The 288358-nt window shown below is 43.9% G+C and overlaps 2 protein-coding genes across 11 annotated transcripts in view; one reads left to right on the forward strand and one right to left on the reverse strand.

Moving 5' to 3' along the window:
- The first annotated feature begins 6747 nt into the window (after window positions 1-6747).
- On the forward strand, window positions 6748-160569 carry SLIT1 (slit guidance ligand 1). Of its 2 annotated transcripts, none has more exons than XR_013995035.1 (37): window positions 6748-7315; window positions 25504-25575; window positions 27770-27841; window positions 32533-32604; window positions 106449-106520; window positions 107595-107666; window positions 108307-108378; window positions 108928-109091; window positions 112553-112700; window positions 113175-113246; window positions 113815-113886; window positions 116173-116244; window positions 116968-117111; window positions 123509-123672; window positions 124382-124405; window positions 124568-124712; window positions 125325-125399; window positions 125570-125713; window positions 128290-128433; window positions 128755-128921; window positions 129846-129978; window positions 132133-132201; window positions 133371-133442; window positions 134998-135069; window positions 135897-135968; window positions 144356-144519; window positions 146380-146504; window positions 146806-146903; window positions 150388-150527; window positions 150711-150804; window positions 153242-153379; window positions 154710-154947; window positions 156542-156672; window positions 157120-157274; window positions 158387-158675; window positions 159021-159591; window positions 160070-160569. XR_013995035.1 is itself a non-coding variant. In XM_081075161.1 (37 exons), the coding sequence occupies exons 1-37, from the start codon at window positions 7119-7121 to the stop codon at window positions 160306-160308; spliced, it is 4605 nt and encodes a 1534-aa protein (XP_080931287.1). In that variant the 5' UTR covers window positions 6989-7118; the 3' UTR covers window positions 160309-160569. The 2 variants fall into 2 exon arrangements, 1 of the variants encoding a protein (XP_080931287.1); XM_081075161.1 differs by having other exon boundaries at window positions 6989-7315; window positions 159021-159232.
- A 12298-nt stretch (window positions 160570-172867) lies between these two features.
- LCOR (ligand dependent nuclear receptor corepressor) overlaps window positions 172868-288358 on the reverse strand; it is a 118987-nt gene continuing 3496 nt past the window's right edge. For 4 of the 9 annotated variants that reach the window (XM_081074276.1, XM_081074275.1, XM_081074279.1 and 1 more), the window contains 6 exons: window positions 238278-238343; window positions 237859-237938; window positions 212523-212655; window positions 208123-208410; window positions 204899-204992; window positions 198329-202374 (listed from right to left, as the gene is read on the reverse strand). In XM_081074276.1, coding sequence (XP_080930402.1) covers window positions 201405-202374; window positions 204899-204992; window positions 208123-208360 — 1302 coding nt within the window. In that variant the 5' untranslated portion in view covers window positions 208361-208410; window positions 212523-212655; window positions 237859-237938; window positions 238278-238343 and the 3' untranslated portion in view covers window positions 198329-201404. Of the gene's footprint in view, window positions 179782-198328; window positions 202375-204898; window positions 204993-208122; window positions 208411-212522; window positions 212656-237858; window positions 237939-238277; window positions 238344-288358 lie in introns of those variants that run through there. The other 5 variants (XM_081074272.1, XM_081074273.1, XM_081074274.1 and 2 more) reach the window with 2 other exon arrangements.

The following is a 288358-nucleotide window of genomic DNA, read 5'->3' on the forward strand; positions in this document are numbered from 1 at the left end:
TTTGAGATTAGAAGACCCCACCTAAGTCTAATGAAAGCAAAACAAGGTCTAAGAATGTCTGGACTTTGTCTTGGTTACATTGCCAAGTAGACCCAGAAAGCATTCATTTGCAGGAAAGCTAAGGAAAAAGGAGAGGGAGGAATCCTCCAAAATGAATCATGTTTGTCAAAAGGAATTTTTCTAGACAGACCTTTTCGCTAACCTAAAACGCTTACCAGTTTGGGCTTTTTTTGGAAATGAATACACTTACCACGTGCCAATATAGCATAAGGCACTTTCAAATGTAGTACTATTCATTCAATCCCACACCCTCCCCAAGGAGGTATGTCTTATCCTCATTTTACATCCTGGCTTTATCACCCATGCACTGTGTGGTCTTGGGTAGGTTACTAAACCTCTCTGAGCTTTCAGCTCCTTATTTGTAGAAATAGTACATTCCTCATAAGTTTGTTGGGAGGATTAAATGATTGAGTATGTAAAGCCCTTGGAATACAATAACCCTTAGAATTTGTAGGCCAATGAAAGTGTTTGTTAGCTGTTAGGATTATTCTTTATAGATGAGGGTCCTGAGACTGGGAGGAACAAATGAGCCCCCTGATGCCAGTTTTTGTCATCTTGGATTCAGAAGGACAGCTGGCTAGCTCCGATGGAGAAGGCTGCTCTTCTTCACATGTGGGTTTTGGGTATATGATATATTTCCACACAGGGCCCTCTCTTTCCCACATGCCACAGGAAGCAGAAGGGGCTGAATCAGAGGACAAGTAGAAGAGAGAAAATTGAATTGATCACATCTCACTCTTCAGCTTAAGCCCCCCAGAGGTTTCCCATTCCCCCCAGGATTCAGCCCAACTCTGTAACAGATGCACTCAGCCCTTCAGGATCTGCCCTCCCTTACCGGTACCCCAGTCTCATCTCCTGCCTGAAAATCTACTCCCAGTCATGCCAAAAGGCCCTGTGCTTCTTTTTGCCTCTGGGCCTTCTCCTACTCTGTTCCCTCTGTCTGGAACACTCTTCTCTCACTCCTGCTTCACTGGCTAATTCCTCATCATCCTTCAGGTCTTAAACTTATACCCCTACTGGAAGCCTTCCCTGGTTTCTTGGGTGAGCTACCCGTTCTGTGGACTCCCCCTTCCCTATACTGCCTGTAAATGCTATTTATACATGTGTGTGGTGGATACTGTGATGCAGTGTCTGGATCTGCCTTCAGGAATGAAGAAATTGTACCCCAGCTGCTAGAAGAGCTGCCCTCAACTGTCAGCCCTCATTGGGGGCAGCCCTTATCTGAAGAAAACAGCCTCACTCGAGGTTATAGCTCCTTCCAGGGGCAGCCCTCGCCATGGGACAAAGGCCCAGCACTCTTGCCACACTTGAGACAGCTCCCAAGGGTCATCTTGTCTTCAGAACTTCTTGTAGAGCTGATGGAGTCTGCCACTGAAACAGCGTAACGGGTTAGTGTTGCCCTCTGCCCAAATCCCGTCCTTTCCATCCTCCCAAGACGGTGATCCTGAGTGCATTTCCTAATACATGCTCTGTAAGCTCTTCTCCATCCTAGAGATTCTTCTCAGGGACCCAACCTGTGCCATGTGCTGACTGTGGCTCATTAAGGCCCCCAGTGTAATATCCAAGGCTCTCAACTGACCTCTACGTCCCTCGGCATGTGACTACCTCCCTTCTCCCCACCCATCTCACTGTTCCCTGGGGAATTCTCTCTCTAGCCAAATGTGACTCTTCATGGCTCAGACTTTCACAGGAAGCCTGCGTCTTCTGCACCTTTATTCTCACGATCCCCCCTCCCCTGAATAACCTCCCTAGGCTTCAGTAGAAAAAATATTTATTCAGCATTTTTGATGGGCCAGGCCCTGAACTCGGCATTAGGGAACAAGATTGTTGCAAACCTGTCCATAGGGTGCGTTAGCCTAGGAGGGAGGAGACTCGTTAGCTAAACGAGTAATTCCGTGACAGTGTCAATGCTCTGCGGGAAAGCAGACAGGGAACTATGAGATCATGTGACAGGGGAGGCAGCTGACCCAACCCCGGGACAGGGAAGGCTTCCCTGAGGAGGACTAGGCCAGGCTGACGATGGCGGAAAGAGCCTGCCAGCACAGAGACTGTCATACGCAAACCGCGTGAGGTGCTTTGTAAACTGAGAGACGAACCCCAAGCGAAAATCTCTAATATTCCCAATGCTTGGCTCACAGTTGGCATGCCATTAATGTCTGATACATGAGGGAGCAAACTGCTACCTGCACAGACGCTGTCACCCTGCTCTCTCCCTTTTAGCTCCTCTTCTCTCTTCCTCTTGCTCTTTGAGTCTCTGTTGCTCCCAGAGCTTCTCAACTGCCAGAGTTGTCCTGGTTGCACATGGTGGCCTCTATAAAAGTCACTTGATTTTAAGTCGAGGAGCTTGTCCCTGCTTCAGGCTTTCTTATTGAGGGCCTCAAGGGGTCTAGCCTTCAAATTTGAGGACATCAAGGGGTTTAGAGATGAAAGCTAAAGTGTCCTAAGTCTTGCTGGCATGACCTCCGAGGGACACCTGGTTTCTCAGTCCCTATGGAGGTGGGAGGTCCATGGTGCATTGAATGCTGTCCTACCTGGGTGTGTGGCCTAGTGGAGCAAGATCCAGACTCATTCATGGCTCATCTCTGTAACGCCTCTGTCATGTGTAGGTGGGCTGGTTGCTTCACTTCTGTGGGCCACCAACTGTACAGATGTATTTGGATTCAGTCAGTTAATCCCTATCCTCCTCTGACATTTTAAGATTGAAACTACTGTACACCAGTGTCACATGGCTCTGTCCCCTCCCCTCCCACACCCCCCCTGTGGTTATCTTTCTCTTTGATGTGTCTCATCCTTGCTCACAGTATGTGGAAACTGAAGAGGAGTGAGGCAGGCAGGCTGCAGACCCTTTGTCCCTGCCAGGCTGCTTCCTTCAATGGCTCCCCAGAGTTTTCAGGTCCAAGTTCAAACTCATTAACTCAGCACACCAGGTCTTGATTCTTAGAGCGTGGTCTCTGGAACCACTGGCATCAGAGTCACACTGCCTCACCAATTCCCTCCCCACAACTTTCTAACAGTGACAATTCTGATTAAGAAGGTTTTGAGTAGGTCTTAGGAATTGACATTTATAATAAGCACCCCAGGGGATCAAAAAAATGTATTATTGGTGATGGGGGGTTAGATCAGACTACACAGGTAAAGAAATCCAAACAGTAGGAAAAAAAAAGCATATGCTGAAACTGTCCCCTTGCTACCACCTGGTCCCTTCCCTGGAAACCACCACTATCATTGGTTCTGGGGACAGTGCCTGAGCACAGGCACAAGCCAGGGGATCCACAAACTCCATAAAGTCAGAGAACAGCTGCAGCAGGGCCTCTGGGAGGCGCCCCCATCTCCCACCTGCGCCTGCACTGCCCACCTGAACCCCTGCCACACCCCAGCCTTGCTGAACTTGCCGAAGCTCAGCCACTGAGGACCGCTGCGGTCTGTGTGCCTTACCTCACGCAGGTCTCTGCTCAGAAAACCTTTCTTCCTGCTTTGCTACCCAGTCAGTGCCTATTTGTCCTTCAAGGCTCAGCTTAGGTGCTTCCTCTTCCAGGGAGCCTTCCAGCCCTACGCTGAGCCCCACTCTCTGGATTCTCTACAATTCCACACTCCCTGTTAACAAACTAATGGTGTTGAATGGGCTCTCCTTTTTCAGTTCCCCCGCTGGACTGTGAGCTCACCGTGGGCCAGGTCCATTTTTATTCCCTGTTGAGTTGCTGAGTCCTAGTACAGAGTACATAGTCCGTGAATACTCAACAAATGGTGTTTAACAAATGCTAAGATAGCAGGCATTTTGTCTCATTCTTGCATTTTGCAGTTTGGAAATCTAAACTACAGTGCTCTGCAGCCTCTCGCAGGCTCTCTACCTTCTGGGTGCTTCAGAAGGGGCGGTGGAGGAGAAGGAAAGGACCCTGAGCAGAGACCTGGAAGGAGGGCGCTGTTTCTTCAAGTCACAACAGGAAATGGTCCTCAGCTCCAGAGTATGGGAGGCTGAGGGGCCTCCGAGGAGGCTCATACCAACGAATGGGGAGACCCAGCCCTGAGTTTCCCTTGAGGGGGGGTTGTCTGCTGGTGGCCAGTGGGCAGAGTGGGGCTTGGCGGAGCTTTCCTGGCAGAAGCAGTGTGACAGGCCTGCCTCCTCCCCATCCGCACAGAGGGAGCAGGTGGCCCAACTATAGGGAGGGAGTAGGGAGACCCAACAGAGGGAGGGGCCTGGGAGAGGAAATTGAACAAGCAAAGGGGGGTTGGGGTGTGGGGCTGGCCAGGCGGCTGTTTAACGAGTAAATGTGCTGGGAACGCTAATGAGCTGCGTTCATTCATGGCGAGCTGCCTCCCGAACTGGGGAGCTGGCCAGGTTCTGGGGTGGAGGAACTGGGGATGGGAGCCAAGTTGGGGAGCTGCCTGGCTGCTGGGGCAGGGCCTCCTGTGATGGGTTGGCGTGGGGGGGGTCTTTGTCCTGGGTCTCAGGGGACCCTCCTTCCTTCCCCACTTTAAAGGCCATGCCTTGCCAGGTGGTAACAACTTGACTCAAGTCCTGCTTGGGATTCACTATCCAGGCTAGTCTGGAAGCTTCTAAGGTAGTGAGCGGCTGGCTCTCAGGAGCCACAGGCAGGGCTGATCACGCAGCCCCCTGCTCATTCCCACCCCTCCTCCCATCCCTTCACCCTGCCTCTCTGAAGCCCCAGGGCATGATGCCTGGCTAATCAACACTCTCCCTCTTCCCCACATGGGTCCTGGCTTTGAGGAAACCTGTGAGGTCAGGGGGCCAGGAGGCACCACAGGAGCGGAAGGTTGGAGACCAGACATCATCAACAGTCTGAGTGCCCTTCTGTGACAGGCCTACTAAGTGCCAGATGCTGGGTTAAGTGCCAAAGTGAGAAAGTGAGAAAGCCATGGGGTGGGGACAGGCTCTGGCCCAGGAGGGGTGTCAGGGAAGGAGCCACAAATGTAAACAGAGCCCCAGCTAAGAGGGGATAAACAAAACAGCAGGCTCAAAGGAATGAAGATTTAACTCGCCTGAGGCAGCTGGGGAGGGTCTGGAAGGGGAGGGGGGCTGAGTGCCCTGAGTAGGAATTTGTGAGGGATAGGGGAGAACAGGCCCTCACAGACCTGATTTGTGGGAAGGTTCTCTAAGATCATACCTCACTGGGGCCCTTGAGAAAGTCCCTTTTCCCCGGTTGTCACTGGATTGATGGCCCTGGATGGAGGTCATGGACAGGAGTGTGTGAAAACTTTTAAAAGAACTGTCAAAAGCCCATAAAATCAGCCTCCTTAGTTGCAACATACTGGCCACAGTTCTATCTGTGCTGTGACAGTTGAGGCACTGCAAAATTTTCATTAAGATGGAAAAGAAAAACTAAGAAATGCCCTGAGCCTGTACTTGGTGGATGATAAGGCTTTAATCTTGTGGAGCCCATCAGTAGCATACCACCCACCTCCGACAAGCTGTGCTTAGCCCTGGCACCTCTTGGACCAACCACCTTTCTTTCTCGTTTCTCCCAAGGGGAAACCCAGGGAAGCCGACTCCTGTGATGGGAGGTTCTTCTTGAGCTGCTCAACTGTTCCTTCTTGCTCGGCTGTAGGCAGCCCGGAATCAGGGGCCCTGACTGATGGAGGAAAGATGCCTGGCTCCTATGGAGCACCAGCAAACCACAGCTGTCCTCGATACTGTGGAGGTCCTTATCTTTCTGGCTTGAGGCTAATTCTCTCTTTACCTGGATTTCCTGTTCACACCCATGTCTACACCTGCCTTAGAGTGAGAAAAGTCCCCTAAAGTCTAGGGTCTGACATGGGTGACCCATGGTCCTTCTCTCCCCAAGCAGGCTGCCCAGCTTTTTCCCAGCGCTGTCTGCTGTCCTTTGAAGACAGGACTGAATATTAGTTTTCATCTGTCAGAAATGGAGGAATGCTGGAGTGAGCAGAGGAAGATACATGCTGGATTTCCAAGCCCCATTGATACCCTGCTCTCTAACTCCTGGAGAGCCAGCATCGCCACGTGGGCAGAAATAACATCTCTGGGCTGTGCAATGTCCAAATCAAGGCCATTCTCATTCTAGGTGCAGCGAGCTTCGCGTTCCCCTTGGAGAAGTGGGGTTGCTGCAATCTTGGAGGAGAATGTGTTGAGGGAGGGGAGGAGACTGTACTTGGCCTAGGACATTTGTCCGTGCCCCACCCCCGGCCCTTAAGGTCTCCTGCTAAGTAAGATAGATGGCTAGGAGGTGGCCACCTGAGGCGCGGGGCTTCCTTTCACCACAAAGTGACACAGCAAGTCCGATGGGGCCTGAGAGCAGTTCTGCCGTCGGGGGAAGCATGTCTGAAGCCCAGGGGAAGGGGTCTAGGCGGCAAAATAAGATCCCCTCCCCCCCTTGGACCGGCAGCTGGGGCTGCGGGTGCCGGGTGCGCGCATCTAAGTGAGCTCATCCTCGGGGTGTGTGTGTGTGTGTGTGTGTGTGTGTGTGTGCGCGCGCGCGCAGCCGGCGAACGTCGGGACCGGCAGGTGGAACCTTGGGCTGCCGCCCCCCCACCGCAGCCCCCTGCCCGCTGCCGGCGCCTTGTAGGTTCCACCTTTGAAACTGTACGCTGCTGCCAGCAGCCGCCAAGTGGTCGCCTGGAGGCGGGGGCCGGGAGGGGGTGTGTGGGGGAGGGCGGGGAGGAGTCTGGCCCTGGATGTGTGCTTTTCGGTTGATGGATGACTGCCGGGTGGGAGCGAGTGTGCGGGTGTGAGTGAGTGTGTGTGTGTGTGTGTGTGTGTGCGCGCGAGGTGCGTGCGCGCACGGGGCCTGCCCATTTTCCTCGCAGCAGTCAGTTGGGAGCTGGAGGGAGGGAGGGAGAGGCAGCTAGCGAGAAACCGGAGAGCAGAGGAGCGCCCTCCTCCGCCCAAGGCGTCCTCCCGCGGTCCGCGCACAGGCGCTGTCGCTTGGGGCAGCAAGGTGCCTCCCAGCCCGCCAGGGCGCAGCGCACCAGCCTGCAGTCTCTTCGGTGGTTCTGCCCCGGGACTGCACCTGGAGGCCGCCCCGGACGGGGATGGTAAGCGGCTGCCGCCGTCAGGCACGCCAGAGGGACGCGGTGAGGGCACCATGGCGCTGACGCCCCGGAGGGGGTCCTCCGCGGGGCTGCTTCGGCCCGAGCTCTGGCTGCTGCTTTGGGTCGCTGCGTGGCGCCTGGGTGCCACGGCGTGCCCCGCCCTCTGCACCTGCACCGGCACCACGGTGGATTGTCACGGCACGGGGCTGCAGGCCATACCCAAGAACATCCCACGGAACACCGAGCGCCTGTGAGTATGGCCCTCATCTGTAGCCGAAAGGGACCGAAGGTTGCCCTCCCACCCAGATGCAATTCGGGGCTGTGGGTGGGGGCTCGACCGTTGTACCGGGCTCCGCAGCCAGTAGACGAGTCACTGCCTGCCAGGGTCCTCCTGGAGCCAGGAGCCAGGAGCGCCACTGTTTTCCTTTCCAGGGATTCAAAGGGCCCTCGGTGGGGCTGTCAGCTCCCATCCTCACACCTGCACCCTGCGCTCAGCACTGGCAGGCCCTCCCCACTGCGCCAGCACTTTATTCCTCCAGGGTGCCTGTGAATTGGTGCCAGAAAGCCTTCCTGGCACCCAGGAGGGAAGCTCCTCACGCTTGCCAGGAACCACCTCTCCTTTTGGACACATGGGGCTTGGGCTGTGTTCTGAACAGGATTTGTGGATGTGGGCTCTGAGGGCTTGCAGACTGTGATGGGTGGCAAGATGGGATGGAGCTGAAGTTTCCTGTCTGCCCCTTCCCCCATTGTTTGCCCCAGAGCTTTAAGAATTCCCTTTCAGGTGTCAGGCATTGGTTCCCCGCCTCACTTCCAGCTATACCCAACCCCAACAGACAATGGGCTGTGGGGGATTTGGGTTTGGGCCCTGGCTTATGTTCCATTCAGCTCCCAGTGAGAGACCCGTGAATAATGCTGAGAGGTCAGGAGCTTGGAGTGGGAGACGTGAAATTAAAGACATTGACCGTGACAAGTCATAAAAACACCATTTCTCCTACCCTTTCTCTCACTTCTAAATTCTTGGGGGAAACTCAGCCCTTTCTAGACCCGCTGAGCTTTGTAGGATGTGTGTGTGTGTGTGTGTGTGTGTGTGTGTGTGTGTGTATGGTTAGCATGTGTGTGTGTTTACAGACCTCTATAATTTGTTTTCCCAGATTCCCTGCAGAATATGTGTCTGTGTGAATTCCTAGGGTAGTGGTGTCACTTCAGTGTGAGACTGTGAGAGTCCCACCCAGTACGTGGGCTGTGTGTGTGTGTGTGCGTGTGTGCAGATTTGGGTCACGTGCAGGGTCTTTGTGCTGCTTGCAGAGGTGACAGCCTCTGGAGACTTTTGAACTGGACTTTGGAGAAGGCTGTTGCCTCCTTTGAAACCTGCTGACTCCTTCTTCTCATACTCCTGGGCAATTGCAGTGGCTCTCAGGAAAGGCGTACACATTTCGGTAACTTTTGAGCACATTTTCATGGCTCCCTGCTGGTCAGAGGCAGAAACCAGGCCCTGGGGAGAGCTGTCTCCTGAATCAAAGTCCACACCACGGTCAGCAATTAGTGAGCGCAGTTTGCTCCAGACTCTTCTTGGCTGAGTATGAAAAATTCCTGTGGAGGTTTCAGAGAATTTGCAATCTAGATACAATCTAGATGGGAATCATTGTGTGTGCGAGGGCATGTGTGGGGCTGGGGAAAGATGCTGGCATGGGCAGAGGTTGGATCAAACCGAGTTTGCTTGGGGCGCCCATGCATTATCTGGTGTGGCCTGGAGAAGGACTGAGGGTCAGAAATCTGTCCAAGGTTGCAGGGCTACCCTCAACACCTATTTCCTCTGGACCTACTCTCTGTTCCTGGGCCGTGTGCACAGGGCATTTCTCTTGCAGCTGTTACCCTGGCAGCCGCCTTGTCTGAGACACATTAGCCCCTCTCCTTTGCTTTTGGATTTGAATCATGAAGTTATTTCATTCCTTGCTTTCTCTGTATCATCAGTATTGAGGAAAGTATTTATCTTTAGTATTTAGTTTTGACTTTCATGAAGTCATGAGCGCTTTTGTGATTCAAAGAGATATGTGTTAAATTTCCTAGTGCAGAGGAAAAAGTTGACACTCCAATTGCCTAGGTTGAAGCCCCCAGCTCTGTCAGTTATTTGCTGTGTGACCTTTGGCAAGTTATTTAACATCTCTGAGGTGTAGTTGCTTTCTCAGGAAAATGGGACTGCTAAATACATAAGGTCTCTGGTTCTGGTGAGCACTGAAGATAAAGTGTGGCAATTGCCTGGTATATTAAGATACTCGCTAAGTGAGAACCATTATTATGATAGGATCAGGAGAAGACTCTCGTAATTTAATTCAGCAGATGTTTACAGAGCCAGGAACTGCCCTCGGTGCTGAAGCTCCAGTCGGGAGTGAGCAAGTCCCTGCCCTCAAGAGATGTATAGTCAAACAGACGCGGCAGTGGACACCTAACTGTAAGCTCCTGGGAGGGGGCCTGGCCAGCAGCGCGATGAGGCTGTCAGGGGGAACACTGGGGTGAGGAGCCCTTTTCTGTGGTGAAAGGGCTTCTCAGATGGAGCATAGGGTACTTCGGGACCCAATATTGGTTGGGTTGGATTTTACCAAGCAGAGAGGGCAGGCAGCCAGACAGAGGGAGCACATGAGCAAAAGACTGATTGGTGAATGGACCAGCTTTGCCCTGGAACTGGAACATTCTGTGTCCAGCGGGATGTGATGGGACTTGAAGCTGAAAGGTTGGGAAGGGTCAGGTAGGCCTTTCTCTATCTAGATTTTTCCTTTGGGGACTTCAGGGTTGGAATCTAGGGGTGAGTTATGGTGAGAGAGTGGGATGAGGTCTGATCTTTGCTATATGCGAAACTACTCGGATGGGAAAGCAGAGGGAGCCTGCCTTTTCAACAGGCAGGCCACGAAAGAGCCATTTGAGAAGGAAAAGTACACCCCGAGAAGAGGCCTTGGGGAGAGCCTGGGTGGACTCAAAATCACCGTGGCAAATGCTCTCTCTCGCTAATCAGTGTGAGCATCGTGCTATATCAGAGCCTCAAACGGCATCTTCTTCTGAAACTGTGAAATTTTTATAGACTGCAGATGTGCACTTGCCTTTTGTCCCCCCATGTGGTTTCTAGAGCTGCCTGCAAGGCCTGGCAACTTTAGGATCATGTAGTCTATAACCCTGGGTCCAGGTCTGTCCCCTTAAGTGGGAAGAAATTGTCATTGGTTTGCTGCGGGGACTTCTGGGAAGAGGCTGTGCAGGTCCCAGAGCTGTAGGTTCAGCCAGAGGGGCTGTGGGGCTGGTGGGTAGTGAAGGGGTGCTGAATAATTCACTGCAATGGAACTATTAGCATACTGCGTGAGGGTTGGGGGTGTGCTGGAGGAGGCCTGGAACCTTCCTCTTTGCAGAGTGTAGGCTCAGAGGGACCCAGCCATGGCCACTGTTAATTGCCTTTTCTTCTCAGTACCTTGACTTCCAGTTAGTTTTTTTTTCTTTAATTAAACAAGTCTTTTGGGCTAGAGTATTCAGGATAGTGTGATAAGAGAGTAAGTGTGCCACAGATTCCCTTGTGGGTGCAGGGTGCAGAGAGGGAAGAGGCCTGAGGATGGAGAGGCAGGGAAGGGCCCTGGGAAGGCCTGTGGCTTCTGTTTTGCCTCAGGCACAGCACATTCTGCTGCTCTTCGGGCCATGGGGACCTCCTTCCTGCCTTCCTTGCTATGTCCCTTTGCTTTCTGGCCAGTTTGTCCGCTGCCCTAGCTCCCTGACTGCTGTAGAGAACTGGAGGGCCCATGCTTTCTCCTGGCTCGGCCCCCTGAGTCTGGAGGCCCCATTCAATGGGGCTGAGTGGTCATGCCTAAGGAAGACTGCCCAGGGCACCCCCAGGCTGATTGTCTGGGATCCTGTTTGGAATTCCAAATAATGATTGGATGGTGGCCATGGTGAGAGGAATCAGCGGTCCACATTGAAGCCATGTCTACCGCTGGGGCCTGGGCTCTCTGAGCGAGGTTCTGTAGTTTCCTGCAGAGTTTACCCACACTGTGTAGAGGGCCTTGCCTTCTGGTAGGACTCTAGTGTCCAGCAGCAGATGCTCAGGGCTTATTGCTAGGCTCCCAATGACTGGTGGTGGGGCCCCAATGCTGTCATTCCATCTCCTCTGAGACCTAGTTTCCCCATCTGAAGAGGGGATGATGACAGCTTTGTGGATTGATGGTAAAGATTAAGTGACCGAATGCATGGAGGTGGCATGCTTGGCACATGGCTGGTGTTCTACCATCCCTCAGCCTCTGGGAAGAGTGACACCTGTGACCTCATGAGACTTCGCCAGGATTCACTCATGCTATGTGGGTGAAAATACTTTGTGATTCAATTAGGTGATATTATTAGTTGAGAAGCTCAAGCCAAAGGTTTGAGGGTTCAGCTGGGGCAGGAGAGAGCTCGGGAGGTAAGCATTTGTGTGTCTGCCACGCGTCAGGCTGATCTCCTGGAGTCTGGCTGCTGAGAGTACTCCGTCCCTGTACTGGGGCACCTCTGCTCCCATCTCCTGGGACAGGGAGCAGGGCAGTGCCATGCAGGGGCTCTCTGCAGGGTGGACAGCGTGATGGTGTGGCTCTGGAGCCAGCTGGCCTGGGATTTTAGCCTCTCTGCCACTCAACAGCTGAGGGAGCTTGAGCAAGTTATAGGGTTTAATTAATTCATTCAACTGATAGCAATCTAGTGAATGTCTGCTTTGTGCGAGTGAATAGTGCCGGACAGAAACCCAAACCTCTCCTCTCTCCGAGGTTCAGACCAGCAGGCAAGATAGAGATGAATGACATAATATGAGAATAAACACGTAATTGCAAACTGCGATAAGTGCTCTGGAGAAACGTGACTTCTCAGACCCCCCCATTTCCTTGCCCACAAGGTGGGGATGATGATAGGACCTGCTTCAAGGGTGGTCATGAGCATTAACGGGGGTAGTACTGGGAGAAGCACTTTGCACTGGGCCTGGCACACAGCAAGTGCCCAATAAGTGGTATTATTGCTGTTATTAAGGTGACAGGGAATTGCAGGGGTGTGAAAGGAGCTGGATCCCAGCATGGCCCTGCTCTCTTGTCCCTCACCAGCCCCACTCCCACGCCGCCCCCCCCCCCAGAACCCTGGAATACATGGAGTCAGGGCTGCCCCTTCCTCGGTGTCCCCTCTCCGAGTCAGGAGGCTGGCTGGGGTGGCCCAGGCTGCCCGAGGCTGCCAGCAGGGGTGGCAGTACTCTTTTGGGGCCAGGCGAGAGGGGCGTTGGACAGGCGGCTCCTGCATTATTGGGAGCAGACGGGAGCTTGGCGGAGTTGCCGCCTCCAGTTCTGTACCGGCATTAGCAGCTCGGCAGGGCTCTTGCTTAATGGGATTTTCTTCCCAAATGCTGTAATTATCGCCATACAAATACTTATTACCCAGAGCAGATGACGGCCGGGCCTTGGGCTGTAGCCAGAGAGCTGGGCTGTGCTCAAGGGTGGAGAATTGGCTCTTCTTTTTTATGGAACTCTCGACCCCCTCCTCTTCTTTCTGGAACCCAGCCTGTGGCACACAAACAGCTGTTGGGCACCTGCCGTGTGCAAAGTGTCTGGAGATGTCCAGGGTGTGGACCTGCTCCTCTGGGAGCTTGCGGTGTGGTAGGGAAAAAGGTCTGTCTGGGAAAGAACAAACGTGTAAGGATTTCCATAGGGACAGAGCACAGTGGCTACCAGCACAGGCTTTGGTGTGAGAATGGTGTAGTTTGAATCCTGCCTCCATCAGCTGCCACCTAAGAGATCTTGGGCAGCTCACTAGTGACTTGATTTTCTCATCTGTAAAATGGGGCAACCATTGCATCTCGTAGAGCTGTGAGTTCAAATGATACATTCCATGTAAAGTGGTTGGAATAACGCTGGCATGTAGAAAAGACTGTCATTGTTAGAAATGAGATAGGAGTGAGAGATCAGAAGGAGGACTTGAATCCCTGCAGTGATGGGGGCCTTGGGATTTCACCAGGGTCTCGAAGGTTGGGCAGGACTTAGTAGAGAAGTAGAGAGGTTAAGCGAGGGCAAGGGATTCTAGGGGCACTCAGAAGGTGTGTCCCATATGTTTGGGAAGGAGAATAAGGACCTGACTCAGCTCATGCGGTGAACATTTGTGTTGGTGAGTTCTGAGGGAGGAGAGTAAAGTAATGGGGGGCCACCAGGCTATGGGGCTGGGAAATGGGGAGCCATCAAAGGGATGTGTGTAAAACTTTATTAAAACTTTCTCTTTTTTTGGACTATTCGATGATTTTTATTTAATCTACAGAATTGTGCAAATATCACCAGAATCCAATTTCAGAATATTTTCATTACCCAAAAAGACCCCTTGTTCTCATTGTAACTTTTTGTTTTGTTATAATTTCAAAATTGCAGAAAAGTTGAAACAAAAGTGTAAGGAACTCCTGTATATCTGTTATCTAGATTCAGTTGTTTATATTTTGCTCCATTTGCTTTATTATATATTACACACACACACATACACACACACACACGTTTTTTCTGAACCATTTCAGAATAGGTTGGAGACATTGTCCCCTTTTCCCTCTAAATACTTCTGCATGTATTTTATAAAAACAATAAGGCTATCCAAATCAGAAAATTTAACATTGATACAATACTGTTATCTACTCATGTATACTCGTGAGCTAATAATACACATGAATTCATGTATGAATTTCATCAGTTGTCCCAATAATGTATTTTATGGCCATTTTTTTTTTTTTTTTTGCCAGGCCCAGAATTCTGTTCATGATCAAACATGACGTTTACTTGTCATGGCTCTTTCGTCTTTTTAAATTTGGACTAGCTTCTCAGCCTTTTTTTGTTTTTCTTGACCTTGACCTTTTTGCAGAATATAGGCCAGTTATTTTGTAGACTGTCCCGCAATTTGATTTCATCTGCTCTTTCCTCATGATCACATTCAGGTCATGCATTTTTGGCAGAAATGCTAAATAAGTGATGTTGTGCTCTTCTCAGTGAGTCATGTCAGAGGACACATGATGTCAATTTGTCCCAATATTGATGATTTTAGTTTTAATCACTTGATGAATTGGTGTCTGCCAGGCTTTTCTACTGAAAAGTTATTATTTCCCCTTCGTTATTAAGAAGTAATTTGTGGGGAGATACTTCGAGGCTGTGTAAATATCCTTTTTCTCGTCAAACTCTCATTCACTAGTTTTAACACTCATCAATGAGAAATTTTTTTTTCTATGAGACGGTAACCATTTTTTTTTCTTCTTTTTTTTTTTATTAAATTTATTGGGGTGACAATTGTTAGTAAATTTACATAGATTTCAGGTGTACAATTCTGCATTACATCGTCTATAAATCCCATTGTGTGTTCACCACCCAGAGTCAGCTCTCCTTCCATCACCATATATTTGATCCCCTTTACCCTCATCACCCACCCCCCACCCCCTTACCCTTTGGTAACCACTAAATTATTGTCTGTGTCTATGAGTTTTTCTTTCTCATTTGTTTGTCTTGTTCTTTTTGGTTTATATACCACATATCAGTGAAATCATAGGGTTCTCTGCTTTATCTGTCTGACTTATTTCACTTAGCATTATACTCTCAAGATCCATCCATGTTGTCACAAATGCTCCTATATCATCTTTCCTTAACGCGGAATAGTATTCCATTGTGTATATATACCACAACTTCTTTATCCATCAATGAGAAATTTTTAACGCTACCATTTCTTCTCTTTTAGTTGGCATTCTACCTTGAGAAAGAACTTTTCCTTCTCCTCCATCTGTTTGCCTGTCTGTTTATAAGTGTGGATTTGTGCATCATTATTTTATTCTTTGGGTTATAATATGTTATGATCATTATTTATTTCGATGTTCAGAGTGTCCTGTATTTGGCCAGTAGGAGCCCCTTCAAGCTGCTCCTGTGTCCTTTGTACAAGACCCTCTGAGACTTGCCCCCAAGGGTTTCGAGTGGAGAGTGACAAGTGCAAAATGGGGTTTTAAGACATTCTGTTGCCTGACTTTGGAGTGGAGAATAAACGGAGGAGAGACCAACTGACAGTGGGGAGAGAAGTTGGTTATGATGACTGGTTTCTTGCTTTTCTATGTCAGTGGTTTTGCTGTCATTGCTGTATTTTATTCCTTTTTAAAAAATTAAAACACTTTTGTTTTGAAATAATTTTTGACTTACAGAAAAGTTGCAAAAATATACAGAGTTCCACATACCCACCACCCAGCTTCCCCTAATAATCCACATCTTTCTTAACCATAGTATGATTATCAAAACTAAGAAATTAACATTGGCACAGTATTAAACTAAGCTATAGACTTCATTTGAATTTCACCAGTTTTTCCACTAATGTCCTTTTTCCATTGCAGGATCCATTCCAGGAATGCACAATGCATTTAATTGTCATTTCTTCTTACTCTCCTTCAATTTGTGACAGTTCCTTCTTTTTTTCTTGTTTTTCATGACCTTGGTGCTTTTGAGAAGTACCGGTCCGTTGTTTTGTTCAATGTTCCTGAGTTTGGGTTTGTCTGGTGTTTTTTCATGATTGGACTGACATTATGCATTTTGGGCAAGAATGCCACAGAGGTGATGTACCCTTCTCAGAGCATCCTGTCAGGATGTAGATGACACCGATCTGTCTCATTGTTGTTATATTAACCTGATTTCTTGGTTAAGATGGTGTTTGCCAGTTTTCTCCACTGTAATGTTACTATCTTTCTACTTGTAATTAATATTTGGGGGGAGATAGTTTGAGACTATGTAAGATTCTTTTTGACCTCAAATTCTTACCTCCTAATTTTAATATACATTAATGGTTGCTTGCAACCATCATTATCCAATTTTGATTTTCTATTTCCCTCATTCCTTCTACATTCATTAACTGGAAATCTTCTGTAGGGAAGAGAATTTTATTCCATTTTAAGACGGTGGATTGTTTGTTGGGAACCTCGGGTTTTGAGTTTCCTAAGGGCAGGGACTGTGTCTCGTGTATCTTTGTATCCCCTCACCTGGTGCATAGCAGGTGCTCAAAAAAGTGTGTTGGATGAGTTTTTGTTTTTTCTATAAATGTTTTGTAAGACATTTCATGGTTTTGATCTTTGCTTTTGAAAATATGGTCCTTGTGGTGGACTGAATAATGGCCCTCAAAGATGTCCATGTCCTAATCCCTGGAACCTGTGAATATGTGACCCTACAGAGTAAAAGGGACATTGCAGAAGTGATGGGTTTAAGGGTCTTGGGATGGAAGATGATGCTGGATTATGTGGGTGGGCCCAACATAATTACAAGGATCCCGTAAGAGGGAGGCAGGCGGGTCGGAATCAGTGGTAGGAGATGTGACGATGGAAGCAGGAGGTTGGAGTGAAGCGAGGAAGGGGCCACAAGCCAGAGAGACGTGTTGCAGGCAACCTCTAGAAGCTGAAAAAGCAAGGACATGGATTCTCTCCTCTAGCCTCCAGAAAGGAAGGCAGTCCTGCTGCCACCTGGACTTTCGTCCAGTGAGACTGATTTGGGACCTCTGATCGCCAGAACTGTAAGATAGTAAATCTGTGTTGTTTTAAGCCCCATGTACATGTTTTGTTGTTGTTGTAGCAGCCGTAGGAACCTATTGCAGTCTCATCGAATTCGGAGGCTACTGCCGAGGCCGAGGCACCAGAGGAAGCATGTCATGACCGAAGCAGAGGGAGCCAATGGGAAAGTCATGGGGGACCCTGAGGCTCAAGACAAAGTTGGGAAAGGCAGCTGGTCCTGGAGAAGCCATGCAATTGGCTTCTGCCTTATTTGCTTGAATTGCCAATAAACAGCTACATGAAAAAGATGACCCTAGAGGTGGAAATAGGGGCTAGTTACTCTGTAGGGTGTTCAGGCTGAAGGGACAGTTGGGAGGGCCTCCTGGGGAAGCGGTGGAGCCCACGAGGAAGAGCAACTGCAACGGGAATAAGAACCTCCTGGGAAGCTGGTATAAAATGCAGACTCCCAGGCCCATCCCAGAGATGCTGATTCAGAAGGTCATTGGCAATTACTTTTCAGGTAATTTAGATGTGGGAGTTGCCCAGATCATGATTTGAGAAACACTGCTTGGTGCTGGCGTTTCCTGATGAGGAAGGTCTGTCCTTCAAAGACTTATGAGGCCTGCCTTTGGCTTCTGCCCACTTGAAGAGGGCAGGAGGAAAGGGAGGCAACCAGGGAGGAGTCGTGAGGAGGCAGGAGACGCCTCTGGCCTGTGTTTCACATAGGGAGTGCTGATTTGAACCTAGATAACGAGTAGTTATTGCCAAACCAAGAAGGCATTTGGAGATGGGAAGAGGGCTGACTGTATGGAGAGCAGCCAGTTTGCCTGAGGATGAGGGCCAAAGAAAGCTGCTGGAACTGTGATGGGGTCACTGCAAAGCCAGGCAGAATGGTTTCCTGGGAGAAGTGGAAGGCGGGAGGCAGATGGTCAGGGAGTGAGTAGGTGGGGAGAAAGTTTGCTGGAGGAGAGAACAAAGGAGCTCCAAGGGGTGTGGTTTGCAGCATAGGGGTAGGTGGACTGGAGTCTGCTGGAGGCAGAGGGCAGGAGTGTGTGTGTGTGTGTGTGTGTGTGTGTGTGTGTGTGGTGATTGTGGAAAGGAGGAGCCAGAGCCCTTGGAGAGGTGGATGGAGAGGCAACCTGTGACAGGTCAGGGAAGAATTGTGTGGAGAGACATGAAGAAGGAGTGGTGATGGTGTCACCATTTAGAGCCCCTACCTTGTGCCAGGCTTCAGTGAGATGCATTATCCAAGTCCACCCTGTTATTCCTCATAACTGGCCTGTGAGAAAGATATTACTTACCACTGCTTTGCAGATGAGAAAAAAGTTCAAAGAGGTGGCACCATCTGCCCAGAGTCACAGATGGCTGGAAAGTGGGGCGCCCAGGGCCCCTGAATCTTGAGGCTCCAAAAGGTGTTTGTGTTTTGTTTTTCTAATTTGACTACTGCTCCATGCATCTTAATAATGCCTGGATTAATTAATTAATTCATTCATTCATCGGACATTCATTCCTCTCGTACAAAAACCCCTGTCAGGGCTTAGCACTGGGGCTTAAAGGCAAATTGGTCACAATTGATACCTGCCTGTGCATGTTTAATGGACTGGACCCAAGTTTCAGGTTCATATGGGGATGGAGTGTCCAGCTTGCAGGTATTGGGTGCGCAGAGTTGGGGGACACAGGGAGGTGGAGTTGCAGCCAGAGGTCCGTGTCAGGGAATTAGTTGGTGGGCAGCCTCTCGGAGGCCCGGGGTGGACAGTGAGTGGAAAGCAGCTAGCAGGCATATACATGGAGGCCTGGTGGCTGGCAGTGGGGCTGTGACTGCAGGGCTGTGGTTTGGGGGGTGCTCAGACCTGGAAAAGGGCTTGGCAAGAGAAAGGCTGGGGCTCAGTAGTGAAGGGACTGGGGTGCAGGTTGAGCCTCAGAACAGAATACTCCATGGAGTTGGGGTTAGGAGCGGGGTCTGACCACCTTACACTCGTTAGGAGGGCTCCAATCAAAAAAATCAGAAATAACAAGTGGTGGTGAGGATGTGGATAAATTTGAACCATTGTGCACTAGTGGTGGGAATATAAAGCGGTGCAGCTACTATGGAAAACAGTATGATTCCTCAAGAATTAAACAATTACCATATGATACAGCAAGTCCACTTCTGGGTCGACTTACCCAAAAGAATTGAAAGCAATGTCTTAGAGATATTTGTACCCCTATGTTCATAGCAGCATTCTTCACAATGGCTACAGGGTGGAGGCAACCCAAGTGTCCATTGATGGATGAGTGGATAAACAAAGTGCGGTGTAACATACAATGGAATATCATTCAGCCTTAAAAAAGAAGGAAATTCTGACATATGCTGCAACACGGATGAGCCCTGGGAACATTATGCTGAGTGAAATAAGCCAGTCACAAAACGATTAACACTGTATGATTCCATTTATATGAGGTATCTAGAGTACTCAAATTCATAGACACATAGTAGAATGGTGGTTGCCAGGGGCTGGCTGGGGTAGGGAGGAATGAGGAGTTAGTGTTTAATTGCTACAGTTTCGGATTTTTCAAGTTCTGGAGATTTGTTGTACAACAATGTGAATATACTTAACACTACTTAACTGTGCACTTAAAAAATGGTAAAGTTTGTTATGTATATTTTACCACATTTAAATAGTAGAGAGAAGAGAGAGAAACAGGGAGAGAGAGAAAGAGAGAGAGCGAGAGAGCGGAGCTGGGCCCTGAAGTCAGACCTGCTGGTGTTCAAGCCTTGTCTCCTTAACTTGCTTCTATTCTGAGGCTTCAATGAGCTGGCTTGTTGTGATAGGGTAGATGTTGCTAGTATTCAAGCCACGGAAACAAGATGGTCCCTAGGAGCTGAGGCAGAGCGGGATAGGTAGGAAGTCTGCCCTGGCGTGGGCCCCTCATTACCCAGTCCTGGGGCCTCTGGAGGGTCACAGGGTTGAGCGCTGTCCTATCGCTGGGGTTGGTGCCGGGCCTGTGGGCTCCCCTGGGGGGTTGGAGGAGCCTCTGCTTGATGACTTGCTGAGGCCTGAGGCTCAGCCAGCTGATTGGAGCACTGTTAGGCCTCAGCCACCATAGGCCGGAAGGAGCCTGGAATACAATAAGGAGGAAAAAACCGACACGCTGTCTTCCAGGAGCTTATAATCTTATTCAGGGGCTGAGACATCAGTCAAGGACGCCCCCAAATCCATATAAAATTGCCCCTGACTTGCGTTGCCGAGGAGAGGGTTGGGGTGCTCTGTGGGCCTGTGCCAGGGAGGTCTGACCAACTGGAAGGAAAAGTTGCAGTGAGTCAGGCAAAGAGGAAGGAAGGGGTATTCCAGGCAGAGGGAATGGTGAGTTCAAAGGCTCTGCTCCAGGAGGGAGCGAATCAGAACGGGGTGTGGGGCAGGCCATGCAGCCTTATCTTCTTGTTCACGGTAAGATTTTTGTCTTGATTCCAAGAGCGGTGGGGATTCATTGAAAGGCTTAAGTGGGGAGTGACATGATCACATTTGTGTCTTGGAAAGATCACTCTGGCTGTGGCTCGGAGAACAGATTGGAGGGGAGCCAGAGGGAATGTGGGGAGCCTGGGTAAGGTCTCTGAGCGGCTCCAGGAACAATGACAGAGGTGTGGGTGCACAGCAGCCTGCCTGCAGGTTAGAGTGTTTGGCCTCTCTGTGGGCCTGGCTGTTTAGGGAAATTCTTCCTCCCCTCAGTTTTCTGGTCTGACTCTGTAGACAGCAGTGTGGATTTGGCCGGGCTAAGATTTTAAAGAACAGAGCCAAGGTGTGCAGTCCCCCAGCCCAGAGGCCTGGCTCAGTCACAGGCAGAGTGTGCGTGTTTACTTTTTGGAGACTCAGCAGGAAGGGATTGGGAGGGCAGTCCAGGCTTCCCCATCACCATTGCAGTCCTGGGCCTCCGTGGGAATGTTCTGGTTCCTCAGGGGGCCAGCAGCAGTACTGGCTGGAGCTCCAGGGCAAGAAATGCTTGTGAGTTGTGTGGGGCCCCCAGAACACCCTGCGAGGGTCCCAGGGTGTTTATTCCTGCAGCTCTAGGAAATCCGAGGGTTTCTTTTGGTTTATCACAAACACCCAAAAGCTGGGGCTCAGATTCTTATTTCCTGAGAGGATTCAAGAAATCCTGTGTGTTGTTGTTTTGTCCTCAGTAACTTTGCTTCAGAGGATTTTCTCCCAAATCTTTTACCACCGAGGTTTTCCTTTCAGGTTAGGACCACACAGGAAGTGATGGAAATCAGGGCCATTTGCCACCCGAGTGTATTTCCTCCTGGGGGACAAGGATGGGTGCAGACCCATCACTTTTGGAAGAGAGAGAACCATCTTAGGGGGTCTTCCCTGGGCCTTGGCGTCCCGGGCCCTGCTGGCTCCTTCCTCTCAGCATGGCCCTGCCAGTCTAGCACCACCCTGAGCTGAGCCTGTGGCACCACCCTCCTGGTGCAGCCACGGTCCTTGAGGAAAACAACATCAATAATGGTACTCGTAGCTAACATAATCACAGCAAGTAATACTGATACAGAGTACTGCTGTTGGTGCTTTAAAATATTAAGTCATTTAAACCTCATCACATCTCTAAGAGGTAAGTACACTCATCCTCATTTTATAATTAGGGAAACTGAGGTACGGAGAAGTTAAGCTATGTGCCTAATGCCACACAGCTAGTAATGGTGGAGCAGGAATTTGAATCTGGACAGTTTGGTTCCAAAGTCCAAGCTCTTAGCCCCTAAGAATCCCCTTAGCTCAGGCACATGGGGAGCTCCCCTGATTTTGCTGCTTAGGAAGAACACGTGGTCTTATTACAGGGACTCAGAGTTTCCTATCCTACTAAGCATGCAACTTGTTTCTCAGCTCATGTCCATCAACACGAGGGATCCTGAGGTAGGGGAAAGAACACGGAATCACACCGGCCGGGGTTTGTGCTTATTAGCTGTGTGGCGTTGGACAAATAGACTCACCAATCTGTGCCTTAGTTTACTCATCAGCAAGATGGAGAGAACATGACTCACCTCATAGGTTACTGAGAGGGTGAAATGAGGTGCAGCATGCTTGGTGTTAGTTAGGCTCAGAGCCTACACACGGTAGGTGTCAACCAGAAGTGGTGGATGTGAGTGAGCTCTGGCGGCAAGAGCCCAGGGTGGCTCTGTACCTGGGCTTTTTCCTGAGAAAGAACTGCCCCAGAGGGCCCACCCCACCTGGCTGCTCTGGCTGCAAAGGTCTTAAGGTTGCAGCAGCTTCTTCCATTTTTCCCAGGCGGCTTCCTGGGGAGCCATGGCAACACTCAAGGACCACCTGTTGGAGGAATCAGCCACTGGAGGAAAATGACCTCCTTGCCTCATTCCTCCTTGCCTCTGCTGAGGGTTCCAGGGGAAGTGGCTGGGGGACTTGGGCTTCCATGGACATTCTTGCCCGGAAGCCACCAGCAGGGCATCCTGAGAAAGGCTGTATTTGCTCTGCTATCTGCCCATTGTCCTCCTCTGCCTGCCTGTCCCATATCTTTTCTCAAGTCGGGTGGAGTGGGGTGCAGGAAGTGAGGAGGAAGGGTTGGAATCAATTGCTGGTGGGCGAAGGAATGCATCCTGGGGTCTGCACAGTGGAGCCTGGTGCAAAAGGATAAGAAGAGAGGCATGTAAATGTGAAATGTCGTCAGAAGTCCCTGGGAGCTTTCGCCCCTGCAAACCCATCCTCAGGGGTTCCTGAGCTCCATGTTGGGCTGTGCCTTGTTCAGAGAAGTCCTTGTGCTTGTCTTTGCCTCGGTTTTACCATCTGTGAAATGACTAATTATTGGAGTCAAGTGCCTTATAAAATATGGTTGCCATGAGAAGGAATGAGCCAATGATTGTAAAATTCATCAGCTTTTTCGTAACTTCTTTTTTTTTTTTTTTTAAGGAGGGCACAGCTCATAGTGGCCCATGTGGGAATTGAACTGGCAACCTTGGTGTTACTAGCACCACGCTCAAACCTACTGAACAAACCAACCATCCCTTTTTCATGTCTTTTGACTGAGTAATTCTATGTCTAGGAATGTATTTCTCCCAGGTGCCCCCCCAAGCTTTATGCAGTATTGTTTATAGTTCAGCAATATCAAAACAGCCCAGATGTTCCAGTAACAGGGGACCTGGGAACACCTGAGGAACTTGCTCTATCCAGATGAAGGGACACTTCATGGCCAGTCAACACCATCAGTGGGGGAAAAATACGTAGTAGGAGTGCACACCATCTAGGTCTAATGCATCCCTGTATCTTCAGAACCTTGCAGAATGCTTTGCAAATAGTAATTCTTCAATACATATTTTTTGAATTATCTAGAGGAAGCAGGCATGGGAGAAAATATTCCAGAATGTTAATGCGGGTCCCTCCTGGGTCAGGAGTTTATGTGTGATTTTAATTTTTACTTTGAGTCTTCAGGAAATGGACAAAATTCAATAATGTGCACATATTACTCTTATTTTTAAATGCAATAACTTGAATATTAACGTCGATTTATACAAATATAGAAAGGAGATGCGGAACAGGGAATGAGTTTTGAAGTCCTTTAAAAAACTTCAAACAATGAGGGCAAGTTTGAAAAAGAAACTGAAGGCAGCTCATGTCCCACCATACGACAGCTACAGGCATTATTCTGGCAAACCGCCTCCAGCAGCTCATTCTGCACATACACCTGTGTCACTGTGCCTGTGAGTTTGTACGTAAGAGGGCTCATAGAACACAGGCGTCTTGGAATCCTTTTCCCACATGCTATATCACAGGTGGCTTTCCTTGTCGATAGAAACTGACCTGTACCATTTAAAATGGCTGCCTAGTATTCGGTTTCACGAATGTGCTGAAAGTCAACTAAGCATTGCTCTGTTGATGCCCATTTAAGTTGAACATTTTGCTCTTAGAATCAATGCAGACATATGTTTGTAATCAAAAAATTAAAACAACCAAAAATTCCTATGGTTTTGGGGATGGAAGTTTCAGTAAGATGGCCCCCGTTACGTTGTGGAAGGAGCAACCTGGGGAGCAGCACAAGTGAGGTTCAGAGGTGGCTGTTTCAGGGAAGAATATTTGGTTCCATGAAACAAAGACCTTTACATTGGAAAGAGCCCGTCTCGCAGGGAGAAGCTGTCCTCTCAGCATTTGGGGTGGAAAGTGGCTCAGTCTGGAGCTCTCACCAATGGCCTTGTTACCTTGGAGAGGCCTCAAGCCTCTTCAGAGATCCTGTTAGACAGGAGATGCGGAACAGGGAATGAGTTTTTCCAGCTGCTCCTAAGGATCAGAAGCCAGGGGCAGGAGAAGGGCAGAGAGAGTGATGAGTTGAATGAATTATTGGCTTGTCAACTTGGGGAGGCAGCGTGGCCTGATGGAAGAAGCCCGGGCCGTGGGATGAGACGGCCGCAGTCCAGATCCCTGCTTGGTCACGCACCAGCTGGTGACCTCAGGAGGGCACCTAACTTCTTGGAGCTACTCTGCCCTCATCTGTAAGATGGGCCCAGTAACTGCTTTCCAGCCTGGTGTGAAGATGTGTACAAAGCCCAGTTTCCAGAGTGTGTGCAAACTAACATGTTAGTGCATACAATTTTAGAACATCCAGGCCAAACACAGTTCATAAACACTTTTAGGAAAGAGAACTTGCTGTTTTTCAAAGTAGCTTGGATTTGGTAAGTGAGGAGACTGGGTTGCAGGTGAACGTGGTGTGTGTGTGTGTGTGTGTGTGTGTGTGTGTGTGTGTGTATGAGAGACAGAGAGAGACAGAGAGAGAGAAAGAGAGAGAGAGAGAGAGAGAGAGAGAGAGAGAGAGAGAGAGAGAGAGAGAGAGAGAGTGTTAGGGGTTGTTGCCAAGCATGTGGGTGACTGACGATGGAGAGAAAGAGGAGGAATCATAGTGGCTGTGCTGCCACAGGGAGACAGGTTAGAGGCGGAGTTAACAGTGGGGTTTGGAGCCAGGCCCGAGTGAGATTCTGCTGTGTATGATTCAGTGCAAGAACTTTCTGGGGAGTGGAGTGTCTGCCTCCTGGAGGGGCCTGCCTTTCTGAGGCTCTGCTGGCTCCCTGTGAAGGGGAGTGGCCTCACAAAGCCTAGTGAGCTTCCCTGGGAGGCTAGGTGGGAGGTGGAGCCAGAGAGCTTATAAAGTGGGGCGAGGTCTGGAGGCCTCACTGGCTTCCTGTCTGTCCTCTGCTTGCTGTCGCAGGCCTTCTGTGATTGGACCCACCAACCCTGCTTCCCCCAGCTCACCCCTACTCTCACCTGTGTCCTCCCCCATCCCCCAGATACTCTGGTGTGCTCCTTCCCTGGAATGTCTGTCTGCTCTGTACTTCTTACTGAGCAGATCTGCCTTGTCCTTTAGGCCTCAGCTTGAGCCCCACTTCCTGAGTCCTCATAAATGGCATGGCCCACCCTGCTCTCTCCTGTTCAGAATATGGACAGCTTGTAGGACCAGTACCACCAGACAATAGCATTGGTGTCCCCAAAGGGGCCCTTTCCAACCGCAGGCCATGCTTTTTACTTGTTTATGCCTCATTTGAATCCTATGAGGTACACACAGTTATTATCCCCATTTTGTAGATGAGGAAACTGAGGCTCAGCAAGGATTCCACCCGAATAGCCTCTTATTGGCTTGTTTCTAAAGTTTTTCCCCTGTGACTGTCTCCTCTCCAATGAGACTGAGCTCATTCAGGGCCAAAACCACATGTTGGGTTTTGCAGCACTTGTGGCAGTGAGCCATGCCTTGTGCATTCCTGCTGCTTGGACATCTGCTGCAAAGAGGCCGCAGCTTGTTGGGCCTCCACGCAGGTTTGGGGGACCTAGGGCTTGGCTGGGAAGCACCCAGACCTGTCGGTCAGATGACAGGTTTGAGCCAGGTGGAGACGGAGCCTGGAGCTGAGTCCCTGGCCTGGAGGCCCAGCCTGCACATCTCACCATTTCCTCTCTCCTTTTCTCCACCAGGGAACTTAATGGCAACAACATCACCCGGATTCATAAGAACGACTTTGCAGGGCTCAAGCAGCTGCGGGTGCTGTGAGTATGGGGTGCTGCCCCCGCCCAGCTCATAGCCTTCCTCCCGCCCCCATTCTCAGCAATGGCCTTGTGGGTCCCAGACAGGGCTCTGGCTGTGGGTTGTAGGGTTGTAGGCCTGTATGCCTGTAGGCCACTGGGCCTCTCCCTGTGGAGTCAGTCTTAGGACACCCTGAGGTGCGTGAGGAGGAAGTGATGGTGAGTCCCAACCTAGAGCAATGACTTTCAGCATGGCTGAAAAATTGGGCAAGGCATAGTTACCAGTGTTCGCTGCCTGGCAGGACTGTGCTGGGCAGATGGGACTATTTTGTCTACCGGTTGTCTCCTGGGCTGAGGGAAGACCTAGTGACCCTGAAGAATCTTTAGGTCTCTGTCTTAGTGTGCTTAGGCAGCTGTAACAAAATAACAGACTGGGTGGCTTAAACAACAGAAATTTATTTTCTCACAGTTCTGGAGGCTAAAAGTCTAAGATCCAGGTGCCATCGGGGTTGGTTTGTAGTGAGGCAACCCTTCCTGGCCACCTTCTTGCTGTGTCCTTATGTGGCCTTTCCTCTGTGTGGCCTCAGAAAGAGATCGCTAGTATCTCTTCTTATCAAGACAGCAGTCCTATCAGATTAGGGTGCCACCCTTATGACCTCATTTAAACTTAATTGCCCCCCTCAAGGCCCTATCTCCAAATATAGTCACATTGGGGTTTAGGTTTTCAACATGAATTTTGAGGGGTACACGATTCAGTCTGTAACAGTCTCCATAGTTTTTTTGAACCTGCGCCCCAGAAGACTCCCCAGCAAGGGGTTATCCCTGATTGTAGAGAGCAGGAGAGTGGGAGCAGTTGAGGACAGAGGTGGCTTCCCTCTTGGGTGCCTGACACTGGCAGATATTTAAGGTGGTGGGCATGGCTCTATTGGGCTTGGCCACTAGCCAGCAAAGAAGCCACTTGCGGCACCTCCTTTTGTCAGGCTGGGCAGGGGTGAGGAGTGGAGGGAGGGTGTTCATCCCTTTATCTCCTCTGCTGATGTCGGGATGCAGAGGGCAGTCTGACATGCATATATTTTAATGCATTCAACATCAGACAATCATAGGGTCCCTCAACCCCCACTCCTGGGTAGTGCAAGGGTCCTGGGGCCTCAGTTCTTTCAGAACTACTGGCTTTGCAGCTTTGGAGGAATTGGGGACCTTGTGGCTGATCCTTTCTAGGGTCAGAGCTGTGAATGGCTGGGAAGGGGTCTCTGCTGCTCTAGAACCCACTGACCTCTGACCCTGTCCCAGGCTCCAAGAATCTCTTCTGAGCCTAAGAAAGCCCTCTCTCCCTCTTGGTATGTCCCTTCTTCCCCTCCCAGGTCTCCAGTGGGAGCTCCTCAATAGCGTAGGCTTTTGGAAACAAAGTGAAGGAAAAGGAATGTGTGGTGACAGCTTCTGCCCCCTGCCCTGTCCCAAACCTCCTCTGAGGTTCATGTGGGAGCACATATGCCACCTGCTTGAGAGTGGAGTGGGGAAAATGCAGGGAGAAAAACATGCTTGACAATTTCAAAAATGACCATGCAATAGGTGATCTGTTGGTGAAAACTGCTGCCCAGCAGCTGGACACTCAGGGTTTCACTGCATGTGGGCAGTGAGGAGGTGCAGAGTCCCATGGAGCCAGGTGGTTCAGCTAGCAACAGATCGGGCCAGGTGGAGTGAAGAGCAGGTGGAGGGGGTGTCGTCTGCCAACTGCAGAATATGTTTGTTGCATGTGTGGGCTTTGTCCAGTTGGCACAGGCTGCCCTTCCCCGCCACCCGCCGCCACTAGCCCATCTTCCTTGCTCTGCCCCTTGGAAACACGCCCTCTGGGCCAAAGGAGGGCACGTGCGCCAGCAGCCCAGAGCCAGCCCCTGCTGCCTGCTGTCTGGGTCTGGGTTTCCCCGAGCATGCCTTTGGAGCGATAACCTGGTGCTCTGATGCCCTGTGGCCTTCTGCCATGCAGGTGGCTTCAGAGGAATGAGCACGGGGCTGGAAGAGAATCTTGCTGTTAGGGCTGGACCTGCTGAGGAGCCCCTGTTGAGAATTTGCGAGGTTGTGAATGAATTTGTTGACTCAGGCCAGGACTCGAGTCTGCATGCATGTCGGGCACTGCTCCTATTTCACTCTCCTGTGCCAGCTGTTTCTAGGGGTCCTTGCCCAATATCCTGTAGCTGTCCTTGTGTCTTTGCTTCCCCAGGCAGCTGATGGAGAACCAGATTGGAGTGGTGGAACGAGGGGCTTTTGATGACATGAAGGAGCTGGAGCGGCTGTAAGTATCGATGGATGGGGTCTCAGGAAGGCAGAGAGGGCTGGCCTGCGGGACACATGCAGGCCGGGACAGGGCTGCACGTCCACAGGGGCTGCTGCAGAAGCAGCATCATGAGATCATGGCATAGGGAAAGCTGGAGCGTGTCCTCACCCACATTTCTAAATGCAGCTGTCTTTGTGGTTTTTCCCTGAAAATATATTATGGCATAAAATCCACACAGTACAGAGGAAGTGAGATTTCTTCCTATAATCTCATACCCCAGGCATAACCACCGTTCATTGATTTGTGGGGCCTTAAGGAAGCATTGGTTGCCCAGGGGACCGTCAGGGAAGCCCCAGGGGCCCTCTAAGGGGCCATGTCTTGGGTGCTCAGGGCCACAGCACAGAAACCAGAAGGTGGGGATGTCTCTGATTTGCATGGTTTGTTCCTTACAGGGCTTTTGTGATTGAAAATGGGTCTTCGTCAATTTTTGCATCTCAGATTGGCAATAATGAGAAAAAAAAAGGGCACATGGTATCGGTGAGATGGGGAATGGGCTCTCACATTCAGGGTGGTCACCAATCTCATTTTTCCGCCAAGTGGTTTGGCTGTAGGTGTCAAGAATCCTGAGGTTCTTGTCCTATGAACCAGAAATAATTGGAGACATGGCTGAAAATTTATATATCAGGATACTCATTACACATAAAAAATATAATAAAATACAATAAAAAGTTAGGAACGAGCCATTCTGGTGGAGACATAAGATACAAAAATCACACTTTGGAAGAATAATTAAGGCCATGGAAATGGACTCACAACATAATGTTAAGTGGAAAAGGCAGGAAGTGACATTTATGTAAATAAAATCAACTTATATGTGTACAGAATAGAGGAGGAAGAAAATAATTGAGAATATTAGCTCTCATTGCATTGAGTGTTGGGATAACAGGTAACTTTAATTTTATTCTTTGTGCTTTTATTTTTTTTTTAATGGATTTTCTTACAATGAGTTTATAATTCTAATTATAGCCACTACTGATTGCTTCACTCTATACCAGGCACCAAGATAAGCTCTCCCTTCCCCCCACCCCAATATCTCATTTAATCCTTGAAACACCACTAGGTCAGTGGTACTTTACAGGTGAGAAACAAAGGTACACAGAAGTTAAGGCACTTGCCTTATTAAGTGATTATTAAGTGATTACATGCAGGAGAGGGGATTAGAACCTGGACCATTTTGCCTCCAAAGCCTGAGCTCTTAATAACTATGTCCTAACACCTCAGTTTTCTCTTTTATATCAAAGAAAATAAGGTATTAAATAAAAGGGAAAGGATATGGTTGCCTTCCCGCAGCCTGGAGGAAAGCGAAGGCGATCTTTCTTTGGCCTTCCTCAGCCAGGCCTAAAACAGAGCAATAAGGAGTACAGAGCTAAACAGATGTTTAGGCCTGTGTTTGTTTTCTTTAAAAGGTCAGAACAAAACACACACTCATGACCTGGTTATGATTTGGACCTAACTCATTCTGGCTTTAACTCCGGTGCTGCCATGCCCTCAAGGAGGAGAAACGGTGGGCAGGGGTCCAGACATGACTCGGTGGCCCTCATCACACCTGCTGCTGCCACCCAAGGCTAGGCAGGGCTCCCCTTTGTGAGGCATGACTTATCACCACAGAACTTGTCTCTTCTGCCCCTTTCTAGTTCCTTCCTTTGTGACTGCTCTGTCCCTGGGGGCTTTCAGTGCTTGCTAAGGATGGCCAGCACCCTCTCCTTTAACTTGTTGGAGCCATGTGGATCTGTTCATCATAAAAGTTGGATAATGTGGGGAGTCATAAACACCACACATACTCTAAACATTTCATTTTAAATTAAAACATATAAATGTGCATGTATCGACCCTTTCCCTCCTTCCCTACTTTTTTTTTTTTTTTTGCCGAGGCCTTTCTTTTTATTATGAGATGCTAATTGGAGTTCTGTATTGTTTTCTTGCCTAAACCACACACGTATCTTTTGCTTATGATTTTTGGTTTTGGTTTCTTTACAGTGGAGTGAGATTTTTTAAAGGCCCTTGGAAGCAATCTGGGTGGAGAATTCTGAATTTCTTTTATGACCCTCCTGCCCCCCACTCTTTACGTAATCCAACAGCCCTTTAATTAGCAGCTTTCCTTTTATTGACTCTTTCTAAAGCATTCAGCTCGTTTTCATAGAGACGACTCTTTTCACACTGGTATTTTGTTCATTTATGTAACAGTTAATTAAATCCTATCATTATAATTATAAGTACCTCCGGCTAAACAGGTTTGGCAACAGACATAACTGGTTCTTGTAAGCAGTTAGAAACTTGAGTGCAGACGCAAGAGCTTGCGGTGCCATGGGCGTCAGTGGGTCTGATGTTGGGAGGGGGTGGAGTGCTCAGTCATCCTCAGCTGGTTGAGTGGGGGTCAGTGTGTAACGTGGAGGCAGTCAGGATGGGGAGCAGGGGAAAGGCAGGCTCTACCCCTCAGAAGTGACTTGGGTGAATCAGTCCCCTCTGGACATCCTAGTCCCCCAGCTATCAAATAGACAACTCAACAGAGTCAGCAAATATATCCTGAGCGCCTACTAAGAGCCAAGCTATGTGGTGAGATGGTTGGTGGTGTCGAAACCTTCCCCAAGGGGTTGTTACAAGAAAGAGATGCGGGGGTATGTGCATGAGTATAAGGCCTTGTCTTACTCAAGAGAAAGAAACCCACCTTCTTTTTGTGCGTTCCCTCCGATGGTGAGGTAATGCCTATAAACACTTGTCTCAGTGCCCGGCACATAGTGAGGGCTACTAAGGACTGGTAACCACTGCTATTGTTATTCTTAGCTGCTTATATACAGGCCCCTCACCAGGCTGAGTCCCCCCTTTGATTTTTCTACTTTAAACTAGTTATTGACTCCCTTGTCTTCTTAAGTGCTTTTCGGAAATTGAAGCTGGACAAATGAGAAAGTCTTGGGGGAAACAAAACAAAAACCAATGATTACCAGGCAGTGTAAATACAGTATTAATTTATTGTATGAGGTTAAGGAACTTGGAGCCATTTGATATCTACTCCTGTTGCTTTAAGGATTCTGCTGCTGGTCCCTTTTTTCCACGGCAGTGATGTGTTTCCCTAGGGGTTGGCCCCCATAGAGTACACGTCTTCCGGCTGGTCTAAAGTTTCAGTTCTAATTGTCTGTACGTTGCTGGGAAATGGTACCTTTCTCACATAGCAGATGAAGGGTGACCTCGTACGAGGTAACCACAGACAGTGACTGCTGGTTACATGGAATTACGTTTTTTCCTCCCTCCCAGCAAAAGAAAGCTTTTGCGAACTTGGTTTATCGTTGTTTAGAACTGTTACGGGAGATGGTTGTGTGAAACTCAAACTGCCATGTAGACCAGAGAGCAGGGGCTGCATTTTACAGCAGGGCTACTCCAACCTTGATGAACACACAGATCTCTTGGGGATCTTGGTGAAATGTAGATTCTGATTCAACAGGTCTGGGGGAGAGCCTGAGATGTTGCAGCTCTTACCAATTCGCAGTTGATGCCCCTGCAGGTGGTCCAATGGACCACAGTGTGAGTACCAAGTTCCGTAGTCTATAGGTGTCACACACTCTGATGGGCTGGAGTCCTACACTCCAGTGTCAGAAGATTAGTTGCCTAATAGTCCCGGCAATGTAAAGTACAGCATAGGGAATATAGTCGATAATATTGTAAAAACTACGTACAGTGTTAGGTGGGTACTAAACTTATCGGGACGATCACTTGGTAAGTTATATAAATGTCTAGTTACTATGCTGTACACCTGCAACTAACATAATATTGAATGTCAACTGTAATTGAAAAAAAATTAGTTACCTAAAGTGGCAAGGTGAGTCTGGTTAAATTTCTTAGGACAAGTTCTGGTTCTTTCTGCACTATGTCTTCTCATCAGGCCACATTCCAGAACCAGAATTCCCACTCCTGCCTGTATTTATAATACTGAAAAGTTGTCTGTTCACCAAGAGAGGAATTAAAAATGATGAACGTACTATTCAGTCCCTAAAAACAAAGGAGTCGTTCTTTATTGTTTGGCATGGAAAGAAATCCACAAATTGAGTCAGAAAAATGCAGGTGGCCAAATACTTTTTCTTCTATTATGTGAGGCTTAAAAAAAATTAGGCACGCATTTTCATAAATAATGAAAAAATCGATAAAGCTATTTTCATTTTGAAAAAAGACCTAAAGCAAGCAATAAGAGATAAGTTGCCACTGAGCCAAACGTGGATAAAAGTAATAAAGAATCAGAACCAGTGGCTAGTTCAATCCCATTAGGATATAGCTCACATTACAAATGTAGTCAGATGTCCAACTCACAATCTTAGGTATTATTTGAATCAGTGTCTTATCAATTAGAAAGAGTCTTGCAAATGTAGAGCGATGATGAGTATGGGAGGAAATAAGGGAGGAAAGATCTGTTTAGTGACTGCCCCACGACATGTCAGATCCTTGCTGAAGGGCTCTCACAGATATTCTGCCCAGGTGTTGGATGGTAGAATTCCCACTTTATAAATGAAGAAACTGAGGCCCAGAGAAGGTGCTTTCCCTGGGGTGACTCAGTGACCCTGTGAGGATTTGAACCCTGGGCCCTATGACTGAATCCAGTGCTTTCTGAAAAGTCCTTTGGATTTCCTGGCAATGTCCAACCCTTCCTCTCTTCTCTCTTGTAGACGACTGAACCGGAACCAGCTGCACATGTTACCAGAACTGCTGTTCCAGAATAACCAGGCTCTCTCGAGGCTGTGAGTGATACTCTGTGGCCAGAAAGTGCTCTTGTTCCTCACCCTGTGGGAGGCGTGGTGTTTGGTCAGTGGGGTCTGGCCTTTCCTGTGACCATGACCCCCATGCTCCTCACCTGGCAGGCATTGCTCAGGGTCGCAAAGGCCAGGCCCTTCCTGTAGGAAGATGCCGTGTGGGAGTATTTCTCCATGGCAAGCATTTGACGGAATCCACAGTGCATCCAGTTCCATGTGCTGTCTGACAGTGTGGGCGCAAGGATATTCTGGGGGTGGGTACGCTGATCCACCATGAGGCACAACTTTACAGGGAGGAACAGTCATATACATCTCTCCCTGCCTTCTGCTTTGGGTAACCTGCCTCGGGTCGAAGTTTCATTCATTCAATCAAGCCCTTCTTGGACCTATTTCTATTTTCAGCTTGGGGTAACGAGGTCTGTAAGCTTCTTAACTGCAGTGTAGTGTCATATTTTTAGTTGCTGTAAATATACTTCTTTCAAGTTTTAAGGGTAGTGGCTAATTCTGCTGCTCCATGATTTCCCAAATGTGCCTGTAACTGTTCTACTGCATAATTCATTCTGTGAGATCTTGGGTTGGACAAGACCTTAGAGATTATCTACGAATTCTCTTCTGCAGCTCCTTAGCAAATGGTCCTGCAGTGTTTTTTTTTTTTTTTTTTTTTTGCTGTGTTTGTTTTGCTACCTCTAGTGACGAGGAGCTTACCACCTCCCTGGCAAGCAATTCCATTATTGGACAGATCTGCATGTTAGAAACATTTTCTTAATTTTGAGCACTGAATGCTTTCTAATAATTATGTTTTTCCTAGCTTTGCTTTCTGTAAGTAGCTAAAACAATCATATACTCTTGTTAGAGTTTCGGAGGGTCATCAGGTTTTTGAATTTTGTGTTGGGAGGTTTTTAAGCCTTCTTAGTTGTTGTTATTAACAACCTGAAGAACCACTGTGTGTCTAGCAAAGTACTGTGTGAGACGCTGGGGCTGCCAGTTCTTCCCTGAAGAAGCTTATAGGACAGTACCTTGATGGGGGAAGAAGCAGGAAGTGATGCAGGTAAGCCTGAGGGCTAGGGGCTGAGTGAGAGATGGCACCCTGGGGATACCTGAGTGCTGAGGGGTCAGTTCTTTCCACCTTTGTCATGATTCCAGACCTCTTCATAAACCCAATAATCTCCAGGCAGCTACAGAATTTGTGACTGATCCTGCCTTCCAGTTGTCTTTAAGATGGAACTCTCATTTTTAGTGTGTTCAAAGGTCTCTCTGGTCACTTCCTGTTTCTTCCTCCTCCTGGCCTGGAGTCCTCTCCATAGTGCCCCTTCTGCTGGTCTTTGCTACCCTTGGGCTGGAGCTGCGTCTTTTCCTTCGGTCCACCTGTAACCTAGAGCCAGGTGCACACAGTGGGTGCTTTTCTTTACTTGCCTGCTGAAGGCACAAGTCCCTTCCCAGCAGATTTGTCCACTCTGGCATCTCTTGCATCTGTGGTCCACACGCTGGCCCCAGAGGTCCATGCGGCCACCCGTCACATGCAGGCAGCTGGCCTTCCCTGACTCCTCCCCAGCAGCTCCTGTGTTCTCCCTCATCCTTCTCTCAGCTGGCTCTTGCAGTGGTTATCACAGCTCTGCTTCTCTGCACATATCCATCGCAAACGTCACTTCCCTTGGTCTCCTTCTGTACTTTCCTTTTTCCTTCTCCTCAGCCCTCTTAGCCTTTAAAGCTGTGGCCCTCACTCTCCCGGTGTTATCTGTCTGCGCGGGTTCCCTTTCCCTCAGCCATACCGATCCACTGCCTTCCATCACCCAGCGTTCAGAGCATGTGCGTAGTGACAGTTGCCAAACTCTGGCCATCTGCTTTGACCTTCCTCATTTATTTCATTTTATTTATTTAAAATGTTAGCTTTGTTAAGGTATAATTGATAGATAAAATTGTATGCTATTTAAAATGTACTTTGTCGTGATTTGATGTATGTATACTTTGTGAAGGAGTCCCCCATCTGGTTAATGAACACATCCATCACTTCACGTTTCTCTCTCTTTTTTTTTCCCCGAGACCATTTAAATTTTACTGTCTTAGCAAACTTTAATTCTACAATAGTGTTATCAACCATCATGTTATGCATTAGATCCTCAGACCTTATTCATCTTATAGCTGAAAGTTTGTTCCCTTTTACCAACCTCTCTGTTTTTCCGAGCTCCTAACCCTTAAGATTCCACATATAAGTGATACCCTGCAGTATTTGTCTTTCTCTGTTTGGCTTATTTCCCTTACAATGCCCTCAATGTCCATCCATGTCGTCACAAATGGCAGGCTTTCCTTCTTTCTCATGAGTAATATTCCATTGTATGGTATATGTATTCCTTAGCTTCCTTAGCTTTTCATCTTTGCCCCACGTCTGCCCCCATTCTACGGACCTGGCAGATGGCATTCTAAAACATCTCTGTTAACTCTCCCAGTTGGTCTGGCAGCGGAGCACTCGGGTGCTCTTGGTTCCAGAAACAGAACCCCTTGAAGGCTGGTGATGGTAAGGGTGGGGTGGGGTGGACGTGAAGGCACATCCAGCAGACTCACGGGCTCCCCAGGACAGGAAGAGAGGTATAGCTGGGGCAGGGAGTAAGTTTGAGAGATGTTCCTAGCTCTTTCTGAATATCTACCTTATTGCTCCACTCTTCGCCGCAAACCAGTGTCCTGGGCTTATGGGCAACATCTCAGTTTGACCATGACTTTGGTTGGCCACAGTGCTGACTCCCTTCCTACTTCCTGTGACCTCGTTGCTCAGAACACCACAATGTCTCGAGTTCAACTCCAAATTTCTGGGGAAAGCATCTGCCTGGCCATCTTAGGTTAGGAGATGACCCTGGGGCCTCTGAGCTCTGTTAGAGGTTTGTGGGATCACCTGCTCGCAGTCAGAATATGGACAGCCTACCCCTTCTCCAGGAGCTTGAGGTTCCTAAGGGAGCCCACATTTCCTTAGGAGGTGGGGTAAGAGGGAAGACAGTGCCTGGCCTTTTTGGTCTGTCACCTGTTGACCTTCCCTCCGCTTTGAGGGTTCTATTACTAATCCTTTCCATCTGGAGCAAATCATGGGCTTTTCTGCAGAGGCTGGTTATGCTAACTCAGCGTGAAAATGAGTTTGCGAGAGATGTATAGGGTAAGGTGTGGTCACAAAATATGTCAGGTGGGCTGGTCCACATTTTAGTTGCTTTTGTCTGTGTAGCTTCCGGTAAAGTCTTGTAACTGGATATTCTTTACTAATATTTCCCCTGGTGTTGGGTTAGTCTGTCCATTTCTTTCCTTATGTGGGACCGGTGGCTCAGAGAGATGATTTGCCTTAGACCACAGAGGAGTTTAGTCATACGGTTGGAGTAAGACCCCAGGCCTTCAAAGGTCCATAAAGAACCTGAAAATGGGTTTAAACCTTGACCTAGAAATCTCATGTTTGGGATCTATCCTGGGAAATATGAAACATGAGCACAAACATGTTCCTTGCAGCATTATTTAGAATATTGAAATATATATTTCTGTATTGAAATATCGAATAGTGAAAAGAATATAGACACAATCCATGTGTCTAACCTTGGGAGAACAGTTAAGTAAATTATGGTATATTCACTTGATGGAATATTTATAGGATCATCAAAAGTGGCTTTTATGAAAGACAAATTAATGCAGACCAATGTTTGTGATATCAATAGCCTGGACGCAAAACTGTAATGACAATATGATCACCAAAGAAATCACTCTAAATAATGCACAGAAAATAACTGCAAAACGCCAATAAGGGTTGTCTCTGGGCGACTTTTTCTTTTCTATTTTTCCAGCTATTCTAGAAGAAGCATGTATTATTTTTTATGGTAGGAGACCTCCCAGTTTTTACAAGTCATGGAAAGTGTCTGTAGTCTGAGGTAAACTGAATGCTAGATGCGTGATATTGGAGTTCTTCCTTTAACCCCTTCAAGCCCCGTTCACTCTTCTATCGGATAAAGATAATGTCTGTCTCACAGGCTGTTGTGGGGGTTATGTGTCCTGCTCTCACGTCAGGTGTAAACTTCGTGACATGTGGCAGGTGCTCCCAGGAAATGTCAGGTGAATCCGTGTGGGAATTGCTTCAGAGGGCAGCAGACCTGACTTGAAGAGGTGGTGCCACCGCCCCAAGTTGACCCCACACTCCTGCTCTGAGCATTTGTCCACTGGCAGTGTTGGTACCTCTACCCCTGTGGTGATTCAGCCTCACCTCTCTTAACTCGGAACCATCCCCTCACTTTGCAGGGACCTCCGCCAATAGGTTGTTTTTTTCCCATGAGAGTGTTAGGTGTACCTGTGGAAGCACCTGACGAGCGTGGAGGGAGGCTGGCTGGCACACAGGCAGCAGCTGAAGTGTGGCTTGGGACAACCATTGCACCGGTTTAGGAAGTTGACAAAAAGTCTGCCAAGCTCAGATGGTTTGACATACCCAAGGGGCTGAGCCAAATTTGAATCCTGGTCTGTCTGCAGCTAAAGCTCATCTTTTCAAAGCATTCATCCACCTCCTACTTACCATCCATCCACCTTCTGCACCCTCTACCACTCATCTACCCATCTATCTACTTCCTCATCCCCCTCGCCTTACCTACCATCTACCCACCATCCATCCAGCCTCCCCCTCCTCTGTGCTCCCATGTACCCATCTACCAACCCACCAATCAATCCACCTATCCCTCCATCCTCCATCTCCCCCCCACATCCTCCCATCCCCTACCTGTCCATCAGCCTGCCCATTCACTCTTCCACTCATTTACCCACCAACCCCTCACTCATCCATCTCCCCACCCATTCACCCTGCCCTTGCCCATCTACCAACCCACCCATATACCTACTGGTACACCCAACTCTCCCCCCACCCCACACCCATCTTCCCACCTCCATTCCTCTCCCCACATCCAACCCTGCCTCACCTTCTGTCTGCCTACCACCCACCCATTCATCCAGCAGTTACTGTGAGCCTCCTATGGGCCAGGCACTGTTCTAGGTGCTGAGAACACTTGGGGTGATGGCTGTGTGAGAGAGACTGGTGGGGCAGTGTGTCTCTAGGAGGTGGGCTACAGTTTGAGAGAGCTTTGAGGAGTGCTCTTTGAGAGCTGTTTGCCACCCACTGACCTACCAGCTGGCTGGAGTGGGAGGAGGGGGCAGAGGCTTGACTGGCTGGCCCCGGGTCCCCTACGGGGCAGTGGTTACACCCTGGTGGTAGGTTATCGGGATTTGAGGTTCGCCTTCCCAGCTGAGGATGTGAAGCTGTTGTTTCGTGGATACCCACAGGGTTCGGACGTGACTGAACCTGGTTGCTTGTCTTACGGTAGCAAAACCCCGTCTTTGCCCTGTTCAGGTGTGGGGCACAGTGAGTGTCAGCCTGCACGCCTCTGTCCTCCCAGGTCGGATCCCTCTTCCTGCTGACTGCCTTCCTTCCCTCACCCAGAGCCGCGTCTGGAAACCCAGTTTCTCTGGGCTTCTCTTTAGTCTTGAAACCAATATGTGTCCTGACAAGATGAAGCTTTTGTGTCTGTGCTGAGCCTAAGAGGGGTGGGGGTGGGTGATTAAGGGCAGCCCAGGGCATTTATTTCCCCTTATTTATATCCCTGCTGGAAGGACCAGGATAACTCATTAACAGGGCCCGGGTGGCTGGAGAGGCGAGGATGTGATATGCTGCAGGAGCCCTGTTGAAGAATGCCTGACCCTGCCGACCCTGTTTCGAGCTGGGTTTAATTAAACTGTCAGCACTGGTCAGAAGAACAAAGCCTCCCTTCCCATCTTGGTCCCCAGCCCCCATTAGAGGCAGAGGGCATTCTCTGCTGAAATGAAGAGCTGTTAAAAAATAGATGTCTTGCCTCCAAGGGAAATTACCCGAAGCAGGAAGGTGACCTCCCTATTGTGACACGTCCACTCCAGGCAGCAGATCTGCGGCACTGAGCCAGCCGAGGACCCCGACCATGAGGAATGGGGTGCCTGTGACCACCCTTCTCTCCACCAGGGCCTTCTTACTGCCAGAATTGCTGCCTCAAGATGCTGTCCCTTATCCTTTAGACTTGTCTCTTCCCAGAAAGGAATTTCATGAGCCTTGTCTCGTGAGATATTAAATCTTTGAGATGTTTCTGGCATTAATGATAGAAAGAAGCTTCCTTGGTTAGCAGGTTTGGGGAAGTGCTGCCAAAGGTTTGGGGAAGAGCTGTCTTGGTTCTTTGTAGGAGGACTTTGCAACCCCTTTAATCTTCTCATGTACGTTATAAAGCCCTCAGGGGACATGTAGGGTGTTGTATCACCCAAACTGATTTGACCTGAAATTGTTGAAAACTTTTTTTAGGAATACCTAGATCTTATGGGTCTAGAGTCAGGTATCTTTCTGAGGTCTCAGTCAATAGGATCAGAGCTGCGACTTGAACCCAAGTCCCTGACACCAGACCCATGCACCCACCTCTAAACCATCTGTACTCAGACTAGTGTGCCAGAGTCAGCTGGAGAGTTTATTAAAATGTGAGTTCCATTCCACTATCCTCTAAGCACCTGAGTGAGTAGGTGTAAAGGGCCCAAGAATCTGCATTATTACCAAGCCCCTCTTTATCTGGTTCATACTTTGAGAATCTGTGTTCCCCGGCATGCTTGATGAGTCTTGGGTGGGGACCCCTGTTCTGGCAGCACCCCGTTTGCCTCTGCCCACCCTGGTTCTGGTGCTGCATTAAACAAAGACCTTCCTTCCTGAGGGCAGAGGCTTCCCCTCCCGCAGCGGCACAGAGAACAATTTGGGGATTATGAGTTGGCAATTATGGAGCACTCTGGATTCTCAAAGTGATTTCCAATCATTAAATCTGTGCCTGCTGTCAAGGCTTGAGTGAAAAAGTCAAGTGTCCCACTGGGCTGGCCTGGGAGACTCTGCAGAAGAGGAAAGCCAGCCTGAGATTGACATCCCTTGTGCCACAGCGGGCTGACACGCCCAGCATGGATTAATGTCCTAACTGCCGTCCCTGCCTGTCCTTGTCTCGGCCCCCAGCTGCCTCAGGACCACAGAGGACAGCCGAGGGAACCCAGGGCTTAGGGGACCCTGGAGGGAAGAGCAATCGATGGGTCACCCCCAGAGAATGTGCCCTGTTGGGGACCTTTCATAGGGGCTCAAAGGAATGAAAAGGGGCCAGTCCTCTCCTAAGGCATTGCAAAAACCAACACGGAACAAACTGACTTTGTAAGCATGGAGAAGATTCTGAATAAAGAGGAGAGCGTGCGGGAGGGAGCGCTTGTGAATGGCTTGACGGGCAGTGAGGATTTCTTGCAAACCATTTCAAAAATTACATAAGTAATTTTGCTATGATATTGAACATTTGGAAAATAGAAACAAGCAAAGAAAGATAAGGCTATTGGTAGGACCTAACACAGACCCTCAAAACTCCGAGCCCAGCCATCAGAGAAGGAAGGGAGGAAGTGGTGAGCCGCACACAAAACACACGCACTGTTTACTGTCCTCTCACCGTCTTTGAGACAATGTCTGCTACCAGGAAGACATGCTCGCTGGCCCTGGGGAAACAAGGACAGGTAGGCCTGGGTCCCTACCCAGTCTGGTAGGGGAACAGGGAAAAGGGTTATGAGGAACATTGTGGGGGCTCCCCATCTCAAGATTCTTTAGGTCATCACATCTATAAAGCCCCTTTTGCCATGTAAGGTAATGTTCACAGGTTCCAGAGGTTAGGGCGTGGACATCTGTGGGGCATTCTTCTGTCTACCACATTGTGTCTTCCCTTTGGCAGATAATAACCCTCAGTGACCAGAAGCCTGGCCTGGCCGCTCCCTGCCTGGGTTATGGAGTTATGCACACGCACCATCCCAGCTCCAGAAGCCCGCCAAAGAAGAACGGCCCTGGGCAGCTCTCCCATCTCTTCCAGATTGTAGTTAGGCTCCTTGGCATTGACCCCTCTGTTTTTTGCCTATGATCATGGGTACTAATTAGCTGTCAGACTCTGGGCAAGTTGCTTAACTTCTCTGCCTCTATTTCTTCATCTGCAAAATGGGGAGGAGTCTGTTGTTAGGATTAGGGGTGATTTGTATGGTGCACCCAGTACAGGTGCTATGAATACCATTGTCATCCAAAGCATCCTCCTGGAAGTGATGGAGGGGGTGGGTGGGCATGCCCCATCCAGCTGCATTACTGGGACATAGAGGACAATCTGCTTTTCTAGAAGTGATCATGGGTGGCCCCAGGCTGGTGGGCTTCTCTCGCTCCCCTTTCCTCACCACCTCAGCAGAATGTTCCAGGCTAGGAGGGCAGAGGCTCCTGACTGCCTCCTTGTCTCCTTATCTCAGAGGAGGGCCTGTCTTCAGTCTTCTCTGTGGGAGACACAGTTTCTTATCTCCTTTTGCATTTGCGTCAGCCCACTCTGGAGAGGCAGGCAGCTTAGGTTGTTGTCTGAGAGTTTTGCTCACGCAGTCTCTTCTTTCTTTGGTTTTATAGATGGAAAATGAGATAGTGATGTCATATCAGTGGAAGAAGAATTTTTACATCCTGTTTCTCTGAATGCATTCCTCAGGAGTTGATTATAATGTAGAGCTCTTTAGTAGATTAACTTGGCATGAATATTAACATGAATTATAACTCATTACTTTTAAATTCATGATCTTTAAGTGCAAGATTTAAAGAAATAAACACTTGGATACGGTGCATTACCGTCTTCATTAATTCTTGGCTGGCATCCATCTCTGCTTAATGTAATATTAACTTCAATGTGGAGCCTCTTAGCATCAAAAGTCCTTCTTAGAACATACACAAGGTATTATAAGTTCGGGTCTTCCAGTTATCTTGGCATCAGAAGTCCATAGAGGCAGCGGAGGTTGTCCCATGTAATCAAAAGGTTAGTATTGATATTCTAGAAGATTCCTCAGCTTTCGCTGATGTACCGGTATCTGGGTTCTGCTTCTTTGAAACCCAAGTTCCCATTGGTCCTTCCCAGTTTTAGGCTGTCCTGACTTTTGTCAGTAATGGCTTTTTTAAAAATTGTGATTAAAAACATAACATAAAATTTACCATCTTAACCCTTTTTAAGTGTACAGTTCAGTAGTGTTTTGTGAAACATCTTCAGACTGTTTTCATTATGCAGATCTGAAACTCTGTACATGTCAAATAACTTTCCATTCTTCCCTCCCACTGGCAACCATCATTCTACTTTGTTTTTATGAATCAGACTATTTTAGGTACCTCATATCGGTGGAATCATACATTATTTGTCTTTTTGTGACTGGCTTATGCCTTTTAGTATACTGTTTTCAAGGTTCATTCATGTTTTAGCATGTGTCAGGCTTTCCTTTCTTTGTAAGGTTGAATAATATTCTATTGTATATGTTTACCACATTTTGTTTACCTATTCATCCATTAATGGACACTTGGGTTGCTTCCATCTCTTGACTATTTTGTATAATGCTGCTGTGAACATGAATATACAAATATCTCTTTTAGAACTTGCTTTCAATTTTTTTGGGTATACCCCCAGAAGTGGAATTATTAGATCATGTTTTAGTTCTACTTTTAATTTTTTAGTTTTTTGAGGAATCATCATAGTTTTCCATAGTGGTTGCACCATTTTACCAACACTTGTTATTTTCTTTTTTCCTTGTTTTTTATTTTTTTTATTTTTATAGTATCCATCCTAATGGGTGTGAGGTGACTTGTCACTGTGGTTTTAATTTGCATTTCTCTAATGATTAGTGATATTGAGCATCTTTTCATATACTTGTTTGCCTTTTGTATAACATTTTTGGAGAAATGCCCATTCAAGTCCCTTGTCAATTTTTTAAATCAGGTAATTTGATTTTTTTTGTTGAGTTGTAGGAGTTCTTTACATATTCTAGGTATTAACCCTTTATCAGATATATGATTTACAAATATTTTCTCCCATTCCACAGGTTGACTTTTCATTCTGTTGATTGTATCCTTTGATGTTCAGAGGTTTTTAAGCTTGATGTAGTCCCATTTGTCTGCTTTTGCTTCTGTTACCTGTATCATATCTAAGAAATCATTGCCACGTCCAGTCTCATGAAGATTTTCCCTGGTTTTCTTCTAGGAGTTTTATAGGTTTGGGTCTTACGTTTAGATCTTTGATCTGAGTTCATTTTGTTCTGATTACTATATCTTTATAATAGGTTTTAGAATCAGGAAGTGTGAGTTCTCTAATTTTGTTTGTCTTTTTCAAAATTGTTTTGGCTATTTGAGGTCCAGTGATAGTTTTTTACTTGGAAGCACAAGGGACCTGTCACAATAGAAAAAAGGCACTTAAACATCTTTGGATTCAAATGGGACAAAAGTCATCTCCAGCTTCCGCTTAAACACATTGGTGATGGAGAGTTCACTACTTCACAAGATAGCTGGTGTTATCTGAGATCACTCAGATTATTAGAAATCTTCATACTAACCTTGACCTGTTTTCCTGGCATGTTCTCACAGTGATCTTGGTGTTATCTCTGGAGTTATGCTCAGCGCAAGGATGTGCGCTAAGGTCAGCCCTTTAACTGGCCATTATCTTTGGCAGATTCTTGAAAGGACCATGCATCTTTCTAGGAGAGATCTGCGAGATTTGTTTGTAAGAAGCTATAGGGGTGAAGCTATCTTTAAGTGACTGTATAGATTCTTTCTAAGGTTCAGAGCTATCCCCAGAATCTCTGTAGGCCCCCTTGTTCTATTCCATGTATCCCAGGCAGCTTGATGAAGGAGTACCCAGGACCTCCTCACCCTCCCAGCCCTGTTTGGCCTGGTCTGCTGGGTGAGCTACTCCAGAGGCTCCCTTGAGAAGCATAGAGCTGTAGCTGCAAAAAGCTGCTATGATTGAACAAACTGGGATCTTCATCCAGGGGTCAGTTTTCCTATCTTCCCTCCAGGAAGCTATCCGTTATTAGACTTCCCTGTCTATAATGAGGGCCTCTCGGATGGACCAGTAAGGTGGTAGGGTGATAGAGGGCTGGGGAAAGAGCAGTCTGAGCAGTCCTGGGGGCTTTTGGCCAAGTGTGATGGAAACGAGCACTGAGAGCCAGGAAACTTGTGTTCTAGATTCGGCTCTGTCTCCATCTTGACACCCTGGACAAGTCATTAGTACCTGTGGACCCAGTTCTATCCTTTTTATTAATAAAGTGGATGAACATACAGAAGGGATGCTTGGCAGATTTGCAGGTGGCACAAAACTGCAAAGGGATGGCCATTATACTGAAGATGACGGAAGTAAGAGAGAAAAAGAGCTTTATGAACTGGGCTGGAATCAATGAGATGCAATTAAATAGAGATAAATATGAAGATGACTTTGAAAGTGCTGAGCGGGGGGAGACGTGGTTTGGCAGCACTTGTTATGAAAAGTTCTTGTGACTTCAAGCTGAGGATGAGCTGAGTGCAGTAAGGTGGCTGAAAGAGTGAAGGCAGCCTTAGGCTGAATTCACAGAAACAACGTGTCCTCTCCAGGGGAGGGGACTGGCCTGTTCTAGTCTGTGCTGATTTGAGCACATCCAGAGAACAGGGTTCAGTACCAGGATCTGTGTTTTTATTGTGGGTGGCTGTGGGAGAACGCTAAGCATGCTCTGGAGCAGGCAGCTAACATCAGCACGCCATTTCATATGAGATTTAGTCAAGGGGCCTGGGGCTGTTTGGTGTGATGAAAACAAATGTAGAGGAACTCTGAGAGCAATTTTCAAATATATGTGAAGGGCTATCAAGAGGACAAGAGAGCCGGTTTGTTCCAAAAGCAGAAGTGGGTACAGTGGGTGGAAGGTATGAGGAAGTAGATTTTGTTCTGTACCAGGCAGCCTTCTTTAAGAGCTAGCTGCCGAGCGATGGGCTGGCTGCTTGTCATATCATCGCTGGAAGAATTCAAGAAGGGGCTGAATCTGAATCTGCCAGGACTGTGTGCCCGAGATGCTTGGGGTTTGATGGCCTTGGGTGCTTTCAAATGCATAGCTGTCTAACCAGGGACACTCGGAGGACTTGTAAGCAGGGGAGAGGTCTGGTCCAAATCGTATTTGGGATGGGTAATCTGCTTGCAGACACGTGACACTGGCAGACAGATGGCGGGAGCCTGGAAGGCCCCAAGCCTGAGCCCTATTGTTGGAAGCCATCCTTTACAGCAAAGTGCTTCCAGCAAACTGTAGCAAAATATTTACCAGACCCCGGATTCTGGCCACATTTTGGAGTCAAATTTGGAACAATAAAAATCAACGCATAGCTTTGGAAATAGTATCTGATCTGTAAAAGAAACACGTGAGGTTTGTCCCCAGGAAGAGTCTGGTCCTAGAGGTGCTCAGAGGAGCAGCTTTCCCTGGGCCCCCCACCCCATTGATGAGCAATGACTCATTTCTCCTTTGAAGTCAAGGCGTTGTCTTCAGACCCCCGGTGTTTGCACCCTCTGCTGCTTCAACAAAGGCCCTTCTGTCGGTAGATCTAGGAGGCCAAGCAGGGACGGGTCAGAAAAGGAAAGTATTGACTGAATACCAATAAGAAGGGGAAGTGTGTTCACGGATGATGAGGGGTGCCAGGCAACTGGGGGCCCACTCGTGCTGTGCAAATAGAGTGGAGAATGCCCTTTGGCGGGTGTGTTTTATTAAAGGCCCTGGGGCCCTGGAGGAGGCAGGAGGGGGGTCAGGAGGAAGGGAGGAAATATTTTACAATGCAGAGCTTAAGCTCAGCCCCTTGCTGGGGAGGGGCTGGCCAGAGAGCTGTCGGGTAACAAAGAGGCAGTGTGGGCTGGTGACAGTTAGGGGAAAACACATGGCAACTAATGGGACAGTAATGGGTGGGGAGGAAACCTGGGAAAAGCTGGTACAAGAAAGCTGGTACATAAATTCTGGTGGCGTGACATCCCACTTGGCAGGGGGACAGGGGCCACTCTTTCACTCTCCCCAAAGCCAACACCAGAGATGTTCCCGCTCCCAGGGCTGAAACCAGGGTGAAGGATGGCTGGAAAGAGGAAAACCCCGCAGGGCTCAGGAGAGGACAGAAAGGAAAAGGAGGAGACTGTTCTCTGTGGAAGTCAGAGCTGGAGTGTGAGTGCCCGAAACAAGCAGAGGTTTCCATCACGCATGCGCTTGGGACCCTGTTGTTGATTCCACCCCAGGGCACTCACCTGTGAGAGGCTTTGCACACAGGCCAACTTGTGGGAGTCCCCAGCCAACCATTAGAGGGGGCCCTGATGAACAGTGTGCATACACCCTCCAAGACCCCAGGGTTTCCTGTTCACCAGCTTGGGAACTCTGCCCACCACTTCTTGAAGAGTCCAAAAGGACATGTCAGCTCTCTAAGGGGACAGTTTTACTACCTGGAGGCTTTTGGAGGAAGCCATCTAACAGTTTGTATTTGGACTTTTATGGCTTCCATGCAGTTCCTACACAGCCAAGGGCACGCCAGATCTCAGAATGGTGGCTTATAGGTGGAGGTTTTAATTTTCTGTCAGAGACTGACCATTTTTGATCAAGTCAATACTCTTTTCTTAGAAAACAAACCAAAACAGCACAATGGCTTTTTATATATTTACTTGTATATGTGTGTGTGCGTGTGTGTCCAGCTCTCCTCTTCATATCCTTTAGGAAACATTTGTGAAAGAAGAGAAAGAGGGCATATCCACCCCCAGGTATGGGTCTAAAGCATTATTAAAGGGTTGCCACATCTGATGGGGACACATTGGGAGCCTTTCCTCTTAGGCTTCCACTGTTGGCAGAATTCTTAATCCAATTCCTGAGTGATGTTTGTAAACCAGCAGCTGGTCTTAGGCCCCTGAGTACTTGCAGTTTCCCGTGGTGAATATCCCTCTTGAAGGAGATGGGAATTCTGGAGGTGGCCCTCTTTCTGAGTGTGACTTTCCCCAGCTTAGTGGTGGGGACCCAGGGCCTGGCTCCCCCCTACCCCGCACCCAACCCCTGGATAGATGGATGGATTCATTCACCCAACCAGCTTGTTATAAGCCTGCCACGTGCAGTGATTTGTTGGGTGCTGGGAATATCAGGATGAATTCGATATGGTCTAAGGCTTGGCTGGCGCGTTGACTGGTAGTTCTGTGGTTGGTGATTTCTCAAGTGACGGGCGTAAGCTGTGAGAATTTGATGACTTTTCCCTCCCAGTGCCCGTGAAATGAAAAAAAGAAGGAATGTGAAAGAAAATGAATAGAAGTGAAAAATCACATTTCACAGGAACAAATACACATATATCAATTACACAGCTGTTCAAACATAAACTTTCCCATGTTATTCATCTTCTGTCTCAGGTATATTGAAATGGGGTCACTACACCTGGGCATCTGAATGCCTTATTCCTCTAAAGGCAACTGGGAAAAACAAGCCAGTTTTCTACAAGTCATTAACTCCATTGATGGGAAACAAAGGACAAGAAATCATTTTCGCCAGGTCCTTACAGTACACTGTGTGAGCAAAGGCCAGAACTCATTTATTGATGATTTTTAATAGCATTTTTCACAGCCAGCTGGACATGGCACGAGGCCTCAGTTGTCCCTCTGGGAAGGCTGTGGACAACTGGTCCCTTGAACATTGACCCCACATTGCAAATGGGTCTGTCCCTTTAGCTCCCTGCTGGAGTGTGTCCCTTGCTGAGAAGCGCCATCTGTTGATGGTGGAGGTGCATGCAGGTGTCAGTTGTGGGTTTCTGAAGGTGCAGGTGACCTGGAGGCCTGTCGTGGGGTGGGAGCCGGGGAGCCATTGTACAGTATCCATTTAGACTTTCTGTGGAACCTCTGGTGCTGCTGAAATAACCAGAGTTGGGGATCAGGCATAATATGGAAGTTAAGAATTTGGACTCTAGAATCCAACAGCTCAGCTACTTACTACCTACCGATAGTTCTGGGCAAGTTGCTTAGTCTTTCTTAGGCTCAGTTTTCTTATCTGGAAAAAGGGTACAATAAGGAGCTATCTTAAATTGTTGAGCAGGGAATAAATAAGAATTCTAGCCTATATTTTGTGGGGGGTAAACCATCAAGAGATGTTAAGCTTATATTTTTCTTGATATTAAGTCCTAGTCTCTCTAATAGTAGATTGTGCAGGGAATGGAAGAAAACAGTTGCATTTCCATTACCCAATATCCAGCATCTTATCTTCGTTCTATATTTAAATTATGTCAGAACAAACATTTCCAAAGGTGTGTTTTTGGAGATTTGTAGTTTGATTTTTGTTGTTTTTGTTTCAAGCAAAGACTATGGCTGAGATTCTGGAAATTTGGTCTGGATAGCAAATATGTTCTTTCCAGCAACAGAATTGAGCCATGAAGAGACAGTGCTTCAGTTAATACCTATTGTTTCCTGACTGAGAGGTTCTGTAAAAAAATTCCCCTTATTATTTAGGGAGAGGAAAACATTATTTCTAAAGAAATAAAATAAAAAGTGTGTTTGTTTTTAAGGCTGACCAAGAGGACTAGAGTTTAGTCACCAAAAGTTTCCTTTTTCTCTTATTTGACTTTGCCAGGCATCCACTTGGTACAGGTTAGGAGGATACTGGTCTTTACAGCTCATTTAACTTGGAGAACATCAGGCTTTGTTGAGGCTTTGACAGTTATCCATTCTGACTCTAACAGGGAGGACTTGGCCCTGTTCAATCTGTTCCAGTCCCCGACCCCATTGTGAATATCAGCTCGCATAGATGTGAGACACCTCCCTCGGCCTCTGCCCCCAGGCAAGTCACGTCATGCCCTGAGGATGTAGTGTTGCCTTTTATATACCAAGAATGTGCCTCCAAATCTCGCAAGCTTCTGAAATTAGGGGCTTTCTTAACACGGGAGCCTCACTCCTTTCTGCTCATTTTGCAGCTCTAGCAGCCCTTCAGGGGAAGCAAATCATGCCTGCCAGCATTCTGCAAAAAGTCCAGCAGAGATGGTTCATTTTCCATTTTTATTTAAGGATGTGGGTTGTTTTTTTTTAGGCTGTGGTTTTATTAGTGTATCCCCATTCTTTATCACCAATGCCAAATGCAGATGCTAGCCAGCCCTAGAGTCCTATCCAACATTAAATTCCATCATCACCCCAAGGGCCCCAGAAATTCAGAAGCCCACCCAGGGGTCTGGGGTGCCTCGCCAGCCAACACCCCTTCTTTACTCCTCTCCAGGGCATGGTGTGTCAGTTTAAGTGGGGTAGTAGTGTGGTGGTTGGTGTTTCTTAAGGGCAGGTAAAATACGATTATGTCTTAAGATGCCTAAGGGAAGCATGTTTAGCTGAAGGCCCAGCCTAGCCTGATATCGTCATTGCTCTTTTCAGAACCAGGAGGCAGGACACATCAGTGGTGCTGAAATGTGCTTCTGCACCCTTCCCTCCACTTAGATGAGCAGCCCCTCTGGGGAGAAAGCCCATCAGTGTGAGGCCAGAGCACAGTGTCCAGTGAGCTGCTGAGAGGTGGAAGGTGCTCCTGAGTTAAGGTACTGACCACATCCTGCCTGAATGCACCTCTGCTCAGGTTTCAGGTTTGAGGCCTTTTGCTTCCCAAGGCCTCCCTGCTGCCTAGCAAGAAACTGCTGTCCCCTTGGCAACCTCCCTGCTGCTCCAGTTTTTGTGGTATCAAACTCGCCCCGCCCTTTGCTGATTCCCGTTTGTCATGGGCTTTCTGCTTCTCACTCTCTACCTCCTAAGGGAATCCTACATATAAGCCCAGTACATTGGGATTGTGAAAGAAGGCTTGGGGTTTAAGTTCCACTACCTCTATTTCTAGCCACGTGACTGTGAACCAGCATTGTAACCCCCTAAACCTATTCCCTCATTTGTAAATTGGGGATAACAACAGACCTTTATTCTGGAGTGGAAGTGACGATTAGGGGAGCAGTGGTGTCCCCTAGGAGTCTCTGTCAATGTCAGCACTATTATGAGCAGTGCCTGTACTGTTGCCCGGGCCTGTCAGGTCCACTGTTCTCTTTTAGGGGCTTCCCTTCCTGGAAGGAGGATCTTGTGATTCCTTCCTGGGATCTTGTGGTCTCTTCCATACTCTCCAGGGGAGAAGCTCGTGGGGTCATAGAGTGCATGCACACTGGGCCTCAGTATTTGGGAGCCACATGTTAACTGGCTGACTTGTTATTATCAGATGAAGACATAGGCATGCACTCAAGGGATGGGGAAGGGAACAAAATATTGAGCAAGTTATTTAGACGACGTGCTCCCCTGGATGCCTTGCTGTCTGGTGCCGTTCAAGTTCATGCCTGTGAGTCTGTAGACACAGGTACTGCCTCAGGCCGGCTTTTGGCCTCTGCCCTTTTGGGTCCGATCTTTAATCTTTCCTTGGTAACACACTCAACAAATATTTCTGTGCTCGCTTCATTCCAGTCTCTGGAGGTACAGTGGTGAGAAAAAAAGGACATGGTCTCTGCTTTCCAGAGCTGGTAGGTCCTCTTGGGAATGGGAGTCGATATGAGCTAGAGAAAAAGAGTTTTATTCCAAACTTCAGATGGCCGATGGTGTAGGACTTAACTGCGTCACGAAGGGCAGAGACAGCAAGCAATCTGTGCAGCCCTTTAATCAATAACGAAGCAGCGATGAGTGCTCTGACGGAAAGCGCTGCGGGTCTCTGGCATCTGGATCAGAGGCACTGGAACAGGGGCAGGGCTGGGCAGAGGTGCCAGGAGGACTTCCGGGGCGTGGAGGTTTGAGTCCAGCCCTCTACCCTCCTGTTCACTGGAGCTGGTCTGTCTCCGTGCCTGCCCATCCATCATTGGAAGGTGAGATCTGCGACACGTGAGGTCTTGTCCCAGCTTCACCAGCACCTCAGGGAGCCCGCAGCCCTTCTGCTTCACTGTATCCTGGCCTTGGTGTCTTCTGACTGTAGCACTTTTGCAGCCCATGTTTTCCCTTCTCTGTGATTTGGAAGTAGGCTTGCATCTCTGGACCAGGTGCCCGCTCTCCCCCTAACCTGTACTCTGAGCTCCTGTTTCTGGTCCTGGGACCCTCTGCCAAAAGGATGGCTGAGCTGTGTGTGCACAGCTGCCGCCTGGTCCCAGCTGTGACATTACCCCTCTGTGATGCTGCTGGCCTTGAGTCTCTTGTACTCCAATATGCCATCTGTAAAATAGCTCACAGCCCTTCCTCCCTTCTGGTTCTCTTGGGGATGGAAGGCAATATGGAGTCCCAAGGAGCTAAAACAAAAATGAGAAAAAGAACATTACTCAAAATTCAGTTAGTTGATGTTGCCGAAGTTACCTTGTGGGTTTCACTCAGAAGGAATTTTTCAGATGAGCAAGACTTGAGTGGATTAAAACACAGTGTGATCCCCTTTTCCTAGCATGTAAGCAAGAGTTATTTCACAAATAGCAACCTCTATGACACACTAGTATTCACTAGACTGTTCCTGGTTCTGAGAGGAGGTTTCTGAGATCCTCCTGGGGTGCCTTGTGTCTGTGGGGACCCAGGAGCTGTGAGTCCTCCGAGAAGTCTGCAGTTTGAGGGGCATATGGTGAAGGGCCCAGGGGAGCCCGGGGACCTCCTCAGTCTTTTTCAGGTCACTGTGGTTTTTCATTGGGAAAGAGGTGACACTTTAGAACCCGAAAAGCGGTTTTATAACAGCTACTGTGTATCGAGCACTTGCTGTGCACATGCTTACTCCTTAATCCTGCCAACACCCTGTGAGGGTGGTCAAAGGGGAAAGAGATGTCACATCTGCAGGCAAAAGGTGACACTGGGGGTCACCAGAACAGAAGTCTGAATGTCTGAGTCAGCTCTGGAACGAAGGACAACTTAGGTTTGGTGTGGAGGGAAATGAGGGTCAGTGAGTCTGCTCAAAGGGGCTTTTGTCCCATGAAGAGGCAGTTAATAAAGCCCCAGGTGGGTGAGCTCCAGCTTGCCTGGGAGACTTCCTGCAGCTCAGGGTTAGGGTAGGGAAGTGGGCACAGGAGGCCTGCAGCAGTGGAGAGTTCCCCATCCTACCCAGGGGCGCAGAGAAAAAAGGCTGCCCTTTCCCAAACTGTGTGTGCTTTTCCCAGGGGCCATTGTTCCCTGTTGCCAGGAAACTGGGGCCTTCAGGTGTCACCCGGGAGACTGGGGCCTGGGTATTCGGGTTTAGGTCAGGCACAATGACGCCTGCAGAATGAAATGGCATCCCCAGGACCTCCTCAGTCATTTGTCACGCAACTGTGGTTCCCAACGAGAGTGGAGACACACGGGGACTTGGGGGAGGAGATGGGAGGAGGCAAGATGGGGCGAGAGGCTTGAGATGGGGCAGGCTAATGATCCCCCCTACCAGAGCAGAGCAAACACACCCCTTTGGGGAGAGGAAATGAGGCTGCCCTAGCCTCTCAGGGCCTTCAGAAGGCTTGTGAGGGGTTTGACCAAGGTTCAGGACCACCTGCTGGGAGCTGGGGGCCTGCCAGGCCTCAGGCCTGATAATGCTCCAGGAAATGCTCCGCAACTTAATGGGACGGTGCTCCCAGACCAGATAGCCCAAGGGCACAGTTCGAGCAAAGAGACTGTCCAAATTTACTATAGCAAGGACACTAGGCTGTCCCAAAATGATGGCAAATCAGAGTGACCCAGGGTACCCAGCAGCAAGCAGGGGGCAGGAAATCTGGGGGCAGAGTGGAGGTGTCACTTTATGGTCCGTGACATATCCAGATCCTTCCCTCCCGAAAGCCTTAAGCACAACTTCTCATCAATGTGAGTCAGAGAGAACAGAGAGAAGATAGATTATGTGTAATCTACTTGCAAAACAGTCCTCCTCCACCTTTATTCTGTTTTAGATTTTTAATTGTGGTAAAATACACACAACAAAAGTTATCATCCTAATCATTCTTATGCATACATTCTTTTCTTTTTTTAAGGAGGGCGCAGCTCACAGTGGCCCATGTGGGGATCAAAGCGACAAACTTGGTGTTATTAGCACCGCGCTCTAACCAACTGAGCTAACCGGCCACCCCCACACATAACATTCTTAAGTGTATAGTTAGTAATACTGTTAAGTATATCACTATTTTGCAATCCATCTCCAGAACTTTTTCATCTTGTAAAACTTAAACTCTATCGCCATTAAACACCTCTCCATTTCCCCTCCCCACAGCCCCTGGCAATCATCATTCTATGTTCTGTCTCTATAAATTTGACTGCTCTAGGTACCTCATATGAATGGAATCATACAGCATTTGTCCTTTGGTGACTGACAAATTGATTGTAATAATGCTATGAACATACCTCTCCCCACTTTTGAGGCTCACTCTGATTTCCTTTATGACTTGGAGACATGAACTGGTCACTGTTTTCCTTGCTCCTTATCCAAGCACTCAAGGCCTTCTGGAAGTGGAACTGCCAGTGATTCTTTTCACGCTCAGCAAAGATGCTCATCGTTGGCTGTTTCCTTCTGTCTGACAATGTGGCCATTCTGTCTTGTGAAGAAGGTCTTAATTCAGGCAAGGAAGGGAGTGGGCTGGGAGCCAGAAGCGCTGGCCCAGCTGACGCTGGGGACGTAGGCAGGCTGACAAGATGCAGCCTCTCAGAGGCACAAGACTGCCTAGCACGATCTGGCAGGTCTCGGAAGCCCAGTGGTAACTGGACTCCCATTAGGTAGCGGAGTGCACACTGAAAAAGTAGGGTGTGTGACCTTTGGGAATACAATGAAGGGGCATTTGGCATTTTAGGTTCTGTCCAATCATAGCTTGGAGTTTAAGGATATGTACCCAGGACCTAGAACGGGGAGAGGGGAATGGCCTGGTTACTAGATTGGTGGCCTGTGGTGGGAGCCAAAGTGGAGCTTTGGACAATTCACGTACAAGGTCTTGGCTGTGGGACTGTGGCATAAGCACCTGTTGTTACGAGTATATGGGGACAGCTCTGGAGATGGCCTGAGGCTCAGGGAACCAAGGGGATTTTCAGAGGTCTGGGCTAGGAGGGCATCCTGGGGAAACTTAGGGGTCGGCTTTGGGACCCCTTAGAGGGCAGCCACACGAGGTATGTCTCAATTTTAAATTCTTTCACCATGGAGGGAAGGGAAGGACTGAGATTGCAGGGGTACCTCAAGTCAGCTTTGTCTGGGAACTGGGGTTACCTGAGTCTGCAGAGGAGCCAAACTGGAGCCTGCAGAGAGCAGGGTCTGGGAAGCCAGAGGCCAGGGATGTGGTTGGCAGAGGGAGACCTTAGGTCACAGGATCTAGAACCCGAACTTTGAAGAGTTTGGATGCCCTGGGGGCCATGACAGTGAGCCAGTCTGGGCATGTAACCACAGGGCTAAACAGAGCGATCATCTTGGCATTTTAAGTTTTGCTTAACAATTTTTTGGGTGGGCGGATGGGCGGTTAAGTGATTAAAACAGTTTTGCCTGCTGCATTGATATAGCAGTTAATGGAGTACATTTGGGGACCAGGTTGGGTTCCGGATCCCAACTCTGTCATTTGCAAGATATGTAATCTTGGGCTGTTGCTTAACCTTTCTGTCTTAGTTTCTTTATCTAACATGAAGGTACTAATAAGACTGATCCTATGGTCTTGTTATAATAAATGAATATATGTAAATATATTCATATATGTTGATATATGTAAATAAATATAAATATAAACATATATACATATATGTTTATATATGTGTATATGTGTCTGTGTGTGTATATATATATATATATATATATATATATATAGAGAGAGAGAGAGAGAGAGAGAGAGAGAGAGCGCTTAGAACAGCACCTGAAACAAGGCAAGTTCTCAATATATATTAGTTGCCGTTATTATCATGGCTGTTGGTAAAACTGAAAATGGGACACTAAGGAAGAAGCAAAATGGACTAGAATGTTTAAGATAAGAGACTGCTAAGAAGTTCTGTGCTTGGGGTGGCTGTCCTCTGCCTTTAGGGTGCTTTGGTGGAGCTGTTGTGGAAATGGCACGGGCTCCAGAGGGCAGAACTGGCACCTGTTGTTTGTAGGGGGTCTCCAGTGCCTGGCTCATAGTCGGGTCGCCATAAATGCTTGTTCCATGTGGTGAATTCATGGTTGGCCTGTGCCCAGCACGACTGGCAGAGGCATGGCCTGCGTGCCCAGAATGCTGCCTCTCACCCCTCCTGCCCTGTGCAGGGCTGGGTGGGCATGGCCTGAAGAGAGGCCTGGTTTGCGTTTTCCTGTCCACCAGAGGCAGGCAGCGTCCAGGCGGAATTTGTTTGAATTAGCTGCTTGAATGGGCCTGTTTGTGACGAGAGTGTGTGTGTGGGGAGAGATGTTGGCAGAGTTTGAAAAGGGTATTAGGAGGCGCCTCCTGGGCCCTGGATGGACAGCTGCACAGAAAGGGAAAGGCTGTTTCTGGCTGAGCGGCCCTTTGGGGCAGGAGGAAGTGGCTTGCTTTGGTGCTGACCAATGGGGAAGGTCACAGTTATCAAGGAAGCCCTCCCTCAGGCTGTTTAATGCTGCAGTCCTCACCTGTCAGAATCTGTCCCCATCACGGTCTGCTTGGGCTCTACAGACTTATCAACATCCCGCTACCCACAATTTGATGACCAAGACTGAGTTTGTCCATGACACTGAGGTCCCATCTACTCAGGGAACTTGGGCTCCTTGGAGGCTCCAGACCACAGGGCATGCTCCCTGAGCAAATCTAGGTAAGAAGGCAGGAAGAATGTCCTTAGACATCTAGACTCTGACAAAATGGCCACAACACCACCATCACCACCAATTATAACAGCAGGTGCCGATGTGGTGTTTCCATCAGCCCCACGTTGTCCTAACGCTTGCCATATATGAACTTAATTTTCCCCATCACTTTCCTAAGTAAGTGCAGTTATTCTTATTTTACAGGTAGGGAAACTGAGGCACAGAGAGGCGAAGTAACTTGCCCAAGGTCATGCAATTAAAAAGTGGATTTGAACCCAGACAACCTGGCTCCATAGTTTGCACTCTTTACTGCTACATTATGCTTTCTCTCCTGATTTCTTTAATCTTCTTAATACTTTTGCAGAGCTGAATACTTTTGTAGATCATTATTCCCAGTTTTTCTAATGAGAACGTGCAGCCCACAGAGTAACTGATTGGTGAGGTCACCCCACATGGGCTCTTTTCGCAGGACATTTTGAACCGTCTTTGCATCAGACCTCCTGGTGGCACCCATGCCCCAGCACCCACACCACCTGCTCGGTGAATGATCTGCGGTCTCCCCTTGTTTTCTTGTCTCACCCATCAGCGGCCAGAGACACAGGTTTCTTGGCTACAGCCACTCAAGGGGATGTGGGACTTGGGGATGTAGGACTCTGTGAGCTTTATTCAAAGGATGTTTCCTGGAAGTTTCCATTTCACCGGTGACAACTCATCTTCTCAAGTTTTCTGTGCTGCTCCAACATTCTGTTATTTTCGTCTTTTCAAGGAGGGTACTAAGCATGCAGCTAAATGTGGTTTTGTTGGAAATCTTTGTCAGGTTTGTGTGTGTGTGTGAGATAAAAAAATATATATCATAAAATTTACCATTTTAACCATTTTAAGTGTACAGTTCGGTGGCATTAAGTACACTCACATTATTGTGAAACCATCGCCACCATCCATCTCTAGAACTTTTTCATCTTTCCAAGTAGAAGCTCTGTATCCATTAAATAACAGCTCCCCCTGCCCCCTATTTCCCTAGCTCCTGCCAACCATTCCCGCTTCTGTCCCCACGAATTTGACTTCCTCGTATACGCGGAATGCAACAATATTTGTCTTTCATGTCTGGCTTGTTTCACTCAGCATGATGTCCTCAAGGTTCATCAGAGTTGCAGAATGTGACAAGATTTCCTTCCTTTTTAAAGCTGAATAATAGTCCTTTGTATGTGTAAACCACATTTTGTTTATCGCTTTCCGTCGTTGGACACTTGGGTTGTTTCCACCTCTGGGCTATTGTGAATCATACAGCTATGAACATGGGTGGACAAGTATCTGTTTGAGTCCCTGCTTTCAGTTCTTTTGTATATACACCCCAAAAGTGGAATCGCTGGATCATATGGTAATTCTGTTTAATATTTTGAGGAACCACCATACTGCACCTGACTTTTTACATAATAAATCCACGCCTCGGAGCACATGCCTGATCCAGGATTTAGAAGCTTTGCTCATCTGCCCGCTTAGGGTGCTGTCCAAAACCTTTCCCTTTTCCCCATGTCCTCTTCCCCAGGCCTGCCTCCTGCCTTACTGGGAGAGTTTCTTTTCCCTCTTTTTATTATCTTCACCAGGCCAGGGCCAGGCAAGATGTGTGGATTGGCCACAGGGCCTGGGTGAGAAGAAGAGATTCTGGGGTTTTGAGGAGAGAGGTGGCCTTCGTTCTGGCCCAGGATCTAGCTGGGGGGTTGGGGGGCTGAGTCAGCCTCTGGCTGTGGAGGGACGTGTATGGGCTTCATCAGTAGTCAGCTCGGGGGTGGGGAGCAGGGAGCGGGGCTGTGTCCTGTTATTCTTGCACCATGCCCCAGGGCCTGATGCGGTGCCAGCCTGTCAGGACCTGTGTGCTGGATGAGGGAATGAAGAGAGCAGAGCGCCTGAGGTGACGGTGGCTCAGGGTTACCTTCTTGGCAGGCTGGAGACATGGGCTGCTGGGAGGGGAGAGAAAGAATGGTAGAGTGGCATGGAAATGGCCCTCTCTTCCCTCTCCTAATTTGAGTCAACTATAGGACTCCTGGTTTTGACAATTCTGCAGCTTAGATTCCTCATCTTAGAATAAGGAGCCCTGGGAAATGTAGCTCTGACAACACAAGTTTAGTAAAAGTGATCATTTGGGCGTTCTAAATGAGAACCAGGCACTGTGCTAAGTACTTTATATGGGTTACTGGACTGAATCCTCATAACACCCTGTGAGGAACTTATATGGGCTCCATTTTACTTAAGTGAAAACTGAGGCACAGATGGGTTAAGTGATTTGCCTGAAGACACACAGCAGTTAGCAGAGAAGCTAGGATTGAATGGAGACTGTCTGGGCCCATAGGTTGGACTTAAAGTGCTCCTCTACAACACTCACCTTACAAAATAGAATGGCTAACTTTTGTTCTCTCTGAGGATTTTTTTTTTTGCTTAGTTTCTCAGGATATATAGATATTTAAGGAATAGGGAAAAACTGGGGCTTATAGCATTTTCTGCTGCCAGAAGGCTGGAACGACCGATCATCATTGGATACAATCCTAAGTGAGATGTTCCTCTGTCCTGCAGGATCTGGTGGAGGCTGAAATTCATCACAGCAAATTCGTCCTCTCCTTCCCTCTTCATCTTGCTCTTGCACAAACAAGAAACCTCAGTCACGATTCCAGCTGGGCATCTTCTGTTTCTTAGCAACCACCATCAGTCCTGGGCGTTGGGCTTTGGGCTCCAGGCGTGCCTTTCTTTGCTGCAATACTTTCTGTGGATCTTACACACACACAATGCAGGTTGCAGGCATCGGGAGGAGGGGACGTGCTAACCTCGAGCTCCCTGAGTCAGAGGAAAGAGGAGAGGGCCCATTCTAGGAAGTTAGGAGGAAGAGCTTTAGGTGAGGTGAGCTGGTGGATGCACTCTCTTTGCCGAAGGGGAGCAGGATTTGGGGAGGGCGCGCGCGTGCGTGCGCGCGTGTGTGCGCGCGTGTGTGTAGCCATAGTGGGCCTGAGCTGCCTGTGGCAGGCATTCTGCCAGGTGAGAGATGAATACTCCAGGTTATCCTGCTGGGCCCATCTTTACAATTACACGTTTGTTCAAAAGGCTTGTTTCTCAAATGCAATGAAGAGCCCCCTGGGACTTTGGCTCAGGCTTTGCATGAAAGGGGAAAGGCGGGCCCTGAGACTGTAGAGATCTACTGAGAGAGGGCAACGTTGATTGAGCACTGAAAGATGGGACAGGGCTGAGGCGGGCTTTCCTGATGGGAGGTGGTGGGGCAGAGGGCCTGACCTCACGCAGGGCGGGAAGAAGGTGTCAGCGGGGAGCTGGGTGGTCCAGGGCACACTGCTCTCCCTGGCACTGCCTGGTGGGTTTCCAGGGGCTCCTTTGTTTCTCCTTTGAGGCCCCTGTTAGAGCTGGTCTGTCTAGGGCTTTTGCTTGTCAGTTCATTGAAAACCCTTGCCTTTGGGGTCCACCTCTAATCCTTGAGGAATCATTGCTTTTGTCTTATGAGCTAGAAAGAATCTGAGAGAGGTTCTAAGACACATTCTGACTTTATAGACCAGGAAACTGGGGCCCAGAGAGGTGGCAGGACATACCTGGCATCTTCCAGCTGTGTGGCAGCAAAGTGGGGGGAGCCACACCCTGGACCCCTGATTTCTACTGCAAGGCATGGTTGTTTGTAAAATGGAACTTTCATACATAGAAGTAAGCCGAAAGAGCCTGCTGGGCTCATCTTTGTCCCCAGAGGACACGGTTTCGGAGGAGGCCCTTGCAGGGCTGTTTCTGCACATCTGGAGTGATCTGACCTCATTGGGGAGTCCATTTCCCCAGCACACAGTGAACTGTACCCTCCTGGCATCTGGTCGGGACTGGACAGACATCACCTAAAACATGTACAGCATGTGGCAGCAACAAGCATTTACTTTCATGTCCTTTTTTAAATTACAAGGCTGGGTTGAAGGCTCTGGTGGGTCTGGATGCTTTACAAAAGTGTCAGATTGTAGAACAACTTAAGAAACCTTTAAAGCCTGAGAATGGTGGTGATGGAAGGAGTGTTTGACAGTGTGCTGGATCGGGAACAACGTGTCTTCTGTGTATACTCAGGGAGTCAGCAGGGTAGGAAGCATGAAGCGAGGTCACAGGCCTTGGGTTGGAGTCTTGCCGCTGTTCGTTCTTGCTGTGGGCCATGAGAAAGTCACATCTGTATATAGGGCTCAGGGGCTTCCAGAAAGTCCTTCCAGATCTGTGAGCTCCTAGGCAGGTTGCCCATTCACAGCCAGTCATTCATCCGTTCCACAGATGTTGGCTGAATGGGTCCTGAGTGGGGTATTAGGGAGACTGGGAACAGTGCCCACTTTAGCTGTAAGCTGGTGCTCATAGACAGCCTGGTGTGGGCATCTGTCAGTCGGCAAGACAAAACCCTGAGGCATCCCTCAGCCCTGCTCTGTGAGAGCCAGCCTCTGGCCTTGAAGTGGGCTCATGAGATGAAATATCCACACAGAGGTGCTGGTTCCTCACCCTCCTACCCTGGACCTCTTAGGAAAAGGCCAATTTGGACCCTGCCACTGTCAATGGCTCCCGAAACACCTAAGGATGAATGTGATATGAACGCCAGGAAGCTGGGAATTCTCCAGCCCAATTCATTGTTTGCTCAGACCGTCGAGTGGTTTTCTTCTTCTCTGAGAAACACCCACATTGCAGGTGGGAATTTGTACATGTGTGCAAACTAATAGCAGTTTGCATGTGCGTGATCCTTTACAGTTTACAAAACGCTCTCACATCGACTGCATTTCATTTTCACATAGGCAGGATGTTCCCCATCCAAGCAAAAGAAAATCCTAGTGTCTTAAAGTTATTGAAATTTTCATACCTGGTTTCAAAAATTAATTAGGACAAAAGCATATAAAATGAAATGAAATCTCTGTCCCACTCCAGACCTCCTGGTCCCCTTTCCAGGTGCAACTTCTAAAACAGCTTCATGTGGAGACTTCCAGAAATATTCTCTGCATACAAAAACATAGATATACTCCTCTCCACTTTTCTCACCTGCAGAATGGGCTCCTGTCCTGATCTTTCCACTCCATTTCAGCACATTTAGAGTAGTTTTGTAGCACCTTAGGGTTTCATTGTATGTGTTATTGGGACGGTCATTAAATTGTTTTCAGTCATTTTGCTTTTGAAAACATTGCTACAAAAAAAATCCCTGTACATCTCACTCTTACATGTATATTGATAAATCTATGACAAACTCCTAGAAGTGGAAGTGCTAAGTCAAATGCATTTTATTTTATGATGGCTGTTGCCAAATTGCTATCCAGAAAGGCTGGACCATCTTCACAATATATGAAAATTTCTGGTTTTCTACATATTTTTCAGTATTGGGCATTATTAACATGTTTCATTTTTGCCAATTTGATGGACTAAAAAAACCCATCTTGTTTTAATTTGTATTTTTTTTTAATTATGAGTGTGGTTGAGGATCCCTCTTTAAAGTGTGTGTGTTTTTTATTTTTTAGGAGAGTCAGCTTTATTACGCCGGCGGGCTCAGCGGGATCATTCCCAAAGACTGAGCCCCTCTTTAATGTTTTTAAGGCTGTTTGTGTTCCTTTTTTGTTAACGTGCCTATTTGAGTCTTTTGCCCATTTTTCTATTCCATTTCCATTTTATATAGGAGTATGCTAAAGCTCAGAGAGGTTAAACCACCTATCTTAGGTCACACAGCGGGCACATGATCGAGCTGAGACTAGAACCCACTCTTCTGATTTCTGGTCTAGTGGTCCTTTTAGTGCCTATGCTGCCTCCCTGTGCAGGGCTGGACTGGCCATACCTAGTGCTCCTGGGTGGGTAAATGGACCTCATATTGGATATTCCTGGGAGTCCCCTTGGCCCTGAGAGGAAGGTAGGGGCCTTTGAGAATGTTTCCAAAGCTGAGCCCTCTCAGGCCGGACTTTGATTCTTAAAGTGCTTTGAGGTCTTGTCTTTCCCTGGTAGGCTGGGTAGGCACATGGGTGGACATCTTGCTTCTAGGTGATTAGACGTTTATGCCGCCAGCCTTCTCAGAGGCCCTTCCCCCACCCACAGAGGACATCCAGCTGGCATTATTGTTTGTACCCGTGAATTATTGATAAGGCATGAAATGGCCTCAGCCTTGGAATAGCAGGCCTGTAGGGAGGGGAGCGCCATGCTGAAGGGGGAGCACGGGGCTGAAAGACCCTCGCCTTCCCAAGGCCAGGGGTCCCTTTCAAATGTCAGAAGACTTTATCGATCTCTCCTCCACTGTGCTGCCAGGTCATGATCGGACTTTTGAGCATGTATCATTTCAGAAAACATGCAGGGACAAAGCTACCATGAATTTAATACCATTTTATTTAGATTATTAAAAAATTTATGAAGGTTATACATATTCATCATTAAAATTCAAAGTTCCCAGAACTGTAGTATGTAGAAAGTGAAAGCCTGTGTGGTCTCACCCGGAGGCTTCCATTTCATGCTTTTAAGTGAGTTTGTTTTTTACTCATTCCCCCAGAGTCTGTATACACGTGAGACGCATTGTTTATTCAGGCGACAATGTTTGACGGAAGGATTCTGAGGACTCCTTGGAAGACATCCTACACTGCCTGAGGGCTGTTGAACCTCTGGTTGAGAACCAAGGCTGTAGGGCTTTGTTTGGCATTTAAGTATTTCTTGTGTTTCTGTTGCTAGCTGTTAACTCCTGGTGAACAGGGACCCTGCACTAAGTTTCTTCGCTGTCTCCACACGGGCCTGGAACTGGGCTTGGCACAGAACTTGTGCCTTTTCTGGATTGTCTGGGGATAGTTCAGACATTCTGGAGAAATCTAATTGTCCAGTCTCCCTACTTGTTACATTTTTTGACAAAAAGGACGGTCACTTCACTTTCCCTCTGCTGGGTGGCTCATATGTTTACTTTCCGCTGAACTTTTGAAGGAGTCTCTTTGTTTTGCTGAAATGTGGCATGCTGATAAAAGATGTCAGGTTTTTAGAGAGAAGTGGCTCCATGTTGGTGACTTCCGGCTCCCTTCAGAGAAGACAGGAGTTGACTTCTGAAGCTCATTTCTTTAGGAAAGAGGGAGCAGGGAATGCTAGGAAGAGCATGACCATCTCTGTGATGTGGGACAATGTTACGCAGTTCCCTGAGCCTCAGTTTTTTCATCTGTAAAATTGTGGATAGTAACAGAACTTACAGGGATGTTTTTTGTGTTCATTGAAGGTGTTTGAAGGCCCCTGGTGCAGGGTTGGCTTCACAAACATTAGCTCCATTCTGTTCTTGGAGTCAATGGCTATTGCATCTGTCCACAAAGACCAGAGCTGAAGTGCTAGGAGGTGCTGGACAGGGTGACCCTCCAGATCGAGACAGATGAAGTAGACTTCAGGGAGAGCTGGTGTACGTGAGGCACAGACTCGAAGATTGTCCAAGGAACCCAGACGATGAGGCAGTTCCAGGGCTGACTTCCAAAGCCCGACCAAATTTGCTGTCCTAGCAAAGAAATCCCAGGGAGCCTCCTTGGCACTTGGCAAACATTTGTTGAATGAAAGAATGGGCTCCCCTGCTGCTTTCCAGGTGGTACCGTTCTCTCTGAGTTCCGCAGATGTGCCATCCTCATGCTCAGCTCTAGGCTTGCACTCGCTGTTCTCTCAGCCTGGAACAGACAGCCTGGAATACGGCACATGAGTGTGCCTGTGTTTGCACTTACACACATACACGTCAGCAGGACAATTTCTGTCATCCTCTGGGTCTCAGCCGAGAAGTTGCTTCCTCAGCGAAGTTGTCTCTCATCACCTCACGGGCTGGATGGGGCTCCTCTCCTACTGTGTTTCCCCGAAAATAAGACCTAGCCGGACCATCAGCTCTAATGCGTCTTTTGGAGCAAAAATTAATATAAGACCTGGTATTATATTATATTATTATATTATATTATAATATTATATTATATTATTATATTATATTACGTTATATTATATTATACTGGGTCTTATATTATAGTAAAATAAGACCAGGTCTTATTTTTTGCTCCAAAAGACACATTAGAGCTGACGGTCCGGCTAGGTCTTATTTTCAGGGAAACAGAGTATGTGCTCCCCTGATGCCCGTGACTTTACCTCATTGTAACATACATCAGGTCTTGGGCCCTTGTAATTATCTGTCCAGAGTCTGTTGCCCCTGGAGGACTGGGGTGCACATCTATTGTGTTCTCACACTCCCCAACACCCGGCATGGCCCTTGCTATTTAGTAGGTGTTCAGTTAATGTTTGTTGAATGAATGTTCTAAGAATCATCTTCCCGACCAGTTATTTTCACTTGAAAACAGGGGTTCACTTGCCTAAATGGAGTCGTGGGTGTCTGTCTGCACTCCTGATACGCGAGACCCGTCTTCCTTATGGTCAGTATCCTTATGTGTGGAACAGCCTCTCTGAAACGTAGTTGGCTCTTTTCTCATGCAGGAGGATAACGTAAGACTCTGGAGTCAGAGTCTGGCTTCAAATCTTCGTTCTGTAAGTTACTAACTGAGTGGCCAAAGGCAGTGGCCCAATTTCTCTGTGACTTGGTCTCCCTTATGAACAGTGGGTATGATCATTCTCATAGTTACCGGCCTTGTTGTAACACCTATAGAGTGTTGTGTGGGTTAAATGAGATACTCCAGGCATTTAGCAATTATCACGTGGTGAGTACTCAATATTATTATATTATATTTTGTGTAATGTAATCTCTTCCTATTATTTCATGTGTGTTTTCCCTGTCAAGTATCTGGCATCTGTAAAGCAATGGAGATGAGCTGGGCTGTAGTTGATCAGGCAGGAATGGGAGGATGAATTGGAACTCAGATAAGGACTACATGGCTGAGAGGGGGAAGCAGGAGGGAAATTGGGTTTAGCAAAAAGCAGGGGAGTGGGCTTGCAGGATCTGCTACACTCAGCCTGAGACTTTTCTGGTGTGGACTTAGGACCTGAGTCTAAATCTTGGTCCCACTTGAAAATTATGAATTATTTTGGACAAGTTGCTTCATCTCTCTGAGCCTCAGTTTCCTCATTTGCAAGTGGGGTCATGATAGTAGCCTCATAGGATTACTACAGGCATACGTAAGAGAATGTACAAATAGCACCTACACTAGCTATCGTACATAGTATGGGTTTAGTAAAGGTTTAAGAAGAGAAAGATGGTGGCAGCTCTGCACATGTTTGAAGGGATGGCAGCTCCAAGATGAAGGCGGACAAATCCGCTCTCCTGGTGAGAGACTGTGTGAGTCTGAAGAAAGCAGGGGTAAGCTGAGTGCGTTGAGCATGGCTTTGCAAGGTGACACCGTTTATTGTGTAATTATGGAACAACTTGCATGAAAACGAAAATGCAGGCCCAGATGGCAGGCCTTCCATGCTGTTGAGAGGCAGAGCTAATGAACTTAACAAATCACTGGTAATTAATTTTCAAAAGCCAAAGGAAACCGGGGAGCGATGAATAGGTCTACAGAAGGAGAGAATGCAGAGCGGTGCCAACTGTCAGCCGCAAGAGAGGTGTGAGATACTGGCACTTCCAGGCCAGTGAGACGGGACTCGATGTCTCATAGTCAAGGGAGAGAGGGCTTACAGGTGATGTAATAGTCTTGACAATATCGGTCAATCTCGAGTGAGCTCGTCTGTGTGCCAGGGGCTGTGTCAAGCATTTTGTTCGGATCCACTCTTATTTCGGATAAGCAGCTTCCCCCATTGAGTGGGGATGGGAGGTGGGGGGGAACCAGAGTCCAGGGGCTGAGGGGGGCCTTAACCTTAGCGCCGTGGAACAATGGGGTGAACAGTGATAACAGTTACCATTTACAGAGCACTTGCGGGGTGCCTTGCTCTCTGCAAAGCACTTTTATAGGTGTGTCCACGTAGATCACAAACGTCCTAGGCAGGACACGTTTGCCCCGTGTTCTTAGCAGGAGGCAAAGCCCATGACAACGCAGTGCCAGGTAAGAACTGCACCTCTCTTCAGAGCAGCCCCCTGGACATAGTGTGAAGCATGCAGGGTTGGGGTCAGGAAATGTGGATTTCAACACCTCCCTAGATTTTGGGTTCTTTAACTATAAAAGGTGAGGGGTAGATTTGAATCAGCAGGGCATAGATTATACAGGCTACAGCCTGTCTATTCAAAATCAATATCACAGGGACCCCACGATATGAAACAGGTATGGAGGAGAAAGGTGCAGGACTCTGTCTAATCGCTCACTGTCCCTTGGCCTCAGGCCTGCCTCCAAAGCCATGTGGGATACACTTGGTCGACCTGCCGATGAGCTCTAGGGCTTCCTCCGCGCTAATCATCAGAGATTCTGTTACTCCAGCACTCCCTCCCTACAACAGTCCCCATTGAAATGGTTGTGGGGAGGGACAGGAGGTAGGGGAGGTATGGAGGGAGTGTGCCAACAGGGCCTGTACACCCTCCTCGTTTGTCTACCTCTAAGTTGGAGTCTGGCTCTGCCCTGGCTAGCTGTGCAATCCTAGCAACTAGCTTAACTTCTCTCGGCCTTGTTTTGCTCAACTGTAAAATGGAGATAAAACTTTATTGGGTTGGTGTGAGGATTAAATGCCATAATGTATATAAAGCTCTTAGCTTCATGCATGCTGCCTAGTAAGAGACCAACTGCTGAATAAAGGTGACCTACTGGTAAATGATTGTTAAAGGGATAGTATTTTTGTGTATATATAATTTTTTTTTTCATTTTTCATATGTGAGGCAGATTCAAAGCCAGGAATTTGTAACAATGTGCCAGCACTGGGCCAGGTGGGAATGAAACAACCAATCTGGCTGATGGGGCTGAAATGTTTGGGTCCCTTTGTTTTCCTAGCTGGCTGCCAACACAGAATGGGCATCAGCCATGCCCCTCCCAGCTGCTGCTGGGCCACCTCCTGTCTATCCTCTGGGGGGTCAGATGACAAAGCGGGGGAGGATGGGTGAACTCAAGGCGCCATCTCTGCGTCCTCCGGACACTCCCGGGGACTTCCATGCACCGCCCGCCACACACCACCTTCTGTTCACGGCCCGTCAGCCGGCTTTCTCCCTGACTGCGCTCGGATTTGAGCCTTTGTCAATTCATGTTTCCAGATTAATTAGCGAGGCCCCATGTCAGATGCTAACTGAAGCCCAGATGTCAGCTTGGTTCCTCTCATCAAGTCATTTTGTACCAATAATTGAAGAACACAGAGGCAGTAGTTAGGTTGGCCAGGAACAGCTCACTTTCCCCCTCCCGTTTCCATTAACAGATAAATAGACATGGCCCCCACCACTGCCCCCCCAGAGGATCATGGAAAGAGGACTTGCCTGCTGTCTTATGTTGTAGTAAAGATGGTGATGAGCTGACCCCTGACCTTCACGTTGAAGGTGGGGTTTCCCAGAGAAGTTTCCTGTGGGTTCAAAAGAAGGTAGGAGGGGCTGTGGGAAGGAGGAACTCTTTTTAATTTTAACTTTAGCCAGAAACCCTTTTCCCCATCTAGAACCCTCTAGTAGAACAGATGGGAGCCTAGCACTGGTGCCTGCCCATAAGGGTTCTCTGTGAGCATTGTTGTTGAGTGTAAGGTACCTTCCAGTTTCTGGGTGATCCTGTGGGTATCTGGGTAAAATGGACAGGTCAGAGCAGGAATGTATTTCCATTTCTCTCTAAGCCATAGGTGGTGAATATGTGCAAATGCTTTTTAAAAAGCTACCATTTATTGTGCACTTACTACATCCCAGCCTCAAGGTTAATACGTTACATATATTATCTCATGTAAGCCTCACAGCAACGCTTTGAGGTGAGGATTTTTTTTAATCCCCATTTTTCCAAGGAGGAGACTCTAGCTCAGAGAGGTTAAGTAACGTACCCAAGCTTACACAGCTGGTTTGTGACAGAGCTGGGGTTGGAATCATTAAGCATTTTGCTTCTGTCGGTGAAGTGGAAGTAGGAGCTGCAGGAAAGGCTAGCACCTTTCCTTCCTCCTGAAGAAATGTATGCTCCCCTGAGCCAATGAGATGAGCATAGCTTTTGGTAATACCCTCACCTTTCTTGGTTGAATGTCACAACCCACAACGGTCATTTTGGAGTTAGAGGAGTGCTTTGATGGATGATACAGCATGACATAAATGCTTGTCTTCTGTTAGCTTGGGCTGGAGTTTGAAGTACGTTCCACAAGGCTAAAGAAAGCCCTTGAGAGCTGGGAGCGAGCCTTGAACTCCATTGCTTGGTGGGAACCTCAGCCCCACTGCACCGGGAAGTAAAGGATAGAGTTAAGAAGGCTCTGAGTTCCTTGGGAAGTGGATGGTCATTCCAAAGATGAGGATTCAGACCCAGCTCCAGATCACTCAGCCTGTGACCTTGGGCTGAGGTATCTTTGAGCCTTAGTTTTTCCATCAGCAAAATGGGCCGAAAACCTTCTTACCCCATGGTTTCCTTGTGAAGCTGCATTGGGTTCAGGCCCTCAGGAAATGTTAGGGTCTGTGATGGACCCAGACTTCTCAAACTGTCTAAATTTAATAAAGCAGCATCTTAAATATTACACATAAGGACTTAGAATAGCAATTCTCAAACATTAGAGAGATAAGAACCTGCTTGTTAAAAAAGTGGATTTTAGACCCCTATCCTAGACATTCTCATTTAGAATCTGAGGCTGGAACCAGAAATCTGCGTTTTGACAGACTCCCCTGGGGGTTCTGAAATACATTCATAGACCTTTCAAACGGTCCGAACCAGGATCGACCTCAGAGATCTTTTAGGTCGCATCCATTCATTTCACAGAGAAGGAACTGAGGCTTAGGTTGCAACTCAAAAATGAAATTCTCTCAAGGAGAGCTGGGAATGGACCTTAGTTCACTGATTTTTCAAAACGGTTGCTGGTAACTGAGGAGTGACCTACATGTGGGTAATATGTCCAAAGCCTCATGGCCTTTTTAAAGATTCAACAACCCAAGAAATGTATATACTTCTCAAATTCTATCCTTCCAATTTCAGTACACTGTCACCAGGTAAGAGTAGAGCTAAGAGGGTTACATTCCTGAAAATCCATACTCTCATGGATTTATACACTGAATAAATCCTTTTCTTTTTTTATACAAAGATACATAGCTTTATGAAACTAGCTGAATAATTATATTGAAGTGAAGAGTATGTTTAGAGCAAATTTTATAAGCAAATAAATGATTAGAGACAAGAAGCTATCTTTCCTTATTATTTTGTAATAGATACTGTTCCTAGTCCCTCCCCCTGTATTTGGTTCCTTGTGTTTTTCCCTATGTAACTTTTTGCACAATCCCCTTCATGTGCTTTCTTCTCACACCTTGCAGGGTAGGGTTTCTCGAACTTTTCTCCATGTCAACTGTTTTTCTTTCAAGTCTGTCTGTCTCTCAGAAGCACAGAGATGAAAATGGGTTTTTTCTATATGTAGTTTTGATTCTATCTTCTCTCTCCGTAAAGCAAGGCAATGGCACGTTTCTGCAATCCATTCAAATAGTGATGGGTGGGGGAGAGAGAAAGGCAGCCCATTATTGGGTACTGTCTGTGCACCAAGTTCCAAGCCACATGCTTTCTTTCATGTTGCCTAGTGACAATGTGGGGCAGAGTGTGTTGTCATTTTACAGACAGGTAATAAGCTGGGGCCAGCAGTGATTCCCAGGTGTTTCTAGTTCCAGACCTCACCGATCCTCTTGTCCCCATGGTGTGCAGGTCACAGAGGGGACATGGGCTGCCAGATGCTTCCCCACCTCTATAGAAGAAGCCCAGAGGCCCTGGGGTGGGGTCTAGCTTGGTGGCAGGCGCTCTGCAGGTACCCTATCTCCCCCACTCCTTTGCAGCACCCGGGCCCTCTGCAGCCTGCACCAGAGAGGAGGCAGGAAGACCTGGGCCCTTCTCCCTGGGGAGTCTGACTGCTACCACAGCTGCGCCACTGGCATTCTTGAGAGTGTTAATTGGGCAGGGTGCCCGGGCCCACTGTCTCCAGAAATGAGCTGGGCCAGGGACAGAAACTTCATTGCCTGCTATGCATAAGGGAGCTAGGGCAGGCTTTTGGTTAGCAGTACTGGGGAGAGGGTCCAGGGCCGACCTGTGGGCAGTGGTCACCCCTTGTCAGTGGCCTCCTCTCTCACTGCCTCTGAAGGGTGGTGACCTTAGGTATCAGGACAGCTCCCAGGGAGGAGGAACCTAGAATGCTTGCAGTGGGTTTCCAGCAGGTCAGGAGCAGTCCTCTGTAGTCCAGGGGAGGAGGTGGTGTGGTGTGGTGGTGAATTATTATTCCTTTTCCTTTTCCTCCTCCTCCTCCTTCTTCATCATTATCGGTATCATCATTGAAGACTATTATTCAGTACCTGCCCTGACCCAGGCCCTCCTGACCCAGGCCCGCTAACCACTCTCCATACATTATTTCATTGTATTCTTACAACAGCCCTGTGAGGTATGTTTTGTTGATTCTCCTTTCACGTTAAAGCTCCGAGGAGTCAGGGAACTTGCCCAATGCCACGCAGTAGACACAGCCAAGGCTTGAAAGGAGGTTGACTCCAGAGCTCGTACTCATCTTCTCAGCCGGTGCCCCCTGCACTCTGCCTGACAAGGACAGAGCCCTCTGACCTTATGGGAAGCTTCTCTTTTCTCCAGCTGCCCCTAAGTCCTTGTGGGAGAAGTATGTTTCCTTAGTTTTCAAAAGACTTGACACAGGATTCCTCTCTGACAACTGGCTCCTTGGAGGGAAGGGCCGAAAAGGACTGTTTCCATAGCCCCATGAGAGGTTGGAGTGCTTCATAGGTGGGGACCAGATTTCTAGGGGAGAGGAACCCAGAACACCCAGGTGCCTGTGATGGGGCTCACTTATAGTCCCCCTGCTCGGCAATGACCCGAGTGACAGAAGACCCCACACTCACAGAAGGATGGGAGAGACTCAGGGGTCAGGATTCCCAAGGGTCTTCTAGGCCTGGGACTGGGGGTGAGGGAGGACCAGCAGGGGAACTGAGTGAGGGCTGCCGAGGACACTTCTCTGGAATGTGTTGCCGGCTCCACACTCCTTGACTAGAGAGAAAGTTTGCCAAACCCACAAGCACCCCAGAATTAGCCCCCAGACCTGTAAGGGGTCAAAGAAGAAACTGAAGAGATTTCAGCCAATGCAGAGAAGGCTGAGGGGTGTTCCCAGTGCTGCTGGGAACGTGTGAAGACATGGATACCAGACATGGGACAGAGAGGCTTACTCCATGTTTTCCAGTGGGATCAGTGCTGGCAGATGGGCTTTAGGTCAAGTCTAAGGAAGAGCAGCCTGCCTGGATGCTGGGCCTCCTGCCATAGTTAGTGCTCTGGCCTTGGCCGTGTACAAGCAGAGCCTGGAGGCGCAGTCCCTAAACCAACCTTTCCTGGAAGCCAGGAAGGGGCTCCTGAGCTGGGCCGGCCCCCACACTCGGTGATCCATGCATGTCTCAGCCCAAATGGCCTCTGATGGTTCAGTCAACTGCTGTTTGCTAAGTACCGACACTGTGACAGCCATAGATGGTGACAAGATAAACACTGTGACAGCCATAGATGGTGACAAGATAAACACGGTCCTTTTCTCATGCAGCATGCACCTGAGAATCTTGCATGTAACTGTAGAACTACTGAGCAGTAGGAGATGCCGTTTATCAGGTGCTAACGGGTTTATATGCCTGTTGTACTGAATTCTCTCAATGGCCTTATGAGATTGGAATTATTATCTCCATTTGACAGAAGAGGAAACTGAGACTCAGAGTAGCCAAGTGTTTGCTTAACATCCCGCAGCTGATGAGGCTCCGAGGAGGCTGGGAAGATGAGCCTCTTTGAGACTCTTGCTGAGCAGAGGCCTGACTCCAGTGTCTGCATGTAGTACTCATATACGAGTACTATATATGCAGGGCCTTCGTGTCCTTATGGGAAAGATGTGGGAGTATGCGATAATGATGGGCTCACTTGGGCTACCTTTCGGCTGAGTGGCTCCCCTTGGGCAGGCTCCAGAGTTGGTGCCTCTGAAACCCTCCCCACCTCTTTGGCCTTAATGCACCCTGTGCCCAGTCCCATTTATTCTGTAGGGGACTTGGGGCTGCCTGGGCTGCCCCCACGTGGGCCCTGAGGGTTGGGGTGCATTATGATTCTTACCCATCCTGTTAGTCCCCTGGCTTATATTGTTTCTACCATGGACAGTCTACTGTGGAAAAGTACTCAGGGACTGGGCAGATGGTGCTCCTTTGCACAGTCACTTGTCCACACCTCCCGCCTTGCTAGGAACGTCCCCAAGTGTCATAAACGCCTGGAAGAGGTGGGAGTGGCCTCGGGTAGCACCGAGGGCCCAGCAGGCTGGGTGGTGTGGGCACTGTGTTCCCTCTCACTGCCTCTCTCCCGCTCGTCTGCCTGGGGTGCTAGTGAGACTCGTCACATGTGTGTGGGCAGGTCTTTGTACCAGGTCAGGCCATTTTGTACCACTTTGTCCCTTGGGACAACCCATAAAGTCTACCTTAAAAGTCCTCAAAGGAAAATGTCCAGAAAAGCTGATTTAGATGAAAAAAATCCTTTGAAATCACAAAGTGCTATACAAAATCTAAGGTGTTGTCGTTAATGCATCTTTGTAGATGATTTTAAAAACAACAACAACCTCTCAGGGCCACAAAAACGACCACAAAAGTTATCGCTTCCTTCCCAAGATGCTTTTCCGGTCTAACATCCTCTGATTTCCAGATTCTGAGAGCATTCAATTGTTTATTCACAAGACTTAATCAAGATCATAGGCTCTGGAGTCTGACAGGCCTGGGTGACTGGCTACATGATTTTGTTCCTGTCACTGGACTTTCCGAAAGCTCAGTTTCGTCATCTGTGAAATGGGGGTAGTAGTGCCTCCTGGGATGGTTGTAAGGATTAAGTCAGATGATGCTGTCAAGGCTCAGTGTCGGCTGGCGCAGGCACATTAACGTGGACTGTCTGTCCCAGCCCACCCTTGTCTTGTGTGGCCCTGGGACATGAGGCTCAGGTGATAGCATGCATTTATTCATAGCAAGCTCTGAATTCATGTCTAGCCAGCCTACAAGCTGGGGATGCAGAAGGAAGAGCTCAGGCCCTGAGGGGAGGAAACACAGGATAACGCAGAGCTGGTGTGGTGGGATGAGGACCAGGGCGGTTTGTGCGGGAGTTACCGGAGCCCAGCAGTGAGGCTTCGGGACCTCTTTGGAGGAGGCGGTACCACTGAGGGTGCAGTAGGCATGAGCCAGGCCCGGAGAGAGGTGAAGAGGGGAAAGGCAGAAGGAACAGCCCGTGCAAGGGCAGGCAGCGGGAGGGCGCATGAAGTGTCTGAGAACCTCCAGGTGAAGGCAAGCCTTCTGGTGAGGGTCGGGGTGTGAGCAGTGAGTGGGAAGATGTGAGCTCTGAGAATTCGGCCAGGACGTGTCATTCTGCTGAGGTGTTTGGATTTCATCCCGAAAGTGGTGGGGAGCCGATGGCAGATTTTAGGCAGCAGAAAAGCACAAATTCCCTCACAAACATAGCACCCTGAAGTCCCTGAGTGCCCAGTCTTATTTTCATGGTGTGTTAAGTTGATGACGATGAGTAATGGGGCGATGGGCCATCTGCGTCCAGATGTGAGCGCAGACGTGTGTGCTCATGGAAACGAGCGAACATTCCCAGGTGAGCTGCAGCCTGCTCCCACAGAAAAGGCCCTGTTTGTCTGACGCCAGGCACTTCGGAGAATAGGCCTTATCAAAGCAAAACATTTGGTTATAAATATTTATAAATGTGCATTGGATTGAATTGCGCTTTGGTTCATTCACCATGTATGTCTATAAATATTTGAGAGGCTGCTTGGCATCGTGGAAAGATGCAGTCTTTGCCTGTGGACAGATGGGGTGCATTTGGTTTCTCACTCAGCGGCAGGACCAGCATGGTGACTGGCCTGGTCACTTCCCCTCTCGGAGCCGTGTTGTCTATGACAATAGTAACACCCACCTTGCACAAAGTAGGAATTAGAGTAATCTATGTAAAGAATCTAGTGTGTGCTGATGACATGACACTTAGGAAATTCAACTCTTATTATTGTTCATCTGTCTCAGTGGTTTTTAATAATCTGAACTCTCCGCTGGCAGGACATTAGTGGCTGTCCAGTTTGGCGTCAGCGTTTCTCAGAGTTCCAGCCTCTTTTTGCCTTCCGATATCCCTGCCAATACGATTGTCAACCCTCTTTTGGAACACAGTTTTTTAAAGTGAAGTTTTGATAATACAAAAGAATATTTAAAAGGTATTACAAATGATGTCTATGCTCGAGGCACAGCATGATAACAAAGTGAGTACCCGTAAATTCACCACCTAATTTAAGCAAAAAAGCATCGCAGTGCTGTTGGAAGGGCCCCACCCCTCCCTGGTGCCATCCACCAACCCCCCCCCACCTTAGCAACAGAGGGAACCACTGCACTGATTTGTGTTTGTAATTTCCTTGATTTTCTTTGTAGTATTATTACATGTATAGGTATATGTAAATGTTAATTGAAGTTTTGCTTATTCTCTAACTTTTTATAAAAGGAACCAAACTGTGTACATTTTTCTGCAATATGGTTTTTTCTTTTTTTTCAACTCAGCATTCTGTTTCTGAAATTTGTCCATAATGATGTGGGTGGCTGTGGCTCACGCCTTTCACCATTGGATGGAATTCCCACAATGTATCCATTTCTTGCTGGTGTATATTTGGATCATGTCCAGGTTTTTCGGCTGCAAACTGTGCTGCTCAGAACCTCCTTACGTGTGCTTCTGGGTGCACGTGGGGGAGAGTTTCTTAGGCAAATGCCTAGGAGTGGGATCTCTAGGTCATGGGCATGATCGATCGCTGTCAGCTTTGCCTGTATCAAATTGTTTGACAAAATGGTTACACCAGTCTGACCTTCCACGTCCCTCCTGTACTGTTCTCAAGGCTCTCAGGAGCGTCTCTGTCACCGTGACTGTTTGTGCACCGAATGAGGGGTTGGCTGGTACCTGGGTATGGTTGTGGGTGATGGAATTGTCTCCGTGCACTCCCTTCAGGTGTGATTCCTACAGGCAGGGAACGAACCAACAAATAATTCACAAGTAAAATCTCATTGTCATGGTTGTACAGTGGATCCATGAATAAGCTACTGATCAGTTTCTGTGCTTCGTTTGTGGCGGCCTGGGAAGTCAGTCCCTGTCTGACCTAATGGCTACTTGGATGGGTATCTGAATCAACTGGGCTGAATACAGTGTTCTCTCCTTTCAAATTCTGGCCTGTCCAGTCTGACGGAGGGCTGCAAGAGGAGAGGAAGCCAAAGATTTCTCCATCCCTTCCTGAGCAGGGAGGACAGGGCTGTGTTTGAACGCTGGCTCAGCCTGGCTGGCACAGGTTTGTTGGCGATGCTTCTCTTTAATGTGCCACAGAAGGAAAATGAGAGACGACTGATCAGGCACAAAAGCTGTGCAGATTGCACACGCCAGATCCGCCCTCGGCCCTCCTCTGTGCTGGGGCTCCCGCACATGCCAGTCAGGAAGCTCAAGGCAGCCCTCCTCCAATATTGACTTTGAAATGTTAATTTCCAGGCTACATCCTTTCATGCCTTCCTCTCTGGGTGACAAGGCTAACAGTGTGAGGCGGGAATACAGCAGAGTTAGAGAGAAAAGAGATGCAGAAAGCAGCAGGGGCTTGGAAGGGTCTCTGCCAGAATGTTTCTAGAACTTTCTTCTGATCTGAGCCCTGAGGAGGAAGGCACTTCTCCTCCCCCAGCATCTCAGAGGCAGTCCTGTTCTGCTTTCTTCCTTTAAGGTACCTCTTGAGAGAGCAGCTGTGGCTGCAAACGGCCCAGGGTACTCAGTGTTCGTTACTGATAGGAATGCCAGCGTCATTATTAAGGACAATGGTGGAACCTACTGCATTTATGTAGACGTAATCATGTGCCAGCTACTGTGCTAAGTTCCTTAGAAACAGCCTCTCATTTACTCCTTACAATATCCCTTTGAGGGTGTCATTTTAATGCCAGGTTTACAGATGAGGAAACACGCTCAGATAAGTAAAGGGATTTGTCTGTAGTCACTGCACCTTGAGGCTGGACTCACACTCGAACCCAGGACCATGGAGTACAGAGCGGGGCTCTTAGCCATCACTTGTATCCATTACTTCATTTCAAACCTTTCGTGATGACCCTGTGGGGCGGTTTTTCCATGTTGCCACTGGGAAGGTGGATTTGGGTGTGTGCTGGGTGACATAGACCCTAGACCCCTGATGCGCTCTCCATTCCATGGAGGAAAAGGACAAGTTAAAAATGTGAACACTTACATTTATTGCATGAGCCAGGCCCTGGGCCAGATGCTTTCCATGAACGATCTTATTTAACCTGCAGCACCATTGTTCTCTCCCTTTTATAGGTGAGAAAACTGAGGCACAGGGAGGTTAAGTGACTTGGTTAAAGTGACAAAGTAAGTGGCACAGCTGGGATGTGAACCCAGGCAGCCAAGGAGAGCCCACTCTCTTACCCCTCCCTCCTCTGCTTCATACTTTCTAGAAGGTGCTTCATGTAGGTACCTACAGGGTGCTGATGTAGCCTCAGGGAAGGGCATCTCCAACTCTGCTTGTGGAGGGGCAGGGGTGGGTGGAGAGAGGAGAAGGGTGGGAGGCACAGAGGGCTTGTCTCCTGGGTAGATGGGGGAGGAGGGCAGTGCCCTGAGGCAGGAAAGACCTGGCTTCCAGTAGGATTCTTGTTCGCTCCTAGATCAGAGGCTTACCCTTTGACCTGTCCTCACACAATGCCTCATGCTAGTGACCCCTCTTCTGTGTGGGTGAGATGAGCCGGGAGTGTGGATGGGGCGGGAAAGGCCTCCTCTGTAGTGGGCTGTCACCTCCCTGCCCTCAGCCTGGCTCCTGCTTTGTCCCAAGTGCTAGCCTTACCACTGGGCTCCCTGCCTCCACCAGCCCACCCCACCCTTAGTTGGCATGGCAGCATGTGGGGTGGGGCAGGGTCTTTGAGGCTTTGTGGGGGGCCTTAGCAGGGTGGAGAGCCTGAGCTTTCCTAGCCAGACCTTGGAGGAGGCTACTTATGCGTTTCCTTGTTATTTCCTTTGTTTCCTTTAGTATTTTGTGTTGTGTTAGATGATTCCTCTCTGGGCAGTGAAGAATGACGGGAACTGGTCCATAACCAAATGGGCTTACCTGTCAAGGGGAACCAGTTGACCTTGGAGGCTGTGTTACAGTTAGGATGTGAGGCACCCAGAGGGAAGGGAGACAGGGGATAGATAACATCCTGGGCAAGCTGCCCTGTCCTTCCTGGGGAGAAACCAGGACTTCATTTTTAACAAAAGTGATTGAGTCTTCACAAGCTGAGCATAGAATTAAAATAATACCACTGCTTCACATTTTACAACGTTGGTGTCTTCAAAACACATGGCCATTGGCATTTCTTTCACCCTCAGGTGAGCCCACAGGCAGGTAAGCACATCTCCAGAAGCAGCAGGTACTTTGTCCCCAGTGTGACATGCTTTGTCTTTTCTTTCTGACACCTTCTTGATGTTGTCACTCCTTGTGCCTTTTCTGGCTTTGGGCCTGTGTCCTTGGCAATCACCCTGGAGGACTCTCGGGGCTCATTCTTGCATTATAACTGATGGCCCAGAGTCACTACTGTTCAGAAAGTATAGATTGTCTCCCTCTCTGTATGGATTACGCAGAATGACTGTGTGCGATGACATTTATCAGCTCCTCCTCTGCTGCTTTCTGCAGCTCTGAGAGATCTTTCTGAAGCATGTCCCAGCAGACGTGGCATTTCTCTCCCAAAGAGCATTATGCCTGTTAGTCCCTTGAGCAGATGTTTCCCTGGCAGCCCTCCTCCAGCTCAGTTATCAAAATGTGAACTCCTTTGGGGCACAGCCCTCTCTGGAGCTCTGGCCTATTTGCCCTGAGTTGGAGGGGCTCAACATAAAGATCAGAGCCTTGGGGTGACCCTTGGCTGTGGTTTCACCATTTGTGAATGGGCTGACCTGGGCCAGTTACAAAACCTCTTCAACTTCAGTTTCCTTATTTATAAATAAAGATAAGGGGGGAATAAAGCCTACCTCACAGGGTTATTGTAGGGATTAAATGTAGTAACATTTGTACTATGTCCAGCAATAAACACTCCATACCCATTAACTTCCTTTCCTCCTTTGGGGTCAGACAGACCTGAGTTTCAATCAGATGAAGCCTGATCAGGGGCTCAATTGATGATACCAAGGCCCAGATCCATCCATCCATCCATCCATCCATCCATCCATCCATCCATCCATCCATCCATGCTCTCTTTGTCTCCCTCTCTCCCCTCCTCCCTCCCTCCTCTAATCTCTTCCACATCGGCCCAGTTTTCAGCACTTTCTCTATTCATGTTTCTAGGTGGCTGCAGCAGCTCCAACCAATATCCCTTTAGCTCCAAGTCCACCAGCTTCTGTCCCAAAGTCTCACACCAACATGTTGGCTTTGATAAGATTCTGTGCTCATCTTGAATCGACCAAGGCCAGAGAAATGATGGAGCAGCCCTGGAGCTGGGGGTGGAGCCATCTCCACCTGGTCACGAGAGCAGAGTGGGGAGGGATAGACCCCCAAACAAAAAATTAGGGTTATCACTGGGATCTAGGATGCCACCAGGAGGCTGAGCCTCCCTGAGAGACCCGGGTCACGACAGTTCATGGGTCCTGGCCCCACTTTCAGTTTGAGTTCCTTAGTTCGGACCTCGCAAAGGCTTCGCTGTGGTCTGATTTATCTGCATCTAGTGAGGCAGTCATCTAGAAGATTCTGACCCCTGTTTGATCTGGCATCTCTCTCTTCTGCCTCCTTCGGAAAACCAGATGGGAATTTAGCACTCTTGAGTGTATTTTCTGTAAAGACAGGGCTGGTGATTTATGTCCCCCGCCCTCATGACACCATGGTTGCTGGTGGCCTCTATGATGTGGCTGAAGGGCTCCCCACCACCCACTTGGCAAGGACAGCCTGGGATTCCTTGTCATTATTCTAGGGCCTCCTGGATGTGTGAAAGATGCCCTTTGTCCAGAGCAAGGCTTGAATGTGGCCATGCAACCACGCTAGGGCTTTTACTTATTTATTTATTTGTTTATTTATTTATTTATTTGTTTGTTTATTTGTTTGTTTTTGGTGGTGTTGGGCAGGGTTTTTGAACCTCCTCCTCTTTCTCATGGCCTTGTTTTTACCTTGTGAATTACTCACTTGCATGTATGGTCACAAGGGAGTAAAAAGTCCTGGGCTTAACTGGTGGGTAGAACTGAACAGGCATTAGATTATTTTTGTATGTTAAGTTTTGTATGTTCAGGAACATACAAAACTTTCCATTTGCAGTTAAGCAGCCCCGTGGGCGGGCTGGACCTACTGAATCCCAGGTTGGCTGAGTCTTCAGGTCTCTGTCAAGTAGATGGAGGCAAACAGGGGCTGCGCATTTATCATATGTTTCTGCTGAATTGTATACTGGCTTATTCAGGGCCTCGGCCTCGGCTAAGCCCTGCAGAGTTGCTCAGTAGGTCACTATTTCGTGGTAGCAGGAGCCGGAGGCAGGGTTCCGTGGGGGAATGAGACTAGCATCAAGGATGAGAAGGTCCATGAGTGGTATGACATGCTTGGTTCATGGTGGAGACATGACAGCCATCTGGGGAGGCATGAAGGAAGCCGTCATAGAGGAGGGGGCCTTTGCGATGGGTGTAACATTGGGTAGGACGTGAGGAGATGCGGAGGGGGGTGGGCCTTTACGAGAACTTGAATTGCGTAGGTGAAAGCAAAGAAGAAGGAAGATGTGCAGGGTTAGGGAGAGCAAGTGTGTAGCTGGACACATGTGTTGGGGGTGTGGTAGGAAGTGTGCTCTGGGCCTTATGACAGAGGGGCTTGAATTCAGAGCAAGGGCCTGGGACACCTCAGTAAGTAGAGGGGTGTTATTGAAAAGCGTTGAGTGGTGTGAGTACTTGTGTGTGTGGGGTGACCAGACAGAAATTCAAGGGTGATGAGTAACAGTAGCTAATGCTAATTGAACACTTACTATGTGCAAGAGAGTAGGTTACTAGTGCCTTAAGTGCGTCATCTTCTAAATCTAAGTTGCTCTTCTGTTCAGAACCCTCTGATGGCTTCCCGCTCCCTTCAGAGTGATAGCCAACGCTCGTACCCTCCTTCACTCTCCTCCCTTCCCAGCTCCCCAGCTACACTGACCTCCTTGCCTTTCCTTGAACACCACGCAAACTCCGGCCTCAGGACCTTTGCACTGACTGTGCCTTTTCTTCTAGATACGCACATGGCTTCTCCCTCCCTTCCGTTAGCAGCCAGGAATGGCGGGAGACTGCCTGCCTCTGAGCTGCATGCAGAACCTGCACTGTGTACACCCTCCTCATTAGTTGTGACTGGGTGACAAACACTTACGGGCTTTAGGAGGTTTTTTCAGCTTTGTTTGTAATGGGGTCTTTGTTAGAACTTCATTCCCAGAGGGTTCATTAATCCCAGGCGTTTGTACTTTGTGAAGAAATCGCTGCCTGACTGGGTTTGGAAATCACACTGTGTTCTATTCAGATGTGCTAAAATGAATGTTTAGAGGAGAAAAAGAAGAATATGATTGTTGTAAAAATTAAGCAGTTTTGGGAGAGAGCTGGGAGCTTGTTAAAATCATTACTGAGTGGCCTTGAAAGTAGTTACTAAGGAGACCAATGGTGCCTTCCTTTTTTGGTTACCTGGTGGGAGTTGCTTGGAGGCTGCTGGGGCGGGGCGGGGGGCGGGGGGAAGAAGAGAGCTGGGGGCTTTTGGAAGGTTTGTGGCATTCACTCCACTGCAGTTTCATCCTGGTCTGTTTTACTACAAGGAGAGAGGAAGCAGGAGATACCTGTTTGGATCTTGGGGTAGTCTGGCTCCCTACCTTAGAGCAGTAGAAGTAAGGAGAGGAGAGGACCTTACTCTTCATCTTATGGCCCCTCCCACCAATGCCTTGCTCCCTACTCCTGAACTCCCCCCTTATGCCATGCTTGCACCCGCCCTTGCTGAACATTTGCTGTTTTACAGCTCACTGCCCGTGGTTCTGCCATGCACTAAGCCCACCCTGCTGTCCTGAGACTTGCAGCCACTGGTCACCTGGCCCAGGTTTGCCCCCTTCGGATACTTGGAGAAGCAGTCAGTGTCCCTCCTCCCCGCAGCTTACAGTCATAGCTGTTACTCTTTTGGAGCACTTACCAGGTACCAAGCCAGTGCTTGCTGTTCACATCCAAGATCGCCTCACATCTTTACGTCACAGTGGAGATGTGGATATGAGTCCCCAAGACCTTACTGGATTTGCAGCAGGCCCCAGAGCTGGCGAACAAAGAGCAGGCATGCAGATCCTGTTCTGTGGGACCCCAGAGCCTGGACTCCCAGACACTGTGCAGAGCAGGTTTCCTAACTTGGTGGCTGGCTGCATCAGGACGTCTCCCACTGAAGCACACTGAGCTTACCGTCCTCTGACTGACTTTTATTATGACTTTTCTTCTTGGTATTTAATAAATAAATACTTTATTGTTAATTGTATTTTTTATTCTTTTAAACATTTTATTCTTGTTCTACAGACACTATACCCCTTTTGGCTTCATTCAGGCGAGCTGCTCCCAGTGCCCCTCCCTGAACCCCACTAGGCCGAGGGTCCCTCCACCCCCTCCTTGCCCGCCTGGTCCCAGCTCAGTGGCTTGGGAAGGGACATATTCATGTCAAGCAGGTTTCTGAGTCAGAATCTCTGTGTGGATCAGTCCAAGAGCCGGAAGGAAGCGTCCAACTGACCCGGGACACTCCCAGTGCCAGTCGTATGACATCATGTCACTTATTGTCAACGGGCGAGGCGCCTGGATTCAAATATTGTGTCTGGTAGGGTGATGGAAGTGAGAAAATTGGTGCTCTGGCCACACTCTAAGTATACATTGTCAGAGGAATTTAAATACAGATAAGACATTTAATTATTAAATGGCTTTTCAACGTGAGGCTCAAATAGAGCTTTCTAATTAGCTGTCAGTTCTGTCAGAGCCTTGACAGGGGTGCCATGGGTTGCTTCTCTCCTGATTTCCATGTATGAATTCCACTTCATGGCAACAGATGCTGCAGGGGCGCTGCCTGCCCCCCCCCCCCGGGGCAAGAAGTTGCCAGTTTCCCTTCCTTCTGGAACTGCCTTTCCCTGCCCCTAGGTCAGGGCAGCTGCCCAAGGACCATCAAACTGGGTTGGCTTGAAAAGGAAACATGAAGAAAAACATTAGAAGCTCCCTCTCCCTGTATACGTAACGCACGTCTGTAAGTGTGCAGGTGTGGGGCCAGGGCCAGGCCGCAGGCAGAGACAGAAATGAGCCAGTGGCGAGGGAGACAGACAGATGGACACCAGAACCAGACGCACAGCAGATCCAGAACTTCTAGACTCGTTGCCTTTGTGCGACTTTTGCTTTTGGGAACTCCCAGGCGGCATCGGCCCCACCTAGCCGTTATTGAGCCTGCTGTCCTGGGTGGCCCATGTGCTGTGATTGTTCCATAAGCTCCGTCGGGAGTTCTTATACCGTCCCGTGACTTCAGCCTTTCCTTTCCCATGGTGACTCCCAAATCCAGACTGCTCACTCTGACAACTCTCCTTAGCCCTGTGTCACACTCCCAGTTGCCTGATGGAGGTGCAGCCACAGCACCCCCGGGACCCCCCCACCAGCCTCTGTGTTTCCGTCATTAGTTATAACGGCTGACGATGACAGGGTGGTACTGTGAGCCAGGCGCTGTGCTAAACACTTGGTCACATGAGCTTATTCAGTCCTTCAGCAGCCCTCCGTGGCAACCTAGTATTTCCCTGTTTCACTGCTCAGGAAACTGGGGACAAAAGGGGCTAAGTGTCCTGCCAAAGGTCACTCAGGTGGGCGAGCTCCAGAGCTCATGTTCATGGCCCCGTTGATCCTCCTGCCAGACACTTTTCACATCTGGGAGAAGCCAGGTCCTCCCAATTGGGAGCCCCACCTAGTGCTTTAAGGTCTACTGTGGCTTCCCAAGTGGTTCCACGTGTCCTCCTCTGCCCTTTCCCCTCTCCAGCCGTCCTTTCCGGGTACCGTGCCTCCTCTTCCTAAGGCATTACTCCATCTGGTACTCTTCCTCTGCATATTTGGATCCTTGCTCTCCCCCTCGAGGCCCTTAACTCACATCCCGATGCTCTCCCAGGCCACTTCTGCCCAGGGCTTTTCTTTTCTCTGAACTGCCCTCCATCGTCCTGTCTCTCTCTCAGGGTCCTGTCTCACTCAGGGTCCATCCCTCTCAGTGTTGAGGTGGTACAGATGGCATCATTGACATGACTTAGGTTCTGGAGTCGGAATGTCAGAATTGAAAACCTAGCCTCTGCCTCCTAGCTGTGTGGATTTGTCCAAGTTGCCACCTCCCTAAGCCTCTCTTGCCCCAGCTATGAAGTGAGGATAGTAATGGCAGTGAACTGTAGGGCTTTTATGAAGACGAAATGTGATGGTTAGCCATCAGGATCCTTCCTGTTACTGTTTTCTTGGGGCTAGGCTGTGAGCTTTGAGAGGGCAAGGTTTGTGCCTGCGTGCACATTACACCCCTTCCACAATCTGGCCACTGTTTTTTATGTGGAAGGGGAGTAGTGCTTTCAGCTGTGACAGTCCAAGGCTATCTGGTTTGCCAGACACTTGGTAGCTGGCAGTGTATCAGAATTTTGCAAATTGAACTATAAACTGGGCTTCCTGATTCATTCGGAATGGTAGTATCAAAATGATAATATTAACAAAATCATTAGGCTGGTGATTGCGGCTGTGTGCATGTGGAGGGGAGTGGAAGGCAGTGCTTTGAACAAGCCAAACACGGCTTGTCCCCTCTCTTCATGGGGAATGGCAGAGAAGGACTAGGCCAATAGGAACTGGGGAAGGCCTTCCGAAATTTAATAGTTTGCCTGAGGTGCAGTGGATTGCAGACCAGACTGTAGAGCCAAGTGCTGCAAGATCGCAAAGTAATTGTGAATGATCAGAGTGGGGTAAATCAGGGAAGACTCGGAAGGAAGCTCCTTGAGACGGATGGAGCTTTTCATTGTTTTTAAGATCTCAATAAAAAATATTAGATTGTTTGCTTTTGTATGAGTATCCATATAGGTGAAACAAGACGTCTTTGATAAACAAACCAACAAACAAGAAATCTAAATGGTGGGTATCCTTTCTACATTTATTTATCTATTTATTTATATTAGTTTCAGGTGCACAAGACAAAGTAATACCTAGACATTTATCATTTATATCCTTTCTACACCTTTAACAGCAAATTTCTCCTCCTAATAGAAGCACCACCATAATCCTAATTCTCACCTCTAAACCCTCCCCAACCCCACCATCTGAATGAACTGACATTTTAGTGCATTGAGTCAGAAATGCCTTCTCTGTAAAACTTATTGTCTCTATGACCCAGAAGTAAATTATATAGTGGTTTCCAAGTCCTTCTACAACTGGAGTTTCAAAATGAGTCAGGTACGTTCCTGTGAATCCTGACCTCGCGGAGCAGACATAAAACACGACCATGAACTTCTTCAGAGACAGCGAAGTCTCAAGTGCGCCTTGTTCTCAAGTCTCTTCTTTCTGAGGCTCAACAGTTCAGTAGCTCAAAGGACGAGATGTGGTTGTAGCATTTGATGCCTGATGTATAGGACGAGGCTGGCCCCCCTGGGGAGAGGAATGGCTGTGGAAGGTGTGGTGCAGGCGTGGAGACTGGCTACCTCTCCTCATTTCATCCTCCCCGTTACCCTGTGAGGACGAATGACTATCCCACATTTAGAGACGAGAAAACGGGGCTTTGGATATTCCAGAACTCGAGAGAGGGGCAGGAAGGCTGTCAGTTTGGCAAAGCAATGGTTGGGTGGTTTACATTTGCTGAAATGAGGAGAAAGATGCCCAGGAGGGGCTTGTTGGTGGCTCTCATTAAATACACAACTAAATGGGATTTAATTTTTCTGCCTCTATGAGTCTTTTCATGTCTATGCATTTCTAAGTCACACCACGTGTCCGGATTACTGGGAGAGAAAATGTGGTCACTGGAACAAGAAATCACTGGCGCTGGGTGCTAGGTGGGTGGCTGGGTGAGGAGCTGGCTGGGTGGGAGGTAGGGTGTCTCTGCCTCCCCCACGGCCAGGTCAAGCTGGGGCAGGTGGGCTGTGCTGCTGGCAGGTGGTGGGACAGTTCCGCAAGAGCCAGCAGTGCGAGCTTCTGGCATTTCATTCCTGGCCCCTCCCACCCTACAAGCCTTTTTAGCTTGGCTGCTGGAAGCTTCGAGCTGATAATGATGAGGGAGTGTAAATGTCAGCGGGATCCCAGCTTCAATCTGAGCTGTTAAAAATAAGCCTGGCAAGCCAGCTCTGCCAGAGGTGAGCTTAGAGAGCAGCAGGGAGGGCAGGAAGAGTTGGGGGGACCTTGTCAGAGGAGGGGTGATTGTGTGGGGTCAGGGGAAGATGACAGGAAGATATTAAGGCTAGTTTCTGGCAAGTGGTGAGTGGGGGTAGGAAGCAGAGATGGATATGGAAGAGAGACTTGTTTTCTCAGCTGTTCTATGATATTTTTTAAAATGACATCTCAAATCTGTTTGGAAAGGGAAAAGCAGAAGGCAGCTGGCTGGGTCCCTGGGCTATGTCCGCAGCTGGCTGTTTTGTCTGCTGCACTGAAATTCTAACAGGCGCCAGGGTAGAGGCAGGAGAGGGGCCAGCTGCCAGCCCCACTCAGGGCGAGGGATTCTTTCTCTGCTTGGCCGCTGGGAATGAGGCAAGGCACCAGACTTGTCAGGAATGCAGACTGTTGGGTCCACCCCAAACACCTAGTAAGAATCGCACAGGGGATTGTGTGTGCATTACAGCCTGAGAAGCATTGCTTCAGAGCCCTCGTTTTGCAGGTAAGGGTGATACTGAGACCCAGAGTAGCAGAGGGATTTACCCAAGATCACACAGCGAGTGCAGGAAACAAAGGCCTCTGAATCAGGGTCCAGAGCGTTCTTCCCTGTCGGCTTCACGTCCATGGCAGTGTCCAGCACAAATGCGGGTTCAGCAAGAATGGCTGTTACTTCTTTTCCTGCCACGCTGCCATGGCATGCCTCTGCCCAGGGACTAGTTTCAGGAACTGATCGGCATTAATAGGTGAACTCCAGTTCTTCTCATTAAGAATCTCTCTGGTACTTGATTCAGTCTCACCTCTCCCTTCATCTGGGACATGCTCATTTCTCCCTCCTCGTCCCAGAGTTGGCATCTGTAGGTATGAGATGATGTAAGGGGCAGCCGGGGTATGGACGGCCTGGGGAGCCCCAAGAAGAGGGACCTTCCACAGGAAATAGTGGTTGGTTTGCAAGAACAGCATCAATAGTTGGGTCCTGGCTGGAAAACATGGATGCAGTTTAATTAGGTGGGTTTTTGTTTTTGTTTTTTTGGCAGTTGGGGCATGGGCAGGTAATTAAGGTTAGAATAATTTATTTGATTGAGATACACTCTTTTGAATTTATTTACTTAAAATAATTCCGTAAATTATCAAAGTTCTTCCTTCCCTCCAAGGGAAAAAAAACCACAAACCAATAAAATGACATAAGGTAGCTTTAACTAATTATGTTAAAATGTAAAGATTCTCATGCTCCCATTCATTTTTCTGTACATTGATGCAGTCCACAAATTCTTATTATTAGACTGATTTCTGCCTAGGCTCTGTGCTTGGTGCTCTCAACCTGTGGACAACAGATACGGTAACTTCCAGTCTTGGTGTTGCTGTCACCTACTCCACACAGCTGCATTTTCCTTCTGAATGTCATTTAACCCATGTTTTCGAAGTTGACATTGTAACTTCTTGTAGGGTGGAAATCTGCCTTCTTAATGAGGGTCCACATGGCCTCATGTAATCATCACTCAGTAAGGCTGGGACATCCTTAGGAGCATAGTATCCAGCCCGTTTTGGAGCCACGCATTCGATGAATGTGTGGTGCGACTAGACCAGACAGATATGCAAAGGCACCATGTACAGTTTCGCAGGCTGTGGACTGTGCAAGGGTATCATCATTAAGGGACACCATTCACATCATAGATGTAAATTTGTATATTTCCTTTGACAATTTCCAAATAAATGAAAGTGTTTTGAAGAAGGGGCACCTTTTTCTAATTCCCACAAAGGTCCCCTAGGGCCTGGCAATGGTCCTGAAGATTCTAGCTCCTGCGCTAGACCTGGAACTTGCTGCCTAGAATTATTCCCACACATCAACATGCTTTGGGGGCCTTGGCCTTTCTTCTAGATGGGATTAAAGAGGATCCTATGGAGTGTTGTAACCCAGCTGTCTTTCTGCAAAGTGAATGACCGTCTCAACACTGGAAGTCTTCTCCCAAGTGGTTTTCTTTAACCTTCTGAAAATCTTCGTCTTTGGGGTCGTCAGCTACTTTGGCATTCACGTTCATTTTAAGATCACTTTTTGTTTGTGCCCTGCCACCTTCCCTTGTCACCTGCCTTGGGAGTCTGGGGTGTGAAGGAGGCATGTTCCCCTCATCTCAGGACTTTGCTTCTCCGCTGTGGTCAGGTTCACAGTCAAAGCCCTCAGACCCTCCAGTGTCTTCAAATGATGTTTCTGCAGCTATAGTGCTGGGGGCTGTGCTGCTCTGTTGGACTCAAAGTTGATTTCTGTGCCAATCGGGAGGATTGGGTTTGGCTCTGAATAACAGAAAACTTAAAAAAAAAAAAAGATAGCTTAACCTAGATATAGGAGTTTTTCTCTTACATAAAAGTATGGTAGCTCCAGAGTCACCCAGCTAGTAAGAGACAGAGCCAGGATTCAAGCTTGGACAATGTGGCTCCAGAATCTCTGCTCTTAATTTACATGTAAAGTATTTGTGGGATTTGTGGCGTGCAAGAGACCGCATGAATCATGCACTCACTATCCCCTAGGGTCCCCCCCACCCTTTATGATGACAGCCAGGCCCCACTGGCCTTGTCTCCTAGCCTACAGCTAGCATACAGGTTCTTCTCTCTTTAAAAGCCTTCCCTCCGTAGCCATGAACGAGGACAGGAGCCCCTCTCCGCCCGACACACACAAACACACACAAGGATTTGATTCATACAGGAAAAGCCTGCGGTGGCTGGAACTCTATTCCCACCTCTGCCTGGTGATCAGGCCACAGGACGTGTTCTCGCGGGCAGGTCACTGGTAGGCTTCACACTCATCAGCAGAGCCTGACACCTCTAGCCACGGGCAAATTGTTCCCTGGCCACCCGTCCTGTCCGAGAGTGGCCTGGGATGGCAGGCCCCAGTGTCCAGAGCGGAGGGCCCCAGCAGGCTCCCACACTGTGTTTTCTGTCATTTGCACCTTTACTGGCTGTCAGGTGTGACACGACATGGATTGCTGCTGCTTCTCACGGCTGTGAAAAGCTACGTGCCCCCTGTCTCCTGCCTCAGAGCCCCCCCAATCTTGTGGGTCTTGGCCTCGCTCTCTCTCTTTTTGTCTGCCTCTCTTTGTCTTTTTTTCTCATTTAGCTTCTCGTTCCACTTCATTCCCTTTTACCTATTTCTCTTCATTAGTCTCCATTTCTGTCTCTGGGTTCCTTGCCTTTCCACCAGGTGGCTTTGCCAAGTTCCCTGAGCCTGGGAGTTGGCTGCTGCTCCCACAGGGCTACAGCCCATTGCTTTCCTGCAGTTTCTCCCTGCAGAACGCTACCCAAGGGTGCCCTGGCGGGCTCAGAACATGTTGCCTGGATTCTGTTCGGGCCTGCACTGCTCATGTAATAAATAAGCTGGATCCTGCCTTTACCCTCCCTTGGTCTCCAGAACCTCCCATGGTAGCCCGTGAGGATGAGGGGTGTGTATTTGTGCAGGGACATTGACATCAGAGTCACTATGAAAGTGTGGCAGATGTGGCACTTCGTTCTTTTCATGGAGATGGTTGCCTTCTGATCCTGCCACCCACAGCATTGCCCCCCTCCACACACAGCCCCTGCTCCTGGTTTCTAAGGTGGTCTCTTCTTCTCCCCTTTCTTTCTTTCCCCTTCCGGCCAGAAATGGCCAAGGATAGCCCCACATCAGCAGGATGCTGTGTGTACACATATTGAAAGTTGGGCGCGCACACACACACACACACACATACACAGAGGTATCTTTGCTCAACTGTCCGGATGTAGTAGCAAATTTTCACCCATGCTATAAATAGTTCTTTTCCTGTATAGTAAGTTTGGCTGAATAGAAAAGACTCGTTTCAGGGCAACCAGGAAGGCCCTCTCTGCCCAAAGTATTTTGTTTACATTCCTCAGACTGATCAGATGCCAACAGGGACGAAGGCTGAGTCAGGAATCCTCCTCTTTTTAAAATGCACATACTTCATGGAAGTCAGGGCTGTCCGTCATTCACCATCTAGTACGAAGTAGCCTTCCCAGCCACTTTCCTTAATACTTATAGCATCAGTAATCCTGGAGATTGGAAATACTGGGGGAAAAAGGGTTGGAGAAGGAAGCAGCACTATAAAGGGGGTACTGGGTGAGGAAGGGCAAGGAGAGGGCTCTGAGGGCCAGAGACGATAGGGTAAAGGCCACACGTGTAGAATAAGGATCCTCCATCCTGGCTGCTCCTTGGAAACCTGTGGCGAGCTTTGAAAAATCCCAACTCCGGGCTCCATCCCTGACCAATGAAATCAGAATCTCTGAGGTGGAGCCCTGGCATCAGGATGTTTTAAAGCTCCCAGGTGGTACCAATGTGCGGGCAGGTTTAAGAACTACTGCTCTCTCCGGTGCTTCACAACTTGAATGACCATATTGTGATTCCATAGGTCTGGGACGGGGCCTGAGAGTCTGTGTTTCTACAGTGCCACGAGGTGTGTCATCTTCTGATCACACTTGGAGTAGAAAGGCTGTAGGTTATACTGCTTGTTCTCCAACCTGACTTTGTTCTCACACACTGAAAGGTGAGAAATGGGAAATACTGGCCAAGCTGATCGACATACAACCCTCCCAGTGCAGAGCTCTGGTAAACGTGAGCTAGACACAGGGTTAAACCAGAGGCTCTGGCTCCCCACGCTGGAATCAGGTCTGGATGTTTCCACCCCTGGCTAGATACTGAGTACAGGAATTAAAAGCCGTGACCAGCAAACTCCAACAGGGGTGCAGGGAGCGAGGAGAGGGGAGCATTTAAGGGGTACATTCGTGTGCCTGCTGTTCCATCATGGCATGGCTGTGCCCACTGTAGGTGTGACCCAGGTGATAGCCTGTCTCCCCACGTTACTGTGCCTTCCTTCGGGAGGCAGGCAGAGGGCAGGTGTAACCTTCTCGGCAGCTGTGCTGTCATTATTATCAGGAAGCGAGAGATTCACAGACATGCAATGTGACAAGTGCAGGGATGGAGAGAGTGGAGGGTACTACTGTCACAGAGGCAGTCTGCACCCAGTTCAGAGCTTTTGCCCTTGGCTGGAGAAGAGGCCCCTTGGAGGAGCAGTTGTATGTGGAGGGGGGTTATCCAGGTAGGGGGTCTCGTACCCCTCTCCCATCAATCCCAAGGGGGACCTGTTTTTTAATGTCAAAATGTCACAGACTCGCTCCCAAATGCTAGTTTGACCTTTTGAGTAGCCCAAATAGTCATCAAATATTTAACCTCTTTGCTAGGTGGGCAGTAAACACACACGGCCATTGCCTCGTGGAATGCATGATTTAATCGAGGAGATAAACATTAATTAAGTAATTCCATGAAAAGTCGATTGATTAAAACCACAGTGAGTGCTAAGAAGGAAAAAGCCTGGGTACAGTTATGAGATCATTGAGAAAACACATGTTTTTGAAGAAGATCTTATAAATGTAACAGCGCTTTTAATTGACTCTGTATCTTATTTATCACAATAGCATCTACATCTGTGTGGGAGGAATAAGAAGAGCAGTAGCAATAGCTCCCATTTATTGGGCTTTAAGCTGCCCACCCACCCATTTAATCCACATGGCACGTCTCTGAGATAATGGTTCTTACTGTACCCATTTTACAGATATGGAAAATAAGGCTCAAAGAGGTAAAGCCCAAGGTCCTAACTGACTCATTCAGTCTGCAAACACTGCTAGGGATTCATGAGGGGGCCCAGGTATTGCAACAACTCTATGGCCCTCAAGGCTTTTCAGCCCACAGGTGGGGACCCCTGGTCCGGGGCGTGGAGGGGATAAGGCGAGACAGCATGGTATCTGGCAGTATCGGCCATTTCCTGGGGGAATGCAGGTCTATTGGAGCTGGCCTCCCAGAAGCTGGAGAGTGTTTCCATCCCTTCTAGACAATCAAGAATGGGATAAGCAAGAATTCTTGCTGCTCAGATGAAGCTTCTGAGCCTGAGCATGGATTTCTGGTGTTCACACTGGTGGTCGGAGCCCCCTCCCTCTGCCTGTCTCCCCCAGAAACTGACAACATCATCACACCAGGAGGTCTGGCGCCCTCTGTGCTCCGGGTTTTGCAGAGTTAGCCTCATTTCTGCACCTAGGTGGAAGCTGGGAGCAGGCGTCCTGGTGGTTGCTCGTTCTGCTGGGGGCTCTTGGGTGGTATTCCAGAGACTCTGTGAGAAGCCAGCTGCTGGTGGCCTTGGATCCTCCCTCCAGGCTGCCCACACCAGGACCCCTTCGTTCTCAGAGGCCCAGAGGATCTGCCTGTCCGGACTGACTTGTGATCGAAGCCCCTCACCACAGGGTTTCAAAGCTCATTTCTTTGTCTTTCAAACCTGTGGGAGGCTGGAAGGAATGACAGTTCCTGAGATACTTGTAGGAAGCCAGATGTAAGGAGAAATCCCTAGACAATACTTATCCCAGGCAGGAGCTGGCATTCCTCCCTCCCCACGGCATGGCTGCTCAGGGAAAATGTGAAACTCATGCCATTTTTGATGAGACTATGTCTAAAATTTATTATACAATTATCTAAGTTCTTAAACAGAAGGTCCTGAACATAATTTAACTTTTCCTTGATGATTCAACATCAACATTATGAATGTTTATTATCATACTGTGCTTTTTTTAGGTTTTCACCTCCTCCCTCCAAGTTCATCTATCAAATGTCTCTCCTGACATGTGTATGCTTCTAGATGCCTCCCCCCACCTGCCCATCACTTTGTAATTCTAATGTGCTGAGCCAATATGCCATAGTGGGTGAGCTGTGGTCTCTGCAGTCAGAAGCCTGGCAAAGGTACTGTGCCTCAATCACATTATCTGGAAAACGGGTACGGTCAGCGTTTTTCTTTTTGAATTGATTTTGTTTTTTAGAGAAGTTTTAGGTTTATAGCAAAATTGAGTGGAAAGCATGAAGAATTCCCATGTGCTTCTGGCCCCCACACATACCTAACCTCTCCCACTGTCAATGTCCCCATCAGAGCTGTGGGAGTATTTATTTCAGAAGGTTGTTTTAAGGATTAAATGAAATTATGTATATAAAGCATAAAAAATATCTAGCACAGTATCAGGCACATAATACATCTCAATCTATGTAGCTATCACCACCATCACCACCATCATCACCATCATCACCATCATCATCATCAATAATAATAGCAATGGTGCTATACAGGATTAATGACGATCATTAAAGTTATAAGGATTAAAGTGAGCAGCTTTTGTGCGAGGATCTGGGGAAAGTTATTTGGGGCAAGGCCAGACGACTTCTCAGCACTTTCTCTGTGCTTGGGTCTGTGTCTAGAGAGTGGGAGGTCTGACTTCTGGAGAAGTGGGGCCAGATCAAGCTTCATCCATACCTAGAAGTAGCTTAGAGATGTGGATTGTGCTCAGCACCTGACTCTCTTAAGAGGCTCATAATGGTGCTCTCCGGACCGTCTGTGTGTTTGCTATAAGCTGGACTCCTAAACCCAAACTGAAGACATGGGGTCTGCTGTGTGGGCCTGATGGGTAAGGTTGAAGGTGGCTAGGATCCAACGTGTGTCTGTAGCCTTGACCAGAGGAAGGGCTGCTGGAGGGTTCAGCACCACGGACAGTTCCTCAGAGCCACTTCCCTGGGCTTCCCTTGCTCTGGCCACCCGCAGATCACACTCAGCCACACTCAGCCGGCTGGAAACCTTCTTTGACCTGTAACATGGCAGGGCTCTGTCCTTCTGCCTGCCTGGGAAGAAGAGAAGGGTCTTATGCCCTTTGGGCATATGTGCGTATGTGGAAGGGACATGAGGTGCAGCAGACATGCTCTTGCCATTCGAACCTTTTTAAGCTCCACTTTTCTTCTGAGAAACTCTGAAGACCAAGACATAGACAGGGTCTGGACTGGTCTGCAGGAGATGGGGAGAGATTGGGAGCGGTCTTTGGTAAGAGAAGGGGGCCCCATTTTCCCTTTGGAGGTCAGGAAAGAGGCCTGGGGATGCCCCAGGAGCTCGTGATACGCTGTTAGTCTCTATGGTGGACTGCTCTCAGCACAGGCTCAGTCACATGTCTGTTCTGGTATTAGCTGCCCTGTGCATTAGCTGGGGTCCCCAACTTCTCCCTGGGAAAACTCAGACTGGCACCTGGGTTACTTGCCCTGAGCGGAGCCCCTTCCCCCAGCACAGTCTGGATTCTATTTGCCCAGCCCTATTGCCTCCTCCTTGGGTCTCTCTCCCCTCAAATCCCATTGAATCCTGCCCATTTCACTGTTGGTTTTTAATCAGGGAAAACCCAAAGAGTCTGCTCTTAGGGTCTAGATGAGTTTAATTGAGAAAAACAATGTGTATGAAGGATGGCCACAATGTTGTGCCAGGCATGCATCCATCAAAATATTCTAAAATCCATCCCATCTTAAGGCAGTCCCGTGTAGAGCAGTGTACTCCGTGTGGAGTTGGCCCGTCCGCACAATGGCTTCTCCTGAGCTTGGGTACCAGGCCATGAGTGTGTAAATAATTGCCCTGTGAAATACATGGCTATGTCAGAAGCAGACCCATTTACCAAATGTCATTTTACTAAAAGCCATTTTGCTAAAAATCAATTCACTGAATTGCCTATTTGTCAAATGACCAATTCATCAAATTGACTTAGTTTCTTTAACTATTTGGTGTGAGTTGACTGGTTTGCATTTTGTCTTTATTACAGCATTTTAAAGACTGTTCCATTTGTCTTTGCCTCTGCTCCTAGTGTTTGAACTATAGTAAACCCAGCCCAGTCTCTTCCTGCAACGGCAGGGAGCTGGAGCTGGGATAGCCCAACCAACCCTAAAAGGCTGTTGTGAAGATAAATGGGAAACCACCCAACTAAAACCAAACTGGTAAAGAAAATAAAGAAATTTAGCAAATCGACCCTTTGGAGAACTGGCTGACCTATGACGTGGCTGCTGGGGAAGTTGACCAGGGTCCTTCGGCTTCCTTTGGGGATACTTATGAGGGTCTTATTTTCCCATCCTATGGCCACCTCTTTATGGGGACCTGTGGGAGGCCATATGCTTGGTTTCATTTTATTTTTAAATATATTTTTGAATTCATTTCATTTTTCAACTACAGTTGAAATGTAATATTATTTTATACTAGTTTCAGGCGTGTGGCATAGTGGTTAGACGTTTACATCATTTACACAGTGATTCCCTCAGTTTAGTCTAGCACCCACCTGGCACTACACATTGTTATTATACGATTGACTATATTCCCAATGCTTTTCTTTACATCCCCATGACTATTTTGTAACTACTAATTGTACTTCTTAACCCCTTCACCCCCCCCTTTTTTTTTTAAGAAAGGTGCAGCTCACAGTGGCCCATGCGTGGGATCGAACTGGCAGCCTTCTACCATCACCACGCTCTAACCAGCTGAGCTAACCGGCCACCTGCTCGGTTGGTTTCAGAACCAAGAGAGTCGACTCCTCTCCCAAGCTTGTTCTCATCTACAGACTTTGTAAATTGTAGCTCATCAGTTTCCACATCTCCAGAGCCCAGGACTCATTTGTAGCAGATGCAAAAAAGGCTTTCATAGGGTGTGCAGATGTTTCTACCCATTTTTGTCCATTTTTATTTCACTCTAACTCTGGTTCCTGTTATCTTATTCTGTTTTATAATATAGCCTTAAACCTGCTTTAGTTCTTTCCTGAAACAAGGCAGAAAAAGAATCCGGATCTGCTCTGAAGGCTGTTCCGTTGGCCCATTTCCCCCACTCCTGCCTTGGGAAGGTTCTTGCCCTCCCAGCACCAGCATCTCAGTTCACCCCCTTGACCCCGAGGTCTCGTCCTGGAGTAGGGCACTGCACCCACTCTTCAGGGAGACGTGGAACCCAGCCATGCACTGCTGCGTTAGAGACAGACTCCATCCTACCTGAGAGATGCAGCATTTTGCTGGCATAGTCCAAATGCCCACGAGCTCGCAGTGCCTGCTTTCCCACCTCTGAAGCTGTTTGCAGTTGGTCCCCAGTCCCTCACCACTTTGGGATGGGCATGTTTCCACCACGCTGTCCTCTGAGCAGTTTCCCCTCAGCCTGGGTATTTCTTCACTGCTTAGAGTTGTGAGCCCCAATTCTTCTGTTATTTGTCACCTCGAAAGATTTCCCCCCCACCATCTGTTTCCTTCAGTGCGGGGATCAGGGAGGGAGGGCACTCTCATTTGTTGCTTCCCTGCAAAGTACCACACACTGAAATCATTGCTTTACATGTTATTTTTAAAACTTTTCATTGCAGTATAACATAACACCAAAAAGCGCAACTTTTCTGCATGCTTGTATGTGTTATACATTTTCACATATAGAACATGCTGTATTTTCACAAAGTGAACACACCCGGGGAACCAGTATCAGATCAAGAAGTAAAATATCCTGAGCACCCAGAAGCCCCGTGTACCTCCTTCCGGTCATTAACCACCCCTCTCAGGGTAACCATGATCCTGACTTCTAACAGCACAGATTAGTTTTGCCTGATTTTGTGCTTTACATAAATGGCACTTGTGGTATTTAACCCTCACCACAACCCGGCAAGAGACAGCTGTGATTAGCCTTCCTTTACACATGAGCAACCAGAGTCAGAGAGGTTGAGTAACTTGCCCAGGGTCACACAGGTGGAGCTTGGGGTCAAACCCAGGGTTGTCTGGCTCCAAAGTTCATATTTTTTTCTTCTGTATCTTGATTTTTTTCTCCTGCTGCAGTCCAATTCTTTTGTTATTTGTCACCTTGGAAGATTTTTTCCCTCCCTATTTGTCTCCTTTGGTGAGGAAGAGAGGGAGGGAGGAACACACCACTGTGTGCCTGGGCTGGGAATTTCTGAAGTTATTGGTCCTCACAACTCGTGCGTGCCCAGGACAAGCGCCTGGACTCCCCCAGTGCCTCCCTGCTCAGAGCCCAGCAGACTGCCTGGGGCTGCCTGGGGACTCAGTGCATGGTGGTGGAACACAGCGAAGGCCTTGTCTGGCACACGTCAATTAAGGGGCCTGCATACCCCCTGCCTTCTGCTTCCACCCTATCGTCATTACTGGGTTCTTGCTGTGGTGGCTGGGACTTGTGCCCGCTGATTGCGTTTCCTGTTTGTCCCTGAGCCACTCATTCCTGCCTCTGAGCAGCTCTTCCTTGGCAGGGCTCTGTGATTGCTTTGTGGGGGTGTGTGCGTCTCATCTGATATCTCTATCATGGGAATTGATTGCAGTAATGCTCAGTAGCTGCATCAGACACAGCCTGGTTTCAGGAAACGTTACCCAGGGTGCTTTTATGGCGCTGCAGTCCAGGACTGTTTGATGTCTCTTCCTAATGAGGTTTCTGCAACATTAACTCTGTGGGGCTGGAGGGAGGGGCAGCCACAGGAGGATGCGTGGCTTTGGGCGGTATGGCGAGCACGGGAGGGACGGCATCTCTCCACCCGACAGTGCCTGGCACTCACTGGCAAAGCTCAAACCCTGCCATCCATGGTGTCAGCCTCCAGAACCCCCTACAGGAGTCTGCATGTCAGGAGTTCCCTGGGAAAAGGTTGGATGTTCAACATTTAAAAAAAAAGAATCTCAAGACCTCACAGAGCATGTGTGAGCTTTAATTCCATGAGTTTTATAACCACCTTAGGAGGGGAAGAGGTGGTGAAGGAGAGAGGACAGAGATGGACCACTCAGCACTGAAGGGTAGTTTGAAGCTTTGCCAGCAATACAACTGATTGTTACCTATTGTGTGCCAGGCTGTCTTCTGGAGACTTTCACACACCTTCATTTATTTAGTCCGCTTATAAGCTTATGTTACAAATGGGGAAACTGAGGCTTAAAGAGGCAGCCAGTTGAGCTGAGCTTGCTTTTGAACCCAGGTCACCTGGCTCCCTGCCCAGTCCAGCTGCTGCCTGGCCAGCGCCTCATTCTCACTGAGGCTCCCTTTGAGGACTCGGGCTTGTCCGAAGGCCTCACCATTTACTCTAGCTTGCCTGACTCTGGCTGTCAGGCGAGCAGGGGAGACGGGGGTCAGGCGGGCATGCAAAGATTAGCAAGGGGAACTAACCCCTTCAGAGAGCGGCCAGACTCTAGGAGGAGGTGGCAAAGGCAACGCCCCGGTCTTTCCTTTGTGTGACAAGAGCAGGGGGCAGAGACCAAGACCAAAGGAAAGTAGGCCTGTGGCTGGTGAGACCAGTCCCCCTTCTCCCACCAATATTTCCCTTTGTCACTACACCCTGGTCTCTTCTGCACCCTCCCCGTGCTCCCTATCCAAACTCGACTTCTGGAGATGATGAAACAAACTCATTCACGTGAGAATCAACCACTATAAGCGGTCAGTTTTCGTCTCCTGGGAACACCTCAGATTTATGAGTGGACAAAACCCTGGTCCCTGCATTGGGGTTGGAGCTCCAGGCGGCACAACTCAGGTTCTCATCACCAAATGCCTCTCAAGCGCTGGCCTTGAAGGTCACCTGGAGACAGGTGTGCACCCATGCAATTCACCTACACAAGGTTGATCTGAGGCACCTGAAAGTCAGCCCATGGGCTCGGGAGAGCAGGGCAGGGTGGGATGCAGAATTAATTTCCCTCCTAAGTGGGAGAGGTAGGAGTTGAGGGGAGGCTTGAAGGACAGGCCTAGACAAGGAAGGGAGGGTCCCGCCAGACCCCGGGAGCACCTCAGAAGGTATGCACCCTGGCATCCCAGCCAGGGGGCACTGCCAACCTCTCCCCTGAGAGTGCATCCTAAAGCGGGGGACAGAGTGGTCCCGGAGGCTCTATCTCCCGGCCCCTGGCCTGCAGCAGTCCTCCTCCAATGAGCTGATTAGCACAGCCTGGTTCTTAGCAACACCTGCTCAGGCAGTATCCCACTGCCCTCAGCCCCAGCGGGAGTGGAGGGGGCCATGCACTGGCCACCACTGCTCCCCCTCCTGGGAGTGCACTTCTGTTTTCTGGGAAGGTGGGCAGTGGCACACCGCAGGTGACAGGTCAGAGGCTGCTCTCCCCTTTCTCTACCCATGAGGGGTCTGTGTCCAAATCTCCCCCACCCTACCCCCAAAGAATAGGAGTTGGGGCCTCTGCTCCTTGCTTTGAAATGCTGGCGAGGTACAGGGCCTATAACCCAGCTTGCTTTATCCTAGCTCAGATCATGAAAACATCTGTAAACTTCCCTCTGTCTGCTGCCGCACTTCTCAAACCTTAATATGCCTATAAATCACTGGGGAGTCTTGCTAAAATGCAGACTCTGATTCAGTAGTGGGGCCAGAAAGTCCGTATTTCTGACAAACTCCCAGGTGACTCCGCTGCTGCTGGTCCGTGTGCCAGAGATGGGGCTGCTGAGTCACCTGCTGTGGGATCCCGGGCAGTGCTCCCTCGCAGCAGCAGTGCCTGGTGCTGGGCACCCCAGTGTGTGACTGCACCCCGTGTGTAATCTAATCCCCCCCACCTCCCTGGGATGTCAGTGTTGTTGGAAGGGGAGACTGAGGTGTCAGAAAATCACTGCAGGTCGTGTCCGATGTCACACACAGGGCTGCTAGCAGAGCCAGCCCGAACCACACTCTCCTGATTCACGTTCCTGGGTTTGTCAGTCCTGACTGCCCACCCCCACCTCAGAGCCCCATAAAAACAATTATAAAGTATGAGCAATGGTAGCTGACTCTGGCAGCCCTGCGAAGAGGGCCACACACAGCCTCAGTTAAGCCCCCCAACCCCACACCCCACAATTATTCCCACTTTACAGAAGAGACTGAGGCGCCAGGGGTCAGGAAACTTGCATGAGGCCCCTTGGCGGGTACACAGCTGGCTTTGTCTCCTCCAGGGCCCAAGTCCTTAATCTGACAATCTCAGGACAAGGAAGTCCCAGGTGAGGTGGCCTGGAATACTCAGGCTGCTGTGGTTCCCCCCCAGCCGGGCCCTGTATTGGGGTTCAGGGTAACCAGTCTGGCTGGGGGTGGGGCAAGAGGACAGGCCAGGCTGCCCAGAGCCTCATGTGGCTTGAGAGGCAGCCAGAGCAGGGCCTGAACTCTACAGTGGGGCGGCTGAGCAGGCGGCAGGAACCCAGGGCTAAGTCTGGCCTTGGCTGGTGCCCAGCGCCCCAGTTAGGTCCCCTGCTGATCCCCTTAGATGCTGGTCTGCCAGCAGGGCCCAATCTGGTTAGAGCATGAAGAGGGATTAGCAGTGAGAACATGGGGTCCCGACCTCAGCTTCCAAGCCGCTGCCTCCCCCAGCCCTGGCAGAGGCTGCAGGGATTGGCAGAGTGTGGAAGGAGGAACAGCGGAGCAGGGGTGTGTGGGATGGTGCCCAAGTTGGGGTGTGGGCCTGGCTTCCCCTTCTTTTCAGGGGAGGAGCCTTGCTGGGGTGTCCGGGATATTCCCAGACCCGGGGGGCTGCTACTGGCAGCACGTTGCCTCTGGAGGCCCCTGATCTTGGGTGGTGGGATTCAGGCCGGCGATCTTTGCCTGCGGGATACTTACCCCGAGCCCCCCAGAGTGGACTCTCAGGAGCTCCACCTCCCTTTCTTACCAGAGGAGTCAGTCGCTCACCTTCCTCAGAGACTGCCCACACATCCCTGCAATGCTGCTGGTGCCACCTTGGAACCACTAAAGGATGTTTGTTTCTTTTGTGTATTTTTTTTACAGGACTTTATTGGGGACCAGTGTGTACTTCCAGGACTTTTTTCCAACTCAAGTTGTTGTTCTTTCAATCTTAGTTGTGGAGGGTGCCATTCAGCTTCAAGTTGTTGTCCTTTCAGTCTTAGTTGTGGAGGACGCAGCTCAGCTCCAGGTCCAGTTGCCGTTGCTAGTTGCAGGGGGCACAGCCCCACCATCCCTTGTGGGACTCGAGGAGTTGAACTGGCAACCTTGTGGTTGAGAGCCCACTGGCCCATGTGGGAATCGAACCAGCAGCCTTAGGAGTTAGGAGCATGGAGCTCCAACCGCCTGAGCCACTGGGTTGGCCCCCACTAAAGGATGTTTGATTATTAATGTCCTGTAAGGACATGTGAAGGGCAGGGTTGATGATAACATTGGCAACAACACGTGTTTTTCCAGTACTTCCCTTCCCTTTCAGAGCCCTCATGTCTTAGGCCTGCCGCTGCTTAGACGGGGCAGGTACACGTGTCCCCAGTGCACAGGTGCGAAGGTTTGGTCTCTCACAGTGATGACACAGAGCAAGCCTATCCAACTTCAAGCCCCCACCTTCCACTCTCAGCCACTCCTTGTTTTCCTCAGAAAAATGCAAAGGGATTGGAGCAAGAGAATCATGTAAGGATCCACTTTAGTTCAATTCAACTAAAAATTACGGAGCCCCTGCAATGTGCCAGGTCCAGGGAGACAATGGGAAGGAAAAGAGACAATGGGATACTATGGCCTGGAAGGGGAGATGGATGTTTACCAAACGTCAGGATTTCATTACATTTAATACAGCAGCATTTCATTACAGCTCTGAACTCTGGATTAGTGCTGAGAAGTCCTGGGATCCCGTAGCAGAGGAGAGTGGTCGGGGGGGTATCTGTAGACTGAGGTATGGAGGATGACTAGGAGTTCATTGGGTGAAGAATGGTGGAAAAGTATTCCAGGCAGAGGGTACAGCAAGTGCAAAAGTCCAGTGGCAGGAAGGGAAGATTTGAGGAACTGAAGGGACCTCAGCATAAGAGGAGGAGCAGGCAGGGGTGAGAGCACAACACACTTCTTACATCACATCAGATCCTGAAAGGTAGGTGCCACTTCTCACCCCCATTTGGCAGACAAGAAAACTGAGGCCAGAGAGGTTAAATGACTTGCTAAGACTACATGACCTAAGTGGATGAGTCAGGGTTTGTTGAACCCCATCTCTTTTGTGACACTCAGCTGTGGGCTTTCTCTACATCCTGGCTCTCAGTGTGTGCTTCCTGGACCAGCCCCATCAGCATCCCCTGGGAACTTTTCAGCAATCCAGGACCTTGTCCTCACCCTATACAATCTGTCCCCAGGCATGTGTTTCTCTCCCCAGTCCTGTCCCTTGTCTGGCGGCTAGGTCCTTGCTCTGGGAATCTGCTTTTCACTCTCCTGCCTGGAACTTCCTTCTGAGCTCCTCTCTGCCCCATGGCCTGTGCCTTCCTCTTGCCCCTGGCCAGGACCAGGCCACCAGCTGCTGTCTTTCCAGCCCCCTGTTAGATGCCTCAAAGCCTTTCTGGCCTCCTCCAAGACGGCCTCTCAGTGTATCTCATTCTGCCCTGACACACCCCTGACCATGCTCCTCACTTTAAGACCTGTGACAAGGTGACCATGGGAGGATAGTGAGGCAAATATGACTTACGTTTGAGGGAGATACAGGAGGCTTCAGGGACTGAGAAAATGTGATGGGGAAAGATGTAAGTGGGGCCTTTGGGTCTCCATGCCAATAGGGTGAAAATGGAGATGGGAAACTTTATTTTAAATGGTTGGGGAAACACAAGACAGTTGTCGACCAGGTAGGACGTCAACCAGGGCAAAAAAAAAAATAAAAAATAAAAAAAGAATAGCTTTGTTTCTGGTTGCGATGTGGTTGAGAAGGCATCTAAGTCCAGGGAAGTCTTCTTGCGCCCCCTAGAGGGAAAGCTGGAAACAACAGACAGAACCGTCGGAACTGTCTTTAGGGAAGAACAAAAGCCAGCTTTTCTTAAATTTTGCCAAATGGAGGTACTAGGACAGAAGCTTAAATATAGGAATTCAACCTTCTCTAAAGCCCTGTGTGGAAGGTATTTTTATCCCCATTTTACAAATAGGGAAACTGAAATTCTCAGGTACCTAACTTCCCAGGGCCATCGCTAGTCAATGGCAGAAGCAGGAATTGAACGTAGATCCTTCTCATTGCAGAGTTCAGGCTCTTTCCACCACCCACTCTGCTGCCAGCATGCTGCATTCTCCTCAGACTTGCAAGGATCACCCATTTTCCTCTGGTCGAGAGGCTGGCCTTTTCCAGGCTCTCAAATTCAGTTTCCTTCACTCATTTAAACAATGTGAGCTGCTGACTGCTCTGGGCTGGCCAGGGAAAGGGCCTGAAGTTCCCGGGTCAGCTCAGCTCCACCCCACCCCTGGACCCTTACCTCTTGGACGGGCTCATGGTATCCTATCGCCTGTCTGCCTGTGGACAGCCTCTTTCTTCTGTGAGCTTTGGTGCCCCAGAACAATGTCTAAAAGACCATCACATCAATCACACCCCTCTCTGGGCTAACCTGTCACCTTCTCTGGTCTGCAAGACTTTGTCTTGCCGACACCCTCTCCCCAGCACCTTGTGCTCCAGGCAAACCCGAATACTCCTGGATCCTGCCAGGCTCTACAATGCCTCCAGCCTTTGCACCCTGTGCCTGCCCCTCCTTCCCCACTTAGCAACTCGTGTGAATCCTTATAGCATTGCTTTTCCTGGACCGTGCTTTGATGTGATGCTATTATAAGAAGCATTTATTATGAGGATCTAGTGTTATTGATTAGGCCACACTGTCATTTTTTATAAGGACCCCTGGGGATATTCTTGTCTCGGCTTAGTGCCCCAAATAACTATACTCCAAAAAAACTGGTCCTTTTAAGTTTATACATACTGTGTTTCCCCGAAAATAAGACCTAGCTGGACCATCAGCTCTAATGCGTCTTTTGGAGGAAAAATTAATATAAGACCTGGTCTTATTGTACTATAATATAAGACTGGGTCTCATATAATTTATACTATAATATACTATACTATACTATAATATAATATAATATAATATAATATAATATAATACCAGGTCTTATATTAATTTTTCTCCAAAAGATGCATTAGAGCTGATTGTCTGGCTAGGTCTTATTTTTGGGAAAACACAGTATATTGGGGATCCTGTTAACTGACCAGTTTCCCCTTTTCACGTTGGCTCTCATAAAACCTAGAGCCCATGCTCTGCCCGGACCTGGCTGGTGTGTGTCACCAGATGCTGCATTCTTGGCATCTGCCATTGATTTTTCTTCTCTTTGTCCCACTTTTCACTCTTGCTCTATTGCTGCTTTATAAATCCCTGTAAGATGCCTCAAAGCCTTCCTAGAATGAGGTTGGCCTAAATCAATAAACCCATCAATACAAATAGAAAACCTTCCTTGCAGGGTTGTGGTGAGGATTAAGCAGAATAATGGATGTGAATTCCTGCCCAGAATTCCCCTGCAGGCTTGGCCAAAGGGAGAACTGCCAGCTGGGGCCAAGACTGGCTCCTGTTGGCGGGCCCCACTCCCTGTGCGGCCTCCGTCTTCCTGACTCTGCAGAAGTCTTCAGGCCACTGCCCTTCCCTGCTTGTCTTGCCCTCACCACACATGCTCTGTTCTCCCTGAATATTTGTGGGTAGGAGCAGGTGGGTGGCTGTGTCTGTCCCTTCTCCTCCCACTCTTCTCAGAAGTCATACTATCAGCAATGTGTTCCCCTTTCCCTCGCCTCTTCCCTGAGATCTCAAATGCCCTAAGTGCCAAGCACCTCACTTGCTATGTCTTGGAGTAGTCGGCATGTGGTGGACACACCTTGGTAGAAAAACTAAAGAGATCACCTGGTTCAGCCTATGTATTTGATAAATGAGGAAACTAAGGCTCAAAAAGGAAAGTGTTAGAGCCAAGTCCTTAACATATTTCAGCTCATTCATGTCAAGTCTAAGCATGGCCCTGCCTTCATCAAATGCCCTTAGGGGAGCCCTCATGCCCTAAGACCATGGTCTGTCACACTGCTTCCAAAACTCTCTTCTCTTGGACCATTTCCACAGAGCACCCCTGTTTTAGTCACTGATTGTTGTGTAGCCAATTACCTCTAAACATAGTGGCCTAAAAGAGCAATAAACATGTATTCTCTCAGTTTCTGCAGGTGGCTGGGTGATTCTGGCCTGGGGTCTTTCATGAGATTGCGATCAAGATGTCTTAGTCTGTTTGGGCTACTATAACAAACTGCCATAAATTGGGTAGCTTATAAACAACAAATACTTATTTCTCACCGTTCTGGAAGCTGGGAAGTGCAGGATCCAGGTGCTGGCAGATTCATTGTTTGGTGACGACGGCCTGCTTCCTGGTTTATCGCTGTGTCTTCACATGGCAAAAGGGGCAGTAGCGCTCTCAGAAGTCTTTCCTAAGAGCGCTAACTCCTTTCACAAGGGCTCTACTTTCATGACCTAAGCATCTCCCAAAGCCCCACTTCCTAATGCCATCACACAGGGCATTAGGATCTCAGCATCTGAATTTGGGGGAGGCCCACAAACATTGACACCTTAGCAGCCTGCGTCATCTGAAAGCTTGACTGGGGCTGGAGACGCGACTTCCATGATGACTGCGTCGTGTTGCTGGCCGGAGGCTGCAGTTCCTCTCCCTGTGGGCCTCTCCAGAGAGCTGCTTGAGTGTCCTTATGACATGGCACTGGCTTCTCCCACAGAGAGTGAACTGAGAGAGAGTAAGGAGGAAGGTACAGTGTCTTTTATGATCTGGTCTTAGAAGTTAGCCACCATCACTTCTGCCATACTCTATTCTTTAGAAGTGAGCTACTAAATCCCACCCACTATCAAGAGGACAATTAAGCTCTGTCTTTTGAAGGGAGAAATGTCAAAGAATTTGTAGGCATATTTTAAAACCAGGGGTGTTCGGTTAGCTCAGTTGGCTAGAGCATGGTGCTACAAATAACACCAAGGTTGCCGATTCGATCCCTGCATGGGCCACTGTGAGCTGCGCCCTCCTTAAAAAATAAAAAAATAATAATTAAATAAATAAATAAATAAAACCACCACAAGCTCATGGACACACTCCAGCGACACCACATTGTGTGATATTCCCCCAGACTGCCTGCCTTGCTTCTTCCAGCCTCTGAGCTATTCCCACTGCTATTCCCACTGCTTAGAATGTGCTTCCCTCATTTCCCTTTTCTGATTGGTAAGCTCTGACTTACTTTTCAGGATCCGCTTCAGAGTCATGTCTTCCCTCTCAGGAAAAGTCAGTCACTCACTTCTCTGAGCTATTGCATCTCCTTGGAAATACCGCTCTTCTAGCGATTATTGTAAGCTGGAGTGTAGGTCTTTGTGGTATCCCCAGCAGGTAGTCCGCGCTCAGCACACACTTGCTGAATGAAGGAATGGAGGTTTTGTTCACTGGTTTCCCATGTGTCCTCCTTGGGCTCTGAGTGTGAGTGTTCTAGGGTATTCTGTGTATCTATGGTTACTTCTCCATGTGCGAGCCCAACTGTCACTGGTGTGTGTAGACTCTCCATCAAGCCAGATTTGGTTCCATGTGGGACTCCCATGTCTGCCTTGGCTCCTAGTTACTTAGGAACTCGTGTGACCTTGAGCCCCTGAGTGCAAGTCTCTTGTTTACCTGTGTGGCCTGCACAGCTCTTGCTCCCAATCCAGTAATTTACCTGTCAGATCACCCTGCCCAGTGCTCACATCCTATTTAAGAAGAGGGAGAGAACAAGTCCACAGACCAAAGAAACACCAGAGCCAGTGCGGGCTATATGGCCATGGTAGCAATTACTTGCACAGTAATTGCAAGTAATTACTTGCACAGAGAAACTGGGCTGGACTGCAGACGCACCGCCAGGAGGTACGGGAGCCAGGACTCAGACGGGCCTTTCTGAGCAGGGGCCCCGTGCACTCTGCCGTCGTGCTTCTGTTTCATTGTCTCAGCAGAAAAACCCAGACAGAGGGATGGGTCTCTCATAGCTCAGGGGACTGTGTATAGGGGGCCCTGTGGGCTGTGTTTTCAGGGCTCACTGTGAATTCTGAAGCCCATGGGGTGAATGGCTGACAGGAGAGAGATGGTCAAGCCCCAAGGGCCTGGCCCAAGAGAAGGGATTGCCCGACGCTGGGTTCCACACCAACGCAGTCAGCCCCAGGCTGTCTGAGTTGTCTGATGCAGGACTCTCTGGGTCCCCACCCTGGTCCAACTTTGGGTAAGGTACTTAACATCGTGGAGCTCGGTTCCCTCCTCTGCAAAACGGGCGAGGTAATAGTCCCCACTCCCAAGGACGCTGTGCAAGGGGAAGCTCTGGGACCTGACTGCCTGGGTTCAAATTCTGGAGCCACAACTTGCCAGCTGTGTTCCCTTGAAGAAGCTACTTAACTGCTCTGACCCCCCTTTCCTTCTTGCAAAATAGGGATGGTAATAACATTTGCACTGCAGTCAGTGTGAGGGTCAGGTGCAGTCACACATGTGAAGTGCTGGGCAGCGTGGCTGGGTGGACATGCTCAGAACTCGGAGGCAATTGGTACCACTGCTGTGGGAAGGAAAAGCTACCCTGGAAAAGGACATTTGTAAGAGTCTGTAGAGAAGAGGGAGAGAAAGGGGGAGAGGCACGTGGACAGGTGCCAGAGGCCCAGTCTTGCCCAAGGAGCTGGAGGAAGGAAGGGTCCAGAAGCTGGCCTGGGGCAATACTTCCTTCCTCACATTAGCACATTATTAATGGGGAGGTGATGAAGCCCTCTGTGATCTCTGCCTTCCAAGCCACAGGGCAGGGACACAGCACTGCAGCCCCTAGGCCAGCGTGCTCCAGTGTGGACCCAGGTTCTGAGTGGCTCTGCTTCCTGCAGTCCTGAGAGCATGGCATCTGGAGTCAGACCCAGCCTGGAGTTCAGCCTGCGTTGGGCACCTACTGGCTGGTTACCTGGGAACTAATGGCGCCTTCCTCTAGAGAGTGAGCCATGGTATACTTACCACAGGTCACACAGGGAGGCTATGGGTGCTGTTGAGAAGCCCCTTCCACCTTTGTTTGCTCCTTTGCAGCCCTGGATGATGCTGGGGGGTCAGGGGGCTGAGCTGACCTCTGTGGGTCTGGTGGGCAGGGTGGGTCTGGTTGAGCTGGTCACCGCTGCACCAGGCTTCTCCCTCCAGCTGCAATCCTTCTGCCCAGAGAATGGGCAGTGACTGGGCACTGAGCTCCAGCTCATTTGTTCATTCATTCATTTGTTCATTCATTCATTCAACCAGTGCTGACTTCGGGCCTTTAATGTGCCAGGCACTGTCCCCGGTGCTGGGCTACAGCAATGACTGGTCTGGGCTCTGTCTGGCCTGCCTGACCTCCTTGACTCATCAGGGCCTCTGACGAAATCTCTTCTGACCAGTGTTTTTCTCCCTCTGGCTTGATCCTCGCAGGGACCTGAGTGAGAACACCATCCAGGCCATCCCCAGAAAGGCTTTTCGTGGAGCTACAGACCTCAAAAATTTGTGAGTACAGGCCTGGGACAGAGAGGGGCTGAGGGCTGCAGGGCCAACCCTGGCAGTGTCCTCTTAGGTCTCCCTGAGCCCTGTGGTCCAGGCAGCCTAACAGCTGGACCGGGTTCTGAGGTGGCTGGTGCCAGCATGGTCTTCTGGAACACTCTGGGGTCAGAGGAAACAGGCAGCCTTTGGGGACTGGGTTGAAGGGCGTCTCATGAACTGTGAGGTGCTTGGAGGATGTTCTTGGTCCATTCGAATGGACGGTCTCCGTGCCCTTGCCCTCCAGTGGATTGGGAGAGTTGGGTTTGAATCTTCTCTTCCAGGCCCAAGCTGCTGCAAGTCAGTGAACTTCCCTGAGCCTCAGTATATTGTTTTGCAAAATGAGGACATCACGTCTCCCTCACAGTTTTGTTCTGAGGTTTAAATGACATGCTCAGAATTTAGGTTTAATGACATCTCATTAAATGAGATATGGAAATAAATACACTTTGTCAAATGCTATTTAAATGTAATGGTTTAGTCCTATTTTTCAAATGTATTCTGGTCCAGGCCACCTCCTGAGGTCTGACCGCGGCAGGGATGGCAATTGCCTGTCAGTCACTCCCCGACCCCCTTTGCCTGTAGTAGACATGGATAATTGATCACTGCATTCTGCCCAAGTTGCCCAAATCACAGCTTCAGTGTCTTCTGAGAGCAGCGCTCCAGGTAGCCACCGCTAGGCAGTCTCACTTGGCACTCAGGCTGACGTCTGTCTGCCAGCTCTGGCTGCCATGCATCTGAGATAGATTTATTCTTCAGCTGCCAGCACCCTGTAGGTGGTCCCCAACATGAGGGCAGAGGTGCCGATTCCCCAGGAGATATGCAAGGTTAGGTAGAGGAATATAAATTTTATGTATACTTATTATTTTAACTAAAAATAAATGATTTAAGCTCATTAGTTGGATTGACACATTTGTGCTGAATACATGATTGGTGTCAGGCCTCTTTTTTAAAACAAAACACAGATTTCCTGATTAAAAACGCTTGGACACTTCCGCTCTTTCTAACGTGACCTCCTCTCTACAACCTTCCTTTGCTTCACAGACAGCTGGACAAGAACCAGATCAGCTGCATCGAGGAAGGGGCCTTCCGAGCTCTGCGGGGGCTGGAGGTGCTGTAAGTGACACATGGGAAGGGAAGCAGAGGGTGGAAAGCCTGGCTAATGCAGATGCTGCGTCCCAGGCAGCCGGAGGTGGGACCTGGGAGCAGCACAGGAGGCAGGAGACCTGGGAGGCGGTTCCCGGCCCAGGGCAGAGGCCATGCTCTCTGCTCTCCTGGACTTGCTACCGAGGACGGGAGGACACATGCTCATAGAGTCATACCTGCAGCAGCGTGACCCAGGCTTACCCCGCTTATAAGATACAGCCGCTTGCCCCAGGATGGCACCCAGGGCGAGGGGCTGTTTCTCCTAGGAGTTTCTGACACATGCAGCAGAAATACATTTCCCTTCTCCCTCTGGCTGTCTAAACCCCAGTTTCTTCCATGCCAGCCCAAGTCTGCATGCCTCCTCTCCCTTTCCTCGCCTCTTCTCCCCTGTTCTACCAGACTCAGATACAGCTGCCTCTTAATCACTGTCCCAGCTCAGGGCTTTCCCGAAGGGTGGCTTTGTCTCATGCTCTTCAGTGTAGCTCTCCCCAGGTCCAGCCCACTGCTGGTCCAGCTTGAGGATGGACCATGGAGACCAGCATGAGAGTCTGCCTGTTTGTCATCGAGAAACCCTCTGGACAGATGCTAACTGATTCTGGTTTCCCATCAGGACCCTGAACAATAACAACATCACCACCATTCCCGTGTCCAGCTTCAACCACATGCCCAAGCTTCGGACCTTGTGAGTTCGCCCCGGGTGTCCGGAAGCACAGCACCAAGTGTGGCCGGTGCCAGGGCAGTGGGGAAAGGGGACAAAGGCTTCCGCAGGCAGGGGCGGGAGCTCCTTCTCCTCTGCACCTCCAGTGGCCCTCCAGGGTGGGTGGACTGGAACTGGAGTCAGAAGAGGCGATCTAGAAGGGGAGGATGTCGGATGTCATTTATATTTGATTTTTCCTCCGAAAATTAATGAGTTTTTTGCGTGTGTCTGAAAATGCATTACGTGATTTGGGGCAGTGGGCCTGTGTGAGCTCAGGGAGGTGAATGGATATTTGCTGGGCAAAGTCCAGCCAAAGGGGTTCCCTGCGTGTGCTGTGCGAGAAGGAACAGCCTCTGGGAAGTCTCCCACTGCTGTGGGCGAGCCCCAGGTGGAGCTGCGGGCTGACTGCCGTGTAGCCTGCGCTTGTGCCTAGAGCAGCACGGGGGCTTCGCTCCTCCCAGGGGGAGGGGTTCCCATTCTTTGGCCAGGTTCTGGGCGCAAAGGTGGGTTGTAAGCTGCCCTGTCCCCCTGCAGCCGCCTGCACTCCAACCACCTGTTCTGTGACTGCCACCTGGCCTGGCTGTCTCAGTGGCTAAGGCAGCGGCCAACCATCGGGCTCTTCACCCAGTGCTCCGGCCCCGCCGGCCTACGCGGCCTCAACGTGGCCGAGGTCCAGAAGAGTGAGTTCAGCTGCTCAGGTGGGTGCAGGCCCGGCTGGGGCTCTCCACTGACTATCCATCACCTGCCTCCTGCTGCACCCCGCATCTTGTTCCCTCCCATTACCTCCTGTCAGCACACATTAACATCTGGCCCGCCCATCACCTCCTGTTCTCACCTGTCATCTCCTTTCTCTACTCAGCACCTCCTGCCTTATCCATCACCTTCTAGACCACCGACCATCTCTTGTGCTTACCCATTATCTCCTGTCCCTATCCATCACCTGTCTCTACTCGTCCCCCCTCCTGCCCATCCGTTATCTCCTGTTCTTATCCATTGCCTTTGTCTTCACGCGTCACCTCTTGCCTCTATTCCTTTGTTCTTCTTGCCCCCACCTGTCCTCTCTTCCCGTCCCCCCCATTGTTTCCTCCTCCCCATTTACTCTTTTTTGCTTCTATCCAATGCCTCCTCCCATTTACTCCCGCCTCTCACTGTCCCCTCCCTTACCCACTCTTTGTCCACTCCTACCTCTTCCCTCCTTCCATTGCCTTACCCCTGCTACCTTGAAAAGTCATTGAATTGGCCCAGTTAACCTCAGCTCAAGGTGAGGTGGACTCCAGAGTCCGTGCCCTCCATCTTCCACCTGGGGTCCTTTGAGAGTCTTCTGACTGCCCACCCCACTTCCTTTCTGGCCTCTTCAATCTCCATACTGCGGCCAGAAAGATCTAAAAGGATCCACAAGTCTGGGCTGGTCATTGCTGCTTCGTGCTAACCAGCCCCTGGTGCTCCTGGGAGAATCCAAGCTGCCCTCAAGCCTGCAAGGCTGGGGCAGGGTCATCTCGGCCTCCGCGCACCCCGCAGCCTCCTCACTAACTGCGTGCCATCCTGGGTGGCCTCTGCCCCTTCCTGGAGCAGGTGCCTCCCACCCCGGCCTTCTCACAGGCTGTTCCCAGTGTCACACCCTTCCCAGCTTTGTGATTGCCACCTCTTCCTCACTGCACAGAGCCCAGCAAGCCTTATCTGACCCCAGGGGAGGTCCCGGATGGACTGTAAGCTCCATGAGCACATGGAGTCTGTGTGTTGTGGTTTCTGGCCAAATCCCCAGGGCTTTGCCTGTGCTTGGCACAGAGAGATGCTCAAGAAATGTCTGCTGAGTGAATGAATGGTTTTCAGACTCACAACAGAGGTTTCTCTTATACCTGTGGACTCTGAGGCCACCAGCCATATGGAGCTCCGAGGGAAAAGGGTCTACTGGGCTCGGCTTCTCCACGTGAGGCTCTGGGGGCAGGGAGTGGCTGTCACCTCCTCCACAGCACTGGCAGCTCCGGAGACTGCTCTTCAACACCACTGTAGTCAGGGCTGCTGTGTGTGTGCGTGTGTGTGAGTGTGAATGTGACTATATGAGCGTCTATGAGGGTGTGTGAGAGTGTGTGTGTGCGAGTGTGTGAGTGTGTGAATGTGACTATGGGAGCATCTATGAGGGTGTGAGTGAGTGTGTGTGAGTGTGAATGTGACTATGTGAGCATCTATGAAGGTATGTGTGAGAGTTTGAGGATACATGTGGCCAGAGTAAGTATGTGAATGTGTATGTGTAAGAGTGTGTGTGAGAATGAGTGTGTGATGTGTGTGTGTGAGCATGTGTGCGTGCATGGGTATCTGCTTGTGTGTGAGGAGAGCCAAGGCTGATGCTGCTTCTCTGAGTAATTGCAGCTGCCCTCAGGTATTAGGAAGAGGAACGGATAATTCTTATTTTGAAATGGAACCTTTTTCTTTACATTTGAAATACCTTGGTTTCTGTATTCAGGCTTTTTTTTTTCCTCTTCTGGAGTCTGTTCACCCTGACAACCCCTTTCCTGAGAAGGGCACTTTCCCAATTTGTCAGAAGTCCTCATAGCTTTATTTCCTTTGATCTTTGGGAGAGCCAAGGAAAGGATTAGAGGTTAAAACGCTAGTGGGAGTGTAAATTTCTCAGCCACTTCTCAGAACTGTATAGCAGAATCTACTAAAGCCCAGCTCCACTGCTAGGTGTGTGCGTATGCTCTGCCAAACACGTGTCCAAGAATATCCAAGGCAGCTTTCTTTTTTTTTTTAAAGGGGAACAGGACTTTATTGGGGAACAGTGTGTACTTCCAGGACTTTTTTCCCAGTCAAGTTGTTGTCCTTTCAATCTTAGTTGTGGAGGGTGACATTCAGCTTCAAGTTGTTGTCCTTTCAGTCTTAGTTGTGGAGGGCGCAGCTCAGCTCCAGGTCCAGTTGCCGTTGCTAGTTGCAGGGGGCGCAGCCCACCATCCCTTGCGGAAGTTGAACTGGCAACCTTGTGTTTGAGAAGACACGCTCCAACCAACTGAGCCATCCCGGAGGCAGCTCAGCGCAAGGTGCCGTGTTCAATCTTAGTTGCAGGGGGCGCTGCCCACCCTTGCGGGACTCAAGGAGTGGAACTGGCAACCTTGTGGTTGAGAGCCCACTGGCCCATGTGGGAATCGAACCAGCAGCCTTCGGAGTTAGGAGCACGGAGCTCTAACCACCTGAACCACCGGGCCGGCCCCCCAAAGCAGCTTTCTTTGTAATAGCCCAGAGCAGGAGACAATCCAGATGTCCACGAACAAGACAGTAGATTCACTAATTATGACACATCCATTCAGTAGACTAATAGTCAGTGAGAAAAAAGAACAGCCTACTGATATACACACAACATGGGTGAATCTCAAAGATTTTTATATTGAATAAAAGAAGCCAGACATAAGAGAACCTGCTGTGTGATTTCGTTTATGTGAAGTCCGTAAACAAGCAGAATTTTTGGTGCTAGAGCTCAGAATAGTGATTACCTTGGGGAAGGGGCATGAGGGAGCCTTCTTGAGTGATAGAAATGTTCCATATGTGGGAGACGGTTCTGTGGGTGTATCCATAAGTAGAAATCAGCCAGCCATACACTTAAGACGGTGCACTTTATATGTTATACTTCAATTAAAATAATTTATCAGACACTGAGCTTCATCCTGGTTTTAGCACCTTATTAGCTGGGTGATTTCCTACAAATTAATATCAAGGACTCTGTTTTCTCACCTGTAAAATGGCCACAATAATATCATGCTCCCCCTAGGCTGAGCAATAGCATTAAAAGAGATACTGCATATACAACATTTATCTCAGCACGTGGCACAGAGTGAGTGCTCAGCAAATATTGTCCTTATCATCCTCAGGTTCCAGACGAGGAGACTCAGTCCAAAAAATGCTGAGTAACCCGGAGCTTCAGAATTTAGGCTAGGATTTCCACGCACGTGAATCACACTTTCGTGTAGCACAGTTACATTCAGATTCCAGTTCAGCAAACGTCTCACACGTCCCTGCTACGTGCCAGGGCCCACACAATTACATCGGCGTCCTTGGTGACCTCTGGTTCATCCTCATCCAGAGAAACACCTGTGTCCCATCCCCACACATGAGTCTTGGGAGGGAGGTGCGGACATGGGACACCTGAGGTCACAGCCTACTGTTTCCGCAGGCCAGGGGGAGGCGGGGCGCGTGCCGTCTTGTACCCTCTCCTCCGGCTCCTGCCCGGCCATGTGCACCTGCAGCAATGGCATTGTGGACTGTCGTGGAAAAGGCCTCACCGCCATCCCCGCCAACCTGCCCGAGACCATGACGGAGATGTGAGTACCGGGCAGGGCAAGCGTGGGGACACAGGCCCTGGGGCCAGGCCAGGCTCCGGTGGCCCAGCGGAGAGCTACCCCAGGGCTTGCCCCAAGGCCCATCAGTGCAAATGGAGAAGACACAGTTTGCCTTGGTTGGCTGAACTCTGCCCAAGACTGGGCAACTCTGGAGGGCTGGGAAGGGAGTGTTCCTTTGTGGTCCATCTGTCCAGCCCAGCTGGGTAGGTCTGTGAGAATTGGTTTTTTTAGTATTCGCATCATCCTTGGGCCCCTTTCAGCCATGGCAGCCTGGGATAATGGCGCTCCCATCACAGTAGCCCCTTTGCTCTGCCTGTGTCAGCCCACCTATTCCGTAGTGGATGGGAGCAGGACAGGAGGGACAAACCGTCTGGTTGGTGGGTGAGCCCAGCAGGCAACAGAGGTTGCCTGAACTGGGGTGACCCGGCCTGAGGCTCCTGTGTTCTGTCTCTGCAGTCGCCTGGAGCTCAACGGGATCAAGTCCATCCCCCCAGGAGCCTTCTCTCCGTACAGAAAGCTTCGGAGAATGTGAGTGCTTCTGCTGCTTCCTGAGAGTCAGCAGGGGCAGGAGGGAGAGCCTGGATAAGGCGTGCCACCGCCCTGGGCGGGTCCTGACTCTGCCTCCACTGGCTGCGAGGACCTGGGGCAAGCCGCTGCCTGGCCTTCCTGCGCCTCACGTGCTTCATTTGTGATGTCAGGATGGCAGTGGTGTGACCTCCCAACAAGGTTGTTCTGAGGCCTAAATGCCGAGCCTGAGTCTGGCGTGTGACCAGAGCTGACTGTTTTCCTCCATTTCAGCTTGGGCACCAATAGGAGCCATTGTGGACGTGAGAAAGAGTGTAAGGGACAGCTGGGGAGTGGGGGAAAACTTTGCCAAGAAGAGACCAAGGCTGGAGTGTCCCATCTGTGTATGACCTTGGACTGCACAGGGCGATAGTAGTCGTAGGTTTTTCGGATGGATGGGAGAACTAGCCCCTTGCTTTTCTAATTTCAAAGAAGCCCCTGCTCTCCCATGTGCCTGGAAGGTAGAGAGGATCAGGCAGGGCTTGGTGGCCTCTGAGGAATTCAGCCACCCTCTCTTCTGCTCACCTTGCAGAGACCTGAGCAACAACCAGATAGCAGAGATCGCACCTGATGCTTTCCAGGGCCTCCGCTCCCTGAACTCGCTGTGAGTAGCAGCACCAAGGCTCCTGTGGGAGTCCAGAGTATACCGCAAGGAGGCCAACAGGGCCCAAGGTCCCTCTAGTGGGTGCTGGAGGGAGAGAATAGAACCTGCCCACCTGGGCATTCATGAGTCTCCCTTTGGCTGCAAAGTCCAGGGTTGCTGTGCCCATTACTCCCTTCCTCCCTGGTGGACCCTCTGCTCCCGGGAGGGAGAGAGGAAAGAATCAAGGACTGAGTGCATGGAAACTCTAGACAGAATTGTTGCCTCTGGCGACTGATGCTCTCCCTGCCATGGTGGGGATTTTCCCAGCATTCTTTGTGGCAGTCATCTGACTTGGCCCAGCTTTCACGTTGGTCCTGCCTCCCCACAGAGGCCCAGCATGCCATGCTCCTGAGACTTCCCTAGGTCACCTACGAGGGGTGCAAACACCAGCTCCAGTTGTGACATCTGTCACACCTGTACCTTTCATCCCAAGCATGCTCTGATTCCAAGTTGTGGTGGGTAATGCAAAGACAGCGTTTTCTTCCACTTTTTCCCAGTATTTCCCTTTCCTCAAGGGTTTACTTGGAGTGGGAGGGCTGTCAATCTACAAAATGTTATGCAGCATCAAAAATTCATCTCGGAAATGTCCTTCATCTCTCTTTTTCCAAGAACCCTTGCTCACACTCCCACGTTCACTAAGCTCCTTACTCTCTGAGGTCCCACGGCACTTTCTCTATACAAAGGGTACACTCAGAGTGCCATGTTGTCAGACGAGCTCCCTGTTGGTAGGGGCCTTGCTACTCTCAGTAATAGTGTTTTCACCCGTCCCTCTGCAGCATTGGACAGACACATGCCTCACATAGACTAGGGACCTGAGAAGCAGAACGGAATGAACTCTTCCTTGGTGAGAGCAGGAGGCAGCCAGATCATGCCTTTTGTGTGCACCCTCTTCTCTTGGAGTAGAGTCCGAGGTAGTGAACTCCTATGAATGGCACTACTTAGGTTGTGCAGTGTACAACCTACACAGCTGTACCTTTTGGCCTGGTGATGGATTGCTGTCATTGGCTGAGGAGATCAGATCCTAGAGGTGGCCTGCCAAAATGTGTGGCTCTTCCTCTGAGAAGTGAATGAATCTCCTAAATTGAACATGACAGTAACCCATCGAAGTGGGTTTGTGGTGGGTGCTCATGGGTACCTGGTCACAGCCACCTCCCTACCATATGAGAGTTTTTGTGCTAAGGTCATGCAAATAGATCTCATTGACAGTGTCCATAGATAGGGTCTGCCTTGTCCTGCCCTGACCACGTCTCCTTGCATCAACCCCTGCCCTCTCCATTCCATTCTCCACACAACAGATTGAGAGGTCTTCCTGAATGTTGATCGTTTTTCAGAGGCTTCCTGGTGCTGGCTGGGTGAAATTCAAGCTTCTGTACCATTTATTTCCTCCACTCAAGCCACACTGGGCTCTCCCCACTGCCAACACAGATCCCACTGCAGGGACTTTGCTCCCGTGTGACCTCCGCCAGGAATGATCTGGAAGCCATGTCTGAAGAGATAGCACACACTGTTTTTGCTCATATTGAATATGTCGGGGTAGGGGTGCTTTTGGGGGCTGCTTGTGATATTAGGACTAAAATACACCCTACTCCTCCAACCCCCTGGACTCTTTCATTGCTCCCTGAACCCATTCCTGCCTGCATGTCTCTTTTGAACTTCTGCTTTTTTCCTTGTTACACAGAATTCATGCTCAATGTAGAAGACTGAAAATACGAAAGGATAAAAAACCCACTTGCAATCCTACCCCCCAGATCTCAGCACAGCTAGCACATTGGTCTGTTTCTTTCTGGTGTTTTATCTCCACCGGACAGACTTACTTGACATGCTGGAGCTCATACCACATGTGTTGTCTGGCTTGAGTGTTTTCCTGTAATACTCTGAAAAGATGTTAACTCTTCTTGCTTATGAAATTTCCTCTTCTTCGAACAATCTTCTTTTGGATCCCAGACCAGCGTAATTTCCCATGAGGTTCCCCAAATGGTCCCTTTGCAGACTTCTGTGGGATCCGTGTGTGAGGGCAGGGAGTGGGCGGGGGGCTGCCTGCAGCCCATGGGGTACCTTGGTGCAAATCAGAAACAAGCGATCCTTTTAAAATACACTTTACTGCCATCTGCTGGCAATTTGTTACAGCAAACCTGCATGGCTATGATGGCTTGGTGGTGGTGCCGTTGTGAGGTGTCTGACTTGCAGAGCAATGCCTGGCCTGGTGGGCTGCCCTCTAACTCTTCCTTTCTGCTGCCTTTTCTCCAGGGTCCTCTATGGGAACAAGATCACAGACCTCCCCCGGGGTGTGTTTGGAGGCCTGTACACCCTACAGCTCCTGTAAGGACCCAGCCGAGGGTGTTCTTGGGTGGGGTCTTGGGAGAGGGCCAGTATGCCTCTGGCCTCTCAGACTGGCCTTTTTGGCCTCTTTGGGGGGTGAGGCTCACTTGAGGCAAGGAGCTTGGAGGATGGCAGACCTGGTAGTGCTGTGAGAGGCTATGGGGCTCTGCAGAGGCCAGAGAGGGAGGGAGAGGTGACTCCGAGCTCATAACAGATCACCTGAGCTGAGAAGCTCCTGAGAGGCGGCCTGTGTTCCTGAGGAGCTCAGCATGGCTGGGGAGAGAGTGGTCTCCTGCAGGGGACACCCAGGCCCAGTTCACCCTCCTTGAACCATGAGATTCAAGCAAGGGTTCTTAGGATCCAAGAGGCACGGAGCCCAAGTGCTCCATCTCAGCTACCTGAGGAACCCAGCAGAACTCTGTGAAGGAGGAGGAGTCCCCCAAATGCCTTAGGGAGGTGGCTTTGCACTGTACTCTCGGCTTTCTGAGAATCCCGTGGGGCACCTCTAATGGTTCCCTGAAAGAGAGAAGAGTGGGGCTAAGGTGGTCCCAGTGCATGGAGAGGGCAGTCAGAGGTCTCAGCTCTTCTGCATGGAGTGGATACCCAAGGGCCAGATGTGCTGATGCCCTGTGCCTGCTGAGTGCCTGGGAAGGTGCCCAGGACTGTGGATGAGTCTGATGCTGTGCCTCTCTCCTTACCGCCTGGCCCTGGCTCTGCCCACAGGCTCTTGAATGCCAACAAGATCAACTGCGTCCGGCCCGATGCCTTCCAGGACCTGCAGAACCTCTCACTTCTCTCCCTGTACGACAACAAGATCCAGAGTCTCGCCAAGGGCACTTTCACCTCCCTGCGGGCCATCCAGACCCTGTGAGTGCCCTCTGTCCTCCTGCGCTCCACCCCAGCGGGTGGACCTAGGGGGAGGTAACAGCCTCCAGGTACAGGTGACTGTCTTGCCCTGTGCCTTTTACTCACTGGAATTGGCCTCTTATGGAGGAAAGAGCACAGCTCTGGGTTAGACAATCCCGGGTTCATATCCCAGCGATGCCTCTTATTGGCTGTGTGACCCTGGGCAAATTAATTTGCTTCTCTGGGTCTCATTACTTATTCATCGAATAAGGATGGATATCATCTTCTTCATAAGGTTGTTATGAAATTAAAGAGGATGTTTGTACAGAGCTTAGCTCATCGGAAATGCTTCTTAAGTGCTGGCCACAGTTAATATTATTATTATTATTATTATTGTTATTATTGCCCATTGATTCTAAGACACATGTTCTTTCCGTGTTAACAGCTCTGAAATTGGGATGTATATTGCAAACGATGGCCTATCATTTAATTGGCAGCATGTTGTTTTTTCTTGACAATGCATACAATAATAGTGCACCTTGCAATTGATAATGTCTAATATCAGATGAAATCTAGTAATAACAATGATGATTATAAATTAAAAATTCAAGAGCAACAGCTCTAGGAATTTGTTTTAATCTTTTATTATAGAACATTACAAGCATATTACAAGCAGTACAATGATCCTCCCAGCCCTCATCACCCAGCTTTATCTCATGGCCAGTCTTGTTTCATCTATACTTCCTCTCTTCCATGCCTCCCAGACTGTTTTTAGGTAACTCCCGGTCATCACTTATCATCTATGCAGACTTCATACACATTTATAAAAGGCAAGGATGCTTTAAGAACAACACTATTATTCTATCTAAAAATTTAACAATTAATTCATCAATACATCAAATATCTAATTATTGTTTGAATTCCCAAGTGTCTCATACATGTTATACAATTTTTAAAATACTTTGTTTGAATCAGGATTTAAATTAGGCCTATGCAATTCAATTGGTTGGTATTGGTTGATGTATCACGTAAGTCACTTTTCGTCTAAAGGTGACCTCTCCATCTCCTTTTTCCTTGCAATTTGTTTGTTGAAGACACTGTACTATTGGTTTCTCCTAGTCTAGACTTTCCTGATTGCATTCAGGAAATGTGGTGTAGTTTCACACACACTGTCCTATCTATGTCCTGCCGATAGACATTTTCACCTGGGAGTTTGGTCAGGTTCCAATTTCTTTTTTTCTTTGTTTGGAAAGATGACTTCATAGGTAGGATGGTGTACTTCCATCCGGAGGCACAGGATGTCTGGTTGTCTCTCTTTCATTCATTAAGGGTCCTGCAATGGCGATGTTTGAATTCTGACATTCCTTCTTCATTCAAAAGTGCTTTTGTGGTTATGCTTTTTGCTAAGAGTCCTTAGCTTTTAGCTGGAATGCTTCTGTATAGGGAAATGTCATCTACTACTTGGTTAAACTTAGGCATTTGTGTGGTGTCCTTCATTCTACATTTTTAGTTCTGGGACTCGTAGTTGGACTCGGTGTGCTGACCCGTGGGTCCTATGAAGTGTGCTTAATGGACATTTATTATTAATATTGTTGTGACATTGTGGTTGTCGCCACACTGTTTATCTATTGGGCAGTTGTCTCTGTCTGATAATGTCTGCACAGAGTACTGAGATAGGTGCAGAGCAGGATGAATAGAAGGCACAGCTCCTGCTCCCTGGGGACCCTGCATGTCAGCAAGGGTGTCAGCCACGAAGACAAACTCATTTTAAGCCTGTGAACCTGCCTGCGGCCCACGCCTGCTAATTAATTTACGTATAGCCAGGGAGAGGAAGATGGAGCACCATGGGGAAATCTTGCCAAGTATGTGAAATGATAGGTTACAGGCAGACATGGGCAAGGTGGATTATTTTATAAAATTGGTAGAACATCTGAGAGAAACTCACTAAGGAGATTCCAAGTCTAGGGACCCACATACAGGAAAGTCTGGGGGTGGGGGATAGCACTGAGGGTCTCATGTGAGAAGCGTCTCCCTCTCAAGGTGGAAAGAGAGTGAATAAATCAAACGGATATGCTTGCTGCGGATGGCCTCTGTCTGTGTCCATTTACCTGGCTGGAATGGATTGCATAGAGTGCTTCTGCCCTCCAGACACCATCCCAGAGATCTTGGCCACTGCGACGAAGGCGGTAGTGGGACACAAAGCTGGAGCAAAATTCTAGAGTAGGAAGGCTTCCCATAGGTGAAATATAATATATATACTATATAATATACATTAAATATACAGAGGGTGCAAGAAAATGTACACACATTTTAAGAAAGGAAAAAACTATTAAAATTGTAATACTCAATATATACTGATAACAAAAGATGAATACAAGTCACATTTGACTTCTGCAATTACAAGAGGTGCTCAGAGTGGTTCCCATCAGCATCCAGACACTTCTGATTACAGCGAGCTATTGCTTGAGCGATGCTGACCAAAGTGTCCACTTGTACACATTTTTTTGGCACCCCGGTGTATAATAACCAATAGTAGTAATACTGATAACAACAGCAGTCACCTCTATTTATTGAGCCCTTGCTGAATACAGTGGCCAGGCCACTGTTTTTACATGTATTGTCTTACTTAGTATTTAGTTAACCTATGGAGGTAGGTTCTATCATACCTGACTTTACTTATAAGGAAACCGAGCCAAAGGGAGGTTACGTGACTCACCTGAAGTCACACAGCATCTAGTAAAGCAGGGATTTGGTCCAAGGCTTCTCTTTAGTATCACTGAGAAAGCAGTTAGCTCAACTATGAGAATAGACCTCATTATTTCAGGCTGTAAAACAAAACTTTCATGAACAATTATTACCTATTAACAACTGAAGTACAGTTTGGAACAAGAATAAAAGAAATGCAAATCCAAGTGCAATTACATATGCTTATTTCAGCTTTGGATGGTTTAACCCCGAGACTGAGTCCTGAGTCAGACCTGAGCAGATTCAAACTCATCAGATCTCGCTTGATTTGTCCATAGTTCCAAAATTGAGTGCCTTGTGTCATAGTATTGATTTTGCTGCAGTTTTACTTGTCCCAAGAGATTAAAAATAATTTTTTTTGGTAGACGAAGATAAAGGAGGTCCAAAAAAATTTTTTAAACAGCTTTAATGAGGTATAACTTACATACCATAAACTTTACGTGTTCTAAGTGTATAATTCAATGGTTTTTAGTCAATTTGTAATTATTCAACTATTACCACAATTCCAATTTTAGAATATTTTCATCACCCCCAAAAATCCCTTGTGCCCATTTACAATCAATCTCTATTTCCAGCCCACCCCCAGGCAACCACTAATCTAATTTCTGTCTCTATAGATTTGCCTTTTTTGGACATTTCATTAAAATGGAATCATACAATATGTCATCTTTTGTGACTGATTTCTTTTGCTTCGCGTGATGTTTTTCAGGTTTATCCATATTGCAGTATGTATCACTACGTTGTTTCTTTTTACTGCCAAATAATTTTCCATTGTACAGATAGACCACATTTTGTGTATCCATTCTCGCTGATGGACATTTGGGTTTCCACTCTGGGACCATTACGAAATATGCTGCTATGAGTATTCACTTACAAATCTTTGTGTGGACAAATGTTTTCATTTCTCTTGCAATTTCTGGGTCACATGGGAAATCTATGTTTAACTTTTGAAGAAACTGCCACTGTTTTCCAAAGTGGCTGTACTGTTTTATAGTTCCAGCAACGATATATTATGATAGATACTCCAGTGATATATATTCCAGTTTCTCTACATTCTTTCCAACTTGTTTGTCTTTTTGATTGCAGGGGGTATGAAATGGTATCTCATTGTGGGTTTAATGTGACAAACGATACTGAGCATGTGCCCCTAAAGATTTTCAGTTGTGACTTCTTAATGCATATTCCAAGAAAGACACTGAGAGCCTGTCTTCCCTTCCACCTTCCACTGTCAGAAATGTTCACGGAGAGAACCCCACGGCCACACGTATAGGGTGTTTCTGGGTGTGCCTTTAATATGATTAGCTTTTCCCAAGCAGATGTTTTTATCTTCCTTCTAAATATTTTCCCTCCCAAGCTCCCTGCATTTTGCAAATTTTGAATTTTGTTTAGAATTTTGTTAGAAATTCCAATTTGTGTCAGTCAAATACTTAAGTTTGCTCACTTAAGTGCCACTTGCCTCTATGGGTGGTTCACATTTTATAGTCGGTTTTGACACAAATAGCCTATTCTTAAAAGGGATGTATTCTACTCCTCACCACTTGAATAATTTAATACATGCCTAAGCAACATAATTGAATTGATTGTAAACAGAGTTTTCTGCTAAGATTGGGATAAAGGAAAGCAATTAGTTCAAGCAGAGGCTCGGTAGGAAGGCACAGACAGAGGTGGGTGGGCGGCTGGGAGCAGCCTGGAGCAGTCCCTGAATCCTAGAGTGTTTTAAAGTAGCTACGAACTCTGCCATGGGGAGTCAGCAAACGTGTCTTCTCTGTTCAAATTGACAGTTTAAATTGGGAAACAAATGTCAAACTGGATGCAGAAGGGGTTAGGAGGGCCTGGCCTACATGGGGGGTCTGTAAGGAGCCAGGACTCAGGCAGGAAAGTGAGGAGCTCTGCATAGGGGAGTGACAGGGACAGCTGGGCAGGGATGGCTCTAACCAGAGGCCACAGGGCAGAGCCTAGAGAGAGAGCAGTCAGGGTCTCAGCTGAGTATAGACCATGGACAGGGCTCCTGCCTCTCTTTGGAGAGCTCTGAAGTCCCAGCACGTGATGAGACTGAGGCCAGTAAGTAGATGGCAATTGATGGAGGAAGGTAGCCAGGCCATGGTAAGTTCTCAGAGCTGGCCCCTGCGCTGTCTGCCTGTACTTCCATGCAGAAACATTGGGTCTCAGGTACAGAGCCAGGACTGCTGGAATTTTCTGCCCTGGCTATCTTGGTTTGGAAAGCAGGGCACACCCAGAGCGTGGTGGCCCAGACCCAGGTGAGCCAGCCGCTGGCTGCTAGGGTAGTTCAGATGTGACTGCTCTGAGCCTGCTGAAGTGGTCAGGAAAAATGGCAAAGGCAGCCATGTGGTCACTCACAGCAACCGGGCTCCCTCGTTTGTCATCGTCTATCAGCTGTCCCCTCCCCACATACAGGTCGGACAATTAAGTTCGCAAACTCATCCTAGAAAAAGTGCTACATACCTCACTGTTGAATATCACTGCAGTCACCTTCGAAGTCCTCCCCTTGGGAAGCTGTGCACCCATGCCAGCACCTAGTCCACGCTTCAATGAAATTTTGGGACTCTTTCTGGAATGACCATCAGAGCTGTTGTCATATTACCCCTGATGTCCTCAATGTCATCCAAATGCCTTCCTTCAATATTTCCTCTATCTTCAGGTGAAAAAAACAAGTTGTTGGGGGCCAGATCAGATGAGCAGGGTGGGTGTTCCAATACAGTTATTTGTTTACTGACTAAAAACTCCGTGAGCTGGTGCATTGTTGTGACATAAGAGCCATGAGTTGTTGGCAAAAAGTTCAGGTCGTCCAGCTTTTTCACACAGCCTTTTTAGTACTCCTAAATAGTAAACTTGGTCAACTGTCTGTCCAGTTGGTACAAATTCATAATGAATAATCCCTCCTGTGTCAAAAAAGTTTAGCATCATCATTGCAACAAGTTCGCGAACTTCATTGTCAGACCTCGTATACCCTGCTGGTGACACAGGCTGCTCAGCAGAATAGGAGTGGTTCCCCAATAAGTAGCTACTCATTGGTGTTTTCTGAGTTTCCCTGTGTCAAACGATGGCCTATAAAATGGCCAAGGAGAGGCAACCCCTGCGGCCTGCTGTGGGAATGGAGAGTCCGTGCAGAGCTCAGAGGCTGCTGCAGGCCCAGCCTTGCCACCCCTGGCCCAGCCCCTTCCTGACAGGAGGCTGTGAGACAAAGACTGCTGCTGCCTGAGCCACAGAAAGGGGACAACCCATGGCTCACAGTGCAGAGAGGTCCCAAGGCCCCTGAGCACTGACAATCCTGGGTTCTAGTGCCTGTTTTGTCCCCTCATCTGTGGGGAGTCTCCAGGTTATTCCTACCTCTACTCATGTTTGTGAAATGTCCCAGGGCAAAGGGAGAGATGGGTGAGTAGAAGAAGATGGGCCAGAGTGAAGCTTGAAGGGGGGTGTATGACAGGGACAACTGGAAGTTCCAACAATTGCAGAGACAGTTCCCCACTGTGGTGCTGTGGCAAGACTTCTCTGAAGATGATGGGTATACCCAGGTGGTGCCCCCAGGCGGTGCATTCTCCCCAGGGCCAGCCCCAGGCTGTGGACCGTGAGCCAGCAGCGAGGCCCCATTAAGGTGGAGGTGAGAGCAGGGTCGCAGCCCTTGCGCTGACCCCGATCTGCCCCATTTGGACAGGCATCTGGCCCAGAACCCTTTCATCTGTGACTGTAACCTCAAGTGGCTGGCGGACTTCCTGCGCACCAACCCCATTGAGACAAGCGGGGCCCGCTGTGCCAGCCCCCGGCGCCTCGCCAACAAGCGCATCGGGCAGATCAAGAGCAAGAAGTTCCGGTGTTCAGGTACTGCCTGCCCACCTGCTTGTCTTCGACCTGCTCAGGGACCCCGTGCTGTTTCCTGTATGGCTCCAGCAAGGGTGCCCCAGGCCGTATAGAACCCATGCTGGAGGGTGTTGGCCCTAAATTCTAGGCTTGGATATGAATGGTGTTCAGTCCCACCCCTCATGTGTCTGGCCTGGGGATGGGGAGCTTGCTAAACGTCCCGAGGGAGGACCCAGACAAAGACCCAGGTCCTCTACTCCCAGGCCAGTTCTCTTTTATGCTACTGCTTTCAGCCTTTAAAGACGCTCTGAAGGCCTGGGACCCGTCCTCAGGGAGACAGTTGCCTTTTCCCGGCTCTGGGGCAGCAGCGTCTGGCCTGGGGGCAGTGTGGGTCAGCTTCTGAGCCTGGATCCTGGTCAGGGCCTGATGTCTCCTTGCTCTACCCCTATCTAGTACCATTGCACATGAGCGTTCCCATGGCTTTGGGACTCCCTGAGAGGTTTAATTGGGTGTGGAGCTGCCCCCAGCATCAGCCTGGGCAAGGAGTATCTATGCTTCATACAAGGCCTTCTCTACACAGGGGCTGGGCGGATGGGCTCTGGGCCCTGTTCTGGGACCCCAGCCTCATTCTTGGGGTGCTTCAGCTGGGTAGTGGGGCTGGGGTCTAGGCTCTTCCTGCAAGTCCTGGATGATCCTACCGACATCATGGTATTTCTGCTTTTCTCCCCAGCCAAAGAGCAGTACTTCATTCCAGGTAGGAGAGTGGGGGAAGCAAGGCTGGCCTGGGTGGGGTGATGAGAGTGGGTAGGCAGGGGGTTCGGGTGGCAGGCTGAGCGGCCTGGGAGATGGGCTGGTCAAAGCTGCTTGGAGCCTGCCCTGGGCCTCTCAACCCCCCGCCCCTGCCTTCTCACCACAGGCACGGAGGATTACCAGCTGAACAGCGAATGCAACAGTGATGTTGTCTGTCCCCACAAGTGCCGCTGTGAGGCCAGTGTGGTGGAGTGCTCCAGCCTGAAGCTCACCAAGATCCCTGATCGCATCCCCCAGTCCACAGCCGAGCTGTGAGGACCCAGGCCCGCCCCACTCTCACCTGCCCCTGCTCCCCTAAGCTCCCTGAGTGCTCCAGGTTTACCTCTGTCTAGCTCTGGGGACCACTGAGGATACCGGCATGGCCCCTGCTGGCTTTGCAGAAAGCAGCCCCCACCCCTCTACTTCTGACTCACAGCCTTGCACGCTTTTGAAGCAATCTCTGGTACCCAGGGCAGGTCACCAGCCTGAACCAGGGGTGACTTTTCTCAATCATGCTTTTGGCATTTGCGGGGGGGGGGGGACATGATTTGATTAGCTCAAGTTGGGGCTTAAACTATCCTTTGACTATTTTTTTCTCTATCTAAAAATATAAATTTGTGCACATATACATGCATGTGCATGAATACCTACACATATCTGTCATTTATATACGTAAATTTCTGTGGCATTTTGTATGTTAAAAATATCCCCATTCACAACTCCCCTCCTCCTAGGTTCAGTTTTTGGCCCAACCTTCCTTTTGCCTTGCCGGGTAAATTCTGTTGAGAGTCCCCTTTGTTTGAGTCTCAAATAATCTCCGTTTGGAAGATACTTCAATGTCTGTCATTTATGGATGTATAACTTCCCTTCATTGCCTCTTACAGACGATTAAACAACAATGAGATTTCCATCCTGGAGGCCACTGGGATGTTTAAAAAACTCACCCATCTGAAGAAAATGTGAGTTACCCATTGGTGGGAAGGTTGTAGTCAGGACACTGGCCCAGGATGGAGGAGGAAGATACAGGGTGTGGGGCGCTCCCACGGCGGGCAGGGCTCCTGTGCATGGGAGTTGGGTGCAGGAAGAGGGGTCCTGAGCTCCATGATCCTCCTGCCACCTCCTCTCCCAGCAACCTGAGCAACAACAAGGTGTCAGAAATCGAAGACGGGGCCTTCGAGGGCGCAGCCTCTGTGAGCGAGCTGCATCTGACCGCCAACCAGCTGGAGTCCATCCGGAGTGGCATGTTCCGGGGCCTGGATGGCTTGAGGACCCTGTGAGTGTACAGGCGGGGGAGCAGGATGGGCAGCTGCACTGCAGTAGGCAAAAGCCGGAGTGTGGGTGTCTGCTTAAAGGGAAAGGAAGAGAGGATAGGAGGCCCCCTCTCCCTGGCTCCAGCTTGCAGGAGGAGGAGAGAGCAGAGGACCCTGACTGCAGTGGGCCAAGTAACCAGATGTTGGTAACTATGGTGAGGCCTGCTTTCTGGTTCCCTGCGGTGTGGTGTTGGTGCCTGGGGAAGGGATGGAGGGAGGTGGGCCCTTCTGGAGGTCCCCTCTCACTGCCCTGTAGTCAGGCTGCAAGAGCACAGCACGTGTGTTCAGTTCAGTGGCTGGCACTACTATAGGCAGAAAGGGTCGGATGGCCCCATGACAGGGACATTGCAGAGTGACTAAAGTAGGCGAAGATGGGGGAGCAGAATCCCATTTCTGGGATTCAGGGATCCTATGATGCAGAACCCAGCAGAGCTAAGCAGACATCAGGACCCAGTAGGCTCCTGGTGTCATCGACCCTTCACATATGCCGCCGTGAGCCACTCTGCCCAGGCAGCATTAGCGCCTCCGATGGTCACGTAGACTTTTAGCTTGTCCAATAGACAGTGCTGTGCACTTGAACTTCGTACAGTGATGGAAACGTCCCATGTCTGCCCTGTCCAACACAGGTGGCTATAGAGTACTTCACCTGTGGTCAGTGCTACTGAGGCACTACATTTTGAATTTCATTTCATTTTAATTAACTTAAATCTAAATAACTACCTGTGACTAGTAGCAACTGTGTTGAGCAACACGACTCTAGGAGCCACCCACTTGGGTTTAAAGCCCAGCCCTGCGGAAGGGCTATGGGTTGGTTTCTGAGCACGTATCTCGGAATTCGTGTAAGGTAAATGAACATATGAATTCTCTGTGGATTTTTGTTCGTTGTTCAAAAAGGGGATGTTATTATTTGCTGTGTTCTGCAGCTTGCTTTTTCCCTCGTGAACATAGCATGGCCATCTTTCCAGGCTGTTCACATAGGGCTGCCTCATTCTTCTCTATACTTGCTTAGTATTTCTTGAATGAAGGTGCCATGTGCCATTCAAGCAGTCATTTGTGTTCTTTCTGAGGAAGACTTGGATAGGGACAGAGGAGAGGAGAAGGGCTGGTGCTGGGACAGAGCCAGCAAGAGCACACGAGTCATGGTACAGGCACAGAAAAAGAAATGCCCATAACCCCTCCACTGTGCAGAAATGTTATCTCTGTCTATCACCTATCTACATATAAATATATAGAGACAGTGTATATATATATATATATACACACACATATATATACACACACACACATATATATAGTATATATATGCATACACAGATTTTTTTTTATGTTTTTAATGGATCCTATAGTACATTTGATGTTGTAATCTGCTTTGTCCTTAAATACATTGTTCATGAAACATGAAAAGTTCTTTTATAATATCATTTAGAATGAGTATAAATTATGTAATTACAGGAAATTGAGGCTATTTCCAATTTTTCAATAATAAGCAGTGTTGTGATTGCTATCTTTAGCCTACAAGTCTGTGGCCATCCAGGTCTGTTCCTTTATGATACGTTCCTAAAAGAAGGTGTGCTGGGTGACAGCATGAAGTGCCCTGCACGGATTTCGGTGCATCTCACCAGTGCACTTGCACAGAGCTCACAGGTTGCGCTCGTACCAGCAGGTTGTGAAAGTGCCCACGAGCCCACACTCTTGCCGACGCTGGCAGCATTACCATTACTGTTATTACTATTATTGTATTGTTAATAATTTTTGGGTTTGGCAGGCAAAGATTCAGTATCGCTTAAATGTCCTTGATTATTAGTAAGTTTGAACATTTTCTGTGAACGTTCATAAACCATTTTTCATTTCTTTCGTGAATTGCTTATTCTGTGTCAGGCTTGGTTTTGGTTTTGATTGGGGAGGGGAATTGAGCTAGGTTTGTGAGGTGAACAGAGACGTTTGCAGATATGAATGAGGAAGAAGGTCATTCTAGAAGGAAATCGTGGCTGGGGAAAGGTGAGGGGTGCTGGCCCAACAGCGTGCCTGAAGGACAAAGGAGTCGAGGGTGTGTCGCTGTCCAGGGAGGTGGGCAGGTGCTGATCTGGGGCTAGGTTAGACAGGCTGCCGAGAGGCGTAGCGAAGTGTTTAAACATGATTCTGTGGGCAGTTTGGAAGCCGCTGTGGGCTTTTTAGGCCGAAGAGGGACATGACCGGGTTTAGGTTTTAGAAAAGTCTCTGGGGAAAGTCTTTTTTAGGAAAGTCTGTTGACATGGAGCGAGGCAGGGAGGTGGGGGGAGGCTCTGGACATCTAGGGAGTGAAGGTGATGGCTGGCAGGGCAGGGCTGTGAGGGCAGGAGGCAGAGGAGGCATCACAGAGGCAGGGAAGGTCTGCAGGGGAGCTCAGGTGTGAAGGGTTGTGGTGCGAGGCTTGCCCTCCTGTGGCTCAGTGCCCCCGCAGGAGCGCTGTGAGCTGGTGGGTGGTGGCCAAAGCACAGTGCAGGCAGGTGGCCGACGGGCACAGTGTTGGCTCTCCTCTCCTCTCCGCCCTCCCTCCCAGGATGCTGAGGAATAACCGCATCAGCTGTATCCACAATGACAGCTTCACGGGCCTGCGCAATGTCCGTCTCCTCTCACTGTACGACAACCAGATTGCCACCATCTCCCCCGGGGCCTTTGACACCCTGCAGGCCCTCTCCACACTGTAAGTCTGGCCCTCAGAGGACAGGCAGGCCGGGGGCTGGGGCATCAGCCATCTGCCCTCCAGGAGCCCCCTCCACCCACCATCCCCAGGGCATGGTCTTCCCAGTGGTTACTTTAAAGAACACGCTCAGGGAATGTTTGGGTGCCCATGGTTTTTGGAATATGGGCCCTGCCATGTAGGAACAGTGCCTCTCGGCAATGGTTGGTTGTCGTCTGGGAGAGTGTAGGTGGCCGTGTGGACAGTACATGGCGGGAGGGAGAGGACTTTGCTGGGACAGCTGAGACTGGGTGTCTTCCTGGTCACACAATCTGCCTCTTCCAGAAATCTCCTGGCCAACCCTTTCAACTGCAACTGCCAGCTGGCCTGGCTGGGCGACTGGCTGCGGAAAAGGAAGATAGTCACAGGGAACCCTCGATGCCAGAACCCAGACTTCTTGCGGCAGATTCCCCTGCAGGACGTGGCCTTCCCTGACTTCAGGTGTGAGGAAGGTAACTCATGGGCCCCCTGGGTGGCACGGTAGAGAGTGACCTGAGCCAGGCCGGGGGCATGCGGAGTGGGTGGGCATTGCCTTGTGACATGCCCCTGAGAGGAAGGGCCGTGGGGAGAGAGACTCTGTTGATGGGGAGGGGCAAGGAGCGGGGAGCCCCACCTGGTGGTGTCTTTGTGTGATTATAAGAGCACTAATAGGTTTACTGTTTGTTTTTTTTTAACTGGGAAAATATAGATAAAAGAAGAAAATAAATTTTACCTATTTTCCCCACTCAGAGAAAATCACAGTTAACATTTTAGTGTATTTTCTTTATATGAGTATGTTGAACCTAGAGACCTACTTCTGGCTGTTCCTAAGAGCTGCAGACTTATGGGTTCTCCCTGTCCAGAATATGCAGTGGGTACAGACCCCACATTGCCTCTGGCCAGTCTTCTAACCTGAGCAAGTTATTTAACCTCTCCAGATCTCTGGTAAAATAGAAATTCATTCATTCAACTGATCTATTTTGAGGGCTACTATGTGCCAGTCCCTTCTCTGGGCTCCTTCAGTGAACAAAGAAGAGACGCAAGTCTCTGTCCTCATGGTGCTTGCATTCTAGAGGTGAGAGTGGTACCCCTTACTGCACTGTTAAGGAGATTGTTTTCAATACAGTGTCCAGCAGCACATAGCAGGTACTTAATAAATTACATGGCTGCCATCCTCCTTCTCTTCTGTGCCTGGGTCCACCCTGGGTTTGAGGCAGAAGAGATTGACCCAACACCTATATTAACCTCAAAACAGGTCCAAGGCACTTTGTCCCTGGTGGGGGAGGGGTACAACCAAGAGGAGACATACTGAGGCACCCTGTGGCAGGGTGCTGGCCGCAGAAGGCCCTAAGAAGGCCTGTCCCCTCACTGACGTGGCTTTGTGCCTTCCTCCCCAGGCCAGGAGGAGGGGGGCTGCCTGCCCCGCCCGCAGTGCCCCCAGGAATGTGCCTGCCTGGACACCGTGGTCCGATGCAGCAACAAGCACCTCCAGGCCCTGCCCAAGGGTATCCCCAAGAATGTCACAGAACTGTGAGTAGCCTGAGGCCTGGCCTGAGGAGGAGAAGGTGACCAAGAGCAGATATTGGCTGACTAGCAGCTTGGAGAATGGGCTTTGCAGGAGACACTGGTTTCCAAGAAGGCTTTGAGCTTCTCTTAGGTCCCCCTCTGCAGTCTCCTGGACACATGATTCATCCATGGCAAGTGCTTCATACCTTTAAACTAAGTTCTTCTGCCTTAAAACAAGAAGTCACATTACTTTTTCCACTTTACATCATCTCATGAGCATTCTGCTCTGCAATGAAGACTCACAAAAGTTATTTTTATTGGCCGTATAATATTCCATCACATAAATCTGCTATGACCTATATAACAAATCCCCCTTTGTTGGATATTTAAGTTATTTCCAATTTTTCACTATCACAAATAGCACCAAGGTGAACGTCCCTTCAGTGGAACTGCTAGTGAAAGTGTGGTGTGTTGTTAGGACTCTTGCTGCCTTTTGATGGATTTCCCTTCCAGAAAAGTTGCTTCCTTTGCACTCCCACTAGCTGTATGTGGAAATGACCTGCCTGCCCTCCTATCAGCACAGGGCGTTGTGGTCTAAAATCTTTGTTGATCTGGATTTGGTATCTGAACTCATGTGGAGGCATGGATGTAAATTTGTATGACAGAGGGATGGAGAGCTGGTCTTCTTCAACAGACACCTCCAATTGAAAGGCTTTGGTCAGTCCCTGACTCTTCCTGTCCCCTGAGATTAGCCCCTTTTGGTCTCTAGCTGAGTTTTTCTTTTTCCCCTGAGGAGTGCATAAGGTTTTCATTTTATTTCTTTCATTTCCAGCAAGGCTGGCTATTTCTTCACAAGCACATGAACTACTGCAGTCTGTCCTGTGACTCGCCCTCTGTCACCCGCCCAGTTTTCTATCACAGTGTTAGAGTCCCCGTTTTCTCTTTGGTGTCTCATAACAATCCTGAGAATGATGGGACAGGTGGGATAGCTTGCCTTTTTGACTGAAGATGCTGTAAAAATCACTTGACTTCTCTAAGCCTCAGTTTCCTCAGCTGTAAAATGGGGCTACTCGGGTATATTAAAAGGCTGCTGAGAGGATCAAATGAGGTGGATGGGAAGTCACTTCATATGATGCAGAGTGATGGGTCAGGGGGAGTACTGCCCTGATGTTGCTGCTATCTGGATTTTTTGGGGGTGGGGAGGCCATCCTGATGGCTGCTGTTGGTGGGAGTCCTGTGCAGGGAACCCAGCCGGGGCTTCAGCTCCTGGTGCCTGGATCACTGCTTAGCCAGGCTGACTGGTGGCAGTGGGGGGAGGAGAGGGCAGGTTCACAGCATCCTGAATCCCAAGCTCTACCCTATAGACATGGGGAACCTGGGGAGGTTTTAGGAGAATTTTTGATGGGCTTGGCTTTAAGAACAATGACTTAGGTGGCAGTGTATGTAGTGAGTCCCAGAAGGGAGACCAAGGTTGAGAGAACAAAGAGGCTGTGTAGGAGCCCAGGCATGGGTGATGGTATATCGTGAAGGGTGATGTGGGAACAGAACAAAAACAAATGATGAGAGACCAGTGGGTGGGAGAAGCCAGCAGTTATGGGACTGGCTGCAGGGGGAGTTGGAGAATCACCATCTGGGCCTGAGCCTGGGTGGTTAGGAACGTGGAGTGTGATGCTGATGGAGTCAGGGGAAGCCAGTTTGGGTATGAAAATACTGAGCTCAAGTTTGGACTTGTTTGGGTCTGGAGCTTCTGTGGGGCTGACCTCATGTATCTTACCAGCAGGCAGAGAGGGGGCCCCGGTGGGGGGCCTGGCCAGTGGGCCTGAGGTTATTAACATGCAGATCAGATCTATTTGGCCAAGAAAATTACAGAGCAGAGAAGGAAGGGCAGCCAGCCCAAGATTGAGCCCTGGGTAGTGCCCACCAACAGGGAGGAGGCTGAGAGGGCGAGGCAAGGGAGCGGGAAGGGAGCCAAGGGAGGCTTCATGTCTCAGTGGCTTTTACCAAGGGTTTTGGGTGGCACCTACCCAAACAGCAAAAGACACTAATGTATTTTGTCCTCTGATTAGCAATTCTGGGCGGTTGTGTGGTCTCCAAGTTGGAGGGAAATGAATGAGAAGGGCCTGGCTGCCAGGAGAGGTTCTCCCCACATGGCACTAACTGCTGTGTTCTCTCCTGTAGCTACCTGGACGGGAACCAGTTCACCCTGGTTCCGGGAGAGCTGTCCACCTTCAAATACCTACAGCTTGTGTGAGTATCCAGGTGGCTTGAGGATCCCGGGCCAGCCTCAAAGGACAGGCGTGCAATCAGCATCTGACCCTTGTGACTCTAGCTTTCCTGGAATTCTCTGCAGACCCCACTTGTGGGCTGATCCAGTTTTTAAAATTTCTCCCCTTCTCTCTGGGACCATCTGTGCCTAGAGCTGGTTTGCCACCTAGTGGCCATGCTTGGGGATTGCATTGTTTCAGGCTCCCTTGGGTTGGACCCTGCTTCTTCCTACACCATCTCTCCAAGCCTCCCTCTAAGCTGATAGTTATGGTTAACGTGGGTCAGCCCTTGCAAACGTAGCAACCAGGGCAGACGTAGAGGGTGATGGAAAACTTTTCAGTCCAACCTTGGTCCTCAAACCAAATATGAATTATGGCAGCTACAAATATGCATCTGTAGCTACGTTTTTCTTCAGGCTAACATCTGCTTTTTTGTTATTTCCACCTTTGCTTTGACAATTTCAACTCCTTGAATGTATATAAAATAATCCTCAGAATGAGTTTGACTCCTCTTATCACTCCAGCCTAATGAACAAATCACTTCAACTGTCTTTATCTGGCTCATTGCCTAAATTCTACCAAAAAGAAGTCCAGAAATGTTCCATCTTAGTGTGGCTTGGAGCAGCCCTACTCTAAGTGTGGTCTGTGGATCAATGGCAGCCCGAGAACTGTTTGTAACAAGTCTACAATTAGATAAGGAACTTATACCAGAATGTAAATCAATATACTGCTTGCTTCACTGAGAAAGTCTTGCTATGAAAAAATAAGGTTAGCCACAGTAGGTTGTGTGTTTAGTGTCCTAGGCGATTGCAGTTTGGCACAAGTTCCTTGTTGTGAGAGGTCCAGTTCAAGGACTGGCTACTCTGAGTAGCACTGCACTGGCTTACAGGATTTGGAATCTCCAGTTTATCTGTCTTTGCCAATAATCTAGTAAATGTGTTTGATTGTTCCATTGGTTGGGGGAGGTGGTGGTGGTGGAGTGATTTGGTGGCTGGTGAGAAAGAGCCAAAGAGAGAGACAACCTTTCTTTGATCTGATGTGAGGCGGCTCCCCTGGTGGCTCAGAAACACTTGAGAAGGAAAGGTGGGAAAGAGGACTCATGGTGAGCCAGTTCTTATGAAACCCTTTTTCCCGGGCTTTTGTCTTTTCCAGGGACCTAAGTAACAACAAGATCAGTTCTTTAAGCAACTCCTCCTTCACCAACATGAGCCAGCTGACCACTCTGTGAGTCCCAGTGGGGGGAGTTGGGGCAGGGTGTGTGGTGTGGTGAATGAGACTTTCCCCACGCCCCAGTCCCTCACAGGTATGGCGGGCGCACTCCCTCACCTGACCAGGGGTGCGCCAGGACCTGCCACCCGAAAAGACTTCTAAAAAATGGTTTTTATTTTGAAATATAGTATCTATATAGATATATACATACACACAAGTGCAAAAATATAAATGTACAGTTTAACAACTAATCATAAAGATAGCACACGTGTAGATGCCTAAGACAAAAAATGAGAATACAGCTAGCACCCCAAAAGTAGCTGTGTCCCTTCCGTATCATTATTCCTCCCTCTCCCAGCCCAAAGCAGCCCCGACCCTGACTTTTATGATGATCACTTCTTTGGTCTTTATAAGATTGCTTTCTACAGATACATTGCTACACAATGTTTAATTTTGCCCATTTTTAACATTATATAAATCGTATCATACAGGATATATATTTCCATATCTAGTTTATTTACCATGATGTTTATGAGATCCACTTGTGTTGTGTGACGCTGTGGCCCGTTCCTTCTCACTGCTGTGTAGTATTCCTTGTGGGACTATGCCATGCTTGCCTCATGCTACTGTTGATGGATATTTGGGTTGTTTCCAGTTTGGACTATTGTGAACAGTGACCCTCTGAACATTTTTGTGCCCATATTTTAAGATATTTTAATGATTGCTTTAATTATATTCGAAGAAAGGATTAACAAGCATTCCTTATATTTGCTTGGAGCCTAGGAGTGTATCTCATTCACCTCCCCAATGCCTCATTTTACAGATAATGTGCCAAGAACTTCAGAACTTTCCCTTAGGTTCTACTATGGTCAAGCAGTAGAAGCAGGGTGGGGTCCTGAAGCAGCCAGCCCCCAGGAGCAGAATGTGGGCCTGAGGCCTTGACGCACAGGTTCCACCCACCTGCACTGATCGGCCCCAGCGTCTGCTAGTCCACAGTTCCCCTTTCAAAGTTTTCGTGAGCCTGTGTGTGAAGCTGCCATGGTCTAGGGCAGTGGCTCTCAACCGGGGGCGATGCTGCCCTCCCGGGGACATTTGGCAAAGTTTGAACATTTTTGGTTGTCACAGCTGAGGAGGGCAGGGGGAGCTACTGGCATCTTGTGAGTAGAGGCCAGGATGCTGCCAAACATTCTACAGCGCTCGGGACAGCCCTCCACAAAGAATCGTCTGCAGTGCAGAGGCTGAGAAATCCTGCTCTAAGTGATCCGGGCAGCTGCGAGGGAAAAAGAGCCCTTTCCTGTGATAAGGGCAGCTCCTTTCTCTTGTTATTATTTAAAAAATAGCTTTATTGAGGTACAATTGATATACTCTAAACTGCACATACTTAATGTGTACAAATGTCATCTGTTTTGACATATGTTCATACCCATGGAACCATCACTGCAATCCGTTCTGTGACCACTTCTGCCTCCCCCAGCAGCTTCCTCGTGCCCCTTGGTACCCGCCCCACCCCTTTCAGCTCTGCAGCCCCACGCAAACACCAATCTGCTTCCTCCCTCCCTCCTTCCTGCAGGATTCTCAGCTACAACGCCCTCCAGTGCATTCCTCCTCTGGTCTTCCAGGGGCTGCGTTCCCTACGCCTGCTGTAAGTCTCCAGGGAAATCCGCCCCACTGAGGGCTCTGCCACCCACCTGGTGGGCTGAAATGTCCCCATGTCTGGGGCCCCAGCAGGGCCAACTGTGTCCAAAGGTGGGAGGCCAGTCCACTCTCATTCAAGCCCCTAACAGAGGAGGCTGAGGAATGAATGGGAAACTAGCTGAGAAATAGGGGTTGCTGTCTGCCCCAAATTGTGTTTGCAGTGTGTGTGTGTGGGGGGGGGTGGAAGTGGGGGGTGGTCAGAGCATCCAAGATGAGATAGCCCCTCATTTACATGTGTTTCCTATTCAGATGGAGAGTGTTGTAAGAGATTCATGAAACTTTTCTAAGGATTCCCACTGCGAGGTTTATGCCCTGTGATCAAAGCCATCTGTCATGCCTGTTATGATGACCCCTCGTGTATCCATGCACGTGAATTCTCTGGTAGACCCTCTGGGGCGAGGTGACATTCTTCACCCCCAAACTATGGCTCGTGCATTAACTTCCTTACCTCCCTCCAGGCTCCTGGCTGCATGTGTTCCATATGTTACTTAAACAGAAATGGTGCTTGAGTTATTTATGATGGCAAAAACAGAGTCCTCCAAGAGGGCTGAGGGATAGGGTAGTCTACTTGGATCATTAGGGGTCCCTGTCCCCTGCCTGTGGCCAGCAGGGCAGGGTCCGTCTCTGAGCTGGGAGCCATCTCCCTCACAGCACTGACGGGACATCTGAAGAATAAGCACGATGAGCCTCTCGGCAGAGGGCGGCACCCTTCCCTCCATCAGTTCTCACGTCTCTGTCTCTGAATGAGACACCGACAGCCTCTTCTGTCCTCAGGTCTCTGCATGGCAATGACATCTCCACCCTCCCGGAGGGCATCTTTGCAGACGTGACATCCTTGTCTCACTTGTAAGTAACTCTGGGCCCATTTTTTGGGTTTAAGCAGAATTTGGATTCCAATAAAGACCTCACCTCCTGATACTATCAGAATTTGTTGCTTTTACCCTGAAACTAATGTAGCTTGTGAACTTCAAATGCTCCCCATCTCAGACCCTTACACATTCAGGGTTTTATCAGTCACAACAATGGAATTTAAGAACAATTCTTCACAAGCAATAATAAAAGAAGTAATGACCATTTATTGGTTGCCAAGCACTTTATCTGCATGAGCTAATTTAATTCTCAGAGCAACTATTATTCCCATTTTACACGTGAGGAAACACCCCGGAAACCTGAGAAACTCACCCAAAGTACACAGCTGGTAGGGACCAGCTTCTGTCTTGTAAGCCTGTTCTCTTAAGGACAACACTACTAGTGTGCCTCTGACTTCACGTGGGAGGGGTTAAGCTCCAGAAATTTACTGCCCTCAAGAAGTGTATAAATTGGTGTAGAATTGCTTTCAAAATCATTTAGCTGGCAGAGCCATGAAGTTTCTTAAAAGGCACTCGATTCCTCAAATGGCTAAACAGAGAATTACCATATGACTCAACAATTCCGTTCCTAAGTGTACACCGCAAAGAACTCAAACAGGGACTCAAACAGATACTGGTGCTATTCCTTATATACCCACATTCATAGCAGCACTATTTGCACAATAGCCAAAAAGCAAAAACAACCGAACTGTCCATCAACAGACGAGTGGATAAACAAACTATGGTATATACTTACAATGGGATATTATTCAGCCATAAAAAGGACTGAAGTTCTGACATATGCTACGATATGAATGAACCTAGAAAACTTGGGAAGGACATACAAGGACAAATATTGCATGATTCCACTGACATGAGGTACCCAGAATAGTTCAGTTCATAGCGACAGAAGGGAGAATGGTGGTTTCCTGGTGCTGGGAGCAGGGGGAATTGGGGAAGTTTTGTTTAATGGTATAGAGTTTCTGTTTGGGGTGATAAAAAAATTGGGGGGACCAGATAGTGGTGATAGTGCACAGCATTGTGAATGTAAGTGATGCCACTGAATTATACACTTAAAATGGTCCAAATTGCAAATTTAATGTTACATATATTTTGCTACAATAAAAAAAAAGTGAATACATGGAAAAGCAGTGGGCTAATTCTGGAGATGGGACCGGGCACAACGCATTCACTTCTGGAGTCTCAGCTCCAGGCCAAGGAATCATTCGGGCCAGCTGGACTGTGGCAGGGACGCTGGGTGTCACCTCATCCTCTTGTTCTCTACTCCACACCCAAGTGCCCAGGACCTGAGTGGACAGGCACACCCGGGTCAGAGAGCCTTTTGGGATCCCCAGCTTCTCTTTTTGAAATTTATTCCCTCAACAATCACACTGGATTTTCTCAGCTCTAAGATTCACCTTTCCCATAGTTTAATCTCTGAAATCAGAGTGTATCTTACAAATGATCTGTATATTTAACATGGTAACATTTCTCCACTCCTCCCAAAGCATGGTAAATGCATCTAATCATTTTAGAGTTGAGGAAATAAAATCATAATAAGTGTCATTCATTGAGGATCTGCTTGGGACAAATACTTTCCTACGTGTGAACACTTTATCTGTGGTGTCTTGTTTACTCCATGACCGAAATAAGAAGTAGGATTTGTACTATGTGCCAGTTTCACAAATTTGACAGGGACTGCCTTGAGCCCACACTGAAGGTTCCAGGGCCAGTGTGGACTCAGTGGGGAGAGTGTGGTGATTGATTAGCGATGTCTGCCACAGAAGTGTAAGGGGTGAGTAGCTCTGTCCTAGGTTGTAGGATTATTTCCATTTTGCAGTCCCAATTTCTGAAAAGTTAAGCAGCTTCCCTAGGTTATAAAGGTAGGAAATGACAGAGACAAGATTTGTACTTAGGTGTGTCTGATTCCAAAGCTCTTTATTTAGTCTTTATTGCCTCAATAAATGTGTCCTGAGTAACCACAGTGAGTCAAGTGCTGAAGAATTTACTAACACAAGGTTTCTGCTCTGTTACCATCTGGGATATTATAAAGCAAACTCAAAGGCAGCAGTTACTAACTCTGGGGAACTCTGAGGAGCGTCACAGGAGGGGCCATTTGAAAGGGACTAGGTTTTCGCCATTTGGAGAAGATGGGGAAGGACATTCTAGGAAGAAGGAACAGCATGTGCAAAGGTGTGGAGGCAAGAGAGTAAATGACATTCAGTAAGTGCTATATTGTCCAGCATAGGATATAGGGGGTTTGTTTGGGTGAGGAGTATGAGGTGGGAAGAGATCAATCTGGAAAGGGACATTGGAATTCTGTTGTGAAGGGCCTTTGTGCCATGATGGAGAGCTTGGACTTTATTCTATAGATAGAAGGGAACTGTGGAAGAGTTAAATTATAGAAAACTGGAAAGCATGATGACATGTGGAGGCTAGATTGGATGGGACGAGGCAGGAGGGAGTCTGGCTGGAGACGGTGGCTCTGGACAAAGGCCAGGCAGGGCCAGTGTTGTTCAGTGTTCCTGATGACTCCCATCCACAGGGGCTTCTTTCCATCTGTGTTTGGTCATTTTGGTTGTGAACTCATTTTTTGCCGATGTTAGGAATTCTGAGGACCCAAATTGGGGATGCTTCTTTCCAGAGAGAGTCCGTAGTCATCTACGCTGGGTGCCAAGGTCTGCTGCTGCTCTGGGCCCATGCAGCCTCCTTTGCTTACCCCTGAGCCTTTCAAGCATCTGGTGGGGTTCACCTTTCCCACCTTTGGATTCCCCTTTTGTGTATGTCTTATGCTTGGGTTTAAATATACAGTTAACTACCTTTCCTCCTTCCCTGTAAAAACTGAACAATACCCAAGTATATTCTGATCTTGTCTCCAGCTCAAAATCTAAAAGTTTTGTTTTTACAAATGGGAGGTAGAAAAACAACATACATTTTGTACAAACTAAAAACCAAAGCTGCAAAAACAAATTTGAGCCCACACCTATCGATAAATTCAGACTTTCTTAGACAAACAGTGACATCAGGCCAGAAGCCAGATCAACTTTGTAAGAAATAAACCAATAAGTAAAGATTAAGCAGTAATTATAGAACAGGGCATTAGCATTACTGATTAGATGTGTTTGTTAATTGCATGCAAGCCCCATTTGTCTATAAGACAGCATGCATCTATATGAAAGAAAGCTGCCATTACTACGAAGCAACCTTGTGAATAAACTCTGCCCTTTACACCCAGAGTTTTAAATGGAACTCAGCAGTAGCCTGGGAAATGTACATGTGCTTGTATTCAGGTGTGTGCACATGCAATACTGACAAAATATATGTGCACACATGTATTCCAGAAGGATTTTTTGAGCACTTACAAGGAGTCGAGGAATGGTAAAAGGATGGTATAGACTCACCGTATTCACTCTGGGCTTCACAAAGGCCACGTGCACTCTGAAGGGAGGTATGTGCTCATGGCTCTATAACACGTCAGGTTTGCCCAAGAGTTAGTATCCAGTGTTCCTGTTTTGTTTCCTGGAAGTGCCCTCTGTTCCGGCTGTGACTCTGGCTCTGCTCTTCACCGGCAGTGTGAAGGAGGGGTGGGTGGGCCACGGGTGTGGTGGAGGGTGAGGTCTGCCATTTTTAAGTCCCTTGAACTCTAGAAAGGAATCAGGTCCTTGTTCTGCCTTCAACTTGCAGTGGGATCTCTGACGATTCATTCATCTCTTTAGGCCTTTTTCCTCGCCCGTACGAAGGTTATTTCTAGTGTCCGCTGTGGTTTTAAAATGCCATAACGATTTTGAGTGCTCGTCACTGCTCTGGGCTTCAGTACTCTGCACACAGCTCTGCCACTGTTTGCCTTTATGCTTACTTGGCAGTTAGCTTATCTTTTGTCCATTTGTCCATCCATCCATCAGGAAACCTTTACTATGCACCAGATCCTGTGCCAAGGTTCCCCAACCTTGTTCTTCATGTCTGTAGTCTGGCATTTTGTTGCCTCTAATCTGCTACATGCTGGAAAGCTAGATTTCTAAGTTCATTAAGAATTCAGTGTGAAAGTAAATATGGAATGAGTAAGTAAACCATGCCCATATGACAGAATAGCAGTAGTTAATTACAGTTATGACACTATTATTTATTACCGATGAAAATACAGACTAAGGAAGATGGCACACTCTGATTTCAAAGATGTACATATATGAACACAAGAACTAGAAGAGAATATAAGAAAATTACATTAGTTACATTTGTGGGATGACAGATGATTCATTTCTTTTTGAATTTGCTTTGCTTTCATACTGAGGTTTGTGATTACTTTTGCTTTTAGGCAGGCGTTCATTCAGCAAACATTTATGGATGCCTGTCAGTGTCAGGAGCGGCATGAGGGTTTTGGTTCCTGCTCACCAGAAGGTTTGGTCCAGTACAAGGAGATAGTGATGCATACAAATAGATTGCCTGGGAGGAGGATGGGCGGAGGAGGTGGAGCTCAGGTGAAGGAGATTTTGAAGTGTCAGTCTATGCTAAACTCTATAATTGGCCCCTCTGTGAAGCAGCCCCAGGAAAGCTATTTCAGTCCCAGTTACATTAGTAGAAGGCTGGCATAGGGTCTTGGCATAAACACACCTAATATCTACTGTTTCAACTATTTACAAGTTACACCAAAGATCAACAACACAGGGTTATTTATGCTTTTTGGGGACTGAATCCACAGTCCTTTTGGATTGAAGAGCAGCCTGGCTGCCGTCCCCACCACTGTGTCTCAGCTGGGCCTGTGGCTCTCCACTCCACACTCAGTATTTTTTTTGAGAGAAATGGTTCCCAGGTGAAAGTGTACTAACTGAAATAGCCACAAGAACTTGGCCTTTGGGTAAATTAAAGCTTGAAATATTGAATTCAGATATGGCTCAGAGTCTGCTCTATACAGAAACAAGGAAAGCGTGTGTTGGTGAGGCCAGAATTTAAGAGTTTTGAGTAGCTTCATATTGACTTTGGTAGTTTTTATTATTCTTCATTATTTTTTATAGTAAGAGTCAGAAAGGAACACTTACATTTGAGGTGCAACTTTGCTGCCAGTTTTGGAGGTAATGTAAATGGGAATTGGGAAGATCCTACGACATGTCAAGGGCCTCCCCATTTATAATAGCCTCAGAGTTCATCTTTTTGGCATTTTCTGTAAATGAGCTGCAGGACTGAAAGAAGCAACCATTCATAATAAACTTTAAACTCGTGGCTCATTACCAGACCACACCCCCGTAGTGTACTACCCCAAATATTTTTAAATAAATTCTGTATTTATCTTATGAATAACATAATTACATTACCTTGCACTTGTTATGTTCAACATATTACTTCGTTTCCCTGAAAATAAGACCTAGCCAAACAATCAGCTCTAATGTGTCTTTTGGAGCGAAAATTAATATAAGACCTGGTATTATATTATATTATATTATATTATATTATATTATATCCGGTTAATATTATATAAGACCCGATCTTATAGTAGAATAAGACCGGGTCTTATATCAATTTTTGCTCCAAAAGACGCATTAGAGCTGCTTGTCCGGCTAGGTCTTATTTTCGGGGAAACAGTACTAATTCGGTAAATGTAATCATTTAAAATATACCACAGTTTTTGTACTCCTGTTAATTTAAAAAGTCTTTGTTTTTTTTTAACACACCGGAGCTTCCAAGATTCAAAGCGTCTGTGTGAGCTTCCTCGACCTCTGGGAAGCCCTGGTTCTGTTCCGTGGAAAGAAGAAAGTGTCTCCTGTTCCATTAGCCAGGATGGGTGCTGTCAGCAAATCAGGACATAAAAAAATTAAATACATGTCGAGGTTGCACTGGCTTTCTTTTCCAAGCTGAATTATTCCCTCAGTGCCCATTTTAGGTTATATGTGCTTGTCTCTCCCCCACCTCCAGATTGCAGGCCTTTTATCCAATCATAAAGTGAGCCCCAGAGATGTAAAGTGAGCCACTCAAGGTCACCCGGGCAGTGAGCAGCTGCGTGGGGGCGAGTCCAAGTCTTGTTCAGCCTCCTTCACAAGATCGCAGTCATCAGCTGTACTATTTTGGGGAATTCCTGCTCAGAGCGCTGCTGCTTTCATCAGACTGCACACATCTCAAGGCGGACCACTTCCTCTGCATTACCCAGAAACCGGTGGAAAACAGCAGTGTATCCATTGGTTACTCAATGAATGTGCTTATTCTCATTAACCTTATACAGCCTTCTATTTTCAAAATAATGTTGATATAAAAGAACATCAGGCAAAAAGCTCTGATTTTTCTATTTGCTGGATCACCGAACGCTGGCTCCTTCATGCCCTGAAATCCATGTCTTGTTTGTCTCCAAGTCTCTCACCGTTGTTTGGTGAGAAGATTAAGAGCTTGCCCACCAGATGGGTAAAACATTAAGAGGTTGACTGTACATAGTGCTGGGGTGGGGATGTGAGGCAGCTGGCATGGCCTTACACGGCTGGCGAGTGTAAGTCCATACAACCTTTTTTGGAGGGCAGCTGTTAACATGTTTTTTACACGTACTTCCTCTGCAACCTGAACGCTACTTCTAGGCATCTGTTCTAGAAAAATGCTCACACTTCACAGAGAGGCACATCCAAGAGTGTTGACTGCCATTGGAAATGCCCGGAATGTCTGGCAACAGAGAAATTGCTCAGTAAGCTATGAGGCTTCTTTGCGATACCGTGAAGCAGTTTGACAAAATGGTGGGTGAATCCATGTATGCAACCCTGGAAAGATCTCCAAGATGTGCTGTTTAGTGACAAAAAGCAAGCTGCTCAGTAATCATGTGTCGTGGATAGATTTGATTTGTAAGGAAGAGCCATATGTGTACATTTGGGGAAGGACTGGAAGCCACATACCTAAGCATGGTGACCATGCTTCCTGAGTTTGGCAACAACAGTGGGTATAGATTTTTGTTTTGTAATGTGAATATATCGTAGTTTATTTAACCACTCCCCATTGATTACCCTCTGGTCCCAGTGTTCCGATGAAAAGAAATGCTGCAGTCAGTCCATTGCACAGAAGTCTTTTTGTGCCTGTCCAGGCACATCTGTGAGATAGAGTCCCAGAACCAGAATTGGTGGGTCAAAAAGCAACTGCACTGGTAATTTGATAGATATCACAAAATTCCCCTCCATCGGAGTTATTTCAATTTGCACTACCATCAGTGACAAAGGAATGCGCCTTTTTAAAAAAGTTGAAGTAAAATTCACATAACATAAAATTAACCATTTTAATGGGTACAATTCAGCGGCATTTAGTACCTTCACAATGTTGTGTGAGGTGGAGACTTTGGTGTGAAATGCTTGAAAGTAGTTTACGATGAGAATGTATTTGTATGCTCCTTGTTTAATTAAAAATGAAAAGAAAAATTAAAGAGTGTGGGCTTCAGAGTCATAAAACTCTGGGTCTGGATCCAGGGGTGGCCCTTCACTAGTTGTGTGACCTCAGGGAAATGACTTATTCCACGAGAGGCTCAGTTCCCACATCTCTAAGATGGAGGAAAAACTTACACTGCGGGGCTAAAGAGAGGGTTAGATGCACTACCGTGGGAAAAGCAGCTGGTTCAGGGCAGAGGTGTGTGCCGGCTTCTTTCTCCCCTGTGCACTCTAGAGGCAGTGCATTCATAGGCGCTGCCCTAATAGCATGAGGAATTCAAAGCCCACTTCCCCACTTTCTCTTTGCAATCCTAGACCAGTGCCTTCATCTTTTTTTTTTTTTTAAGATTTTATTGGGGAAGGGGAACAGGACTTTATTGGGGAACAGTGTGTATTTCCAGGAATTTTTTTAAAAAATTTTATTGGGGAACAGTGGTGTGTTTTTCTCCAGACTCTCATCAGCTTCAGCCAAGTCAAGTTGTCCTTTCAATCTTAGTTGTGGAGAGCACAGCTCAGCTCCAGATCCAGTTGCCGTTGTTAGTTGCAGGGGGCGCAGCCCCACATCCCTTAAGGGAGTCGAACCGGCAACCTTGTGGTTGAGAGCCTGCGCTCCAAACAACTGAGCCATCTGGGAGCTCAGCGGCAGCTCAATGACTTCATTCTAGTTGCAGAGTGTGCAGCTCGCTGGCCCATGTGGGAATGGAACCGGCAGCCCTGTTGCTCAGAGCCCACGTTCTAACCAACTGAGCCACTGTCCGCCATGCTTTCATCTTTTTGAGCCTCAGTTTCAACATGTAAAATGGGGACAATAGGGTGTATAGAGGACTAAGTAAGGTAACACATATGAAGGGCTTGAAACCGTGCTTGAAACCACAGTGCATGCTCGTGAAATGGGGGCTGTTAGGATTTTTGCCAGCCCCTGGCATAGTGCCCTGCACCCTAGGTGCCTAGTGGTGAAGGACCCCATAAAGCTATAATGCCTGCTTCTCTCTGCTCTTTGACCCAGGGCCATCGGTGCCAACCCCTTGTACTGTGACTGCCACCTCCGCTGGCTATCTGGCTGGGTGAAGACAGGCTACAAGGAACCGGGCATTGCCCGTTGTGCTGGGCCCCCAGACATGGAGGGCAAACTGCTCCTTACCACGCCTGCTAAGAAGTTTGAATGCCAAGGTGAGCCCAGGAGCACGAGAGAGGGGTGGCGGGTACTGGGTTGTGTCCCTTCCTTCCACTGCCACTGGCTCACAGGACCTGCACAACCCTGTCTGTGCCGTCCAGATACTCCTGCCTCCCTGTGGTGACTGGGGGGCGGGGGAGGTCAGGTGGCAGGAATGAGGCACCTGCGGCTTATTAGCATGACTGCCTTCTAGTCTTGACATAACAATGAACGAAAAAAGCCAGGCAGAAAATCTCAGGCTTTAATCCCTCCCTGGGGTTATGTAAGGAAAATAAAAATAGCAGCAGCGTTTCTGGAAGCTCCAAGCCTCTCATCAGTGCGAGCACTCAGGCCTCCCTTTGGTGGAATTGTGCTCAGCAATTAGCTTAAACCCCTGAGCCACTGGACCCAGCTGCCACTCTCCTGACATTTGCAGAAATACCGGGCCAGAGTGTGTGATTGGAGGCTTGTCTGGCTTTGCTCTGAAGGCACCTCACCCTGGGCATCTATAAATGCTTGTTCAGATTGACTGATTGACTGACAGCACAAGCCCCAGGAGCCCTGCTGAGCAGAGGGAGGTGGCTGCCCCAGGCCCAGCTTTGTGTGCTGGGGGACAACTGGGGGAGCTCACTGGAGGCCGTGGGGCATGGCCCCTGCCCTCTGCATGTTCATAGACCACCAACGGAAATGAAACTGACAGCCATAGGTTAATGAGGAGGCCCCAGGCCACCCTGTGTGCAGGATGCTGTCACCGGAGTAACAGTTCAAAGGGGCCCAATCTGTAGTTTGGCTGTCGGCTGTTGGGAGCCAGCCAATTTATGTTGAAACATTTCCTTGGGATTTATTTAATCAGGTGGGGTTGGTACTGGTGAGAAGTTTTTTTGTTTGTTTTTTTTTACTTTTTATTGAAATATAACACACATGACAGAAAAGTACGCAGATCGTAAGTGAATGGCTTGCTGAATTTTCACAAACTGAACGCACACAAGTAACGAGAAGCAGAATGCCACCTGTACTCAGGAAGTCCCCTCACACTTCATTCCAGTTATCACTGAAAAGTGTTTCTGTGTCTATTCATACTCATGCCCCTTCAGCAGAACCAATATTTCTCCACATCTAGAAGGAGTCTTAAGTGGAAAACTAAGTGACCTGGGCGCTCTTTCTGTTTATCCTTGTGAGGTCCTAATGCCCCTTGTAGGAGGTGCCCAGGGAGCCTGGCTGCTAGCTCCTTTTCCACCTCCAAGTTCAGGGAAAGGTGACAGGTGAGTCCTGGAGTGCCTGGAGAAGGTCCTTCTTGTAGCCAGAGAGGTGACAGGAAAGGGTCCGTCCCTGTTCAGCTTTGGAGAAAAACAACTTTAAGGCAAATGGACCTCCTACGTGTGGCCTCCTCGCAGAGCTGTGTCTCCTCTCTGCCAAGGTGAATACCCTTGTTATCCTGGTCAGTGGGTGACAGGACTGGGGGTAGTGGCCTCAGAAGGGTGTGAGGGGATTGAGAAAAGGTGAGCTGCCTTCAGTAATAGCGACTATGGTACCCTTACACTGAAGGCGCTGCCCTGACCACCGTGTAGGGGCTGCTGAGGCGCCCGGCGCCAGCCCATTAAGCAAGTTTTGTGGATTAGCAAATTTAATCCTATGGCCCTGCGAGGCGGAGGCTGTTCCCACGTTCTTTGATAGAGGAGGGTCCGGAGGCTGGAGAGAAGGACTAGGAAAGGAAAGTGAACGCAACGAGGAGGAAATACAGGGAGTGGCAAACATCCCCTTGGGGAAAGAGCTTCTGACCACCCATTTCTAAAGAGCTGGATGCTGGAGTTGGGGAGGTAAGGGGCTCTGTGCCCAGTCCCCTCCTCCCTGTACTAACCCCCTCCCCCTTGCCTCAGGTCTTCCCACCCTGGCTGTCCAGGCCAAGTGTGATCCCTGCTTGTCCAGCCCGTGCCAGAACCAGGGCACCTGTCATAATGACCCCCTTGAGGTATACAGGTGTGCCTGCCCCAGTGGCTATAAGGTGAGTGGAGACTGAAGGAGGAGGAGCGGGGCTGCTCAAGTGTGCGGAGGGCAGAGCTGGGTCTGTCTTGTTCCCCACTCTGCCCCCAGTGCCTTGAGAGCAGTGCCTGGTTCAGAGCAGGTGCTTGAGTGAATGTTTAATCAGTGACCCAACATATGAATGAATGAATAAATGAATGAATGAATGAATGAACAAGTAAGACTTGGGGCAGGCCAGCCAAGCTGCTGAGGGGCTGGCTGTCTCTGTTGGCTCATGCTACCGTGATTCTCCCTGGGATCCCCCTCACTGACTTCCTCCCTAGGGCCGAGACTGTGAGGTGTCCCTGGACAGCTGTTCCAGTAGCCCCTGTGGAAATGGCGGAAGCTGCCAGGCACAGGAAGGCAAGGAGGCCGACTTCACGTGAGTTGCCTGGAGGGGCCAGACCGGGTGGGCAGGGTGCTGATGGGGGCCTGCACCCTAGCCTCAGTGCCCTCCTCCTCCAAATGGATGGCCAGGCCCCCACCCCTTTGCTTTGGGAGGAGATGGAGATGGGCTCAGAGGGAGAAGACACTCACTAGAAGCCTCTCCACACTCACCCAGCCAAAGCCCCTGTTGCCCAGAGGCAATGAAAGCGCCCAGCGATGAGGGGCAGCATGAGGCTGGGCTTGGAGCTGAGCTGCCCACAGCAGCTCCAGGCCTCTTTCTGAGCTTCCCATGTACCAGGAAGGTCTTTTGATGGCACTGAGAATCCATGGCCAAGGGCATACACAGTGGCAGTGCCAAGGGGCAGCTTGAGTGCCATTTTAAACCCCTATAATCCCACTAACCTGAGCCTCTAATCCAAGTCAAACATCTGCTCGTTGTGCCAATGTTGCCTGAAGGCAGGGCCCTTTGCCAGCTCCTTCCTATCAAGTCACCCCCCAAGCTCCTAGACAGGGATGGGGAGGCCTGCCCAGAGGTGGCAGCAAGTCCTGGTCACACCCTCCAGGGCCTCACTCCCCACCCCTGTCATCTCATGGTCCCCCTGCTCCCCCAAGAGCAGCCAGTTTCCCACCACGCTGTGAAGGGCTGGCCCTCGAGACTCCTCTCTCAGATCCTCCCAGTGCTGACGTCATCATGCACATCCCCTCACTGACCCTGCTCCCCCAGGACACCTCTGGGAGCCCCCGAATTCCCAATTCCTAGTGCTCTCCTGGACCCAGAGCTTTTCTGAGGAATACTTGATATTTAGTTGAAAATAAATTGCCAGTCGAACAAACTGGCTCTTCAGAAAATGATGTTGTATCTGCTGGCAGAAAGGCCAAACCTGTCTTTGCAAAGCCAAACTACCAGATATAAAAAAAGAAAACACTAAATGGCTACCCCCCCATCCCTCCCGCCGCCCCTTTGTCTCCTTGGAAACGGTGTCTTTACAATAGGCTTTGTCTTCCTGTGGGCTTGGGCAGCAGCTCCGTCAAAGACCCCTCCTCAGTCTCTGGATTGGGGCGGTGGGGTGGCGGGGGATGGTGTCTATGGAGAGTGGCAGGCTGAGAGGACACCTCCCAAAACTCCCCCTGCTGGGCAGAGAGGGGGCGCAGCTCTGGGTAGCCCCCTTCCAATCTAGCAGCCCTACAGATTGGGGGCTGTCAGGTGGGCTCTCTAGGTAAAAGGGAGGTCCCTCCCTGAGTTACCCCTCAACCCTGAGGCTTACAAGGGCTTCCTCTATTTTCCCCAATCCACGGGGACTTTCTGAAATGCAAGCTAATCCCTCAGCCTGCTTAAAACCTCTCTGTTGCTGCACCCCCCCATCCCAGTCTTATTGGGGAAACATTAAATTCCAGGACATGCCACACAACAGTGGGCTTCAAACGTTTTTGCTCACATAGCCCCCCAAAACAGAAATTTAAAACTACACACCCACTTACACATTCTTAGAGTGACAGCTAAAATTTTTCATTGTAAGTTTAATTTTTTTTGCAAAAGACGTAATTTTGAGGGTATTGTAAGTATTATTAACATTTAAAAATAAAATTATCACTCTGTAAATCACTCTTTTATCATTCTCCAATGTACTCTGAATAGCGCAGCAGTTTGATACCATTTAAAAATTACAGAATCTCCTTTTACAGTTTAAACGTTTACCTCATTCTTTTTTTTCTTCTTGAACGAGTATTTCCATTTTCCTCCCCATGCCACTTCCCCATTTTGCCATCCAGTGCAATCTGTTTTTATGCTAGAGTCTTTTCTTGAGCACACTGCCATACTTCTCTGGAACCAACGTGGGTATGTATGTTTAAATTTAAAGTTTTTTCTTATTTTTGTGACCATAAGCCTCTGATTAAAAGTCTCTTTTACATTGGGTTACCATTACAATTATCAATAATATACAATTGATCAAAACAACATTACTGTATACAAAATTTGATTGATAATTAGTACACATAAAAGTAAAATTTTATTAGATGTATCTCTTAATGAGATAGATGGAGTTTTTTGTTTTTGTTTTTGTTTTGTGTGTGTGTGTGTTCTTTTCTTTTCTTTTTTAAATTAAATTATATAAACTTTATTATAATTTTTAAAGGCTGTAATGAATACACAAAACTCATCACTGCCTAAATATTTTACCACATTTTACTATCATTTATGCTCTTGAGCTTGTTTACACCTATTATACCTGTATGAGGGAAGCAGATACAATGGTTTTACTGTTGCACATCTCTTCCCAATTCTGTGTTCAGAGATGTCACGTTGGTAGACTCTGTGTGTTCTTTTCTTATCTTAGTTGGTTTATGTGTCCGTGGGTGAATCTTATAGAAGGAGAGAAGGCTCAGCAGCTAATCTATTCCATATTTATATGAATATATAATTATAAATGCTGAGAAAGTTGGTTCACATAAATAAACCCACAGGATTAGGAGTTTTATTATAGCCATGCCACTCGAGTCTTTGAAACCCTTCTGAGTTTAAATGCCAAAACCCCAGAGTGATCTGTCATCAAAAATTATTTTTAATGCTCTATCAGCTGACAATTCTGTGAGGTCTTCCTTCAATTATTTTTAACACAGGGAACAGGAAACCTCTGGACTTGCAAAAGCCATTTGTTCATTCACTTTTAAAACATGAATATTCCTAATTGTCCCTTTATTTGGGCCTGAAGATTTTAGGGCCCGGATATGTCCCACCTTGGACTTGGGCTGGGACAGGTGTGTACACCTTTCTGGAGCTCTGGGGCAGGTCAGTCTAGAGGAGTTCGTGTAGAACTTGAAGAGCTGGAAATTAATTTCTCAGGCCTCTTTGACCCACATATCCCTTGGAAAACCCCGCTGTCCCAGGGGGAAGGAATACCTGGTTTGAAGATGGCTGACCTCCAGGACGCTCCACAACGTGTTCTCGCTTACCTCCTAGCCCCGTTCCTACCCGATCCCCAACGTCTGTGCTCCCGAAGGCCTGAGCTATGGGGATGAGCACCCCTCCCAGAGGACAGACTTCAGGGTGTCCTCCAGGCTTTTGCACGCGCCTCCGTCCCCCCCTCCCCGCAGTCTTCCCTTTCCTTCCCGCTCTTCCCGGTGAGGGTCCTTGGCTAACTGAAGCCTGCCCTGAGCACTCCTCCCCAAGGAGGACCTAGGTGTTCTCTGCCCACTTGTGTACCCTTTCCAGCCTCAGGGCCGCGCCATCCTGATCCGAACCTCCTCTCTCCTGGCCACCTGTCCCCACATCGTCTCCCCCACCTGACTTGAGTGCCTTGAGTACAGGGCAGATCTTGTTCACCTCTAACGCCAGCACCTAGCACGGGCCTGGTCCAGAACAGGGACCAAACCTCTGGGACGATGATGCTGACTGGTCGCCACAGGCCACCAGTGTCTCAGGAAGCCTGCCACCCTGGCCGTGGGCCCACCCCCTTGTCCCTCTTCCCCTGCTTCCACAGGTGCTCCTGTCCCACTGGCTTTGAAGGACCTACCTGTTGGGTGAACACAGACGACTGTGTGGACCATGCCTGTGCCAATGGGGGCACCTGTGTGGATGGTGTGGGCAACTACACCTGCCAGTGCCCCCTGCAGTATGCAGGTACGTGGGATTCGCGTGTCTGGGGCGGTGAGCACTGGCGCACACGCCCTGAGCCCAATTCCCGTGGGCAGGAGGGCTGGGGCCCCGCGTCAGTGTCTACAGGAGGTTTCTCCTGGGCCGGCCGGCTGGCAGAGCACGGTGGGGGCAGCTTCTCTTCTGTCTCTCCCTCATTGTTTTACCCAGGAAGGGCCTGTGAGCAGCTGGTGGACTTCTGTTCTCCAGATTTGAACCCGTGTCAGCACGAGGCCCAGTGTGTGGGTACCCCGGATGGGCCCAGGTCAGTGTTGCCCGTTTCCAGGGCCAGGGAAGGGCACAGGCTGCCAAGTCACCTCCCCTCCACCGCCTCCCCTTCCATAGCTTATTTCACCTGTCAAGTGGGTTTGGTCTCAGCTGTACAGGGTTCCTGTGAGTCAGTGTGGGGGGTGGATATGAGGACAGTTTTGCGGTCAGACAGACCTGGGGTCACAGTATGACCCTGAATGGATGGCTTGACCACTCTGAACCTCAGTTTTCTCATCTGCAAACTGGACACGCCGACAGCTTCCTCCTGGGGTGGTTGTAAGGATCGGATGAACCAATGCATAGAAAGCACTTAGTTCCGTGTCTGACATCTGATAAACGCTCCATAAATAGCTATTATCATTTCAGATTTACAATTTCTCATCCCCAGTTACAAAATCCCCCAAATTCTGAAAACCAAAAGCCAGTTTGATAGCATTATTGGGTCTGCCGTGAACGTGTTTGGTAATAAAAGCTAACCTGCAGAGATATGGGGTTATTTACAGTTACTATTCATCCACGTGTATGAAAAAATGGAATTTTGCTGTGGAAATGTGAACATGTTTGATTTAGGGGCTGCTTCAGATACCCCTGGCCTGTTACATAACATACATTTATAGGCACTATATTACCTTTCCAAAATCCAAAAAACTCTGAGTTCGGAAAACTATCTGGTCCTAGGAAGTTTGGATAAGATGTTCTTGACTATTGTCACCATTGTTGCTACTGGCACATATGGAAGTACTTTGTCACCTGAAGACTGTGATATGAAGGTCATGGGCTTTTAAGAGTTTACTCCCATCTGCCGTTTTGCAAACATAGTGTCATTTCTGGGATCCCCGTTCCACGGGGGATCAGGGCAGGGCTCCTTGCGGTCGGTGGCTGAGGGACCCAACCCCAGCCGCTGAGGCCAGGTGGGAGGTGGGGTCCCCAGGGAACCCTTGGTCCAGCAGGAGCCACTTGAGGCCCATGGGCCCCAGGAGAGTCGGGGATTATGGAGGCCCAGATTCGAGATCGAGGTACCACATGGGAGCCTCCATCCAAGTGGTGGACAGAAGGGGCCCTCCTGGGTGAGCTGCTGGGTGGGGCTGGCAGATCAAATGGCATGCCTACTCCTCAGCGAGGCTGGACCTCAGAAAGGGGAGTAAAGCAGGGCTGCACAATGTCCCTGCACGCACTGGGCGTAGGGTGCATGTTCTCTCCACTTCCTGTCTCGGAAAGATGGAATTAACAGATACTCAGCTGTGCCCGGTACGGTACCTGGAACCCAGCAAGTGTTCAGCACATTCAATGCATGAATGAATGAATGCATGAATGAATGAATGAATGAATGAATGAATGAATGAATGAAATGAAGGAGCGGCTTAGCTACTAAAACATTTTTCAGACTGTGGCTCAAGATCCAATAGTGTCTTTGTGATCAGTTGGGTGGGTGAAGATTACATAAAATATCAGAGGACATCATTGCCATTTTATATAGTACGATGACATGAAACTGGATTTAGGTGTGTGTGTGCGCGTGTGTGTGTGTGTGTGCATGCGCACTGGATAAAAAGGGATTTCTTACAGCTTGAAAAACACTGGTAATGAGTAAAACTCCCAGGCAGGAGCACCCACCTGCCAGGTTGTGAAGTTCGCAATTTGCAGTTTGCAATATGGAAGGGTTTCCTGCAAGGGTTTCTGAGTGATGGCTGGGGTGTTTGCTGGAGGCTTCCCGGAGGCGGTGAGGTCTTGGCCTGGCTGGACCAAGGCAGGGAGAGTGGAGAGGGGAATTCAGAATCAACAGGTGTGAAAGCAGGGAAGGCCAGTGGGATGGGGGTTGCGCCAGTGGAGACAGGTCTGACTATAAGGTGGGCCTGATGTGGGAGGAGCAGGACCACGAGCATCTTGCAAGGCTGTGACCCAAAAGGGGGTGGAGGACTGTGCCCTTTATTTGATGTGGTTGGTTGAAATGGATTTTCACGGAAGCAGTGAAGTACAATATGAGCTGAGAAGATGGGGGCTCACAGAGAGGCAAGCATGAGCCCTGCTGGGGCCAGGAGGCTGGGCTGGTGGAGCTGAGAAGGCTGGGGAAGAGGAATGAATGCGCCCCATGACGCTGGGCTGTGAGAGCAGCTGGGTGGGTCAAGAAGGGGCTGAAGTTTGGCCCTGGACGTGCTGGTGGTGGTGAGACTGGCTCCTCCCTGACAAATTCCCATATCCTCCTGCCACTGCGTGTCCACTCTCCCAGCCCAGAGCCCACTCAAGCCCACACAAACTCTCTTTTTGTCCTAGAAAAGGGTCCCAGGATGGGCTAGGCGCATTTTTATGTTCAAGGCTCTCTTTGACCTCCTGGGGTCCCCATCGACCCACAGGACCTTGCGAGTCTGTCGCACACACAGCCCCTGGGCCCCAGGGCCCCTGGCTGATCACCCACCACCCTCTGCCCATCCCAGGTGTGAGTGTGCACCAGGTTATACAGGTGACAACTGCAGTGAGAAGCAGGATGACTGCAGAGATCACCGCTGCCAGAATGGGGCCCGGTGCGTGGATGAAGTCAACAGCTATTCCTGCCTCTGTGCTGAGGGCTACAGGTGAGCCTCCCGGATGCACCTTGAGGGACTGACTCCTCCTAGTTGTCAGCCCCTGGGTTGGCAGGAGCCCCCAGGCATAACTAGCGGGAAGAAGTAAGAGTTATAGCCTGGGAGTTTTGTCTTGGGGGTTGAACTATGGCTAAGCCAGCCACAGCTGTGTGGCTTTGGGAAAGTTTCTTAACCACTCAGAGCATAGGCAGAGGGTCCATTACCTGTTTGGTGGAGGGAGTAGAAGGTGGGTACAGATTTGTAAGTAGTTCCCCATTTCTTACCTGCCCTGGAACTTCTGAAGACACATCCTGCCATAAAAGTCATTTATTTGCCTTTGTATCCGGCCTCTTTTGGGAGGTTGGGAGGGGAAGGCACCTGCCCTCCTTCTGGCCACCCACCTCCCATGCTTTGCTTGGGTCTTTTTTTTTCTTCATTTTTTACAGTTTTATTGATATGTAATTTATAGACCATACAAGTTCCCCAGTTAAAGGGTACGATTTAATGGCTTTTATTATATTTCCAGACTTGTACATCGATTACTGCAATTTTAGAACATTTTCATTACTACAGAAAGAAAGTACACACTTCTTATCCCAAACCCCCTCCATCCCAGCCCTAGGCAACCACTCATCTACTAATATCTGTATCTATAGATTTGCTTATTCTGGATACATCATACAAATGGAAGCATACACTCTGTGGTCCTCTGTGACTGGCTTTCACTTAGCCTCATGTTTTCAAGGTTCATCCATGTGATTCATGTATCAGAATGTCATTGCTTTTTCTGGCTGAACAATAATCTGTGTATGGATGTGCCACATTTGTTTATCCATTCATCCGATGACGGGTTGTTGCCACTTTTTGGCTCATGTGAATGCCGATGCCGCAGGCTGTCACAGCATGTATCAGAACTACCTGTTGGTTGTACTGTCCCCTCTTTCATTTCTTTACTTTAGTAATTTGAGTCCTTTCTCTTTTGCTTGTATCTTAAGTCTCAGGCTTTTTTTTCGTTTGTTTGTTTTCCTATAAAATGGGACATGAGCAGTGAGTGATTCTTCAATTTTAATGTGCACACGAGTCACCTGGTACTTTGTTAAAAAACAGATTCTGACAAGTGCCCAAGTGACATCGCTGGTGCTGGTCCAGGGACCACACTTGTTTCTAACCTTGTCTCTCAGTATCCTTCTGGCTCTTAGTTCTCTGGGGAAAAGTATTTGTTAGGAGCACCTTCTGTCACCTTAAGGATCCAGTTTCCCAAGATGTTTTTCTCCAGGACCTGGGGGGAGGAAGATGATGCCCCTTCACCTGCCCTGTCTGACCTGTGTCCTTTCCCTCCCAGTGGGCAGCTCTGTGAGACCCCTGCCCGCCCGCCTGCCCCTAGGAGCCCTTGTGAGGGGACCGAGTGCCAGAATGGGGCCAACTGTGTGGACCAGGGCAGCCGGCCTGTGTGCCAGTGCCTCCCGGGCTTCGGTGGCCCCGAGTGTGAGAAGTTGCTCAGTGTCAACTTCGTGGACCGGGACACTTACCTGCAGTTCACTGACCTGCAGAACTGGCCAAGGGCCAACATCACGCTGCAGGTGCGTGCCTAGGGCGCTGGGCACAGAGGGGAGTCAGACCAGGGGGACCTTGGTCTCAGGTCAGAACGTCAACACGCATCCTTGCCCAGGACAATGGGGAGGCCCCTGTGTTTGTCAAAACTCTCTGGATGTGCATGTCAGCATCTCAGCTTGAACTAGTTAAAACACAATTGGAAAGGTTATTGGGTCACAAAACAAATCGCAGAGAAGGGTGGTCTCGTGGGTGACTGGATCCAGAAAACCAAATTCCCAGGGTCCTCTCTCACCATCTCTTGTCTCATCCACTCCTCAGCTTCTTCCTCCAATGCGGAGACAGGCTTTCTCCGCATGGCTGGAGCAGGGACAGGGTTACCCTGGGCTTATATCTTTAACTAAAAGTCTTTGCGGTCCCTTATGAGATGTTCTGAATTCCATCTCAGAACATCAGGTTGAGGAAGAACAAAGCAAGCCCCACTTCAATAGCATTGATGAATAGTACAGAGGATTTGCTAAATATTTCTTGGGGAGGAAGAAGAGAGTAGATTATGTTGCATGGCACATGATAAAATATTTAAAACACCTCTTTAGTCATCTCTCTCTTTTCCCCAAATTCCATTCCCTACCCCAAATGCCACATTGTTCTCTTTTCTTTTGCCCTCTTCTCCTTTTTCTCAGAACCCTTCAGCTTCTCAAACATTCTCACTCTACTCTTCTCCCAATCATTACCTCTCCCAAATCCTGTCCATTTACATGGTCCACATAGCAAGACCACAGCTAGCCTAACTGCTCCCCCCCAAAAAATTCACCCAAGCCTTACCCAGCCATTGCCTCAGGGATATCCTTAGAGAGGCTCAGTTTTTCCCACTGTCCCTATCATTGGCTCTTTCTTGCCAGCCCTAGTTAGACAACAATTAACAATCTCAGGGATGACCTCTGATTGGCCTGCCTTCAGTCACATGCCCATCCCTGGACCAACTACCGAGTCCAAGGAGATGGGCTGCTGTGATTGGCCCAGCCTGGGCCATATGCCAGCTCTCAGAGAAGAGGGGCAAGATCTTTATCAGAAGAAAGAGAGGAAGAGGAATTGGCAGGAAAAAAAGATCATAGCTCCAACAGCATCATAGAGGGATCTCCCGCCCAAAGCACAACTCCGGCTGCCTGTGCGGCCCCAGCAATGGGCCCTACCTCCTGAGTGGCTCCTTCTAGGTTTTGGTGGCACTGGCTGTTAGACAGCCTTCCTGATCTTGTCCTCTCTGTAGGTCCTACTCTGGCTCCAAGGCAGCTCGCTGAGGATAACTTTCCTCTTAGGGCAGGTGGTCCGAAGGGCTCTTACCTGCTCCTACTGGGACGTAGTTTCCAGGCCTCAGCTAGTCCACCTGCCCTCTCTCTGCTGCCCAGCCCTGGCCACACTATCAATGGAATTTGAATGGGGGCAGGGAGGGGATGAAGAGAAACAGCTTTTGTCAGGGCCCCTGGGGGGCATGTAACCTGGGCAGGCAGTAGAGGACAGTTCTGCACACAGCATCTCTTCGTTGTGAGTTCCCCGTCTGCTCCACCTACCAGCCTGTGCTGCCGCATTGGACGGGGTGGGAGAGAAAACCCCATTGCCCATTAGGTCTCCACGGCAGAGGACAATGGGATCCTGCTGTACAACGGGGACAATGACCACATCGCAGTGGAGCTGTACCAGGGCCATGTGCGTGTCAGCTACGATCCGGGCAGTTACCCCAGCTCTGCCATCTACAGGTAGGGCTTCCTCATGCCCACCTGCCACTCTCAGGGGTCTCCTGGGCCAAGAGCAGGTCATTCCTGGGACTGCCAGAACCTGGGCTGCCCCAGTGGGAAGGGCGTTTGAACCAGTGAGTGCAGCCCAGTTTGGGTCTGAGGCTCTCTGAGGCCTGGGCAGTGGTCCCATCCTTCCCATCCCACCACCACCTCACAGGGGGCTCCTGAGGGGGAGGGGGAGGCTGATTAAGTTGGAAACCCCTGCCCCAAACTTCTCAGCTTTCTCCAGCGTGTCCCGAGAAGGAGAGCAGGAGGGACTAGGCCGTAGACCACCAAGTCCCCATAGACTCCTCCCTAAGAGATGTGGTCCCTTGGGAATCAGCTGCTGGACCAGTGACCTTTCAGGGGATGGTAGGGATGGGCCAAACTGAAGCCCATTCCTTGTGTGGGACACCCATCTTCTTCCAGTGCTGAGACGATCAATGACGGGCAGTTCCACACTGTTGAGCTGGTCACCTTTGACCAGATGGTGAATCTTTCCATCGATGGCGGCAGTCCCATGACCATGGACAACTTCGGCAAACACTACACACTAAACAGCGAGGCCCCCCTCTATGTGGGAGGTGAGGACTGCCCTGCCCCCGGCCTCTCCATCAGGTGATGGTGATAGCCATTCCAGGTGGGGCATCTGTTGCTCTCTGGCCGAGGCTTGCCAGGATAGCTGGTGCTCAGGGCACTGGAGTGTGTGGGGTAGTCCAGGAGGTGGGGGCGGTTCCTAGTGAGTGGCCAAGATGCTGGTGGATTGTTCTCCCCTCCCTGGAGCCAGGCTGTTGTCCGCCCAGCCCAGACCAGACTAATCAGGGAGGATGAGTACCTGGGGTGGGCTTGAGGCCTGGCCTGAAGGGGTGGGTATGGGGTGGGGCTGGGAGTTTCCCAGCTGTCTTCTGCCCTGTGGGCATCTTTCCTTTTGTCTTTAGGCCAGAAGGGGCTTCTCATTTGTTCAGCGTCCATTCCCACTCTTGGGCCCGCTGCATGAGGCCCAGTCACGGAGTCCCTGCCTCAGCTGGGGACTGCACAGCTGGCCTTATAGGCTTTGCAGCTAAATAGCCTTGTCTACCACCTGTGCACATTTCGAGGTCTGGATGAGGCAGGTTCCCAGATACAGCGGGGCTGTCTCAGTGCTGTGGAGGGCGTTGCCTAGACGTAGGGCAGGTGTGAGGGATGGCGAACCTGGGTTCTAACCCCAGCTCTGCTGTTTACTAGTTATGCAGTTTGGGGCAAGTCACTGAACATCCAATGGGGTTTGGCAACTCCTACCTCAGAGGGTTGCTGTGAAGTGGTGACCACAAACGTGGGTGACAAAGTAACATACACTTGAGTTCTAGGCCCCAGTCCTTTGCTGCTTCTGGAGTCTCCAGGAGGTAAAAGCTGGTGTCTCAGAGGGAAGGAAGGAGACCTGGGGGAGGGCAGCTAGACGCAGGCACCCAGAGCCTCACTTATCAGCTGGCTGCTGCCAGTCCTGGCGCCCTGGGCTCTGATCACAGAGGAAACAGCTTTTGCATTTCTTCTGGGAAAGAAGTCTGGGCTCTCTAAGGTGGTGGTGGACCTTGGCTCGGGTTGCAGAGACAGAAGGACAGAGGCTGAGGGCAAGAGGGAACTCTGTGGAGACGCCCAGCGGACCTCAGAGGTGGGTGCCTGGCTCAGCCCAGCTCTGCCCCCCTCCCTGCTGCCCCAGGGATGCCAGTGGATGTGAACTCGGCCGCCTTCCGCCTGTGGCAGATCCTCAACGGCACCAGCTTCCACGGTTGTATACGAAACCTGTACATCAACAATGAACTGCAAGACTTCACTAAGACGAGGATGAAGCCAGGCGTGGTGCCAGGCTGCGAGCCCTGCCGGAAGCTCTACTGCCTGCATGGCATCTGCCAGCCCAACGCCACCCCGGGGCCCGTGTGCCATTGTGAGGCCGGCTGGGGGGGCCTACACTGCGACCAGCCAGCGGACGGCCCCTGCCATGGCCACAAGTGAGCCTGGGCTGGGCTCAAGGAGCCCTCACCCTCTACCCACCTGCAGGTTCCCTTCCTTTCCTTGCAAGTTCCTCTTCCCTGTGGTAAAGAGACACTGTACTTTTAAAACCCCAAATCGGAATATGCGGCCTAACACAGGGTTATTGTTTTTTTTCCTGGCTTTCAGTTTTTATTAAGAGGAAAGGTCCTTAGGGAAAAAAAGACTCACATTTTGCTCCCAGTGTTTCAATCGTGGGAATAGGATATCCCATGATACCATGGCTGGGGGTGTTGGGGACCCTTGAGTGGGCCTTGGATTGGCTCTGGCCTATCCTCATAGTGCTTTTTCTCTGTCTCCTCCAGGTGTGTCCACGGGAAATGCGTGCCCCTCGATGCTCTTTCCTACAGCTGCCAGTGCCAGGATGGGTACTCGGGGGCCCTGTGCAACCAGGCCGGGGTACCTGCAGACCCGTGTGTGGGCCTGCAGTGCCTGCATGGCCACTGCCAGGCCTTGGCCACCAAGGGGGCCCACTGTGTGTGTGATCCTGGCTTTTCGGGCGAGCTATGTGAGCAAGGTCAGGGAATGCCCTCCTGACATGCCCTCTCCAGGGTCCCTCCCCACAATTGGTTTTAGCAACTTGTTTATTTCTTCCTCCCAACCTCAGCAACCCCTCTGTGCCCCTGTCCTGCTCCTGAACCTTAGGCTGCTATCTGGCTTTATTGCCCCCCACGCTCTGGGCTCTGAGTCCCACCCCCAGATAGGGCCCCGCTTTATCCCTGGCCTACCTTTTCCTGCAGCCCCCTATGGTGGTAAGTGCCCCTGTTGGCTGGGGTCTCTCCTTATAGAAGAGATCATCTGGGTAACAGCTCCTGCTCAAACCTCTGCATGTTGGCCCCATCACCTCGGGACCAGGGAGCAGCAGAAAGTCTAAAGGTTGGGGACTCCTTCCCAGGCCCTCCCTTGTCCAAATAACCAAGATGCTTCTGCTAGAATGGAGATTGCTGAAGGGGGCAGGGGACGCCTTGAGAAATCCAGAACTCAGGCACCTTAGGTCTCCTAGGCCACACCCTCCCAGCACCAATTCCTCCAACATTATTGCCTCCCAGCCTCCAGCCTCTTCCTGTACTCCTCTAGCAATGGGGAGCCCACCTTGCCCTGAAGGGCGCTGGCAGCTAGAAAGTTCTACCTTCCCACTGACTGCACTGTTGGCCCAGGAGGAAGCGTGTGCATGTGCATGCTGGGCAGGGAGGATGGGACAAAGTGGGGTCTGGGACCCCGTCCAAGTATGCTGCCCTCCTCCTCTCCCCTCTCTGCCCCTGCCCTCTCCCTGCTCCTCCTCCTTCTGCCTCCCTGGGGCAGCCGGCCCATTGGGTGTGCCCTGAGGCTTTCTCTTGGTGTCTGTCCCATCCAGAGTCCGAGTGCCGGGGGGACCCTATCCGGGACTTTCACCAGGTCCAGAGGGGCTATGCCATCTGCCAGACCACGCGACCACTGTCGTGGGTGGAGTGCCGGGGCTCGTGCCCGGGCCAGGGCTGCTGCCAGGGCCTGCGGCTGAAGCGGAGGAAGCTCGCCTTTGAGTGCAGCGACGGGACCTCCTTTGCGGAGGAGGTGGAGAAACCCACCAAGTGCGGCTGTGCCCTCTGCGCGTAGCGCCCGGCGCCGGCGGGAGGGGGGAGGGCCAGTGGGGGTACAGCCACGGGGAGACCTGCGCTGGGGTCCAGCCATCACCAGGTGGCTCCTGGGCGCTGGACCCTCTCCGGTGGGCCGGGCCGACCTCCCAGGAGCTGGGCAGCCTTTCTTGAGCCAACCGCTGGCAGCTGGGGGCTGAGCAGGTGGGCGAGGCCTGGCTGCAGACCGCCCTCTCCGGAAGTGCCTTGCACAAATAGGCGCTTAATAAATATTTGTTGAATGAATGTGTGCGTGAGGTCAGGCCACGAAGTGCAACATGGTGACACACTCCCTCCTTGCCTGCTACCTGGGTCTGAAGAGGGGACTGGCCCCTTCCCAAACCAGCCTTTCCCTCGTCTGAGGCCCTTGCTGGCACCAGAGCCCCTTCCCCCTGCAGACAACCTTGAAGGACTCACAGCCTGCCCAGGGGCAGCGGCCTGGCTCTCAGCTCCAGCTGCACAGCGTCTTCAGGCAGTAGGCCAGGCTGCAGAGGGGAAGGACTCCCTCCTGCTGGCCAGGAAGGGACTGACCCTTGCCCCTGGGCCAATTGGCTGTGCAGCCACTGCTCCCTCAGGAACAATGCAGGGGATGGAGGTGGGTCTTAGGACCAGACCTCTGAATCCTAAAGTTATGGGATGATCATTGTAGCTTCAAGGAAAGGGATCATGTAGAGGAAATGGTCACTGGGACTGCTTGGGGTGGGGGAATCCCACCAAAGATGTCACGGGCGTTCTTGGTTCTAGGTGAACATCATTACTTCCAGACACTAGCCAATGAATGGGCATTGGTCCTGGGTTTCCCCAGCCACCAGTGGCTGGCAAGCCATTGGCAAAGGGACAGGGTGTAGGGAGCTTGGGCTAGGCTTCAGGGAGGGATCCCTTCTGGAGGAAATGCGGTTCAGATCCCCTCACACTACAGATTGGTAGAGAGCAGTGGTCCAGGTATCAGGAAACCTGCTGGCTCTGTCACTCTGGGCAAACTTCTCCTTGTGGGCCTTGGCGTCTTCCCCAGTAGGGAGGTGGGATGGCTGAAGCAATGGAGACCCTCCCACTGTGGCTCCAGGAGGGAGGCTGCAGGAGTGACAAGATCCGTTTTCATTCATCACAAGTGCTTATGTGCCTGACTGGGGCTGGGTACTGTGGGTGTTCTGCTCTCCTGGACAGATGCCAACTAATCACAGCACATCACAGGAGGAGCCACCGGGATGCCCGGGAAGAGTGCAGTCAAGTGGGGCTCCAACCACAGACACTGCCCGGGCTGGAGCTGCTGACCCGAGGTGTTTGCAAGAAGGACTCAGTGTTTGAGAAGTCACTGAATACATGACCATGGGGCTATACAGGCTTCTCTTCCATGCAGAATCAAACAGTAGAAAGATTATCTTTGAGCCTAAATAGCGAGCTGGTTCTAAAACAGGTCACATTCTCTTGTCCCAGATGTCTTCCCGAGTGTGCCCCCGGGGATCCTGATAGGGGGGTGAGCACACCCTTTTCTTGCTCCTTCCATCTGCAGACAGAAGGCAGCGTGTGTGGGGGGGTGGGGTTGGGTGGCATTGTGCTTGTGTTCTCAGCCACTGTGGCAGCGAGGGGACCCTTGGACACTGAGTAGTCGAGGGCTTGAGCCTCCTGTGACTCGGACCCTGGCATGTTCCACTACACCGGGACTCAGGCCAGTGAGTTTGAGTCCTGGGCCCCTGTAATGGGATGAGGACGCTGCCCTGCCCAATTAGGGAGGTGCTCTCATGGCTGGATTCCCCTCACCAGGGACTGGGCTCTATTTTCTTGTAACTATGAGCAAGGCCACAGTGCCCCTCCCTCATGGAGAGCAGCCTGGGCTCTTACCTGTAGTTTCTGGGCCACCGAGGGACCCTGGAGAACAGCTAGCACCAGGCTGGACAGACAGGAAAGCTCAAGTGTAGCCTGTTTGTCCATTCCATGGAAGAGAGGTGTTCTGGGACCCACCAACCCTGAGAAATGTACCTTCCCCCTAGCCACTCCCATTCCCACTGCCCTGAAGCAGCAGCTCCCTGGGCATGAGGGGCCCTGACTGGCAGGGGCCTCTTCACAGGAAGTGGGAAGGGCACCTGCAGACAGGTGATGGCAGCCACGAATCCTGCAGCCCCACAGCCATGGGGTGGGGAGGGTAGGCAGAGGATGGCGTGTCTACAGGGAGCACCCTGAGAACTTGCCACTGGCCCCACTTGCCCCTCCACAACGCCCCGTGTCTCAACCCAGCTCCATACCCACCCTTGGTGGAGCCGGAAAATTGAGAGCCACAAGGGTGTGAGGGCATCAAGGGGCCGAGAGAGCCATGTGCCCCAGAACCAACTTTCCCTCAACTTAGCCACCAACCTGTAAGTTGCTAAGGACCTGGATCACCACTCACCTTGCCTGCTCACACTGGGGCCCGTGGAGTCCCAAAAGGCTACCATGAAATCATCTCTCTGTCATCTCCACACCTTGCCACCCCTTTGGTGAAGACCTTCAGTTCACTTTGACGTTGCCATTGGCTGTTTCCATTAAACATGCACTGAGAGACACAAGCAGGCGAGTCCTGAGGTGGCTGCTGCTCCGGCAGCACTGTGGGTGACAGGGCCTGGGCTCCCTGTGAAGATGTCAGGAGATGGAAAAGGCCGGACTTTGTCTCCTCTTTGCCTGCTGTTAGCCTAACCATGAAAGTATCTCTTTATACAGAATACTTAACAGATTCTAATATATATTTGTATTTCATTTTGTTATAGTATTTTTATATGTTAAAGTCAACATCCAGCGTCTTGTTTGATTTTCAGATGCTCTGTGGTTGTGATATTCTGTTTGGGGGTTTCTGTAGCCTTGTTTGGGTCACTCTTTAGAGAGACTGGTTTAGAACAGGCCCGTGAGGGAGCCACACTTGCCCTTTGCCTAGAATGTTGTTTTAGAACATGTTGGATATTGTCTGTTGTCTTCCGTATGAACATGACATTGATTCATTCAGGTTCTGCCTTGTTGGTCTCTTTTTCTGCACTGATGGTGAGCCAGGGCTGCTGACATGCACGCTTTCTGGTTCGAGGGTTTCTGGGCTGCCCACACACCAGCCACAACTGTTGGCTCCCAGAAGCAGCACATGTAGGACGTCTGCCCGTGGAACTCTCTGGTCTTCCTTAAGTGGCAAAGGCGGTCCGTTCCTCCTGTAGAAGGAAGGGGGGCCCTGGGGGACAGCTGGGTTATCGCTCCCTGGAAATGTCAGTGAGGGCAGAGCCTGGCACTGCACAGCACACGGACATCCGGGAGCCTGCACATCCTCATTTCCTGTCAAGTGTCTGCTGTTCCACTCGCCTTTTGTAAGTTTGTACAGAGCCACACCCATGTGTAACCAAGCTCTGAAGGTCCAGAGCATCAGGGCAACAGATTAGAAAGCAGTGTGGCTTCTCAGCCTGCCCTGTAAGGCTAGCCTGTCTGTCGCCTGGACAGTGAGAGCCACTGTCGCCTGGACAGTGCTTCTCAGGGACCAGTGGAGAAGGCAGGCAAACAGACTTCTGGGGGGTTCTGCTACGATTTCAGACGTACAAAGTTGCACACAGGAGTTCCGCAGGATGAGCAGTTAAGGGAGCCCAGGCCATGGCAGTCAGGCTGGCAAGGCCCCTGACACTAGGGGACCCAGCTGGCCTTCCTCTGATGCCAGGCCCACAGACTGACTTCCCACTAGAAGACGGGGTGGAGGTGACAGTGGCCTTCACTTACATGGTCACCTTGCAAGTGGGCAGGCATAGTAACTGCAGTGCTTTTAAAGCAATTAGGGGTTTTGGAGGAAATATAGTGAATGAGGTACATGAGAGAAAATGGGTTAAAACAGGGTTGTAAACTCAAGTGTCTGGAGTGAGTGGCCAGTAGGTTGCCTAAGTAAGAGGGCACACACCCTTCTGGCCCATCCTTTGTACTGCTACTTCCGACAAAGCAGAAGGTACAGAGACCTAGTTCCTTACTGTAAAACAAAGAGGGGGGGACAAACGGCAACTGACAGGGACATTTTCTAATCTACTGAGCTACTGAGCTCCAGCTGATTCTTACCATGCATGAATTTAGTCAGATCTTCATTATCTTTTTTTTAAGAGCCAGAAATCAATCTTTATGCAAACATCAGTTTTTAAAATATCTTTTAAAAGCACAAACAAGGGGTTAAAAATAAAACACATCTGGGGCCGGCCCGGTGGCTCAGGCGGTTGGAGCTCCGTGCTCCTGACCCCGAGGTCTGCTGGTTCGATTCCCACATGGGCCAGTGGGCTCTCAACCACAAGGTTGTCGGTCGGCTCCCGCAGGGGATGGTGGACTGTGCCCCCTGCAACTAGCAACGGCAACTGGACCTGGAGCTGGGCTGCGCCCTCCGCAACTAAGACTGAAAGGACAACTTGACTTGGGGAAAAAAAGCCGTGGGACTCCCCAATGGAGTCCTGTTCCCCTTCCCCAATAAAATCTTATAAAACACACACACAAAAAATAAAATAAAGATGGTACACTTTAAAAAAAAAAAAATAATAAATAAATAAATAAATAAAACACATCTGTAAGCCACAGGTTTGCAACCTCTGAATGAAAAGTAAAAAGTGCCAAATTTCATTAACAGTTAAAAGGAAATCTCCAGCCAAGGTCAGAGGCGGCGCAGGGCTTGGTTGAGGCTACGAATTGAATGCTGGGCTTTGATGCATTCGGTCCCCTCTCCAAGTGACTACACAAACACACTTTAATATCAAAGAAGTTTAATACGCTGCAATAAAATAAGCGCCTAGAAAAAGCTCATGGAATAGATGTCAATGTTAGAGAAATCCCTCCCACATCCTCTAGCTCCATACCCCCATCCCTCAAAACCAAACAAGGAAATCTGAAACAACAAAGGAAATCCTTCAAGCTTGGATTTCAGCGAGGCCCCTTTACCAATAACAAGAACACAGTTTCCTACATGGCCTAATAGGAAAGGAAAACACAGAAGCACAAAAAAGTCCACAAGATTTCAATAGGTAAGAGACTTGGTACATATTCAAAGTTAAAATAACTCCAACTTTTATAGCTGTACATATTGTTTTAAAGCAACTTAATATATTTTTAAAATTTTATATATACACTCTCAAAGGTTCTTCAGGTGAGGTATGTAAACATTGTCTAATGAAAAATTTTCAATGTTTCAAACCAACAAATTCACAGCATACATTACATTTTCATCCATTAACAACACAGTATTTCCCTACACTCACTAACATAGCGGAAATCCAGGCCCAAGAGATACATGCTGTTCATCTGATAACCATTTGCAGAATTTCTCCTTTCGCTGCTTTTGGAAAGACCACCTTCGCACAGGTCAAGGGCACACACTTGGTGCCAGGAAGGGGCTGGGCCCTCCAGAGACTCTCTCCTTGGGCACCTGGATCACGGGCTAAGACTCACAAGACGGCAAAAAGGAGCACACCTGAACAACTACGAGATTGACCTTGGCTATGACACACTGGGAGGAGCCAGAAGGGCCTTTACAGGAACGGTAGAGATTCATCTTAGAGCTCCCTGGATCCACAGCCAGATCAGCAGCCCCTGCCCTAAACTCATTCTGAAGGGTCGTGGCCTAAAAATAAAAACCCAACATGGCACCTGAGCTTCAGTTAAATTGCATGGGCCTCCTAGGACCCCTGGGTGCCCCAAAGGCATTAACTCTGGCCTAAAGGAGGACCCTGGGCTGTGCTTTTCATACAGGTGGGGGTTGAATTTCTTAATATCATAATGCATCTGGGAAAATAATGCCATGAGTTCACACAGACAACCAATGCCTGCACACAGGCACTGGCCAATGACCTTGGAGGAGCTCGATTTTGAAAACTACTTGTTCCCTGAGGGTAAACAGCAGGCTTCTATCAAGTGAGGCTAATAAAGGGATTATTATTACAAGGTAATAAGACTTGGGGCGCCTCAGGCCAGAATTCTATTTTACCCCCACATAATTCACAATGTCCCCTCCCCACCCTCCCACAAGAAGTAGTCACCTTCCCAATGATACAACATAGGTCAGTTTCTTTCCTTTTGCTTGCTTTCAGGCTCAGCAATGGAAAGTTTCACCCTAATGCACCCACTTCAATCTAAAAAAACACTAGTGAAAATCTCCAAACACCATCATAAATACAAAAGAGAAGACATATTCCAAAAGCCTAAAAAACTACATTATTCTATTCATGGTTATTTGGGTGTGGGGTATTTTTCGTAAAGTTTAGGACGGGCACAAGGAAAGGCTGCTCAACCGCTTAGAAACCTGCTGAACTGGACACGCTGGGCAACCTGGAGTGACCGCACTCTGCACTGACCTAAATGTTTTGGCCCCAGACACGAAGAGGGCTTCAGAGATTTCAAACCCAGGTACAGAGGAGGATTCCAGGAAAGGGGCTAGCTTTTAAAGGTAGGTCAGATATAGTCAAAGGACTTCAAATTGGTCATTTACATTTCTAACGTAAAACGTTCTTACATTTACTCTTGAGTCAAATGAGCTTTGCCTCAACTAGATTCTGGAAGCCTTACAAATTCATGGAAAATTGGTAATTTTTTTCAATCTCTAGGCCCAATTCTTGATGTGTCTGGAGCTGGCAGAGTTCACGTCCATTGCTAGAGCTGTATGACTGGAAAGAGCGTGCAGACAAACAGAAGCAAAAATTCAAGTACAGCAACCTCTCTGGCAAAGGCAAGAGGTCTTAGCAAGAGCTGTTCTACCCCCACCCTATCCTCTGAGACAAGGACCCACGCGGAGCCCGGAATAAATGTTATTACCTAGGATCTTATTGCTTATGGGCAACACATCAGAAAGAACACCTGGAAATCTGCTCTGCAGATCTGGGGACTGACCACTGACCAGTTTATCATACACACGCATATATACTATATATATATATAATATATAACATAACCAGATGAGATGAGGGGGCAATTAAAGCTTGGATTTGATGTACCATTACAGATCAAATGCCCCAAACAGCTCTCAACCTGCTGGTTTTTGTTCTTTCTCCATGTGTGTTATGAAAGGAAGTCCACTGCTCAAAATATAATCTTCTACAATACTACAATGCCAACCAACATCACTCAAACATGAATCTGTATACAGCACATATAATAAATATTTTTAAAAAACTATTTACAACATTACTTCTTGTGAACACTTAATGTGAGCAAAATTTCTTTCTTTCTGCAAAGGTTAAAAAAGTTTTGACTGTCTAGTTCAGTGCTAAATTCCCTGGCACCTGATTACCCATTCACATTTCATCTTAAAATCAGATTTGCTTACAAATAGTATCTTAGAAAAAAAACATTCTCCAGCATTACTGTTCAAGTGTCCTCATTTCTGTAGAAAAGACAAAGGGAAGCCGTAAGTAAATATGCGGGTATGATGCAAATGGATGACAAAAACCCCGTGTGTCTGGTCCCAAGCTCCCTGTAGCCCTCAGGCTAGCCAACCCGGCAGAAGGAGACACAGGACTCAGGCAGGGGTGCCCATGAATGAGGCACAGAGGAGAGGAACACGATCGATCGGAAAGCATAGGGGTGCTCTGAATTGCAGACCAGGACTCCTGAGAAGCTGCACACATCTTAGAACAGATGGTCTTGTCCTGTAACCACCGGTTACAGGTAGGGCTGGCTCACATCTGCACAGATGCTGCGGAGATGGGGAGGAGCAGGAGGAGGAGGAGGAGGAGGAGCGGAGTGAGATGCTCATGAGAACTGTCAAGGTGTGGAAGGAAACGTGCTTTCATGTATCTCCCATGCTTAACGCGAGTGGGAATAGGTGTCTTTTACAAACACGAGAAAGACTACAAAATACAACTTAATGCTTTCTTGAGGCAACCAGTGGTTTCTCTGTATCTCAAAAGTACGGGTTTGGATTTCCTTGGGGTTACAGCTAAGGCTCTGTTCCCTGCACAGGCTGCTGAAGCGCACAGGTGAATGTACCAACTGTGTATGTGAAAAGTGGGCTGCTTGAGGCAAGCCCTGATGCCATGCCTGGCATAGCCCTACCGATGGTGGGAGACCCATTTTGTTCTGGGCTGGGGTGACAGTGAGGGGATGGGCCTAGGTTCCCAATCCACGTTCTATATGCCCCAGAACAGTGAGGGTTTCAAGGCCCCACCCTTCTGCCTTCACTGTGTTGTTTGGGGATTCAAGGGCTGAGCACGGTAGCTGGGAAGGATGGGTGATAGAACACTTTTTTGGAAAGCCCTTTTGACAGTTAATTTGTTAAAATAAATACTTTCTATAGAAGCATTTAAACAGAAAAATACCACTATTTACAGTGAAATAAATTCCCCAGTGGTGTGAATAAATATGTATTATATATACGTATTTGAAACTGTAGTCTCTAACAGTCTCCTAGAACTATTAAGAATGCAGAAACCACTGGTGAAACTAATAACCTTAAGCTATCGTGGCTCTAAAACTAATCCTTACCTGTGGTATATACAAAATTATGCAGATGTTAAGTATAGCATTTTTTCCCACAAATTAGCTCCCAAATACTATAGCTTCAGCTACGAGAGGTGTAGATTACAGAAAACAATGGAGGGTGGAAAAGTTGATAAATTGAATAGCTTTTGGACCCAATGTCTAAATATTAGAAGGAAAATGTTTGTAATACGACATATATGTTTAGTGAAGCACTTAGGAGGCGGGAGACTTCCCAGAAAAGATGCCTCCTGGAAGGTGCTGGCGGCATAAGCAGAAGAGTGAAGAGGCCAACATGGGGAGGTGGCTTAATGAGGTGAGTTAAGCCTGGCCGGGTGGGGCTTCACTGGCCATCCAGAGAGCTCTGAACTTCAGTCTAAAGCTGCTGGTGTTCCAACAAGGTGCCATGGACATGCTGGTATTTTTAAGAGCTGAGAATGGGTGGTCTAGATTTGAGGTTCCAATAGGCGAAGACCAGCCATTTAGGTCCACTGACCAAAGCTTGGGGAGTGATAAATTTGCAAATACACTATATCTGAGAAAGAAAAGAGGGGTTCCAGGGGGTAAAGCAAACTTGCTGTGTCTGGCCCGGAGGCACTATTCTAGGCTTCTAAGTTCATTAGTAATTTTGTTTGTGTTGAGCACGGCCATAGAGGAATGTTTCTCCAAGAGTCAAGTTCACTCTGATTCATAAACATGCCAAAGACTGTAGTACTTTCAGTGTAAAGGACTTTGTACTTCGACTTTTAACTACTTAGTAGATAAGATTTCATGACCATGATTCAATGAATATTCGATCAACACAGGAGGGGATATTTGCTTGTTTTAATGCACAGGCATTACTCAGGGATAACATGCAACAGCAGCTGTGTGCTGAGATGCACACACAAAATACCCTAAAATCGAAAAGGAAAGAAATGTTGCAATGCTGGATGTGAAAAATGTTTGTGCCCAACTGTCCATACAATTTAATCTTGAATGACACATTGCAAGGGTCAATTAATGTATTCTGTAAAGGGCCAGATAGTAAATATTTTATATCTAGGCTGTGTAGGCCACATATCTCTGTTACTTTTTAACATAACCCTTTGAAAAAATGGTAAAATGCATTCCTTCAACCTCTGGCATATTATGAAAACCATGAGCACCTGGGGTTTTTTGGGGGGAGAGGCAGGCTATACTTTCATGTGGTTTGCCTACCAAGGACCTCACATTAAATGGAATGGTCCCAGGTAGGTGAGAAAGCCTGTGTCACTGTGCTCACCAGGTGACCATAACTGCACAATGGCCCCTTTGACGGACGGAGCAAAGATGGCTCCTGAGCATCAGCTCTGAGAAGAGGAAGCTCAGACAGAGGGGAGGTAATGGAAGGAACTGACCAGCATTGGCTCAATTCCAAGGGCAAAAGCACGAGCAGGGATATCCTCCACCAAGTGCCCTGAAACCCCTCCCGCCCATTCCCGCACAGCACGACAAAGCCCTGAGCTGGGGCCAGCATCACAGAGCTCCGCGGTTCAGCCTGAGTACAATTTATTTTAAAGAGGTTAGACCTTCAAGTCTTCCAATCCACCCACTGTAGAACAGAATAGTTTGTTTTGGGGTTTTAAGGGATGAATTATATTGAAGGCTGCCTCCAAGGCTTCCCATAATTCTGCATGCTTTAAATACAGTAATTTTTTTTTTCTTTTCCCCCTGAAGACAGTTTGGGAGCAAGAGCAAAGCAGAGCATACCGCTGGGATGTGACGATGGCTTTGCTGATACCATATACATACAGCGGGTCTCAGTATTGTAGTGGGTAGCAAGCCGTAAGATGATAAAAATGTACAGCTAAGAATGCAAAATGGTAACAGTCTAGTTGTTTCAAAACAATGGAAAGTCACATTTGGGGGCCACTAACAAAAGCTTTTCACCAACATGACATTCAACTTTGAAAATTCAATTTTGAAAAACAGCATAGAAACTCGTCCTTAATTTTTTTGGGGGAGGAGAAGACTTAACACTTTGAAGTTGACTGGATTTGATCTAAAGATGTAAACCATAATTTCTCAGTCAGACTCAGACTACAATAGGTTTCAGTTTCTATTATTCTTTTCTAAAGCACTTCAAGCCTCTATTTTGTGTTGGCTTGCCTTTAATAAAATTATTTTGAAAGTAGTATGGGACTGAGAAAATAACAGTGCCAAAAGAGTTTTATTTTCGTAGGAGCTGGCCAAAAATATTACATCATAAACAATGCTTAGGGTTTGCGATGGGACTTTGTTTCCCCTCTGTGAAGCCTTTTGCCATATCTAAAAGTGAGGTTCAGAAAACTGAACATCCAAACCAAAGTAGTCTCAACTAATTTTGAAAGAAACAAAATCTTGGCTTAGTTTAGAAATAAACAAGAAGTGAAGCTGGAGTCAGGTCTATGATGAAAACAACGAGAGGCTCAGGCCACATAAGTTTGGAACTTGGAATTTTATTTGCTCATGGGTTCTGACTCTATCACTAAAGAGGGGCTCATTTTGGCTACTGTGATCGGTGATTCTAAGAAGGAAGATGTGAAGCAAAGGTAGCCCAAGTTTCCGAAGACAGTACTTTGATGTGCTGTAGCAATATGTCTCTTTTGTAGCAAGAAGAAATAAAGAAACATGAAAGAAGAACAAAACTGAGGTAAGATAAAGAGGAAGGAGCAGAAAAAGACAGAGAGGAAAAGAGGCAGAAGAAAAAAAGATACCCCAGGGAAGATTTCTGTTCCTGAAAATAGATTATTTTCTCAAGCAAGGGTCAGCAAACTTTGTCTTAAAGGTCTAGACAGTAAATACTTTAGGCTTTGTGGGCCATATGTCCTCTGTCGCAGCTACTTAACTCTGCTGAAAAGCAGACACCGATAACCCATAAACCAATGGACATAACTTTGTTCCAACAAACTTTTATTTATAAAAGAGCGACAGCCCACAGTCTGCAGACCGTTGATAGATCATTTCCAAGCCCAAAGGGAGCCTGCAGGCGCTGACCTAAAACCAAGAGGCCTGGCTGTGGCTGCCTGGGCCAGCACTTCGGGAAAGTCCAGCCCAGTCCTAGATGCAATGACAAGACACCAGACTTGTTGATGGTGACACAACAGTCTCTCCAGCTTGTATCACACAGCATGCTGTCCTTTCCTACTTGGCTCTTAAGTGCACTGATCAACAGAGATGTTGCCCATAAATGTGACAGCTCCTGCCCTCACCACAGAATCCATCCCAAGGCAGGAAAGACACCAAACTTTAATTCAAAGTAACTGCCTGAAAGTTTCACTGATGACCTATCTGAACAGTGAGAAATCCCCCTGGGAACGTGATGCGTGAAGGATCCCATCAGAAGCACCACGTACGTGAAGGGATGATGAACTGCCCTCTTCTGTCCACACTACTGCGGGAATGAGGCAGGAAATCCACAGCCTGACGTTATTGTTAGATAAGGCTTGTGTAGAAGTACTTAATGCAACACAGAAAATGGAACTGGCCCACCTACGGGACCCAAGCGACTAGCAGTTGCAGATTCACAGACGCCAATAACATTCCTACATAGGAAGCCTCAAGAGCAGCACAAAGGTTTTTGCCGTTCCTGCTGTGCTGCAAGACTGCTACATGTGTGAGGAAGTGCTGGGGAGAGGCTCTGGGCCCGACTGGGGGCAGGCTCCACGCTGTCCTCCCAAACGCAGGGAGCCTTGGGGGAGGGAAAATGGGTCTCTTGAAGAGGGCCCAGCTCTGGGGAGCTCTCGCAGAGCTTCAGTGATTGCTTCCCAGGCATCTTCCAGCAACTCCAGAAGCTCAGAGGTAATACCAGTGCTCTCTGGTCATCAACTTCTGCTCCAACATTGGGACAGTCACTTCACTGAGCCTGGGCCCCAAAGCAGAGTTCCTTGCTGAGTCCAGAATATGGGGCAGACTGTCTTTGCATCCAGAGGCAAGCCACACTGTGACTATGGCTACAGGAGGGAGGTCTTTGCAAGGGAGGGAAAACAAGGGGAGACTCGAGCCAATACCAGGCCTGGGCTTAGAGGTATCTGGGCGACAGCATCAGCTATAAGTGGAAGAAGGCCTTCCAGAATGGGCCCTCAACTGTTGTTTTTCTTTTTCCTATTAGCAAAATTAACTGAATCAGCAAACATAAGATTAAACAAATACAAAAATAACTCTAAACTTGTAATCTCCTAATTATGTAGAATCCCAGTCTATTGAAATGTAGTCTCTCCTATAAAGTGTAAGTTGATTTTAAAGATGATCCATTGCATTGTTAGGTATATAAAATAAATGCATACACATTGATAACTTTTCTCAAATACTTTCTAGAATGGGAGAGAAGGCTATTATCCTGACATAAGCTTTTACAAATGAAAAAGAACTGAGAAAAGTAATGGAATGAATTAGAAACCTGGAACTGGAAAAGTTCCATCCACGTACTGCCTCACACCTCTCCCAATGCAAGCACCCTTCCCAGGTAGTCGTTATGCAGCTAAGGGGGCACCTTGAACGTATGTCCAGGAATCAGCACACCTGACATCAGCAAACCTCAGCTGTTTAAGTCGCCGCAAAAACAATATCCAGTGACAACTATATGAAAAGATTTTTTTAAACCTTAAAACCACTTTTTAAAGATTAAATGAACCTACTTAAAACATATTAATGCTTCCGTGCAACTTAATGCTGAGAAAGGGCTGCCAACATACACACGCAGCAGTGTCTGCTCTGGAATGGGCACAAAGATATTACAAAGAAGAATAAGAGACTCGAAGAATAGAGGAGACGTTAGGCAGAAATCAGCATCACTGAAGATAGTAAGCTTCACTATCTATGAAATTCAACACAATTCTGAATTTCCCGTGAATCAAATGCTTTTCTCAAGCCCTACCCAATCATCAGAAGCTTTCATTGTACATAAGCAGCAAACCTATTAACAGAATGAGTAGAAGGCCTATTTTATCATGATCTAAATGAACTAACGCATGAAAAAAAGTTCCCCTGGGTTTATCTAAACTGATCTGAAACAATCTAAATGGGAAATTTTGTAATAGAAAGGACAGAGTGGCAGCTGTCCATACAAGCCTATTTTGGTGACAGGGCGTGTTAATAACCCTGGCTATTGAGGCTTTCATAACCAAGCCTTTTTTGAAGAGTGGCCCAAAGAAAATGTCAAGTACACCTGTGTTATAATGGAGCAATCTTATAGGCACCAAGGTAAAGCCAATGCACCCACCTCAGGCTTTACTCGGGAAAGGCAAACATGAGTTACAAATACAGCAGCTCTCACTGTTGAGCCATGGAACAGAGCCTGACATGGCAGCGGCAGGAGTGCTACTACAGGCATGAACTGGGAGCATGGTGATAACCAATCAGAATGGACACTCACTCTAAACATGGACATCCCCATGAACATCAGCTCCGGTGAAGGGCGTGGGGGCCCCCAAGAGACGCGAGAGCTGCTTCTTCCAACTGCAAGCTTGCTGTGACCTTTGCATAACCGTGCAGCTTTGACCTTTCTGAGTCTGATGCCAAAGTAGTTTGCAGGGTGCTCACAGAGACCCTGGGCCACATTGAAACCATCTGGTCTGTGCTGATTACCCAGCTCATGACCCCCTAGCACAATGCACGGGGAAAAAGAATTTTACTGTAGAACTGGGGGTGGGAGACATTTGTGGCTGACAGCCATAGGCAAATGCCCCCAAACGCACATGCACACACACACTCTTAAACTTTTCTACTACTGGAAATAACATTTTGGCTTTCTTTGAATATGGAAGTATTCAGGGTAAGAAAGAAAATTAGAACAGTCACTCTCGTCCTAATTGACAAATCACAGCTACAGACGGAAAAAAAAAAAATCCTAGATTTTTTTTCTCCAAAGTAGGATGAAAACCTTGTTAGAATGCTAGCAAGCTTACAAGGCCAAAAATGAAAAGGATGGTAAGAATCAATAATGCAAATAATCTTTAGAGGTCATACACCAGTTCTTAACACCTGGTGACCTACCTTTTGTCCCTTGGGCACACAATTTAGAATCCATTTTTTTTTTCAAATGTCAAAAGATCAAAGGTAAGAGGAGTGACCAATAATTACTGTGATTTTTGAAAAAGGGGTAACAGAAATATTAACCTTTTACAATTATTACATATTCCCTCTGCATTTTCCACATACCATAAAATTGATTTGGTTTAGCTTTCAAATATCATTTAAACAAACAAACACGACAGAGGGAAGTTTACTGCTGGGGTTTGCAAAGAGGAGCGTCTGCTCACGTACGGATGAGGCTGGGAAGCGACTGTCACGTGCATGGTGGTGGTCTTCTCGGCTACAGTACAAGTGCTTGTGCATCAAGTATAAAATACAAGCCTTTATCGCATAGATCAGCTTTTTAGCTTTTGTAAATTTAAAAAACAAAAAGGATAAATAAGGCACTGTACTTTTAGAAACTAAAACTGCTTGGTTCCAAGTTTAAAACCCAAGGAACAACCAGAATATAATATATAACTTCCCTTACTCAGCCTCAGAGAAAGACTCGGCAAGTTCCCTTCTCCATCTGAGACACATTTTCTGACATCTTAGATTGTGGGGTTCTCCATGAACTGCAGATTTGAAAGGCTTGATAAGCTTATAAAAGCAGATTTAGTTAATGCAAAATAAAGGGTTATTTCTACAGAACAGTTGTACTCGTGGCTACAACCCTTCCAATCACTTTGTATCCAGCCGCCTCCGTTTGCTATGGGAAGAGTCCAGCTTTGCCTTCAGCTTTCGCTTTCTCTGGGCTGCACTGTTCTCTGGGGTTTTCGTCAAGGGTCTGGCCCGAGCCTTTCCACTGCTCTGCTTCCTGTTTGCGGCTTTCTGTGGCCTGGAAGAGGATCCACCTGCCCCTTTTTGCTTCGCAGGTTTCCTCACTGTTTCCGAGGCTGCAGGCTGGGCAGGTCTTTTGTTTGTATTCTCTTTTTCTTTCCTAGAGGGAGGGCAGCTCTTCCCAGAGGACTTTTTAGGGATCTTCACTTTATTCTCTTTCAAAGATGCCTTTCTGGGCAGTTGGCTGACTCTGTCCCTTGCAGCTGGCTTCCTCGCAGCAGGGGTTTTGGTGGGTTCATCAATATGCTTTTCTTTGCTGGCTTTCATCGCAGGTCCCTTGTCCTTCCTGTCCTGAGTGCTGCCACCTTCGGTTCTCTTGCGTTTATTCTGAACTTCTGCTTTGGGCAAGATTTCAGAGGTGGGCTTCCCCTTCCTTCCCTTCACTCCATCAGTACTCTTGGGCTTAACGGGAAACCCATCGGCACCCACTTGCAGGGCATGCTTGGGGGACATCAGAGGGTTGATGCACACACTCTTACAACCCTGTTTACTTTCCACAGCCAGGCCAAGGGCGCTTTCCATTTTCTCATTCTTGATCAAGCGTTGCTGGGCTCTGAGCTTTCCTCGAATATTGGAATATTTTCTAAGAATCCGGGTACTGGCTGGAGTAGGCGAGTTTGTGGGAGGAAGGCTATTTCTACCTTCTTTGACCTCCTCTAGGCTCTCTTCAGAACTGGGGCCAAGGCTGACATCGCTGCCGTCCTCTGGCTCCACTTGGTCAGGATTCTCTCGAATTTTAGCCCAGAGCTTCTGCATTTTCAAGTTGTTCCTAGCGGGAGTAGCTCCAGGAAATTTCTTCAAGTGTTTTTTCAAGCGTTCAGCCTGTAGTGAACTGGGGTACAGGCTGGAAGGAGAGTACTTCTGAAGAGGATGCTTGACAGGGGGGATGTCTCCTGGAAGACGAGTATTGAGCTTCTTTACGATGACCAGAGACCGGGTTTCAGTTGTCTCTAAGAACCATTTACAAACATTAGATAATTTAAAGTTTGTCATAAACAGCATCTGAACAGGAGAAAGCTTCTGAGTTTCCAATGAACCCCTACATTTCCGTGACCTTTTCTTGCTTTTCCAAATCTCCTTCAGTTTATCTGACTTGTTCCTTGCTCTTGGTGTTGGCTGCGCTTCCTTCTCCAACTGGATCCAGCCCTTCTGAACTTTCATGTAGTGGGCATTGAAGTTGGCGATAAGCTCTTGGTTCTCTTCCTCCGCACACCATTCCACAAACTTTGGCTGGTCGTCAACCCCGGCGTCCACATCGTCCTCGTTGAAGGGATCTCCACTCTCGGAAGCTTCACTGTCCTTTGGCGTTGGGTTCCCTTGTGCCGCTTCCTTTTCTGAAGTCACTTTTGTAGTAGCCAAGGAGTCCAGAGAATGAGCACGTCTTAGGTTGTAGGTAGAAGAGGTCAGTCTCGTGAGCCTTGGTGCCCACTTTGGGGGTCTGGCAGCATCACCACTTCCACTGCGTGACAACCTAAGTGCACTGGAGGGCCCGTCACTATCATCGTCCTTCTGCTGGGTAATTGCGTTGTCTAGCTCGCTGACAACCTCCTCCACGTGTTGTGCAGGAGCAGGTCCTGGCTTCTCCTCCAATTGTTCTGGGAAAGTACACGGAACACTTTCTAAGGGGTCATGCACATCTTTCTCACCTAACTTAGACTGGACATAGATTTCCAGTCTCTCTCCAGGTAGGGGCTGGCCAACTGTGGTTATAGGATCACTGCTGGGAAAAATATCTCCTTCTTCCCCTTTGACCTCTTTTGCCAGCATGTTTTTAAACGTCTGCTTGGTGAGGATCCCACCTGCGTTGCCCTCCTGTTCAGCATCCTTCTCAAATGGATGTTCACTGACATTTGAGTTTTCAGTGTCCTCTGGAGCTTTTGTATGAAGACCATCGGTCAGAAAGCCTTCAGGTGTTGTCCTACCAGAGTACCCTTCTTTTTTAGGACGTTTCGCAACAGGAGTTTTAGAAACCTTGATCTCAGGACAAGCGGAGGAAGAATCTGAACTTTGACTTCTTAGGCACCTCTCGGCAAAGGAAGAATCTGAAAGTTGACTTCTTAGGCACCTATCAGAGGCCTCAGGGAATTTTTTACCTTTTTTCTTCTTGTCCGAGTTCTCTTCAGGTGAATCAATGTTTTGTTCGCATATGTCTTTTTCTGAAGGATGTTTTACATCAGTGCCGTCTCCTTCTGATTTTCTTGTATCACCTGCTGCCCCACTTTCCTCAATTTCACTGGGGTTTTCCTTAGTAAAAGTGCTGCTTTCCTTCAAGAGTGGGTCTGTGTCTAGCTCCCGAGTGTCTTCCGTCTCGGTCTCAGTACTGATGCTTTGATCATCCTCAGCCTTTCCCAGGCTCGTGGGAGGCTCCATGCTCACTGCAGGACTTTGATTTTCTGAGCACAGAGGACTTTCCACTCTACTGACTGTTTCAGGAGAAGAATGAGGCCTAGAAACATCTTCATGGCCTTCCTCAGAAATGCTCTCAGAAGAGGGAACCAGGTGACAGTCTTGGGGTTCACTCATCTCCTTTGTATCCAACAGTTCAACTGGTTCTTGGTCTCGTTCAGGAGAAGATATCCCACTTGCTGTGGGAGCTGAGGCCACAGAGCTGCCTTCTGGCTTATCCTCTTCAGGAAGGTGAGCAGGGAGAGGCCACACCAGGTTGGAAGCTGTGGTTTCCTCTGACCTAGGGGATCTGCTTGGATTCAGTTTACTCATCGGGGGGCAAACCTCAGGCTCTTGCGATTCCTTTTCAGATGAAGCATCTTTGTCTCCTTCCTTGAGGGCAGTTACTTCTTTACTAGGCTCTTCAGAGTTGTCTTCTCTGGGAAGCTCCACATCTACCGTAGGTTTTGGGGCTGAAATTATAAGTGTCTGCTTGGGAGTGACCACTGCCTCTGACGCCAGTGTTGAGCAGCTTGCTTTTTCTTGGGAGTATAAATTTCTGGCCAGTGTGCGAACAGTTGGCAGCTCACAACAATCACCATTGAAAAAGTAACCTCGAGTGCTCTTTCTGGCTGTTTTCCGAGAAGATAATATCGATCTTTGATTCTCAAAGTGGCATTCTGTTATTGGCTGACTGATATAAACGACATCACACTGGTTATCATAGTCATTTATCCTCAGCCCTGATGCCCTTTTACTTTTCCGAGCTGTCTTAATGGAGGTTGATAACATCTTGGTTCGTGAATGTCCATTAGGTGCTTTGTGTACAGCAGGCATGGGGCTGGGGGCTAACCAACCATCTTTGGAATGATCAAACTGGCCCTTATCACTGGGATGTAAATGGTAACCCACCTTATTTCTTCCTAGTGAGTGAAGATGGTTCTCTTGCTTTGGCCTTGAATCTTGTTCACTTGCCTCTAAATCCTGGCACAAAGGTGTTTTGGAGCTACACTGTAATGTATTCTCTTTGTCAGCAGTTCTAGGTGAATTCCCCACAAACCCTGAGTCCCAAGCCTCTTCTGATAAAGCTTTGAATGAATTTCTTTGAGAAACAATACAGGTGTTGCTCTCCTCACTATTCTCAGCTGCCACTTTTACTGCAATTAGACTTTCTACTAAAGCTGAACTCTGCATGTGGTCTTTACCATCCTCACATATTTTCACATTTGCGTCTTGCTCCTGTCCAGTGGTTTGCCCCTCCAAGCTCTTTGAGATGTGGTGGAAGTTGAACGAGGAAGAATTAGATGCAGTGAGGTATCCCAGAGTGGAACTGTCCATTGAACTCCCAGAATTAGGTTTAGTGGTTGGAAGTTCAGAGGAATCTTTCTGGACAATAGTCAAGGCATTCTCTCTTCCGTCTACAAAGTTTGTCTCCGGAGAAGGCTCCTTCAGGGCCTTTTCTGCAAAGCGTAGAGGGCTGTGAGAGCCCGATGAGTCTACTAACAAATCTACAGAAGAAGGAGACTTTGTATCGAGACACATAGCATCGTTTTCCTTGTGTTTGGTGCCTAGCTGGGCACAGCCAGCATTGCAAGCAGATGAATCCATTGCTCCAGAATCAGAAGGTCGCAAGTCCTCGGTGCCTGGCTGAGATTCAGTGTACAGATCGTTCAGAACACGAATGAACTGCTTCTGATGATGAGTGCACAGTTTGACCATAAACTTCTCCAGGGGGGACTTCGACTGATTGTTAGAATCTACTGCTATTGCCTCTGCTGCGTTCTCACTAGACAGACAAAGAGAAAGAAGGAATTAGTATGGTCATTTTCCAAAGAACCAATTTTATATTATGATATTCACCAGATGTTACTCGTGTTGTAAAGAGAGCGGACACTGTGACCAAGACTGCTGTGAAATGCCCGTATACTTTTAAGTCAATGAATATTTACCTAATTAAAATGTAAGGCTGTTATAGTCTTAATTTTTAGTGACAACATCCTTCACACTTTTAAAGTGATCATTTACAAATAATTTTTATCTTATACAGAGGAAATACTGAAAAGAAATTTTTTTCAACAACTAAAATTTTGGCCACATTATTAACACAAGTTGGTCAACATGTACTTTGTTTAAGGCCTAGGTATTCCTGTTAAATAATTATTGGTGTGTAAGTCCACAACACTGACAAAAATTCAGACACTATATTACAAATCTTGGGTTTATAAATACTTAGAGAAAGTATAGTTTTAACATGGGTTCTCAGCATGACTAATTGGCTGGACTGTATAATTCTGCAAACAGGGATACAGGAATTCTACCTCTTTCCTGGGGCACGGAGGAATAGGGATCAGTAATTTCACATTTCAGACACACTGAAAAATGGAACGACAAGCAATTTCTGATTCCTAGCCTCTAGGTAAAGAAACAGGTATGAAATGGCATTGCAAACTGTAAGGTTCTGTCAGTGTAAGGTGGTATGTAGCGTTATGCCTTCAGTCATGCCCCACTTGTTACATCCTCTTAGACCTTCAATAAACATTTTACAACAACCCACAGGAAGTCATTCCACATTGAAGAACCCTCTCCAACCATTTCCATAAGTTATCCAGGACAACTCTTAGGGTTTCACCTGCACAGTAGGGGTGATGGGAAAGGATGATACTAGATTCACAACAGGATAGAGGGAATTCCTGCTCAGACAGTCAAATGTTTTAAAAGCTGTTTTGCGTTTCTGGATGTCTGGGTTTTACTAAGCCCATGCAGTTGGAGTGTTTCAGTTTTCTGGACAACTTCTGAATCTCTCTTTCTCTCTCTCTGGATTGTAATTCCTCAGGAGACTATTACCTGACTCTGTATGTAACAAGGCAGAGCATTGAGGGCAGTTTAATACATGTATGTTGAACAGTTGTTTGATAATATCTTCCAGCTAATTCTTTTTTTCATCAATCTGTGACTTTATCTCCTAGCCATGAAGTGCCTTATAGGAAGGCTCACCCTAGACAGCCTACGCCAGCCTCCTACCTCTCCACACTCCTCTGGTTTCTGAAGCAGTGTGTTTTAGTGGAAAGAGCATAGATTGTAGAATACGAAAAACCTACATTCTACTTCTTGCTCTGACATTTACTATCTACAGGATCTAAGGCAAATTACTTAACCTCTCTGAACTTTGGTTTCGTCACCTGTAAGTTGGAACTGAATATCATTATTTCAAAGGACTGTTGTTAAGATATTAGATAATGTGCATAAAGCACAAAACAGCAGGTGCTCAATTTTAGTTTCTCTGTTCCTGACTCAGGGAGATTTTTAAGACCAACTGGTGAATGAAGTTGCTGAAACATGTCTAAATACAAAATAAAATAAAACCAAGAAATTATTAGTGAAGTCTGTTGTTAAACTGCTTTACAAATAAACCATTTTTATTTCCCCAATCAGCAAGAGAGCAGTTTTAATCAGTGGTGCCCGGAATATCTGAAAGGGTCTACATTAGGCTACGGATTAGACAGACTTGTCTTAGAAAATGCCTATCTCAAACTTGAAACTGATCACTTCACTGTGAATAAACCAAGAAAAAGGATTATTACAGAAATATTATAACAGGTGTAGGGGATGGTGAACTTTCAAGTATGCTGGCAATGGGGCAAACACAATAAAAAGAAGGAAAGACCAAAGCAACTCGAAAAAAGCTCATTGAACAGTACACTTATGATACGTGTATTTTTCTGTCTGTATACTGTCCGTCAGGAAAAAGGTTTAAAAAGGCAACACATGGAAGGGCAAGAGGAACAAGTTACTCCTGCTGTGTGACAACAGCAAATATTACTGTCCTCCTTCAGAAGAGGGGAGACACCAGTGACACCCTTAGGTAAGGGACTATTAAGTCATTTCCAATTCTAGGACTCAGCGAGGTGTGCACAATGAACTTCACGCCGCTGCAGACTTGGCAGCTCAAGGAGAACTCAGGCGGCCCGGCTAAGGACCTCCCCCAGGAGGAACCGGTGGCTCTATCCATCGGCATAATACAGGCATACCTCGGAGATACTGCGGATTCAGACCACCACAATAAAGAAAGGATCACAACAGAGCAAATCCTAGTCTTTTTGTTGGTGGAGGGTCTTGCCTTCAATTTGTAAAAAGAATGCCACATCTGTGAAGCACAACAAAGCAGAGTGCAATACAACGAGGTATGGCTGTATGTGTTCCAGGGCCTGTACTGGGAAGCAGTGGAGAGTAAGTTGTCTGTCACTTACTAGTTGTGACTTTGACCAAAACACTTATCCATTTTGGGTCTTAGTAGAGCACCTGCCCCTTTACCATGCAGAATTGCTACAAAGGAAAACCGACCACGTTTATACAAATATCAGTTACCATCATTGTCAGCCAATCACATTAAATATGCTTCAATAAAAATAACTCAGAAATCAGGAATGTACATTAATATTTTCTTACAAGCTAAAAAAACAAATGTTCCAGGTAACTAAAGTTTTCCCTCCAAGTGCCAAACATTTAAAAATTTTAAAATAGTTTTGATGGAAGTCTTTTAAAAACTATATCCTTCTCTGAACTCAATTTATTCTATCTTACTGACTCAGGGTCATGACAAGTGCACTATTGAAGTTAGGCATTATTTTCATTATACTAAACTGAAACAGAATGATAGTTTTCGGGGCTACTCAATTAAATAAATTTGTCTGCCTAAATACCAAAAAGCCAGCGGCAGTCTGCATTTTATGAAAATCTTTCTTCTTATTGGCTTCCAAATATAAGCTGTGTTTAGGAGTTCCCCTTTTACCTTTAGCAGAGAACTTTCGTTCACTTTAAGTAAAAATAAACAGGGTCTGAATGAAGGCTTGGGAACAGTTTGATGAGTAGAGTACATGAATTTTCTAACAAAAACTTCAATTTCTCAGAGGCCTTTATTCCTCAGTTTTTGGTTCTTGGATATATTTCTGATGTTTCTGAGATATGTGCCAACAAATAAGTGGGATATTACTGCTTATTCGAAGCATCAAAGATTATATTCTAAATGCATTTTAGCAATACACAAAGGCAAAAAGGTTGCTTGATAATGGTCTATGAGCGAGATTAAGAAATATCCTGGAATCTGATTGTAAGAAAAAAACTGAAGAGATTTTGGGTTCTCCCCAACTCAAGAAGCATAACCATCACCGAAGTCTGTGAAAACCTTTGAGACACTGCTTCCTGCCCGAGGCTCTGGAAATAGGCTTTAATGTTTGGAACTAACAAGTACCTGGAGATGAATGGAATCAAGGTGTGTGCCCAGTAAGAGGGCAAAGTGCTCTGAAGGAAACTGAGGAAGCGCTTTCTTTTAATGTGATGCTCACATAGAAGGAAAAACTGAATAATAATTAATCCACAGGTGATATCTAACTTCCTTTATAGTTGTAAGACTTGGATTTGCTGCTTTCCCACATTTCAGTAATTTAATAGTGCTTCAATATTTTAGTTATTCGTAACTAATGTAAAGTTTTCCAAAGATCCATGCAACCAACTCCAAAGTAATGACTGTGGCAATATGGCTCAGCTAGTCCACAAGGACAGAGCAGACAACCACAGGTAGGTACTGTGTTTCCCAGAAAATAAGACCTAGCCAGACAATCCGCTCTAACGCATCTTTTGGAACAAAAATTAATATAATACCCGGTCTTATATTTTACTATAAGACCAGGTCTTAAATAAGACCGATCCTATATTAATTTTTGCTCCAAAAGATGAATTAGACTGATTGTCTGGCTAGGTCTTATTTTCGGGGAAATAGGGTATGTATCTACTTCAAGGCATCATGGTGGGGGGGGTGTGTTTTCACAACTATGGCATATTAAAGAAACATTGCTAGTATCCACTGAACTCTAAGCTGGAACAACGCCACACAGCATTTAGATACTGAAAGACAGCAGCCAAGAGGCACAGACAGGCTACACCAGCCTTAAGAGGAATTGATAACGGTGGTTTGGGGAAGCTCGGGAGATGAAAAGATGAAAACTGCCAATGTCAACCTTGCTTGAGAAAAACAGACATCAACGAAGGGTTGCTTGTGTGTGAGTTTTTCCTGGTAAAAAGGACCAGGGACAATGTGCTGTGAACTACAGGCCATCAGAGCAAGAAACAGGGTGCTCCGTATCGGTTACCGCCACTTCAAAATTATCTCCACCGGGAGTGACTATGTTTTTCTGAAATCCTAAGCCATAACCCTTGTAAAATTCATTGGCAATTATAAGGGGTCTTGTATAGTTATTCTATAATGTTTGTCTTTTACTGACTTAATTTGTCTTAGCTTTCCAAGCAAACATAAGCTTTTGACTGTAGGTAGGGACTACATTTCATATTTTTCTGTTTTCTCTTAGCAAGAAAGAGGGAAGGGAAAGGGAACATCAAGGACGCTTCCTGGGCAGGATTATTTACCGCGCTAGGAACACAGGCACTGAAGCTGGTGGCTGATGACTGTGGGGCATGTAAATATCTGGTAAGTTCTGTTCTGTACACATAGAGTTGAAGTGTTTTTAAGATTCTGAATCTGTGCTTGTCTGGTAGGTAACCGGTCACAAATGCATGAGCCCACCAGTAGTTTCACTTGGATCTGAGATCCTTTACATTAATACTAACCTTTGTCCAGGTGTCATTAAAAGGCCCTGCTATAATAGCTAACTTTATAACTACAGTAATAAAATCACTTTTGACTGTAAGTCTAAATTATCCAGCTTCTTAACCTTGCTTGATTTTCTCTAGAAATTTCCTCAATTGGACCTAAGTTTTAGATGAATTTTAGTTTCCTATCATTTGAGTATTTAATTTTAAAAAGAGCTTTCTAAAAACTAATTCATGACATATTTTGGAACTGCTTGTTTGATTTCACGCTTATTCTGCTCAACAATAGGACGCTTTGTAACAGCTGAGTGAATCAATTTATCAATCAGAAATACTTCACTGCCACCACTAAAGAGCATTAAGATCCTAAGGACTGGTCAATGGAAGGTCTGTAGGGGAGGGAAACTTGACTTCCAGCTACCTGGACAAGTTTTGCGTTTCTCTCCTTGGTCGGAAATGGCCTGCATGACCTTGACCACTTTGTCTTTCTAGCCTCAGTTCAATGCCTAATTCTTAAGGGTGTGGTAAAAGGATAAGATAATATTCATAAAAACTTGGAAAGGCATAGTTTAAGAATGATGTGTTATTTCACAACCCTATCTTTCATGATTTACTCAGCAATGGTTTTCTAGAGCAGAGGTTATACACAGCAGAACTTTGTCAATTCTGTGCTACTTAAATTCCCGAAGGAAAGCATTCCTGTGGTTACTATAAAGGTGACGGGTCAATGCTTATGTTATCTTAGAGTAAAAGACAGATCAAATAAAGATGTGGCAGAGAGCTGAAATGACAATTTTAAGAGTCTAGAATTTGTAATTGATATTCAGGTAGTCTCTCCAATATATGCTCTCTACCAATAAAACTGCTTGGTGGCAAATTCAACATCACTGATAACCAAAACATATTCTCGACTTGTCAGACTTGTCAGTCGAGATCAACAGAGACAGTGAATGATGTCTGGATGGGAGCTAATTACTGGCAGAAAAAGGTAGCCCCAGGAAAACCAAATGGGAAAGTCAGAGAACACTTTAGATAGAGTAGACCAAACAGTTAAGAGCTGTAAATTTATGTCTTGATTCTCTTTAAATACAAGAAAACACAAAAATGCATCGTCAGCACCCCTCTTCAAGGTAGTAAGAGTTGTTGCTATTGTTTGTCAGACAATATTCTGAAATTATGTTCCCTAATTTCTTCCTTCTGGTCCTTGAAATACCAAAAATGTAAGTATGTTCAAGGGCCTGGATAAGTCTGCCGACAAGTCCCTGCTCTCGCTACACTGGGAAATGCGTCTATCCTCGGCTAGTTCACATCCGTGTACCTTCCATATCCCTGATAAAAGGCTATTAGTATTCAGAGTGGATCTAAATATGATAGAAGCAGTTTAAGGCTTGAGTATTATAGCTCCCATTTCTCTTCAATTTAACTAGGTTGTCAAATTTATTAAATTACAATTAAATATAATTATCAAGGAGATTCTCATGTTCACTCTTTCACATATGTGTACCCTACAGGCAAGTGTATAGAGGAAGCCAAAACATTATCAGAAAGTTACTTGGTGAGTAGGAAGTTAGAGCAAAGGGTCATAAAGCAACACTTCCACATCCGCTCTAGGAATGCAATGGGATCACAAAACAGACATTTCTGTCAAACTGTATACTTCCGAAGTTTTGTTTCCATCAAATTAATTTTTATTTCTATCATTCCAGGTAAGACTATGTGTGCAAGACCAAATACATGACATTTGGTGTTAAACAAAAGGAGGGAGGGTTCAGAGGCTGTGAAAGATATGGGATTTTGGGCTGGATGGCAAAAATTTAAAAAATGATAGTTCCTGAAAGTGGGGGTAGAAATATCCCGAAGTGATATAACTAAATACTTATTTGGTGAGAGCACAAACCTAAATTAATCGAATGAGCATGATAACTAAGAAAAACGTTGGAACAGACTTTAGGAAATGATACAGTGATTTCAGACAGAGGACAGACCTCTGATCAGGGCTGATTTGAATGGAAAAAGAGTGTCTATCACTAACCTCATTGCGTTAGTGAAACCAGACTAGAAATCTGAATGTTAAAGGCATAACTGACATTTTATAAGGTCAGGATTACATGAGAGCGAGCTCATGAGAAGCTAGTGAGACTGGCCTATTTCTTTTTGTTTGTTTTTGTATTTGTCAGATAAGGGATTAAAATCTATGTTGTTCTTTGGGGGAAATTGCCCTTTAATTCCCAATTTAAATGACCAGGACAATAATGGACTAAAGTAATACCACTGCTTAAGCAGAATACAGAGGCGTTCATTCCCCAAGAGGAAGTGCACATATCATGATGCTCTTTTAAAGGAAGGGGTGGGTGAGGGGGTGAGGGGAAAGGAACATTTGTCAAGGCCTCATAGAGGCCAAGGACTGTGTACACTTTCCTTGGAGTGAGACTGAGAGAAATCAGAGTCCAGACAAGATTCCCATTACAATGGGAATACGTTTCTTTTGTAATAATAACAATGAACTAAACAAAACCCCCACCACGACCTTGCAGGGCAGTGTGTAGTGGAAGGGGGAGCTAAAGGAGGCATGGGGAGCTGACACAAACAAACCAAAAGACATTTAATAGTTCACATGACAGATCCCAGCCATACAAATGTTTCTCCTCTCATGAAATAAGGTGATATATTTTTGACAAATATTCCTCGTTTCTTTTTGGATGAAAGGAAGAGAGACTAGCATATTACATATCTAAATGAGCAGATATCTAACAGCATCCAGAGTTTTTCATGATTTTTATGAGATCTTCTATATCCTAACTTGTCTCATGTTCTCGAGGTTCTTAATCTCCATTCTTGATACCATACAAATCTGTGGTACGATCCTTAAACACGGCAAATTCTACTTTTGTCGTTATATAGTAAATCACTTGAAATGAACACACTCATGGCACACCAAAGAAATACGTAACTAATTATTTAAAGGACCTAGACTACTTTGTAAAATGTAAAACATTAAAAAAGAATTCCTAAGATAGCTTATACAAGATTTAATGTCATTTCTCACTTGTTCACCTCATGAATGTTGGAGGAGCTATATATATTTAAAAATTTAAAGTAGAGATAAGCAAAGTACTCCTGTATCTACCATTCTCTCTAGGGTGCTCTTGGAATTAATACCGTGTTTCCTCAAAAATAAGACCAAACTGGAAAATTAGCCCTACCATGATTTTTCAGGATGACATTCCCTGAACATAAGGCCTAATGCATCTTATGGAGCAAAAATTAATGTAAGACCCAGTCTTATTTTCGGGGAAACACGGTAGTCCTTTAAAACCATCGCCACCCACCTCTCTCTGGAAATACTGTTGGGAACGTACTGGAGTGGGGTGAACTCAGAAACATCTGTATGTTCAAGTTTTTACTCCGCAATATTGGAAGACAAAATGTAACCAAATGCATACACACTGCACAGTCACACACATACACGCAACTTTGGTCTTTATTCTACCTCAATCTTATCCCTATTTCCATGACTTTTCTTGCTCAGTACACTATCCAGTTCAACGACAGATTCGACTTCCCTTGGAGAATACTGTGTATAAGCTCCCTGTCACCAGTTTCCCCTCATTTTAGAGTTTGCGTCACATTATCCAGAACTGCCACCTTCTTAAAGCATAAAATCTGACCTTATCACTTTTTTTTGCATAAAACTTCTGTCAGCTTCCCACTGCTCACACTCCACGCTCCTTAGCACCTTCTCCCTGGGGGCCATGTTACATATTCTTCCTCTATTCTCATGGTTTGTTTCTATCTTTTATTAAATGACACTTACGCTGCATGGTAACGCTTGACTTGGCTATCTCCTCCACTGGACTGTGAAGCTTCTTTATGTCCAGGACGTTGTTTATTTTTTTTTAACTTGGTAGTTTCAATGCCTAAAACTTCATTTCAAGCATAAGTAATGAATAAACTAACCCAGTAAATTACTACATAGTGAAAATAATCTTCCTAAGATGTTTTTCAAGGGAATTGAAAAGGGAAGAGGAAACGACACAGAAGCAGGAAGAAACCAAAACTTTCAATTGAAAAGAATTCAAATCAACGCAGCAGCAGCGAGAGGAAGAAGGAAATTTTGAATGTCACACAGTAAAGAGTGTCCTAACTGTAAGCACACAGGAGGAGGTTGCTAGGGTGCTCTCCAAGGTACCACAAAAACTGGGATGAAAGATACGGCTTACACATTGGATTTCAAAAGCCGTTTGTTTTTGACTGCAACCCAGAACCAGAAATACTTTTTACTAAGTAACCCAGCACACATCCCTGTTTGTATGTGTATGATGACACACAAGTTTCAATAAAATAGCATTATCCTTATTATATGCTAGTATGCTGATTCTCTCCCTTTTCTTTTTAAAGTGTTGGTTAGGACCCAGTAAATTGATCTTCAATCTAATAATTGTCACAACTGGTTGATCCAGTTTGAAAAACTGGTCTACACAGACTCACCAGTTCCTAGCACCTCATAAAAATCTGCTATTCTGGTTTTAAAGACCTGGCTAGGTCTTTAAGACCCGTGTTAAAATTTTCGGGGAAACACAGCAGCAAAAGTTACACTGCTAGGCTTTCCTGGCAAACTGTCTCAAGACAATTTAATAGACATTGGAATGAACACCTCTAAACTGTGCTAACTAGGATATGAATTATCTGTTTGAAATGTGCAGAGTTCCCATTTGTTAAGAGTGTAACTAAAATCACATTAAATAGGCAGAAGATTCCCCCAACTTCTTTCATTGGAAAACTAAAGTTTTGATGATTAACCACTATGCATGCACAAATCCCCACTCCCACATTCAGTTTTTAACATTGTTAGTCATACTCTACCGCCCCATAAAGAGAAAGTTACAGATTCAAAGCTTGTAAAATTTCAACCTTGAATATACAAAAATCCCTGTATACAATGGAAACAGAGAAACTCTATGTAACTGTAATTTTTAATCTTAAACATCTACTATCAAAACAACTTTTATTCCATTTACTTTACAAAGAATAATAGTTTAATAATTCCCCTGAAACAGGACCAAGACATGCAAAAAAGCTGCATTCCAGATTTCAACTGTAGTTCTAACATCTTAATGTCTGACTGAAGAATAAAACAAGATTGGCTGACCAATGTCCCAGTCTAATAAAAACTCACCTGCCTGGCTTTCAAAGTTCTAATCAATAGAAAAAGCTTCCTCCACAGCTCCCAATCTGATTTTCTCCGTCTGTCCCTATTCCTCACACTAAATTAACTCGCAAAGAGCCTGGCAGTGCTAAGTGTTCTACATACAAAAATCTCATTTATGCCTCACAGTAAATCTCTGCGGTAGGTAGTATAAGCCCTCTTTTACAGGTAAGAAAACTGAGGATCAAAAAGGTTCAATAACTTATTCAAGCTTTAAACCAGGCCCATCAAATTCTGCTTCTTAAACTTGGGATATTTTCTCTGTGCCTTCCCTACTCTTTAGGATTCACATCCTCCAGCACCATGTCAACAATGACGACTTCTATTTAACAATGAAGGTTTATACACTTCAAATGTAATTTTTTTACTGATAATTTCATAATATAGATTTCTTTTCCTAAAAAGCAATGATGAGTAAAACTAAATTAACAGCTGGGATTTAATTAAGTCATAAAGTTTCAACTGAAAATTATTAGATAAAACCCCTCATTCATGCTAATTCTAGGTTGAGTCAAGAGTCACAAAGTGGTATAGAGGTTAAGTATAATGGTTTGGAATCATGAGGATTAGGACAGCTCATTATATAAGGAGGGCGAAGTCTCTTAAACTCCCCCATTTCCATGTTTTTCATTTTAAAAATGAAAGATTACAATGGGACCAACAGTGTTTAATCAGTGGGTTAATCAAAACCTCCTATGGTCAGTGTGAATGTCCTTAACACTACAGAACTGGACACTTAAAAATGGTTAAGATGGTAAATTTTATGTTATGTCTTTTGCCACAATAATAAAAAAGATTTGAACAAATGAACTTTAAAATGCAAGAAAAGTAAAATTTAAAAACTCCAAGCCAAAAAAACCCTCCTGTGTTACATTTTGAAAATATATAGCATGTGCAAGCCTCACTCTTATTAACGGATTCATTATTTCTGGTGCAGGACCCGGGCATTTGTATTCTTGAAAGGTTGGTTCTGACTGAGACTGATTACATCCAATGAGCCCCAGAACTCTTTGTGCTCTAACTTGTTCATGGTAGAACAAGACTGCACACAACAGAAACAGATATTATGAATAATATACTTTGAAATTAGTCAGAATAAAAGTAACTGCTCAAGCCCATCTTTGCAAAAGTATCATCACGTTCATATAGTTCATAATAAAAACTTAACAAAATGGACTTGTTTTAAATAAAAGGCATTTAAAATGACAACCAGTTCTTTTACCTTTAGAAAATGCTACAATGCAAAATTGAGACCTAAGGTTTTTAGGGCCTTATTATTCTATAAAAGGTTGTTAACTATATTTCTCAATGTTCAGATATAATTAGTGCATTTGTCTCACATTTAATAAGAAACTTGCATTTTTAATAGACAGGGTTGAAAAGAGGTCTAAAGGGCTTTCAGACCAACATCTCACTTTACAGATAAAGAGAAAAAAGAATATTTTCAGTATATACCAAGTTGAAAAAAATTTAAAGTGCCAAATAATCCCTTATCACTCCATAATGCTGATCAAATAAAGTTGGCAAGAATACAATTAACATTGTAAAACTACTAGTCAAAAAACAATAGCATTCTTACATGCCTATAAAAAGCTCCAGATTTAAGATTTAATACTTAAAAAAAATGGATTTTTTCACATATTTCAGCTACAAAGTCTAACATCATGTGACTTGGGTTTATGCTTTTACATTTGAATACAAATGTCTGGTGAGAAGAATTCAGTCCTTGGGGAAAAAATAACTCCACAACTCAGAAAATGGCAGAAAGCTATACCATTTTCCATTTTTTCCACTCCATTTCCCTTATGCAATTTCCCTGATTCCTACACCTTATTAAGACATAAGGGTCCCTGAATAAATTCCAAAGAAGAAAATTATGAATTAGAACAACTCCTTTAAAAAAATAGGGTCATAACAACTGAAGGGCTAAATATCAACTTGAAGACAGGATCACTAAAACATATTTGAGACGATAGATTATAATCTTACTACACTGATCTAGCCACCAGTTTAGAACGGATAATGACAAGAAACAAATTACAGCCTTGAAATTTACAAAGAAATAACAATTAGGTTTTCAGAAAAATGTTCTACAAAAATGTGATATAACTAAGGGAACAAATGAAGCCAATGAACAAGCCTTTACCAACAAACATTTCCAATTTTATAAACATCAGCCCAAAAGGCAGAAATAGCTTGACAGCCAAAGAAATAAGAAAAAAGTTAGAAGATAATCTAGACCAACTACTAAGAATAACATTTTAAACATAAAATGACATTAGAAATGATCAGAAATCGTTTCAATCAGCCTACATTAATTACATGTATATGAGCTTAAAAAGGCAGCTGTCTAAAATATATTGCTCATATCATTTCTAACCTGTATCATTATAATCCTGCTGTTCCTCACTTTACAACAGGAATCACTTTATAAAATTTCTTTATACACCTACTTTCTAAAGACCACAGTATGAATGTTGAGCAACAGATATGCTGTTCTTTCTTTGTCCGGAAAAAGGAAATACCAACATCCTTCCCAGCATCTGAACTACTATAATAACCTTCACTGACTGACAAGTGTTGCTTTCACACTTACATCTCAAGAGCAAACAAAAATGACTAAATCATTATTCTTTTTAGGAAGTACTCTCAGCATACAGTTTTACTCTAAAATAATTATGAAAAACTAAGTCTAGAAAGCAGGTATTATTAAAATAGAAACGTATCTTGTTTAGTTGAAAATATTTTTTTATAGGTAATAATCCAATGAAGAAAACTGAGGCAGGGGAGTTATCAGATTAGTAAAGGCAAAGAGTTACAAGGCAGTACTGCATCCAAAAACTGAAGCACAATTTTGAAGCCACAACTTCTATTTATCTAAGAGATTTCATCTGGAAAGTATCATAAAAAATAACTGATTTTGATTATATGTGCATTTATAGTATACTCCAAAATTCTACCCCGTTTGTGGATTTAAAATGTTAAAAAGTAGATACCAAGCATTTAAAACAGTTTTTCACAACAAAATTTATTAGAAGAATAGTGGTTTTGAAAAGTCTAGCATCCAGTGAGAACTACCATACACAACATTACAGCTGGGAATGTTTCTCCAAAATGTCATGGTCAAATAATACAATGGAACCATTAAATCTTACACATGCACGAAAGAACTAGCGCTTTTGACATACAATGCAAAAAAAAAAAAAGGGGGGACCACATGGATTAAAGTTTTAAGTACTCATCACATACATTAAGACACAGCTTATTTTAGTCCAGTCAAAAATCAGAACTGCATTAAAAATTTAATGTAGTGCAATCAAACCAAAAAACTTAATTTGTGATCATAAGTGCTCTACTACATAAACATTGATCATAGCAAGGAACAAAAGTTCAAATCACACAGTACAAAAAAATCTGTAAATAAATATAAACTACAGTACAAGAGAAATATTAAATTATACAATTCCGTTAAACTGTAAACAGTATATTGAAATGAGGTCCATAAGAGTAAAGGGGGTTCCTGTTTTGTCGCATGACACTTGAACATCTAGAAATCTGAATGATGCCATTTTCCATATCGTCAAAGGCTATGGGTTTTATATATGGAGAATTCCTTTTTAGATGTAAGATATCAAATATTAAAGCAGAGGAATAATCTATTTTGTTAACCACAGTTAGTACTGTAGAAAACAAAAAGAATATTAATGAATAAAGACCTCTAGTAGACAAGTATTAACATTAAAGATGCAAAGGGCTAAAATACTCGAATTAGAACTTTGCATCAGAAGAAACTTGTCACCGAGGACTTCAAGGCTACAAAATATACTGACAAAATTGTCTGCTGATATACAGACCTAGACCTCTGCTAATTTTTTGATATTTACATACTCGTGTTACAACACCAACTTTGGCAGAATCACTACTAATAAACTCAGAGCACTCCTGGCCCAATGGTTCCATCACAGTGGCCAGTGCACAGAATTCTCTAAAGACATTGCATAAACTAGAATGTAGAGGTCAGACACCCAAGGACCAGTGCTTGAATTTAGTAGTAGTATGGTGAAGAAGCAAGAGCCACATCAAAGAGGGACCGCATCTGTATTCTTCAGAAGCAGCAAGGAATGTTGTTTAATTGTGCTGGCTATTAGTGGCATTTAAAAATATAGTTTAAGTGTGTGTGTGTTCCATGTGCTGGCTATACATTTATGCACATTTTGTTTTTTAAATACACTGTTAACAGGAACCCCCATATTATCTGCTCAGTAGTAATAACTGAATATATAGAATGCCACTATAAGAGTGTGAGGCACCGTGTGCTGGAGAGTTATATGCAGCTTTAAAATCTGTTTGGCTGAGTTATACCTGGATACCTGAACTGAGTTTTTAAGTTGACATTCATCAAGGATGTGCTACCAGCACGTCGAAATAAAAGCAAAACAGAAAAATAGAAGTCACTGTTAGGTTTAAGAATAGCATCAAAGTACCTGAATTGAGTGAGAATAGTGTGTAAACTGTCCCTGAGGGTTTTTAAACAGTGTGTACAAGTTGGATTCCTAAGAACATTAGTTTTATTTAACAGTGTGGACTGATAAAATACCAATGTCTGACAGTTTAAAGTGGAGGTTATAACGAATTATATGCAAACACTCCAAATGTATAGTTTATACGTTTCTTCTCAAAGCAGCAGTAAGCTGCTGTAAAGTATACATCCCATCAGAACAAGCAACATGTGGGAGTCAGATAAAGGTTTCTTAGTCTGGTTTTCTGACAGCACAGCATATCAATGACTATATCTTTCCTAGATCAGAATGTAACTAATTTCGACTAGCAATATAGGATTAGACTTTTAATCAAACACTTTGCTATTACATACTAAAATTCCTTAAACTTACTAATGCTGGTATACTAACCTAGTTAATTATCCCCCCCTCATTTTAGAAATATACCCTTCCACAACTTAAAAACATTAAGATCCATTTTCAGTCCTCTGATGTAAAAAGCATGTCAGTGAATTAATATTAAAAATTTACACAGTAAAAAGGCTTGAATTTCAGCCAAAGATTCTAAATACTGCTCATTCCCTGAAGACTTAAAAGGGAGAGAGAATCCCTACCCAATTTCCCAGCAATTTACTTTTTCTAAAATGGTCTGACACAATTTTTCATTTTGGGGGATCATCCCCTCACCTCCTCTCAAATTCCAATTCTTAAGCCTGAAATACTTAATGAAATGGGAAAAAATGAAGCAATCACTTGGAATTGCTTTAAAGGTAGAAAATGTTAGTCTTTTTTTAATAAGACAAGATGTATATAAATGTGATTTGACCCCATATTATATAATATGTTTTATATTTTTAAGTAATTACCCTAAAACTTACAGTACCTAAGACTCTGAAGATAAATTAAGACTTTAGTGTTGTAACAGAAAAAGTGCTGAATTATCCCTTTTCTAGTACTTAAAACATTTCAAACAAGTGCTTTTCTAGTGACAGTAAAGTTTACTATATACCCTTCCACCAAGCAGGAAAAAAAGTCACCTGGATAAAAGAAAACTTTTAGGAGTGTAGCACCAGGTATTTACCACATAATAGATGTTAACAGATGTTTCACTCATTCTGAGGGGGTAAAAATTGTCTAGATTGAAAATCTATTTGGCTATGAATGTTAAAAATCCCTGCTCTACTGTGTCAGTGTCCTGTGTCCAACCCTCCCGCCCCCAGTCCCCTTACACACTATCCACTGAGACTCTAATCTCTAAAGAGATTATTTTAAAATTTGTTTTCAGGACATACCTGAGAAAGGGTGCAATTATGCAGAACAAGGAACCTAAGACTGTACTAATACTGGTTATAGGTTTATAAATTCTTTCCCAAATCTAAAAAGTCTAAGAGGTATGGATCTTCAAATATGTCTTACTGCTTTTGATTTTTTTTGGTATGTGTGTAGGGTCATTTCCAGTGTTGAAAAGATCATCTTGAGTCTGTTCAATGACAGTTCAAGATAGGGTAAAGAGTTCATTTCCATATTCAAACAATAAAAATTAAATAGTATGATTATAATATCTGCAACATCCAATAAATCTATGATTAACTAAAAGTGCTTGCTTTTCGGCTTTTATTGACAGAGCTTTAAATGAACTGGAAACCTTAAAATTACCCCCAATAGTTGCAGAATTAACTCACGTTATTGTTTGTCAAATCAACATTAGCCTTGATTCTCACTTTCAAACAATCTGAAAGATTTTTCTGACTATCACATGAAGACAGCCCAACTTTACTACATTATCTATCCCGCGACTCATTTTTCGTATTGTAGGACAGAATCTTTAGGCTTTTCTCAAGTCTTCATACTTGCCCATCCTACTTTCCACCCTTCTCCCCCAATTTCCTTCATAACACTTAGGGCACACAGCTACAGGGCTAATATCTGCTCCTTTAAAAGGCAACTGTGAGATTATCTGGGAATAAGAGACAGAGGATATGCAAAGAATTTCCTCTATTTTCTCTTCAGTCACCATGTTCACAAATCCTACTCAAGTCTCAAGGACAGAATGAATCCCCCCACCCAACCCCCAAAAACAACTAAGATGACTTTGGAGGTCTGCATTCCTTATACCACAATTATACTTTTTTCCTTTTCAGTAGTTTGAAAGCAATTAGATTAAAAAAAAATCCTCATATAGCTTAATAGTCTCCTAAATGGGCTGTTTGGCTAAAGCCATTAAGTTTTTAATAACACTGTCCTGACCACAGTATTAATGAAGACCTAATTGTAATGGAAAGGTAACAAGGAAAACAATCTTTGATATCTTCATAAACACCAAAATTGAACCTATAACTTTCAATGTCTCCTATAAAAGATTAAGTGGAGCAATTCAGTCTATTGCCATATTCTATTACCAATGACAGCAACCTGAATATATAAAAAAGGGTGGTTCACATGAAAACAACCTCTGGAATTTAAAGAATAATTACAAAAGCAAAAATACGTGGTTTCAAAATTAAATCTTCAGGGGTAATAGCTGTTAGAGATGACGACACCGGCTGTCATATATCTGTTAGAACTACTCAAAATTTCAGGTTCTGACATTGGGCTGACTCATTAATTTGTTTTATAAAAATACCTAACTGAATCCAAACTTCACTATTCTGGGTCAATGAAATGTAAGAGAATCACGAAGGCTTAGAACAGGCCTTGCACCATGTGCTTACTTGGGGCAGAGGGAGAACACAGCTCACTAGCAGCTCCCAGGCTGCTATGTACTGCCTAACAAGAGAAGGTAGTTATGATATGGGCCTTTGCAGGTAGTTACTTTTAGTCTAATTTAGAGTTCTCTCCAGAAAATTGGGAACTAAACTTCTCATTGTGCCTTATTGTTTTACTATCTGATCCCATATAGCTCATATTACAGCTCAGGTAAAATGTTGGAGAATGGAAGTGCCAATTGGTTGAGGTAATGGTTTATATAAGATAACCAGAATTCTAAAAGCACTTCAACATTGTAAAGTAAAAGTGTACCAAATCAAGCTAATACACATTTCACACTTGTTGAGCTTGCTCACCAGAACTGAATAGTAATTACTTTCACATAAGGACCCCTATTACCACACAAAGCCTTACTCATATCCATGATCTGCTGCAGTAAAGGTTCATCAAGCAACACCTAAACTTCAGAACAACAACAAACTTAATAGTAAAAAGTATTACACACAAATATAAATTATTTTTCCTGAAAGAGAGACCTTGTCCTTCATGGTATTTGGGGAACAAAAATAAGTGTACAGCTCATCACATAGTTCAGAGTCACTTGTAAGCCTACTGAACAAAGCAATATAATACATTACTGTCAAGCTTGATGACTCTACTGTCTCAGAAATGAGAAAGCTAATGATAAAAATACCAACTAGGTATCCTTCCACAGAATTAGTGTTTTTTATTTTATAGTGCCATAGCTTATCTACTCTGTAATGTCAATGTTCTCTCATAAAAAATGCCAAGAACTGATTTTGAATGTCTCCTCAAACTCTAGTTTGACTAATATCATATAGTTTGAGTATGTCATCATCTGCCTACTGAAAAATGAGAGGAGAAAAGACTTTTGTGACAAAAACAGTTGTGAACTATACGTTCCCATACCATAAAAATGGTCAACTGTTGTTTTGGCCATGCAAAACTCTGATTAGCAGAAATTAAGCATGCGAATAGACCAATCTCTATTACACACTTATGAGGACATCCCCAAACTAGAATATCTACACTGAAAGTGCCAATACAGAATAGTGGCAAATCAAGAGAGAAACCAAATATTAAGGGATCACTGCGGCACCAAGACTGACAGCCAGCCATGTGATGAGCCACCTCCAAGAAATACATGGTATACTGGAACTCTGAACACAAAATTTAACATTAAAAGTGCACCTGAATATTACAAACTAACTTTACAAAACCTACAATAAGGTAAAATATATATCTTTTGAAATATTCAGCAGCTTTCCGTATTTTTTTAAAGGTTTTTTTTTTTTTTTGAGAGGCTCATGGAATTTAAAAGGGACCACTATCTAATTTCAACCATGCTTCACAAAACAATAATGGCTATTTTATATTGCAGTTACCAAAGTAATGCAATTAGTGCTTTAAAATAATCTACACTTTAAAAAAAAGAGAGGCAGAGAGAGAGAGAGAGAGAGAGACAGAGAGAGAGACAGAGAGACAGTGAAAGAGAGAGACAGAGAGAGAGACAGAGAGAGAGAGACAGAGAGACAGAGACAGAGAGAGAGACCTTTGGAGGAAATATGCTTATTCAAAGCTTCTTGGAAAAGAAAATTTACCTGAATATCAAGTCATGACTGATCTCAAGTGTAATGTTTAAAAGCTTCACAGACATGAATATTACAATCTTCAGGTCTCAGGACTTTTAATCTGAGAAAGTTTAGAGTTTGGTTTGTTTTTTAAATTCACTTTCTAACCAAAACAAATAATAGAAGTACTCAAATTTTCACTATTTACAACTCTCAGCCTACAATCTGAAATGACACAATACAAATTCTCTTATTTAAACTGCAGCATTAAAGGGTAGGCACACCATTCTTCTGCTGCTCGATTGTCATCCACTGAAACACACATAGAAAATATTTATGTTAGTAAAATGAGATCACTCCATGTACACTACAATGACAAAATTTACATAACTCAACTCATACGTCACTTTATAGACTACCACACAGGATTAAACCTCTCTGAACAGTAAAACTCTACAAAAGTTGAACTTTTAGGGCCAAATTTTTAAATGGGCCTTTAATGAAACCTTTCTGAGAGGGGACAAAAGCAAGCACAAATTAATTGCTCAAAGGACCTTTTTGTAGCCATCTTGGGCTACTGAGTACCCCAAGCATCATGCAAAAAGGCACCATGACTACAATTAATTGTGTGTGACAAATTATTGAGTGTGGAACAAAGGAGGCATTTCTTCATAAGCTTAGCCCTTTGCTTTCAGCAAACTTTTAACAACTTCCTTCAACGGCAGATGAAAACCATACATTTCATAGAGTATTTTTATTGCAACTTCCAGCTAGGCTAGAAAATACTGCAGAGTCATATACTCCTCTGAACTCAAAACTGCTTTTTCTGTTGAGAAGTCTAGAGAGCTAAGAGAAAACAGGCTCAGTCATCTACTGATTAAACTGCTACACAAAATAACCAAACCAAAAGAGGAACCCAAGCCCAGGCTACATAAGAATGAGCAGTGCATGTATTTTAATAACAGCAATGGTGTGCCTAACCTTTGAACACATAAGTTACTGAGGGAAAACTATCCATAACCTAATTAACTGCTCCAATGTTTCCAGTCAAGAATCTATGCCTTGGGAATATCTGGATTTACTTCTCTTTAAACTGTTAGCATTCACCTGAAATCATCAGCCTCAATTTAATACTCCAAGTTTGATTTCATTTTATACAAAACTACAATGATTTATTTTTGTTTTCAGTTAAGCATTTAGAAGAGCCTGACCATCTTTCTCAGTAGATTAGAATATAGGGTGTATGTTGTATGGATTTTGTTTTGCACAATCAGTAATTTTAATTTGGTTACAATGCAAAATTAAATTTCATAGGCTTTATCAGTTCTTTTTGCCAAAAACTGTAGAAAATAAATGTTCCCAACTTAATTACTATGATTTTAAAAGCCCATATCAAAAAAAAAGCTTAGCTGTTCTTCAAGGAGTGCTTATACAAACATGATCTGAAAGGTCCTGAACTGTGTGCTACACAACCATAAAAAATAAGCAAATATCAGAAAGTTACAAAGGGGATATTATGTAGGATGCCAAAAAGAAAAAAAGACTCAAAGCAATGAATTAAATAAAAACTAAAAAACCATCAACCCCTTCCCTCCTGTACTTGTATCTGGATTAGTTAAAAAAGAAACTAATGATCTTGATTATTGATTGAATTATTATTAGAATTGAAATGCAACCTATATCATATTAGGTTACCTTGGGGTTGTGTTTTTTTTCTCACCACAAACATGGATCCTTCATTCATATGGATATTTGGGCAGACTACTGAGGCTGTAAATTCTAGATACCACTTGCACAATATTATAATTACTTACATACATTTCTTTTCCCATTTCTCCCATTCCCCAATAAACAGATCTTGTATATTTTTTACTAGTTGCTGCAACAACATTCAGTCGTTAGAACATGATCAAATTCGTAAAAGGATTTAAGAATATAAAGGAACTTAGTTTGCTAAAATGAGGCATCCTCTCCTGTTTTATGTAATGTACCCTGACTGCTCCTGAGTAAGAACGGAGCTCGTCCTCTATGAAATAAGGCTATATCCTCACTTGTTGGTGAGACCAAATTCTACCCTTAGAAAATCCCAAACGAAATTACAGCAAAGGTAGTGTTACAAATAATTAACCATAGCATTTCTGAAGGTAGTGTGTGCACATTTCCCACCTCCTTCCCCTCTGGGTGAGCACTAAATAGATTGCTAACTTGTTAAGTAAATTTAACAGTGAGAAAAACAATCCTAAAATGTGATTTGACCCAAATAATTCTTTATCATCGAATTACGAAATTCCTTACATTCTAAAGTTCAGTGTTCTAAAAGAGCTTTTTTCCTCAGTTTAATCCTTCAATTAGTTGAATTGTAGAAGAAAATATGAATAATTTTATAAGATGGCTTTCCAATTGCAATGAAAAAGCTCCCAATATGACACAGGTGGTTTCTAAAAGGGGGCTTTTTTTTTCCTTTTAAAGAAAGGCAAATATAACTTAAAAAAAAAAAAAAAAAAGGAAAGAAAAGCATGCAAGCTCTACAGGCAAGGAGTCCACTTCCATGTTATCTGTTCTCTGTGAGGTAACTCAATTCTCTTGTAGAGAAACATGCAAAAGGCCAAACAATATCCCGAGCCATACAGCACATGAAAAATTTAAAATATGCAACATTCAGAATGCACTTTTCACCTCTGTACACACAAGTCAATGCAAATTCTGCAAAGAAACAAGTGTCACAGTAAATGAAGTTAGGTGCAAGCAATGACAGCAGTAGTGCTCACCCAGTTTGTACAGTAATTGGCACTCTACAGTATTCCTACTCATTTTTTGATTCATTTGCACTTTGTGCTGCCTCTCCCTGGGGATCTAATTCGATCTTTACAGAAACATCTGGCCCCTCCGACCTCATTAATTTCATCTTTTTCTTTGGAGGGTTTTTCAAAGTGCCCAGCCTCTCCTTCACTTTGTACTCCAGTGTACTGTGGGGAATCCCATAAATACTCTGAGCTTTGGAAACACTCATTTTTCCACTCATCACCACTGAGATTGCTTCCTCCAGTATCTCACTGTTGTACTGTCTGTAACGCCCTCTTTTCTTCCGAGGCTGCTTGGAGCCAGGGTCTCCTTCTTGATCCGAGGTGGGATATGGCTGTCCAGAGGTAGACTGCTCAGCATCTGAGCCCCAAGAATCGGGTCCAGCATCTAACATGCTTTTTCTATTTTGTTTTGGAAGAATAGCCCTCAATTTTTTACTAAGCGCGCTCTCCGTTTGTGAACCCATTACCAAAGAGCTATAGCTGTACTGATCACCAGTGCGAGACTCCCAAGAAAGATCCATTCCTCGAACTTGTGGTATCTTTAAATCTACAGGAGATGAATGGCTCACATCCTTTTTTCCATCTTGTTTTGTTTGAAGTGCCATTTTTGGAAAGGCAGAGTTTTCTGCAAGAAAAGGAAGGTCACTGATGTTGCTGAGTGCACCATTTCCCCTGAACTTCATACGGCTGAGGTTGAACTCATAATGTGGTTTTGCCCAAGAGGCTTCCCTGGATAATATTAAGTGTTGTCCATGATTCTGTAATCCAGATGGCCCAAGGCTGGCAGCTGTGGACAATTGGTTTCTGCTCAGTAGTTCTTCACTAATCTGCAGGGATCGAGCCAATGGAACTTTGAGTGATGTGGAGTGTCCAAAACCTTCCCTGGTTCCATCCTGTAAGCTTCTTGGAGGTACCCCATCACCACTCCGAAGTCCGTCTGGGCGGTACTGGCTGGGTCTCCCAGGTCGCCTAATTGGATGGAAGGAAACTGATGTGAGCAGGACTTGCACAGGTAGGGAGGGATGGGTGAGGGGACCACTCCTTTATTAGAAGGCCTTGCTTGGGTAACATCACTTTGTGTTTGTGTTATTTATTTATTTTTCTCTAAAATTAAAAAAAAAATGGTCTCAGCAGTTAGTTTTAAAACGCGTTCACAAAAAAACAAAAAGGAAAAAAGAAAAAAAACCAGGAGCTTTTTGGGCAAAGAAAAATTAAACCTGTCAGCTGGTCTCTGGTTGGGTTCACAAATTTTCGGAGAAAAAGTTTCGCGCAACTGTCTGAAAATAGCACCTTAATTATTAATTACAAAGTAATCATCAAGTCTCCATAGAGTGTTACCAATGTGACGTTACCACTAAACAAGTACAGTAATAAAAGAGTAAGCCAAATTATTTATTTTAACGCAACACATCCAACATTCATGACAACCAGCTATAAAACTGGAACCATTTACATTGGTGGAACCCATAGATAACTGCTCATTTATCCTACAAACAAGTTGATGTTCATTATCAAAAATCAGACAACTCCAAATAACATTTCTTATTTTGCTTGGGAAAAAAATATGCTATCAGCCCCAACAGAAAAAAAACAAACTAACCAAAAAAAACCCAAACCAAAATACCCATCGCATTATAACTTACCACACTTCTTCATTTTAAAACACTATTAGTTCCAGATACATGACTACCACAGATTCTCCATTTGAAATAAGCCAAGGTTTAAAGAAACTGCACTTTATTTTCCCCAAAACTTTGTTCCTTAAGTTCTAGTGAAAGTAATTATTGTCACAGGTATATATAATCAATTTTGTAGCAGTTTTCTTTAGTTAAAAAAACTTCTTAAAATACCAAACATTAATTTTTAAATTTCAAGTGAATAACTTTCACATAATGCTTACAATGTCTACTACTTACACAAAGTTAATTCATAAGGTTTTCATTTTCACAATAGAGAAAGATTACCAATGATAAAACTGGCAACTGGTAAAGCATGCCCAAGGGGAATAATTACATTAACTAGACACAAAAGTGGAAATTACAGGAATGATAAACCAGCTATGTTCTCCAAAAGCCTACAGGGACTCTGTACTGTTATCGCTAAATAACATAATAAGGAAAATAATGAATATTCAACTAAAAGATGGGCAATACTGTCAGTGTTTCTGTATTCCAGAAAACAATACCACATAGAAAACTCTTTCCATTCAGAGGGATAAACACAACAACTTCAACCATATAATAACACATAGATTTGGTGGCCAAGTTTAAAGTGAATCTTAAACAAGGGATTCACGCATACAAACTGTACTTATGCTTCTCCTACATGTGTCCTTAATTACACAACTCAAATGTTTTTAATGTATAAATGGAACCCAATGATTTGGGACCATGATGACTTATATATAGTAAAAACTATAGTGAAAAGAAGGGCTTAAGGAAAAAGATTAGTAAGCTATGCAAAATGAATTAAATTATTTTTAGATTGAGTAGAGGAGGACAGAAAAGGTTAAAATGGTGGAATTTTAAAGAAAGTAAAGGGATCATTTTTAGAAGTCATTCAGTAAAGAAGTCCTTCAATTTGAAGGTAATTAAGAGTAAGTTGAAAGGGTTATTAGTCCATTTAGTGTCTACTTATTCCTTTACCATCTAAACAATTTCCCCATGCTGATACTGTAAAGTTAAATAAACCTAAATATTAACTAATTTAATATACTGAAGTTATTTTTCATATCTAGATGAAGTTGATTTTTGGTCACAACACAGTTTTATGGAAATGCCTTCCCAATATGGCACCTAAATATCTAAATCATTAATTCCTGACTTTTCTAAATGATTACTATGTACACATAGAGGAAGAATTAGACAATTCTTATACTGTAAAATTAGGTTCAGAAAATTCACTTTGGTTTGCTAAACATTATCAAAACTAAGCATTAATTATCAAAACTGGCAGCATAAGATAGTTATCCATCAATGTTTACAACCAGTCTTATCTACTTAAAAAAACAAAAAACATATTTTTCTGAACTGCCACAGAGTTAAAAGTGCAGTTCAAATCAATAAACAAAAACAAAACATACAAGAAAAAAACAAACAGCCCCACACACCCACATACTCCAATAGAGACACCAAGTTAAATGTTGGGCCCAATTTTTATTCAACAACTTCAGCACACATAATACTGCCTTTACATCTGAACTCTGGAATTATTTAGGTTGGGGTTCACATTCAACAACAAACAGTCCAAAGCCATACTCCCAATTATTTACTATTTGCACGAAACAGAAAAAAATTGATCTATACTAGTCAATTATAGATTTCACAGACTGTGCTTTACTTGACTGATGGACTGAAAGTAATTTTACGAAAGGCCCACCTGTAAGAGTGTTACCCTGAAGGATTAATTTTTAAAATATACAAGGGAGACTGGCATCAATCTTTGACAAATTGTCCGCTATAAAACTGTGAAGGCTACAGATATTTTCCCTTACCCGTTCCCTTGAGTACTGGAGCAGCCTGGAGAATGGCTCAGGGAAGTGCTGCCAGCACATGGACTTTTCTTAGTGGATAGATCAAGTACACCGTCTGTAGAGACACAAAGAAACACCTCAGGGTATTAAAATCTCAAAGTAAACGTGAACTGAATAGACTAAAAATGACAAAGCAGTAGGCCTAGTCAACTAAGCCGATACACTACTGGCTATATATTTGAGTTATGAAATCAATTCATTAATAGATTCAGGATATTTTTCCTCCTGAAGTGACATAAATGTAGCAAAGCTTGTTATATCTAGTATCTCCATGTGTTAAATATTTTATTAGTAGGGCAAAAGAAAAGATAAAGTATATCACTGCAGATGTTAAGACACAGTAAAAAATAAGAAATAGCAGTTTGTACAGTACGAGGTTCAGCAACAGAACTATTGGACTTCATTTTCTAAATTTATCTTGATCAAAGCATATGAGGTTTTAATGCCACAATGTCATACAAATTAAAAACTAAATTTCTTAAGAGCTAAGTCTACCTAAAACACTAAAAATACATAAAAATTTGGTTTAGGAAATTTTAAATATGAAAGTCATTTTAAAATACAAGTTTTGTAGTTAAATTACATGTATACACTATATAACAAAGTCTATAAAATGAATCAGTTAATTGTTTATAATGTGCATGTATCTTAACTACTCTTTGGACATATCTATAAAAACTGTATTTGTTGTCAATCTTTTGGGAAAAAATCTGCAGAGATTCAAAATTCACTTGCTGACATTTATAAAGGCAAAGTTTTTCAATCAACAAGGTATTATAAATTGGTGGGCAAAGTTTAAGGAAAGAAAGAAAAAAAATGAAAGCCTTGATACTGATGAGAGCCTAGAGGTTTAACTTTTTTTTTTTTTTAACAGAAACTAGACCAAATCACAAATTCATGTTACTCATGAACATAAAATTAGAATGTTCTTGTCCCATAAAGGCCCCCCCCCCCATAGACACGTCTAGAAAAGAAAACTCAAAGTCTGGACAACTTTTAAAGATGCCGTTCTGTCCAAAATAAAGAGAAGACTCAGTGCACCTCTGATTTTCAGCTGGCCAGCAGAGAGGCCTTGCTGTCTAGTTATATGAAAAACCGCTCCAATACTGAATCCATTTAGGGCTTGTGCCTGAAGATATTGTAACTCCCTGTTTCAGGCCGTTAGAAATAAATATGCTACTGAGTTTATAAACCAAAAAAGCTCACACTCATACAGAATAAGTGTTGTCCTTTAGAGTCACTAATATTTCTAAATATATAATAGTAATCGTATAGAAGCAAGTATCCTATTAGACATCTAACCCAATTAGCTATCTAACAAGCAAATACACTTCTTAAAATAGTTCCAACCAAAGACAGTATTATTTAAAGACTTCTAAGTCTATCTAATCCAATAGGCAACATATTTTAAGTCTACAATGAAAAACATTGTGATATGAGCTGAAAACACTAAAATTCATTTAGGAAATATAAAAATTTGTTTCATTTGGAATCTGTACACTGTAATCTTATTATCTAGTTCAAATTTCTCTTGGTTAAGAGCATGCTGTCAAAACAACACACCTCTCAAGTATAACACTACTTGTAACAAGTTAAATGGTGGTATCTGTATGTGTTAAGCTCCATTATTAGTACTTGCAATACAACATCTATGCTGTCATTCTACTAAACCTGAAGATTTTAATGCAATTATTTTGAGCAAAGAAATTTTAATGAAAGCTACCAATCAAGTAAAGAAAACAATCCTCAATAAAACAGAAAAATAACAACTGTAAATATGGTAAACAAAGGTATACTGATTAATGTGAATGAACATAGGACAACTAGGAGTTCTCCTAGGAAATCTCTTAGAACTTAAGAGATTCCGATTGCTGCTCACTACACGGAGAGAGAAAAAAAGCAAAGGAAAACTATTAAAAGATTCTTTAATAATCAACTGAAGCCCACCCATGAAGTATATATCATAAATTATTTATAATAAGCAAAAGAAAGTCCTTTAAAAGAGGTTTTTATAAGAATCAAACTTATTTACTTTGCAAAACAAACATGTATTTCTCACCAATGGATTCACACATTTCATAACCTTTCTCCATACTCTTATGAGATTTCTATAACAATAAAATCTCATTACTACAGACATCACCAATTTACAATTTTCAATGGTTCCAACAATGGCAGAGTTGAAATGCTCACTTCATCTTTGTGAAATTAAAGGTAAAACGAGATGATAACATAACCGGAATATTTAATCTATTTAAAAGAGCAAATTTTCAGAATCTCAAGAAACGTTTGCTAAGAAAAACTGAGAACCTCTTCATCTCTTCACTTAATTAGGATCCTCACCAACAAATTACCTTTTGGAAATACTCTAAGTTTAGTTCACAAAACAGTGCATGTGTGAATGTATGTGTTTTTGTGAGTTTATAAAATACTCAATACACCTAACAACCTGATGTGTGTCTTCTGTGTTCTCGTTATTTCCAATCCTAAGAGTTTCTTTTTTAAAACTGTAAATACATATTTTTGCCTTGTGATCTCATTTGCAGATGTAACTTCTTCTGTCTAACAAGTGAAGACATATTTATTTCTCAGGTGCTAATCCTAGAACATTGATGGATAAGGGAAAAAACTTAATTTTTCATAAGGGTTTTTTTTTGGGGGGGGTTGAACATATTGAAATTTTTTATTTATTTACTTTAATTAATTAGATTTATTGGGGTGACAATTGTTAGTAAATTTACATAGATTTCAGTGGTACACTTCTGTATTACATCATCTATAAATCCCATTGTGTGTTCACCACCCAGAGTCAGTTCTCCTTCCATCACCATATATTTGATCCCCCTTACCCTCATCTCCCACCCCTCACCCCCTTACCCTCTGGCATAAGGGTTTTAAAAACAATGGAGATGACAATGTTTGGGATAGTATAAAATGCTTATATAAATATCAAATAACTTAACAGTAGCCACCTAACTTCCCTTGGTAGTATATCAATCATGACTATGAGCTATGAAATACAGTGGGTAAGGCAGCCACTATACTTGTACTTCTTCTCTATAGCTGCATAGTGAGCCATAATTTAAGAATTACACAAACTTTTATCCTATTATTGCCACTGGTGCCCTCCTTAGCAATCATTTTTTTTCCTCCCCAAATTATTCTGATTGGACACCAAACCATACCTTGTTCACTAGGTTCTGACTGAGACTTTCTGACAGTAAGGTCCAGAGGTGAGTCTTGGTCAGCCATGAGAAGCTTGCTGAGCACAGGGTTCTGAGTAGTTGCAGCCGTGGGAGAGGTGGTGACTGGAGATGCTTTCGGCAGGCTTTGGTTCTTTGTGCTATTGGGCTGGCTGGGGTCCTGAGTAGAGCTATTTTTTGAGGTATATTCAGCAGCAAATTGTTGGATCATTCGCTGCATGATCTCACGGGCCACTAGGGGAATATTGGGGTCGGAGACCCAGGGACTGTCTGTAAACAAAGATTTATTTACTTTTAAAGTGGGACATGTACTTAAAAAAAAAAAAAAAGACAGCTTTCAAGCAAACATAAAATTTCATTTTATTTTTCTTAAAATGCAATATAGTAAAAGAGCATTTCCTCAGTTACACTTTAAGTCTCTACTAAGCGTTTGAATTGAGTATTTAAAAAAAAAAATCCATAAAATTATTTCTAAACTTCCCCCTCAGCATTATGCAATCAAACAAAGGGATAACAAATAGTATATCTTATGGGCAAGAATCACTTACCTGATACAGAAATCCCCAAACCCTTTTTTATGAAATAATTACTCCCCTATTTACCACCTATAGATCACAGCTGGTTTACCCTAGCCATTTCTTCCTAAGAATGGACTGATAACTCAAATTCAGGAGTGTTTAATTTACTTTCTGTTAAAGACTTGAAGGCATTCCAAGATTAGACCAGAGCAGTAATTCTCACACTTTAACGTTCATTAGAATCACTCTGAGGGCTTGTGAAAACAGACTGTTGGGTCCTATCCTCAGAGTTACTTATTCAGCAGTTCTAGGGTGAGCTCAAGACATTTCTAACAAGTTGCCCGATTCTGCTGGTCAGAGGACAACTTTAGAATCCTCGAGCTACAAGTTTAAATGCCAAATCTCAAAGCCCTAAGATCATACATATATTTTACATCAGTTCTTTAAATACACTTTGTCAACCACTATACACTAGCTAGCGAAGTAATGAAATACACATCTACGTTTCAATTTCTAATTAATGTTAATTTTAAAGACCATATGACTTCATTACTTCATAAAACTTTGAGCACTGGAAGGAAACGTGGAGGTCAATGGGGTAAAATAAAAGGAGAAATATTTTGTATATTTTGTAGAAACATATTATTATCACATCTCTATCATTACCACATTATCAGGGAGTCTAAGCTTCTCAAGAGCAGAGATTACTCAGCACCTAATCTTGCCTACTGTAAAGTATGCATTCATATTCGCTGAGTAATAAATGGATCAATCAACTCAATTACCATTAGATTGGGTTTTTTAAACAAATGAAGGAAATGTGATCTAAAGAGTAAGTGGCCTCTTCAAATCTGTACAGATGGTTAGTGATAGACCTTTGATTAAAACACTCCCCCGATCTTAAGGTTCCACACGTGATCTTTACTTCCCCACCATACGTCTGAGGCTTTAGAAGACGATTCTCAAAAAAAAAAACTGACTTCCCTTGATCTTTTAAAGGTTAACTATAGAAGGTAAATCATTTTACTCATATTTAGGAGCTGTAAGGACCATAGGTTGATTTATAAATTTAGAAAAAAAATATTTAATAAACATTTTAGTCACATTACTTTTAAAATCTCTCTACCCACTGGGTTTTTAAATATTCATTTAACTTTTCACTTAAGATCCATATATTTTTTTTTTTACATAGCACACAATCCTCCAAATGAAAGACTGCATATAGTTTCAAATTTTCAAATATTAGTGTATCTTTTTCCCCTGGAAAGTTGGAGAATATATGATATGTAAAGAAGAAACTTTCCAAATAGGAAGCAATATGAAGTAATTTATCAAATATCTGTGTTTAACTAGATTAATAAATATAATTAGAGATTTAAAAATATTTCAGGATAAAAACCATAAATTGCCACCTTTGAGCTTTAAATGGATGCAGCATTATTTTGCCTCTTCATTGAATGACTAACATAATTATGAAACACAATTCATGTTTATGAATCAATGACATCCCTGCCATTTGAATTTTTACATCTTTTGCAAGGTTCTTGAATGCATTTCATTCCTTCACTTACTTAAAACACAACATCTATAAACCTAGCCATACCTAGAACATGCACAACGAGTCAAATAACAACAAATCAGATCAAAATTAAAACTATATAGAAAAACATGTAAATGCTACCTCACAGCCACCTGTATGTTTTAAAATGCAAATCTAATTTTTAGAAAAGTGTCACATTTTCTAACAAGTGACAAAACAAGTGAAAAAGAAATATGACAGTTGTAGAAGGTATACTGTTCTTGAATTGGAGTTTATTATAGAGTCTATACCAAAAAAGCCTATTTTTATCGCATCTGTTTCTACATATATATATGTACGTATGTATATATATGTATATATATGTATATGTGTACACACACACACACACATTATCACTCCTATATATAACTTTTTTATATTCAGTTATTTAAAACATACGATTTGCAATACTTAGAAACGAGACAAATCCAAATACCTGAATTATTTACTAAAAACAAAATATTCTCTTCAGACTAAATTGTCTGCCATATCTCTGGATATTGAACATTTTTTGGTATTAATATGACGAGTGTTAATGCTCATCTTTGGACATCTCCAAGAGGATTAATAAAATATCTAAAAATAACAATACTAATACGTAAAACTAGGAGGAACATCCAATTGCAAAGTAATAGCTCTTTTTCTGAGCATCATATGCCAGTACAGAAATGCACTTAACTTTACATACAATTTCAAAGAATTCTCATCTGTTGAAGTTTTTCTAAGACTGATTCCAAGGAAATAATTCTTCTCTTAAAGGTTATGCTCCCAAAAGTTTAATGTCTAAATCAAATTATAAGGAGTTTAATGTAAGTTATTAAATCTAATGTAAGTTATTCCTAAATGACAAAGGGATGGTACTAGTAGAGAAATAGGCTAGAATTCTCTTAGGAACCTGCTTATGATTGATCTTAACTCCCTCTAAGTAGAGAGTGGATGAAAAGTGGTTCCTCCATAGAAATTAGAGAGGAGTTCCTCTTTTCAGACAATAACATTTGCTGCAGCCTCAAACCAATAATTCCGTACACATCCTAAAGTAGAAGAGCAATAGAGGAGGTGTAAAGATATTTTACTTAATCAACAGGCAGAACTGATCTATCATTTTTACACTTTAAATGTTAACTGATTGTTTAATCAAGTGTTCATAAAACCAAGAATATTACTATTTTGAAGATAATTTTGGAATTCAGGGTACTTTACTGGGATATGGTGAATGTGGGAGCTTTGACTGGGGGCTTTAGGTCAGAAGCTGCAAGAGGATATTAAAAAAGAAGTGAAGATGTACTAGAAGATTTAATTTTGTCTAAGGATCTGATGGAAGACATTTTTTAAAAGTGTACTAAAAACAATAATCTTGTGCATTCCTTAATTTTGTACACCTCAACTCATACTCCTTTTTGAAAATACTGATTACATTAAGCAGAAGCCGAGCTGCTCTTCAATTGTAACCAAACCATTAAAATCAGCACTTCTCTGCCTTTTGACCAGTGTACAGGCAAACACCAGCTTTCAAATTTCAGAGGGAAGGAGGGAATTTCCAGAGGAATCAGAGGTGTACACTAGAACATATGAAGAAATATTAAAGAAAATAGAATCACTGAGTCTGTTGAAAATTAAACAAGGATATTCAGGATTATCGGGATTTGTAGGAAACTTTTTTTTTGAACCTATCATAGTAGCCTCCATCTTGGAACTAGAGGAAGGGCATAACTAATATTATAAATCCATTTAGAAAGACTATCTCGAAGGTAAAGACTCTTCACTAGAATGGATCATGAATGGAAGCTTCCAGAAGGTCTTGGCTGACAGCAATTAAACTTTGTGGATAGAGAAATGTAAAACAAACCTACAACAGTTTCAAGGAGAAAGATAAATTGTAAAACACAAGAGGTGGTGTTATTAAGTGCTACCTCAAATATTTGGAAAAATGGTTTATAATAATGAATTTCAGTTTTAAGAATTTAAAAAAATTAGTGAAACAAAACTATATCAAGGAGAAAACAAAATTGCCTGCAAATCTAATTAATACTATACTGAGACCTTACAATTTCCAGACTTTCTTAATAATTTTACGAACTATTTAACTAAAACTGACATGGCACCATCACTTTAGAGCAAAAAAGAAAGGGGTTGCACTACCCTATGCCAAATTTAACTGACCAAAAAAATAAAGCACATTATCAATAAAAAATATTTTAAAAAGTAACTCTTTTAAAAAATGACACTGAAATTGAAATTAATATAAGACAAGCAGATGCTAAATGTCATTCTTTATTGGAACCAACCTTTTCTATAAAAGACTGCATTGAGGAACTCTTCTGCTTGTCTCTCGAATCGAATGATTTTTGCTTGCTCTTGTTTAAGCAGAGCTTCTTGCCCAGCTCCCGAAGCTGGTTCATCCAGACCGACTAAGTGTCCCTGCAAAAATATTTGGTGAATATCTTTCCCCATATCAAAAGCACAGATGCAAAATCAAAAGCACAGATGCAAAATCAAAGACAAATGTTAAAGATAAGACAAATCAGTTCAATATAATTAAAACATTTTAAAATTTCAAATCAGGATAAAATTTATCTCCACAAAAGTGTAAAAGCAAAGTGAATATAAATATGTATTTGGGGTGGTTTTTACCCATGGTTTTTATGATTGTGAGTTCTGTTTAAAATTTACAAGTAAACTCTAAATGGAAAATTTCCTTGAGCATTCAAATATATTGGTTCTTACTATACTATAGCAATAGTTCAGATATTGAAGGTATGTTATAATCCACAAAGGATTTCCCTAAAGATTTTAAATATACCCAGTGATATTTGCAACCAGCTATGATTTCCCTATCACCCAAATTGTGTCACCAGCACGACCAAAATATATATTTTGCAAAGACAAATTTAGCATCAATTATATATTGTAAACAAATAGTTTAATACAAAGAACTCTCTTGCATATTCAAACTAAAACGATCTCTTAACAATTACACATAAAATACTAAGTTTGCCACATAATTTGTTTAAAACTCTTTAAACAAAATATCTTAAGTATTATAAATCATTACAAAAATCTTTATTATAGTTGTATTTGACAACATTCTCTCTATGGACTAAATAAATTATTTAAAAATTAATCAAAAATAAAGTAACTTAATTTTGATACAGATTTAGCATCTAAACAGGCACAGGCATACCATGGGGATATTTGGTTCCACAATAAAGTGAGTCATAATCTTTTTGCTAGTGGAGGAGGGCCTTAACTTCAATTTGTAAAAAAACGCAACATCCATAAACCACAATAAAGTAAAGTACAATAAACTGAGGTATGCCTGTATTAATTAAATAGTCCAATAAAATCCTCAACTGCATTATATGTTAATGCCATTTCACTGTTTAGTGATTTTTAAAAAACAAATATTACATGGCATGAACTGTACTTAACTTCTTAGTCCTACATTCAGTCAGTTCAAACTTTGAACAAAATATCTATACTTAAACTATATTTCATGTAGCATTCAAGCTACTTTCTAATCTAAATCAACTCAGAGCAACTAACCTAGCATTTAGTAAGACAGGTGCTACATGTTTTCTTGAATCAAACAATTTTATCAACCTGGACTGAAATATGCAGATTAATTTTAGTTGGTTCATATCAATTACAGTCCCATCTGCAATTACAAGATGTGTAATTTGTTTTTAAACAATTGTTGCTGAAATATAATACACATACCATACAATTCAACCATTTAAAATATAAAATTAATTTTTTTTAAAGTATATTCACAAGTATGGGACGATCACCTTGATCTAATTTTAGAGCATTTTCTGACACCATCCAAAAAAACCCCATACACATTAACAGTCACTTCCCGTTCTCCCACTTGCTTCAAAACTACGCAACCACTATACTTTTTTTGTTTCTATAGACTTGCTTATTCTGGACATTTCATATAAATGGAATCATACAATATTTGTTTTTTTGGTGACTGATTTCTCCTAGAATAATGTTTTCAAGTTCACCTAATTTGCAACATGTAACACTTCCTTTTTATTCCCAAATAATATCCGATTGTAAGAATATGCCATATTTTATCCATTCACCAGTTGGTGAACATCTGGGTTGTTTCTGCTTTTTGGCTACTATGATAGGAACAATTCCGCTTTTAATACTTGTGTACAGGTTTTTGTATGGATATATATTTTCAATTCTCTTAAACACAGAGGATGCCAAAATAAATGTATACACATTTTAAGTAAGTAAAACACTTTATTAAAATTATGCTGATGGTAACCACTTTGAGCATCTCTTGTAATTGCAGAAGTCAAACATGACTTGCATTCATCTTTTGTTATTGGTATATATTGAGTATATATTGGTATATATTGAGTATTACAATTTTAATAGTTTTTTCCTTTCTTAAAATGTGCATACATTCAGTTTTTTGGCACTCTGTATATACTTAAGAGTGGTACTTCTGGATCATGTGTTAACTAAGTTTACCGTTTTGAATTAAGTGCCAAACCATTTTCCAAAGCAGCTGCACTATTTTATATTCTCCACAGCAATGAGGGTTCCTTTCTCCACATACTCACACTTACCTTTTTCAAAAAAAGATTTTACTGGGGAAGGGGAACAGGACTTGATTGGGGAACAGTGTGTACTTCAAGGACTTTTTTCCAAGTTAAGTTGTTGTCCTTTCAGTCTTAGTTGTGGAGGGCGGAGCTCAGCTCCAGGTCCAGGTCCAGTTGCCGTTGCTAGTAGCTGCGGGCGCAGCCCACCATTCCTTGCGAGAGTCGAACCAGCAACCTTGTGGTTGAGAGAATGCACTCCAACCAACTGAGCCATCCAGGGGGCAGCTCAAGGAGCCGTGTTCAATCTTAGTTGCAGGGGGCGCTGCCCACCATCCCTTGCAGGACTCGAGAAATCGAACTGGCAACCTTGTGGTTGAGAGCCTGCACTCCAAGCAACTGAGCCATTGGGGGGGGGGGGCAGCTCAGCTCAAGGTGCCATGTTCAATCTTAGGTACAGGGGCAGAGCCCACCATCCCTTGTGGGACTCGAGGAGTGGAACCGGCAACTTGTGGTTGAGAGCGCACTGCCCATGTGGGAATTGAGCCGGCAGCCTTCAGAGTTAGGAGCACGGAGTTCCAACAGCCTAAGCCACCGGGACGGCCCCAACACTTCTTTTTTTTATTACGCCATCTTGGTACAGAAGAAGTGGTATCTCAGTTTAGATTTGCATTTCCATACTAATGATGCTGATCATCTTTCATGATGGTCATGATGGCTTATTGGTCATTTAAATACCTTCTTCGGAGAATGTCTATTTATATGCTTTGCCCAGTTTTTAATTGGACTATTTACCTTTCCATTGTTGAGTTGTAAGAATTCTCAAAATATTTTGGATACAATTCCATTATCAAATATATGATTTGAAAATATTTTCTCCCATCTGTGAGGTTTCTTATTTCACTGATGTTGTTAACAGCACAATAGTTTTTAATTTTAATGAATTCCAATTTATCTATATTTTCTTTTTCCATTTGTGCTTTTGGAATTGTATCTGAAAAACTAGTGGCTAACCCAAGGTCATGAAGGTTTATTCCCATGTTTTCTTCTAAAAGTTTTATGGTTTTAGGACTTATTTTTAGGTTTATGATCCATTGAGTAAATTTCTGTATATGGTATAAGGGGTCCAACTTCCTTTGTGAAAAATCACTGGCCATAAATTTTACTTCTGGATATCCAATTCTATTCCACTGATCTATATATCTATCTTTATGCCAGTAACACACTATGTTGATCACTGTAATTATGTACTAAGTTTTGAAACTGGAAAGTATAAGTCATTTCAAGTTGTTTTTTGGTAAGATTGTTTGGATATTCAGGGTGCCTTGAATTTTCATATGAATTTTAGGATCAAGCTCGTCAATTTCTGCAGAGGCCACCTAGGGCTTGATGGGAACACATTGACTCTGCAGATCATTTTGGGGAGTAATGCCATCTTCATAATGTTGTTTTCCAATCCATGACCACAGGATATTTTCCCATTTACTTGGATCTTCTTTAATTTCTTTCAACAATGTTTTATAATTTACAGTGTACAAGTCTTACATTTTTGTTAAATTTATTTCTAAGTATTTTATTATTTTTGATGCTATTGTAAGTTGAACTGTTTTCTTAATTTTCATATCCAGATTGTTCACTGCTGGTTTACAGAAATAAAACTAATTTTTAAAGAATGTTGTATTCAGCAACCTTGCTCTTGTTGGGTGGTGTGCTCTATTGATGTCTGTTAGGTGTAGCTGATTCATAGTGTTATTCAAGTCTTCCATCTTTGTTGTTCTTCTGCCTAGATGCTCTATCCATAGTTGAAAGTGGGATGTTGACGTGTCCAACTATTACGGTTGTATTAGTTATTTCCCCCTTCAATTCTGTTGTACTTTGCTTCATGCATTTTTGGGCTCTGTTGAGGATTTAATTGTTTTCCTGATAAAGCAACCCTTTTGTCATTAGAAAATGCCCCTCTTTATCTCTAGTTCACTGAAATCTATTTACCCAGAAGTGTGCAGTCTCTGGTATCGCTTCTCAGAGGATGCTGTCTTGAGCATGCACAGTCTCTCTGTCCACCAGGAATGACTGTGGCTTCAGCTGGACTCTCTTTGGTAGTATTTCTCTCGGGTCTCCCCTTTACCAGCTTCTGGTTGATGTACCAGTAGTGGTTTATCACACACACAGCTGTTAGCCTCTACTAATTGTTCTGGTTTTGCCACACCCTGGGGCATAAATTGCACCACAGTCTGATCCAACAAAAGTGGGCCTGTTTGTAGGCGCAGAGTGCTGCCAGTCTTTGAGGCTTGCTTCATGTGTCTCCTTGGCTGCCTTTTTTTCTGATTCTGTTAAACTTCTAACGCCATTTCATACTTGTTGAACTAGCATTGTAGAGCTACCAGTCTCCTCTTAATTGTTGACCACAAAGATCTTTATCATTTTCAACATTCTGGAACATTTGCAAATTCTGTTCCTAATAAAGTCTGTTCCCTTAGAAGAGTTGTAGAGTTCTGTTCTTAAGGCGTGCCTCTCCCTTCAGAACCATCTTTGTGCATAAGACCACAAGAACTAGGGGCTGGGACAGTGTCTCCCTTATCTGAGTGAGATCTGTGCTCTATGAGTCGGGGTGCTAGATGACTTGCTCCACCTGGCATGGAACTTTTGCCTCACGAATGAGGCGTGGCCCAGGGCAACTGGGACCCAATATTCTCAGCCTGCTGCGCCTGGGGTAGACTTCCACTCTTAGTAAAGGCAGAGTGGAGGAAGGAAGCGAGCCCCAAGCCTTTGACCTCACCTGTCTAGAATAAAGTATTTGCACCAAGAAGCTGGAAGGTATGAGAGATGCCCACAGTCGGCCCCTCAAGCTCAATCAAAGTAGAGCTCCCTTCAGGCAGAGCTCAGGGAGAGGGAGGAGAATAAATCATGGTTCAAATATCACATTCTTGTTGTTCTTACAGAGATTGAGTAGATTTTTTGAATAAATAGTTCTCTATTTGCTATATATGCCCTTAATATTAACTATTTCTAGTTTAAATTGCTGTTTTAAAATAATTTCAACCAGTTAAATGGTTCTTTTGCTTGTTTTCATCCAGAATAATAACAAAAGATGAAAAATATAACACAAAACCATGTATTTTTTTCTATTGCATCTGGTCACCATATGAAAAATTTTTAACAGTGATGTATAAACAAAATATAGCTCATCCTCCCTCACTGTACATACATGTACCAAAATTAAATGACCAAAAAGAACAGTTCATACTACATAGAGCTAATAAAGCTAATAAAATCCCCAGGAGATAGGAAGTTAAAGGAAACAATTCATGTCATTTCCCCTCCCCCACCTCTAAATTCCCAAAGGAGGGGCTGCCGGATGACTCAGTTGGTTAGAGTGCGAGCTCTCAACAACAAGGTTGCTGGTTCGATTCCCGCATAGGATGGTGGGCTGCGCCCCCTGCAACTAAAGATTAAAAACGGCAACTGGACTTGGAGCTGAGCTGCGCCCTCCATAACTAGAACGAAGGACAACGAATTGGAGCTGATGGGCCCTGGAGAAACAGTGTTCCCCAATAAAATTTTTTTAAAAATAAAAATAAAACAGAGTTCTTAGTTTTAAAAAATAAAATCCCAAAGGAGTAATTATGTATGGTAATGGCAAAAAATAAAATGATGTGACACACACAAATCTATAAATCAAAAACTACTGTTCTTTACATTTATTATTTGTACTTATTAAAGAACAAGTTTTTGGCCCAGAACTAAGTAAGGATAAAGTTGGAGATTTGAACTGAAATTTTTATCTCCCAGTTGTTTCCTTCAGAATTCAGGAATTGGTCCACCTAGACTGATTGATTCATAGCCAGAGGTGATTCTGTCATATCAGAATCTACTGTGAGCTTCTTAAAAACATATATACCTAGAACATACTCTCAGAGCTTTGATTCTGTAGCTTTGGGGTAGAGAATAGTCATTATGCTTTTTAAAAAACTCTTTCCTTAATAAAGAACTGAAAAACGTATTACCAGTATCACACTTTAAAAATCAGTTTATAAACTGGCCCAGTGGCTCAGCTGGTTGGAGCACCATGCTCCTAATGCCAAGGTCACCAGTTCGATTCCCATACAGGCCAGTGAGCTGCGCCCTCTACAGCTAAGATTGTGAACAACGGCTCTCCCTGGAGCTGGGCTGCTATAAGCAGCCAGAGGTTGGCATGAGCTGCCCTGGGCTACTGTGAGCTGCCATGAGTGACCCGAGGCCAGCGTGAGCTGCTGTGTGTTGCTGTGGGCTGCCATGAGAGGCCAGTGGCCGGCAGCCGGCGAGAGCTGCCATGAGCAGCCGACCAACGACAGGCGACCGACTGCCTCAGCCAGGGGAGCGCAAGGCTCATAATACCAGCGTGGGCCAGGGAGCTGTGTCCTACACAACTAGCCTGAGAAATAACGGCTTGGACTGGAGGGGGGGGCGGCGCAAGAAAGGGGGAAAAATTAGTTTTATATCTACAATAAGTCTTAGTATTTGAGAAAGGTAATCCCCACCTATGATTTATATTTTCCAAAATGTCCTGGCCATTCTAGTTTTATTCTTTCAGATTATATTTAAAAGCACTTAGTCAATTCTGTTCCCACCACCACTAGCCCCCCCCAAACTGTGTTTTTTATTTAAATAGCGTTATAATTAGGAAGTAATTCAGGAGTAAGTAACATCCTTAAAAATATTCAGTCTTCTCTTGTAGGAACTGCTTTATATTTATCCAAGTGGGCTTTAATGGATCTCAATTAAAATTCCGTTGTTTATATAGTTCCCATGAATTTATTATTTTACATTTTTACTGCCATTATGAAAAAGATATTTCCTTTATTTTCTAATTGCTAGAGCTGGCATAAATGGGGTGTGTGTGTGTGTGTGTGTGTGTGTGTGTGTGTGTGTGTGTGTAAAACTTAATTTTGCATACAGCTTTCAGGGAAAAGTGTAAGTCATCTATCTTCAGTTGCTATGTTCTCTGATAGCCTCCCTCACCAGTTGGTGTCAATTTTCCAATATAGGTACATATTTTTTTACAGATGAGGTGCATTTTGTTGTTTTTCTTTTTTCAATATTCTTTTAAGTTAATTTCTTTTAAAGGAGCTGTGATGGTGGTAGAGAGGGAGAGGAAAACAAAACTGCAAAAGCCGCCAATACTTTGTGATGTGATGATCCATCACCCAAAGCAAGGAAGGAGATATAATACTGAATGGGTTGGGATCGTCTTCAACAGAAAAGACCTCAAGTTCTTTTTTTTTTAATTTATTGGGGTGACAATTGTTAGTAAAATTACATAGATTTCAGGTGTACAATTCTGTATTACATCATCTATAAATCCCATTGTGTGTTCACCACCCAGAGTCGGCTGTTCCATCACCATATATTTGATCCTCAAATTCTTTACTACGTTTTCAGTTATCTCTACCTATATAATTCATGTAATATACTTTATCATCCTTTATTACTTTTTTGAACAGCAATAAAACAAATATCCAAAAGATGTTTTCAAATGAGTTTACTCAACACTTTTCTCTACAACTTGAAGTAGATATCTCTGTAATAACAGAAATGTAAAGGAAATTATTCAGGCTGAAGGGAAATGACACTACAAAACACTGATGAGAGTTTTATCTCATCATATGAGAGTTTATCTCATAAACATGAGATAAACCATGATCATAAATTGGAAGACTCAATTTTGTAGCCATTCTCTCCAAATTGATCTATAGATTCAAGCAACCCTAATCAAAATTCTAAAAATCTTTCTGAAGAATTGATAAGTTAATTTTTAAAAGTTAATTTATAAAAATTTATATAGAAAAGTCAAGGATCTAGATTAACAAAACAAGTTTGAAAAACAAAGTTGGAGGACTCACACTCCTTGATTTCCAGATATAAAGATACAGTAAGAGACACTGTGGTATTGGTGTACGTATAGACAGACAGTTGAACGGCACATAAGAGTCCTGAAATACACCCACATGAATATGGTCAATTGACTTAACTCAGATGTCAAAGTAATTCAATGGGGGGAAGGAAGGTCTTTTCAAAAAATGGTGTTAGTACAAGTGGATTATCTTACAGAATAATAAACCTTAACACTTAACCCACACCATATAGAAAAATTAACTAGAAATGAATCAGATATCAAATATGAGTTAATACTACTGAATTTTAGAGTATAAAATTTTATTGTGTTTGACATTGGATTAGATGAAGATTTCTTAAGCAGAACATAAAAGACATGAATTTGAATAGAAAAACTTGACATAGGGTTTTATACAAAATATATAAAAACTATTATGGCTTAATCATCAGCTTTTTAAAATGGGCAAAAGATTCAAACAAATGTTTCACATAGGATATGTATACTTAAATATGCTCAACATCATTAGTCATCAGGGAAATTAAAATTAAAATCACAATGTGATACCACTAAAAATCCACAAGAATGGCTAAAGTTAAAAAGACCAACATCAAATGTTGGCAAGATGTGGAACAATGGAACTCCCATACATTGCCGATAGAAAGACAAAATGGGTCCGTCACTTTGGTGAACCATATGGTAGTATCTTATAAGGTTAAATATACAATTACGATATTACTCAGTAATTCCAATCCTAGGTATTTATCCCAGAGAAATGAAAATATATGCCCACAGACTTATATGTGAGTAAGTCTAACAGCCAACAACCAAAAAAAAATAAATAAATAAATGAATAAATAGTGGCAAATCCATGCTAGGGAACCTATTCAGCAATAAAAAGGAACAGAAGATTATATATAAAAACAAGAATGAATATCAAAATATTATGCTAAGTGACAGAAATCAAATACAAAAGACTACATACTGAATGATTCCTATTATGCAAAATTCTAGACAAGGTAAAACTACAGTGATTGCCTGGGTCTGGGGGTCTGGGAAAGGGACTGGCTACAAAGGGACATGAGAAAAATTTTTAGGGTGAGGGAACTGTCCCATATCTTGACTGTGCTGGTAGTTATGAAGTGTATACATTTACCAAAATCCATTAATCTGTACCCTTAAGTGGATGGATTTTATTGTATATAAATGTTGCCTCAATAAAGAAATCATTAAAAATAGTCTCAGGGTATTAAAGATACTAGATACTAACTATATTACTGAATTTCAACTCTTGAACTAACCACTTGAAATCAAAGAAATGATCTTTACTTACATTTTCAAAGTCACAAAGAAATGTGACACTTATGTTCAAAATCTCGTATCTTTTAGGTTATGTTCAAAACCTCAACCAAACATACTTTTAGGTGGAAAAGCAGTGTCTTTTACTTGCCATGCACTTCTTTGCATAGTATTCTGAATAGGTATACTGTCAGTGTCTATAAACCGATGGCATTTCACTATTTTTGCTATATCCTTAGATACAAATCAAGATAAGGAGCTTGACTGTTGCCCAACAGTTACTATCACCTACTAACTTGACACGGTGCGTTTCATGATGTGATGCACTGCCAAGGATATGACATCATTCATTTAATATTCTTGCTAAAGTACTGTGACCTGCATTTAATCATGAAGAAACACCAGAAAACTTAAATTGAGAGGTATTCTACAAAACAAATATTCTACAAAAACAAAAAAAAGAGGTATTTTACAAAACAAATTCTACTCTTCCAAAGTGTCAATGTTATTAAAAATAAATAAAAAGCTGAGGAACTATTCTAGATTAAAGGAGACTAAAGAGCAGTGAAAATCAAATTCAATGAGTGACCCTAAATTGGATTTTGAACTAAAGTAGGCGGTAAAAAACTATAAAGCCTTTGGACAACTGGTAAAATCTGAATGAGATTCATAGATTCGATAATATATCAAAGTTAATTTTCCTTATTTTTGGTAACTGTACAGGGTAGTTAAGTAAGTGGACATCCTTATTCTTAGGACATAGGAAAATAAACATGGAAACATTTAAGAGTAAAGAGGTATGAGGAGTATGATGATGTCTGTAACTTCTCATATGGTTCAGGAAAATGTGTGTGTGCTGTAATATCTATAAGAAAGAATGAGAATGAATAATAAGGCAAATGTGGCAAAATGTTAACTGGTGAATCTAGGTGAAGGGTATATAGAAGTTTTTGTACTACCTGTGTAACTTTTCTGTAAATGGGAAATTATTATCAAAGTAAGATGTGTTTTTTTAAAAAAAAAAGCAGGGTGGACAAATAAATGATGAACCTTACTTTTCTCCCAAGAGCCACATCTCCCTTGTCTCTCACCCTCTCCTTCCGTAATCCCAGCTGCCTTTCCATTAAATTGTATTTGCTTGTGTTATGCGTTGCTCTGATACAGTTTGAGGAAGAAGAGCAAAGAGAATAATAAAATGGGATATGGAAGTTAACAACTTTCAAGCCTCTCTTAGTATCTCATCAACCTGATGAAGATATTCAAAACAGTAAGAAATAGTAAATATTTTAGGCTTTGCAAAGAGGCCACATACAGCCTCTGTTGCATCTCTTCTTCCTCTATTTTTGTTTTAAAAAAAGAACTACAACAAAAGTAGCTCCACTAGTGTCTGACATAGCAAGGAAATTACTGAATAAAGCAACAAAATTATGTCAGCACAGAAGTCAGTTCTTAGAGCAATAAACAGTTAATACTCTTTAAACAAAAAATAAAGATTAATATTTCTTACAGCCTCTTTTGTAATTCTAATATTTGTCACCATATGAGACTGGCTGTTTTGGGGTATAAGAATGGGGGACGCCTATATAGTTAATTATTTTATTTATGAGAGGGAACATCTCAGGAAAGGAAATGGAAGAAATAACAACAAGTTTCACTTAGGAAAAGTAAGATGGCCTAGATTTCAGGAGTGTGATACAAAACTGCAGTGTGATATTTTAGAGCCGTACCTGTGTAAATTCAAGACTATGCCCTCTCTGTGCCTGGATTAATTTAAATGATGTATTTTTAAAAATTCATACCACATGGTATAGGAAATCTGGGAATCAGAAGCATGTGAATGCATACAGTTTTTGTTAATAACTGTTACAAAGGCTTACCTGAGTATATCATGGGCCTATAGCTACAGCCAAGTCCGCTACCCATGGCTTACTGACATTTTAAGCAATGAGCTAAAAAGAACTGACAAGATGGAACTCATTGATTTAAATGCCACTCTCCTATGTCTTTTTATTTTAAATGCCAGCAAGTCTTTGGAAAAATGGCTCCACCGTTTTAAATGCTCATGCTCTTTAAGGTCAGTTACCTAAAAAGAAACCTTACTTCGTGTAAATTGCTTTTTACGTTAACAAAATATAAATTGTTGTGCTTAATGCAATTTTTACTGTATGTCAATGTTACCTTCAATTTTGTTAAGCAGACTATCAATTTTGTTAAGCAGACTATCAAGAAGGGAAAAATAAAGGCTGAAGCCTGAATACAAATCAAGAATTAAACATGGTATTCAAAATGTACAACAAACCTACTATGAATGACTCTTATCTGTATGTCTAACTGCTATTATTGCTCATAGAAATTAAGCCTAAAGCTTAAGTGGCAAGTGACTATTACTACCATTATACTCAATTTACCAGTTATCTGTAATCAGCATTTGCTGTTACAGTTTTTCTTCCATTATACATGTACAGTTTATTAAAAACATTAAAAGATAAATATAAACCACCCCCACAGTCAATAGCGATGTTTTCTTATATCCTCCCACTGGTTGAAAATTAAAAGTTTACACTATCTCAATTCTCATCCACAACCCAATCTTGATCAGAAGACTTCCTAAATTTCTATCTGGTTTCCATCAAGACTGTGAATGTCCACAGATGCCCAAGACCATTATAAATACAGGGAAGTCCAACTGCATGTTTGAGGTAACAGTATTATAAAGCCTAGCTGAGGGTAATCTTGCCTTTTCCTAAACTCCTACAGCACTTTATACCACTTACACAGCACTAGGTTTATAACCTGTATTATACATATGTATGTGTATATATACATATATATATATATATATATATGTATATATATATATCACCTTTCCCACAAAACTATAAATTTCTTGAAAATAGTATCTGTGGCTAAAACTCTTTTTTAATCACTCACAGTACCTTTATTTCAACCACATGGTTGGTTTTTGATATACCAACAGTGAAATACACAGTTGCTGATTTTAACTTTAGAGATAAGAAATCAAAGAAATTTTTTAAAAGAAAATAATGTAAGAAATAAAAAGGCATAATTTCTCAACCTTTGGTTAAGATCAAGTGTAGAAACAAAAAAAATCCAAATATTTGGGGCCTGCCTGGTGGCTCAGGTGGTTGGAGCGCTCTGCTCCTAACGCTGAGGTCGCCGGTTTGATCCTCACATGGGCCAGTGAGGTGCGCCCTCTACAGCTAAGGTTATGAATAACGGCTCTCTCTGGAGGTGGGCTGCTGTGAGCAGTAGGAGGTTGTTGTGAGCTGCTCAGTGCTACCCTGTGTTCCTGATCGGTGGCCAGTGTGAGTAGCTGGCAGCTATCGTGAGCCAACAGCCAGCAAGAGCTGCTGAAAGCAGCTGACCGATGACCGGCGACCGACTGCCTCAGCTGGGAAAGCACAAGGCTCATAACACCAGCATGGGCCAGGGAGCTGTGTCCTACACAACTAGACTGAGAAACAACGGCTTGAACCAGAGAGGGGGGGGAGGGGAGGAGGTGGAAAGAGGGGGGAGAAATGGAAGGGGGGAAATAAATAAATGGCAATTATACAGTCTCCTATTTAAAAAAAAAAAGGCAAAGATTTAATATTAAGATGTCATTACTACCCCAAAAATGATCTACAGATTTAATGTAACCCCTATCAAAATCCCAACGGTGTTTTTTTGCAAAGTACAAAAATCCATCCTACAATTTACATGGAATTTCAAGGGATCCCAAAGAGCCAAAACAATCTTGAAAAAGAAAAACCAAGTTGGAGGTACCACACTTCCTAATTTCAGAACTTATTTCAAAGCTATAGTAATCAAAACAACATGGTACTGGCATAAAGACAGACACAGAATAATGGTATAGAGAGTCCAGAAATAAACCCCCACATGTTAGGTTGGTACAAAAGTAATCATAGTTTAAAGGGTTAAAAACAACTGCAAAAACTGCAATTACTTTTGCACCAACCTAATAAATGCTCGAATGATTTGACGGGTGCCATGATCATTCAATGGAGGAAAAGACACTTTTCAACAAATGGTGTTGGGAAAACTGAATATCCATATGCGTAAGCATGAAGTTGGATCCTTACCTTATACCATATACAAAAATCAACTCAAAATGGATCAACGACCTAAAACTATAAAACCCTTAGAAGAAAATGAGGTGGGGGGGGGGGGAAGGAAGCTTCAGAACACTTGATTTGGCAATGATTTTTTTGGGTATGACACCAAAAGAACATGCAGCAAATTAAAAATAAATTGGACTACATAGAAATTTAAAAAATTTCTGTGCATCAAAGAACACAATCAACAGAGTGAAAAGGCAACCTATAAATGGGAACAAATATTTGCAAATCATATCTGATAAGGGGTTAATATCAGAAAGAACACCTACAACTCAACAACAAAAAAACTTGTTTTAGGGGGCCGGCCCTGTGGCTCAGGTTGGTTAGAGCTCCACGCTCCTAACTCCGAAGGCTGCCGATTCGATTCCCACACGGGCCAGTGGGCTCTCAACCACAAGGTTGCCGGTTCGATTCCTCGAGTCCTGCAAGGGACGGTGGGCAGCGCCCCCTGCAACTAAGATTGAACATGGCACCTTGAGCTGAGCTGCCAGAGCTCCCGGATGGCTCAGTTGGTTGGAGTACGTCCTCTCAACCACAAGGTTGCTGGTTCGACTCCCACAAGGGATGGTGGGCTGCGCCCCCTGCAACTAGCAACGGCACCTGGACCTGGAGCTGAGCTGCGCCCTCCACAACTAAGACTGAAGGGACAACAACTTGAAGCTGAACGGCACCCTCCACAACTAAGATTGAAAGGACAACTTGACTTGGAAAAAAGTCCTGGAAGTACACACTGTTCCCCAATAAAGTCCTGTTAAAAAACAAACAAACAAACAAAAAAACAAAACTTGTTTTAAAAATGTATGATCTGACAGACATAATAATCTCCAAAAAACATATACTAATGGCCAACAAGCACAAGAAAAGATGCTCAGTATCACTAATCATTAGAAAATGCACATGAAAACCACAATGACATACCTACTAGGATAGCTACTATAAAAACAAACAACAGGAAGTAACTAATGTTGGCAAGGATGTGGATAAATTGGAATCCTTATGCACTGTTGGCAGAAATGTAAAATGGTGCAGCCGATGTGAAAAAAAGTTTGGTGGTCCCTCAAGAAATTAAAAATAGAACTATCGTATGATCCAGTAATTCCACTTCTGGGTATACACCCAAAAGAATTGAAAGCATTGTCTTGAAGAAATATTTGTACACCAATGTTCATAGCATTATTTACAAAAGGTGGAAGCAACTCAAGTATCCATTGTTGGATGGGTAAAGAAAATGTGGTATAAGCAATGAAATATTATACTTCCTTAAAAAAAAAGAAATTCTGATAAATGCTACAAGATGGCTAAACCTTGAGGATATTATGCAGAATGAAATAAGCCACAGAATGACAAACAGTATAATGATTCCACTTATATGGGAAACCCTGAGTAGACAAATTCATAGGGTACAAAAAGTAGAATGGTGGTTGGCAGAGCCTGGAGAAATGAGAAATGGGGAGTTGTTTAACGGGTATAGAGTTTCAATTTTGCAAGATTTTAAAGCGTTCTGGAGATTGGTTGCACAACATTATGAATATACTTAATACTAAGGAACTGTACATTTAATGGTTAAGACAGTAAATTTTATGTTATGTATTACTTTACCACAATACCTGAAAAAAGTAAGGCACAATCTATGGATTAATGCAAACAATTTCAAAAAGGACAGTAACCTACTGAAGATTAAGGGAAGAAATAGAAGCACAACAAATACGCTCTGGTAATAGAGAGGAAAGGACAAAGAATGCGAAACATCAGTTTGTAAGAAACAAAAGAAAAAAGAAGTGAGACCTAGAGTCATGATCAGGAAGAAATGAAAGACTGACTCAATATGAAACTCAAATGAAACACTTAAGGGCTCAATATAACGACTCTAACAAATTTTTGTACAACAAGGCACATTCTAAACTTTTTCAGGGCTTTCATTAATTATAAGAATCTCCTCTTCAATAAAGCAGGAGGAAAAATATCCTCAAGGAAGATTTCAAAAACAGATTTTTCAGAGAATCATAGAATTTTAGAGTTGAAAAGTAGCTCAATGTCTGTCTATTGGAACTGCAAGTACAAAATATTAAAAACAACAACCAAATCTGTATTTGCAAATACAAAAAAAAAATACAACACTATTTTACACTGATAAAATATAAATGACATGGACAAAAGATTAAACAAATATCTAGACGTCATTTAGTTAATTTTTTCACTACTTAAAAACCCATTGTTGAGGAAGAAGAACAAAGCTAGAGGCATCATGCCTCCTGATTTCAAACTACTGTGTTTCTCCGAAAATAAGACCTAGCCGGACCATCAGCTCTAACGTCTTTTGGAGCAAAAATTGGCTCAGTTGGTTAGAGCGTGAGATCTGAACAACAGGTCTTATATTAAAATAAGACTGGATCTTAAATATAATACAAGATGGGGTATAATATAATACCTGGTCTTATATAATATAAAATAAGACCGGGTCTCATATAGTATTATATAAGACCGGGTCTTATATTAATTTTTGCTCTAAAAGACGCATTAGAGATGATGGTCCAGCTAGGTCTTATTTTCGGGGAAACATCGTATATTATAAAGCTATAGTAATCAAAACACTGGAACTGGCAAAAAAACAGACACATAGATCAATGGAACAGAATAGAGATCCCAGAGATAGACCCACACACATATATGGTCAATTAATTTGACAAAAGAGCCAAAAATATACAATGGGAAAAAGTGTTAGGAAAACTGGACAGCTACATGCAAAAGAATGAAACTGGGCCATTGTCTTACATCACACACAGAAATTAACTCAAAATGGAGTAAAGACTTGTGCAAAAGACCTGAAGCCATAAAAGTCCTAAAAGAAAGCATAGGTGATAAGGTCCTAGACATAGGTCTTGCCAATGATGTATTGAATCTGACACCAAAAGCAAAAATAAACTAGTGAGACTACATTAAATTAAAAGGCTTCCGCACAGCATAAAAAACGACCATCAACAAAAAGAAAAGCAATCTACTGAATGGGAGAAAATATCTGCAATCTTGATTAAGAGGTTAATATCCAAAATATATTAGAAAAACTCATACAACTCAACAGCAGACAAACAATCCAATTTAAAAATGCACAGTCGTGAGGCGGCCGGATGGCTCAGTTGGTTAGAGTAGGAGCTCTGAACAACAGGATTGCCAGTTCGATTCCCACATGGGCCAGTGAGTTGTGCCCTCCACAACTAGATTGAAGACAACAAGCTGCCAGAGGAGCAGCCAGGTAGCTCAGATGGTTAGAGCACGAGCTCTCAACGGCAAGGTTGCTGGTTCAATTCCTGCATGGGATGGTGGGCTGCGCCCCCTGCAACTAAAGACTGAAAATGGCAATTGGACTTGGAGCTGATGGGTCCTGGAGAAACACACTGTCCCCCAATATTCCCCAATAAAATTTAAAAAAGACAAGAAATAACAAGTGTTGGCTAGGAGGTGGAGAAAAGGGAAGCCTTGTGAACTGTTGATGGGAATGTAAATTTGTGCAGCCATTATGGAAAAGAGTACTGGAGGTTACTCAAAAAAATTAAAAACAGAACTACCAGATGATCCAGCAATTTCACTTCGGATATTTACCTAAAGGAAACAAAAACATTTAACTTGAAAAAATATATGCACCCCCATGTTCACTGCAGCATTCTTCACAATAGCCAAAATATGTACACAACCTAAGTGTCCTTAGTTGGATGAATGGATAAGGAAAATGTGGTTGATTGGTCAGTCTACCTACACACACACACACGAATGTTATTCAGTCATAAAGAAAGAAGTATTGTCACTTGTGACAACATGGATGAAACTTGAAGGCATTATGCTAAGTGAAATAAGTCAGGCAGAGAAAGACAAATACCGTATGATATGACTTACATGTGGAATCTAAAAGCAAACCTAACTCAAGGTGCAGAAAACAGATTGGTGGTGGCAAGGAGTGCAAAATGGGTGAGGATCAGAAGGTATAAACTTTCAATTATAAAGTCTGTAACCATGTGTGGTAATAGATGTTAACTAGACTTAATGTGGAGATCATTCTGCAATACATACAAATATTGAATCATTACATTGTATACCTGAAAATAATGTTACATGTCAATTATATCCCAACTTAAAGAAAAAAATAATAACCAAAAAATGTACTGCTGGACAAAGCCATCTTATTAATTTTCTTGAAATTATTTTTTTGTTGCTGGTATAACTAGAACACTCCAGGCACCATTCAACTGACAGGAGTACAGTTACTACAGCCTGTTTCCCCTTGTTATTTTTTTAAATACCACCTTCAGATCTAAGAGTTCCTCAATGTTCTTTGCCCTCAATGTGAGCAAGTTAGCTAGCCAGGGTTCTTACACTTAAGCATTCTTGCCTCATTTAATTCCTGCCAACTGTTGACTCTTGTAATTACCCTGACTGTATTCCAATTATCAGTAGGAATCTCCCATCACTTGTTTAGTATTTCTGATTGGTTCTTCTATAATCTTGCCTTCAACTGTTCCCTCCTTTTAATAACTTTAATTTCTTCTTCTTGTCCAGCTTCTTTTCTTCTAAGAGTATAAATATTATGTAATTTTCCCCCCTTCCCCACCAAAAACCTTTACTCAAACCAAGTGCCCAATCTTTCTATGGTCCTGTTTTCTTCACCATTCCTTTCATTGACAATTTCCCATCTAGTAGTCTATGTCCATTTCTTAACTCCCACAACACCCCCTTAATTCATTAACCCTGTCAGATTTAGAGTGTGGCTCCCACAACTACTATTCCTGAGAAGCCATTCTAGCAAAGCCTGCCACTAGTATGTTTGGGGTACTTGCTCAACCCATTTAGGGCCCATTTTGGGAAATGGCACAGGAATCCATATTACTGCAACAAACGACAACCCATACCCCCTACTCATCACACAGAAGGGGGCCAGGAAGACATTGATCCAAGATGGGTAACTCATTTATTCTATGATTCTTATTTTTCATCCAATCTGATTCTTCTCCCTACTTCTTAAAATGAAGGTCTTCTTTAATTCTCAGTATTCTGTGCTTTACCATTCACCAAAGACTTCATCGGCTCAAATATTTCAATCACCATATGTATTCAGAAACCCTCCAAAAATGTATTCAGCTCAGAATTATTTCAAATCAATTTCCAAAATCCTGTTTACTGGATTAAATGTGAACTTTCACCACAAACTGCTTCTAGCTAATAACTTCATTATCCTCACCCTAAAAATTGGCCACTGAAACTTTCCCCTTCTCACTTAATGTCTATTAATTCACTATGCTAAGTCATTCCAGCTTGGAAAACCTAATGTCAGTATCATTTCCCTTGCTGTTATTTATATATTAACGTAATCACTTAGTTTTGATAATTCTTTATTCCACATTCTCTAAGTATATCCCTTACTTATGCATCTTCACAACCATGACCCTAGTTTAGGCTCATTTTCTGGATTACTACAAAAACCTCCTATAATTTTATCACTATAAATTCCTCTCCATTACCTCCTAAAAACGAGTACCAAATCAATCTTTCTAAAACAGATCCTTTTAAGGTTCAGGTTAAGTTCCATTTCCTTGATTAAGCAACTCCAGTGTCATCCACTGTACCTCTCAACTGCTACAGTACTTATATTTTCTTGTATTATCCACTGCTTTTTAAAATAATACGTATGAAAATAAGGGAGGGGATTTGACTCTCAATGTTTCCTAATCTATAGAGGATTTGGTTCCGGATGTGTAGGCTGGATGACTTAAATCTCCCTAATTTAAAGCTCCTTTAATTAGCCACCCATTGGTTTCACCAATATTCCATAAGCAAGGAGGGACTGGTCTTTTACTTCTCTGGTATACTCTATCAACCTACCACAGAATCAGACATTTCATAAAGTTGTCAAATGATTTGTCTATGGGTAACTCTGACCACATAAAATTGCAACAGAGTTATCATCAATTAATGGTTTATCCAAGTCTTTGTTTTGGGAGGGAATCCACAGATTGGGAGTAATACAAACCAACAAAACAAAACAAACCCCCAAAATTCATATTTAATAGGTCTTGGACTAAGCACTCATTCACTGGGTTGTGTCAAGTGGTTTTTCTTAATCTTTTAAAATAATCTATTAAAAAGTCCTCTGGAAATATAACAACATTAAGTTTTACAATTTAGATTTGTACAATTAAGTAAGCAATGAATTAAAACTAATCATGGACCAACTTGTAGTATCTGTTTAACTCTGCCTTGTATCTATTTAAATCTCATAAATAACCTTTAAACACCTCATATTTGTTTCTTCTTTCTCATTCCCAACAGACAGAAACTATACTGATGTTTTTTCTTCCACAGTTCCTTTCATATAGTAGGTACTGTGCATACTCATTGATTTGTAGTACTCTGGAACAAGATGACAGACAAGTCATATCAAGCAGCATTGAATATGCCCAAACTAATATATTCAACATAAATACATGCTGTAGAATACGATGAGAAAACAGTAACTAGATTTAGCATCTGCTCTTACTATAAACTTTTAATGTGCAAAAACAGCAATTAGAATGTTAAAAGGATATTATCTAAACTTCTAATTAATGTATACTCACGAAATAGAAATTATGAAATACTCAGAGTAAACACAATATGACAGACTAATGATAAACATGAAAAGGATCTAGTTAACATGATTCTTGAGCTAGCTGGGCATTGAAGAATACTTCAATTCAACTTCAATTGAAGAAGACTTCAATACTGCAATTTTAATCACTGGCTACTCCAAAATTAAATGCTCTGCTCCACCCAGAAGGTATCTATCATCTCTGCCTATCCACACCTATGTATTCTTCAAAAGTGTAGCTCGAGTCCTAAGTTTTTGAAACATTCTCCTTATATGCTGGTCAAATACAAAACTTACTAACAGTCTTATAATAAATAAACTTCTTAAGAGCATAAACATTTTATATTTTGATATAACATCCTATCTCCCATCATCCTCAATTACTAAAATATCCATGTTCTTTACAACAGCTATCTCTAGCTCAGCCATACAAAAGAACAGCCATACCACATATCAATTCATCACTAGAATTAGTCCCTTTTAGGGATGTTAAATAATTCAAGTAATTTTTTACTCTTCCCGTCTTTCCAACACCCTCTCCCAACTACTGGATCAGCTTTTTACACTATCAGCACAATCCTGGAATTAATAAAAGCCTCACGAGATGGTTTTTAATAGACATAGAAAGAAATATAGATGTATATGTATTTAAGTAAACATACATACATATTTCCTAGCTCAAGACAACTGAGGAGGCTTAGAAGCAATGACGTTCTAGTACCAATGAATGCACCTAGTGCCCAGACCTTGCTTTCTTATACAATTCTCCAAATAAAGGCACCAGGGGTTCCTTGGAGAAATCCAGGGTTGGGATAGTGAAAGCAAAAAGAAGCCTGGAACATTTTTTGGTGCCAAAAAATAAACAAGTGCTATTTAAAAAAAAAAAAAAAAAAAAGACAGAAACGTCAAGTAAGATGAGGAGCCAACCTGAAGGCTCTCAATGGCCAAATCTAGGACAATCTGAACTATGAAATAAACAATGATTGTAATGAATTATAGCATATAATGAAAATAAGAATCCGTGAGTCTATACTGATAGGTAAACAAATAAATACATAAATGGAGAAGGGAAAGCTCTTCCTTACAGCAGAATTCCAACTAATAGAAGAAATAATGGAAACAGAAAATCATCACTTGGTAAACACCACAGTATTACTAATTTTTTGAAGCAAGATTCATCAATGGATGCTAAAATTAGTGTTTAATGACAAACTGGCGTGATAAAAAGATATTTACAAAATCTCCAAGTACCTCTCTACAAGACAGCAAGCACAAAAGGGAAAAAAAGAAACCTTACAGCAGAGAAAACTGGCAGACACCTCCTTAACTAAGTGCTCAAAGTAAACATCACCATGTGCTTCCAGAGATGGTGCACAAAGGATGACACAACCTCAGTTCTATGGAATTCTTTCCAAAAACGCATAACCTGAATCCAATCACAAGGAACTATCAAACCTAAATTGAGGGACATTCTACACAAAATTTGCCAGTATTCTTCACCTGTGTCAACATTATGGAAAGCAAAGAAAAACAGAACTATTACAGACTAAATACAAAGCGTGACTAGACTGGATCCTAGACGAGAAAAAATTACATTACTGGGATAACTGGCAAATTTTGAAAGGTTTGCATATTAGATAATAGTATTGTATTAATGTTAATTTCCTGATTTTTATAATTATACTGTGGTTTCATAAGATGTTCACATTTGGGGAATCTGGGTAAAAGGAATTATTTTTGCAACTGTTTTATAAATCTAAAATTATTTTTTAAAAAGCTAATAAAAGCCCCATAAGTGAATAATACCCAGAGAACTGTGTACATATGCTTGGCACATGTTTAAGCACTCAAAACTGTTAGCTCTTAATATAATTATCCAGGTTTACTACGCCTCCTGACTACTTACTCGTAGCTATTCATTTAGTAAATATTTTACAGGGTGCCTATTATGTGCCCAACAAACAGAAAAGGAAGGAACGAAGGAAAAAAAGAAGAAAGCCAGCCAGCCAGCCAGCCAGGCAGTCACTCAATAAGAGATTCTTGGCACAGCTGAGATTTCAAATACTCTCACGACCATTTACATTCTTATTCTCTCCTCTTTCAAACTTATTCCAAGTCCTACTTAATTTCTGCTCTCCACTTTGTGTTCCTGGTTCCTAATCTTGCTATCAAAATGCATGTAATTCTAAAGACATGGATTAAATCCCAGGTATTTACTCATAACTTAGTCTCTCTGGCCCTTTTCATTTCTTTATTTGTAAAATTGGATGCCTCTAACCAACTTCATAGAATTGTGAGGATTAAATGGGAATAAACAAAAGTAACCGGCACATAGAAGCTCAAAAAATGTTACTTGCCTTTCCCTTACAAGTTATACAGTTGATCCTTGAATAACACAGGGGTTAGAGGCGCCAGCCTTCTAGGTAGTCAAAAATCCGCATAACTTTGACTCCCCCAAAACTTAAATTGTCCCTTGGTACCCATGGGGGATTAGTTCCAGCAACCTCTGCGGATACCAAAATCTGAAGATGCTCAAATCCCCTATAGAAGATGGCAGAGATAGATGCAAATAAGTCGGCAGATTCCCAACCACAAACTGAAAACAGTATAGGTATTCAGTGAAAAAAAAATTCATGTGTAAGTAGACCCTTGAGGTGAAAACCTGTGTTAAGGGTCAACTGTATTTTCTAACTGCTATAGGATCCTCAAGTGCAAATCAACAAGTACTTCACTAATCTCTAGGTCAATCACTGTTTTACCCCTTCCAAAGAGGCCATTTTATATTTTTCACTTACATATTTTAAAAAGTAAATATAAATAATAATTTATTTTATCCTTTTTATCCGCTTCCATATCCACAGAAAATCCAAATAACTAAAAAGTATGCATAGCCTCCATCTCTTCCCCAAACATCAAACCAATATTTCTAACAGCTTTTCCAAACATTATCTTGATTTCTCAGGACCTGGACCACAAACTCAAGATTCCATCATGCTCTGCTGCCACCTATTGGCTGTTACCATACTCCTTTTTTGGATTCTTAAGCCAGTCTTAAGAGTGCAACCCTCAATCTAGTGAATATATTTAATTTCCAAACTCTAGTCCTTCTCAGATGAGATGCTTCAAGTGCCTGCAAAGAGTTCCAGCACAATCACTTTAAGTCTAACACAACTAAAAATATATACTTGACAATTTACATTTTCTAGTCTTTTCTTATTTTCCATTACAGATGTTATGGGTGTATCTGAAAATAACAAATGCCAAATACAAGTAGTTAAGTGCTTAATGGAGAAAAACAGCTTTCCCAGAGCTGTGTTGTCAAATGGAAATATTCCTTCTAATTAGAAAACCAACTAAAAATTGTAACTACAGTGAGAACAGCTGTTTTAAATGCTACATGATTCCATGCCTTGCTATTTCTGTTATTTTCTTCTAAAAATATTCATACAATATTTTACCCTCATATAGCAATGGAAAACTCAATCATATTATAAGAATAGACTGCATTCAATTATTGAACGCAGAAGGACTTTTCTCTAGATCCTACCCTGAAAAAAAATAATAGTCATTCCTTCCATTCTACCAAAACACTTGTTAAATGAATTGCTCAATAAATAGTCCCCACATGCCAATGCCAACACAAACACACACACACACAATCTAAAATGATGAACTTCAACATCACTGGTGGTTGCTTAATTTTCTGGTCTCGTTTTTACAAACCACATTAAATTTCAAAATATTTCCCTCATTAATTTGATGGAAACTATGGATAGTCACAGCAATGACTTTTCATGTAGTAAGCAAGAAAAAGATGCCACAAAAGAAGAACATGAAGAAGTTCTTAAATTGGCTTTGAGAATTTAAAGCAACTTGCCAACAATGGTAAACAGTGATACAGTGGCTACATGCAAGGGTACAAAGAATACAACATGGTTCACAGTCTTCAGAGATTGACAATGTAGTCAGGAATACAAGATTCAAATGTAGAAATAGATGAACAAAATAAGGTAGAGTATTAATTGACATATAATTGGCATAGACAATATTTACCGCAAGAGTATGAAGGGTTGAAATGGCAATAAGAGCAGAGGTATACCATTTATAGTAAAGGAGGAGCTTAAGCTAAGAGTAAGAGTAAGGGAATTTCAAGCTATAGAGAATGAGTATGCAATGCTGTAGTCCAAGTAATAAAAGCATATTGTTTAATACAAATGATCAGACCAGTTTAGCTGAAAGAAAAGTGTATAGAAAACCAGTGGGACAGCATTAGAAAGTAAAGTGGACTGAAACATAGAGGGTACTGAGGCACTGAGAATTAGGCTAATGAATCCAGAAGACAATGAAACAGACCAAAGAAAACTGAGAGATCAAACGTGTTATTTTTAGTTCAGAAATAATACCAATGGTTTGAACTATAGTGGTGACTGTGGAAAGAAAAAAAATGATATTCAATATGAGTAGGACTGATAGAACCTGGTCAGTGATTTGAAGTTAGACAAGTACAAGAGAGAGGAAGGAATTAAAAACGTTTCCAAAACTTTAAAACAGGGAACAAAAGTACCATGAAAAGCAACATGAGACAGTAAACAATTATTAATAAATTTTTCCAACAACTGAAATGTTTCTAAACCAATTCTATTTGTTTACTTAACACAAAGCAATAATACAAACCTAAAGTTATAGCCATTTTTTGCAATTGAGTATGAACAGCATTCATACTTAAATAATATGAACATCTTATATTAAAGCATAAACCATAGTCCATCATCAATCTACACGAATTAGTAACTACCTGATCCAGATCCATGTTACTGTTCTTTTTGTACAAATGAGTCCCATTACTTGAATTACCATATATTTTATATTTAAAATAAGCAACAGTTTGAAACCTAGTTAATTATTATGCCTAGTGAACAAAAAGTAAAGCAATACATGTTAAGATATAGATTTCTCAATAGGTTAATCAACAGAATAGAAACAGTCTAAACTGCAAAACTGAGTTATTATCAAATCCTACATAAACAAATACAGACTCATACCATCCTTTTCCTACAGCTCTCTAACAAAGTAATCAAATTCTAAAAAAATATAAAAAACTATAAAATACCACACTAGACAAGTTTCATTGCGTTTCTTGGTTACCTTTACTTTATCTCTTCTCAAGCAACAGAATAAACAATTTTCATCAAAAGTCCAATCAGAAATGCCTTCAGGTTCACAGTCTGCAAAAACAGTAGAAATAACAAATTAATCACAAAAGAATCTTTTAGGAAACAAATGATAATTTCAAAAAAGTATTATTTTAACCAAAAAAAACCCTCACTAAATAGTAGATAGGTCACTTATTTCTGTTAAAATTCTTAACACTAACTGCTCACTAATTAACGTATCTTATTCATTCATATATGTGCATTATCAACTAACACAAAAAAATGCTTACATGGATATAGCTTTAACCCACATAAAACTGTAAACAAAAAGGAAGAGACTGGGGTTTAAATCACCAAGGTATCATATGTCACCAGGGTGATTTTGAAATACCCAAAAAAAATTTTGAATACCTTTAAATAAACTGAGATCTTTTAATAATGCAGGTCCAAACAGCCCTTCAAGAATACTTTCAAACCCTGAAAGGATGAAAAAAAAATCCATTATTACAAGAACATTCCCTTTGGTAACTTAATATTAATCAGCTATGTGAAAAAACGATATTTTCTTCCAGTTCTCAGGGATCCCCAGATTATTGGAAAGATACTGAGGAAAGAGTGTCAATGACAAATCGAAAAGGATCATTTGCACTGTTGTCAATGATAAATATTCAATACAAATTGGGAGCACATTCAAGAATAATACAAAACAGACAATGCTAGAAATAACCAAGAAGGCATGCAAATTCAAGGGTTCTCATACATCTTACAAAATCTCAAATATCTCTTTACATAAACTCTCAAACTCAACTTTAATAGGAAATTTTCCCTGACAAAAGAGTCAAACTGCTTAAAAATTTCCACAACGTTCCGGATTAATCTAAACAGTACATTTCTGAGTATCAACTGAGACAATAGATTTTTTTCAAGCTAATAGTTTTTTGAAAAAGTAAAATCCTCACTGAGAACATCTATATCACTAAATAGCCATAACAATATTTTAAAAGAAAAACACCTTTGTAATTATTTCACATTGCCACAATAATCCACTAATTATATATACAAAAAAACAGAAGAAAAAATATATCTGTACGTAAATGTTTAAATTGTTATCACCTTGTACCAGTATAAAATTGAAAATGGGGGGGGGGACCAGGTCTGATTTATTACCTCAAATATTGCTGATCAATGAAATGAACAACTATTTAAAAATATCTTTGCCATCTTGTTTTCCACGTTATTAAGAGAGTAAGGAGGAAAAAGAGGAAGGGAATCAGACTGTACCTTTATACAACATAACAGAAACAATGTATTAGAACAGTGATTCCCAAACTATGTGTCATGGTTCTCACTGGGAGATCAAATAGTTACAAGGGGTCCATGAGTCCATATGTACTTTTAAGCATGAATTTTGGAAAGAATTAACATGTCTTCTGCATTCAGTATACATACTACTTTTCAAATGCACAGAAATGTTACTGTAATTAAGAAAATATAAAGTGTTACAGGGGCAGCCCCATGGCTCAGTTGGTTAGAGCAGGAGCTCTCAACAAGACTGCTGGTTCAATTCCAGCATGGGATAGTGGGCTACACCCCTGCAACTACAGATTGAAAATGGCGACTAGACTTGGAGCTGAACTGCGCCCTGGAGAAGCACTGCTACCCAATATTCCCTAATTTAAAAAAAAATTAAACGAAACATTTAAAAATAAAATACAGTAGTGTTACAGATTTCCTAGTAGTCTGGGGCACTATACAGTTTGTCACACAATCTATCACCTAAGGGTTTATAATTTTTTTTGATTGTTAAAAAAGTACTCTTATTTTCAAAAGGGAGGGAAGCGCTAATTTAAAATACTGTTGCCACGGGGTATACATGAGGTCCACACACAGGAAGCATTTCCTTAACACAAATTCAATCACCATAAAAGGTTTGGAAGGTAAGGGGTTAGATAAAATGGTCACTAGAAACAGTATTTTTTTCCTGGTTATAAGAATAACATTGCAATTTTAGGGATTTCTTTGCCCCTAGTGTTAAACCATCATTTTCAACAGACTAATCTCTGGAGTCTCTACACAGTACAGAGTTGATTTTTCTATGCTACTTACTAGATTTTCCATTTATTTTTAAGAACTTTTCTCAGTTCTTCCCACCAAAAATTATTCCAAAACATTACCAAAATCATTACTCAGTCAAGCAAATGGGTAGGTATCTATGTTTATTATTTGCCTACTATAATTAAAACATTTTCCATTCAATTACTATGGTCTTTGTTCCTCACACTAGGAAGGAGAAAGGGTTGGGCTGGGGGGTTCGAGGGTAGGGAGGTAGTGGTTAAGTGAATGAAAAGCAATTGCTCAATACTGAATGTATCTCTGCACACTAGATATTCTCAACATTAGCCTTAAAAAAAAAAAATCCCATAGGCTGCCTCCAACTCTAAAGCCCTCCTACCACTCCCAAAAGGAACTGATTTCACAAATATTAATGACAGTATTTCTATATCTTGAAAGTACCAAGTACCCACTGCAAATAGCTAAAGGAGGTTACAGGTGGCTCTTATACTGAAGAGCAAATACAGTATGCTTTCATCTGGGTTTAAAGACATTATAACAAATTCCAAATTTGCATGCTAAGCATAAATTCCCGAAAAGGAAAAATGTAAATGCAGCAAGAAATAATACTGGGAAAGAAAAAAGCAAATACAAGATTGGGGAGATAAAACTTAAAACATTACAAAGGATAATAGAATCTCAAATAAAACAGAGTAAGAACTTTATTAATAACACAGACAACAAAAACCAAATAACAGATCAAAAAGCAGTAAAAGGGAAAAACCAAAAGAAATCAAACAAGAAAAAATGCAGTCATAAATGAATGCAGAGACTTAACCACAACTAATTTTGATCAAAATAATAACTATAAACAAGTCACTCCTCTTTTGCTCATATCTGCAACAATATATTAAACCTTAGAAATATTGATTCGACACTGTAAAGCCATATTTTGCCACCCTCTGTTAACTGAATTTAATACCACTCAGTTTTATTAATATTAAATATTGAATTTAGCAGTTGCATAGCAACAAGGAATGTCTCGTGCTATGCTTGACATTAACAAAAGGCAAATAAGGGAAGAACAAATGCATTCAAAATTTATACCATGAGCTCATAGAAAAGCCATGAAGATCAATAACAAAATGCCATGGAAAATTAAATAAATACTGAAAAAGACAGTCAGGTCATTATATTCAATAACTAAGGCTTAAAAAGCACTTTTTTGTATAATAATATATTACATATAAAGAAACATTAATAATTTTACTATCCTATCCAACATTACAACTGTTCTCAAAGCTTGTCTCCTGACTTCCTCACTATAACCTGCATTGTCTTCAGACTGTATTCCTAAAACACTGCTTTAAACTAATGCTAACATCTGTTCAGAAAAATTCTCCTTTAAAAAACAAATCCCAAATTCCTAAGTCCAGCAATCAACGCTGCTTATAATCTGACTCCCACCTACTGTTACCAGCCTTATTTCACAAAACTTTCCTGCTCATTCTCACAGCTCCAGTCAGGTTGGTATTCTAATGGATTCAGTCATCATTGCTACCTCCTGATATTTTTTCAAGCCTTTGCATCTCACCTCTGCCCAAATAAATTATCTTCTTCAAAACACTCTTCAATTTGTTCAACAAGTACATATTTGCTTATTCATCATACATGAACTGAGAGCCTGCCACCTACCAGCAACATGGGGTGGGGGAGGGGGGTGGCACTGAGCAGACAGTGGGAACATAGTGCCCGCCCTTATGGAGCTTTGGTTTCCTGTTTTCTCATCCTCAGAATTCACATATCATATCACTCCCCTCTTTTAAATAAATGTCAGCTTGCCTTATGTTTTCTGTCCTATGCAAAACACTGTAAGTAGTTTATAAAAGTATTCTATAAAATTTATATAAAATAAAATTTGGTACAGGCTATCTAAACCCTGGTTTTTTTTCTTTTTGTACGTTTGTGTCTTCACTCAAGGAGGTGTAATGTTCCAAGACTAGGAAGGTCTTCCCGTTTCCCACAATGTTTCTCTTATACTATGGCTCTACATGCCTGGTTTTCAGCTTGTGATTTAATAACAAAGCTCTCAAAAACAAGAGAAGATTGAAATTTCTCACATATTTCCCTCTTCAATATAAATCAGAATTTCTATTTTATTTCTAACCAAAGGGGAAAAGGCAGGTTACAAAAAGTAACAGGATATGAACATATCAAATACATAGCCAACTAAGATAAGCAATACAGCCTGTAACTTTGAAATAAAGAAAAATATTATAGATGGAAAGAAAAAATGGTTCATGGGTCTTGGGAAACTCTCCTCTGAGACAACCAGTACAAATACTAGCCATCTGAGAGACAAAGAGTTGCTGAAGAAAACAAGGAGCAGGGTCGGCCCACTGGCTCAAGTGGTTGGAGCGCTGTTACTGCTAACGCCAAGGTTCTATTCCCGCATGGGCCAGTGAGCTGCGCCCTCTACAGCTAAGATTGTGAACAACAGCTCTCCTGGAGCTGGGCTGCTGTGAGCAGCTGGAGGTTGGCGTGAGCTGCCGTGTGGGGCCATGAGTGGCCCGCATGAACAGCTGGCAGCTGGCGGCAGGCAGCTGCCGTGAACTGCTGTGAGCGGCCAACCCACGACAGGCGACCGACTGCCTCAGCCAGGGGAGCGCAAGGCTCATAATACCAGCATGGGTCAGGGAGTTGTGTCCTACACAACTAGACTGAGAAACAACAGCTTGGACAGGCGGGGGGCGGGGCAAAAGGGGCAGAGGACAAAAAAATACAAGGAGCATATCATCAGAAAATTAGCAATTTTTAAATCAAGGTCCCTTGAGTATCTTGTAAAACTTAGTGCTCGGTATAAGAGGGCTCAATCTTCAACAGAGTATTATTATTATGTACAATATCAGTTCAAAGGTGCTTGCTGATAACAATCATCAACCAATGTCCTAATAAACAAGGAGGACACTGACAGTATCTGGAGTTCTTTGCTTAAAACTCAGGGTGTATAACTTGCCAACACCACAATGAAGTCCAAATGAGCCCCAAAATGAAAGTAATTAAAAAGCACCAGCTTATGTAATCTTTTATATTCTATCCAACGTAATTTAATTACTATTTATTGATGTTCTAGCCATCTCAGTGTGTCATACAACTAAAGAAGTCTGCATGAACTTCAATAAGTAATGAAACAAACACCAGGCTCCTCCTCTTCTCATATTTGAGGCACTCCACCCCAACGCTGGACAACTACACTCATTAAAGAGTTCTTCCTCTCGCCCTGAGCATCCCTTCCTGGCCCATGCATTCTGAGGAGCCCATTTATCACCCTCTGAATAACCCAGCACAAGAAATGATGAAAAGCCTGAACAGATATACTGAAGAGAAACAATAATTTCATTACAACTAATGGCCCGAACTGAAGAATGAATCAAGAATACTAGAACTTGAAGAAAAATTATAAATAGTATTTCTACTGATACCAGGGAGGAATAGCATTTTTAAAAAGAGCAAGCTGCCCTGAAGAAAAAACAAAAACAAAATGGAGAGTTATGAGTTTGGGGGAGGGGAAAAAAGAAAAAACTGTCAAAATAACCAAACGGAAGTACTGAGTAGGAAAATATATAACCAATTAGTGATTTAGAAAACCAACTTAAGAAATGTCTTCACAATGTACAGTGAACCTGAAGACACAGAAATCATGAGATTAGAGATAAGAAGGTGGCCAACATATTCAATATCAGTAAAATAGGATTTCCAGAACAAGAAAAAGCAAAGAATGTAAATGAAAGAAATTTAAATTAAAAAAAAAAATGGGTGGGGAAAAAAAAGATAACTTTCTAATGTTGATTACTGTCTTGAGTCTTTGTTATCTAATGGGCTCTGACAAGAATACTCAGGGGGGAAAAAGCACATACACGTAGAACTCTCCTGGTAAAATAACTCAATTTCAAGAATTAAAAGTTTAAAAGCGCTAAGTAAGGGGAATTTTTACTTATGACAAAACAGATTTAGACTGCCAATCATTTCGCCAGTAAAAGTAAATGCCAAAAGCCAATGGAGCTGTTTACGAAATTTTGAGGGTTAAAAAAAATCTTTTTGTAGCCAATCTATTATTCACAGATATGGATAAAAGAAAGAAATTACTAGCTATGCCCTGATTTGGAAAACAGGACAGCCATTCACTCTGGAGTGAGAGTTAGTACATAAAATAGTTCAGCTATATAAAAAACGACTCAGAACAAAGACCCCCAAAAAGGGGAAAATACCATTTATATAAAAAATAGTGGTAAGCAATATACCAGTAAAACTATTAGTTAAATGTAAATAGTTGCTACTAATATAGAGCTTCAGTTTACTATAATGAGTAAGAAAGGATTCTTTAAATAATGAACACAATATAATGTAAAAAATTAGTGATTCAAGAACACTTGTTCTTAAATTAGTGATTTAAGAACATTGTTACAAAAAAATCTTGGGTGAAGTAAAATAAAAAGTGCTTAAGAAAAACATGTTAAATTAAGATCTGTGTATGTGGGGTGAGGGAGCAATATATAATAGTCATCATTTTTTGATGTTGATAAGGAAATGTAGGCTTAAAATTAATTTGCTTAAAATGTATGGGTAAAGCTGAAGAATTTCTAAATCACCAAAGGATCTAACAGTAAAAAAGATCAATTATGAAAGTAAATAAAATTAAAAGCTGAACAAAAAGCAAGCATACTAAACAGGAAACACAAAAAATTTCAGAAATAATCCCAAACATATGGGTAGGTATGTGTTATAATACATGTTAACTGAAAGTAGAAAAGAACAATAAAATAGGTGGCAATAACAATATCAAAGAATTCAAAGATAAAAGCATAAAACAAAATAATGAAGAATTTTCCTGTTATTAAATGGGTAATCTGTTTCATAAGTGGAATGGATTCATAATTTTTTTCTTACAATATCTCCATTTGGGTTTGGCATCTGGCCTCAGAGAAAGAGTTAGGATATATTCCCTCTTTCTGTTTTCTGGAAGAGGTGACAGAAAATTGGAAGGCTCTCTTCCTTAAAAGTTGGGATAAATTCACATGTAAAACCACCTGGGGTTATTTTCTTTGAGAGAAGAGTTTTAACTATTACATTTATTTAATACTGTATGATTCTATTTAATAGTTACAGAACAATTGAAGATTTTATTTCTTCGTCAGTTGGTTATTTTTCTTGAATTTCCTAATTACTGGCATACGGTTCTTGACAGTATTTTCCTTTATCTTTTTAAATTGTGGTAAAATATACATAATATAAAATTTACCAATTTAGCTATTTTTAAGTGTACCATTAAATATATTTACATTGCACCACCATCCACCTCCATAACTTTTTTCACCCTGCAAAAGTGAAACTCTATACCCATTAAACAATAACTCTCTATTCCCTCCAGCCCTGCCAACCACCATTCTACTTTATGTCTCTATGAAGGTGACTGCACTAAGTATCTCTTAAGTATTTGTCATTTTGTGACTGGCTTACTTCACTTAGCATAACGTCCTCAAAGCTTATGCATGCTGCAGCATGTGACAGGACTTCCTTCCTTTTTAAGGATGAATAATATTCCATTGATGCATAAATCTTATTTTGTTTATCCATTCATCCATCATGAACATTTGGGGTTGCTTCTACCTTCTGGCTATTGCAAATAATGATGCCATAAATCCCGTATCTCTTAAATTTTTTCTTTATTTGTTTTTTTAATATCTTGGTCAATCTTATCAATCTTCCAGGTTTGTTTTCTTAGATCCATCCCCCTCCTAACTGAAAAATTCACTTTTAACTTTTTTTTGATCTTCTCTATGATATCTTTGTATTTGTTCTGGTTCATTAATTTTTACTCCAAGTTTCATTATCTTTCTATTTTCTTTGTATTTATTCTGTTGTTCTTTCTCTAACTTATGATAGAAGCTCAGTTCACTTATTTCCAGGTTTTCTCCTTTTTTTAAAACAAAGAATTAAGTAAGCATCGGAATGATTTAAGAAAAATATTTAATTGTTCTGCATTAAGAAATAATCTAGGAAAAATAAAATGTAGTATATCCGTATAATGGAATATTATTTACAATATGAATGAACTTCAAAACATTATACTATGTGAAAAGGGTCAGAAATAAAAGACCATATACTATGTAATTCCAGTTATAAGAAATGTTCACAAAAGACAAATCTATAGAGACAGAAAGTAGATTAGTGATTTCCCAGGGTTGGGAGTGAAAATGGGAATGACGGCCAATAGATACATTTCTTTTTGAGGTGATGGAAATATTCTAAAATTAGATTTTGGTGATGGTTGCACAACTTTGTAAATAAGTAAAAATCAGTGATATGTACACTTAAAATGGGTGAATTGTAAAGTGTGTAAATTATATTTCAATAAAGCTATTAACAAAATAATTTACACATATTTTGTAAATATCTGTAATGTAAGAAAACGGGGCTTATTAGATAGTCAGCCTTAAAATTCTAATTTAACATGTAGAATTGAATAGCTAATTTAGACTTGTGGTTTTAGGTTGAAATCTTAAGCTTGCACACTATATTAGAATATGAACATAACTCAGGAATAATCACATTTATAAGTGTAACTAGAAACGTTTTGTTTGTTAAATCAGAATTTAAAAACAAAAAATTTTAATCTATAAGAAATTATAAAACTAAAAAATCAAGTTTGTTAAAATTAGAATAAGATCTGTATTTTAGGAAAAATAGATTTTAAATTTATAAATTTAAATAAAGTAAACATTAAACATCAAAGAATGCATTATCGTTCTATACACAAAGCCACCCTAAATTATATTTTTAAAACCTCACATTTAATAACAAGAACAAATCAAGAGTTTATACAAAGTTCAGCAGTGTGGGGATACAGGAAGTATGTTTAAAATATATGCCACCATTAAGATTTACACACATTTCTGCTTCCAGGCATATACTAATAACTCTCCAATCTTATTTCCTGCCCCAGACCTTACTTCTAATTGTCTGCTTCACATCAACATCAACATCCCAAATACTCAAAAAGTTCAAATCAGGGGCGGCTGGATGGCTCAGTTGATTAGACTGCCAGCTCTGAACAACAGGGCTGGCGATTCAATTCCCACATGGGCCAGTGAGCTGAGCCCTCCACAACTAGAGTGAAGACAGCACGGTGCTGCTGAGCTTCTCTGGAGGAGCAGCGGATGGCCCAGGTGGTTGGAGCTCGGGCTCTCAGCAACAAGGCTGCTGGTTCAATTTCCACATGGGATGGTGGGCTGCGCCCCCTGCAACTAAGATTGAAAATGGCGACTGGACTTGGAGCTGAGCTGCGCCCTCCACAACTAGATTGAAGGACAGAGACTTGGAGATGATGGGTCCTGGAAAAACACTGTTCCCCAATACTCCCCTCTCCAAAAAAAGGTCCAAATCAGAATCATTCTACTCCTTTTCCCTCATCTCAACCAATGACTGACTCTTCCTGCATTCCTTACCAAGAAAATGGTACAATAATGGTACCCTTCTCCCCAAGTCATTCAAGTTACAAATCTTAGTCATGATTCCACCCTTTCCCTAAGTCAGTCACCAATCTTCCACTGAGTCCTACTCATTCTAATTCAAAAAGATCCTTCCAAATTTATTCTCTTTTCCATCCCTAAATTCAGTCTTCACCATTTCCTACATGAATAATTACAGTACATGTCATTCATGTTGATAACAGCAGTTACCGCTAATCAAACCCTTAGTTGGCATCAGGCAAGCACTCCATCAGGTACTTCATACATTGTAACAAAACCTTCAGAGGAACAGTGTGAAGCAGGTATTATTACTACCTAGTACAGGTAAGAAAACTGAAAATCAAAGCAGCCACAATTTTCATACAACTACAAAGAGGCAGAGCCTACGTTTAAAACCAGGCCTGTGGTTCTAAAGCCCAGGCTCTTTTCACCTCATCACATCTTACCTTTTAATTCATCTTACATCCCTGTATACCACCATCTCTACCGAAACCCACCCTTCACACTGCTGCCAAACTTCTTCCATTTTTTCCCCCTCGATTTTAAAAACTTTTGGTGGCTTTCCTGACAATACTGAAGAATTCTGGGATGACATGCAAGATCGCTGAGGGTGTGTCTAGTCCCAAACTGCCTTTTCAGTCTCCCTACCATAAACTATGTTGTCACATGAACTGTGCTCTGGTCAGACTGATTTATCAATCCTTACATAGATGTCAATACTTCTGTGCCTTTAAGCACAGCATGTGCCATGCCTAGAATGTTCTCCTGCAACCCTCTGTCTAGTTAATTCTAAGGCATCCCTTGTCTCATCCCACAAGCCCCAGGCAAAGTTAGGAACAGCCTCCTCACTGCTGAAGTTGTACTACTTATAAACTTTAATTTGGGGGCATTTTATCCACTAGATTTTAACATATTTTCCTTATCATCAGCCTGTTCTTTGAATTGCAGTCAATATATGTTTGTTGGATGAATACCAACACAACCTTCCTAATTCTTGTTTGAAATTTTATAATGACTCCGTTGTGTGTGTCGGGCATATTGAGGACTCAAAGTAAATAAAACAGAAGGGTAATTTATATCTGATGGGAAAAGGACGGTTTTCTGTTCTAGCTCGACCAAGTTCCCTGTATCTATGAACTAAAACCAAAATATAATTAATGGCCCATGAACACAGACGACAGGACACATTGTTTTGTGTGTGTGCAAAGCTGTAACCACAGTGAAGAAATAAATTGATAAAAATGAAGCCCTGGAAAATAGTGACATTAATACACTAAGGAGAAAAAAGGAACATGTATTGAGTGGCTGGAACAGTACCAAAATTATTTCATAATTATATTTACATAAATAATGCCATAAATGAGATTCTAAGATGTTAAGAAACCAAAATCAGAAAGGTAGTAAGTAGTGAGGTTAGATGAATTTAGTTCTTTGGAAATCCAAGGACAGTTTTGGTTCATTTTTTATGTTACATCAAACTGTCTTGGGTAATTATGCTAAAAATAAGCCATTTAAATGCAAATCTAAAGTTGATTAGGAATGAGTCAATTACACCAGGAGTTCACAATCTGTGGGCCACAATTCCTTAGAGGAACTCAGTCATTACAAGGTCAGTAAATCCATATGAGCACTGTTTGTAAATTAAATAAAAATGTGCTTCATACGCAGCGACTACTTTTCTGTGAACAAAATACATATTTCTTTAAAAATCACTACTGAATTCAAAATAGCCTTTTGCCATGTATTTTCTCAAAGGTACTAAAATATAATACAACGTGAGAGATTAGCAATTTCTTTGCCTTTTTTTAAAATTAATAAAGTAAAAAGGTTTTCTATTGTTTCTGAGCCTTTTTCCTTGGTGGACTATAGATGTTTATTGAGTGTCTACTAGGGATGCAGCTGTGAATAACATAAGACCAAACAAAATCTCCCTATCTTGGAACTTTAATTCTGACAGGAGACAAATGACACAAATGATGATGATGATGATAAAGAATGTGTGATAAGGATAAGCAGAAGGAATGGTCAAAGAAAAATAAAGCAAAGTAGGGGGATAACTAAGTCCTGATAAACCCTGACTGATAACACTGAGAAGTGCTGAGGAGCGACTGAGGAGGGAGAACTTTTAGAGGTCAGAAAAGGATACTAGGAGGCAACATTTCTGAGCATTCAATGAAGTGAGGAGGCAAGCCATGTAGGTAATCCAGGATAGAACATTCCAGGCAGAAGGAACAACAATGAACCAGTATATGGTATGATGTATGGTACTATGTTTCCCCGAAAATAAGACCTAGCCAGGCAATCAACTCTAATACTTCTTTTGGAGCAAAACTTAATACAAAACCCAGTCTTATTTTACTATAATATAAAACCAGGTCTTATATTAACTTTTGCTCCAAAAGACACATTAGAGCTGACTGTCTGGCTAGGTCTTATTTTCGGGGAAACATAGTTTTGAAAAACAGCAAGAAAGTTGGTTCAGTCTGAGCAAAGTGAGTAAGATGGAAAGTAGGAGATGAGATCAGAGATCTAGAGGCAAGATCATGGTGAAGAGATTGGGTTTTGAGTTTAACAGTAATCCACCAGATTTACATTTAAGTAGTAGTGGCGATTACATGATCAGATTTATATTGTTTAAGACTTCCAGGTGGCTGCACAGATCACTGATTATGAAGGAAGCATTACTGGAGAACTATTATATTACAATAGCTTTAGCAAGAAATAATGGTGGCTTGAACTGGAGTGGCAGTAATGGAGGTAGAGAGAAGTGGCTGGATATAGAGTATATTTTGAAGATAAAATCAACTGCTTTGGTGATGCTCTAGATATGAAATGAGAGGGAATGGAGCTGAAAATCATACTTAGGCTTCTGGTCTGCGAACTGGGTAAAATGGTAATGTAACTTTCTAATACGGAGAAGACTGGAAGAGAAACAGGTTTGGCAGAGAGAAACCTGGTTCAGTTTTGAACATATTAAGTCTGTCATGTCTCTTAGAAATCAAAGTGGATATATGTAGAAAGCAACTGGGTAGGTGACTTTGAAATTAAAAGGATATACTGGCATCTGTGATATAAAACTGCAAATCATCAAGATAGAGATAAAACTTAAAGCCTTAGAACTAGATGAGATCATATTCAGTTAATGAGAGCAGATAAAAAGGAGAGGAGGACAGGGGACTGAATATTGGAGCATTCCAACATTTACCAAATAGGAAGAAAAAAAGACTGAAAATATGACCAGTCTTATTTATATGCTGGTTATATTTCCAGCATCTGGCAAACAACTTGGTTGTTAAGCACTCAAAAAATACTAGCTGTTCTGAACTATTGTATGCGGTATGTAATTAAATGCATATCATAACTCCAACTCTCATACAAGATAATTTTGAAAGGAAGCATCTCTTTGGTAGAATCAAAACACATTAACTATATCTAATCTGCATATTTAAAAATCATTATTTTATAACACTCCAACATACCTTAATCTGACAGTACAAAAGATCAAACTTCAATCTGGCCCCCACTAGAATATAAGCTTCAGCATATTTTAGAAAATTTTAAATTGCACCAAAGTTTGAGTTAGCCTTCAGATTTATAAACATACTTATACATAAAGTAAATTCTTAATAGTTTTCCCCTGCTCAAAAACATTCAATTATCTACTGCCTACAGAATAAAATCCAAACTATGAAGTCTGGCTTTTAAATCCTTCCAAAAGTGAACTTTTTCAACACTTTCCACCCCGATTTCCTTCAAGCACACTCCATTCCAACTATTGTTTCTTGAATATAACTTGCTTTTGCTAGTCTTAATCCCTCTCCTCACCCTGCTTTTTTTAACTAAATGGTTCTCTCAAATCTCAAGTCTTGATCCTTAGTCTTCAAGGCCAAAGATTAAAAATTCCTTCCAACTGTTCTTTCCTCCCAATTGACTCCCAATATCCTTCACTTTACTTGTCCTAATATTTCAACATGAATTCATGTTTTATGTATCCAACTGAATTTTATACTCAATGTTGTAAAGTTATAAAAGGAACACTTGTATTCTAAGAAGTAAGAGACTAGTGATTGAGAGCATGGATTCTGGAGCCAGATTACTTGGGTTCAAATTTCTGACTTTGACTTTTAATAATAGTTTTATGGACTCAAGCAAGTTATGTGTCTTCTTTATGCCTCACCTTCCTTGGCTATAAAATTGTTTTGATTTCAAAAAAAATAAGATTATTAAACAAATATTTGCAAACTGTTTAGACTAGTATCTAAAAACATAACAGAAGTACTATACTGGGCTGGCCTGGTGGCTCAGGTGGTTGGTTGGAGCGCCCTGTTCCTAACGTAGAAGTCGCTGGTTCGATGCCCACATGGGCCAGTGAGCTGCGCCCTCAACAGCTAAGATGGTGAACAACGGCTCTCCCTGGAGCTGGGCTGCTGTGAGCAGCCAGAGGTTGGTGTGAGTTGCTGTGGGCTACCATGTGCTGCTATGAGTGGCCAGCAACCATCTCGTGAGCTGCGTGGGCTACCATGTGCGGCTAGTGGCCAGCGTGAGCGGCCAGTAGCCGGCGAGAGCTGCCGTGAGCTGCTGTGAGCGGCCGACCCAGGACTGGCAACCGACATGCTCATAACACCAGCATGGGCCAGGGAGCTGTGTCCTACACAACTAGACTGAGAAACAATGGCTTGAACCAGAGAGGGGGTAGGTGGAGGGGAAAAAAAAAGAAAGAAAAAAGTAGCATTTAGGGAGAAGGTCCAAGATGGTGGGATAAATGCTATGCTTGCCGCCTCCCAAGATCACATTAAAATTACAACAAAATTATTGAACAACCTGGAGAATCATTTGAAGACTAGCTCAATGGAACGCCTATAACTAAGGATATAAAGAGGCCATACTGAGACTGGAAAAAAACTATTTAGCATTCTAATGCTAGGACTTAAACAAATGACAAGTCTACAAACTATTAAGAATGTCATTTTTAAAAGATTTATTGTTATATGCTAAGGTCAAAACACAATGAGTCCAATTCTGAGAGCTTATATAACTATAGAGATATTCAAATAAAAAGAGATACAGTAAACAACTGTAAACCATTATACTTCTTTAAATTAAGTACTAAAACCAAAATAATATTTAAGAAAGTTTTCCCAAACGGCCCATGAAGATTTACAGCAAACTTCTACTTATTTGGTGATAGGTTTATAGATAGGACCAAATTATTCAGGAAAACATGTGAAGATAAAATAAAAAGCTAGATAAAATATGGCTATTTTATCCATACAATGAATAAAATTTGTGTAAGTGGTACATACACACGCCCTCTCACGCGTGCTCTCTCTCTCTCTCTCTGCATAGCTAGTTAAGTTCAACAGGTTGGTAGGAAAAGGCCTTAAGTACTAGAAATGAAGGACAATCTGGAAGACAGAACTGGGAGTGTGCTAACAGGCTGAATAAGTGATGATTAGTATGGGTAACCTAGGAACTTGGGTGTAACACTCAGGCAAAGACAAAAACAAGCGGACTTAAAAAGGCTGAAAGCGAGAGTAGTACATAACAGCGAGGACTCTAGGACAATGCTCGGGTGGCCCACTGACCTGCCACATCAGCATCTGGGAATTGGTTCCCTAGAAATGTAAATTCTTGGACCCCCAACTCAGATCTACTGGATCAGAATTTCTGGGAATGGGCCTCAGAGAGCTTAGTTTTAACAAGCTTTCCAGGTGATTCTTATACGTACTAATGTTTAAAAACTGCTGTACCAGAGAAACTGCACCTCAGGTGCAGAAAGGATTGACTAGGAAATAAAATCCATCCATTGATTGGAAAAGGAAGTTTTTCTCTTCCTAGGTAGAAAGAAGGGAGTCTCCCTGGAGAAACTAAATCCCTTGCTTGTGCCTTGCATAGGTTTGGAATCCAAATGTACAGTACTTCAGCAGTTTTCAAACATTTTAGTTCTAAAAAATTATTGAGGGTCTTAAAAGAGCTTTTGTTTATGTGGTTATACCTACTGATACTTGTTGTATTTGAAATTAAAACAGAAAAAATTTAAACCTAAGAACACACAAGACTTACATTCTATTAGGAATTAGAGCAATATCATCATATCCCACAGCCCCTGGAAAACTTCACTAGTGAGAAAATGAAGAGTAAACGGTCAAATTACATCTTAGTTTTATTATGAAAGTAGTTTTGACCTCTTGGACCCCCAGCAGTCCCTAAGCCACACTTTGAGAACAAAAGTGCTATCAAAATTACAGGAATCTCCAAACTACAAAATTAACAAAATTGGTCCTCTAGGTTACTACAGAGGTTGACCAGAAGCAGCAAATGCAAACCTTCTCCAGAGAGCTCTCATGATCCACCCACACAAGATTTCTACAGGAAAAAAACATGCTATGTCAGACACGAGCCCACCCACAATTTTAAAAATCCATAAAATTTATAGAAACAATTTTTATTAAAAGCAGATGAGCAGACAATAAACAGGATTAAAGCCACGACAACTTAAAGTAATATTAACTATAATTCTGTATTTTTATAATTACACGAGATATTTACATATCTAATAAGAATATAGCCCATTTAAACATTCAAAGTGTTATATATATTATAATCACAGTATATATATGCTATTTTATATGTGAGCTATGTATACCTCTGTTTGAAAGATGACAGATAGCAATTAATTTTTAAGAAAACTACCACTCAAGAGAATGAGAGGACAAGCACAGACTGGAAAAGTCACATCCAGTAAAGGACTATTACCCAAAACATACAAAGAACTCTTAAAACCCAACAATCAAATGAACAAAACTCAATTTAAAAAAAAAATGGGCAAAAACTTGGAACACACACCTCATCAAAGAAGAAATAGATGGAAAAGCATATGAAAAAATACAGATGGCAAGTAAACATATAAAAAGATGTTCAATACCATATGTCAATTGCAAAATGAGATACCACTACACACGTTATAAGAGAATGACCACAATTCAAACTCCAAAACACTGAGAACACCAATTGCTGATGAAGATGTGGAGCAAGAGGAGCTCTCCTTCACTGCTGACAGGAATGCAAAATGGCAGAGCCACTCTGAAAGACAATTTGGCAGTTTTTTACAAAACTAAACATACTTGCACCATACAATATAACAATTACAATCCTTGGTATTTACTCAAAGGAACTGAAAACTTATGTCCACACAAAAACCTGCACACAGATGTTTATAACAGTTTTGTTCATAACTGCCAAAACTTGGAAGCAGCCAAGAAGTCTTTTAGGGGGTGAATGGATAAGCTACGGTACATCCAGACCAAACAAACAAAAAAAATAAAAAAATAAAAACTTGACTACTTACTTGGGCCTTACAAAAACAGACCACAGCCACGATCAGCCTTTCTCAAGTTTCCCTGAGACAACTGAGCCCAAATGCCCTAAGACAGGGGTGTCCAAACTTTTTTCAACGGTTTTCACCAAGGGCCATATGCGGCAAAAGTGAAGTACATATTGCCTCACCTGGTTTAAGTAAACTAAATATATTTTTGGAATTTGCTGCGGGCCAATTAACAATGGATCATGGGCCGCAGTTGGCCCGTGGGCGGCAGTTTGGACACCCCTGCCCTAAGGCATCCTTGTATGTCACAAATTTACTTCTCTCCTATGCATCTGGAATGGTATTTGTTATATATGATCTCTGGGACAAATGACAGTCATTCAAATAATCATCTGTGTTCAGTGACTCACTTGCATTCAATAAAAGAAACATACCGACTGCTGCATCTTACCTATCTGCAAAAATAAGAACTGCATGGGTTTTGCTTTTTTTTTCATTGTGTTGATGGCTCACTAACACCAACAAAGAGAAGCAGAATTACATCAGTGTGGTTCTACACTTCTGCAGTCTTCATTAAGAATACTGATAACCTAAAAAAGATAGCCTGAAAATATATTTTCTCAATGCTTGAAGGCCAGCCACCATCATAATCACCTTGTAGAATCTAATTATACCCTCAAGGAAAAACAAATGATATAAAACACTTTGCAAGGTTATATAATTTCAAACTGACAGCTGTAAAGGTCACAGATTATTAAAGAGGAATCTGAACTAAAAAGCAACACTGCCTTTTGGGGCAATGACAGTTTAAGCCGAATGGAGCAAAACCAATACCTGAACGCAGAAAGGCCAGCCAGAAAGGATTTTCAAAGCAACTGAAGCCACATTAAATAGGAGAATATACAGCGCACCTGGAATACTATCAGTCCACAATACAAACCAATACTTCTTGCAACATGCCAGACAAGTAAACAGAACCATAAAGATTCAGTATTGATAGATATTTTCCAACTTAGATAACCATTACATTTCAGAAGGTCTCACCTAAAAACTTGCCTAAGTTAATTTCTAGGGCTTTTGTACTGCAGCCTCATAGGTTCACTTTATTTTACTCATTTATTTTATATTAAATATTTTATATTATAATCATAATTTTTAAAGCTATGGAAAAACCACTAGCCACAATCTCTCTGTGTAGATGACTGAAAATAAGCTTCTGGGCCTTTGCTTGAATCCTCACTCTCCATTAGTGACACTACAATAAATCCATGGGGAATATAAGGGAAGGACCATTGCATTAACAGGTCAAAACACGGATTTTGGAATGAATCCTAATTTTACTTTTTCTAGCTATGTGACCTTGGGCAAGTTCCTTAATTTTTCAGTGCCTCATCTGTAAAACATGCATTGATAATAATATACTTACTTCATAAGGTTTTTATGAGGATTAAATAAATTAGTATTTGAAAAATTAGAACAGTACCTGGCATAAAGCAGGTACTATATGAAAGTATCTTTAATAGAAAAACAAAACAAAACAGGAACCACACAGAAACAACATCAAGTTGATGAAGAGAGAACTCACATAATGAACAAAGTGAGGCCGACTACGAAAAGCCTTCTCACAGCAGCTGTCTCATGTCCTTGGTTCTTAACATTCAGTTGTAATACAGTTACAGTGAGTACCTACTATGTAGAAGATATTAAAACTGAATTCTTCATCCTCTCCAAATCTGCTGCACCCAGTCTCTCCCATCTTGGTTAAGGTAAACTAACTCTTCACTTTGAGTTGTTCCAACCAAAAGCTTTCGAGTCCTCATCTCCTTTCTCTCTGCCCACGTTTATCCATTAGGAAATTATGTTGGATCTACCAATCCTACACAGTCTCCTACCCATCTAACACATTCACGGTCCTAGTCACTGTCCTCGCCCTCTACTAGCACTCAGTACGAGCAGTCTCCACCTCTCACCTGGTGTCTGGGCCTGGGTAATGATACTCCTGCTCTCCCTCCTCCCAGACTATTCTCAACACAGCAGATCATCATTGGCACTCTCCTGCTCAAAAGCCTACTATACTACGCTCCTGATTTTACTCATAGTAAAAGCCAAAGTTCCACCTTCCCCTCAACTTCGCTGTGAACCTCAAATTTCTCTTAAAGAATAAAATCTGAATTTTAAAAAGAGGTAGGTTCAGTTTAACTGTCTAAAATGCAGCTGCGCTTTCTTCAAAGGGTTAAGTAAACTACAGGGGAAACAGACCATGGGATATATCCCACACCCACACCAAAAAGTCAAAGTCCTTACAATACGTATATATAGCCTGTAACACCTTACAGGATCCATCTGTCCTGCTACTTTTCTTGATTAGACTCAGGTTAAATTTTTTTAGGGTAGAACATGGTAGTTGTACCCTAGGGTAGTTCATGGTAGTGCCACGTTCTTCCTAGTTCATCAAATTGAGAGACATGGGATGTCTGCCTGTTCTATAATACTTCTAGCTATGCTAGGATTGATCAGTGAATTCAGGACATTAACTTGATCCCACCATTATAAAGTCAATTATCACCTTTCACCTAATAATTTCAGCCTACATTAATCATCTACCTAGATCCATCAACATTGTATTATGGGTGCAAAATGATGACTTTTCTAGTCCCTTAATGCCTTCATTTATTAACTGGAATTCTTCAATAAAGAGCTTCCATTATCGTTCATAAAATACATTTTGCAACAAAAGCCAGCATAAAGTGCTTCATCCACAATATGAACAAATTTTCAGAATGAGTTGACACCCTTGAAATCTCCAAAGGTGGAGTTGTTTATAAATAAAGTATGTTATGGATTCAAAATTTCTATCTTAGGCCAGTGGGAGCACCACTGAGATGGTCTCCGTGAAGTTTTGACATTTCAACTTAATCTAAGCAAATGTGATAGGCACAAAAGATTTTAACCTGCAGTTTAAATTTGCAATTCCTCGATTATAATTAAGACTGAACAATTTTTACATGTTTATTGATCTCTTTGAATTCTTTGTGAATTGCCTATTCATTTTTTTTATCCATTTCTCTAGTGGACTGTTAATCCTTTTTGCTTTCTGAATTTTAAGACTTCATTTTAATATATGGCACAGGTCATATACTAATAAAACTGTTACCTTTTCTATTTGCTTTCTGACTTTATGACATTTATTGTCATGCAAAATATTTAATTTTTTAAATTAAACGATCATTTCCTTTATAACTCTCAGTTTAGATTATAATTTAAAGGGCTTTCCCACTTCACTATGATAGAAAAAAATTGCCCATGCTTCTTCTAATTCGTTTATGGCTTCCTTTTTTCTTAATGTTTAAATCTCTAACCCAGTTAGATATAATTAGTTGTTTTTAAGTTGCCTCTTCCCACGAGAATATTGGATCTTCAATGGCAAGAACTATCTTGCTCATTTTGCTACCAGACTAAGTAAGCATCTTGCCTGTGGACCCATGGGCTTCAGAGTTTGAGGGAGGTGGTGGTGATGATGATGAAGTCATAAATCCTATTTTCTCTGCTTTTAAATTAGGGCAACTTGGGCGGCCGGTTGGCTCAGTGTTTACAGCGCAGTGCTCATAATACCAAGGATGCCAGTTCGATTCTCACATGGGCCAGTGAGCTGCGCCCTCTACAACTAGACTGAAAACAACAACTTGACATAGAGTTGATGGCTCCTGGAAAAACATACTGTTCCCCAATATTCCCCAATAAAAATTAAAAAAAAAGTTAAGGCAACTCAATCTACTGCACTATACTCACTCACTGCAAGAGACGGTATGGTCAAGAGGAAACTCTGTTCTGCTTTATGCTAGACATTAAACATGCATAGCCCTGACATCTCACAATTTTAAGAGGTGAGGGGGTGGGAGGTGGCAGCAAGCAGAAAGTGAGTATGGGAATTCAGCTTCTAAGAAGTGATGTCTGAATGGAGTCTCAAAGAACAAGTAGTTATTAAAGAGATTGATAAAGAGTACTCCGGTTGGAGTACAGAATAGGCAAAAGAATGCAAATGGTAGTACATGATCTATTTGCAGAATTATAAGCCGTTTATTATGACCGCCTAAACCAGTCCTTGGCATATGGAGTAAGTACTATATAAATGTTAGCTATTATCATGCTGAATATTGGGACATGGAGATGTTAGGTAAAACCATAAGCAGTAGGCTAAGATACCCCAGAGCCACTGAAGGATTTCTCTGTGTGTGGAAAACTAACACCTTTATTAGGAACCCACAGATAAGCAGAAAAATAACTGAAGGATTTTTGACAGGATAATGGCATGTTTTAGAAAAATTACACTGGCAGTATGGATCAAAGGTTGGACGGAACACAGATGTGCAAGACTCATAAAGAATCTTTAATGATGGTGTATGTGTAAGTCAAAAAACTTTTCTAAAGTGAGGGAAATCTGCAAACCTCTTGCAAGACCTAAGATGTCAGCATATTGACATACATCTAGTAAAGATACCAGGTGTCTTAACAGTTTTATAGAATGTGACACATATATGCTTGAAAGTAAATATTCCTGGACTACTTGTAATGCTTTCTTTTACAGCAAAGATCTCATCCACTAAAGTAAATCATTTTCAACAAAATTCCTTCAGGGTCATGAAGTGCCCCTGTTCTCTTCTTATCCACAAGGAAGAGAGGTTGGTGCAAGCTCACAAATGTCTCCCTATCAACTGAAAGGCTGGTTTTCTGAAGACTCCATGATGTAAGAAACACTAAATTATGGCTGCTGATGCTGATGGTACTCTGGCCCAGCCTCTGAAATTTCTGCAGGTTCAGCAGTATTGTTGACTGATACTGTGGTAATGGTGTGAACCACATGTGCCCTACCAGCAGAGTTCACACCTAACTTTAGCTATTAACATGTGGACTATCAGATATGGGACCTGAGTTAGCTATAGGCTAGAGGGCACCTTCTGGAGGGCAAGCTACCGAGCTATTTTAGGAGCAGTTCTCATATTGGGTGTCTTATTGGTCAGGACTGCTCCTGTGTGGCATGAACCACTTGGGTTCATACTCTACCAAAAATGACAAAACTTCCTAGGAAGGAGATGAGTTGAGGGCCTGCAGGAACCCATTTTATGGTTCAATAATGAACTAACTGCTGCAGCAATCTCCTTAAAAAAGGTCGAAACAAAATGCCCTTCTTCTATTCTGATTCTCAAAAACATATACCAGGAGTGTCAAAAGAAAAGTGTACCAATAGACTATGGTCAGTGTTACTCAAGAGTAGTTCGCCCTAATCAGAAGTGTCTGGATGCTGATGGTAACCACTCCTCTTGTAACTGCAGAAGTCAAACATGACTAGTATTCATCTTATTATTGGTATATATTTATTACAATTTTAATATGGTTTTCCTTTCTTAAAATGTGTGTACATTTTGGGGGGCACCCTCTGTATATATATTTTGGAGACTAAAAAACCCCGTTACAGTAGTTCCCACACAGATATCTATTTCTATTTTTACATTTGTTGAAGAGTGAATGGGGTTCTGAGACTCAATTTCAATGTGGGGAGGAGGTGGTCCCCAATTCTCAAACACCAGCAGGAAGTCCAAGAATTCAACTTAATTCTGACACTCTTTACCCAAAAACAGCATCGGATTCTATAGATTAAGGGTTCGGTCCTAAAGGACTGCTCTTCCCTCCACCTCCCACCCCTCAGCCCCCACACACACTTGAGGCGCCAGCTGCAGGCCCAGGCTCATACCTGTGCTTCTGACCAACCCACTACAGACTGGATGGTCCAACAACCCCCTCCAACTCAGAATACCAACTGCAAGTCCAGGTTGTTACTTATACTATAGACCTACTGGCTATCAATTGCAGATGAAGAGACATACATACACAAGGTGAGGCAAACAAAGAAGCTTCTGTCCTCGTGGAGCCTGGGGCCCAGGAAGGTGGCATGTGGAAGCATTCTGGTTCCCCAACACGGAAGTTCTCCAAAAAAAAAAAAAGAACCAACAAGCTGTCCTCTTGGGTTTTTACAGAGGCTTCATTACATAGTCATGACTAAGTCATTGGCTGCTGGCAATTGAACCCCACCTCCATACCCTCCCCCTCATCAAAAGCAGAGGTGGAAGGTGGGGGCTGAAAGTCCCAAACCTGTAATCTCCTGACAACCAGCCCCCACCCTTGGGTGGGTCTCAGTTGCCTCATTAACATACAAAAGACACCTTGACCACTCCCAACACTTATGAAATTCCAAGGGTTTGGAGAGCTGTGAGACAGCAACTGTGGATGAAGACCAAATATCTTGTAAATCACAACACTGCAGCAAATGTCAATTACTAATTATTTTATTAAATAATTATATATGAGATATAAAGAGCTCTCAGAAATCAACAAAAACATACATTTTTTAAGGGGGCAAGACTTAGACACTTCAAATAAGAACATATATGAAAGCCCAGTAAGCACAAGAAAAGGTGTTCAACATCATTAGTTATCAGGGAAATTAACATAAACCAAAATAATGAGATACCACTTCACAACCAGTACAATGGTCAAAATAGAAAAGACTCACAAACACCAAATATTTGTGAGAATGTAACTGATCTCTCCATACATTGTTGGGGAAATGTAAAGTGAAGATACAACCTCTTAAGAGAGCCAGTTGGCAGTTTCTTAAGAGGTTGAATATATCGCTAGCCTATGACTGAGCAATTCCATTCCTAGGTATTGACTCAAAAAAAAACAAAAACAAACAAAAAAAGACTTATACAGGGTCCAGCCCAGTGTCTCCGGCGGTTAGAGCTCCATGCTCATAACTCCGAAGGCTGCCACATGGGCCAGTGGGCTCTCAACTACAAGGTTGCCAGTTCCATTCCTTGAGTCCCGCAAGAGATGGTGCGCTACGCCCCCTGCAACTAAGATTGAACACGGCACCTTGAGCTGAGCTGCCGCTGAGCTCCCAGATGGCTCAGTTGGTTGGAATGCATCCTCTCAATAAGGTTGCCGGTTCAACTCCCAAGGGATGGTGGGCTGTGCCCCCTGCAACTAGAAAAACAGCAACTGGACCTGGAGCTGAGCTGCGCCCTTCACAACTAAGCCTGAAAGGACAACAACTTGACTTGGAAAAAAAGAGTCCTGGAAGTACACACTGTTCCCCAATAAAGTCCTGTTCCCCTTCCCAATAAAAAAAAAAAAAAAAAAACTTAAAAAAAAAAAGACTTATACAAAAACATCTATGGGGTGTCCTTATTTATAATAACCCCAAACTGGAAACAACCCAAATGTCCATCATCAATAAAATGGACAAACAAATTATAGTATTATGGCATGGCCCATACAATGGAATACTACTCAGCAATAAAAAGATTGAACTAATGTCCAGAATAGATAAATCTATAAAGACAGTAATTGTCTATGGCTGGAGGATACAAAGAGAGGGAGACAGAATAAGGAAGGCCAGCTAGGGGTATGGATTCTCATCTGTAAAATGAATGATACCCATTGGGGTGATGAAAATGTTCTAAAATCTGTGCTAATGGTTGCACTACTCTGTGAATATAGTAAAAACCACTTAACTGTACACTATAAATGGGTTGTTTGCTGAATGAATTATATCTCAATAAATCTACTTTAAAAAGGAATAAACTATTAATGTAACAACGCACACAAACATTAGATTTAAGCAAGCCAGACACAGAAGAGTACATGCTGTATGTATGGTTCCTTTTATATGAAATCCAGATGCAGGGAAAACTAATATATGGTGATAGAAATCAGTTATTGTGGTGGTGGGCAACTAACTGGCTAGAAAAGGACATGAATTAAAAGGAAAGAAAGAAAGAAAAGGACATGAATGAACCTTCTAAAGAGGCTGGAAATGTTCTATATCCTGTTTTGGGTGGAGGTCACAGGAGTGTACAGTTATCAAAACTTAAGAACTGTACATTTTAATGATATCTCAACAAAAAAGATGGTAAAAAAAAAAATCAGTCCTATTTGACCTACGACTGCCTGCCAAAGAATGCCTTCATACTTCCCCAATGGGAGTGATTCACAGTTGTCCATTTACAGAAATATCTGGTGCCTGAGTACTTTGTCTTTTCTTCCCATAATATCTTAATAATACACTCAATTCAGTGTTCCCTTGGCCCAAAATTTCACATATATTAGTTTCCCTAATTAGAAAAAACCTCCAAGAATATTCCACAGCTCAAATAGGGCCTAGTTAAAGCATGTTTAAGTGCCATCCAGTGGTGAAAAGAAAATACAAATATTTACATAAACCAGAATCGTAAGAGAGAAACAAAGGTCTAACTTTTGTTTTCCGTCTTCTGAAAACATATTCTGATAGCCTGTCTGAAAGAATCTTCTCTGCTCTAGCACTTATCCTCTTCCTCCCCCTGGTAATTAACTGCCATTCATCTTTCACCTCTCAAATGAAATTTTTTTCCTTAGAAATTTTCCTGAATTTCTATTACTCCAATCTGCCCCTCACCACAAACACAACTGTATACACAGAGAACAATGTCTCCTTTCAGAGCTCTTATTTCATTGCATAGTTATAGGTTCCTCATGTGATTAATGTCCCTATTTCTCCAAATAGACTCTCAAGTGTCACGTAAGCAGGAACAGTCTGCTATGTACATCACTGTATCCCTGCATCTAGCATAGTGCTCAGTAGCTACCGTGATTCCCTGAAAATAAGAACGAGATGGACCATCAGCTCTAATGCGTCTGTTGGAGCAAAAATTAATATAAGACCCGGTCTTACATTATAGTAAAATAAGACCGGGTCTTATATTAATTTTTGCTCCAACAGACGCATTAGAGCTGATTGTCTGGCTAGGTCTTATTTTGGGGAAAACACAGTAGCATAAATGCTCACAGAACCTTTGGCTCAATGAACAAAATAAAAATGCAGTTCAACCAAACCATCTAAACAAAGTGGTTGTCCCAAAGCAAAAAGGTTGTCCCTGCTCGGTAAGTCCATTACAAGTCAACACACTTCTGACAGAACATTTTGGATAGTATCTATGTATGAGTCACTGAGTAACTCCTTGTCACCTTGGCTCTCAGATCATACGACTGTCCTCTGAGCCATTAGTTTCTACCTTATTCTGCCTGTTGTTCCTTTCTTAACTGAGCACATTTCTTTAATCTCTGTTGTGTATTTTGCTATATGCTTCTGTAGTTTGTAAGATAACAGATTTTAAGAAATTGAACAATGTTTGCAAACTACTGCCAAGACAGTATTTAATGGCATTAATAGCTGTAGAAACATAACTGCTTAGGGAAGGGAGGTTTCAGTGCAGAATGCAAACAAAGTGACACTACTACCAAAAAGCTCAAAATCGTTCCTTCAACATTCACGACAGAACGCTTACTGACACAAAAAGAAATGCCAAAAAGAACAGATACAACAGGCAAGTTGGAAACCAAATACAGCCATCATGAAAGCAGACACCTAACATTTTGTAGAACATACTAAATGAAAGCAAAAATATTTACAGAAATCAACTTACACCAACTAGATAAAGACTCTATCCAATGCCTACAGTAAATACAAGACTAGGCCTTTGGGCAAAATTTGAACAATTTTCTACAATCCTTTGAAGCAGTTTAAAGAGATTATATCACCAATCTATGCTTTTTGAAAAGGGTGGAAAAGGCATGCTCAGAAAAACCTGGATGTCCATGCTGTGCCAATCACACACCGGAGCCTTCCTGAAACAGTAACAAAGCAACTGAACTTTCAAAATCCATTCTGTCCCTTGCTTTCTTTCCCACCTTCATGTCATCTTCCTTAAATTCCCTCCTTAATTGCAAATGCAGAAAAGAAACTGCAAAACTGTTATTCTCTGGAGCATTTGAGATCTTGCTATACTGCACATGTCTGTCAGTTTGACTCACATAAACTTTGATAAAAATTCTCTACAGGTTTGGATGTTTCTTGCATCAACACTTGGTTTCATGGCTGACATGATCAATGGCAGCCATTGCTATTATTCACAATAATACTGGAAGGAGCAATGAATAATAAATGTGGAGGTGGGGAGAAGGAATCGATTCTGAATATGTGAAAATTCCTGGGTTGGAGGAAAAGAATGCAGAAGTCTTTTTTCTAATAACAATCAACTTCTCCCTTTCCTCCCTTATTAAAACATTATTACTTTCACCATTGGCAATGTATCATAATCATCACTGAAGGAAGTCAATTCAAGATCAAATGTAAACGGAAATATCCATAAAAATAAGAGGCTCAACCTCATTCATAAAGTAAATGCTAAAAAAAAACTATATTGAGAATATTTTTTTACCTATCAAATTTGCAAAAACCTTAAAGTCAGACACAATACTATATTGCTAAAGCTATGGGGATACAGACATTCTCCTAAAAGAAGCTCTTCTACAATAATGGAAAGACTACAGAATTCTATCACCCACGTAGAGGGCAATTTAGCAGTATCTAAAAAAAATTACACATACCTTTTACTCCTTAACTCAGCAGTAACATTTCTGGGAATGTGTCCTACAGACAGCAGCACACATACAAAATAACGTATGTACAATATTAGTCACTGCAGCACAGTTAGTGATAAGTGAAAACAACTCAGATGTTTAATAACCACCTAGTTAAATATATTACAGCCCATCCACACAACAGAATACAATGCAGCTGTGAAAAAGAATGATAATGCTCTCTACATACTGATGTGGAAAGATAGCTAAGACATTAAGTGAAAAAAGGTACAGAATAAAGTATTTTATATGTATTGTTGTATGTAAGAAAAGGGGTAAAGTAAAAAAAAATTAACATTTGCTTGAACTTTTATAAAGAAATACTTAAAAAATATATACTAAAAATAGTTACAGGAGGAAAGTAAAATCAGAGTAGATGGGGCAAGGGTGGAAGCAAGGCTCCTCATTGCATACTTTGAAAATGTAATTGAGTTTTGAATTGAGAAAATATTACTACACTTAAAAAGGTATCGTTATCAAAAATATTTATAATAAAAATTAAGTGTACTGCTTTTATCATTACTAACTCAAGATACGACTCTTTATGGTTCCAATTTCATTTTAGTGACTAAGAAGGATATATATATTTAAAAGTACTTACATAGGTCCTCCAAACTATATTTTTCTTAAGTTCCTTAAAAATAAAATTTCCGCAAAGGTTCTGAGTTATGAATTACATACAGTACCTATAGAAAATATTCACTTCCTGTAAATTAGAAACTAAAAGGATATTCATAAGATCGTATATTTTTTCCAAGTTTAACCGACCTTGAAGATATTATCCAATTCTCTCAGTTTGCAGAAAATGAACAAAAGCCTGGAATACTGTTCAAGACACTCTTTTAAGTTTTTGGTTAGTCTCACTCACCAAAATACTAATTACTCCCACCTCCACAGCCAGTTGCCCTCGACATTTTCTTTTAAATTCAGGTTGTTGGAACATACTTACTGTGGGTACTTCACTTTAACTATTTCTACTATTGCTTCTCACATGGCACTGTGCTACTTGGGAGTCAAACACACTGAGAAATAAGTGTCTTCAGTTGTTCATCAACAAGGACCATGGCTTCAGCTAAACTATTAGGTTGGTGCAAAAATAATTTCGGTTTCAAAGATTAAAAATAATTGCAAAAACCACAATGACTTTTGCGCCAACCTAATATAACTAAAGACTGTAAAATGTAGAATGGGATAAATACAATCAATCACAAAATATGTCACATTATTACGACTTGGAGAAAATTTTAAACAAATAGTATGTATTTTTAAATGTCAAAACCACAAATTCCAAAGGCATCCCAAATCTTCATAAAATCGATTTAAATGTAAAAGTACTCATTGGGAAAAGTTAGAGTCAGCATTTTAAGAGGATGGACTGAATAAAAAAATAAATTTTATATGTACCAAGTATGGTCCATACTAGTTTCCTAGAGCTTCTGTAACTAACATACTACCACTACCTAGGTGGTTTAAAACAACAGAAATGTATTTGCTCACAGTGCTGGAGACTAGAAGGCAGAAATCAAGGTGGGGGCAGGGCCATGCTCCTTCTAAAGGCTTTAAGAATCCTTCTTTGCCTTTGTAGCTTCTAGTGGTTGCTAGTCATCCTTGGTATTCTTTGGCTGTGGCAGTGTAACTCCAGCCTCTGCCTGGCTTCACATGCTATCTTCCCTGTCTGTATCCAAACTGCCCACTTCCTATAAGGACACCATATTGGATTAGGGCCCACACTAATCTAGTATGGACCTCATCCTAACTTACTTACAACTGCAAAGACCCTATTTCCAAATAAAGTCACCACCAATACTGGGGGTTAGGACTTCAATATCTTTTGGGGGGAGGGACACACAATACAACTCATAAGATAGCCCAAATCGTCAATTTCTTCAAAAGTAGACCTAGATTCATACATGAAACATTTATAGATTTTTGCTTAACCAGCATTCATTTCCCTTTCTTAGGAAAGAGCATCCAATTTTATTTTGAAGAATCAATCTGCTCCTTCTTAAAACCATTATAAGAGAGAGGTGATCTCAATCCTCTCTCCAAAAACCAAGCACCTGCCCCAGGTTGGGTCAGAGAAACACATGGCCTTAGCAACTGCTTCAGGGGTAGGCCACACGACCCAAGCCTGGCCAGTGAATCCTTCCATCCACCCATTTTGGCTGGTACTACTATACAGAAAGAGACACACATGTAGACTTTAAAAATTATGTAAGTCTAGAGCTAACATCTATCGTCTTTCCCATCATACCTGCCAAAGGAGAAAACCCAAAGAGGAAAGGAATGCTCAGAGATGGAGACAAAGAGACAATCCCAATGACACCAGTCAAACTTTTAAATCTAGTGATGTCAGAACCTAGTTTTAGCTTTATTCTGTGAACTTCCCAGCTTATAAACCTACAAAATTACCTTAATTTGAATTGGGTTTCTGAACTTGCAACAGGAAGATTCCTGATAAAGGTAGAATGTGATGTGTCCCATGATTGAAAACAGGGCCTCATTTTTTTCCCCCAGCTATTTTCTCAAACTTGGCAAAGACACATGAAGAGCCAGTAGAAAGTCTGTACCTATGTCTACTCCCTATCTACCAGGCAATCGGTCATGAAGGGTTTTAGAATCTAAAAGTTACAAAATCAGGGGCCGGCCTGGTGGCTCAGGCGGTTGGAGCTCTGTGCTCCTAATTCCGAAGGCTGCCTGTTCGATTCCCACATAGGCCAGTGGGATCTCAACGACAAGGTTGCTGGTTGAACTCCTGGAGTCCGGCAAGGGATGGTGGGCTCCGCCCCCTGCAACTAAGACCCCCTGCAACTAAGATTAAACACGGCACCTTGAGCTGAGCTGCCTCCGGGATGGCTCAGTTGTTGGTTGGAGGGCAGGCTCTCAACCACAAGGTTGCCAGTTCAATTCCTCGAGTCCTGCAAGGGATGGTGGGCAGGTAAGATGGAACATGGCACCTTCAGCTGAGCTGAGCTGAGCTGCGCCCTCCAAAACTAAGACTGAAAGGACAACAACTTGACTTGGAAAAAAGTTCTGGAAGTATACACTATTCCCTAATAAAGTCCTGTTCCCCTTCCCCAATAATAATAATAATAATAATAAATCTAAAATAAATAAATAAAAGTTACAAAATCATTTGCGCTTGTTAAAGTATGGATCTGTGAGCTCCTGATAGCAAAGTACGAATACAAGGAACTTTCAGAGTTATAAAAACCTAAGTACCAATAACTAAAAACAAAACATTTATGAAATCTTTCCCTCTCCAGTGATATGCCACATTACCACCACCACCCCTAACGCAATTACAGTCCTAGGTCAACATCGTGACATGGTGGTTAGAGCAGTGACAAAATCATAATGAAATATCTCCATATTGAAAACATTCACGACAGTCTTGCCCTTTAATAAGGCTATCATTGTTCATGGTTCATTTGTTTCTACTTCAAGCAAAGTGTGTTACGCACGAAGTATGTCAATAAACATCCCTGAACTTCTGGAAAGAACACCCAACATTTTATATTCACATACCGTGTTTCCCCGAAAATAAGACCTAGCTGGATCATCAGCTCTAATGTGTCTTCTGCAGCAAAAAATTTTAATATAAAACCCATTCTTATTTTACTATAAGACCGGGTCTTTATTAAAATTTTTTGCTCCAAAAGACACATTACAGCTGATGGTCCAGCTAGGTCTTATTTTCAGGAAAACACAGCATAATCTAAACACTCTTCCTCCTCCACCTTTAACTTTTGCTGATTTGTCTATGGAAAATTCCCAGCCCTTTCCTATTGCTTTTGCAGGTATTTAAAAAACCTCAAATACACACATTCTGAACATAAGAGAAAAGATTATATGTTGAAACGAAACAAGACAAAATAATGTTTGCCTGTTAAAGGTCGGGTTTCACTTTTGTCTCCACACAATTCACATAACGTTAATCCTTAGTATCTCTAACACAGTGGTTCTCAAAGGGGCAAATCCTCCTACCAACCTCCCTGAAAAATCACTGTTAAAGTCATTAAGTGTACGACAAATTGTGTCCAAAATACCTACATTCCCACTTTTTCATATTTTGTTTTTGCTTCAATAACTTAAGTCACTATAAATAGAACACAATCTCTTAATCATTTCAGTCACGTGTTTAGCCAGTAGCATTTCAAAGTACTGTTTTCTACTTTTCCACAAATATTTACCGAGCATCCATTGTGTGTCAGTCACTTTGCCAAATACTTAAAATACTAAAAAAAGTAACATGGTCACTGTCTCCAAGGGTCTTGCAAACTAGAAGAGATAGAATTAGAGAATCAAAGGGAAAGAGGTAAATAAAGTAGTATAAGGCTTTCACACTAGAAAAAGAGTGACCCGTATTTTGTGGTTAGAGGATTTGAGGAATTATACAGTGGGGACTGGACAGGATATGCAGAGTTGAGATTGAAAAAGTAGGCTGGGATCAGGTATCTTGGAGGATCCTGCATGCTAGTTAAAGTAACTTTATTCTATATACCTGTGGTTTTAAAGCTTCAGTGTGTACAAGAATCACTTGAGATAACTGTGGAAAAGATTCCCACACCCTACCTAAGAAGATTCGCATTTAGCAGATCTGGGGTAAGACCTCAAATTTTCATTTTTTACAAATATCTCAGTGGTTTTGTTCAGATGGTTAATATTTGAAACAATGCTTTAAAGGTGTTTTTCTCAAGTTTTCCAAATAGTTCTAAGGATGAGAACAAAAATGTTGGGAAAATATTCAGGTTCAAGAGCCTCAATTTTCATTGTTCTGTAGGTGACAAGATCATCAGCTAAGAGAGAAGTACGAGTGCACAGGGGCAAAAAGTGAGCCATTATGGTAAACTGGAGGAATTGACCAAAAATACACTAAAGAATTCTCAGTGCTGACAGTCCAGTTGAGGCTGGATACCACAACTGAGGAGTGGATTGTAGTAGCATCAATCCACACAGCCATTTTTCTATCTACAAAATAAAAATAATACCCACCTGATAAGATTATTATGAAGATTAAATTACATGTTTAACACAATAACTGAACTGAAAAATACACTAAAGGGGTTCAACAACAGACTAGATGAAGCAAAAGAAAGGATAAGCCAGTTCAAAGACAAGGGACTAGAACTAACCCAGAGCAGCAGAAAGAAAAAAAGAATGAAAGAAAGTGAAGATAGCTTAAGGGACTTATGGTACAACATCAAACAGATTAAAATTCACATCTTGGGGCTCCCAGAAAAAGTTAGAAATCTTATTTGAAGAAATAATGGCTGAAAAGTTCTCTAACCTGGAGAAGGAAACAGAGCCATATCCAGGAAGCCCAGAGAATTCTAAATAAGAGGAACCTAAAGAAACCAACATCAAGACGTGTTATAATTACAGTATCAAGTTAAAAGGAGAGATTATAAGCAGCAAGAGAAAAACAACTTGTTACTTACAAGTGAACCACCCTAAGATTATCAGCAGATTTTACAGCAGAAACTTTGCAGGACAGGAGGGAGTGGCACAACACAGTCAAAATACTGGGGGGAAAAAACAAAAAACCTCCAACCATGTATACCCAGCAAAGTTATCATTCAGAAACGAAGGAAAAGACAAAGAGTTCTCTAGGCGAGCAAAAGCTAAAGAAGTTCATTACCACTAAACCAGCAATACAAAGAAAATGTTAAAAGGACTTTAAAAGGGCGCAAAACACATATGAAAGAAATGTCACTGAAAAGACAAATACTGTATTTTGCCATGTATAATGCGCTCCTGTGTATAATGCACACCCACATTTTTGGCCCAAGCTTTCAGGGGGGAAAAAAATCTTTCCTTTTAATTTTTTAATTCAAATTTTTATTTGTTTACATTTAGGTACTTGTTTTTTGTATTATAAAAGGAATTCTAGCATTTATTTTTAAACATATTACGGTACAAGAAATTATATGTAACAAATAATTACAAAACACAAGAATAGATTCGACGTACAAGAAATTTTATGTACCGGTAACAAATTTGTGATATTTACCCATCATAGAAGGCCAAGAACTCTTCGCTGTTGCAAGTTTATAGTAAGTTCAAAAAAACCTGTTATCATATTCCAGGGTATTATTTTACATACAGGTATCATTATTTTATTTTTTAAAGATTTTATTGGGGAAAGGGAACAAAACTTTATTGGGGAACAGTGTGTACTTCCAGAATTTTTCCAAGTCAAGTTGTTGTCCTTCTAGTCTTAGTTGTGGAGGGCGCAGCTCAGCTGCAGGTCCAGTTGCCATTGTTAGTTGCAGAGGGCGCAGCCCACCATCCCTTGCAGGAGTCGAACTGGCAACCTTGTGGTTGAGAGGACACGCTCCAACCAACTGAGCCATCGGGGGGCAGCTCAAGGAGCCGTGCTCAATCTTAGTTGCAGGGGGCGCTGCCCACCATCCCTTGCAGGACTCGAGGAATCGAACTGGTAACCTTGTGGTTGAGAGCAGGTGCTCCAACCAACTGAGCCATCTGTCCACCCGGGCGCTGAGCAGCAGCTCATTGACTTCATTCTAGTTGCAGAGGGCGCAGCTCGCTGGTCCATGTGGGAATTGAACCAGCAGCCCTGTTGCCCAGAGCTCGTGCTCGAACTAACTGAGTCACCCATCCGCCCTGGATATCATTATTGATTTCTAGAGTTACACTTTTAACTCATAAGCATAAATAAAAGAATTAAAAACATTTACAGATATAGAATTGGTATCATCCATGTATAATGCACATCCTTATTTTTCCTTCACAAATTTGGGCCAAAAAGTGCACATTGTACACTGCAAAATACCGTATGTAGTAAAGGTAGTGGATTAATCACTTATAAAGCTAATATAAATGTTAAAAGACAAAAGTAGTAAAAATAACTATGATTACAATAATTAAATACATAAAATAAAACAATATAAAATGTGACACCAAAAACAAAAACTGAGGAGTAATAATGTTATCCTTTATAAGGGGATCAAACTTCAGCTGTGATCAACTTAAGTAGAATGCTATAGGTACGTTATTTGTAAGCCTCGTTATTTGTAAGCCTCGTGGCAACCACAAAGCAAAAACCTGATAGTAAATACACAAAACACAAGGAAACATAAGCATACTACTAAAGAAAGTCATCAAACCACAAAAAGAAAAATGAAAGAACAGAGAACTAAAAAAACAGCCAGAAAACAATTAAGATAATGGTAATAAGCACATATCAATAATTACTTTAAATGCAAATGGACTAAATTTTCCTATCAAAACACAAAGTGGCTGAAATGAACAATAAGAAAATACCCACCTATACACTACCTACAAAAAACTTTTTAGATGTAAGGATACTAACTGAAACTATGGAAAAAAATACTCCATGAGGATGGAAACCAAAATAAAGCTGGAGTAACCATAGTTGTATCAGAAAAAAGAGACTTTAAACAGACTATAGTAAAAGACAAAAAAGGGGGCTGGCCCGGTGGCTCAGGCCTCCGTGCTCCTAACTCTGAAGGCTGCCAGTTCAATTCCCACATGGGCCAGTGGGCTCTCAATCACAAATTTGCCAGTTCAATTCCTCGAGTCCCTTGGGCAGCGCCTCCTGCAACTAAGATTGAACACGGCACCTTGAGCTGAGCTGCCTCCCAGATGGCTCAGTTGGTTGGAGTGCGGGCTCTCAACCACAAGGCTGCCAGTTCAATTCCTCGAGTCCTGCAAGGGATGATGGGCAGTGCCCCCTGCAACTAGCAACGGCAACTGGACCTGGAGCTGAGCTGCGCCCTCCACAACTAAGACTGAAAGGACAACAACTTGACTTAGAAAAAAGTCCTGGAAATACACACTGTTCCCCAATAAAGTCCTGTTTCCCTTCCCTAATAAAAATCTTAAAAAAAAAAAAAGATAAAGAAGGGCATTGCATAATGATAAAGAGATCAACCCAACAAGAAAGCATAACACTTGTAAGTATTTATCCATCTGACACAGGAGAACCTAAACATATAAAGCAAATATTCAAACCTAATGGGAGAAATGGAGAGCACTATAACAATAAAAGGGGACTTTAATATCCCACATACATTAATGGATACATCATCCAAACAGAAAACCAATAAGGACACATTGGCTTTAAATGACCCATTAGACCAGATGGACTTAATAGATACTTAGAAAACACTGCATCCAAAAGCAACAGAATATACATTCTTCTCAAGTTCACATGGAACATTTTCCAAGGTACATCATATGTTAGGTCAAGAAACAACTCTTAATAAGTTTAAGAGGAATAAAATCGTATCAAGCATTTTTTCTGACCACAATGATATGAAACTAGAAATTAATTACACAAAGAAAACTAGAATATTCACAAGTATGTGGAGATTAAACAATATGCTACTAAACCAATGGCTCAATGAGTAAAAACAGAAAAAATACCTTGAGACAAATGAGAATGGAAATGTTAACATACCAAAATTTATGGGATGCAGCAACAGCAGTTCTAAGAGGGAAATGCACAGTGATAAATGCCTACCTCAAGAAACATGAAAAGTCTCAAACAATCTAATTTTACACCTCAAGCAACTAGAAAAAGAACAAACAAAGCCCTAAATTATAAGGAAGGATGTAACAGAGAGCAGAAATAAATAAAATAGATATGAAAAAAATAGAAAAAAGATCAGTGAAATAAAGAGTTGGTTCTTTCAAAAGATAAATAAAACTGACAAACCTTTAGCTAGATGCACGTAGAAAAAGAGAGGACCCAAATATACTCAGAAATAAGAGATGTTATTAATGACACGACAAAAATACAAAAAGATTATGAACAATTACAATATGCCAACAAATTGGACAACCTCAAAGATATGGATCAATTACTAGAAACATAAAAACTACCAGGACAGGATCATGAAAAAATAAAAAATCTGAATATATCCATTACTAGTAAAAAGACTGAATCAGTAATCAAAAACCTCCCAACAAACAACAGCTCAGAACCAGGTGGCTTCACTAATAAATTCTACCAAACATTTAGAGAAGAATACCAGTCCTTCTCACACTCTTCCAAAAAGTAGAAAAATAGAACTCTTCCAAATTCATTTCACAGGGCCATCATTACCCTGCTACCAAAACCAGAGGAGGATGCCACAAGAAAATTACAGGCCAACATTCCCGATGAACATAGATGCAAAAACCCTCAAAACTATTAATACAGTTGACACTTTAACAATACAGTGGTACCTCGGTTTTCGAACATAATCCATTCCAGAAGATTGTTTGACTCTGAAACATTCGAAAACCGAGGCAGTTTCCCCATAGAAAGTAATGCAAAATGGATTAATCCATTCCCGACCTTTAAAATCAACCCCTAAAACTGCAAATTTACCCTGAATTTTACTATCCAATGATACCATAGATCCACAATTTATGGCGTTCGTAAACCAAAATTTACAGCATTCGTCAACAGAGACGTTCAAAAACCAAGGTACCACTGTACCATGTGTAACTTTCAACTCCCTCAAAACTTAACTACTGATAGCCTATTGTTGACCAACAGCCTTACTAATCACATAGTCAATTAACACGTACTTTATATGTTATGTGTTACATACTGTATTCTTACATTAAAGCTAGGTAACAATATAATTAAGGAAAACATAAGAGCAAGTATACTGAAAAAAATCTGCATAAGTGGATCCATGCAGTTTAAACCCGTGTTGTTCAAGGGTCAACTGTATTAGCAAACAATTCAACAATACATAAAAGGATAATATATCATGACCACAAGTGAGACTCATTCCAGGGATGAGAGGATGGTTCAAAATCCGCAAATCAGTCAATGTGATACACATTAACAAACTGAAGGATAAGTCATATGATCATCTCAATAGATGCAGAAAAAGCACTTGACAAAATTCAACTCCATTTATGATAAAAATTCAACAAAGTGGGCATAGAGGAAATGTACCTCAACATACTAAATAAAGGCCCTATATGACAAGACCACAGCTAACATCATACTCAACCATGAAACGCTGAAAGCATTTCCTTTAAGATCAGGAATAAGACAAGGACGCCCACTCTCACCAATTTCACTTAACGTAGTAGAGTCATGCACCACTTAATGGAAGGGATATATTCTGAGAAATGCATCATTAGGCATAAAGTGTACTTAAACCTATGCAGTACTTACTAGATACACAGGCTATATGGTATAGCCTATTATTCCTAGGCTAAAAGCTTGCACAGCATGTTACTATACAAAAGAAAAGGAGATTAAATCAAAACAGTAGAAACGATACAATCAAAAATGAGGTAAGCACACGAGGTCTGAGGATGCTGCTGGTGTGACACAGCACGCAGTTTCATACCAAACTTTTACAAGTAGAAAGAATACACTCTAAAATAATGATAGAAAGTATAGTATGGTAAATACACAAACCAATAATATAGTCATTTATCAAGTATTATGTGCTGTACATAGCTGTATGAGCTATACTTTTATACAACTAGCAAATAAGTAGTTTTGTTTAAACCAGCATCACCATGAACACGTAAGTAATGCATTTCATTACATTAAGACAGTTGGGATGTCACTAGGCAATAGAAAATTTTCCGCTCCAGTTTAATCTTACGGGACAACCGTCACACATGCAGTCCTTCGCTGACTGAAACATCCTTATGCAGTGCGTGACTATATTGTTAGTCCTACCCAGAGGAGGGGGGAAAAAGCATCCAACTTGGAAAGGAAAAAGTAAAACTGTCTTTATTTGTAGATAGCATATTACATATAGAAAACCCCAAAGACTCCACCAAAAATTGTTAGAACTAATAAAGTAATTCAGTAAAGTTGCTGGATACAAAACTCAATACACAAAAATCTGTTGCAGTTCTATACACACTAATAATGAACTAGGAGAAAGAGAAATTAGGAAAACAATAACATTTACAATTGCATCGAAAAGAAAAAAATACCTAGGAGTAAATTTAACCAAAAAGGTGATAAAAGACCTGTATATTGAAAACTGTTAAGACATTAACGAAAAAAATTGATGAAGATACAAGTAAATGGAAAGATAGTCTGTGCTCATGGACTGGAAGAATACTGTTAAAATGTCCATACTTACCCAAAGCAATATACAGATTCAACACAATCCAACCTCCAATGGCATTTTTCACAAAAATAGAGCAAACAATCCCCTCAATCCCCAAATTTGTATGGAACCATAAAAAAATCCAAATAGCCAAAGGTATCTTGTGAAAAAACAACTAAACAGGGGCATCACACTTCCTGCTTTCAAACCATATTACAAGCTATAATAATTAAAACAGAATGGTACTGGCATAAAAACAGACACATATATCAGTTGGAACAGAACAAAGGGCCCAGAAATAAACCTATGAATATATGGCCAATTTACAACAAAGGAGCCAAGAATACACAGTGGGGAAAGGAAAGCCTCTTTAATAAATGGTGTTAGGAAAATTGCACAGCAATGAAACTGGACCTCTTACAGCATACACAAAAATTAACTCGAAATGGATTCAAGACTTGAACATAAGACCTGAAACTATAAAACTCCTAGGAGAAAGCCCCTTGACATTTATCTTGGAGATAAATTTTTGGATTTGACACCAAAAGCAAAACAAAAGCAAAAATAAGTAAGCAATTCTGCATCAAACTAAAAAGCTTATGCACAGCAAAGGAAACCATCAACAAAATGAAAATGCAACCTACTAACATGGGAGAAAATATTTCCAAATATTTGGGTTAATACCCAAAATATATAAAGAACTCATACAACTCAACAGCAAAAAGCAAACGATCTGATTTAAAAATAGGCCAAAGATCTGAATAGACATTTTTCAAAAAAGACATACAGATGGCCAAACAGGCACGTGAAAAGATGCTCTACATCATTAGTCATCAGGGAAATGCAAATCAAAACTACAATGAGGTTATTACCTTACACCTGTCAGAATGGCTAGTATCAAAAAACAAAAAATGTGTTGGCCAGGATGTGAAGAAAAGGGAAGCCTTGTGCACTGATGGTGGGAATGTAAATTAGTGCAGCCACTATGGAAAAGCGTATGGAGGTTCCTCAAAAAAGTAAAAATAGAACTAATTCCATAGTGAATCAACATAATTTTTCCCAAAATATTATAATTAGAAGGCTCTAAGACCTTCTTACTTTACAGGTAAGGAAAGCAAAATGCAGAGATTAAGTGATGTACTTATTCAAAACCATGCAGTCATAGTCACACTAGAACCTAGTGCTCCTGCTTCGGGGGTTTTCCCACTTCCTGCCTAAGATGGAACTGTATTTTTAACTAAGAAAACCCTCATAATTTCTTTTTAACTTTTTAAAATTTAAGTGTGTTTTTCCAGTACCCATCAGCTCCAAGTCAAGTAGTTGTTTCAATCTAGTTGTGGAGGGCACAGCTCACAGTGGCCCATGTGGGGATCCAACCGGCAACCCTGTTGTTAGGAGCAGCACATTCTAACCAAGTGCGCTAACCAGCCACCCAACCTCATAATTTTTACCTAAATAAAACATGTAGTATTTATTAGTTGGCAAAAAAAAAAACGAGCATTTTTTGCCATTCCATCCTGTAGAATGTCGTGATAAATGTAAATTAATGACATAAGTTGTCATCGCCCAAACCATTACACAGAGAAGTAAATATATGAAAGATTTGACTAGATCAAACACAGTACAATTTAAGTTCCAGAGAGAACAATCATTCTTCTATATAACAAAAATATATTTTTTAATTGTGTTACTATTTTAGGAGTATACATACAAAGAACAAATTTTATGAACCAGCTTCAACAGATTTTTTTCAAGTGGCCTATTATTTTTTAAGCAAAGATGAAGGTCTTTGCCTCTTAGTCAATTCTTTCAACCCTCCTACACAGTGTTTACAATTAATATTATTTCATATAAGAAAATAAAATTAGTTCTCTCTGTATTTATCCCATAGTTGGTAAAATGTGAAGATAAAATTTGTACCCAGGTCTGCCTAAATCAAAGCCACATTTTATTAGTGGTGTTGTTGTTACTGTATCTCAAGTATTTCCAGAATGGGCCTCAGAATGTGGTAAACAGTTGTGAGGAATTAAACTTCTGAATACAGAGTACATTTAACAACCTCTTCCATCCTATCAAAATACAATCTTTAAGGGATTCACTCTTCACATTAATATCTGAAAAGCATGCAAATTCATGTCTAAAATTTTTGTGCATTATGTATTTTCTCTAGAAGTTCATCAAGTGTTCTTCATGTAACCTGGTGTTTTAAAAAAAAAGAAAGCAAATGGAAGAACCAATGCTTAACTTCAAGAAAGGCTGCATCTCAAGTTTTTAAAAAATTCATAAACAGATAAACGCCAGAAGAGACAAAACTGCTGGCATTATACCAAAATAAAATTGATTTATGCACTTAATATAAACAATGATGCAAGTAGAGCCAAAAATGCTCACTAAAAACTAATTTTATTGACTATATTTCATTGCTGAACTCTGTCTCATTAATTTCATTCTCTTAACTATGACCACCATTGTTTCTACTTCTAGTCATTCTTATCTCCATGGATTCTGAAGGCATCTGTTTCTCCAGACTAATACATATATAAATTTATTTCAAAAATTAATTCAGTTTACTTCTTAATTTGATGTATTTCCAAACATATCAACTTGTTTTACATGCACAAAGACAGAGAAAAAGAAACATAAAGGAAAGATGGAGATACACAGCACAGGGCAGGAGATGAATGAAAAGCTGTGGCATGCATAAGTTACTCGTTCCGGAAAGAACATTCTTGGCAGAATCCTAGGCTGCATCATTAGACCAACATCTGAGGATCCTGTGTATTCTGCCATCTGACAGTGAGAATCCTTTCAGCACCAAGTTTAAAAGGTGCTGCATATTTCATAATCCATTCAAATAGAACAGCAACAATATCATTACTATCACTTACACTTCTGTTCTTGAGTCACAGAAACCAGACGTTGGCAGCAGCATGATTTGACAACAGACCCTTCCTGTTTCCTAATAGTCTTTATTCTTTACCTTCTTTCTACTTGTAACTGGCGGTATATTTATACTCCTCAAAATATATTCATACTCCTCAAAATAGTTGACTTCATCTGGATTACTTGTTAAAGAACATCTGACAAAATATGGATTGGTTGACTTAGCAACAGTTTAATTATTAAAGATATTTTAACCTAAACATCTTCATATAGTTTTAAAAAATAATTTATATCAAATAGTGTTTGAGAGGTAATACATAAACATTTATTAATCAGTTAATAAGAACAAATATTCCACTTTTTCTAAAATAAAGTTTAAGTCCTCAGGAAAGGAAAAAAAGGCAAAAACTGTCTGGGTGATCAACACCTCTAGGCTACAATGTCAATTTATTATCAACGTAACTACATTGGAATAGTCTTCTCCACTAATTTACATTCTCTTGATTTTAAAACATCAAAATCTGTGACTAATTCAATCTTCCTAATAGTTTAACAGTCTTGACCAAAACTATTCAGGTTGGACTGTCACCTATGTGACCTACTTAAAAAAAAAAAAAAAAAAAGTCCCACACAGATTGAAAGCTCCTGATAAATCCTACCTAGTCTTTTCACTAATGTGGAAAATTCTAGTTTCTCTTCTCTATCTTCCCCCCATTCATGAATTTACCCTTGCCCTTCACCAATAAAATGTACTAATCTGATTTGGATACGTTACATAAAATTAAACGGAAGTTCTTTGCCTAAGGAGAAAGGGGCCAAAGGAAATGTTATCTGCTAGATAAGATTGTACATTGGTAACCATGAGTCTTGACACTGTTTTCAGTGGGCTTATGTGGATTTCAGACTCTGGATATGCCTACTTATTTTAACATGCAAAAATCTATTTTAATAAAAATTCCACAATGAAAGGCTATATAGTAAATATACGAGTACACATAAACAACAATTGGTTGTACAAATCTTACATGGAAAATAATTTTACCACTTTAATCATACTAGTTTTTCTTTTAAAAAGTCAGAATAGCAAAACCCAAGTACCTCTCATAATTGTTGGAAATTAATCCATATTATTAATTAAATGTGTTTATCTTGATGTATTCTCTTTCCAGAACAGAAATGAGATCTAAAGTATCTAACATAGTGTCATAAAAATATTACTCCTAACAATCCTTGTGAGGTTTTCAATAGGTAAACAATAAGTAAAATTTAGTGCACTGACCATGGTACTAAAACCATTTTTAAAAAAAGATGTTAGTTATATTAAACTCATAGAGAAATGACCAGTTTAAAGATTTTTTTCCAGTAACTATTCCCATACACTTATGGACTTCTTAATGCCCATTCATAATTAAAGTATCATTTTATTGTGATCAGATATGCCAATCAATGCCCACTTATACAAGTTAAAAAGTCTGTCAGCTTCCTTACTGGCTGAATAAAAATTCATATAACCTAACACATAATTGTTTTAAGTATTTATATCTTTAATCATGCAATAAAACACTGAATTTCAACAAGGACATTTACAAACATTTACGGTCCTTCTGAGGTAAGGAGTTTCCCATTTTATTTTGGTGGGAATTTCTCCCTATTACCTTTGTCACAACATCTTCTGTATCTACTAAGATCAGTGATGTCTGAAATTACCAAAACAGTGCATCATTTAAAAATTTGCCAAATCTTTCCTCCTTCTCAGAATGTACACACTACTCAACAACTTCCCTTTCTACCACACATTTTAAAATATTTATTGCCAACTGCACTAAATCTAAATCACAGAAGGTTGGGCTAAAGATATTTGGCTAAAATCCAGGAATCTGGAATTCTGACCTCAATGTGCTTTACGTTGTTCCTCCCTTCAATCCCACTTGAGGTCACTGGGAAGGAGATGAACAGAAAAGGCCATGCACCTACAAACTTTTAAGCTTTTGTTACCAACTTCAAAGTGCTCTGTGAACTAGGTTGGTCCACATGGAAGGCTCACCACGCTTAAGGCCTGGAATCACTTGGCTATCCTTTGCTGTCTTTCCTCTTCTAGGGCTATGCTCAAATCTCAGCCAATGGTGAAGAAAGGCCAGTATGGCAACATATGAAATAAAACTAAGCCAATGGAAACATTCAGCTCAGAAACCTACTTAGCCCTGAATACTACTGGGAAAACTAAAAAATCAAGAAGGAAAAGACAAAACAGGATCATAATGCTGAAGAGAAAGGGGCAAGTCATTCTAGGCCAGGGAATTTAAAGAATAATTATGTTACCGTTTACGGTGAGATTATGGGTAGAGAAACCAGAATTCTTTAATGTAAGTATGCACTCAGTAGTTGGAAACAAGGAAAGAGGGGGCAACATGGTGCAACCAAATAGGGACATCTAAGACAAGGGTGTTGCTCTATAATGTTTAAGATGAAAAACACAGGCTTTTGAATTTCAATCCTGGGTATACCATTCTTTAGCTGGGTAACCATGAATGAAATCCTTAGTCTTTCAAAATCTGTTTCTTCATCTGTAAAACTGATATTAACATCAAAGGGCGCTCCTGTCTGGCATAGTAAATGCAGAATATGTGGTAGCTTTTACCAAACATTAATAAAACAAAACAAAAACTTGTCTTCTCCATATTTCAACAGTATCGTATTTTTTTTTTAATTTATGAACCACTTGCTGCAGATGGGAGATGGGAAGAGGAAAACAGTACTATACAAAAGATTGTAAAAAAGATTCAATACTAAATATGTCTGGGATTTGCTTCAAAATAATTCAATGGGAATGAAACAATGGACATTAGCTGATGTATCTGAGTTTTCACTGTACAGTTCTACTTCTGTGTATGTTTGAAGTTTTCCCAAATGAAAGATTTTTTTTAAACTCCTTTCCCTTGAATATGGTTGAACAAGAAAAGTTCTAGCATCACTTCTACCTTTGATAAATCATGAATCTAAAAGATGGAAAGCAAGGTAAGAGAACAGCAGAATATGGTGGGTAATAGAAGTAAATACCTACAAATGACCTAGAAAATATGCCTACATTGAGAAGGGGAGTCTTCAGGAAAAAGCTGACAAATACCCATGCATTGGGGACAATAAAAAAAAGAAAATAGAGCAACAAACTGAGAGAGAGCAACAAACTGAACATGAGCATGTCTTAATATAACAAATTCAACAATTCCTTCCTGTACACACATTGTACACTTATTTTTAAAATTTGTATAAACCAAGAATTCTAAACGTATTAGTGTAGCATGTACTTATATTATTAAATCAGGTATGAATTCTGTTGTAAAATGAAATATATTGCTTTGTGGTATATTCACGTTTCACCTGTTCGATTTTCTATTACTAAGATATACCCTGTAGATACTTTCAAAATAAAGTTTTCTTCCCCTTTATTTTGCGAATTTAGGAGAGGGAGAACATGCCTTCACCCTTTAAAAAAGTCAATACGAGAAACATACGCAATAGTCATTTATTGATAATGATCATGACAAAATAAAATGATTCAGATTTTATTAAAAATAAGCTAATCATGGGGGGGTGTGAACGGGTGGCTCAGGTGGTTAGAGCACCAGCTCTGGGCAGCGGGGCTGCCGGTTCGATTCCCACAGGGCCAGTGAGCTGTGCCCTCTGCAACAAGAATGAAGTCAATGAGCTGCCGTTCAGCTCCCAGGTGGCCAGATGGCTCAGTTGGTTGGAGCAACTGCTCTCAACCACAAGGTTGCCGGTTTGACTCCTCGAGTCCCGCCAGGGATGGTGGGCTCCACGCACTGCAACTAAGATTGAACACAGACAGCACCTTGAGCTGAGCTGCCGCTGAGCTGCCAGATGGCTCAGAACTGCCGCTGAGCTCCCGGATGGCTCAGTTGGTTGGAGCGCGTCCTCTCAACCTCAAGGTTGCCGGTTCGACTCCTGCAAGGGATGGCGGGCTGTGCCCCCTGCAACTAGCAACGGCAACTGGACCTGGAGCTGAGCTGCACCCTCCACATCTAAGACTGAAAGGACAACAACTTGACTTGGAAAAGTCCTGGAAGTACACATTGTTCCCCAATAAAGTCCTGTTCCCCTTCCCCAATAAAATCTTAAAAAAAAAAAAAAAAAAAAAAAGCTAATCATGACACTGAATAACAGTCACAGACTACGGAGCATTACCAATGAGAGTGAAAATTCTCATCATACAAGTTTTTCCAATAATAATTACCATGGGAAATAATACTAGCATCAATTCTTCTAACCCAAAAAGTTTCAATGTGTATCATCTTTAACAGAGATAGAAAACTATTATGTAATTTCATACAGCAATTTGACCAAGATAATTTAAAAGTTTTCTTCTGGAACAGTTCAGTTCCGTTTTACTTTTACCTGAGAAGTGAGGTAAATGTTTCAAACATTAAAATATACAATTATTTCTGTGGATAAGAGGGAAGCATTTACGCTGATGGAAATCCCAATTGATTTAATAATTATTACTCAGTGTTTCCCAACTGACCAATTGTTTTTAAATACCCATCTTTATCTTCCTACATTTCTAAATAAAGACAAAATAATGCATGTGAAACTTTTCTAAAAAGTATAAAATGTGCTATGCAGATATAAAATGATGGCACAATTAATGGATTTTTCTGACACTTCCTGTGTTCTATGTCAAGTCTTTTTATTTACTTATTCCCCAGGTTACATACACTTAATCAAAAATCTCCTGAGACAATTTTGTTTCTAAATGATCCCCTTCAAATTCTGTAAAACAACGGTGATGGATAAACTGTTAATGATTAAATTATAAGAAATACTTTTACTTCAAACGGTAGTTTTGTAACAGTATTTAATACAACTGCAAGATACAACTGACGGGAATTATTTTGTTCTCTTAGTATGAAATGTCTCAAAGATACTCGTTTTTAGTTTCTTAACATCAAAATTTGAAATTAAGTCTAAATTACTGGTTACGTTCGTATTTTTTCTTTTTAGCCATTCCCTTTGAAACATTCTTGCTCTTAAAATTCAAAAACACACATTACCCAAAACTTGGTAAAAACTCATTAAAATAAAGGCACTCAATAAAAACTGGCTTCATACATATAACTTCCTTGGACTGCATAATAGTTAATTCAGAAAGCTGATTAAGTATTATACCAAAAGAATATAATTCTCTTTAATAAAGATAAATATAAACACGTAGAGCAAAAGGAATAAAAACAAGACAAAAATCATTAGACGGTGTCAATCATCACTATACAGGTTTCCTAACTTGCCCCTCACAGATAATCCGTTAAGTAAAGGATTCTCAGCCTAATTCTGCCACCTACTTCATAAGATTCTCGATTTAAACCTTAGGACATCACTACACCTGACACTTTGTGACAGACCAAATCTAACCAACTCAAAACTCACAGAAACTCAGACTAGTGACAAAATTAAAAACAGTCTTTTGAAAAGCCGATTTTAGTTTAAGACCAGAAAATAAATTCCTATAGGGGATATATAGGTGACATGCTTGCAAAGGTAGGTTGGAGCATCATATAATAATTTGCCATAAATATAACCTGTCAGATAGATATCTGGGTTTTTCACACAAAAACGTAATCTTAAATTTCGAAAGTACTGCTATTCTGGGCCAGCCCAGTGGCTCAGGTGGTTGGAGCTCCGTGCTCCTAACTCCGAAGGCTGCTGGTTCGATTCCCACGTGGGCCAGTGGACTCTCAACCACAAGGTTGCCAGTTTGACTCCCGCAAGGGATGGTGGGCTGCGCCCCCTGCAACTAGCAACGGCAACTGTCTTAGTCCACAACTAAGACTGAAAGGACAATAACTTGACTTGGAAAAAAGTCCTGGAAGTACACACCGTTCCCCAATAAAGTCCTATTCCCCTTCCCCAATAAAATCTTTTAAAAAAATATTGCTATTGTATAGATTCTCGCTATTCAACTTAGAAACAGAACAGATTCAGACAAATTGTCTATATAGAGGTATCCCTCTCTACCCAAACCTTTATTTCCTATCCAAAACTCAGGGGTAGAACAGATTGGAATAATGGAATGTACCACATTATTATCTGAGCCCTCACTATAGAAAAGCAGGAATTTAGAAGATTTGGATCCCAAAGTATATCTGTGTTGTTATACAACTCCATCAAATAACTAATAATTTTAGTAATTCATAGAAAAGGATGTTTAAGGAAGCCTTTCCAGAGTAATTCTAGTTCCCTCTCATCACTCCACGACTATATCCATTATTCCCTTCACAAGATACAGCAGGTCCTTGAATAATATTGTTTGGTTCATTGTCACTTCATTATAATGTTGATGAGATGTCATAGGACCTTAACTCACTTATATCAATTAGCCTATGGCAAAATTGGTTTCGTTATACATCAGTTCACTTCAAGTCACAGAACCTATCACGACCTTAAGTGAGGACTTCAGTACATAGTGCAGTTTATCTTCTGGTCTGTAATTATTCTCAAATTGAGGGTATGATGAGAAAAAAAATGCTTGCAAATCACATACTGATGTGGATCTAGTATCTAGAATATATTCAAACTCAACAATAAAAAGACAAATAACGCAATTTAAAAATGGGCTAGGGATCTGAACACACATTTCTCCAAAGATATACAAATGGTCAACAAACATATGAAAAGATGCTTAACATCACTGGTCATTAGGGAAATGCAAATCAAAAACATAATGAGGTATCACTCCATACCTATCCACTAGGATAGTTATAATAAAAAAGACAGACAATAACAAGAGTTAGCGAGAGTGTGGGGAAACTGAATCCTCACACATTACTGGTGGGAATGTAAAATGCTGCAGCCAAGTTGGAAAAGTTCCACAGTTCCTCAAAAAGTTAAAACATAGTTACCATATGAGCCAGCAATTCCACTCCTATGTACATGCAAGAGAAGTGAAAACAAATGTCCACACAAATAATGCTGCTAATGTTCACAGCAGCATTATTTATAACATGTAAAAAGTAGAAACCAAAATATCTGTCAACAGATGAATGGATAAACAAAACATATGTCCATATATGTATGAACTATTTAGCCATCAAAAGCAATCAAGTGCTGATACATACTACAACATGGATGAATCTTGAAAACACGCTAAGAAGCCAGAAACAAAAGGCCAAATACTTCATAATTACATTTATATTAAATGTCCAGAATAGGTAAATCTACAGAAAGTAGACTAAGGGTTGCCAAGGGCTGGGTCACAGGAGGAATGGGAAATGACTGGTAATGGGTATGGAGTTTCTTTTGGGGTGTAATGAAAGAGTTCTGCAATAAGATACTGATATTTGCACAACCTTGTGAATAAATTAAAAACCACTGAATTGTATACTTTAAAGGAGTGAATTTTATGGCATGTGAATTATATCTCAATTTAAAAAAAGAAAAAAATTCAGGGTATGGACCACTGTACTTGGGATACTTCCTACATACAAGAGACAGTAAATAAAAGGAGCTAATAGTTCACACCGGAATTATCCCAAAAGCAATGGGCAAGTGTAAGGAATAGTTAAAAAAAATTTTTTTAAATATTTGCAAGTAGAAGATAATTTGGAGCAGGGGTGTCCAAACTGCGGCCCCATCCATTTTTTATTGGCCCGCAGCAAATTCCAAAATAGATTTAGTTTACTTAAATAAACCAGGTGAGGCAATACGTACTTCACCTTGAGTGAGTAGCCCAGCTATTTGTGTATTTTACCGCATATGGCCCTTGGTGAAAAACGTTGAAAAAAGTTTGGACAACCCTGATTTGGAGGGTAGTGATGGTACGTTTTTACCTTCAAACGACAAAAAAATAAAAGTTTTGTTTATTCATATCTACCCAATATCTAGATTACACACAGATGGGTAGATATAAAGAAAATAAGACTCAATCAAGAAATTCAGAGGCACATCAAAACAAATCAAGCCCCATGTGCTGAGCTTTCAGGCCCAGTTTGCAAACCAAGAAAGAAAATCAATCTCATTATTTTACATATACCTTTATCTGCCACAGAAAATACTTTTTAATTGTTTCCAAATACCAAACCCAACCTGTAAGGATGAAAATATTCCAATATTAAGGGTAGTAAAAACTACGCTATTGATTTTAGGCAATTCCAAAAACAGGTTTTGTGCAATGGAATAACACAGTCTCCAAATGAGCTTACTTAGAGGAAACACTGTTGTGGATTACAATATTGTCCCCGTAAAGGTGATTTAAAAAAACAATCAGTGTCATTATTGTAGAATTCCACAAGGGAATCCTTAAATAAAGGAAACATTACTTCCCTGAGCTATTGAGCGAAATTTGCTGCAAACTGCAAGTTGCCTAATAAAGCGACTCCACTTTATAACCTGCATTAGAAAATCCTACAACCTACCTTTGCAAACATATCATCTACATATATGTCCCCTACAGGAGTCATGTATTGCAATTTAAATAGACAACTCATTCTTGTCCTTTTCCACTTGTGCTCATTTGTTTTTCATGAGAGGAATGCCTTTTCCATATTCATCAACATGAAGCAAAAATCTGCCAATTTCTTCATGAAGCCTTCCTTCATCATCTCAAGAGATTTCTTTCATTTCAAAACACCCCTAGCACTGGCTTGCACCATCGTAAGGCACATTTTGCCTTGAACTGTAACTGAATATACTATATTTTCACTAAGGACTAAAAGCTCCTGAAGATTAGGGCAGCCTCCCCAATATCTTTGTTTGCCCACAGTGCTAAGTACAAGGCAGATGCTTAATAAATATTTAAATGAAGTACTTACCTAACTGCCTTTCGTTCCTAAAAACAGTACTACTAAACAAACAAGTAACTAAGTGATCAGGCAAGTACTCAGAAGTGGCAAGTCCCCATAGACATTGAACTAATTTTCACTCTGGAAGAAATTTCAGGTCATCCTGTGTAGTCTCCTAAGGCTAAAAAATACAGCATTATTCAGATGCTTCCTAGAATTGCTCCAGCTATAAGCACATCCAAAGAAATTAAGCCAATTCAAAATAATTCTAAGTCAAAGAAACTCATCTTGCTATCCTCCTTCAGCCAAGTTAGAGCTAAGGTGAAAT

The sequence above is a fragment of the Rhinolophus hipposideros genome (assembly GCF_964194185.1).
Source record: "Rhinolophus hipposideros genome assembly, chromosome: 15".
Lineage (NCBI taxonomy): Eukaryota > Metazoa > Chordata > Mammalia > Chiroptera > Rhinolophidae > Rhinolophus > Rhinolophus hipposideros.

What these genes read in the sequence shown, in the direction of transcription:
- SLIT1 (XM_081075161.1), top strand. Translation starts at nt 7,119, where the DNA reads ATGGCGCTGACGCCCCGGAGGGGGTCCTCCGCGGGGCTGCTTCGGCCC. An exon ending in CAAGAAGTTCCGGTGTTCAG is followed by an intron (nt 123,673 to 124,381) that starts GTACTGCCTGCC and finishes TTTTCTCCCCAG; the next exon opens with CCAAAGAGCAGTACTTCATT. An exon ending in GGGCCAACATCACGCTGCAG is followed by an intron (nt 154,948 to 156,541) that starts GTGCGTGCCTAG and finishes ATTGCCCATTAG; the next exon opens with GTCTCCACGGCAGAGGACAA.